At 43.4% G+C, this 283,829-nt stretch overlaps 1 protein-coding gene across 1 annotated transcript; it reads left to right on the forward strand.

Annotated features, from left to right (window-relative positions):
• The first annotated feature begins 51,632 nt into the window (after window positions 1-51,632).
• On the forward strand, window positions 51,633-197,357 carry ZNF704 (zinc finger protein 704). The gene is made up of 9 exons (XM_065399938.1): window positions 51,633-51,672; window positions 93,768-94,015; window positions 164,144-164,247; window positions 169,655-169,887; window positions 172,384-172,484; window positions 173,478-173,739; window positions 180,787-180,891; window positions 194,859-194,956; window positions 197,246-197,357. The coding sequence occupies exons 2-9, from the start codon at window positions 93,789-93,791 to the stop codon at window positions 197,355-197,357; spliced, it is 1,242 nt and encodes a 413-aa protein (XP_065256010.1). The 5' UTR covers window positions 51,633-51,672; window positions 93,768-93,788.
• The last annotated feature ends 86,472 nt before the right edge of the window (window positions 197,358-283,829 follow it).

Below are 283,829 nucleotides of genomic sequence, written 5' to 3' on the forward strand. Positions count from 1 at the left end.
TCAACCAGAAATATTTTGGATTGGTCATTAAATCTGATTATTTAAAGAGAGACTCTGACACTTTTACTCATGTTGAGTAGCACCTTGTGCCACAAAGCTGATCTTGTGGAGATTTGGTACGTGTGCACTTCCATGCATTGCAAGTGGTCCCACTGCAGACACACACGGTACCATCGATTTCAGTGAAATCAGGTTATTGGAATTTGGCCGTTAAACTTTTTAACATGCAGTTTTTCAGCATTTTTGAAGAGCAACGGTTACCAAGTTTGTGCACCATATTCTGATGATGCTGTAAAATTTGATTTCTTTTTCCTTGCTAAAATGTGTACCCAGAGTAACATTGCAAAGCTCTAGTTGTGTCAAAATACATTTTTTTTTTCGTTTTGGTTTTGCTCTGAAATCTTGTAACTTTCACTGTTCATAGATGCTGAGAATTTGCATGCATAAGGAAAACATTTTAATGGTACACTTCAAAATATTTTGAAGTGTTATCTTCATACTTGTACTCATAGCATGTAGTCTGGCTTTGAGAAACTCAGCAAAAATTGATAGCATGTTAAGTAAGTGTCTGATTTCGCTGCCAATAATTTTATATTTATTTTACATGTATTTTCACATCTGTAATTTCTGTACAGTTAGAGTACAAAGCATGTAAGGTAGCTAGTCAAGGCTCACTTTAGAAGGGAAAGATTGGAGGAGAAGGTATTACAATTTCCAATGTTAAGATAAAAGGATTTATTTTAATATATGAAAAAACAGAAATGAGTTTCCACTAGTCCAATATTTACTATTCCAGGCTTAAAGGTAGCTGATGAGGAACTACTACCTTCCAGCACATGGGACTTATCTTGTACATAAGTAGTCTCATGACTTCATCTTGGAGATGCAGAACTGCTCATCTGAGCTGTAGGGACAGGCCTGTATAGATATTTGTAGCTTTTGATCAGACAGACTCGTCAAAATATTTTTACTAATCAAATGTTTAGTCTATTGTATATCTATATGTTGCATTTAAAAATAAAACAACCCACAACCACCCAGACTGTTTCTATGGCTAATCATGAGGCATTGTTATAACTTAAAAATGATGGACATCATTGTCTTAATACAGCTAGACATGCCCAACTACCTGAATGAAGCTTTTGAGCATGGAATACCAGCATTCCACCTAGCTGAGCAGTTTGTGACTTTCCACTTGCAGAATCATAGAAGTGTAGGACTGGAAGGGACCCCAAGAAGTCATTTAGTCCAGTCCCCTGCACTCATGGCAGGATTAAGTATTATCTAGACCATCCCTGACAGGTGTTTGTCTTATCTGCTCTTAGAAACTTCCAGTGACAGAGATTCCACAACCTCCCTAGGCAATTTTGATCCAGTGCTTAACTACCGTGACAGGAAATTTTCCCAAATGTCTAATCTAAATTTCCCTTGCTGCAATTAAGCCCATTTCTTCCTGTCCTAGCCTCAGAGGTTAACAAGAACCTTGTAACAACAGTTTTCAAGTACATAAAGTGTTATCATGGCCCCCCTCAGTCTTCTCCAGACTAAACAAACCCAAGAATCAAGCGCTTTCTGTGTGGGGAGAGGAATTTAATTTCTGATGTAATGTATTCTGTTATATGAAAGCCTGTGCATGTCATCAGAGATTTTAATAAACAGATTTTTCTAGTCTTCCCTATTAGGCAACTTATATAGACTATCACCATGGTGTCTAAATGCAGTGTTAAAGACATCACTGAGCATGCCCTAAATGGCAAAATTCCCAGCCTTCTGTGTTCCCCGTGTGATGGTTTAGGTTTGTTCTTGTTTTGCTCTTTTCTTCCTAGTTGCTTCCCCCCCTCCATGCACTCCTGGCTCATTGCAGGGGGGGATAGTGCCCACACAAGACCAGCTATGTGTACAGAAGCTGGTAGGTGTTTTATATGCATGCATATAATCAAAGCAAATCACAGGCAAGGTGATGTTACAACAGTTGTCAGGGATGGGGGAGGTGAGGATAGAGGCCTTTTCTCCACTGTGCAGTTTAAATGGAGGCTGTTTTGAACAAGGCTTGTTAGTGCAGTGGTAATGCAACTGTGACATAGCACTAAATGCATAGAGCCCTATGATAGGGTGAAGCCCTGCTCCCTTTAATATGGAGGAACAGCATGGATTTTTTTTTTTTTTAAATAGAGATGTCACTTCTTTTGGCGCAAGAGGCAACATTTTCCCTTATGAGACCTGTCTGTTTTGTTAAGCACTGGTAATTGCTAAGCAGAAAGACAGATATTAGCTGAAATGTAAGTGATGTGCTATTGAAACCTATTGCCTTGTTTGTATTATGAAAAAAAATTGTAAATTTTATTGCCACTGACGGGGAGTTAGATAGTGAAGAAAAACTGCTGCTAATGCTGGTTATGGTGACACCTTCACCAGCAACAGGGCAGATTATCTGATGTAATTCCCTTGAAAACCATAGTTGCATGAATGGTTAGAGTTCCTTACATCTGAAGAGCTCCAAGACCTATACAGGCAATGAATTAAATGCCACGACACCTCGCTGATGATTGCATTCGCTCTGCAGTGCTAAGGGAGGTAAAAATCAGTAAAAAGGTGCTATTGTTACATAAACACAGAGCTGCATCTCTTTTGCATTAGAAGAAATTGGTCTGAGGTTGGAGCAATCATTCTGTGTGCCCTTTAAATGGGGGAGAATTGATTTTCCCCCCCCCAAGCTCATTAAGTCAGTGAAAGTTGATGCTACTGGAAAAGATTCTGTTTCTTCTGTGTATTGACACACACTCCCCCCTCCTGCCGCTCAAAAGCCCTGTCATTTTGATGGTTAACATTCTCTCTTATAAGTATTAATGAGTAGGCTACTGCATAAAGCACTGTTGCAGTTTCATAAATCTGCATAAACTCCGTTAAGCCTCTTGTATATTTCATAGGAACTATGATAATGAATATAGACTGTCAGCAGAACAAAACTGGTAGGTTGCCTTCACTTTATATAAAGTGTCAGACTGAGATTTTTTTTTATCGCCTTCACAAGTTATACTTAATAGCCTCAAAAATTCAGTGAAGCTCTAGTTGACAAACTTTCTATTATTACTTCTCTATCCGTTATTAGCCAACCAAGTATGTGCACTATTAATAACTCTTAAAGTCATTACATGAGCATAACTAGGTGCATGGGCTGTTAGGCAGAACAGGAATTGGAAACTATTAGTCTTGGCAAAACTATAGTTTCCATGCTTTGTTTCACAGCCATATTGAATCAATGAGTCAGGAATTCCTGATGCACTATGCCACTGCAAAGTGTATTAGAGCTAATGTGGATGCGCTCCTAACCTAGCCAATGTCAAGCAGCTTATCAACCAAACCAGTCAAGACGTATGAATTCACAGATTTCATTAGTGAAATGGAGAGGAAGGTGCATGATCGTTTTATCATGGCTATGGGGCTATCAGCATTCTTAGTGCACTAAAATATCCTACAATAGAATAATAATCAAAAATTCTTCTTCAAGCAGTGTCCTTATGGGCGCTCCACTGCTCCACTCTGCTCCCTTGCGCCTCTAATCAGAGATTTTAGGTAGCAGTGTCCGTTCAGCCCACACATGCACTCTGCCTTGAGGCTATCTAGCGCTCTGTGGATGAACCCCCCTTAGTTCCTTCTGGACCATCTTTGGCCTCGAGACAACTGCTTGCTCCGTTTAATTCTTTGCATCATTAGTATAAGTAGTAGTTCTTTTGTTCTTCTTAGTTAGTGTTTCCATTTACCCGTTTTGGGTTTAGAAAAGAACTTTAGTTCTTGCATCTGAAGAAGTGAGGTTCTTACCCACGAAAGCTTATGCTCCCAATACTTCTGTTAGTCTTAAAGGTGCCACAGGACCCTCTGTTGCTTTTTACAGATTCAGACTAACACGGCTACCCCTCTGATACTTAACTTTAGTTTGTTTCCTCGCCCTTTTGGTGGGGAGATCCTCCCCCTCTCAGAGGTGTTCAGAAGATATTCTAACTTCTCTCATTTTTTTATAAAAAAAAAAAAAGGAAGACATAACATCTTTCTTCTGCATTCCTCACTGCTAGAGGGTGATAGTCACTCCAGGCATAGATGACTCCTGCCTCCCCCTACTGGGGGGGCACAATCTAAAGGTGAGGACATGTGACTGCCCTGCAACACCTCCCCAGCCCTGCACCCAGACTGGGTCCACAATGCTCTCCCCACCCCACATTATCGGGGTGGGGAGCTCTGTTCTTCTCCTGTTGCACCCCTCACCTGTTTGGCCACTCTGACTGGCAGCCAGGTTCAAGTGGGGAGCAGGACGGAGTTGCTTCTCACACAGCTCAAGCTGGCCATTCCAGGTTGCTGCTCTGTGTAGCGCAGCAGCTGCCTGAGAGCATGGCTGGGGAGGCGGTGGCATGCCCCCCTTACACATCTCCTCTGTGCCCAGGGGCATGCCCAGCTCTCCTAGCTTCAAGAAGTGCCTCTCCTGCAAGGAGTTGATTCCAGTAATGGACAGACACTTTTACTGTGTGTCTGGTGCCTCCTCCCTCTGCCACCAGCTAAAGCTGAGATCTCACAAAAAACGGGAGCTGAAGTTAAAACTCCTTACAGAGAAGGCACTTCAGCAACCAGAGGACTCCAATGCCATCCCTAGATCATCACCAGAGCCTTCAACTTCCAAGGGAGTAGAGTCATGGAAAAAAACAGCAGATTCCCCCCCGTAAAGGCTCGAGAAAATGAGCTCCAAGCCCCCAACCAGAGTCGTTGGCTAGCCAGAGGGGTTCCCCAGCATGATTGGCCACCTCGGTGCCGACAGCACTGATGGCTCTGACGCGCAGTACCCAGAAACATCTAGGAGCCTCCACTACGAGCTCAGCTGCACTGCCTAGATGCCAGGGGCTCAGGCTCGGAGGCAGCAGTAAGGCTCCCTAAAGAGAGAGAGACAAACAACATACTCCACTATGGGAGCGGCGCCGAGTAAACCATTGGTACCGGGTACAGCAAAGTTCCTGTCTATGGAGCACTCCGCACATTCACAGCCATTGGTACCGATAACTTACCACAGACACTCTTCCATGATACCGTGTGAGCCAACGGTACCACAGGAGTTCCGGTGCCCTAGAGACCTGATGGTTGGGGAAGAACTACAACCCCCATTACTCGGTAACAGGGCCCCGATACTGAGCACATCCCAGTGCCCAGAACCTGCACCGGGCTGTGTACCGCCAATACCCCAGTCAGCGCTGCCCTTACCCCATACGATCATGATTGGAAGAGGCTAGATCTCTTTGGGAGGAAGATATATTCGTCGGCAACATTGTAATTTAGAGTTGTGAACTACCAAGCTGTCGTGGCCAAATACAATTTAATTATGGGAAACTCAATTCGTTTGTGGAACATCTACCAGAGGTTAACTGCACCTTTGACACACACACCCCTTTCCAACCCTTCCTTGTTGGATGGGAGGACCTGTCCCTTTACTGGATCAGAAAGAAGCCCTGAGTCAGTGTTGACTCAGCTTTTTATCCAAAAATCCTTTTTTTTGTCTGATGGTCTCTGGACAATTCATCTTGAACCATTACCCAGGATAATCCCCCAGAAGTGGTACCTCTCTGGACATGTTACAGCCTGAGTGATTTGCCTTAATCATCTTCTACTGTTTCTGGTTCCTGGAGAAGCTGTGGTAACCCTATTCCTAGCATTGAATACAATCCCTAGCCCACAGTGATACTGTTACATAAACTTAATATAATATGGTCTCCAAAGATATAGCTTGAGATTGCAATATCAGTATCACCTTGAATCTGCTTTACATGAAATGGGATGAGGATGTCTGCATCTGGAAGCAATCTGCCTGCCTGAATGTCTTCCTCACACTTCACGCTCCCTTACCCTTAGAGGCAATTACAGGCAATAGTTTGTCTACACTGCAGTTAGACGTCTGTGACAGGCCCACACCGTCTGATTCGGGCTCTCAGGGCTCAGGTTAAAGGGCTTTTTAATTGCAGAGTAGACACTCAGGCTGGATATTAGATTCTAGGACCCTGTGAGGTGGGAGGGTCCCAGAGCTTGGTCGAGCCCGAATGTCTACACCACAATTAGCCATGCGAGTCCAAATCAGTTGGCACGGGCCAGTCGTGTCTAACTGCAGTGTTGACGTACCCTAAATGTACAACATGAGTACCCAGCCTCAGCACCTATCCTGCAGTGAGGTGAGCACTGGATAAAACTCCCAGGATCCTTTAAGAACGAGACAGGAAATTATCAATCCAAAACCACAGAGTTGCTTACAGAGATGAGCAAAGGACTGAATTCTTGTATCGGGAAAAGTGAGGAAAACAGAGAGGAATAGTGAGAGCTATTAAATAAGTTCCAAGTCTTTAATAATGTTCTTTAATCTTCCTCTTCCTCTTCTTATCCCACGCCTAGTTAGTCTTTGCCTATAACACCTTAGGATGAAGTACATTAAGAGCTCATCCTTCAGTAATGTTAATTCCTTTCCCAAAAATCCAATGACATGTTGGCTCTGTTTAAGTGGAATATTCATATTATTTTCTTTGCTTCCCTTAACATCATTAGATTTCTATTAATTGGAAAACTTGCTCTTTCAGTCTTGAAGCAAACTCACAGGTTGGCTGAGAAAGCACCAGCTACAATCTGTACTCTGAGGAAAAATGACTGATAAAACCATTTAGCATTTATTATCTTCTGGGATTTTTACAAAAGTGAACTAATTAATCGAACTAAAACGGATAAGGCAAGTGTCATCTCCGTTGCACAACTGAGAAAACTGAGGCAGAGAAATGAACTGACTTTGCAAACGGCACAGAAGGAGATGGGATTAGAACTCAGAGGTCTATGGCTCATGGTCTAGGTTCACCAGGCCACAACTCTCCTCAGTCAGACCCTGACTATAGAATTCCGGGATGAAATCCTGGGCGCATTAGCCACTCTGCAGTCCCTCTGGGGAGGAGGTGTGGGTGCCACTGGGGCCAAGAGACTGTAGTTTTTTTTTTGTGTGCTTTATGTAGGAGATGAGCATGAGTGAAGGAAAAATGGTGAGGAGAAGCTCAGAGAGTGAAAAAGAGAACAGATGGAGAGAGGGCAAAGTTCTTTTCCATCTCCCAGACTCTGAAGTTAAATCTATTATTAAAATCTCAATGGAGTTGCGTGTGTGGCATAAATACAGGGAAGCAGGCATGCTACTTGAGTGCATGGGCGGTAGGTATAATAGGCCCCAGGAGGCTAAGCCTCCCCTAACCCAGGCCATGGCCCAACTCACGCTCTGCCCCGAGGCCCTGCTCTCGCTCCCCCTCACCCCCTCTTCCCCCAAAGCTGGCGAGGGCTCAGCTTGGGGCTCGGGCCAGCCGGCAGCCCGGGCCGGCCTGGGGATCAGAGCGGCTGGGGCGGGCTGGCTGGTGCTCGAGGCGGTTCGACTGGGGTTCCTCTGGCCACAGTGTGGGGGAAGAGCTGCTCGGGGCTCCAGTGGGAGCGGGGGTAGGGGCCTCGATGTAAAGGGCGGGGCTGGGTGGCTAGCATCCCCGAAGGGGGCATTCACGGGCCATCTATGCTTCAGCATTCAACAGCAACTGGCAAGTGTTAACAGAACAGCTTTGGCTACTGCTAAGGATCACAGGAAGAGAAAGGGGGAAATGTTGCCAAAAACTCCCAGCCAGGGAATGGGTATTCTGAACATTACTGATGTTCATGAAGGTTGTTGTTTACGTATTGGAAAACATGAGTAGAAATAGGATTGTGGGTGTGAGAGGGGATTAGCGGGTGAGGGGCTCTTCACTTAGGATTTTCACCCGTTGTCCCCCCCCCCTTTCATTTGTGGGTGTGGTGGTTTAATGGTAATGGGATAATTATTGACTTTGCATTCCAGCTGCAAGTCTGGCTTAAACATTAACGAAAGCTTCTTTCAAAATCGGTTTAACCCACAACTGAAAACGGTTGTTCCAGGATTTCTAAAATCAGTTGAAGTTCCCTGGTGGGTTTTTTTTTGTTTTTTGGTTTTTTTGCTATTTTCAGTTATTTGTATGTCCATTGGGGGAGAGAGACTAGAGTGCTTACTACAGTTGTTTACAATCATTTTCCTTGTTTTGCTAAGTTTTGTTTCCCTAGGTCATAAACAGCAGGTCACTTTTAGAAATCTGCAATGTAAATAAATTGTGTGTGAAAAGTGCTGGCTGGACAGTCCTGGAAGCAGAAGTTGTCGTACAGTGTTGAACAACAGCAAAATGGGCATTGGCAGGGTATTGATGCACTCCACACCAGGGCCGCCCGGGGGGGGGGGGGGGCAAGTGAGGCAATTTGCCCCAGGCCCTGGGCCCCACAGGGACCCCCATGAGAATATAGTATTCTATAGTATTGCAACTTTTTTTATGGAAGGGGCCCCCGAAATTGCTTTGCCCCAGGCCCCCTGAATCCTCTGGGCAGCCCTGCTCCACACTGTGCCTCAGACCCCTCAAGCCGGACACTGATAGCTGACTACTGCACACCCTTGAGTGGCTTATTACTGTGAGAGTATGGCTCACTGACTAATTTATTTAAATAAATGGTTTTTTGGAGGGGGGTAATTATGCAACACATCACGCTGCTATCCAAAACACTTCCCACTAGAAAGGCAAGATAAAACAGTAGGGAAAAGTTTTCTACTAACTGCATCCTAGAAGCTCTCAGAGGTTTTGGCATTTGGGTTCAGGATGGTAGAGGTTTATGGCAGAATGGTGAAGTGGAAGTGGGCAGTTTGGGATTGTGAGAAAGCACATTACCTGGATGTTCCTGCTACTCTGATCTGTAGTGAAATAGTTAGTAGTGGTGACATTCAGATTGCCATAGTTAGGTTTCAGAGTTAACACCATTGACATGAATGGCCCAGGTGACACACATCTTGGAGCTATTGTTTCAAGCTGTCTGCTGACTCAGGCAAACATTTCATGGGTTTAAACTCTGCTTCTTTTCAGGATTATCTCCACAACAAGGAGGCCTAGAGCCTAGCTTTTATCAAAATTAAAGCTTAAATGCTGCCATGATTTATTTGGGGTTGGTCTTGCTTTGAGCAGGGGGTTGGACTAGATGACTTCCTGAGGTCTCTTCCAACCCTAATCGTCTATGAGTCTATTCTAAGTGGTAAATATGTGGATTCTGTGGTCACTCTCCTGTAGCACATAGGGTCTTGGTTATAGACAATAGTATAATGTGTTTCTTTTGCAGCAACAGGGTGAACAGTAGAGTTTTGCTGCTTGTCTCAAGCATATGGACGTGAAATGAAGTACTGTGCGTTGTGCACATACAGACTGATGGGTGATTTTTCCTATTATGATATTCACAGTCCATCATCACCTTTCAGCCATTCTCCTATTTATAGAGAAGCTCCCAGAAGGAAACTTAGTTAACGTAGCGCCCTTGTCAGCCTATGTAATTGCTAAGGAAACATGAGACAGAATCCACTATGCTCAACATATTTGTTTTAACGGTTGGTACTTCAATCGCCTTAATAAGAGAAGCAGCAACTACCCTAGGCTACAGTGTGTGACTTATACACTACCCTAGTGTGCTGGGTTCTCACGGGCTTGGCCACACTGCATTAAGATAGCTTCTCCCATTTTCATCAGCTGTATCATAGAATAAACTTACACGCTTTTGTTCTGGGGCTCATGGTATAATTCTGATGTCTTCACAACCAACTCCAACCCCAGGCTTGTAAACACTAGTCCATCACCCAGACCGCAAGCAGTGAAGTAAGAATTGTTCAATGGTGAGCTGGACCAGTGAGGCAAATTTTAATATTTCATTCCAAGGTTGCACTGTACTATATGGGAAGCTTTATCAAGAGAAATCTCTCATGGACGTGTGTGTGTGTGTGTGTGTGTGTGTGTATAAACTGTATAGATTAGCTACACAAAAAACACTATTAAGGTTGCAAAGCCAGGCACTCAAAAGTTAGGAAATGCCTGTGCAACCTTAATTCGGTCCCTTTGTGAATGCGTTTGAAACAGTCTTGAATTATGTAACACTTCTGCCAGGTGTTGTCTGCAGCAACGGGCTGAGTTCAATATCTAGGGGTTCCTCTTAAAATTACAAACCAGAACCATCTCAAGCTGGTGAATTCAGACCATAACAACCCCCTTGGGGGGAGGGATAGCTCAGTGGTTTGAGCGTTGGCCTGCTAAACCCAGGGTTGTGAGTTCAATCCTTGAGGGGGCCACTTAGAGATCTGGGGCAAAATCAGTACTTGGTCCTGCTAGTGAAGGCAGGGGACTGGACTCGATGACCTTTCAAGGTCCCTTCCAGTTCTAGGAGATAGGATATCTCCATTAATTATTATTATTATTATAATTTATTATAAAACCCCCTTTCTTACCCCCCTGCAGAGCCCCAGTGTCTCAGTGTGCACTCCTTTCCCTCATATACCCCTGCAGACCTACAGTCCTCCCCGCTCCGCCACCCTCTCCACAGCCTCAATTGCCCCTGTGCAGCCCCACTTTACAATGTGCTTCCCGGACCCGTCCTGTCTCTGCTCCCTGCCAGGTTCAGCTTTTCGATGTCATGCGGACAGTGTTGTAGCTAGGTATCAGTGGCACTGCTAACTGCGCTGTAGGATGGCTGTCTATGGGGAAGGGAACAAATTCTGGTTAAAGAGGAGTGGAGTTAGTATTTGTTTGCTTTGGAGTATACATTTTATTTATTGTTACTAATAAAGGTAAAAAGACATCTGCTTTATATACATGCCAAACCCATAAAAGATCTAGTGTCTCCCATTTTTGCCACAGTGAACCATTTAAATTCTGCACTGCAGGATCATTGGAAACCTACGCCTTATGTAATTTTACAGTATTTCAAATTCAACAGCTTTTTGCATCAGCAGATAAATCAGGAGCAGCTTTTGTTGCTCACTCCAATGTCTACCAACTTCCGTGATTTTGAAGGGACTGGCAAGATGGATTTGCAGCAGTGGTGTGCCATCTAGTAGGCAAGGCATGCCCAAGCGACTGTGCGTTGTTCAACTGGCAGCCAGTGGGTAGCATCTGGCCTCTCCTCCGTTCCCTGTGGAGGATGCCATTTTGTGCACAGCGTGACCCAAACATACAGCATGGAGGACACCTTACAAATGGTGTCCTCTGCAATAGTGTGACCTCACAAGCACCCTCCGTGCGAGGTCACACCACATGGTGGATGCCATTTTGGACCACCTACGGCATGCAACAAATATCACAGCACACCACTGATTTGCAGGCAGGACTGCTGATGGCTGGATTCATTGATGGACTTTGGCAGATACCCACAAACTCTTTAAAATCTAGTAGTGTATGGCATTGGCAGTGGAGGCAGCTACAAGAAAGGCACCAGAAGCCGCTATAAAAGGTGGTATGGCTAAGGCCTGCTGGAAGTGGGACTACTAACGTGCTCCCTGAGTGGAGGGTACCACTCCTTCGATCCAAGGTTCTCAACCTGTGGACTCTGGATTGCAGCAGATGGTGGTCCCAGGACAGCTGGTTAATCACATGCTACTTTATTAAGGATATCTAAGTATAGGGAACTGCTGTCATTTCCACTGGGATAGTGAATGGGAGGGAAGGTAGTCCTTATAATTGGGAAGGGAGATAGCCCATGAGACCATCTCTGTATTAAGATGTGGTCCACACTCTGAAAAGCCTGAAACACTCTAAATGATCTAATGGGAGGCTTTCAATAAGCCACAAACTGCAGGCTTACCGGCAGGAAGAGGACACCTCTCGGAAAGCATGGAAGCTAAGCTTAGTTGTATGGACCTGACCAGCAAGAGGCTGAGTCTACCCTTACCCAAGAAGTTTAGAAGGAAAACTTAAATTTAGTTTTTCATTTCCATTGTTGACTGAAGTTCATGTAAGAGAGCTTGATCTATGTTATATTAGGTTACAATCTCCACAAATAGAAGCAGACACTGGGACAGACAGCACTAGTTATTTGTTTAAAAAAGAGAAACTTGAGACATGACATGCAATCCTTTTTGATCCCAAAGTAGCTTTTTTGAGCAAATACAAGGAAATACATTATGGCACTGAGGGCCTAAGAATAGGCTGGTGTTCTGGCAAAGAACTGGAAACATCTTTGCAAGTGGCCCAGAGGGAGCCAGATTCTGATCTCACACTGATGTAAGGAAGGACTAACCTAAATGATGTCAGTGGAGTTACATCAACAGAGATTAGGTGCAAGTGGGACCAGAATTTGGTCTCATATGTTAGACTAAGATCTACTGTGATTCTTAAAGTTAGTAAGAACTAATAATTGCACCGTGGTTTGTTTAGCTGTGCAGAAGGGGAGCGGGCACTACTCAGAAAATAGCTGTAACATCTACTGAGTACTGATCAATATCACTTTTATCATGGAAGTATCCCAAGTGGCATAAAGTACTAGATAAGGAGTATAATTCCACATTCTTTGTAGTCCGTTGTATGTAATCTCTGGTTTAAATCTGCTGTAATGAATGAAATGGAATGCTAAACCGTATTATACTCTTAAGCCACTAGGTGGCACTGTGTGTGACAGACTTTATTTAAACTAACCTCAGCCATACCTGGCAGAACATTAAAGGATTTTAAGATGAACACAGCTGGTGTATATCTGGCTCAGAAGCAAATTCTAAAGTCACTCCACTTCTGGAACAGGAGCATGACAATGAACCGCTCCCAGTTTCAATTGTTGTTGCAGAACTGTTTAATTAAGCGTTGCCTGTTGTCCCTAACAATGCTGCTAATTGTGTAATGATCAGAACCAGGCCAGTGTGCTGAATATTTGCTAGCTTCCCCGTCTTATGCTGCATTTCCCACATTTTATTCTCTAACAGCTTTCTGAGTCCTGCACAGTGAAGAATGTATGTTACTGTATTTTTATGGCAAATCCATCTGTCTTTCAGTTGAAATGTAAATGCCGACTGCTGGCAGTGACCGTGTTCCCTGTCACTGGAGTCTGTGAGAAGGGTCAGGGGTGGCGAGTTTGTATAATTATTGGTGGTGCTCAGAATGGGTCCAAGTCCCGCCCCCCCCTCCCCTCCCCCCCACTCCTGCCTAAGGCTCTGGGAGGGAGTTTGGGTGCAGGAGGGTGCGGGCTCTGGAAGTGAGTTTGGGTGCGAACTCTGGGCTGGGGCAGGAGGTTGGGGTGCAGGAGGAGGAGCGGGATCTGGGAGGTAGTTTGGGTGCGGGCTCTGGGCTGGGGCAGGGGGTTAGGGTGCAGGAGAGGGTGAGGCGCTTACCTTGGGCAGCTCCCGAAAGCGACCAGCACACCCATCTGGTAGCGGCTCCTAGGCAGGAGGTCGGGGGGGTTCCGCGTGCTGCTGCCCACAGGCACCGCCCCCTACAGTGACCAGATGTCCCGATTTTTATAGGGACAGTCCCGATATTTGGGGCTTTTTTCTTATATAGGCTCCTATTACCCCGCACTCCCTGTCCCGATTTTTCACACTTGCTGTCTGGTCACCCTACCGCCCCCACAGCTCCCATTGGCCGCAGTTCCCAGCCAATGGGACCTCTGGAGTCAGCGCTTGGGGCGGGGGCAGCACGTGGAGAACCACCCCCCCCCCCCCACACACACACACACACACACACCGGGGCCACAGGGACGTGCCGGTCGCTTCCGGGAGTGGCGCAGAGCGAAGGTGGGCAGGAAGCCCCACTGCGCTGCCGGTGGTGGTGGCGGCCAGGGGCCCCCGGGCCCTTGTAAATTGCCCGGGGGCAGCAGGCAGGGCCGGGAGACGCTGCAGGGGAGGTACGCAGGTGCAGCAGGGGGATCTGGGGGAGAGACCCAGCCACGAACATTGGTGGAGCCAGGCCCCTGGGCCCTGAATATTCCTGGAGCAAGGGCACCATGAGCCCGTATAACTCACCACCCCAAGAAGGGTTCAATACTAGCAGGAATTGTAGACCCGCTCAACATCAAGACATAGAATCATAGAATATCAGGGTTGGAAGGGACCTCAGGAGGTCATCTAGTCCAACCCCCTGCTCAAAGCAGGACCAATTCCCAACTAATTCATCCTAGCCAGGGCTTTGTCAAGCCGGGCCTTAAAAACCTCCAAGGAAGGAGACTCCACCACCTCCCTAGGTAACGCATTCCAGTGCTTCACCACCCTCCTAGTGAAATAGTGTTTCCTAATATCCAACCTAGACCTCCCCCACTGCAACTTGAGACCATTGCTCCTTGTTCTGTCATCTGCCACCATTGAGAACAGCCGAGTTCCATCCTCTTTGGAACCCCCCTTCAGGTAGTTGAAGGCTGCTATCAAATCCCCCCTCATTCTTCTCTTCTGGAGACTAAACAATCCCAGTTCCCTCAGCCTCTCCTCATAAGTCATGCGCTCCAGACCCCTAATCATTTTTGTTGCCCTCCGCTGGACTCTCTCCAATTTTTCCACATCCTTCTTGTAGTGTGGGGCCCAAAACTGGACACAGTACTCCAGATGAGGCCTCAACAATGTCGAATAAAGGGGAACGATCACGTCCCTCGATCTGCTGGCAATGCCCCTACTTATACAGCCCAAAATGCCGTTAGCCTTCTTGGCAACAAGAGCACACTGTTGACTCATATCCAGCTTCTCGTCCACTGTGACCCCTAGGTCCTTTTCTGCAGAACTGCTACCTAGCCATTCGGTCCCTAGTCTGTAGCTGTGCATGGGATTCTTCCGTCCTAGGTGCAGGACTCTGCACTTGTCCTTGTTGAACCTCATCAGGTTTCTTTTGGCCCAATCCTCTAATTTGTCTAGGGCCCTCTGTATCCGATCCCTACCCCCTAGTGTATCTACCACGCCTCCTAGTTTAGTGTCCTCGGCAAACTTGCTGAGAGTGCAGTCCACACCATCCTCCAGATCATTAATAAAGATATTAAACAAAACCGGCCCCAGGACCGACCCTTGGGGCACTCCGCTTGAAACTGGCTGCCAACTAGACATGGAGCCATTGATCACTACCCATTGAGCCCGACGATCTAGCCAGCTTTCTATCCACCTTACAGTCCATTCATCCAGCCCATACTTCTTTAACTTGGCAGCAAGAATACTGTGGGAGACCGTATCAAAAGCTTTGCTAAAGTCAAGGAATAACACATCCACTGCTTTCCCCTCATCCACAGAGCCACTTATCTCATCATAGAAAGCAATCAGGTTAGTCAGGCACGACTTCCCCTTGGTGAATCCATGCTGACTGTTCCTGATCACTTTCCTCTCCTCTAAGTGTTTCATAATTGATTCCTTGAGGACCTGCTCCATGATTTTTCCAGGGACTGAGGTGAGGCTGACTGGCCTGTAGTTCCCCGGATCCTCCTTCTTCCCTTTTTTAAAGATGGGCACTACATTAGCCTTTTTCCAGTCATCCGGGACCTCCCCCGATCGCCATGAGTTTTCAAAAATAATGGCTAATGGCTCTGCAATCTCATCCGCCAACTCCTTTAGCACCCTCGGATGCAGCGCATCCGGCCCCATGGACTTTTGCACGTCCAGTTTTTCTAAATAGTCCCGAACCACTTCTTTTTCCACTGAGGGCTGGTCACCTTCTCCCCATATTGTGCTGCCCAGTGACCTTGTTTGTGAAGACAGAGGCAAAAAAATCATTGAGTACATTAGCTTTTTCCACGTCCTCCTTCACTAGGTTGCCTCCCTCATTCAGTAAGGGACCCACACTTTCCTTGACTTTCTTCTTGTTGCTAACATACCTGAAGAAACCCTTCTTGTCACTCTTAACATCTCTTGCTAGCTGCAACTCCAAGTGTGATTTGGCCTTCCTGATTTCACTCCTGCATGCCTGAGCAATATTTTTATACTCCTCCCTGGTCATTTGTCCAATCTTCCACTTCTTGTAAGCTTCTTTTTTGCGTTTAAGATCAGCAAGGATTTCACTGTTTAGCCAAGCTGGTCGCCTGCCATATTTACTATTCTTTCTACACATCAGGATGGTTTGTTCCTGCAACCGCAATAAGGATTCTTTAAAATACAGCCAGCTCTCCTGGACCCCTTTGCCCTTCATGTTATTCTCCCAGGGGATCCTGCCTATCTGTTCCCTGGGGGAGTCAAAGCCTGCTTTTCTGAAGTCCAGGGTCCGTATTCTGCTGCTCTCCTTTCTTCCCTGTGTCAGGATCCTGAACTCGACCATCTCATGGTCACTGCCTCCCAGGTTCCCATCCACTTTTGCTTCCCCTACTAATTCTTCCCTGTTTGTGAGCAGCAGGTCAAGAAAAGCTCTGCCCCTAGTTGGTTCCTCCAGCACTTGCACCAGGAAATTGTCCCCTACACTTCCTGGATTGTCTGTGCACCGCTGTATTGCTCTCCCAGCAGATATCAGGGTGATTGAAGTCTCCCATGAGAACCAGGGCCTGCGATCTAGCAACTTCTGCTAGTTGCCAGAAGAAAGCCTCGTCCACCTCATCCCCCTGGTCTGGTGGTCTATAGCAGACTCCGACCACGACATCACCCTTGTTGCTCACACTTCTCAACTTTATCCAGAGACACTCAGGTTTTTCTGCAGTTTCATACCGGAACTCTGAGCAGTCATACTCCTCTCTTACATACATACAACGCAACTCCCCCACCTTTTCTGCCCTGCCTGTCCTTCCTGAACAGTTTATATCCATCCATGATAGTACTCCAGTCATGTGAGTTATCCCACCAAGTCTCTGTTATTCCAATCGCATCATAGTTCCCTGACTGTGCCAGGACTTCCAGTTCTCCCTGCTTGTTTCCCAGGCTTCTTGCATTTGTGTATAGGCACTTAAGATAACTCATTGATCGTCACTCTTTCTCAGTATGAGACAGGAGTCCTCCCCTCTTGCACTCTCCTGCTTGTGCTTCCTCCTAGGATCCCATTTCCCCACTTACCTCAGGGCTTTGGTCTCCTTCCCCCGGTGAACCTAGTTTAAAGCCCTCCTCACTAGGTTAGCCAGCCTGCTGGTGAAGATGCTCTTCCCTCTCTTCGTTAGGTGGAGCCCGTCCCTGCCCAGCACTCCTCCTTCTTGGAACACCATCCCATGGTCGAAGAATCCAAAGCCTTCTCTCCGACACCACCTGCGTAGCCATTCGTTGACTTCCACGATTCGACGGTCTCTACCCAGGCCTTTTCCTTGCACAGGGAGGATGGACGAGAACACCACTTGCGCCTCAAACTCCTTTATCCTTCTTCCCAGAGCCACGTAGTCTGCAGTGATCCGCTCAAGGTCATTCTTGGCAGTATCATTGGTGCCCACGTGGAGAAGCAGGAAGGGGTAGCGATCCGAAGGCTTGATGAGTCTCGGCAGTCTCTCCGTCACATCGTGTATCCTAGCTCCTGGCAAGCAGCAGACCTCTCGGTTTTCCCGGTCGGGGCGGCAGATAGATGACTCAGTCCCCCTGAGGAGGGAGTCCCCGACCACCACCACCCTCCTCCTCCTCTTGGGAGTGGTGGTCGTGGAACCCCCATCCCTAGGACAGTGCATCTTTTGCCTTCCAATCGGTGGAGTCTCCTTCTGCTCCCTTCCCTCAGATGGGTCATCTACTCCACTCTCCGCATTAGTACCTGTAGAGAGAACATGGAAACGATTGCTCACCTGTATCTCCATTGCTGGTACATGGACACTCCTCTTTCTCCTTCTGGAGGTCACATGCTGCCAAACTTCTTCATCATCTGTCCCTGCTGCGCCTGCTCTGAATCTTCAGAACATTGTGGCCATAGAAGCATCTCCTGACGTCTGTCCAGGAAATCTTCATTTTCCCTTATGCAACGCAGAGTCGATACTCGTTTCTCCAGACCTCGAACCTTCTCTTCCAATATGGAGACCAGCTTGCACTTTGTACAGACAAAGTCGCTTCTGTCCTGTGGAAGAAAGACAAACATGGCACAACCTGTGCAGGTTACAACAGCTGATCGCTCACCTTCCATATCACCTTCCTCTTAAGAGCTTCCTCAGCTGTTGCAAGAACTACTCAGAGAAACCTGCAGATGAAAGCCTCAGCGTACCTCCTCTCAGACAGCTCCCAGGCAAACTCCCTCTGTTAGCCTCTGCTGTTCGCCGCTCAGCTGGTTCTCTGCTGACTGCCCTTATATACCAGTCAGGCCCACTCAAGGCCCACCTGGAACAAAGCACATGGAAGAAGAGGAGCTTTCACGTAGTTCCAACTGGCATGTAGCTGATTGTGCACCTCTGTTCATATTGGTTCACCGCAGTTAGGTGTGCTAGCTCCAGTTTCTGGGCAAAATTCCAGCTGAGTCAATGGTACTGTCTCCCTAAATTCACATGGTTTAAATCTGATCTGATACCTGTCACTTTCTGGCCCTCCCTTTTGGAAGTGCTACAAACCGCACTAAGCTTTTAGCGAGGAGTGAGGTGGAATAGGAACATTATTATTATTAATTTATTATTTATTTGTATGACCTAAGGGCCTGAGTCATTGTGCAGGATGCTGGATGCACAAACACAGATGCCCTTTTGCTTTCCAGTAGTGACCCCTGCAAGGAATAGCAATGTCAGTAGGAGGGAGCCACATGAAGCATTCCTCAGTTGGACTGGCTTGGGGCCTCTAAAGAAAGGGGAGAATTGGATTCCTTCCCCTCCCTCCCCCGCAAAAAAAACCCAAAATTTTTAATCAATGTGAAAAACACTTTCAACTTTCTAGTTGTAATAACCAACTAGTATACAGTGATATCAAAGGAATTGAATGTCTTGAGGTACTGAAGCTTGGTGTAACTATAATGTGCAGTAAAAGTGACTGATTTTTGACCTCCATACGATAAGAACACTGCAGCAGTTATCTACCAGGTCATGCATTAGCGGAAAGGTGTCTTTGACCTGTGCAGATAACAACTAATTATTTTTGCTCCACCGTGAGACAGTCAAACTCAATCCTCCATTCAGAAGGTCGTTTGAACCCTAGTCATTTTCTTTAGCAATGCACCCTGTTAAGAAAGAAGGTATCAAGGTTTTCCTACAATAGTCTTCAAATCTTCCCCTTGATAACTGTTACAATTCCAAACCATTGGAGATATTCGGGTGTTTAATTTACAGCCTGTCTTCCTCTGTTTATATAACATGGATTATGCAGTTATTGCTCAATAAATAATGATAGCCCTACACTTAGCTACTTGCTATTAATTAGTTCAGGCACAAAAATAACATTAGTATTCTATTCCTCATTATTTACTGTTCCTCCTAATTGCTTCTGAGCAAACTGGAAAATCTTGCTATATTGCGGGGGGGCAGGGAGGGGGGGTTGTATCAATGAAAATATCAGGGGGACTCATTAGTGACCTTTCTGGCATCTTTCTAGGACTGCAGAATCACTTGGACAAATCTTGAAGTCCTTAATTCTTAATCAAGCAAAAATTCTCTTGGTGTCATTGGGAGCTTTTTGCCTGAGCATAACTGACTTGGTTGAAAGAAAAGACTGACTTGGTCTTCTAGCACAGCCCTGTCAATGCACATTTATTCCCGATGGAATAGTTTCTAGGTCAATTAAGCTTTGGGGAAATGGAGGGACAAATAATCTGTCTTCCCCTCCCCAAAATGCAAAACCAGCCCAGTGTACCATAGTATCATCAGAGTGGATAGAATCTACTTATGACTGGAGGATTGAGTCTGAATACTTTTTTTTAGACCCACTTAAAAAATGTGCAGTTGCCTATGAGTGTGGGATCTCTTCTCTGCAGTATGGACTGGGGATGGGAGTTGGGCTCTGAATTTGTAAAGTGGTGGCCCCAATGTGCGTGATGCTGTACAAATTCATGAAATGACATGTCTCAAGACAAACAGCTAGCAGGCATGGGCAGCAAACAACAGGAGGGGAGAATGAGGGTAACAGTAAAATGACAGAATGACCCACCTCCTTGATCAATACAGGTGGGCAGTAGCACCCTCTGCTGTAAGTAGCATTTTTATAATATACATATCTGTGTATGTACCCACGTGCCGGGGGGAATGGGGAGACCTACATATATCTGCATTTGAATCATTTAGTATAAAATCAAGTGGTGGTGTGTAAATCCTATACAACAGCCTTGCAAAATCCCCTCGCTAAGGGCCAGTATTTTTTTAAGTGCGCAAGTAGAATAAATATTGAGGGCTCAGCTGCCTGTGCCTGGCAAGCTCCACCCCAGGGGAGATTTTCTCCCCATCTACCACCTCTGCTAATTTGGAATACAGGGCTGAATGCTGCCAGCACCACTCCTCCACCTCCCTCCTTTATCCCCTGCCCCAGTGTTGGCAGTGCTCATGTTTGGTGTGTGTTTTGTGAAGGCCCAGCTCCTGGAGCCATGTGATACGTGGTAATACCAAACCCTGAATTGGATTATATGAGAATCGAAGCACTTTTTTTTTCTTTTTAATGTTTCTAGCCCTCAGGGTTGTGAAGAAAAGCTTGAAAATGGGAACCCTAAAGGCTCCAAAAACAGAAGAGAAATGAGAAGCCAGATCTATTATTTTTTAAAATCATGATTTTAGAAGAGCCTGACTCAGAATTTCTGAATGCTTGGGGTCATCAACACTGCAGCCAGCAAACTGGGAAACCCACCCTCCTTGCCTCATTCAGCTCCCTGTCTTTGTGCCAGACATGCCAAACCTGCAAAAAAAAAAAAAAAAAAAAAAAAAACGCAAAAATTGGGCTTGTTGTTGGCTTGTGAATTGTTTGTTGGCTAGTTTTTGGCTTGTTGCTTGTTGCTTTTTTTTTTTTTTTGATCGGCTCCTGGCAAGCAGGGGCAAGGGGGGGGAGAGAGTTAGGGGTGCACTGCGGGCCAACCACAGTCCCAGACTGCATGCTGGGGGGATTTAGTCACATAGAGCATTGGGGTTCTTAGGGATTGGCTTGTTTTGGTCTTGTTTTAAAATGGGATTCGCTTGATTTTTGGCTTATTCTGAAAGTCGGGGTGCTTATTTACCACATGAAAGTTGGCAACTGTGCTTTGAGCTGCTTCTTCCTTCCCCTGGCTAACCACTCCATGTCCCTGAACTGGCGTCTGCCCTTTCCCTTGTCCAGGAGTCAGTGTTGTCTTCTTCCAGGCCATGCAACAGGCATCCCTTCTGCCTCCGGCTCCCCAGTCTGTGTCTGTCTCTGAAGCAAGGGTCAAAAGGAGCAGCAGCATCCATCACAGAAAACCGAGTTTGGGAGGGCAGAGAAGTCTCGGAAGAGAAGCTGAGCAAGCAGCCACAAAGAAGCAAGGAATTGATTGGGGACAGGCAAGGGGAGAGGAGGAGGAAACCTAGGCACAGGCTCTCATTAACTGCAAGATAAGTCATTTCAGCAGGCTATGGGCGTTTGTAAGTTTCCATAGGAATTTGCTGGGCTGCAATACATAGTAGTGTTCAGGGAATAAGTTAGACCTGCTGCTTTATTTGTCTTAGCTGGCCCACTCTGGTCTTCTTGCAAAATGTTCTAATCTCCCTTTTCTTTACTTTTGCAATGCTGATATTGGTGCATAATCTAGTAGCTCACATCATACATAGCTATTGAATTTGGATATTATGTGAGGTGCAATGGTGGGTCAGCCATGAATAGAACATCTTAAGAAAAAGAAACCTGCCAGTTGTAATCCTTTGTGTGCCTGCCAAACTTCTGCCAGCTGACAATCTGCAGGAAATATGTTTGTGAGAAAGAGGTCTGAGTCCTGTGCTTTGGAGAGCAAATTAGGACTCTAACTATGAGTCTGTTTGTTTGTTTTGAAAGGCTTGCTCAGAGGAAACCTGCTAAAATGTCATCGGTAAAAGAGACACTTTGCTGGCACTCAGGTTGGAAGCATAACAGCTCAGCAAAGCCATGAATTAACAATAGCTTCACTGATGAGAAAGTAGCATGGAAATCAATATAATATTTCAGCTTCACTTCAGTTAGGTAGGAAAAGGGGAATTAACATCTGTGTTTGATGGGTCTGGAATTGCACTAACGTCTCTGAATTCTTCTGCTTTTTTAGTTTATCTTGGGGATGGAGGAGAGAAGGATTTACTGTCTGTGTCCAACTTCTGGAGCTAAACTTTGCTTTCCTGATAAATGGACTTTTCTAGCTTCCTAGGGCAACTGAAATAGAAGTCTGCTATTATCTTTGTATCTGGCAGCAGCACAATGGTCAGGGCTCCATTTGTTTTCTGTAATTCTAGCCTCATTTTTACAGGGTTTATAACTAGTCCTTTCGCAAGATAAAATAGCACACCTAGTCATCCCTCTCTTTAAAAAAACAAACCAAAAAAGTAGGGCTATAGATTAATCGCAGTTAACTCACACGATTAACTCAAAAAAAATTAATCGCACTGTTAAACAATAGAATACCAATTGAAATGTATTCAATATTTTTGGATTTTTTTTGTACATTTTCAAATATATTGATTTCAGTTACAACACAATACAGTACAAAGTGTACATTGCTCACTTTATATTTTTATTACAAATATTTGCACTGTAAAAATGATAAAAAAACAGTATTTTTCAATTCACCTCATACAAGTACTGTAGTGCGATCTCTTTGTGAAAGTGCAACTTACAAATGTAGATTTTTATTTTATTTTTTTTGTTACATAACTGCACTCAGAAACAAAGCAATGTAAAACTTTAGAGCCTACAAATCCATTCAGTCCCACTTCCCATTCAGCCAATGGCTAAAAGAAACAAGTTTGTTTACATTTACCGGAGATAATGCTGCCCACTTCTTATTTACAATGTCACCAGAAAGTGAGAACAGGCATTCACATGGGACTTTTGTAGCCAGCATTGCAAGGTATTTACGTGCCAGATATGCTAAACATTTGTATGCCCATTCATGCTTCGGCCACCATTCCAGAGGACATGCTTCCATGGTGATGACGCTCGTTAAAAAAAATACATTAATTAAATTTGTGACTGAACTCCTTGGGGGAGAATTGTATGTCTCCGGCTCTATTCTACCCACATTCTGCCATATATTTCATGTTATAACAGTCTCGGATGATGACTCAGTACATGTTGTTCATTTTAAGAACACTTTCGCTGCAGATTTGACAAAACGCAAAGAAGGTACCAATGTGAGATTTCTAAATATAGCTACAGCACTCAACCCAAGGTTTAAGAATCTGAAGTGCCTTCCAAAATCTGAGAGGGATGAGGTATGGCGCATACTTTCAGAAGTCTTAAAAGAGCAACAGTCTGATGAGGAAACTACGGAACCGGAACCACCAAAAAAAGAAAATCAACTTTTGCTGGTGGCATCTGACTCTGATGATGAAAATGAACATGCGTCGGTCTGCACTGCTTTGGATTGTTATCGAGCAGAACCCGTCATTAGCATGGATGCATGTCCTCTGGAATGGTGGTTGAAGCATGAAGGGACATATGAATCTTTAGCGCATCTGGCACGTAAATATCTTGCAATGGCAGCTACAACAGTGCCATGTGAACACCTTTTCTCATTTTCAGGTGACAATGCTGCACGCTTCTTGTTCACAATATCTCCTGGAAATGTAAACAAACTTGTTTGTCTTTGCGATTGGCAGAACAAGAAGCAGGACTGAGTGGACTTGCAGGCTCTAACATTTCAAAAATAAAACAATGTAAATGCAGGTTTTTTTTATACATAATTCTCCATTTGTAAGTTCAACTTTCATGATAGAGATTGCATTACGTACTTGTATTAGGTGAATTGAAAAATACTATTTTGTTTTTTACAGTGTAAATATTTGTAATAAAAAGTATAAAGTGATCACTGTACACTTTGTATTCTGTGTTATAACTGAAATCAGTATATTTGAAAATGTAGAAAACATCCAAAAATATTTTTTAAAATGTTATTCTGTTATTGTTTAACAGTGCGATTAATCACAATTCATTTTTTTAATAGCTTGACAGCCCTACAGAAAAGGTTTAAATTAGCCACTTCCCCCTAGTGCTTTATTATGTAAGTAGGCTTCTGAAAAATATGCTGAGAACAAAAGAACAAGCCCATAAAGTTGTGTGTGTAGATTCAGCTGCGCAATTCTCATTAGCACTAATGGGAGTTTCCTGACTAAATCCCTGTACTTTGCTCTAGCATTTTAACTTCATGTACAAGTTTATCTGCAGTTTCTGTGTCTCCATTAAAATAGTTATTTCCCCTGATATGGGTTAGTAAAATAAGACTCAGGTCCTGCAACAGGACCACACAGACAGATGCCTCTACCCACATTACAGCCATCTTCAGGATCCTGGAGGGTTGGGGTGGGTAGTGCCCTGTTCTGACTGGAGGAAGGGAAGTTCATGTGTGGAGAAGTCCTCCACACATGGATCTAAGTGAAACTTAGGGAACCAGCTGGCCCTATGCTAGACAACATTACTGGGCAGTGCTATTCACCATGCTGCCTTGATCATGCCACTGCAAATCAAATCTTCTAATGATATCCTGATCCATTTTTACTTTCATTCCCCAACATTTAACAAAATACAAACTGAACACCTGAATCTCTATCCCCACCACTACAGTGGAAGGTGGTTTCTAGTTAACAGTCCTAGGGCATGCTGAACAACTCTCCATTACTGGAGGTGAAGAAGAATTCTATATGTAGATGAAGCTATTTAAAGGTATTTCTACTGTGCTCTTCACCATAATATCTGACTGCCCGAAGACAAACAATAGTAGCAAATACTGTGCACTAGTGATTGGTCTCCAACTGCATGTGGAATTCTCTAAGCTGATATTTCTAGAGCTGCCATGTCATTTTACCTCCTGCACCTGTGTTCTATCTTGGGAGGAATAAGCAATGTTTCACTATTATAGAATCTTCAATATTATAGGCATTTTGTTATCAATGAAGTCTGTCGGAACCAAGAATTTTATGAATCAGTAAATCCAAGGTAAACCCCTAATACGAACAATTCAGTCTGGAACAAAAATAGTCCCAGGAACAAAAACAGTACCTGATATTATTTTAATTTGTATACAGGCTTCTTCTCAAAAGCTTCTAATGTTTTGATCGCTCCATAACAATATGTAGGAAGAAGCCAGAAAATAGTCCACATCTCCAACACTTATCAGCAATGTCTGTTTTTAAATGGATATTTACTGTGACTATTACTTTAGCTGAATATGAATGATAATAAGATTCACAGGTTACATGCTGAAGTCCCATGTTTACTGCACCTTCATACCCGTTGGAGGTTTCTTATTCCAAGAGTGCCAGCATTCTGGAAACAGAGGAGAGTCAAGAGATCCCACCCCCCAATCCCCCACCAAAAAAATCCATAGTCTCAAAACTAAGCAGACACATGAATATCCCAAATGGAAATCTGCAGAGTAGTTCTAAGGGCAAGATCAAGCCTCTAGCACTGCTGAAATCAATGGAGGTTTTTTTGTCATTGATTTTGACTGAAGCAGGATCTGGTCTTTAGTGACTATTTTCTTACCACTTAAATTAGAATTTCTCTCTCTCTCTTTAATAGAAATGCTCATCATTGCTTCAATATCTCCATAACTGGGAGTGGTTCTGGTGTGTCACTGGGCTTGTCTTCACTACCCGTCCGGATCGGCGAGTAGAAATCGATCTCTCGGGGATCGATTTATCGCGTCTCATTGGGACGCAATAATCGATCCCCGAATCGACGCGCGTACTCCACCAGCCCAGGTAGGAGTAAGTGCCATCGACGGGGGAGCCGCGGCGGTCGATTTGCCGCCATCCTCACAGTGGGGTAAGTCGGATCAGATACGTCGAATTCAGCTACGCTATTCCCGTAGCTGAATTTGCGTATCTGAAATCGATTCTTCCCCCCCCCCCCCCCCCCGGTAGTGTAGACGTAGCCACTGAGAACTGGTATTTTACTGCTGCTTCCCAGAGTGAAATCTAGTAGGGTTCTATATAGGCTAACATTACTTCTCTGGCTGATGACCTGTGTAGGATCCATGAACCTTTAAGATTGCATAAGCAGCAGAGAGTCCTGTGGCACCTTATAGACTAACAGATGTATTGGAGCATGAGCTTTCGTGGGTGAATACCCACTTCGTCGGATGCATGTCAGATTGATATGCAAGATTGCATAGTCATCCTTTATTCCCAGTTTTAGGATTTATACCCCTACCCCTCAAATCTCTATCTCTCCCTCCCCTTTTTCCTTCTCATCCTTTTCCTTCTATTTACTCTCTTTCCCCTTGTCAAGAATGAGGGAAAGCATAAGGGGAATGGTGAATCGTCCTTCAAATCTCTCCTCAAGCCCTATTTCTGTTTGGGTGCCTACTGGAAATTGCCACTTGATAATAGCTTGGCAGAGGACCAGTGTAATAGGGGGTGGGATTGCTGATACTTTACTTTAAATATAACTGATGTGGAACCATGGAGTTGTGTACACATAGGCGCTGACTCCATGGGTGCTCCAGGGCTGGAGCAACCATGGGAGGAAAATGGTGGGTGCTCAGCACCCACCGGCAGCCCCCTATCAGCTCCCCTCAGTGCCTCCTGTCCGCTGGTGGGTCCCACCGATCAGCGGCTCCTCCTCCCGCCCACTGCAATCAGCTGTTTTGCAGCATGCAGGAGGCTGGGAGAGAGGAGCCAGGATGCGGCACGCTCGGGGGAGGAGGTGTAACTGGGCGAGAAGAGGCAGGAATGGGGTGAGGCCTTGAGGGAAGAGGTGGAGTGAGGGCGTCCTGGGGCAGAGCTGAGGGTTGAGCACCCCCCAACACGTTGGAAAATCAGCACCTGTATGTGCACATCCTCTAATCTGTGTAACTGCATACCTTTATTAGTGAGACAAGGTGGCTGAGGTAATATCTTTTGAGCTCCTCAAAGCCCAGACCTGAAGAAAAGCTTTGTGGCGCTTGAAAGGTTTCCTCTTTCACCAACAGAAGCTGGTCAAAGAAGAGATTTCATCCACCTCCTCTCTCTCATATCCTGGGACCAACATGGCTACAAAAAAACACTGCAAATATTTTTATTACTGTTGCCTTTGTCATTCCTCCCCATTGCCTCCTATTTTTTGTTACATTTGTTTGCTGCATCTTGTCTTAAACTAGCCGGCGACCTTGCAAGGCAAGTACTGTCCCCTTTGCTGTTTGTACAACACCTAGCACAATGGGGCTTGACTCCTGATGGTCACCTCTGGGTGCTCTGGGAATACAAATACCAAAGATATGTATTTTTTTGTTACTACCGTCAGCAGATATGGCTATGAATACAAAAGCAATATACCTATTGAGTGTCTACTTTATGATGGATCTCTGTAATTATTATGGATTACAATTTATGCACCTTTCTAATGATTACTTTATAAGGAATAAGTTCCCACCTAGCTCTAGTTTCTGTCAACCTAGATGAGTAAATTAGAGTAAATTATACCATGAGCAGAAGTGGACAAGTGCCTAATTTTTATATGGTGGAGAAATCCAAAAGCAGCTTCATGAAAATGAGTTTCTGACTTCAGACAGATGATTTAAAGAGAAACAAACCCAGTTTTAACAGTGATTGTAAATATCTGTGCCAAATATTCACCTAAAGATACAAATGCAATCTGCATGTTGTTACCTGCTCAAGGGTAATCCGAGAAGGGGTTAATGTTGAAATTTATGAAAACAAAAGAATCTAGTAAACAAATCTGTTGCTACCTGGGGCTTCACCGTTGTCGCTCTTCTGAATACCCAGCCAAATGAGGCACGTGGTGACAGTAAGGAATAAAACAGGAATCCCCCTGCTCCAAAACCTCTGGCCCCTTCCACTTAAATTGAAGGAGAATCTCTGCCAACAAAGGGCTTAGGGCATACAACTGTAGTTGTTTCCATCCTGTAGAGGGCGATAGCATACAAACACACCAACAAAAGAGAAATACTAAGAAGGTTAAGAAGGTTAAATGCTGGAGTTCAACGTACAGTTGACTGTGTTTACAAATCTTGGAAAATAACATGGGGAAGGAGAAGTTTTGAATTAACACTATTAAACAAAATGGGAAATAAAATAGCAAAGGATGGCAAAACTGCTGATCTATTATCGATTCACAGGGGAGAATACGCAAAAAAAATGACTTGTGCATCCATTGTCACACACATCTTTGAGACCAGTGAAGTAGAGCTATTTAGTGAGTTGGCATTGCTCAAAGTCAACTAATCTCCCTGAGCAGACTTAGATTCAAAGCAGACCAGAGAACAGCTCTTTGTTAATCATAATAAAGAATTTGCTGTATTCAAATGAAGTTACAGCAAAAGTGGATCCATGCCAATGCAGTACAAGTGTTCCAAAAGGGAATAAAGGCAAGCTTGGAAATTATATACCCTTCATCTCAATGTCTGCAATTTGCAAAATAATGGATACAATAGTGGAGTAAGTTTTCAAAATGCATGTGCAAATGATGTATCATTCTCTGTAATCTAGTAGGAAATAACTAATAGGGCTAGATAGTTTTGGTTAATGATCTACTTTTTGACAAAACTATGATACACTAATACATTATATTTACATATTTGGAATAATAATTCATGGGACAGCCTAGTTATGGGATCAGTGGTAAAAAGATTGACTAAATCTACCTTAAAAAAAAAAAAAGTAAGTTTACAATTTCTAAGAGGAACTTGATGCTTCTATGCAAAAATATTAATCTGGATTCCAAGTCCCATAAGACATGGGTTTGCAGGCTACCTAGATTTCTGAACTGCACACAATTAGGACAGCTAGAACCACAGAGACAGAAGAAAGTGAAACTATTTGTACCAATTTTAAGGGCCAGATTCTGCCATATTTACTTTCGTTGAGCAGTGGCATACTCCATGAATTGTTCCGTAGGAAGTGGTACAAGAACCGCGAGGGCTTGGATGAGGGGCCTGGAGTGAGGGCAAGGAAGAAGGAATCAGTGTGTGTAGGGTACTGTCAGACATGGAAGGGGGATTCAGGGGAGAAGAAGATAAAACAGAAATCTCTTGCACAGCTTTTCAGAGGATGGAATGGTGTGCAGGCCACTGGAGAGCATGAAGAGCATGCAGTAAGCTGGCATGGGTAGGGACAACAGAATCTGGAATGTGGGGGAAGTAGGGGAGACTTCCCAGGAGACTAGGAAGGGATGGACGGAGACTAAGATATGGAAGGGGGCAGGGGAAGTGGAGTGCAGAAACCAAGGGAGAGCTGGAGGTGGGATGGGGCTGCTGAGGCTCAGGGGAAGCATCATGCTACATTTCAAACACTCACTCTCATTTGTAGATATAAAACTTCAGGTGATTAAAGTTTTCAAAATGTGTATAAAAACCTCCTGTTCTCCCACTTCAATCCCTTTCACTGCCCCTTTCCCTGTACTATTCTACCATCCCCCCAGGCCGTGTCCCACCCTGGTCCCCTGCACACTGCCACCTGTGCCTCTCCCAGTCACTGCACACAACCTCTACAATCCCTGTCCCATATTCCCTGGTCCCCTGTAGTTCCTTATATGCTCCATTCTATGCCTTTGTCCCTTGCACTACTCCTCACCCCTAGACATCTGCACCCCTTTCCATATCCATCCTTTATGTCCCTGACCCCTAATTCCACCCTTCCATGGGCTGTGTCAAGGTTCCTTCCCCACTCTGAACTCTAGGGTACAGATGTGGGGACCTGCATGAGAACCTCTAAGCTTAACTACCAGCTTAGATCTGGTTTTGCTGCCACCACCCAAATTATTTATGAGACATTTGGGAAACTCTGTCTACCTCCCCACCAGAATATCTCCCTCCCAAGTACTATAACCCTTCCCTGGGTAGCCTTGAGAGACTTCTCCACCAATTCCTGGTGAGTCCAGATCCAACCCCCTTGGATCTTAAAACAAGGGGAAATCAATCAGGTTCTTAAAAAGAAGGCTTTTAATTAAAGAAAGAAAGGTAAAAATCATCTCTGTAAAATCAGGATGGAAAATAACTTTACAGGGTAATCAGATTCAAAGAGCCCAGAGGAACCTCCTCTAGCCTTAAGTTCAAAGTTACAGCAAACAGAGGTAAGCCCTCTAGCAAAAGGAACATTTACAAGTTGAGGAAACAAAGATAAAACTAACATGCCTTGCCTGGCTGTTTACTTACAAGTTTGAAATATGAGAGACTTGTTCAGAAAGATTTGGAGAGCATGGATTGATGTCTGGTCCCTCTTAGTCCCAAGAGCGAACAACCCCCAAAACAAAGAGCACAAACAAAAGCCTTCCCCCCACCAAGATTTGAAAGTATCTTGTCCCCTTATTGGTCCTTTGGGTCAGGTGTCAGCCAGGTTACCTGAGCTGCTTAACCCTTTACAGGTAAAAGGATTTTGGTGTCTCTGGCCAGGAGGGATTTTATAGTATTGTACACAGGAGGGCTGTTACCCTTCCCTTTATAGTTATGACAGGCTGCTTATCTACTGCCCAGCCTTTCCCAGCGTGCATTCATTCTGTCTTTGTCTACACTTGGATTTCAAGATGTGCTGTAACAAGGCTTTAGCCAATGTGCTCTGATTGACACGTTCCAAAAGTCTAGTGTAGACAAAGCGGTTGGTATTTAAAGCTAGGCTCTTATGTGACCAGCTAACACATGTCAATGCATCCACTGCCTTGTCTAATGCCTTCTTACAGCACAGCTTTAAACCCAAGTCTAGACAAAGCCTTTGAGACTAGGGGTATGTCTACACTACGAAATTGGGTCGATTTTATAGAAGTCGATCTTTAGAAAGCAATTTTATACAGTTGACCGTGCGTGTCCCCACTAAGCACATTAGGTTGGCGGACTGTGTCCTCAATACCGTGGCTAGCATCGACTCACAGAGTGGTGCACTGTGGGTAGTTATCCCACAGTCCCCGCTGCCCATTGGAATTCTGGGCTAAGCTCCCAATGCCTGACGGGGCAAAAACACTGTCGCGGGTGGTTTTGGGTACATGTCATCAGTCTCCCCTCCCTCCCTCCTTAAAAGCAATGGCAAACAATTGTTTCATGCTTTTTTTCCCCCTGGGTTACCCATGCAGACGCCATACCACGGCAAGCATGGAGCCCACTCAACTCACCACTGCTGTTGTGAGCATTGTAAACACCTTGCGCATTATCCTGCAGTATGTGCAGAACCTGGCTAGGAGACACCAGCACGAGGACAATTGTGAGGAGGACGTGGACACAGACTTCCTGAAGGCACGGGATGTGGCAATTGGGACATCATGGTGGCAGTGGGGCAGGTTGATCCAGTGGAATGCTGATTCTGGGCCCAGCAAATAAGCATAGACTGGTGGGACTGCATAGTGTCGCAGGTATGGGATGATTCCCAGTGACTGAGAAACTTTCGCATGCGTAAGGCCACTTTCATGGAACTGTGTGAGTTGCTTTCCCCTGCCCTGAAGCGCAGGAATACCAAGATGAGACCTGCCCTGACAGTTGAAAAGTGAGTAGCGATAGCCCTGTGGAAGCTTGCAACACCTGACTGCTACCGGTCAGTCGGGAACCAATTCAGAGTGGGCAAATGTACTGTTGGGGCTGCTGTGATCCAAGTAGCCAAGACGATCAGTAACCTTCTGCTAGCAAGTGTAGTGGCTCTGGGAAATGTGCAGGTCATAGTGGATGGCTTTGCTGCACTGGGGTTCCCTAACTGTGGTGGGGCGATAGATGGAACGCACATCCCCATCTTGGCACTGGACCACCTTGCCAACCAGTACATAAACCACAAGGGATACTTCTCAATGGTGCTGCAAGCACTGGTAGATCACAAGGAACATTTCATCAACATCAGCGTGGGATGGCCGGGAAAGGTGCATGACACTCGTATCTTTAGGAACTCCGGGCTGTTCGAACAGCTGCAAGAAGGGACTTACTTCCCAGACCAGAAAATTACTATTGTGAATGTTTAAATGCCAATAGTTATCCTTGGGGACCCAGCCTACCCTTTGCTCCCATGGCTCATGAAACCATCCACAGGCAGCCTGGACAGTAGTAAGGAGCAGTTCAACTATAGGCTGAGCAAGTGCAGAATGGTGGTAGAATGTACCTTTGGACGTTTAAAAGCTCGCTAGCGCTGTTTGCTGACTAGGTTAGGCCTCAGCGCAACCAATATTCCCATTGTTATTGCTGCTTGCTGTGTGCTCCATAAAATCTGTGAGAGTAAGGGGGAGGTGTTTATGGCGGGGTGAGAGGTTGAGGCAAATCGCCTGGCGGCCAATTTTGAACAGCCAGACACCAGGGCGATTAGAAGAGCACAGCGAGGTGCGCTGCATATCAGAGAGGCTTTGAAAACCAGTTCCAAGACTGGCCAGGCTACAGTGTGACAGTTGTGTGTGTTTCTCCTTGATGCAAAACCACCCCCTTTGTTGAATTTACTTCCCTGTAAGCCAATCCCCTTCCCCTCTTTGACCACAGCTGGCAAAGGAAATAAAGTCCCTATTGTTTTGAATCCATGGATTCTTTATTTCTTTTTAAAAAAGGGAGATCACTGACAAGGTAGCCCAGTGGGGTGGGGGAGGAGGGAAGGACAAGGCCACGTTGCTTATTGTAGCCACATTACAAATCAAAGCTGTTTGAATGACCGCCTTCTGTTGCTTGGGCCATCCTCTGGAGTGGAATGGCTGGGTGCCCCGAGCCTCCCCCTGACCCTGCGTTCTTGGGCGTCTGGGTGAAGAGGATATGGAACTTGGTGAGGAGGGCAGGCGGTTATACAACGGATGCAGCGGCAGTCTGTGCTCTTGTTGCCTTTCCTGCAGCTCCACCAGACGCCTGATCATGTCCATTTGCTCTCCCATTAGCCTCAGCATCTCCTCCTGCCTGTTCTGATCACGCTCACTGAATGCTTTCCTGGCCTCTGCCACCAAATGCCTCCATGCATTCAGCTGTTCCCTATCAGTGCGGGAGGACTGCATGAGCTCGGAAAACATGTCATCGCGAGTGTGGTTTTTTTCGCCTTCTAATCTGCGATAACCTCAGGAACGGAGATGATATGGGGATCATTTGCACCTGCAGAGGGGATAAAAAGGGAGAGTAAAATTTAAGATACATTTCTGAGAACAAAAGGGAGACTCTTTCACAGTGAATCAAGCAATTCACAGCAGACAGCACATGTGCTTTAGGTACAAGGTCGCATTTTGCCTCTTATATTGAGCGCCTGCTGGTATGATGACACATCACACACGGCTGGGCAACAGAATTCGGTTTCCAGGCAGCCATGGTAAGCCAAAGGGTACGCGGGGTTGGCTTCTTCCACCTTCATAACATGTGGAAATGGTTCCAAGCTGCAGCACCCTCCTTTCCCATAGCAAGCAATGTGGCTGGGTTTGCCATTTAAAAGGAGGGGGCTGCGGCTGTGGATGTGCAGCACACCCCTCCCCCACCGCGTGGCTATTCTCCGGGATAATCCCTTTTAGCCAAGCGCAAACAACCCAGCATGAACGGGGTCCTTTTACTGTTCCCTTACAAAAATTTCCCTATTTAAACCAAATGACCATGAATGATATCACTCTCCTGAGGCTGACACAGAAAGATAAAGACTGAATGTTGCATGAATACGACTAAAACCCAGGACCATTCGCTGCCATGCTTTGTGCTGCAATGATTCCAGATTACTTGTTATTGGCTTGGCGTGGTAAAGTGTCCTACCGTGGAGGACGAAATAAGGCAACCTTCCCCAGAATCCTTCTGCAAAGGCTTTCAGAGTACCTCCAGGAGAGCTTCATGGAGATGTCCTTGGAGGATTCCTGCTCCTCCATACCCAGACACATTAACTTTTCCAGTCACTGTACTGGCCGCAAATGCATCTCAATTCTTCAGGGCAAATCAAACATTAAACACAATTGCTTTTAACCCCTGTAGTGTAGTTACAAATGTGCACTCACCAGAGGTACCTTCTACGCCTTCAGGGTCTGGGAACCTGCCTTGGGAGGGTATTGGCTCCAGGGTGATGAAAAGGTCCTGGCTGCTGGGGAGAACGGATTCTCCACTTGCCTGCTGTGCATTCTCTTCCTGCTCCGTGTTGCGTGAGACTCCCCCCTTGCAGGTGTCCACGGACAGTGGTGGGGTACTGGTAGGGTTCCCCCCTAGAATGGCATGCAGCTGATCATAGAAGCGGCATGTATGGGGCTCTGACCCGGAGTGACCGTTTGCCTCCTTTGTCTCGTGGTAGGCTTGCCTGAGCTCCTTAACTTTCACGCGGCACTGCTGTGTGTCCCCGGTGTAGCCTCTCTCCACCATGCTCTGTGCGATTTTGTCATATATATATTAGCATTTCTTCTTTTTGATCTGAGTTCTGCCTGTACAGATTCTTCTCCCCATACAGCAATCAGATCCAGTGTCTCCTGTTTGCTCCATGCTGGAGCTCGTTTGCAATTCTGGGACTGCATGGTCATCTGTCCTGCTGAGCTCGCCACGCTGACCAAACAGGAAATAAAATTCAAAAGTTCCCGGGGCTTTTCCTGTGTACCTGGCTAGTGCATCGGCATTGAAAGTGCTGTCCAGAATGGTCACATTGGAGCACTCTGGGATAGCTCCCTGAGGTCAATACTGTCGAATTGCACAATGCTGCATCTGCATTACCCCAAAGTCGACCCAAGAAGGTCGATTTTAGCGCTACTTCCCTCACTGGGGAGGAGTACAGCAGTCAAGTTTAAGAGCCCTTTACGTCGACAGAACGAGGTTAGTTATGTAGCCGCATTGCTTATAAAATTGACCTAACGTGGCTAAATTTGACCTAACCTCATAGTGTAGAGCAGGGCTAGAGAACACAGCACTGTTCAATCCCACTAAGTGCCCCCCCAGTCCTTGCCTTTCCTCATTTTGCCCCCAGTTTTCCTACCCCCTCCCATGCTGATGATATCTGTTTTTTTGTCTCAGGCCAGCTGCTGCTGCAGCAAAGCCTGGAGTAGCAAGTTAACTAATATTTGTAAATGTTTATATTTGAAAAGTTTACTCTGAAAAACACTTTAAACAAACCTTTTATATTTTAATAATTCTACATTCTTATAAGTCAAAAAAGTTCATTTAAAAAAATTAATTACAAGAAAATGTTTGAAAAATCAGGACTTCACATTTTTTTCTTTGGAATTTCATGAATCCTCCCAAAACACCTCTACCCCAGAATAAGATTCAGCATGTGAAATATTAGGGGGAGAGGGGGGAAATCAGTATATTCTTGGAGAAGTTAGGGTACAGTTAAAAATTGAGTTTTTAATGGAAAGTTAGCTTCAGCCTTGACTATCCTCTGAGATCTTTGTACGTAAGACACTAAGTAAATGCCATGTGTTTAACAAATATTAATGCCTTAAGATAAATAATAGCCCGATGAGATAAGTCGCTGTCCCATTTCCCTACGACTAACCCCAAGTATTCAAAAATCATGAATCAGGCCCCCAAACTCATGAGATTCAATAATAATGATTTTGAGCCATTTTAAAAACAGATTTTGGGTTCTTTTTCTTTGCCTTCTGGTTTCTTAGACTTTAGAGTATGCTTGGGTCAGATTTTAAAGCTTTCCTCCACAACGAGGGCTAAAAACTTTTTTTTTTTTTTTTAATGAAAGCTGAGAGTCTCATGAAATCACTTGTTTCCCAGAGCTCCGGCTTTAAGAAAACAACAACTTTAGTTAGATGCGAAATAAAATTGTTAGAATTGGCAATGCTGCATTTTACAGGTGGGGAAATGGAAGCAGGAAGAGCTTAAATGACTTGACCTGGTTTGCACAGGAAGTCTGCTCCACAGCCAGAAACAGAACCTAGCAATCTTGACATCTCAATCTTGGGTCTTGACTACAGGACCATTGTCATAAGAAAAATGCAAGTAGTCATAATTATTGGAAAGTATTTTAACTATGGTGACCAGATGTCCCGATTTTATAGGGACAGACCCGATATTCGGGGCTTTGTCTTATATAGATACCTATCACACCCTACCCCCATCCTGATTTTTTCACACTTGCTATGTGATCATCTTAATTTTAACAGATCACAACACTGTATGCTTCCACCCAAGGCTGGCTCTAACTTTTTTGCCGTCTCAGGCAAAAAAGAAGAGCACCGCCCCCGCAAGTGCCGTGCCGCCGTACCCCCCCCCCCCCCCCACGAGCGCTGCACAGCCCCCCCCCAGCGCCGCCGAAATCCCCGCCCCCCCGAGCGCCACGCCGCCCGAAGCCCCGCCCCACTGAGCGCCATGCCGCCCAAAGCCCCGCCCCCTCCAAGCACCGCGCCGCCCCAAGCCCCCGCCCCCCCTCCGAGCGCCGTGCCAAGCCCCCGCCCCCCCAGCGCCACGCCAAGCCTCTGCCCCCCTCCGAGCGCCGTGCAGCACCAGCCCCGCCCCCCCAGCGCCGCGCCAAGCCCCCGCCCCTCTCCGAGCGCCGTGCCGTGCCGCGCCAGCCCCCGCCCCCCCTCCGAATGCCGCGCCAGCCCCCGCCCCCCCTCCGAGCACCAAGCCCCCGCTCCCCTCCGAGCGCCGTGCCGCTCCAGCCCCCGCTCCCCCAGCGCCACGCCAAGTCCCCGCCTCCCTCCGAGCGCCACCAGCCCCCGACCCCCCTCCAAGCCTCCGAGTGCTGTGCCAGCCCCCGCCCTCCCAGCGCCGTGCCAAACCCCCGCTCCCCCAAGCGCCACGCCGCCCGAAGCCCCGCCCCCCGAGCGCTGCGCCGCGGAAACAAACAAAAAAAACCCTCCAGCGCTGCCCCCGACGAACCAATAAATAAATAAATAGATAAAAACCCAAGCACCGCCCCGCCCCGCCCCAAGGTGCCGCCCCAAGCACGTGCTTAGTCGGCTGGTGCCTGGAGCCGGCCCTGCTTCCACCTAAAACTACAAACAGTTCATAAGAGCCCACTGCCTAATGTTCATCTTTATGGATTAAACAGTTTTATGGCTGATGGAAATATAATTTGTCACATTGTTTAGAACATAATCTCTGAGAACCAGAGAGAGCTGCCTGGATGACAGCTCTGAAACGTTCTCAGGGTGTATTCCTTCCTTTCTCTCTCCATAGACTGTGCAACCGCATTGCTTTTCAAGCTTATGTTTTTGTTATGGAACAAAAACCTCACTCCCAGCTGTGGCGCCAAAATCTAGTGCACACTGTAAAAGTAACTGACAGATCGGATGTGTAGTGTAGTGGAGGCCTGCTGGAGTGAATCTACCAATGGCAAGCTCCCTTTCTCTGAACCACACATGTTTACAGACCGCATTCTGCCGGTAGGTGGAATTGTCAGAATAAAAATCTGTACAGGATTCTGAGCAGGAGCATGGATCGAATGCATTGTGAGCATTTGTGACACTGGCAAACTGAGACATCTGCTCAAGTGATGCAAGGCTGCTGCTAAAACAGTAGAATTTCAAATAGGCGGATTACACACACACACACACACACACACAGCTGCACTCACCTTTGTAGGGGAGAACATACACAATGTTGTTTTTCTTAAATGCACAAAATAATTTCCATGCAAGTTAACTATTCTAAAAGGTTACACGCATTCATTTTTGTGGGAGAAGAGAGGTAAGTTCAGATTCCTCCAAAGGTCATGATGCATGAACAGTAGAACTGGTCAGGGGAAAAGGGGAGGGGAGAGGAAGTGTTTCTGTGAAAAAATGTCAACAAATGATTTTTTTCCCCTCCAAAATGTTCAGACTTTCACTGAAGTGTTTGGCAACTGAAAAATGTCTGGTTTTTTTTTTTAATTTAAGCCAAAAAATGATGAGGAAAGCAGACATTTTTTGGGGGGTGGGGCGGGGGGATTCCATCAAAACATTTCAAATGACAAACTTCAACCAGTTCTAATGAACAGTATTTACCTGCTGTAAAGCTCACTATTTTTATGTGACACACTCATCCTTAGCTTTTCCCTTTTATGCCCTTTAAGGTAAAGTTGATCATATTTCTAAAATTACCAGTATGAAAATAGTCAATTGCATCATAACGCAGCATTTATCTAAAGCTGTTGTCTTCTAATTGCTTTACAAACATAAATTATTCCCCTCAACACCCCTGCCAGGTAGGTAAGTTAAGTATTCTGTTCATTTTACAGTAGGGGAAACTGCTAATATGAGTAAAAGAACATACACGAACTTCAGATTTCAGAGTAGCAGCCATGTTAGTCTGTATCCGCAAAAAGAACAGGAGTACTTGTGGCACCTTAGAGACTAACACATTTATTTGAGCATAAGCTTTCGTGTGCTACAGCCCACTTCATCGGATGCATGTAGTGGAAAATACTTCAGATTGTTCATCAGGAAGCCAGAATCTTTCCCCAAAGCTTAATTTTCTTACAGAAAAGGATAACTTGCTATTAAAAGCAAGGATGTAAAATTACTCTGGTGTGAAGGGTCAGATTTGTTAGACGAAGTGGTGTTGCTATTCTGTGGAACCAGAGACTAATTTAGGGCTCATCATACTACCAGGAACTGAGAAGAATTCAAACTGTGGATTCAGCTTTCCATTCGTCTATGGCAGTGTTAGCACATGAGTTATCAGGCTATCTGATTAATTTTCCCTTCAGTTCTGACACAATTTTAATGGCCACTACCTCAAGAACTGTTAGAAGTAAAACCAATGTAGCACATAATCTGAAATGTTCAGATCCCGTTTTTCAAAGGTAGATAACATTCATCCATAGTACCAAGAGTTTGTGTAAATCACGGCTGCTAAAACTACACCAAAACTGAAGTCAGGGCACGGGGAAGGCAAGATGACATAAATAATTAATAACAATCAAAGATATATTGTTTTAAAAGTGTGTACGTCACCTAGTTTATTGAATTCATTATTTCAGTATTTTGTCAGTTGTTGATTGATAACTGTAAAAACGTTCGGTAGTATCACAAACCTTACAGTGCAGTTTTACCCTAAAAAGTGAGTTGGTAAATATGGCATTGTGGGGTTCGCTAGTTATTGTGTCTTACTAAATTCCTGATCAAATCTGCTCATCTTGCAAGGAAAAAGTGTTGGTTGCTCTTTTTAACTGCTAGACCTGAAAATTCAGCCTAGATTCTGGGACTCGAGCTGAATTGTTTCCATTTCACATGTCACCAGTAAAGAGAAGTTAATGGCCCCAATCCTACAAATGTTTCAGCATATGTTTAATGGACCTGACACGAGTAGTCCTACTGAAGTCAGTTGGCCTACTCTCATGCTTTAAGTTAAGCATGTGTTTAAGTGTTTGCAGAACCGTGGCCTATAACTGTGTACTTCCCACGCTTGGTACCCTATCGCAGTAAAGTCTGAGAGGCTGTTTTAGTCCAATGCTGCCATTAATGTCCTAAGCAGTGTCTATTTCTCATTGGCCTAAGTAAGTTAAGTGGAGAAAACATTGGTTTTACAATTTTTCTAATTTCTGCTCTTGTCGCTCTTTGTGGTTTAGGTTTAGACCGGGAAACAGGAAGAGCCCATGATGTCTGCATTAGCGTGAGACACGGATGACCTCTCAGGCTTTTCCAGGAGAGGAAATCATGCAAGAAGCACAAATATTAGCTTTAATTTTTGTGAAATTATTGAAGATTTATATAGTTGACAAGAAACAAAATTTTGGTCGGGGGAGACACTTTTTAATCTAGATGACACCCTTTCTTCATGGCCTGATCTGTTATGATCTGCCAAGGCTAGAAATACTTCGTTGGACCAGCAAAAATTCTTTCAGGACTAGTAAGCTTTTCTAAGTACTGATCTTGTACCAGTGATCAGAAAGAGAAATGTTTGACTGCTGATTAAAACTGTTACTATTGACTTCATTCCAACACATGATTACTATTAGAACCTTCTTAATGTAAATGTAGCCTTGATTGCATGGTGGAATTGCTCCACACAATAGCCGGATTCAGAAGCAATCTTGTGCTCCCCATTCTCTACATGAGTGGGCACAGGAATGTCACAGAAGTGATGATTTGGGTTACTAAAGAGAGGGTGGGAAGGTTGCCACCTCTCTTCTTTTGAGCAGCATCTGGTAGACAATGTACAGACTAATGTTGTCAATCATTCCCTTCATCTTGAAGGTGCCTGACTGTCTTCCCAGCTGGAGAGAGAGCTTCAGTGATCATTGCAAAGCAAAAAGAATCAGAAGTTCACAAAGAGGGTGGGGAGAAGGCAGGTCCCCAATTAAAGAAGTTGGCAGCAGCTCCAGTGCCTGGGAGTACCAGAGCAGTAGCAGAATACACACATAAATGCATGTGCTGTTTTTAAAGGTACAGCTCAAGGAAATTCAACTACATTTGTTACATACTGTAATTAAGTATTAGAAACAGAGAAATTAGGATCATAAAGGAGTTCTTAAGTCAACCCTCTGTACAGGAATGTTCCCTGCAATATTCTTCCATACACATTTACAAGATGTGGTGATTGTCTAGTTTATGGATTAGAACAGGGGTGGGCAAACTACAGCCCGCGGGCCACATCCGGCCCGTGGGACAGTCCTGCCCGGCCCCCGAGCTCCTGTCCCAGGAGGCTAGCCCCTGGCCCCTCCCCTGCTGTCCCCCTCCCCCGCAGCCTCAGCTCGCTCGCTCTGCCGCCAGCGCAATGCTAGTCTGGGCGGCAGGGCTGTTAGCTCCTAGGGCAGTGCAGCTGCAGAGCCCGGCCTGACCCGGGCTCTGTGCTGCGTGGTGGTGGTGGCAGCAGCGTGGCCCGGCTCCAGCCACAGCCGCGCCGCCAGCCACCGGTGCTCCAGGTAGCGTGGTAAGGGGGCAGGGAGTAGGTGGGGTTGGATAGAGGGCAGGGGAGTTCGGAGTGATGGTCAGGGGGTGGGGGTGTGGATGATGGTCGGGGGAAACGGGGTTGAATGGGGGCAGGGGTCCCGGGGGGCAGTCAGGAAGAAGGGGGGGTTGGATGGGGCAGCAGGGGGCAGTCAGGGGCAGGGGTTCCGGGGGCAATCAGGGGACAGGGAGAAGGGGTGGTTGGATGGGGCAGGGGTTCCAGGGGGGCCATCATGAATGAGAGGAGGGGTTGGATGGGGCAGCGGGGGTCCGGGGACAATCAGGGGACAGGGAGCGGGAGGGGTGTGGATGGGGCAGGGGTCCCAGAGGGGCCATCAGGGAACGGGGGGGTTGGTTGGATGGAGCAGGAGTCCCGGGGGGGGGCAGATAGGAGGTGGGGGCCGGGCCATGACCCCCTCTCCTAAGCAGCCCTCCATACAGTTTACAAAACCCGATGCGGCCGTCAGTCCAAAAAGTTTGCCCGCTCCTGGATTAGAACAAGGCATTAGAATGAAGCAACTCTGAGATTAAAATAGGGGTTTCTAGTGGAGACAAGAAAAAGTGTTTGTTTTTAACACAATGTGGTGTTCACATTACATATATCTACGTGGTTGTGATTTACTTCTCATTGCTGCTAGGTTTTAAAAAAAGCAGAGAAGAATTAAAGTACAACATGAGTTGTGGGGGGTGGGGACCTTGTCTCTAGTGATAAAAGGCCAGCATTAATGGAAAGGAGAAAAAGATGGATCAGAGACTAAAGAAAGAAAACCAAGAGTTCAGTCGTTCCCTGGCAAGTGAAGACAGGTATAGATGGACTGGGAAGTGTCTTGTGCCAGTGGTTCTCAATCAGGGGTATGCAGAGGTCTTCCAGGGGGTACATCAAATCATCTAGATATTTGCCCAGTTTTACAAAAGCACTAGCGAAGTCAGTACAAACTAACCTAAAATTACATACAGGCAATGACTTGTAATGACTAAAATGTAAGTACAATATTTATATTCCAATTGATTTATTTTATAATTATATGGTAAAATGAGAAAGTAAGCAATGTTTCAGTAATAGTGTGCTGTGCCACTTTTGTATTTTTATGTCTGATTTTGTAAGCAAGTAGGTTTTAAGTGAGGTGAAACTTGGGGGTACGCAAGGCAAATCAGACTCCTGAAATGTGTACAGTAGTCTGGAAAGGTTGAGAGCCACTGTCTTGTGTTATAGAATTCCTGCTCGCCAGACCAGGATTCTGCATTGTGGGCCAGCAAAATACACAGTTAACTACATCTTGCTGCTCCTCTGTGTAAGAACAAAGTGCACCCCTACCTGGGGATGACTAGCGCTTGCTGCTGCTGGAAAACTAGCCAACTGGTTTGGCTACAGACAACCCTAATCTGCCAATCACGTCCCATAATAGTTTTGGGACCAGTGAGTTGGCTGACTGTCTTTTATGGCCTCCATGAGTGTTCTGGTGAGTTTCTCTTGCTGTTTTTTAAAATAAGGGGCTTCCAACCCCTGGGAACCAGGCTGTGCACAGAAGGCAGGATTTAAGCTAAAATAGGATCACAGTATAAACTAACAAAATCTGGAGTGAAAGAATGGTAACTTTAAACAAATGAGTGAACAATTACACTAGAAATAAGAGACATACATAGTTGAGAAATGGGCCAGTAATGAATTCAATGATAAAATTTAGAGTAAAATAACGGTGAAAAAGATGTAGTGTAAGGAAATTCTACCAATCATTTTAAGGTATAGACAACATAGGTCAATGCCAATGATGGCTAGAGTTTTCTTCTGTGGTTAACACATAGCACTATCAGGACGATACAATGAGAACAGTCAGACAATGTTTATGTACGATGAAATGTGAGACAGTAGGTGAAACTCAGGGATTTCACCACTAAAATTAAGGAAAAAAATGTTCCACTGCTGATAAGGCACCCCCACCTCAGGAATGCCCCTAAAAGAGTTATAACACTAAGGGTTGTAAAGCAGAGACACCCAGGTGCTTGGAAGTTTAGGGAGGAAACAGAACGACCCCAAGAATTGGTAAAATGGATAAAATAAGCTCTGACCAGTGAATTTATGCTGACCATCTACACAAACAAAGAAGGTCATAAATAAGTTACAATTTGGACATGAGAGATACAATGTAAAAAGAGTTGAGCAGGGAGGAGAAAACATAGGTGCCAGTGCGTGATTGGTTAAATTTTGTTACGTAGGGGTGTTGAATAATATCACAGGTTTAATGATGTTAAAGGAGGTAACTAGTTTTACCTATATAATGTAACTAAAAAACAATGCTTTTTGGGAACCATCTCCGGACTTCAATTTAACATTAAGTTGCTAGAACTCTGACCCCTCTGCACGACTGTGGTGTGCAAAGGCAGCACCGGTGCCCGCAGACGAGAGGATCCTGAGTGGCATTGTGGCAGAAAGAGAGCCTGAAACATAAGACTTTGTATCAGAAGCCCAGTGTGCTCCAGGTGAAGTTTGTCTGTATATTGGGAGTGGTGAGCATAAGAGATTCACTTCGTATATGTATTATGTGTATGCTGCTAATAAATAGATGTTTAGAGCACAGCTGTTTAAGGCTCTTTCACTGGGAAAAGGTTCCACAGACTTGTAGAGCCCTGAGCCCCATGGGAAAAGGCAGGGACTTAAATTGACCAGGTTTTTTCCTGAGCCCCAGGGGTAAGGATAGGTGCCTTACACCCCCAACCCTTGGAAGGGAGAGGGTGGGGGTGCCTAAATTGACTGGGTCATGCCTTGAGCCCTCAGTAGGATATAGGCAGGGTGCCCTAGATTGTTGTGGGTAACAGCATGGCCAAAAAAAAAAAAAAGTCATGTGTTCCCCCTCCAAGTGCTAAGGCTGACTCTGAGGTAAGGAAATAGGGTGACCAGATGTCCCGATTTTATAGGGACAGTCCTGATATTTGGGGCTTTTTCTTATATAGGTGCCAATTACCCCCCATCCCCTGTCCCAATTTTTCACACTAGCTATCTGGTCAGCCTATAAGGAAAGAGAGTTGATTGGGAGACAATGGATTCTGTTACACATTTGACTCCTAACACTTAGTGGACCTAGAAGAATCAAGATTTAGTAGGGCTGTGGAAGCTCTGCATTTAATCCCTAAACTGTTCTTATAAATCTTCTTAGGACATTGCTTTTGTTTTTTAATTAACCTCTCGGAAAATCTGTGTTAAACTGCTGTTCCAGGTGCTGCAGGATGAGAAATGGGCTGGGGAGAAATGGAACAAATAGTTATTTCTGTCCTCCATGTGTACATGAAATGTTGAGAGAGAAACTATTCTTGCTATCATCCCAGACTGGCTCAGCTAGGAAGTGCTAAAAATCTCAGACCAGTTTCTGCTCTGTTTCACTGGTCTAAATCCAATGCACAGACAGTAATTATCAAGTCCACTGAATTCTACAATAATTCTGGGGAGAAACAGTCTAACTGAAGGTTTAAATACACAGGCTGTATTCTGAAATTACATTGAAGAAAACAGGTTTACTATAGCTTCACCCCAGCATCAATTAGTGTAGAATGTAATTCTATGTAAGTATTTAAATACATTTGCTTTCCTGGGCCAGATAATAGAGTCTTTATTTAGTCCTTCACATTCTAGATGTGTGGCTGCATAACCTTACACTTGTGACAATGATTAATTCAATTTGCCTACCATTTGTTTTCCCATTTCCCTTCTAGTGTATAATTATGACTAAAACATATAGGGGTAGAATCTGATGTCAGTTTCATCACTGTAAACCTTGAATAATTCCAGTGAATTGACTCAGTGAATTTGACTCTGTGAATTTGAATTCAGTGGAATTACTCCAGACTTATACCAGTGCAAATGAGATCAGAATGTGGCCCACTATCCCCCATAAAGTGTTTATAATTTAAACTACTGAGGACTTCCTCATATGTGAAGCCTTTTTTGCAGATGGCTCTGCTCTACCTAGTCATAGTGTAGCCAATTAGTTCATTTTATCATCCATTTATCATTGTAGTATCGTGATGTTATGGTCAATTCATATGCTATTTCATATGTAATCAATATGTGCCAAATAGATTTGTTACTAGGTCACAGGCTTAACAATGCTTGACGTGAGTGGGTGAACGATGAATAACCCTATGCCAGTAAAGTCACAAGATTACTGCCACAGATGTGCCAATAGGTAATGTAGTAAAAAACTAGATTGCAATAAATGGAAAGGTAATGTCCAAGATCACGAGACACCTGATTGTAACATCATGGAATGTCCTGTCCTGACCACAGGGTACATGTTGTACATAGGTGCTAATGAGCATAAGAGGAACTAAGAACAACTTTGGAAAACTGGGGCACTGCAATATTCATGGAGTATGGAAGCACAGATAAGGAAAAGAGGGTTGAAACCCTCATGCATATGCAAAAGGTGTTATGTATGCTCAGAACAAGATAAGAGATTCCCTGGTTGGGTAAAAGTGGGAAGACTCAAGGGACGAGCCCAAGAATTGACCTCGCAGGAAACCCCAGCAGGAAGCATCCCTCTATTGATGGTTGTCTATTGAGCGGTCCATTGGACCCTAGAATATCTTTGAGGATGTGAGTTTGATTATAGTCTTAGATATTGTGCAGGATTTCTGTATGCATGGGTATATAAGTATAAGTAACTGTACCTTACTTATTGATTTTAAAAAAACTTGTAGTACAGATAAGACGTTGTACTTGTGATTGTGTCTGTGGTCACTATCCTTGGACTTTGAGTGCTCTTAGAGTCTCCAAATTTAAGAAAAACACCAGAGGTAATTTTCACCCAGTTGTGCTTGAAATTGTAGCAGTAGGAGCTAAACCCATGGTAGTTTAATACAAAATTACTACATTCAATTTAAATAAAAAAGGCTATAATAGTGAAAATTACACTGGTCTACAATTTTTGAGAAGTCGTCTGCTTCAGAGATAAAATGTGCTATTTATTATGTATTTTGATGTGCTGAATTCAAATATGACAATTAAAACAACTGATTGGCTACTGTTTCTAAGATATTTAAGTTTTTATATTTTATGTCTATGTATATTGTGTAGATAGTAGAGTTTTAATCATAAATTGTAAACCTAGGTCTTTTCATGTGTTTATGGTTGCTTTACATGATAATATTTCACCTGTCCTGTTTATGTAACACTTTAAAAATCAGCAAAAGGGTTATATAAATAAAATTTATTATGAAACAAAAGGCAAAAAACTATTATGTACATAGTTTAGTCCCATTCAGTGTCTACTCGGCGCTTCTTGGCTTGTCTCTTGTATTCATTAAATGGAGCATCTCTTGTCACTGTCCAGCAATAGTCTGCAAGCACTGATGGGCTCCATTTGCCCTGATAGCGTTTCTCCATTGTTGCAATGTCCTGGTGAAATCGCTCGCCGTGCTCGTCGCTCACTGCTCCGCAGTTCGGTGGAAAAAAATCTAGATGAGAGTGCAAAAAATGTATCTTTAGTGACATGTTGCAACCAAGGCTTTTGTATGCCTTGAGGAGGTTTTCCACCAACAACCTGTAGTTGTCTGCCTTGTTGTTTCCGAGAAAATTTATTGCCACTAACTGGAAGGCTTTCCATGCCGTCTTTTCCTTGCCACGCAGTGCATGGTCAAATGCATCATCTCGAAGAAGTTCACGAATCTGAGGACCAACAAAGACACCTTCCTTTATCTTACCTTCACTTAACCTTGGAAATTTTCCACGGAGGTACTTGAAAGCTGCTTGTGTTTTGTCAATGGCCTTGACAAAGTTCTTCATCAGACCCAGCTTGATGTGTAAGGGTGGTAACAAAATCTTCCTTGATTCAACAAGTGGTGGATGCTGAACACTTTTCCTCCCAAGCTCCAATGACTGTCAGAGTGGCCAATCTTTCCTGATGTAGTGGGAATCTCTTGCACGACTATCCCATTCGCAGAGAAAACAGCAGTACTTTGTGTATCCAGTCTGCAGACCAAGCAAGAGAGCAACAACCTTCAAATCGCCACAAAGCTGCCACTGATGTTGGTCATAGTTTATGCACCTCAAAAGTTGTTTCATGTTGTCATAGGTTTCCTTCATATGGACTGCATGACCAACTGGAATTGATGGCAAAACATTGCCATTATGCAGTAAAACAGCTTTACGACTCGTCTTCGATGAATCAATGAACAGTCTCCACTCGTCTGGATGGTGAACAATGTTGAGGGCTGCCATCACACCATCGATGTTGTTGCAGGCTACAAGATCACCTTCCATGAAGAAGAAGAATGGGACAAGATCCTCTTGACGGTCACGGAACATGGAAACCCTAACATCACCTGCCAGGAGATTCCACTGCTGTAGTCTGGAGCCCAACAGCTCTGCCTTACTCTTGGGTAGTTCCAAATCCCTCACAAGGTCATTCAGTTCACCTTGTGTTATGAGGTGTGGTTCAGAGGAGGAGGATGGGAGAAAATGTGGGTCCTGTGACATTGATGGTTCAGGACCAGAAGTTTCATCCTCTTCCTCGTCTGACTCAAGTGAGAATGATTCTGGTGCATCAGGAACCGGCAGTCCTTCTCCGTGGGGTACTGGGCGTATAGCTGATGGAATGTTTGGATAATGCACAGTCCACTTTTTCTTCTTTGACACACCTTTCCCAACTGGAGGCACCATGCAGAAGTAACAATTGCTGGTATGATCTGTTGGCTCTCTCCAAATCATTGGCACTGCAAAAGGCATAGATTTCCTTTTCCTGTTCAACCACTGGCGAAGATTTGTTGCACAAGTGTTGCAGCATATGTGTGGGGCCCACCTCTTGTCCTGATCTCCAATTTTGCAGCCAAAATAAAGGTGATAGGCTTTCTTAACCATAGTGGTTATACTGCGCTTTTGTGATGCAAAAGTCACTTCACTACAAACATAGCAGAAGTTATCTGCACTGTTCACACAAGTACGAGGCATCTCTGCTCACTTTGGCTAAACAGAAATGTGTCCCTTTGCAAAATCAAACACTGACAAATAAGAGAGCACGACACTGTATGATTTCTAGAGCTGATATAGGGCAATTTGTTCAGCAGAGTGATGTAAGCTTCGTTATGATTGCATCATCCATGACTTCTAGGAATAACATGATGCAATTCATATCATGTATGATGCAATACCAGCTTCAGATTGCATCATTCATTGTTTTGCCTAAAAAGCAAGTACTGTCCAAACCCAGTCATAGATTTATTCATAGATCCAGTCAAAGATGTATTTTAGTCATTTCTGGTTTAAATTGAGATCCCTTCCCTTTATAACTCACTTATCCTCCGCCATTCCCAAGTCAAGGGTCGTATATACTGACCCAATAGCATATCTTGAAAACTAGAGCCAATCAACAATTTTAAGCATCATTTTCGTTCTCAGTGACCCAGAATTAGTAAAGTTTGACTACATTTATTTCAGAAGCATTTTGGCTGTAGAGCAGTGTTACCTACAGCTTATCCTTGGCAGGTTCTCAGAAACAACTAAACAGTTTGGTTCACTATCAACCTGGACAAAACTGAAGTCCTCTTCCAACCAGCTCCCTCAACCACTGCCCCTGAGCCAAATATAATCATTGATTGTCCAAAATTAAAGAATGACAATCAATTTGCATACTTTGGCAGTGTCATCTCAAGTGATGGTTCTCCAGATCAAGAAATATCAAACAGAGTTCAAAAGGCTTAGGACACTCAACCAACATACCATCAAACTCTCGACAAAACTGATGATATACAATGCAGCAATGATAGCATCCCTTTTATATGGGTATGGAACATGGACAATTTACTGCAGCCACATCAAGCAACCTGAAAAATTTCACATGGGCTGTCTTTGCTCTCTTCTGAGGGTCCATTGGCAAGACAAAGAGTCAACATTAACATCCTTGAAAGAGCAAAAACAACCAACAAGGAGGCGATGACTGTCAAAGCTCATCTTAGATGGACAGATCATATTATGACAGACTTCTGAAAAGTGTCCTCTATGGCTAGCAGAAACTCAGAAAGTGCAGGAATGGTGATCAACGTAAATGCTTCAAAGACACTCATAAGCAAAATCTCAACTCATGTAACATAATTATTGATAACTTTAAAGACACAACTAAGGACAGACCTGAATGGAGAGCAACACTTTGAAAGGGACAGACATGTAAAACTGATTGGAAAAAAGGGTCAAGCTTCATGCCGAGCCTTCAGCAGGACCTCCGCATTCCTACGTGACATCTGTTTGCAACCTTGCTCCTCACAGATTAGACTATGGAGCCACAAGAGATGTTGTGACATCATTGTTGGATACGACAGACAGCCATACTGTAGATTTAAGGTATTATGGAAGATCAGAAATTATATTTATGATATTCAAATTAGGGCTGTCGAACAATTTAAAAAAATTAATTGTGATTAAGCATGAGATTTAAAAAATTGTGATTAATTGCAGTTTTAATCACACTGTCAAACAATAATAGAATACCATTTATTGAAATATTTTTAGATGTTTTCTACATTTTCAAATATATTGATTTAAATTACAACAGAATACAAAGTATACAGTGCTCTCTTTATATTATTTTTGATCACAAATATTTGCACTGTAAAAAAATAAACAAAAGAAATACTATTTTTCAATTCACCTCATGCAATTACCATAGTGCAATCTCTTTATCATGAAAGTGCAACTTACAAATGTAGATTTATTTTTTTTACATAGCTACACTCAAAAATAAAACAATATAAAACTTTAGAGCTTACAAGTCCCACTCAGCCAATCGCTAAGACAAACAAGTTTGTTTACATTTACGGGAAATAATGCTGCCCACTTCTTATTTACGTCACCTGAAAGTGAGAACAGGTATTCTCATGGCACTGCTGTAGCATTGCAAAGTATTTACACGCCAACTATGCTAAACATTTGTATGCCCCTTCATGTTTTGACCACCATTCCATGAGCTCTGTAGGAAAACATCAAAAAATATTTATAATACACTTAAATTGGTTTTCTATTATTGTTTAACAGAGCGTGATTAATTTAAGTTGAGTTAATTTGTTTTGAGTTAATTGCTTGAGTTAACTGTGATTAATTGATAGCCCTAATTCAGATACATGAATGTACTGTACATGTGGATTCACTGGGTCTTTAACCTTTCAAGGCTTTTAGGCCTTGGGCATGATGGAATCCACATTTAAAGCAAAACTTAAACCTGGCTTTGGTCTTCATTTACACTGTCCATTTTGCCTTCCAATTTATGTGGTTAGAAGTGAAAAGAGGCAGGATTTATTTTTTGTCTCTTTTTCAAAAACAGGACTGAGCCACTCAACACAACAGAGGTAAGAAGCTAGATAATCATGTGTCTGTCAGAAGATATGAGAGAACAGTACATCTAATCAATGACGACTATTGTCAAACTTGTCAATCCCCAACTGAGCAGATTTTTGCCGGTGTATCTGGCAGCATCACAGAGTCTTATTACTGTGTTTTGTTAAGCACGTGGTAAAGCAACAAAACAGTATTGCATTATACTTGGTAAAAGAGTGCGAAGCTACAGTAAAATGAGTCTTTCAAGTGCTTGGAGGTACCTACTTCCAAGACTCTTGGGAAAATATATTGAATAAGAACTAGCTATAGGGGAATTGGCAATGGTCAGGCTATTCACAGATCCTGTCACAAGTACAGAATGCTTTAGAGAAAGGTGTAAAATCCCCACCTACCCAAAGAGAGAAAAGAACGTTATTTGTATTAACAGCACAGCACGTTAATGAATTTAAAAATGAAGGAGGGGGGGGGGGGACAGCAGAGGTGAGGATGCTAATCGCTGCCATAGTCCTATTACATTGGCTAGGGCTCCAATTCTTTAGAACAAGTGTTCAAAGCCCAGGGCTATCCTCTAAAACAGTTGGTAGCTCTGATTCAGGGAGTCCTTTTTAAAATCACAAAGTATCCTGCTCTGGAAAGATTGTTGTTTATCAATGAAAGTGCTATATCTGTTTAATATAGGCTATATCATCTACTAGGACAATATTCTATGCACAGAGGGGTGGATTTGAAAAAAACAAACAAACTTATTGGAGCATCATCTCTAACTCCTGTGATCCTTTATACATGGAGACACGCGTTGCTGCATAATAGTTAACTGATTCGTAATTCCTTGTTTCTGTTGTAAATAACTTTAATTTTGATAAAATATGGGACACCAAATTGGAGTAAAACGCAGGGAGCTGTGGGACTCAGATGAATAATGCCCCCCGCAATGAGGGAAGGTTGAGAAGGTGTAACTGCCGAATAATGATTGTTTTCAAAATGACTGTTTGGTTTTGATTAATGGAGGAAATCTACTAGTCCTAAGTGTATGTAAGAGCTTATTTAAATGACAGCACCCCTCAAGTGTCATCGCGGGGCGGCAAATGTTAAGTACCGCTAATAATCTCGCCCTGGCTCCCTTTCTCAAGCAGCAGCAATCCTTTCCTCCCTCCCTGGGAGAGGCGTGGTGGTGCCAGCGCTGGAGCATGGTCATTGCTCTCCTGCGAAGCGCCTGGCTGAGCGGTGAGCGGGAGGAATCCAGTCCGGGTTTTGGGGCAGGGGACTAGCGGGCTGCCTGCAAGGAGAGGCGAGTAAAGCAGGAACGCACCGCTGCCGACAGCTGGGGCAGAGCAGAGGGGACGGGCAGGCCCGCGCCGAGGGCAGCGGGAGCAGGTGGGGAAGCCGCGGGACTGGGGAGTCAGTGCCCCTCCAGAGCCGATTGCACCCGGGCTCGCCTGCCCCATGGCTGCAGCAAGCCCATTGCGCCGCCCCACTGCCCCCTCCAGCGGCTGTGTCCCCCTGTGAGCGCCGCCGCCACTTCCCGAGCCCCGGGTGTCTATGAGTGGCTGGCGCGGGGCCGCCGCCCTGAGCTGAGGCGCGCCCCGGGCTCCGCACCATGCAGGCGCGGCGCTTGGCCAAGCGATCCAGCCTGGGCAGCCGGCGGCGAAGCGTGCCGCTGGCAGCGCCCGCCCCGGATGGGGGCCGGGCCCCCAAGCCCGAGAGCGGCTGCTGGAGGCCGCCCCGCCGAGAGGGCTCTGCAGCGGCGCTGGAGGAGGAGGAGGAGGACGAGGACGTAGTGGTGGTGGAGGTGGAGGAGGAGGAGGATGAAGAGGAAGGCGGCTTGGGGAGCCCGCCCGCGCCGCTGCCCATCCCCGCCAAGGGAAGCCTGAAGGTGCGTCCCGGGCCGGGGGGCTGGAGTCCCGCCGACCCCCTCCCAGCTAGGGAGGGTCTTCAGTGCCTAGCCCTGCCCTGGGCTCCCGCAGCCCCTGCTCCGGTGGGAGGCGCTGGCGGGTGTCCCGCTCCGGGGTGTCGCTGCCCTGGCCCGCGCTGCAGGCGGGGTGGGGTGGCGGCCGCTCCCTAGTCCGGAGCGAGAAGCTGTGCTGGGGGGCGGGAGCGGGCTGCCCCGCTCTCTGGGATGGGGCCTGGACGTGTGCGTCATGGGTGCTGCCCCCTTCCCGTGGTGGGGTGACGGAGTCGGTCGAGGGTTAGGAGAACTGGGGTGTTGGGGGCGGCACCCGTGACCCCACGACACCTGGGGTGTGTGTGTGTGTGAAGACGGGGAGCGTGCTGTGAGTGCCACCCTCTTCTCTGGGGTTGGGCATGGGCGAAAGGGGAGGGGCAGGGGTGCTGCCCTTCTCAGGCTGGAGGAGGGGAGCATTGGGGGTGAGGGTTATTGGTGCTATTCTTTTCTTCAGGGCTGGGTGCACCACCCCTTCAATGCCCCAACCTGTTTCTTTCTCCAGGGCCAGGCATTGAGGGGGTTGTGGTGGATGCTGCTCCCTTCTTTGGTTTGGGTTTATGTGTTGTGGATGCCACCCTGTTCTCCAGGCTTGGGCACAGAGAGGGGCATTGTGTGTGCTGTCCCTTCTTCTGGGTGAGAGGTGCTCTTTTAGCTTAAAAATGCTATTGAAAACTGCGGTAATATACAATAGGAAAGCTATAAACTAGGGAATCTCAACATGTGAAATAATCTGTTGGTTAGCTACAGGGAGCTATATTGTTGGCTCACTGCTGTTCCTCAGCTCTCTGAAACAGGAGGGGTAAGTCATGGGTGTAGAAAATGTGGAGCTGTTTTGCTGTTTATATCATTAATAGCTGTGAACCCCTTTTAAATCTGATCCTGTACTCAACAAGTACTTAAAGTAGTTGTGAGCTTTACTTTACTAGTGCTCAGTGTGGTTAACAACAAAAACGAGCGGGGTTGTTTTTTGTGGCTTTTTTTGTTTGTTTTTTGTTAGCAGTATAATTTTACGGGGAATTGTTGGTTTCTGAAATAGTGGGTACAGCCATTTTTCTGAAGTAGGAATTAGCATTTTATCAGGGATTTCGGAAAAGCAATTAGTCATGGGAGTCTTACAATTAAAATGGATGTGGTGGAGTCTTCTAACATTTTAGGTGGTTTAGAATACTTAATGAACCAAATATTCCCCTTGTTAAATGTATGTCTCAAGATTTATTGTCAGATGATGATGAGGGATTTGTAACTTAATTTTGACCATCGCTCTAGATTTTTCAGGAGTAAAGCTGGACATATAAGTGCCCATGTGTCACATGAGACACATTGCCAAGAAGTGCTAGGATATGAGGGTTACAAGTAGCTCTGGTAAGCTGCATTAAATGGGTGATTTAAAAAAAATGATTTTTAGTTACCATATTAATTGAATATTAAGATTTACTCAGTGTCTAGACCAGAAGTTTTCATGGAGTGCACAGAGGAATGTTCAGGGAGGTGAGTGGCAATGACAGCCCTGTGTGTGTGTGTGGGGGGGGGGTGGGTTAGGGAGTTCCACCTCCATCTCCTGACTTACCTCAGCAGTCCACCCAGCCTGTGGGTGAGTGTCAATGCCTCCATGCCCAGCCCTCGGTCCAGAGACTGTCGCACACGCCTTCCCCCACCCCGAAAACCCAGTGGGAGAGGGACAGGTATTTGGGAGGGCACACCCAAAAATTGTAACTCAAAGGGGGGACTCGGCTCAAAAAATTTGAAAACCGTTGGCCTAGACCCTGTGTGGAGGCCTGATTCAAAGTCCACCAAAGTCAATGTGATTATCTCCATTGAGTTCAGTGTGCTCTGGATCAAGACTTGTCTGAGAGCTTTAGAAATGCCTGTGGGCCCTGAACCTGCAAAGGTTTATGCACCTGCCTAACTTTACTGCCATGAGTAGCTCTATTGATTTCAGTGAGACAACTTGTGGTAAATAATAGTAATGGTAGTAAAGTGAAGCACAGTGCATAAAGTAAGTCTTTGCAGGATCTGGGACACAGATAGGTAGAGATGTTGTGGGACATTTATACTGAAGCCAGATAATTATGTACACTTTTTTTTTTTTTAAGTTTTAAAAATTCTATGTAATGATTTTCCAATAAAGAGGAAAAAGTATGAAAACCTTATTAACTTGTGAAAGGTGCCAGGTTGACATTAGTCCTTTGCATATCCACAGTAAAAAGCACAACAAAAGCAGCAATAGTGCAAGATACCTCTACGCTATTAAAGTGTTTCAATCCTTACTCAGAGGGATTGTTGTAGGAGTGTGAGGGTAAATCCAAGCAAGTTCAACCATTGGCCTGTCTGCAGAACCTTTCACAAAGGTGTCAATTGGAGTGATAGTTTTTGTGACACATCATTATGATCTGGACTGAGACCACCAATCCATATTATTCAGGTTTCCAAGCAGTTGACACCGTGTAACTACTTAGTCACTACAGATCTATGTGACACTTGAACTGGTAATCTAGAGATGAAGGGCTCTGTGACTGATTACTAATTCCATGTATCACCTTATCCCACTGAAGTTAGAATCATGAAAGTCTTTCGCACGTGGCATGGAAAGTGAATCTTTAAAGCATATGATATGAGGCAAATTACATCTTGTATCACACAGGAGAAGGAAACTAATGGGGAAAGTCTAAAGTGGAATACTGGTAAAATTAAATCTTATCTGGATTATATAGCTATAAATTGCATACAATGTGGATTTCCTGAATATACTATTTTCTGTGTCGGTAAACATTCTTTTGAAAAGTGTGTTATGTGAATACATATGAAGGTATTCAGATGTGAGGGTTTTTGTCTTGTATTGATTGTATGTATGTGCCTAATGTTCACTGACAAGCACGTGAGCCTTATAGATCACATCACAGTAGTAATTTTGGTTTTTGATCAGATACTGTTTAATGTAGTTTACTTGGTGTAAAGTGTTATGTCTCTTTCACTGAATAGTGGCTTTCATTGAGTAGTAACATAGATGTTGGTATATTAGAAGAGAGTATGCATAGTTGTCAAAGTGCATTGTATCAGTGTTTTGTTCTTGACTAAATATTATAAACAAAGTAATGAGTTATAATTTAACATGTACAGGTATATAAGTGGGACTGCCCTTATTTATAGACTGATAAACATATGCCCCCATGAATAAATTCTCAGGGCTCTAATACAAGAATTTAAAACATAACACATTAAAAATAAGGAAATAGACAAAATGAACTCAGAATAGAACTCCCTCACTCTGACCCCAAAACCGTTGGAGCAAATAGGCACTAAACATCAGGCACTAAACATCAGAAAATTTGGATTCTTGGCAAATACATAGCCAAGGGTCTGTGACCAAAAACATTCTACCTCCTGTTCCCAGAACTGGGAACTCTTAGCAAAACTGACCCCAGTTGATGTCAGCTATTGAGATGATGCATAATAGATATTGTTTCAAATGTAGTCAGGACCTAAATCACGATGGGCTTTATAAATAAAATTCAAAATCTGGAAACAATGGTTTTCACTGCATTCCATGCAATGCGGGTGCAATGTGTACAGCTCCAGAGAACACCATTCAGTAAGAGGGATGCAACATTCTCATAGACACATTTTAGATAGCTACAAGAGACAATCAGCTTGATATTGAAGGATCAATGAATTTTACATTAGCTGAAGATTCCAAGTGGTCTTCATTGAATGGTTTATGTGGAGTGAATTGTAGTAGTCCAGTTTGTTGGTTGCATTGGATTTAGGGCTTGGAAAATTTACTTGATAGCTAATTACCAACTAGTGAAAACTGTTTGTGCCACCATACCCCCAAAGCCCTGCCCTCTCTAATATAAAGAAATAAAACCATTGTATACTGTATTTAATAGTGACAACATCAGTCAGCTTTCTATTTAACATATTTTAAAATGTGGAGGGAAAGAGGATGACAGTGACACTAAAGAGAAGTCAAGAAGTCATATGCCAGAATCAGTTATAGGAAAGGAAAAGTAGAGTGACGTCAGGGAGAGAAAGTAGATAGAACATGCAAGCAAAGAAGCTATAGTAAGTAGGGCTCATGGAAGATAAGGAAAGAATTAATTGACTACATTTGATTTCACTAATGCTCATCTAAATATATTTGCTGAATAGTTTAAAGACCTTTTTAAAAATGGGTTGATGTATAGTGGTGAAATTAATATATATTTCTGAGGTTTTTTTTTTTAATGAGTCCCTTTTACTTTATCTCTTTTTAGCATGTGGCTCATCATAGTATTTCCTTGTCTTCTGTTATGGTGGGAAGTGTTTGGCAAATAGGTTGGTCTTGCAGCATGTTCTGAAGATGGCTAAGCTTTGGCTCAGTCTTTTTTTTTTTTTTTTTTTTTTTCTCCTCCAGTAACTTACTCGAGTGTAGAGCACTCTTGACCACAGACACTTTATCTCCAGCTCTTATGAGCTTCATCCTAGGCATCACTGCTGCATTTTCCCAGAAGAGCTCCAAGATAGAGATAGTCTCTGAGTTAGCTGGGACCTGACCTCATGATAGCCTTGGTTTTAATCTATAAGGATTTGCACCCTCCACTTCCTTTCAGTGCCAAATCAAAGTACGGGTAGGATGTGTCCTGTTGGGGAAGTACACCGCCACAACATCCTACATAAACTGAAGTCTCTTTGTCATTTCCACCTTTAACCCCAGATATAATGAATGGCAATAGTCCAGTCTGGAGGTGAAAAATGCATGGGTCACTGTGGCCAGATCTTGCCCAAGAGGAAAGAACTGGAGGTGGAAGAAAGCCTCGGGCGGGGGGGACACTTTATGCCAGCTGGAACCTAGAAGAGGCATGGGGGTTGTATGTGGTGGGAGAGAGAGATGGAGACTAAGGGAATAAAGGGGGATAGTGAAGTGACCTTTTCAAAACCTTAAAGATCTTGTTTAGTGAAGTTTCCAGGGTCTTGTGTTATCAGAACTAGTTCAGCTGTATGCATATGAGAACAATAAATACTAGGTTGCTGATTGTATAACTTTAGTTTGCCTATGAAACTGTTCTTCTGTGACACAGCTGAAAATTCATCTTCAGCTATAATAGCAGCCATTTGAAATTAGACTGAAATTAATCTATTGGAGTAGTCGCTAATATTGAATATTTAGAAGCACAGACTAATTTTTACTGTGCTCATCTAATTTTCTGTGTGAAATTCTCTTGAATCCCTGTGGATCCCACAATAAGTTACAGTAATTGTTATGGGCTGTGGTGTTATGGCCTGTGCTGGCTACATTAAATCCCATGGGATCATAAATAATCGAGTATGTGTATTGAGGCTGCACTCTTCATATGGTAAGATTATATCAATACCATACAGTTTTTATGAACAGAGAATTGGAAGGAGGACTGGCTGGCGAGAATTCCCTTGGTGAGTAGGAATACTAAAGGACATGTTCAGCCCTCAGATACATATACATTTCTCTCATACATACATAAAGCCAATGGGAGTTCACTGGGCCTAATGTTCATCAAAGAACAGAATTTCATGGATCTCAATTTCATTTCATTTTGCTAATGAGTAGGTTAGCTTGCATAGACTGGCTCATACGTCAGCTCTGAAGTTTACTGCTACTTTCTGCTTAGTTTTGTAACTGAATATTTTAGCTAGTATCTGGTAGGGGTTGAACATTGAGCTAACTGCAGCAGTTTGGAAAAGAAGCCTTATGCATGGATTGGGCAGATTGATTTGTGCATCATGGACATTCCTGATTAGTAGGGACGGGTGAACCTTGTTGCATTCGAAGGGTCATAGATCTCCACCTTATTTTTATAGGATTGTAAAACTAGTTAGTTTTTGAGTCTTTTCCCCAATAATTTCATGCTGTATGCATGTGTGTATTTAAAAGATTCAAAATAAAATAATGAGCTATAAAACCCATTTCAAACTGAATTTACAAGACTGTGCTTCTAAGGGGTTGCATTCAGAAATCCTTCCACATATAAAAGTCCTCCCCCACTTACTTCCGCCGGCCAAAATAGCATTTCCAACTCCAATATCTCCCACAACCATCCCCCCGCCTTTGTCCCCAAGAAAAGCCTGGGAAAACAGGTGAGGCTTGGAGTGCGTCTTGAGGGTCAAATCTGTCTTCTGGAGGAAGACAGGAAGAGAAGAAAGGAAGCAGAATCCAAAACCAAGGACCCTTTGCTGAGGGTGCTTTGCTGCCAGCTTCTTGCAGTTATACATGGAGCGGGCTGTGAGTCTGAGCACTTATAATGCCCTCAGCTGTCTCAGTAACGCACACTTTTTTAACTAAAGAGATGCCTGTATTAATATATTGAAGATAGGAGAGCCCCCAAACGTAGGCTGGCACCCTGTATTTTTGTCGGAGTTGTGTGAGGTGTGTGAGGGTCGTTTTTGTTCTTTCAGTAGCATTTCTCTCTCTTTCCCTCTGTTCCTTCTTTCACAGTCTCTCTAAAACATCACAGGAATTCAATACTTTTTGTAGTAGATCAGGCCTAGATAGGTTGATGCAAGTCACCTTGCATCAACCTGTGTGTGCATGTGTCTACGCTCAGATTTGTCTCCAGCCAACATAAGTGCCCTGTTACGGTGATGCAATAAAACCACCTCCCTATACGGCATGGATCTGTGGTCAACCTGCTGAGGTCGACACTGTGTGAATGAAGATGCTCCGTGATCTCCGTCAACCCTAACGGTCCTCCAGCAGTTGTCCCATAAGGCCCCATTCCATGTGACCGTGACGGCTCTGGTCACAGTTGTAAACTCCACTGGCCAAGGGTCACAGAGACTCGAAACCATACCTGTTTCCCTCCAAACCTCAGCCTGTTTCTGAAATGCCAAGCTTGGTGAGCACTCCTAGCTGCTCACCCTTCTTATGAGCGACTGTCCAATCGACTGTGCTGGCTCCATGCACTAGATGCGCTCCTGCATGGAGTAGACAGGTGGTATTAGATCTCCTGGGCCTGTGAGGAGAAGAGGCTGTGCAGGCACAGCTATGCACCAGCTATAGAAACATGGCGATCTACGAACAGATTGCACGGGGAATGCAGGAAAGGGGTACGTTAGGGATCAGCAGCAGTGCCATGTGAAAGCGAAGGAACTCCTTTAGGTGTGCCACAAGACCAGGGAAGCCAACAATCAATCTGGTGCTGAGCTGAAAACCTGCTGCTTTTACAACGAGCTGCATGCCATACTTGGTGGAGATCCACTAGCACCCTGCACGTCACTGTGGATACCTCGAAGGAGCCAGAGAATCCTGCCATGAACAGTGAGTAGAGGGGAGCTGCTGCCGGGGGCTCCAGCCATGCTGTGAGCCAGGAGCTGTTTGAGATTTTGCCACAGTCTAGCCAGTCCTGCCAAGGGAGCACGGATGAGCCTGCTGAAGGGGAGGGCAACGCGGGTAAGTGTGCACATGCATTTTTCTTTACAATGTCTAAAGATGGTGCTCGTCCCATCCACAAGTTAATAAGACACAAGTATCAACTTTTCATTGTTTTACTCATATGAGAAGAGAGAGAGGTACAACAAACACAGGTAGAGTTGGTTTCTGTTTTTCCCTGGTAGGTGGGAGTGTGGGAGAGCCTGTGGAGCACTTTGTTTATGTATATAGGGCCCTTTCATCCTCCTGAGAGATCTTGATGAAACTTTCATGGAGATACCCTGCAATTTTCTCCTAAAGGTTTCTATGGATGGCTGCCTTATCTTGCTCCATGGTAGGACATTTTCCCATGCCATTCTGAGTTTGGCTGGCACCATTGCAGTAAACAAGCTAGCGGCATATGGGTCTGGATGGCTTCGGGATACCGGCAGCAGCTGTATTCTCTGTGCCTTTGTTAACCTCAGGAGGGAGATATCAGCTGAAGCTGCAACCACCTGTGCAAAATAATACCAATATTCAGTGCCATTGCCCGATACTCATACACGTGGAATAGGGACTGAAATTTGTATTGTTTCTTGCAACAGAAAAGCATCTCCCCTCCCCCTGGCAGGCCAAACACACCATGGCTGGGACTGGAGAGCAGTGCGAGCCGAGGCACTCCAAAGCCAAAGTTTGGAAAACACTTTTAATAAAAAATGCTTAATGGGAATAAAGGAACTGAGTTTTGAAATTTATCTTTCCCTTTCCATTGTGACTGTGAATCCAGTGGCACATCTCTCTGTCTTTATCAGCAGCTTCCAGCATGAAAACCTTGAGTGGTGCTCCCTCTATGCTTGCAGAACGTCTGGCCCTTAGGAGGAGAAAGAAAAGGACTAGGGAGGACATGTTCTGTGAGATCCTGCAAGCCACTGTTGCATCAGACTATGATCAAGAGGCTTTGAGGGCCAATATGACTGACAGCATGGAGAAGGAAAGAGGACAAGAGAAAATCCCAGCAGGAAAAGGAGGAGGAAATGCACCGGGACATAATGGCTCTTCTCAGGCTGCAAACCCAAATGTTGCACATCCTGGTTGACCTACAGGCCCCAAAATCCCAGACTCCCCTCCCTTTGCAGAACTCCATGGTCACTGCTTCCTACTCCCCCAACATTCCATGTAGCATCATGGGCCTCATCCTTACGTTTAGCACTCCACACAAGGGGACAGCAAGGGAAACCACAGCTTCACATACACTCACCCGTGAGAACTGCGGGTGGCGCATGGGTAACCACAATGGACTACATTTGTGCACCAAAATGGACAGAAATGTTTACGTCCCTTCCAATTTTAAAGTTCCACTCTGTTAATGTATGTTAAAAGTTTGTATTGCATTGTTTTTCTGCGCTTTTTCCCACTCAATATAGTTCTATTTTTTGAGAATCAGATTATTTGTATTAGTTCACAACACATATTGCAGAATGCATAGTGGTACTCAAAGCACACAGTACTTATAAATGTACTGCAAGCACTACACAGTTCTTAGCAGTGCCCAAAGCGCCAGGTCTGGAGAACAGTTTAGCACAGAACACTACTGTGGCTGACTGTTAAAGTGCTGTGAAATTATGCAGGACACAATAGGCAGCTATAATCCTTGGGATATTTTTCTTGCTGAGATCCAATCAAGTGAGTAAACACCGCCAGCCTCCCTTCAGTTTACCAATAGCACATTCAGCTGTCATTCTACACCTGCTGAGTTAGTCACCTTGATCAATTGGTCCTTCAGACTTCGTATAGATTACGCCAATCACAACATGGGTCTTCCATTCATCTCGTATCCTGGCCTTCCTTCCTTCATGTGCGGTCATGTCTTTTCACGATAAAATCTTCCCATCTCTTTGGAGGTCAGCTGAGTGGTCGTTTCAGTTCCCGTGGGTACCACTTGGCGACAGCTGGAGTCCATTGATTGTCAGTGAGCCTTGCTATATGGCCGGCCCATCATATTTTACTATACCTGCTCTCAAAGATGACATCCTGCACTTCACTCTGCGGTCTGATCACTTCATTGGGGACTCGGTCGCGGATTGAAATTCCCAGAATTCTTCTTTCCATCGACCTCTCAGTGACAGATAGTTGCTGCTCCTCTGTCTTCGTTAGTTGAATCTTTCCTTGGTGCAGTCGAGGGGGCCAATATATGGCTTCGTGAGCCCGGGGAGCCAAAGGGAAGGCTGGGTCCCCCAGAATCACTATTGACGTTTCCATAATACCAATGGAAATCCACTGGTTGGGGAAAAAATGTCCCAGCTTCCTGAACTGTCCTGTATTCTTAAAGATGCAAGCATTATGCACCTTCTCTGACCAGGCAATATTGATGTTGATGAAATGTCCCCAATGATCCACAATGCTTTCATAACCATAGAAAAGTAGCCCTTTCTATCGATATACTCCGTGGCAAGGTGGGCTGGTGCCAAAATAGGGATGTGCATGCTATATATTGCCCCACTGCAGTTTGGGAACTCTATTGCTGCAGATCCATCCACTGTGTCCTTCACGTTGCTGAGTGTCACAGTCCTGTGTAGCAATAAATGATTAATGGCCCTACATGCTTGCATAACAATGGCCCCCGCTGTGAATTTTCCAGCTCCAAAATGATTTCCCACTGACCTGTAACAATCCAGTGTTGCAAGATTCCAGAGTGTGACCACCACTCAGTCCCCTAAGGGCAATGCAGTTCTCATTCTGATGTCCCCGGGGTGGTGGACTGGGGCAAGTTTGGCACACAGATCCAGAAATGTGGCCTTTTGCATCTGAAAGTTCTTCTGCTACAGCTTGTCACCCCAAACCTGCATTACAATGCAATCCCATCAGTGCTCAATTTTTGGGCCTAAAAGCAGTGCTCCACCATCTGCGGCTGCTCCATGAATGCGAACACCCACCTTGAACTGTTTTTTGCTATGTCCCTCAATAAATTCTCCTTGAAGAAATTGTCATGTCCCCCATTGTTGCAGTACTTCCTGTGGGTCTGTAGCTACAGACTAAAATCTGCATCTGTATTTGCAATGTTCATGAGAACGGTGCAGAGCTTTGTGGGCTCCATACTTCTGTCAGAGATGGCAGACACCGAAAAGTGCTAAGCAGGTTTATGGGATTTAAAAAGAGAGACACGAAAATTATGGGGTATGGATGGCATTATGGGATGGAGGAAGTTACATGCTAGCTCCCGGAGATCCCTGGGTGAGTCATTTCTATCCCACAACACATTGCCAAAAAATTCCAAAGGCGTTGTACCAGATGGCTGCTTGTGGTACACTCTGCCTTGACACATCCAATCCTGGTGAGTATGCCACCACTGAGAACAGCCTAGCTCCATCCTCTTTGGAACCCCCCTTCAGGTAGTTGAAGGCTGCTATCAAATCCCCCCTCACTCTTCTCTTCTGTTCCAAGGTCAGCTGGCAGCCTGCGGGGGGAGAGGGAAGAAGGAGGGTGGATGCTAGGGGCAAGAAAAAGACTGTGGTACCACACCCAGCCACTAGAAAGTATTCAAGAGGAGAGTGGCCCATTGCATGTGTTTATGGGATCCTGCTATTGTTATAGAATGGAGTGAGATTGAGAGATTAACTCTTTTTGATCTTGGTTTGTTAGTTTGTTTACTATCAAGCTCATTTAAAAATTGTTGGTGAACTGTCTTCCGAGAAATGGGTACTGTATGGTAATAATTCTATTGAGCAGTAATAGACACTTTCTTCACAAGTGAAAACATATGTTGTACTGCTGGTTTAAAAAACAAAACAAAAAACAAAACAAAACAAAAAATCTTATCAGATTCTGTCAAAGTACAGGGATACCATATTTGTAAAATTTCCAAAGGAGTGCTTTGTTTTTAAAAGAGCGGTAAGCAGTTGGGCCATTCCTAATGCTTAAGTCATCCAAAAGAATACTGAAAGATGGTAGAGTAAGGGAAAATCTGGCGTTCACATCTCATATTTGCAATTATGTGAAAAGAAAACAATGGATTAAATATGAAAAGTGATTGAATATTCATCAGCTCACCTCTTGCCGACTTGTACTGTCACTGTAGGCTGTAGCTCCTTGCAGAACAGAACATTCAAGCATTTTGCCTTTTTAGTACTGATGAACAATGTATAATTTGATCACTTTCACCATTTGGCAACTTGCCAAACTTTCTAAATTGGAATAGTAATGATTGTGATGACATTTGTCTCACAGTATTAAAAGTACATGGCTGGGTGGTACACATTGTTTGACAATAAAACTAATGAGGGCAGGAAATTGAGATACTGTAGATCAACTTCTGTTGCTTGAACTTCGTGAAGAGCAAAAAAAAATCTTTTTTTACGGTCACTAATTTTTCATAAAGAAATAATCCAAGGGTGAAAATCCTGACTGCAATGAAGTCAGTGGCAAAACTCCCATTGACTTCAGTGCGGCCAGGATTTCACCCATGAATGTGTAACACCAATCCAGTAACCACATAATTTTTTTTTAACAATAGCCTTACTGTTTTCTGTTTTTAAGTATATCTTCAAACTACAGTAGACCGTACCAAATAATCATTAGGCACAGGATTAAAGAAAAAAGTAAAATGCTTATGTGATTAGATACAGAAATGTGTAACTTTATAGACAATCATTTCAGAATCATTCACTGAGCTTTTCTTAACATAATTTCAAAAAGGTTGCTTGGACTTTTGATAAGCAGTGCGATTATGACAAGCAATCATAAGATTGAATTTGGTATTGGATGGCTACTAGTGGTTTATGCCTGCATCACATTTCTACATAGTGCACAAACTGTATGAGAATATTTAAATCATACATTGTAAAGGTTATACACTAAACATTTGATCATTTTACATAGTGGATATTACTCTGGAAATAACTTTTAAAAGATTAGTCTTCTGGATAGCAAATGCTTGTGATTGCAGTGCTGTCCTCGCAAGCCAAGCTTTTTCAGAGTTAATTGTAATTAATGTAAGACCATCAAATCAACCAAAAATTTGAAATTAGATTTTTGCTGCATATGAGATAGAATACTCCTAAAGAAAACACTCTTGCTTGGGTACCTGCTGCTATCTGTCCAGCTAAGTATCCTTATTCCATGTACTGAGGTAGATGAGTATCCTTATTCCAATGTACTGAGGTAGAGCAAAGAGATGTGGATATTTTTCTTTTCTATATATTGATAGCTCCCTCTGCTGACACATTGAAACACCATGTACTTGATGGAAACCCTAATGTTCTTTCTCTGAGAAGGCAGGTTGCTGTCTGTGTGCTTTCTGAGACCCCTCTTTCAGTAAAAATATTTGTTTCCTTCCTCCAGTTTACCAGCAGTCATTAGGAAGAAAGTCTCTCTTTTCTGTAGCAGGGGAAGAAGTCTGAGGTCTCCCCTAGCCCTAGTGGTGGTTTCTGCAGTGCTTCCAAGTGACAACAGCCATGCCCAGAAGTGAGATTGAAGGGCCTCCTCCTTCTGCTCTCAGACTCTTGTACTGGGACCCTTTTCCCCCCTAAAAAAGCAGGATGAATCTTTTGGGGCAAAAGGATCTTTGGGGAGCATCTCTTGGTTGTTCAGTTCTCTTCCCAGACAGTCTCCTTGCTTGTTCAGCTGCCGTAAGGAGCATGCCTTTCACTTGTATCAAACGAGGTCAATCAGAGAGGAGAAAATGTGTGTGATGTGGACCCTCTAATATTCTCCCCATGGTGCCCTCTAAAAGGATCTCAGGGCACTGAGACCAGTACCCAGTATTGACCCTAGTATCTTTAATTGACAGTACCTGTATAATCAGGCTGTTCCAACAATGGGACACAACTAAGAACCAGCTCTGCCCATCCCCTTGCACTGGAACCTCATTATGTAAACAGCCTCATTGATTCAGATGAAGACTTCTTTTCCCTCCTGTGGGCCAGTAGGTTAAGATTTCAGATCCTCCTAAGAGGTCCTGGCTCCACCCTCTGTCTCCCAGCTGGCCCTTTGCAAATTCAAGTAATGTGGCAGCTCCTGGTCTCAGATTTTGCAGACCTGTCCAGAAAGCCCACCCTCTCCAAGCCCAGTTTGCAACAGATCTTGAAGATGTAGCTTCTTAGCCTTTCTCCCCACCTTGGAACTTGATCTGGAGGCCTCCAGAAAATAGATTGAACAACCTAGCATTACTTGCTGAATCAGTTAAAATCACATCTGCGGGGGAAATTTCCCACTCCCTCTGGGATCATTCTAAATGTGACTGCTTCCGTTTCCTCTCCCTGCATGTGGTTATTGAGGATTTGATCAACTTTATCAATTCCATTTTAGAGACTGCAGAACCAACCTCTCAATTTTCACTGACCCAAAATCACTAAAGGTGATAAGAAAGACAGAGCAGCTTTTCCTGTTCCTCGTGGGGAAAGAGGAGTGGGCTTGAAATGGTTGAAACTGGAGAGGAAGAAGGGTAATTAGCACAGCCTCCTTAATTAAATCTGTGTAATTTACAGGTGCAAATTAAGCCAATATATAAGCCAGACTTAAACTGATGTAAGAGCGTCCACATACAAAGCTGCACCAATTAAACATATCCCGTTCAGTTATACCAATAGAACTTCTGCGTGCAGACAGGCCCTAAATCAGGTACAGCCGGACCAGGGTGCTACGTTCTCACTAGTCCCTTCCTCTTTGCATCTCCCTCAAGATCACTTTTAGTGTGTGAAAGTCCTGATTTGGGTGAATGAAGCAAGGTTTCCAAAGGACTTTGGTGAACCACAAGATAGAAAATTCCCTGAAGTGGGGCTTTGATTCATAATCCAATGCACTACAAACAGCCATGTGGTTGCAGTCAAAACTCAGGATATGTCTACATTACAGCAACTATGCCATTGTAGTGTAGACACTTCCTACATTGATGGAAAGGGTTTTCCCACTCTCCTAGAGGTGGTACTTAGGTTGACAGAAGAATCCTTATGTTGACCTAGCCACATCTGCAACGGGAGTTAGGTAGACATAACTGTAGTGCTCAGGGCATGACATTTTCCACAGCCCTGAGTGATGTAGCTAGGTCGACCTAAATATTAGGTGTAGACCAGGCCTCAGTCTTGTCTAACTTATGTCGTGGTCATAAGCCAGAGTTAAATAATGACTATATTCAGGAATGTTTGGAGTGCAAAACTGACTTGGGCAGTCACTGTAGAGGCAGAAAGAAAGAGGTTATGAAATTGTGTATGCCAATAAACATGCTATAAAATAAAAGAAATAACACATGACAAGTAGGCTTGTTTTCTGTAAATAAGGTCTGTCACTTCCCTTCTTTAAAAGTTTAGCTAGGAAGCCAGGCTTATTGGTGCTTCAGAGGATCTCTAATGACTTTTCAAAAAAAATAAGAAAATCCAGGCTTTATGTATTTAGATCCTTCCAGAGTTTTTAGGTGAAAGGACCAATCTTTAGATCTAGGTGTCAGAATTTGCAGGACTCTTAGAAGAAGAGGTTTTTGTGGATTTTGGAGCAGGTAATCCATTAATCCACTTCAGATAAATTTAAATTCAGGCACAGAACTGGTGCCAAAACCATAGATCTTTAAAAGCTGGTTTCTGGTTTTTCACCCACATTTTGAAGATCTAAATACTGAATATTATTTGTTAGTAATTTTCAGCTATTGTGACCTATTCTCTGGCTTCCTTACATCCCACTATTTCTGCTTCAGTTCATTCTAAAGAGTTTCAGGCGGTCATCTTCTTTGCCATTGCTAACGTACATCTGTGCTCATCTCCTCCTACAAACCCTTTCACTCTCTCTATGCCTTGCTCAGATTTGTCTCCTGACTGCTCCTTTTTGTCTCTTTCACTCATTTCCTCTTCCATATTGCCCCTTGTGCTTGAAACTGCTTCCAAGTTAAGGATCCTCCTCCCCAAATTACAATAATATATATGTTGTATTGTAACTGGGTTGGTCCCAGGATATTAGAGACACAAGGTTGGTGAGGTAACATCATTTATTGGACCAATTTCTGTTGGTGAGAGAGAGAGACAAGCTTTCAAGCTTACACAGCTCTCTTACACAGATCTGCCTGAAGAAGCTCAAAAGCTTGTCTCGCTCACCAACAGAAGTTGGTCCAATAAACAATATTACCTCACCTACCTTGTCTCTCTAATACAATACAAATTTTGTATATATTATAAATCAGCATTCAAATGTATCCAGTCAAGAAGGGTTGGCAGAAGCCTTCCATTCTGAATTACTCCACCTCCACCCAATCATTTTATAGGGTTGTTGTGGGGTGCTAGCATTGGTACCTGCTTATCTTTCATATTTACAGCACACATGATTATGTACCTAACTAAAGAGCCTACTAAAAGAATACTGTATATGGGAGAAGGGATCTGTAATACATTTCCTTTCACATCTTTTCTCCTATGTCCACAGCACATATATGACTCTCTGGAATGGTGGAAACAAAAGGCCAGTGGTGTGTATGAATCATTTTTGTTTGTATGTGTGGGAGAAGGAGATGGTAGGAAGGGGCCCTAGTGGCTTCCTGAGGTTTTTCTTGGATCCAGGCTATCATCATCTATCCCCTCTGCTGCCAGTTCTCACAAAAGGCTTTATGCAAAAAACAGCATTTCCAGTTATCTCCAGCTGCTGGCTGCCCTGCATGGGATAACTGCATGTGCCCACGTGAATGATGGAGACAAGCCTCTGCCCCTTTTTGACCTGAATGTCTAGTCAACATTTGGGCCCTGGGGATGTTCCAGTTGGGAGTAGAAATTTAATGATGGAGTCTGGTATTTTTCTTTGATGCCATCTTGCTTATTTACAAGGGAGGTATAAGGTCCTGCTTCTCCAAACGCAGGAGGAACTAGAAACAAAAAAATAATTTCTTAGCTTACAGTCCCAAGTCTTTAGTAGGCAACAGACACAAAAGCACTGTTTCTCTAGGCCCCCCACCCCCACCCCAGGGCTGTACACCAGGCTGACATGCTGCTTTTTCCATCTTACTCTGTTCTCTCTCTCTCTCTCTCTCTCTCTGTTCTCCTCCAACCTCCCCCGCCAACCATTGGATTGGTTCACATAACCCTTTTGTTTTAGGTGGGGGTGTCATGTTCTGGGGTGCAATCCAGACCAGTCACTGCCTGCCTTGGGTGCCTCACAATGCTTTTCTGTTGTAGCTCCCAACTGGGCCATTCCCAACCAACCTACCAGCATGCAGACCACACCTGGAGTGTCTGTGTGCTAGACAGCTCTGGTTCTGCAGCTCTGACCCCAGCTGCCTGTCTACTGGGGCGGGGGAGGGATAGCTCAGTGGTTTGAGCATTGGCCTGCTAAACCCAGGGTTGTGAGTTCAATCCTTGAGGGGGCCACTTAGGGATCTGGGGCAAAATCAGTACTTGGTCCTGCTAGTGAAGGCAGGGGGCTGGACTTGATGACCTTTCAGGGTCCCTTCCAGTTCTAGGAGATAAGTTATCTCCATATATTATTATTATACAGCCCCACTTTGGCTTCCGCCATCCTCAGTTACTACTTACAGGATAACCCCCAACACACTTCCAGTCCCACTTTTTCCCCAAAATGTGTGCTCTGGTCCTCAGCGTCCAGCCCTCTCCTGGACAGTTCAGAGAAATAATAATGGTTCATTTGCTCCTTGAAGGAGACAAAAAACATCAATTTACCACATGAACTGGAGTTGACATTCACTTTTGCACAAATGCAGCACTCTTGGTTTAGATTACCAGTAAAACAAGTTCATGAACAAAAGAAGATGGGATTTTAAGTGATTTCAGGTATAAGAGATAAAGTTTAGAAATGGTTACAAGCAAATGAAAGTGAAAACACACATATTAAAGTCTAAAACTTAATCTAGCAAGTTTTGGTTCAAGGCTTTGTTCAAGATGGCCTTTCTTACCCACAGTCTTCCAGCAAGATGGTGACTGACTGTCTCCTTGGTCAGGATCTCTTCCAGAGGCCCAAAGGTGCTTGTGCCTTTGTCATCTTAGGTGAAAGAGAGAACTAGGGGTTCTTTGCCCCTTTATTTTATACTCCATTGAACCTTTGAAGTGGAGTAGGCTGAAGGATACCCCTCAAAGTATATTTTATTCAAGCTGTGGGGAAGGCGACATGGGCTCTGGTGGTAAAGGAAGCTCCATGCTCTTTCTTCTCCCACTCGTATTTGCTGAAATGCATATTGTTGTTTCCTGCCTCTGCTGTCTTGATGACCATATTTACTACTTAATGTAAATTGAGGTAAACGCACATTCCTTTGTTTAGAATAAACCCGTTTAACAACTTTTGCCTAGGCAGGGCTATCTGTTTTTGAACATATGCTAATAACATTATGCGGGAATTCATCACTTTACATATAATGTTGCTACATACATTTGATTATTATTGACCAGCAAGTGGTTAGTTTTCAAATGATACCTCAGAAAGCATATTTTGTACAAATATTACTACAATAGGGTGTTAATGCAGGGGTGCTTTGGGTCACAGAGGGTTGGTGATTAACTTCTTCTTACAGTTATGCTAATTGAAGGGCATATTCATACCCATCAACCTCAATAAGATTTGAACTCTGCTCATAACAAAAGTTTTACCCAGGTCATAACTTATTTGTGTGTGTGTACATTCACATGGGTATGTGCCTGCCCCATCCAAGACAGCCAGTGTGCCTATAATAGTATCATATATGTACACATGCCCCAAAAAAGTAAAATGGTGAATGCTGACTCCTAATCTTAGTGCTATAGTTTGGAAAGGGGGTAATATTGGATGCCAGGTTATTCTATTTTTAAAAATATTTAGTTTTAGAGAACTAAGGAATGGTAGGCTGGCTCTTAAATTGTTTCTCTTACTGCCAAATCAGGGACAACCAAATCAAAAGATAGGAATTATTGATACAGGTTATTCAGAAGACTCTCTTAGGGATTGTGGCTCCCACTGTTTTAGTCACAGGGGTTCTTTTACATATCTTTAGGGGATACCAGGGTCAATACCAAGCAAAATAAGCACAATTATTAATCATAGCTATCTTATTAAAGAGAGGGAAAGAAGACATTAGACAAAACACAGAAGACTGTACACAAATGATGAACTGGTTACTTCAATTGCAATTTCTTTTATGTCTCTCGCTGTGGAGAACCTTTAACAGAGATTATATCCTTCAGAGTGAACCATCTCTGGGAGGGGGGGCACTTCGTTTGGTAAATTACCAAAATATATTGTTACCCCCAATGATCATGAATCCATTTGTTAGATGTACATCCTTTAACTAAGTGTTTATAGATGGGCAAAATTTTGTTTCAGGGCAAGTGGACTTATTGGTTATTTATAAGGTGACCAAATAGCAAGTATAAAAATTGGGAGTGTGTGTGTGTGGGGGGGGGGGTGGTGGTGGTGGTGGTGGTGGTGGTGGTGGTAACAGGCGCCTATATAAGAAAAAGCTCTGAATATCGTGACTGTCCCTATAAAATCGGGACATCTGGTCACCCTAGTTATTTGTAACCAGCCAGTTTATAGTTGGGTAAAGTAAACAATCTTATCTACATCTTGTGAAATAGAAGAAATATTTAAATCTGTTACTTAGAAAAAGCCATTTAAGAAGCTGTGACAAGCCAGTTATGAATACTAAGAATCTTAAATACTACTAAATTCCACTGTTTCTCTGTTTACAAATGTTGAGCCCCTTTCTCCTTTTCAGAAGTACATGGTCTAATCATTTGGCAATTACTAGGAGAAACTGTTAATATTTTAAGTCACAACAACAATTTCATGTCCCAATGAAATCATTACAAGAGTTTAAATCTAATCCCTTGGCAGCATCTTAGTTAACTTCCTCTCTCCAATCAATTCTGAAGTTTTGGGGAGCTTTTCCTAAGGTTGGTTTCTTCTTGAGTCTATTTTCTTATGTTTGCGGTAGCTTGCTTGTAGAGATGGACAGGATGAGTTGTAGAGTGCTTGCTGTCCAAGCATGGTACCAGAGGGTGGGTGTGTGGGTGTGTGTGTGTGTGTGTGTGTGGGTGTGTGCACATGTGCTCACTTCAGAGATTTTTAATACTCTTCTGTTTCCAATTTTCAGGAAATTATAGGAAAACACATCACCTTCAAGCTTGTTTGCATTTAAAGTTTGTTGCTGTCACTCTTTCCCTGGCTACATGTCTCTGGATTTGGCTTAGGTGATCCCCTTCGGCTCCTGAATATGTAGTCTGCCTAATGAATATGCAACGTTCTTTAATTGCCTTTGTTGTTGTTGTGATAGGAAGGCATCAGTTAACTTTTAAAGTTATTTTAACTCTTTTATTATTATTATTATGCAGTCCATTTTCTGAAATATTTCAATTTTATTAAAGTTTGACAGGAAATAAAATTTTATTTTCAAAAAGTCCAAACACTCCAATTCTTGATATAGAAGTTTTTAGTTCTCAAAACAATCTTTTAAAATAGACTTCCTAAGAATTATTTAATCTTAAATTGTTGATTGTACATAACAATTTTTGGAAACATGATTTTCTTGTCTTCCTGGATGGGTGAGAGATGCTTGAGGACTGCCAGTAATTCATTAATTTTTCCATTAATATAAATATTGTATATTTAAATGGCTTCTTACATTAGTAATTAGTTTAGTATCAGATGACCTTGATATATTTATACAAATAATATCTTACTATTCATATAACAATATCAGGTAGTTGTTATATGAAGGCTTGTATTCAAATATTTGCAAATATACATGCACCTCAAAAGAATCATAGAATCAATCGTAGGACTGAAAGGGACCTTGAGAGGTCATCTAGTCTAGTACCCTGCATTTAAGTTAAGCATTTGAGAGACAACAAAGGTTTTCATCTATAAGTAGAAACATGAGTTGGAAAGAATCAGTATCTTCTGGAAAACATTTTCCCGCTATAAATGTTCTCCAGGTTTAAAGAACGAAGACTTTAGTGTGTTTGCAAATTAAATCCATTTCAGTCAGGATACTTCTCTAGAATTCTTTGTGTGGGTTCAAACTAAGAGTTTTTCTTTGCAAAGGTGAGGTTGAAAAGACTCACTTTAATGGCTTGGTTTATACCTCTGATAATACATCCTAAGCATTACTTCTTTTTAAAGTTTTTTTCAAATAAAACATCCACCTGTTCTTTACACAACCAGACATCATTCTCAAACATAAATATCTTACAAAATCTGTTTTCTTTAGATAAAGATCATATCTATACCAAACTGATATATTATACAAGAGGGATGTTGGCTTGTTTCATTTTGAGCAAATGGCTGCTATATTTACAACCTACCATTTGCAGTATATTGTTGTTAGACTCTTATCAAATATTCTATACAAAGCATAAAGCACAATAACACACTTATACATCTTTCAAAACACAGTATAAAAGAAAATAGTATAGAATGTTAAAGTGAAATAGAAGTTATAAAGCTGCATTCCAGAATCTGTGTAAATGCCTTTGGAGGTGGTAAACTCTCTTTAGCCATACAGCCCTGTTTATCTTTCCTGACATTTGCTGGTTCTTGGGAGATAAGGTAGAAGCCTTCTGGGATTCTTTTGGTTAGCTTGAATATTTCACATAATTTAAATAAAAATATATGCATGAAATATTTTCCTCCAAGCACCCTGTGCATGAAAATAATAACTATAACATAAGCTTCAGTAAAGGCATAGGCAAGTTTAATGACAAATAATTTTATTAATATTTCTCTCCTACAGTGCCATAACACTATCTTGTGAAGCCCACAGAACATTAATTCTTTGAAATGTATTTAGTATTCAAAAATACAGATGACTATTAGTTGGTATTCAATCAAAAAATGAAGACATGGATTTGTCTTAGCCATGGTTTAAAAAAAAAAAAATCCAGTCCCATTTATATATGAAGAGAACACTTACAATGGTCCTAATAATGCATTATCTCATGTATTGTTAACAAGCAGGAATTTACAAATGCTTAGAGTGATTAGACTAAACTGACTTGGTTTATGTGTAATGAGCAGCCACTGGTGAGGCAAATAATTAAATGCAAAGTGTAGTCCAAAACGTAGTAATACATTAACATTCAGGGCAGAGCTTTTCCAAACATCATTACTAGAATCTATCTTACCTCATTGTATTCTTGTGTGAATAGAGAGTTCTGGCTGAATAGAAATTCAGATAGTACAATGCAGTTCTTTCCTTCCAATGTTGCTGCATTCTCAGGGAGGCAAAAATTGAGAATTCACCTCACATGAACATTAAGAGAGCTTGAGCTGGAAATACATTAAAAAGTAACTGAAACCCTTATTCTTCCAGGAATTCATTTTTAAAGAGTCTGTTACTCATTTGATGTTGTCTTGGCAACAAGAGGTGCCTATCCTATGCTTCTTGTTGCTGCTAGTGATATTTTGCTATGGACTGTACTTCTATTTTTTTTCTTGTATAGAACAAGAGAGACGATTATTACTGACCCCAGAACACAGCTATGTTGGCTTAGGCCTGGTCTACACCAAAAAGTTAAGTCGACCCAGTTACATCTCTCAGGGGTGTGAAAAATCCACACCCTGTGAGTCAGCGTAATTAAGCTGACCTAAGCCCCGGTGTAGACAGCCCTTGGTGAATGGAAGAATTCTTCTGTCAACCTAGCTACCACCTCTCAGGGAGTTGGATTACCTATGCTGATGGGAGAATCCCTGCTGTCAGTGTAATATATGGAGATATACCTATCTCATAGAGCTGGAAGGGACCCTGAAAGGTCATCGAGTCCAGCCCCCTGCCTTCACTAGCAGGACCAAATACTGATTTTGCCCCAGATTTCTAAGTGGCCCCCTCAAGGATTGAACTCACAACCCTGGGTTTAGCAGGCCAATGCTCAAACCACTGAGTTATCCCTCCCCCCCATGTAGCGTCTACACTGAAGTAGTAGAGTGGAGCAGCTGTGCTGCTGTAGTGTTTCAAGTATAGACAAGCCAGGAGACCAGACTGTGACCTAAAATAGTCTTGCCGCCATCTGTCACCCTTTTTTGGCTAAACTTTGTGTGTGTGTGTCCCGTTATTATACAGGAAGATGCTAATGGCTGCCATCAATTTGATCTATAGGTGATTATAGACCTTATTAAAGCTGGTGGCCATGCTAGCGACTCTTCATTCAGGCTAAATGAAAGACACAGTTAAGCTCCTTTATAGGGTAAGATAGCTGGAGAGAATAAGAAGTCACCCCACAAGGAACTGGGTGCATGGGAACACCTGAGCAACAACTAATTCAGGGGAAATAAGAGGGGTTTCCCTGGGAGTTACTGCAAATGCAGGAACTGGGGCTTTGATTGTTTGCAGCTGTGTGTGTCAGAGGCAGGGAAATTTGCAGAAGGCAACAAAAAGGAATGAGGGAGTAAAGAGGACTCCAGGAGACATGAGAGAAGCAGTTGTGAGTGGCACTGAGAGGGAGCAGAGACAGAGCTCCTTGGGGTGCAGGACTGGCTGGAAAACAGGCTTGGATTTCTGCTCCCTGTTTGTTCCTACTGTGTTCACAAAGCCTTGTTTTCCTATTCATTCTTTGTAAATGAATGAGATTGCATCAATGAAGTATCCAACTCATACCAATTTATCCTCTTACGGGAAACGGGGTTGGGGCGCGGGAGGGTGTCAGGGCTTCAGGCGGTGCTTACCTCAGGCAGTTCCCGGAAGCAGTGCATGTCCCCCCTCCAGCTCCTATGCGGGGGTGCAGCCAGGCGGCTAGGTGCACTGCCCCGTCCGCAGGCGCTGCCACTACAGCTCCCATTGGCTGCAAGCTGCGGGGGTGGCGCTTGGGGCAGGGGCAGCGTGCAGAGCCCCCTGGCTGCCCCTATGTGTAGGAGCCAGAGAGGGGACATGCTGCTGCTTTCGGGAGCCACATGGAGCCACGGTACACACGGAGCAGGGCAAGCCCCGGACCCCACTCCCTGTCGGGAGCTAGAGGGACAGATTAAAACGTCTGAAGGGCCGGATGCGGTCCCCGGGCTGTAGTTTGCCCACCCCTGGACTATCCCGTAGCTCAGTGGTTAGAGCGCTCTCCTGAGAGGTGGGCTACCCCTGTTCAAATCCTTTCTACCCTTTAGGCAGAGGGGGGAATTGAACCTGGATCTCCCACATCCCAGGGCTCTAACCATTGGGTAAAAGTGATAAGGTGGGCATCGTCACATTGTCATCTGCCCCCCATATATGAATGCTGGATCAAGCCCCATGGGTGAGATAGGTGGATGAGCACCTGTTTCCTCCCTCCCTCCCTCCCTGGTTGGTAGATTGCTCTGGGGCTTAGGCAGGAAATGGGCATCTGGATGACTAGTGAGGCAGCACTGCACATGCTCTGAGGTAAGAACGTAGGCACCTAGGGAATGTTTACAATGGACATTTAGGCTCTGAGTGAGGTTAGGCAGCAGCCATGCAGAAGTTTTATGTGTTTTATCACAGTGATGCCTAAGTACATTTGTGGAGTTGGACCCCAAAGAGCAGCTGAGTCTGGTTTATAAAGGGTCTTGTTGGCCTTAAGTAGGGTGGAGTAATAGAATGGCTTAATTCACCCATGGGCTGTTTGGGCTCTGGCTAAAATGATAAAAGCCTCATCTTAGGGGCTCAGAGGGAACATGCACATGCAGGGGTTTCCTCAAGGGAACAACTGCCTAGAAGCATTTTCCCTACCAGGGCTTGTGTCTGTAGAGGCATTCCCCTAGAGACTTTCTTTTTCCCCTATAGAGGAACTGATGTTTCGATGAGTTTTAGAGGTATGTTCCATCTTTGTATGATGTGACACTTTTTTTTTTTCAGTCTGAAATTAGCACAAGAATGGTCAGAGCCTTGAAGCTATCTAATTTACTCCATCCATGAGAAGAACTCCCACTGTGTGTTGAATTGGGGATTTTTCGGACCTCATTTAGCCATGCCAGAATCCTAGTAGAAATCTGTGGGTAAGAATGAGAGAGCTGAATTGCCCCTGGAGATCAGAGAAGTCTATTGGCCTCACATTGCCAAACTGCTGCTTGCTAGAATGACATAAGCAGTGTTCTGTCAGGCTTATATATGCACATTTCTTCTGCAAGCAGGATGCTGTAACACAGGCAGCCACGTTCTCAGCTTATGTAAAATGGTGTAACTCTATTGGAAACTACATCAGTTTACACTAGATAAAGGTCTGGTTTATGGTTATTTATGTTGCTTATAAAATTGACAGTATAGCATGATGGGTGCAGTGATGCACTTTATCATATATACTGTTTATCATTTCCGTGGCTTCGTCAGTATATTTAGGACTTTACCAAGAACATTAAAGAATAAAGTTCACTGTCCCATACAGTGTACACACTGGGTATGTCTACACAGCAAAGAAAAACCTGTGGCTGGCCTATGCCAGCCGACTCGGGCTGCATGGCTTTCTTCTTTGAGTGCTTGCTCATGTTGATTCCAATTAGTTATGCGCATGCTGCATCCACAGTAGCCAGAAGGTTTTTCCCCTAGCAGTACCCATCGGGTTAGCTCATGCCTCAATAGCGCCATATATATAGGGCTCTGCCACTTCAGTTCCTTCTTACCACCCGTGACGGTTAGTTGGAATGCTCATTCTCTCTTGCTTCAGCAAGCCTTTTCCCTAGTAATCTTCACACTGTTTTTTCTGTAAATAGTTAGATTAGTAGTTGTAGTTAGTTTAGTCATTATATAGCTAGAATTCCAGAAGAAAATTGTTCTGGGGATATCCCCCTTCTTTTCCCGCCATCCCCCATACTGGGGCATGCCTCGGTCCCCGGGGTTTAAACCCTGCACAGTTTGTAACAAGCCTATGCCCAGGATTGACCCTCACACTTCCTGCTTGAAGTGTCTAGGGGAATGGCATCAGAAGGACTGTTGCAAGATCTGTAGGGGATTCCGCCCCAGGACTCAAAAAGAGAGGGACCAACGGTTGAAGATCCTTCTGATGGAGGCTGCCTTCTGTCCCCGCTCGGAGTCGAGTTAGTCTGAACCGATGCCTAGCACCTCAGCATCAGTGTGCAGTGCTCCGGCGATGACACGGGAAACTGGCACCAAGAAAGGACTTGGGTAGAGATGTTCGGCACCAACAGGGCTCCCTGCACAGGGGATCTGCACATGGCAGCACACAGCACCCTTCCCAGTCCCCGGTGCCCTGCAAGAAGAAGAAGCCAGACGGGGGACGCTCACCCACACGAGACCAGGACGGAAGGACTCAGACGCAGTGAGAGCCGCGTTGGGCCATGTAAGCGCAGCACCACCTAGCCTGGCACCGTTGACTCCTGCCCTGAGAAGGGGTCAGTCGAGTCCAGCTCCCCAGAACTCCTCTCCCTGGGAGAGACGCGGAGAGGTGTTGGAGCTGCCCTCCACACTGGACCTTTGAGGCGTCGAGAGAACTCATCACCTTCACAGCACTGCCTTCCCCACCTAGGCAAGACAGGGCACCGAGCTCAAAAGGTAGCCCTGAGACCCTCGGTGCCATCCCGAGGCAAGCCAGTGATGGTACCAAGTCAGTCACCATCACCTCGGCACCGGTCACTGGTACCTTCTGGCAGCAGACCGGCAGGGCAGACGCACCGGTCCCCAAACTCTCAGCACCGCTCCCCTATGGTCCTCCTACAGTGAGTCCTCCCAATTGGAGGTGGAGTCCTTTGTGTCCAGGTGGAGCCGGCACAGATTGGAACGCAGATGCTCGAAGTCGGACAGGGAAAGACAGCAATGTCCCCCGATACCATGACCCGCACAATGCCAGGCTCCAACCCTATGGCCATTTTGAACCCCCTGGGCATTCCATCAAAGCCAGGAGTCTTATACCAGGAGGTTGGTGTTGGTGGCTTCAGAATCCCACATGCCTCCCCCACCTCCCTCGATGCAGGACCAGCCGTCCCAAGCTGTACCAGTCACTGCACCGGAAGACCTGGCACCATGCGATCCTCTCAGTGCCAAGGGCTAGAAGCAAAGCCGGTCCTCGGGAGGTTCCTCAGGAGCTAAGGGGCAAGGGGTTCTATTCCCATTATTTCCTAATCCCGAAAGCCAAAGAAGGCCTCCGGCCCATCCTAGACCAGTGAGACTTCAACAAGTTCATGAAGAAGATGAAGTTCTGCATGGTCTCTTTGGCCTCCATTATCCCTTCCCTGGATCCAGGGGACTGGTATGCCACTCTCGACTTGAAGGATGCTTATTTCCATGTTTCAATAACACTGTCCCACAGAAGGTACCTCAGGTTTGTGGTGAACCACCATCACTATCAGTTCACGGTCCTCCCCTTCAGCCTGTCGGGGTCACATTGGGTGTTCACCAAGTGCATGGCAGTCGTGACCACTTTTTTGTAGAAGTCCCAGGTGCAGATGTTTACATACCTCGACAACTGGCTGATCAAGGGCCGCTCCAAAGCACAAGTGGACGTGCATGTAAGCGTGATAAGAGCAATTTTCAACAACCTTGGCCTTCTACTGAACATGCAGAAGTCAACTCTGTTCTCCGTTCAGAGTATAGAGTTCATAGGGGCAGTATTGGACTCAAAATAGGCAAGAGATTTCTACCAGAGTCACGATTTCAGACCCTTTGCGACATCACACAAGGTGGCAGACAATTCCCTATCCCCACACCAAGAAATTGCCTGAAGCTCCTCGGCCATGTGGCCACCTGTACTTACATAGTGCAGCATGCCAGACTGAGGATCCGTCAGGCATGGCTAGCCTTGGTGTATCGACCAAACCGGGACAGTCTAGACAAGATTGTCATTCTTTCCTGGCCGGTTCTCAAGTCTCTCCTATAGTGGCTCAACCCGTAAGCTGTGTGCGTGGGGATTCCCTTCTCCAGACCTCAACCATTTCTCTGGTCACAGATGCGTGAGCGATGGGGTGGGGAGCACATCTGGGGACGCTCAGGACTCCGGGCCTCTGGTCCCAAGCAGAGCTCTCACTTCACATCAACATCAGGGAGCTGAGGGCAGTTCGTCTGGCGTGCCAGACCTTCCAAGCTCACTTGGAGGGAAGATGTGTATCAGTCATGACAGACAATACAACAGTGATGTTTTATGTAAACAGACATGGGGAGCACACTTCTCTCCCCTGTGCCAGGAAGCCCTCAAATTGTGGGACCTCTGCATAGCTCACTCAATACACCTGGAGGCATCTTATCTCCCCAGAGTTCAGAACAAGTTGGGAGACCATCTAAGAAGATGCTTTCACAACCATGAGTAGTCAAGCCTCTGGACATTGTGAACATCCATCTTCCGACAGTGGAGAATTCCCCAGATAGACTTGTTCACGACAAGATATAACAGGAAGTGTCTGCAGTTCTGCTCCTTCCTGAATCACAGCCCGGGCTTGATCGTGGATGCATTCCTTCTTTCCTGGAAGGACCACCTCCTTTATGCGACCAATCCCACTCGTCCACAAGGTGCTACTCAAGGTTTGGAGGGACAAAGCCTCCGTGATATTGATAGGTCCAGCCTGGCCATGTCCGCACTGGTACACGTCTCTTCTGGAGCTGTCAGTGGAAACTCAGATCACTCTACCGCTGCTCCCAGACTGTCTTCAGCACCCCAACCTCAAGTCTCTCCACCTCACAGCTTGGAAGCTCCATGGCTAAACTGAACGGAGCTTGTTTGCGTGGATCCAGTTAGGGAAGTCCTCCTTGGCAGTAGGAAACCATCTACTAGGGCCATCTACCTAGACAAATGGAAGAGATTGACAATTTGGTCATCACAGAGAAACACATCTCCTAGACAATACCTTTTATTTTGGACTACCTTCTGCACCTAAAGTGGCAAAGACTTTCTATGTCATCAATAAAAGTCCACTTGGCTGCCATTTCTGCCTTTCACCCAAGTGTGGTGGGCCATTCGGTCTTCACCAACCCAATAGTTGGATGCTTTCTTAAAGGACTTGACAGGCTATACCCTCGGGTACGGCAGCCGATCCTGGCCTGGGACCTTAACCTGGTTCTTTCCAAACTAATGCCCCCCCCCTTTGAACCACTTGCAACATGCTCTTTGCTCTAACTCTCATGGAAGGTAGCGTTCCAGGTGGCAATAACCTCTGCCAGGAAGGTATCCGAGCTTAAGTCCCTAACGTCTGAACCCTCCTTACACAGTGTTCTGTAAGGACAAGATTCAGCTTTGACCGCACCCAGCCTTCCTCCCGAAGGTCGTCTTCCAGTTTCATGTTAATCAGGATATTTTTCTCCCCGTTTTTTACGCCAAGTCGTATGCAAACAGCCGGGAACAAAAACTCCACTCTTTGGATGTTCGCTTAGCATTAGCCTTCTATATCAAATGGATGAAACAGTTTTGAAAATCCACTGAACTATTCATCGCAGTAGCAGACAGATTGAGAGGGCTCCCAGTCTCTTCTCAAAGAATTTCATCATGGATTACATCGTGCATCCGGATGGGCTATGATCTGGAGAAAGTACCTGCTCCCACGCTGACAGCACACTCCACAAGGGCGCAGGCATCTTCAGTGGCGTTACTGGACCAGGTTCCAACCCATGAAATTTTCAGGGCTGCGACATGGTCCTCAATCCACACCCTTACTTCCCATTACATTACTCAGCAGGCTAGAGACGAAGCAGCCTTCGGCAGAGTGGTGCTTCAATCAGCGAACCCAGGAGCTCCGACCTGGCCTCCAAGTTCCTGCGTGGGAGTCACCTAATTGGAATCAATATGTGCAAGCACTCGAAGAAGAAAAAACTGTTACCTGTCTTTCGTAACTGTTGTTCTTTTAGATGTGTTGCTCATGTCCATTCCAAGACCCACCAGCCTCCCCTCTGTCGGAGCAAGGCCGGCAAGAAGGAACTGAAATGGCGGCGGTTTGGCAGGACCCTATATACAGCACCATTGAGGCGCGACTCCAGGGGCACCTGAGCCGACCTGACAGGTACTGCTAGGGGAAAAACCTTCCGGCTACTGTGCACGCGGGACCTGCACGCCTGATTGGAATGGACATGAGCAACACATCTTGAAGAACAACAGTTACAAAAGGTAGGTAACATTTTTTTTCATTGCTGCCTAGATTTCTGGGCTTGGGCTGGAACCTGAGCTCTGGGACCTTCCCACCTGGCAGGGCTCTAGAACCCAGATTCCAGCCCGAGTCCTGAAGTCTACACAGCAATGAAACAGCCCTGCAGCCCAAGCCCTGCGAGCCCAAGTTGGCTAGCATGGGCCAGTCATGGGTGACTAGTTGCTGTGTAGACATAGCCTCAGACAGTGGATATCAATTTAGAATGGAGGCTTCATGAAAATTGAAAGAAGGAAGAGCTCAAGATGTGGGAGTTTGTTCCACGTTTAGGGGGCAATGGGAGAATGTATTTCTATAATATATACTATACTATATTGTGTCCAGTTCTGGGCGCCACATTTCAGGAAAGATGTGGACAAATTGGAAAGAGTCCAGAGACAAGCGACAAAAATTATTAAAGGTCTAGAAAACATGAGAGAAGATTGGAAAAAATTGTGTTTCTTTAGTCTGGAAAAGAGAAGACTGAGAGGGGACATGATAACAGTTTTCAAGTACGTAAAAGGTTGTTACAAGGAGGAGGGAGAAAAATTATTCTCCTTAACTTCTGAGGATAGGACAAGAAGCAATGGGCTTAAATTGCAGCAAGGGAGGTCTAGGTTGGACATTAAGAAAAAATTCCTAACTGTCAGGGTGGTTAAGCACTGGAATAAATTGCCTAGGGGAAGGGCAGCATGTAGCAGGTCCTCATCCATTGTGTGCTGCACAGCTCTGTGGGGGCTTCAGATAAGCAGGTGCAAGAAAGGGGTTAGGATTGGGCTGGTGGCTCCATGGGTCACACTAATCACCTTGAGTAAATGTGGTTGCTGCAGCTCTTAGGCTGCAAACAGTGTCTACGATGCTACTGCTACATCCTGACCTGCAGGGGAAGGATTCTGTCCTGCTGACTCCTGTGGACCACCCCAGTGCACTCACTCTGAATGCTGGGATAGAAAACTTCATAGGTGCTGCGTGGATGGTGGAATCTCCTAACCCACTGTAAATACCTAATGCAATTGAAAAGTATTGTCATTGATGCGTTCCTTTCCCTGAAGTCTTAAGGTAGAAACCTCTTGCCTGTAGGGGTCAGAGGGGGATGAAATCTGTTGTTAGCTGAGTAGGGAGTAGTTTGGGCTTCTGGCATTTAGAGAGTTGTGAGGGTCATTGGGAGTTGGTTTAAGAAATATATTAGCTGGATGTCAAATGATCAGCAGTGAAATAGTGAACAAATTGTCTTCTTTATGTGTCAGACTTAACCCATGGAGGTGAATGAGACCGATTTGTTTCAGACAGCCTGCAGTCAGGAAGACAGAGCTGCACCAGTTTACACTCTGTTCATGTTTTCAAGTGTATCTTTACAACCATAAATTTTAGGAACACTGTTTCTGGAGCCCATTGATTCAGGAAGCAGTTTTTCACTGAATTGGCTGGCACCCTTTATTCGTAAGACTTTTCATATTTTAATTTAAACTTATGGTGGAAATATCAATCCTAATATGTATTTATGTTGAGTGAGAAATTATGCTGTGACAATTCCTTGAAAAAAGTGTGTGGCAGGGATTCAGGAGAGAGGCCGGTGGAGTCACCGATTATTGAGGTTGCCTGACACTTCTCATTATAAGACTGTGGCCAGGCCTACGCTACAAACAATCTATTGTGACTGATGACACCATCGACTCCATCCCTCAGCACCCAATCTGGGAAACTCTTGCCACCTAAGGAGGTCTGCAAAGCAATTAAACAAATGAAGAACAATAAAGCACCAGGTCCTGATGGCATACCAGCTGAAGTACTGAAAGTGGGGGGAGAACACTGACTAACAAGCTTCCCTTGCTGCTCCTCAAAATCTGGTGCACCAAAGAAATCCCCGCTGACTTACGTAATGCTAACATCATCACCATTTTCAAAAAGGGAGACAGGGCTGACTGTGACAACTATCGAGGCATTGCCCTCCTCTCCATCACTGGGAAGATTCTTGCTAGAATCTTACTGAATCGCCTGCTCCCTCTTGCCGAGGAAGTACTTCCAGAGTCCCAATATGGCTTCAGACCATCACAAGGCACAACCGACATGATTTCTGTAGCCAGGCAGAGCCAGTAAAAATGACAAGAATGACACCAGGAGCTGTATATGGCCTTTATCGATCTGACCAAAGCCTTCAACTTTGTCAACCATGAGGCTTTGTGGAAAATCATGTCAAAGTTTGGCTGCCCATGCAAATTTATCACCATTGTAAGACTCCTCCAAGTCAGATGACTGCCTCCATCCTGTGCAGCGGCTCTACCTCTGAGCTCTTTGACATCCGAACTGGCGTAAAACAAGGCTGTGTACTGGCACCCACCCTTTTCTCCATTTTCTTACCAGCTATGAAAACATTAACCCAAGACCATTTACTACAGGGCATTGGCATCCAATATCGGATTGATGGCAACCTCTTCAACCTTTCTCATCTCCATGCCAGAACTAAAGTAATATCGGCAACAATAACCAAACTCCAGTATGCAGATGATTGTGCTGTAGTTGCACACTCAAAGGAGGATCTACAAACAGCCCTTAATTGCTTCTCTGAAGCTTACAAAAGCCTAGGGCTAACTGTGAACATTGGCAAAACTAAAGTTCTCCACCAGCCAGCTCCCAGTCAATCATCAGACTCAGCAAGGAAGATCTACATCGACAAAGAAGAACTAGAAAATGTAGAAAGCAACAGAGAGTCCTGTGGCACCTTTAAGACTAACAGATGTACTAGGGGTAGAACACTTCACCTATCTTGGCAGCCTTCTCTCACAGAGGGCAGACACAGACCTGGAGATTCAGCACAGAATTTGCTGTGCCAGTCTTGCCTTTGGCAAACTGTCTCGCTGGGTGTTCAACAATCATAATATCAGGACACATACTAGACTTTTAGTTTATAAAGCGGTGGTAATCCCAACTCTCCTCTCCGGCTGTGAGTCTTGGGTGACCTATGGAAAACACCTGAAAAACCTGGAACACCAGCACCAGCACTTTCTTCGGAAGATCCTCAACGTAAAGTGGGAGGATCATCGCACTAATGTCCGTGTCCTCACAGAGGCCAACATCTTCAGCGTTGAAGCCCTGATTATCCAGCACCAGCTAAGGAGGAGCGGGCCCTGTGTGTGCATGCCTGATGTACGCTTACTGAAACAACTTCTGTATGCCCAACTAACCAAAGGAGAAAGGAAATGGGAAGGCCAAAAGAAACGCTTTAAAGATAAACATCAAGAGATGTGGCACATCGACACCACAGCCCAGGATAGGGATAACTGGCAAAGACTTGTCAAAGAGGGAACGTCCACTTTTGATGAAAATCGCCTTGCTCTGGTTGCAGAAAAATGCCAGAAAAGAAAGGAAAGCCAACTGTCACACAGCAATCGCGGCCCAACCCTGTCTTCCAACACCACCTGCAGTGTCTGTCAATGAGCCTGTGGCTCAAGGATTGGACTCCTCAGTCACCAAAGGACCCATGAAAAATAAAACCTGTGAAAGAAATCATCATTGACCTTGAGGGATCGCCGCTGCCACTACAAGCTTACATCGGTATAGCTACGTTGCTCAGGGGTGTGAAAAATCCACACCCATCCAACGTAGTTATACCAAGCTAACCCCGGTGTAGACAGCACTGTGTCAATGGGAGCAGCTTCACTAAAATGCTACAGGGGTGCAGCTGCACCAGTGCAGCTATGTTGCGGCAGCGCTGTACGTGTAGACAAAGTTTGTATTTTTAGTTGCTTATAACTTGGTCAAACCTTAATGGTTTGGCTTGAAATTTTCAGTGCTGGATATCTGCCTCGGGGGAAAATTTTCAGCCAAAATGGTTCAGTTATTTCGGAGAAAGAGGCTAGGGGAAAATGTTGTTTTGCCCGTGTTAAAAAAAATTCTGAAGACGATTTTTCTGAGAAGCTCCAGCACCTCATGTTTTGGAGCAGGAATTTATAATTTCTCAGGGGGTAGCCTTTGTGTTGGGACAGCCAAAGGCATTATTCCTCAAGAAAATCCACCCAAATTTGGCCAAGTTATAAATCTGAAAAATTACAGTTTGCACATGCTCAGTAGAGACTTCTTAAATTTTAGTGGCCAAATTCCCCCAAATTTCCATCTGCACTGGGCATGCTCTAGCGTGGGCCTGAGCAGGATTTTCCCTGCAATTACAACTCTCTGCTGGGTCCAGGTCTGTGCACCTGAACTGAGAGCAGAGACTCTTTCCTATACTCTCAATGACACTCCCCACCTGCTGTTTCCAGGCAGTGTGGAGGAAGAAACGGTCTGATTTGAATGCAGTGGGGACAAGAGCCAGATAGGGGGTGGGGTGCAGGAGAGTAGATTGGGACAAGGAGGCTGGTTGAAGAATGGGGCTGGTTGGGCAAAGAGACTGGGTTAAGGAGTTGGGAGGGGGACACAGAGATTGGAGGAGGAGTCCGCAGATTGGGATTGGAAGCCAGTTGGGATGGGGAGCATGTGTGGGGCTGGTGACTGGCCAGGATCAGAGAGAGACAGATTTGATGAGAAGCTGATGCAGGGAGGGAACTCAGGCTGGGTAAGGAGACTGGGACTGTGGTGGGGGTGGGGAGCCTGGGGTGGGGAATTCAGAGGGGGGAGACTAGGAGTTGTTGAGCAAGGAGACTGGTACTGAGATGAGAGGCCTGAGGAGTGGAGAATGGGATTGGTTAGATGAGAATGAGATTGGAATAAGGAGACGGAGGTGGGGAAGAGACCGGACTAGGGGTAGGATAGGGACAGGTTGGAGGGGAAGTGGCAGAAGAGGTCACGCTTGGGTGGTGAGGGAGAGAAAGAAGGGGAATGGGCAGAAGTCTCTGCTCAGTAGGTCACACTCTCCTCCAGAGCTTGGAATGGAACCTAACTTTCCCAAGTCTCATAATTCCTCTGCTGTCAGCAGATATCTGTGAAACCCACTGGCAAAGTGACCTATTCCCCTCTGGTGCTGGTGCACTTTGAGGATGACCATCTACTACTGTTATTCCATGTTCTATAGCACACGTGGCAGAGGTCTCTGCATCAGATCTAAAGTAGAGGTTCCCAAAAAATTTTCGCTGATCCTCTTTCAGAGATTCATGTACCATGCTCACTCTCCCCCCTTTCTAAGGGGATTGGGGGAGATAAATGCCTTGTATTTATGGGGGCTGGGTGAGGGCATGCCCAGTACCCACAGGAACTGGGAGTGGTTCTCACCCTGCGTCAATTGAGGAAGGCTTCCACTCACTACAATGTTCGGGCAGTCTTGGGTGCCAGGATCAGATTCCTGCCTGTCTCGTTCCATCCCTGCACAGGGGAAGTGAATGGGGGCATACTGGGGTCAGTGGAAGGTTGTATCCCATGAGTACTTCTCCCCATGCTGGACAGAACCTCCTCTGGCCCTTCTGCACAGCCCTGTTCGCTTCCCTTGCTCAGGCTGTGTTTGGCAGAGGAAGCAGATGGGGCTCTGTGCTCTGGGGCCATGCTGAAGATCTGGGGTCAGGAGAGATTTCTGTCCATCAGAGGGGTCAGTACTCCCATGGTACAGCCTTCTACTCCCTGCTCAGAGTCCCCGCCAGCCTCCTCAGTAGAGGAGAGTAACTGCCTATTGGTTGCTGCCGCAACAGTGGGAAAGTGAAAAAGGCAGAGAGCCTAGTCCTGGCAGCCGAGACTGCCCTGCACAGAGCCCTGTCCACTTCCCCTGCTGAGCATAGCATCCTGCTGCCCCAGGCTCTTCAGCGTGGCCCTGTCAGGTCCTTGCACTCCCCAATAACCTTATTACACTGTCTTTCCCCAGAGCGTGTGTCCCACAGTTTGGGAACATCTGATCTAAAGGTTCCCAACCTGGGTGATGACCTTCTGTAGATGTCAGTATGATGCCACATGTTGGGATTAGTTTTTTCAGCATGCTTTTTAAAAAGTTGAGAAATTACACACAAACTACATTAACAGAACATTGGTAAGGTTGCAAAGTCAAGCACTAAAAGGTTAGGAAATGCCAGAATTAAAGTTGCATGTGCAACCTTAATTTGATCCCCTGGTGCATATGCATTATGATAAAGCCTTTAATTATGTGATCATATACTTTTTTTCCCGCCAAGGCCCCAGCCTCATTCAATGCACAGGGTGGACCTGTTCCGGGGATTAATCAGTTGTGTAGTGAAGGCAGCTGTTTTCTGTAGGACCCCTGTCTCATTTGTTACAGAAGTTGGAGGGTGTGTAGTGAATGAAGCAGGGAATTGCAGGAAGAGGAAGGTCATTATCATAATTAAGGTAGTTTAATTGGATTCTCTTCCTGCCTGTGCCACAGAGTCCCTGTGAGGTCCTAATCTTCATAAATCAGACTTTTCACAGCAAGTCACTAATTTTGTTTTCCTGATATTCTGGGTGTCTGACTTGAGACCCCGGGGTCCGATTTGCAGAAAGGCTGAGCACTCATTGCTGCGACTGAAGTCAATGGAAGCTGCGCTTTGTGAAAAGAGGTTCTAGGCATCTCAGATTGGGCACCCAAAATTAGCAGATGCTTTTGACTTTCATTTCTGTGCCTCACTTGTTCATCTGAAAAATGGGGATAATAAATACCCCCTCTTTCACAGGGTTATTGTGAAAATAAATTCATAAATGTTTGTGAAGCACTAAGATCCTGTAGTGATGAGCACCATAGAAAAGCCCATGAGGAAATTAAAAATTGTGCCTTCAGAGTAAGGTTTGAATAGTGTCAAGTAAATAAGGCATGGGGGCACACATTGACCAATGTGGAGAACATAAAATGTCCATCCTGTGCGCTGAATATGCTAGGGGTCCTGTGGAAAGAAAATATAGTATGCGATCATGTACTTAAATACTGTCATAATGTAGCACACACAGGAGCCAAATTAAGGTTGCACAGACATTAACACTGACATTTTGTGTGTGTGTAAATTCTGATCCTACAGCAATATAGATGGATATTGAGGGCACTCATGAGGCCCTTGAGGAGGGACTTCTAGTCTATTTTTTAAATTTTTTTTTAAATATAATCACCATTACCACAACCAAATTTATACCATCTGTATCTTAGTTCTTCGTTCTAGTTGTTTACATGTTGAGTGTTTTGCTTTCCAAGACAGTGGAGAGGCAAATTTTCTCAGTAGCATGTCAGCTGGCTGTGTGTCAAGAAGTATAAAATGACTAATGCTTTCTACTATTTACATTTTTTAAGTAACTGTTCTAGTTTTCTGTTGAAACTGCCAGTAGTCCTGCCATGGAAACATTAGAATGAGACACACATTAAATCATTTGTCCTAAGTATTTATGTGCCTGTGGTGACATGTGCTTTTCATAGCAGAACAAACTTGGCATAATTATGTATCCTGTGAACCGAAAATAACATACCATTCTCGTACCTGCCGATGTTTAAAAACTATACATATAGATGTTTGGGAGAGACAAAAGCCTTTCTGCTGTGTTGTTATTAATTTGTCAGGAGATCTTTTTTGAAGGGGAAAAGAGGTAGTTTACTTAAGATACATCTACATTAGAAGTTTTACTTGTAAAATTTCCACTGACGTACAGCTGCCAATATGGCCATATTGCTAGAGTGCAATCTCACTTGTCTGCATTTGCAAGTGAGCTCATCCTCAGTGATAGGTTGTATTGGCAGAAGATATGGGTGGGTATCCCAGTGTCCCCTGCACCACTGGCCGGTACACTGCCTTCTGGGGAAAGATTGTAGTGCGTTGTGGGATACCAGCACTCCTCTCAGGGTATTATGGGAGTTTGGGGTCAAATTCTCACAAGCACCACTGTACCATCCCATAACCTGCTCTTCCTTGTACCAGTTTTCGATCTCTGCCATCTTACTGTGAGAACTATAGATGCTGAACAGACCAGCAGAGCTATCGTGTCTGTTTTAGAGACCAAGCAACTGATTGTACTGTGTTTGCAGAACTCAGACAGTTACCATGACAGCTGGGTGTGCAGCAATGAATTGGAGATAACTGAGGATGTCTGGATGATGCAGGCAATCAGTGGCCTTTGCTAGTTGCTGTAGCCATTCACTGACCAACTGCACATGGTAGAGTGGCAGTTCTGGGCTCATGAAACTAGCATGGAAAAGTGGGATTGCATCGTGATGCAAATATGGGATCATAGCAGTGGCTGCAGGATTTGTGGAAGGCCACATTTCTGGAGCTGTGTGCTGAGCTTGGCCCAGCTCTTCAGTGCGGACACTCCAGAATGAGAGTTGTTTTGACAGTGAAGAAATGGGTGGCTGTTGTTCTAGAAGCTTGGAACCCCAGATGACTATCAGAGGATGGTCAATCTCAGTTCAGTGCTGGAAAAATCTATGGTGGGGGTGGTCATCATCCAGGTGTGCAAGGCCATTAAATGTGTTCTGTGGCACAAGTTGTAACTCCGGGCAATGTGAAGGAAACGATGGATTCAACAAAATGGGCTTCCCTAATTATGGTGGGGCCATGGATGGAATGCATACCCTGAACCGTCCATTCCTTCCCTCTCCCCCCCCCCCCCCCCCACTTTGGAGTACATAAACAGGGAAAGGGTACTTTTCCATGGTAATGCATTCATGAGTAGATCACCATGGATGTTTCACTGACACTAACACTGGCTGGTCAGGAAAGGTTCTTGACGCTTACATCTTTAGGAATACAGGTTTTCTTAACAAGCTGCAAGCAGGGACACTGTTAGGGTTGGAAGATACCCCCTGTATGTGTTCTCTGGTTTCACAGGTTTTGAACTTGGACCACTAGAGAAGTTCCAAGAACAGGTCCTCTCCTGTCTTTTTTTTTTTTTTTTTCTTTTCTTTCCCCCCTCCTGATCAAGGTCAGTCTTTCAGCCGGCATGGCTGGGCTGGCCCTCAAGAATGTCCCAGCCATGAGGTCACTGATAAACAACCAGAGGCAGGCATTGTTAGATTTAAGGGATTAGTAGACATCAAAAAATAAATGCCACAGCTGCTTAAAATATTTCCCGTATAGATCTGTATAAAATATATGAACAGGTCACAGTCACATCTGCTTGCATCAGGCTCGGGCACCAGCACATGCCATGGTGAGTGTATGGGGTACTTTTGAAACCCTTTAGGTGTGATGGGTGCAGGGCTAGATGTGGGGTCCAGGGTAAATGTAGGGATAATGCAGTAAACACTGTTGAACTTTGGCAGTGGGGATTCTGGCAGCTATATCGCTTTCGAGGATACAAAAGGCCCAGAGAAAGCAATTGCTCAAGATGGCTTGAGGTTGTCTGGGCCCATACACATCTGGCTTCTTCACAGTGATCATACCCCTGGAGCTCATTGCAGAGTGTCTTATTGCAGCGGGAGAAACAAGGCTGCTCTTCCTAGAAATGCACGGGCAAACATCAGAGTACTTGCTGAAAGTTTCCCCGACACTGTGCCAGAGGACAAAAAGGATGTCTGGGCTAAAGTAAACCAGAAACTCTGCAAGTGGAGGAGAGTTGTGGTAGTTGGCTATTTCTGTGAGCCAGTCCAAACCCCGTGAGCCAGCAGCAGTTTCTGCCCCTTTCCTGAGTCTACGCACAGCATGAAAATGTTTTGTTTTGTACTTGGATTTTCAGACATGAAAGACAAAATATTGTGTTTTATGGTCTAGAAAACCTTCATCTCATAAGCTTACAAGAATATTTCTGCAACATCATGTAGTGAATGCCCTAAGGTACTAGATTGTTTGCAAGCCTTGTTTTGTATTTTTTGATGTATTTATTTTAAATGCTCAGGTATTGTGTATATGTCCTTTCTGGTTTTATTTTTATTTTAAAAATGTTCTTCCTTTGAAAGGCTTCTTATCAAAGGCTTCTGCCAAAGCATGTGTTTGGGAATGCTTTTTGGTATCTTAAAGAATTTCTGTTTTTTGTTTTGTTTTTTTTACTATTGCTGCCCTTAAAATAAACCACCTACTTTAAAACAGAATCCCTTTGTTCTCTGCTACATGCAGTTGGCAGCCATTTTGAGAGGGAGATAGGGGCCAGAGAAAGGGAAGTGAAGTGTTGGGGATCATAAAGAGAGCTTTAAAAAAGTATGCATTAATGGGGGTGGTAAAATACACCTATCTGAGTCCCTATCCCCTTCCTTGACGTGTTCTGTCTCTGGGTCCAGCTGCATCTCAAATAGCTCCTGGTTATCTGTGGGCTCTGCATCCTCCATATCCCCCTCCTCAATGAACTCTTCCTCACTCTGCATTTCTAGGGTTTCTTCCGCTGGATGTTGCGAGGTGTCCACTGTCACAGGCTGGTGATGGGGTCCCCGCTCAGTATGACATCAAACTCTGTCTAGTAGAAGCAGCTCAGAGGGACAGCACCAGACGAGGGTTGACACATTTCCAATGGTTGGTAACCAGATCATTGAGTCCTTGCCCCCTGCCTCACCTCTTCGCCTGAGGCCCCGCCACTGCCCTGCCTCTTCCCCCCGAGGCCCTGCCTCTGCACACCACATGCTGTCGCCGCGAGCCTGGCCCCAGAGGTGGTGGCAGTGGCTGCTGCTGCACTGTCTCCTTCCTTCTGCTTAGGGTTGCCATAGATTAAAAAAAAAACCCCTGACATCATGGCTTGTCAAATGGCACTCGGACACACAAGCCGAAACCCGGACTCTCCGGGTGAAAACCGGACAGGTGGCAACCCTACACCAGACTGTTTGTCACCTGCCTTTGCCCAGTCTTGGAATTGTCCCTGTCATACCTCAGCTTCTGCATCTCCTTTGCAATGTCCAAATAAACATCCAGGCAGCAGTAGCGGGAGGTTTCATTGTAGCTTTACGTGGAATCATACCAGTTGGCTTGCTTGCAAAGATGGGCTAGCAGGAATAGAGGTATTTCCAAAACATCCTGGGCATTTTAAATGTGAGAATGGGGAGGATGGGCTTCCAGACACTGTGACCCTGGGCAGCAGAGGACAAGGATTCAGCCAGAGAAATCACTTGTGCGATTACTGCCAGCACTGTTTGTGTCCTCCAATTTACTGATCAATAAGAAATCAAGTGATGCATAGGCATTCAAGATGTCAGCCCCCAGATTTCTATAGTGTGGCCGTGGCATCTTCCTCTCTATCACAGAAGTGCAGCTACTCAGATCAGGATGACCTGTGTTTTCTGCAGACTGCAAGTCCATATTAAACAGCTGCATTCTGGTTTATTTTTTGCAGTTTGAGTGCATTCCTTAGGCTTCTGACAAGTGACCAGTTCGAGAGCTCAGTAGCAAAAGTTTGGGTGCCTTGAAGTAACATGATCAGGCCCTTCTAACTAACTTCCTGTGCCAGCCCAGCCCTGCGTCTCCATTCCCCAGGAGTGGAGAAGTTGAGAGAATGGAGGAACTGGGCAGAGGTGTGATGTAAGGCTGGCAGGGGACACTTGTAACTGGGCCTGAGAGAGTTAATGTGTATGTAATGCCGACAGACCCCTGTCATCTGTGAGCAGGATTGAACCTGGGGCCTCTGGAGCTTAGTGCATGAGCCTCTACAGCATGAGCTAAAAGCCAACTGGCTAATAGCTAAAGTTGTAGAGCAGACTTATTTAAGTCTCTTTCTAAGTGGTCTTGGTGCCACTAGATGGGACAGAACACCACACCCTGGAGGTGTGTGGGTTACATGTTGAGCTAGTAAGAGTGTTGTAGGCTCCTCCACCCCTAGGAGCTGCTAGCATGACCCTCTGGGCTTTTTTTCCCTTGGCCCCAGTCCCAGAAGATATTCTTATACTTGGAGAAGTGGAAGCGTCTAAAGCGGGTAGCCCTCCCTTTTGTAGGAGGGGAGGCAGAGAGGAGGAGGACTGGAGGGAAGGCTCAGAGTGAATACTGACCACTGTCATGTATTTAAGGGTCACAACTTTTTGTAACCTTGACCCATGTTGTGTGACAGGGGGCAGGAAATAAAGGCTGGTCTCTTAACAGCCTTCCTGTGTGTTTGCACCTTTACAGTGTGAGGGTCTGAATCTCCCTGTAGAAGAGGCCAAGTGGTGGCAAATTATCATAGCTGCTATGAAACAGCCTCTCTGGAACTGCCAGTTTCCACTTAATGGTCAAACAGGACCTGGCCAGTAATTCATACTCCTGCAACCAGGAAGCAGGCTCTTCTATGGGGAAGGGGGGGAGAGAGAGACAGGTTTAAATATGTTATCTTTATTTTCAAGTAAAACACAAATTATTAAATTGCTTCTCGGGAGCCTCCCAGTTGTTTATATATAAAAACACACTTCACATTCCTTCCAAATGATAATATTTACAGTTATGCTGTGCAATAATTGTTGTGTGTGTGTGTGTGTGTATATATATATATATATATATATATATATATATATATATATATATATATATATATATATATATATATATAGTTTTGGTGGGCTGGCCATGTTGGATTCATTTTAGAAAGATATCCATATAAATTGTGAATTCTCCTGTTTATTTCCAAATAAAGACTGTGTGTGTGTGTAAATATATAATACTTGATTTATTCTTAGGTTAAGAATTATGAGTTATCTGAAACTGCTTACCTTATAATGCAGTCAGAAATTGCTTCCCAAAACAATGATATTATTGTCTGGACTGCCTTTGTCACTAGTAAATTTCTTTTGAAGAAAAATGACAGCAATTTTAGAGTCTGTGGAGGGCAAAGAGGTAGTGGCCTAGTTAGTGATGCTAAATAGAAGTGGCTGCCTTAGGGGTGTTGAATTTTTTCCCCCTTTTAAGAGAAATAAAGGAAAATGTAATAATAATTGCTTTTAATTTTGCAGGCAGGCAGCATTAAGCGTGAAATGACCTTCACTACATTTCAACAGGATGACCTAAAAAGTGACATCAGTCAAAAATTACCAGACCAACAGTTTCTCCTGTTGGCCATGAGGGAGGAAGATTTAAAAACTGCAGACACCAAAAAAACAAACAGAATTCATGAGCATGAAAAAGAAAACACTCGTTCTGTCTGTCTTCTTGAACAGAAACGCAAGGTTGTTTCTTCAAATATTGATGTGCCTCCAGCAAGGTAAGGACAGACTTTTAAAAGCATGTTTTGTTTTGTCTTTTAGTGGAAGAGGGGAGGAAAGTTGATTACTGGTACTGTTGGCACAGTGAGGCTAATACGCATTCTCCAGCAGGTCAAAGTAAAGCATTAAACTGTTCTTCTGAAGTGTCAGCTGGAGAACTAAACAATAACAAAAACTGAAAGCATTTGAACCTTACCAGCATGTGTTGCTTCTGCTCCCTCTCTGTCACTGAATGGTTGTGCAGGGTATAGTAAGTTTCAATCCACTTAGCTGCACTGCTAGTAGTGTGCTCTGGAAAAGATTTTTTTAAAAAGAGAAACAAATACTGAGTGCCAATAAAGGGAGGTGGGGGAGAGAAAAATGGAGATGGAATAGTATTAACAGAGAAATGGACATAAATACAATGTGAGTTTGTCATTTTACATCGAGATCCAGTATGGTGTAGTGCACAGCTGAGGCACCCTAGAAGAAGGATCTGTGCCCCTGACAAGTAAGAGATTGATGACTGAGGCAGAGCCAAGGATCTTCCCACTCCTATCCCATCTGCCTGCATGCTTGCTCTCCAGGAGAGACTGAAGGTCCCCAAAAGTGTGTGTGTGGGGGGGGGGCACTGGTGCTCAAATTGTGGCCCTGTTTCTCCCCCCCCCCCCCCCCCAGCTGCCCCTTCCCACCCCCTGAGGCCTCCTTCCTGTGCTGCCTCTTCTCCCCAAGGTCCTGCCCTCCACTCACTCCTCTCCGCTCCTTCCCCCCATGTTGCTTGCCCTTATGGCCTGTAAAAAGTGGGAAGGCCATGGCCCTCTTATCCCCCCCCCCTTCGTTCCAGCACCCTTGTTGCTACCCCGCACCGTACCTGCATCTGCAACATGGAGAGGATACTCAAGGGAGCATGTGGGGTCTTATTCTTCATTACACCCCTAGGGCTGAGTCATAATGAGGCCTGTTGAAGAGCGGGAGAGAAAGGAAATGAATGAATTGAGGAAAATAAACATGAAGGGGAAGGTAACAAAGGAAAGAAAAATCTGTGTGTTCCCAGGAAGTGGGATGGGGTGTGGATAATTCAACTAAAAATATCTGACCCATTGTGGTGTAACTAGTTGTGTGTACTTTTACTTTGTACATGTTATTACACTTCTCCTTCCCACTGTGGAACTACAGTAAATGCACACAAACGTAAGTAATTTTATTAGACAATTCCACTTTTGGTTAAACTGCTCAAGATGAGTATTTGGGGATAAATAACTGTCCTCCAACTTGACAAATGCCCAGGTGAGAAGGAGAGGATACTGTTTATTTGTATGTTTTTTCTGGAATTTAAGTAACAGCTAGAGAGGGAATTTCATGTATAAAGCTTATACAGGGTAAACTAATAAATTGTTCGCCCTCTATAACACTGAGAGAGAGAGATGCACAGCTGTTTGCCCCCCCAGGTATTAATACTTACTCTGGGTTAATTAATAAGTAAAAAGTGATTTTAGTAAATCCAAAAAGTAGGATTTAAGTGGTTCAAGTAATAACAGACAGAACAAAGTAAATTACCAAACAAAATAAAATAAATCACTCAAGTCTAAGCCTAATACAGTAGGAAACTAAATGCAGGTAAATCTCACCCTCAGAGATGTTCCAGTAAGCGTCTTTGACAGACTAGTCTTCTTCTAGTCTGGGTCCAGCAGTCACTCACACCCTTGTAGTTACTGTCCTTTGTTCCAATTTCTTTTAGGCATCTCCTTGGGGTGGAGAGGCCCTCTCTTGAGCCAGCTGAAGACAAAATGGAGGGATTTCCAGTGGCTTATATAGTCTCTCTCTTGTGGGTGGAAACCCCTCTCTTCCCCTGTGTAGAATCACAGCTACAAGATGTAGTTTTGGAGTCACATGGGCAAGTCAGTTCTTTACAGGCCAAGCCATTGCCCACATGTTAGACCTAACGTTCCTAGGAAAGCTCAGATGTGGATTGGCGTGTCTCTCAAGGTCCATTGTTAGCCAAGTACTCCCAATTACTTGAATAACCCCTTCACACTATGTTGACCAAATCTGCCTTAGGTGCTTTCTACAGCAAACACTTTAAATACAAGCATAGAGCCAATGCTCATAACTTCAGATATAAAAATGATACATGCATATGAATAGGATGAATACATGCAGTAGAACATAACCTTTGCAAAGATATGTTACATGGTATATCTAGTATAAAACATATTCCGTTATGTCATATTTACACTCAAAAGCATATTTCTATAAAGCATTATGGGGTGCAAGGTCACAAATGCTTCCTCTAGGCAATTCTGAAAATTAGAATGCCAGAACCCCCCCCCCCCACCCCCACACACACACGTTTCTGTGATGGTTCAAACTTCTCCTGATTCTCCTCTCTGTAATGGCTAAAAACCACTATAGGTAATGTTGTGGTGAATGTCCTGGGGTCCAGGTTAACCTGTAGTGTTCTTGTATGTTTTTTCTTTTTGAATTTTGACATTGAGGTTTCAGCAAAGGTAAAATGTCTGCATAGTACATTTATTTGTATGTAATACTCAGTGGAATGCCTTCCAATATGTCTAGTTGTCCAAGTTTGTTTATTAAAAGTTCTGCCTTTGAAGTATATTGTGGTACTGGGAGTGGGAAAAGGATGATGCGATTGAGCTGCAAAGTTCAAGACTAGATCAGAGCTTCCCCAAAGTCTGAAAGTGGCAGTACCACTGGTTTTGCTCTGGCCCCTAGAGATAGAAGCCAACTGTGGAAATCCATGAAGTTCACAAATGTTCAGAGCTGGGATTCTGTTTCAGCTCCATCTCTAATAAACAAGTGAATGTTTAAAATTTGAAAACCTTAGTGCAGGGATCGGCAAGCTTTGGCACGCAGCCTGCCAGGGTAAGCACCCTGGCGGGCCGGGCCGGTTTGTTTACCTGCCGCGTCCGCAGGTTTGGCCAATCACGGCTCCCACTGGCCGCGGTTCGCCGTTCCAGGCCAATGGGGGCTGCGGGAAGCGGCATGGGCCAAGGGATGTGCTGGCTGCCGCTTCCCACAGCCCCCATTGGCCTGGAGCAGCGAACTGCGGCCAGTGGGAGCCGTGATCGGCCAAACCTGCGGACACGGCAGCTAAACAAACCGGCCCGGCCCGTCAGGGTGCTTACCCTGGCGGGCCGCGTGCCAAAGCTTGCCGATCCCTGCCTTGGTGTATTTCAATGTTTTCATGATACTCATCACTGTATTTTCTGAGTGCCACCCAAAAGTGACTGGACTTCTCTCAAAACACCCATGTGAGTAAGGCAGTATTAGTATCTCCATTTAAGGAAACTGAGGCACAGAGCGTAAGTGCCTTTTGTTCAATCATAGAAATGTAGGGCTGGAAGGGACCTCAAGAGGCAGGACCAAGTAAACCTATGCCATACCTGACAGGGGGGTTATCCAACCTGTTCTTAAACATCTCCAATGATGGGATTCCACAACCTGCCTGGAAGCTTATTTCAGAACTTAACTGCCATTATAGTTAGAAAGGTTTTCCTAATATCTAATATAAATCTCCCTTGCTGCAGATTAAGCCCATTACATCATGTCCTATCTTCAGTGGACATGGAGAACAATTGAAAAATGTCCTCTTGTAACAGCCCTTAACATATTTGAAGACTGCTATCAGGTCCTCCCTCAGTCTGCTTTTCTCGAGACTAACCATGCCCATTTTAAACTTTTCATCATAGGTCACGTTTTCTGAACCTTTTATCATTTGTGTTGCTCTCCTCTGGACTCTCCTATATTGAGGTGCCCAGGATGGGACAGAGTACTCCAGCCGAGGCCTCACCAGTGCTGAACAGAGCAGGACAACTACCTCCCATGTCTTACATTTGAGATTCCTGTTTATACACCCCAGAATATTAGCCTTTTTAGCAACTGCATCACATTGTTGACTCCATTCAATTTATGATCCACTATAATCTCCAGATCCTTTTCGGTAGTACTACTGCTTAGCCAGTTATTCCCCATTTTGTAGTTGTGTATTTGATTTTTTTCCTGCCAAAGAATAATACTTTGCACTTGTCTTTATAATATTTCATCTTGTTGATTTCAGAACAATTCTCCAATTTATCAACGTCATTTTTAATTCTAATCCTGCCCTCCAAAGTGCTAGCAACCCCTCCCAGCTTGGTGTCCTCCACAAATTTTACAAGCATATTCTTCACTCCATTATTGAAGTCATTAATGAAAATAGTGAATAGTACTGGACCCCAGGACAGACTCCTCCACAATTCCACTAGATATGTTCCCTCTGTTTGACAGTGAACCATTGATAACTATTCTTTGAATACAGTCTTTAAACCAGTTTTGCATCCTCCTTATAGTAATGTCATCTATATTACATTTCCCTAGTTGCATATGAGAATGTCATGGGGGACTGTCAAGCCTTACTAAAATCAAGATAGATCATATCTACAGCTTTCTCTCTATGCACGAGGCCAGTAACCCTGTCAAAGAAGGAAATTAGGTTGGTTTGGCATGATTTGTTCTTGATGACAAATCAATGTAAGCTATTTCTAAAAACTCTATTATCCTCTGGTGCTTACTAGTTTGTTTAATCATTTGTTCAAATATCTTTCCAGGTACCGAGGTTAGGCTGACTAGTCAATATTTCTCCAGGTTCTCTTTGTTCCCCTTTTTAATGGTTGGTACTATGTTTGCCCTTCCCTAGTTCTCTGCGATCTCATCCATCCTCCATGAGTGCTCAGAGATAATCACTATCAGTTCCGAAATTGCTTCAGCTTAAGTACCCTCGGATGAATTTCACCAGGGCCTGCCAACTTGTATACATCTAATTTATCTAAATATTGTTAACCAGGTTTTTTCCTATTTTGGCTTGCATTTCTCCCTCTTGTTGTTAATATTAATTGTGTTAAGTATCTGATCACGACTTACATTTCTAGTGACGACTGAAGCAAAATAGGCATCAAAGACCTCATTTGTCTTGATGTCATCATCTGTTATTAGCGTTCCTTCGCTGCTAAGCAATGGACCTATACTTTCCTTATGCTACAGGGTTAGGTTGACGTAAGCTGCCTTGCGTCGACCTAGCTGTGGAAGTGTCTTCACTTAAATTTGGCTCCTGCTGATGTAAATGCATCTCTATGCTGAATTAGTAACACCCCCTCCCCACGCGACATACAGTAATGGTGGATGTAATTAGGTTGACACAGTGTCAGTGTAGACATTGCATTGCTTATATCGACTGTTACTGGCTTTCAAAAGCCATCCCACAATGCCCCACACTGACAATACAATTGATACAAGTGCTCCTGGTGAGGATGGGCACCTCTGACACAAGGAGCCGAGTGCGCGCACACACAAACAATTTAATAACTGTGGTGGCTATATGCCAACATAATTTTGTAGTGTAGGCATGGCCTTAGTCTTTCTCTTGCTCTTAAGATACTATAGAACCTCTTCTTATTGTCCTGTGTCCCTTGCTAGGTGTAACTCATTTTGTGCCTTAGCCTTGCTTGTCACATAGCAAGTCTGTTAGAGCAAGGCATAGAACCTCTGTCTTCTAAGTGCCAGTAAAGTTTAACCTTCACCACCACAAGACTGTACTTCCTCAGTGAGATGAGGGTTTTCCACAAAGAAGGAAAAGAGAGAATTAATTTAATGTTTACAAGTACCTTAGTAAAACTAATTGCGATTTGAAGAAATACATCTATTAATTTAGGAACCAGTGAACTCAAAGAGGGGTTTTGCATGTGTGAGTGAAGGATGCTAGAATTAGCCTTTGTATAGCAATGAAAAGTGTTCTGGTTGCCAAAATGTCGTCTAAAGTAGTTTGATGATGCATTTTATGCTATAAGTAACTAAATTAGATTGTTCTGCTTGCAAGAGAGGATTTTTTTTCTTGTTTATATACATTCCAGTCAAGCTATTCTAGCAGAATTAGTGAATGAAGAGGGAAAACTAACCTAGATTTTAGACCCAGTAATACAGTGATGGATACCTTGGTGACAATTGCTACAATTTTGAGGCAAATTCTAGTAAAAGTTGTAATTATTTGGGAACTCATTATTTTCTTCACTTTGGGCCATATTGTCCCACTCCTCCATAGTGGACAGGAAACTCTCTAAGGCTCTGCCAGGGGGAATGTTCAGTGTCTTTTCCTACAACCCCCTTCAGCAAAGTGATTGTGAGTTCAGACCCAAATTCAGTGTATTGGTTGAAATTGCTGCAAGTGTAGGGGGCTCTGTGAAGTCCCTGTGCCTTTTCACATGGTCTCCGTCAGCTTTCTCCTCTAGGGAATCTTTGCTGCATTTGGGGAAATAGGGACAGGGGGTAATTTCTCAGAGCAGCACTCTCTGTCCAGTAGCCCCTTGTCTGGATCTGTTTGGTCTTGTCTTCTCCACCTCAGTAAGTTTTAATCTACTGTATGCAAGTTGTTGCAAACTAAATGGCTTTTTCGTTTGAATGATGCAATAAGAAACTAGGCAAGGATTGCAGTAACTTTGTTTATACAAGGCGTTATCTTGTTTATTTAAGATCTGCTTACAGTTTAGAAAAAAACACACAAACTTCTGCAACTGTGTATGAGGACTGAAGATAAGGATACAGAACACTACAGAAGTACAGCTTATTTATTTTTTGTTTTAATAATGTGGAGATTATTTAAGGCAATATAATTGAGGAACGTTGTGTTTTGTTTCTGGTGCCAAAGGCAACAATTAAAATGAAACTTTATAATAGCTCTCCAAACAAAGGGGGGTGTACAAGGAATAAGAGCTTCAGAGACACACTGGTAGTAGTACAGAATCCTTAACACAGCATGCAAATATCTTAAAAGTAGCTCTTTAACATAGGCTTCTTCAGAATTAGCAGTGTACTCAAGTGAGCTAATATCCCTTCCTTTTCAAAAAACAAAATCAAACCCAACCGCATATTATTTTCCCCATAACATATCTGTTAGAAAGGTGTAGGTAAGAGACAGAATTTTTCAGTGAATAAGAATGAAGGTCTTAGTGAGATGTGTAAGTGTAATGACAAAGAATTATTCTGAAAATGCAATAATTTATAAATGTCACTTGACAGATGAGCAGCTGCCTTAGGGCTTGCAACTTGATTATTTTGTTTGGATTATGAAACTTTAGAAATGTAGAAAAGTTTAAATCCAAACCAACAGCTGTTTGGAAGCATAGTTCTGAGGTATGCTTTAGTTCCACTAGATGGCAATACAGAGCACTTTGCTTTTGTGAAAATGTAACTAGGGCTGGCCAGAATACAAGAATTCCATTTTCTAAAAAAAAATTGAGATTTTGAAATTTGTTTTTGTTAAAGTGTGGAACAAAAGCAGAGACCTTTCTCTTCTTTTTTTCATGAAAAATTTTGAGGCAGACAGATTCCAGAATAGCCTGTAGTCTTGTGGCTAGGGCCCTCACCAGGGATATAGGAGACCCAGATTCAAGTCCCTGCTTAAAGTCAGGTAGGACTTGAACGTGGGTCTCCCACATCCCAGGTGAGTTGCCCTAGCCACAATTCTTGACCAGCTATCAACGTAACTCTGAGTTTAAAGGAATAGTAGAAAGATTAAAATATATTTGTGTGTTTTTGAAGATCCCTTAGATTATTACATGTGAAAGAATTTAAAAATCTTACTTACATTTCAGCATTAATGGTGATTGTTTACTTTTTGCATTTGACTCCGATTGGACACTTTCTGGCTCTCAATGCATTATCATGGTGCTGCAGTGTTTGGATTGCAAAAGGGATTAAAATAAGAGAAAATCATAGAAGCTTTACTGTTCATCTGAGGCATTGTCTCGACTACAGGGAAAAGTCGATCTAAGCTATGTAATTTGAGTTACGTGAATAGCGTAACTCAAGTCGACATAGCTTAGATCTACTTACCATTGGGTCCATACTACGCGATGTCGACAGGAGACGCTCTCCCGTCGACTCCCCTTACTCATCTCAATCCGGTGGAGTACAGGAGTCGACGGGAGAGCAATCTGCAGTCAATTTAGCAGGTCTTCACTAAACCCTCTAAATCAACTGCTGATGCATTGATCGCCGCACGTCGATCCCCCGGTAAGTGTAGACAGGCCCTTAGGTTGCATTTTTGCAAAAAGTAAATGTGGGGCTTATATCAACATGAGAATTTCCTTTTTAAGATTATTACATTTGTTATTTAACTTATGTTGCCATGTTAACATACAATGATTTGAGATGGATACTTCTTTCTGTTTTAAATGTTTGTATAAATTAGACATAAGTGACAGAGGGCTTTTTCTGTGCAATTTGAGGGGAGGGGAAATGCAGTATTAACATCTTTCTAGTCCAACAACAGGATTAGAAAGAATTTGAGGAAACTGTTAGTCAGCTGCCAGCTGAATATCCCTTCCTGAAGTGTAGCTTTTTCTTCCATGTAAGTGCCTTTGTGTTTACTTCAATTTTAGTCAGTCTGCATACTTCTGCTTTTGTATATGTGTTTATTACATAATTGTTTTGGAGAGTTTGCCCCGCATACAAGTTTTTCCAGTTGGACCAGGAAGAAATTAGGGGTTCATTCATTTTCCTCAGCATTATCTTTAATCAGCCTACTACTGCAACTTGCTTCCACAATATCTCCTTTTATTAAACCTTCATGTGGCTCAACAGGTTGCAACTTACACCAGGGTGTAAGGGAGTCGGAGTATTAGTATAACATCTTTAGAACCTCACATTATTCTGAATTTATCCCCCTGGTTTTGTTCCAGTGTTTTACACTTTACTCCTGGGGAAATTCTGTGCCAAAAATTTTTAAAAATTCTGTGCGCAAAATTCTGCACATTTTATTTGTCAAAATAACACAATTATGCCAGTTTCAATTATTTTGGTAATTTATTTCAAAATACTGTCAACAAGTGACAATATAGACCAAAAAAAAGATTCAGGAAATGTTTTTTGACTAATAGATTTCTTACTAGGCATATTAATACAGAACTTTGAGTAATAATTCATTAAAACTACAATACAGAAACATATTTCCTGCAGCCCTCAGAATCAGTGCAAAGGCTTGGGGGAATCAGGGGTAATGAGGAGCTGAGGGAGAGGGAAGTATTTGCTGGGAAGGAGCCTGGGAGTGAACTTGGAGGGTTGTTGTGGATGGGTGGGAGAAATATAGAATGTTTTTTCTTGGGGGAGGAGGGATTGTTAGTGAGTTGGGGAGCCTCCCCCATGCAGACCCTGGCTGGCCCTTAGCCTCTCCAATCAGTCAGGCACATCTGCCCCTTTCCCCATATACTCCTGCACTCCTACTCTCATTCAGCCCTGGCTTCTGTCTGTCCCTCCCAGTAGGCCTTCTGAACCCCTGTTTATGTGGACCCCCTTCAGCAGACCCGTGTGCCCCGTGCTGTCTGTCCGCTTTCCCCCCACCCCCATATCTCATGCCTCTTCATCTGGCCCCACAAGCAGGGTGCTGTGAGGAACACAGCCTCTGCTCTCTCCCTATTGGATGCTGACTGCTATAGCCAGTGAGTGGTGAGCTGGCTGCTTCTGTTTTGATGCCAGAGCGGCCCCTGGTGGGCAAAAGAAGTAACTGCAGCACCTCTCCAGCAGAATGTATTGTATTCAGCAAAAAAAATCTGCAGGGCACATGAATTCTGCGCTTACGCAGTGGCGCAGAATTCCCCCAGGAGTAACATTTGTATGCTGGCTGTCCTGTTCTGACCCTCACAAAAATGACTTGTAATGAAATTATCCCAGTGAGAAAAATGTTAAAATGTCAAAATAAATATGATCAAGTTAAACATCATAATGATGAAGTCTCTTATGTGTTGGACATACAGTTTGAGATATTTCTATGTATAAGGCTTCAGAAGCAGACTTAGAAGATGGTATTGTATTTATGTAATAGGTTTACCATTCTTCCAAAAATCTTGCTATTGAGCAGTGAAGATGGTTTACTATGGCCCACATCCACTTGTCTCCATCTGTAAAAGTGATTAGCATCTTATCCTACCAGGAGTCAAGAGAAGAGGCTGAATTGTTTTCACTGTTTGATTATACGAAGTTGCCAGCAGGACTGTGATCTCATTACCAAGCATATTCCAATGAATTCGTCTAATGTGCACAGAGGGGAAATGTCTCTTAATCGGCAAAGAACATTAGGCAGTGGCTCTTGAAAAGTTGCAACCAATAGTCATTGCTGCTTTATCTATTAGCCATCAGAGTGAATCCATGTCTTGTTCTTAACTTTAATTCTTCCAAAAAAAAAAAAGTGTAATTTCATAATACTGCTAAACAGCTGGCAATATTCAATAAAAGTAGCTTCCTTGCGGTTTGCATTAACCATTGTACAAAAAATCACTGTTGAAGTGCCAGACATCTGTGCTTCTCATGCAAGAAAAAAAACCAGTGGGTGTGGGTTTTAACTTTTGCCTCTATAAAACAGGCAAGAAAACATTACCATGTATATGGGTATGTTTAGTATGATCATGTCTGTAGTGAATTTTTGTAAAACATTTTCAAATGGAAAAAAAACAATTATATCCTAGATTAGACAGTAGTCTCTCATGTTATATCAGGTGGTCAGCAAAGATAAGATTAGTATTCAGACATAAGATGTTACTCTCTACATGATACCAAAATTGTAAACAATGATCATTTCTTTTTAATCAACTTTTAGAAGTTAATGAGTTTCATCATGTAATAGCAACTCTGGTGTATTCTGTGCAAGATTCACTTTATTACAAACTGGAGGTGGGAAAGTTGACAATTTTGCATATTTATGGTAATGTTGCATCTGAGATTTTTATATAGATTTTATTTATAACTGTAAGAACAAACGCTGCACTAATAAATGACCTCACAACCCTATTGCCTTCACCGAGAATAGAGTAAAATTTGACCAGTGGTCTATATTTGATGAAGGGTCTATATAGATGAAAGGTCACTTTTCAAGGATTTTCTAATTACAATTGTTACAAGGTGTTTTACATGCATTAAACATCCTTTAAGGATTATTAGATACTCAAATGCTGTAGTGATGAGGGACATACGAATCAGGCATTTAAAATAATCTGGCCATCCTTATATCAAAGTGATTTACGATACATAGGTAGGTAGAATATTTATTATTTTAATGTCCTTCTCTTTTACAGTAGCATTCTATAAAAGGATGTATTTATTTAAGGCAGGTACCACATCTTCCTCTATGTTTTGAACACATTGTAGGCACTAATGCAAGCTGATTAACAAATCATCCTTGTCATAATAATCCACTTGATAGCAGTAAATATTTTTTACAGTAACATACAAGGCAGGAGTATTGTGTTAGATGAATTATATTTGTTTAAAGGGATGCATACTTTCTGCTGAGCTGCTAGCATTTTCTTTGAGCATATTATACTCTTGTATATATTTATAACAGCACTTGGGAGGTTAATGTATTGTGCAAATGGAGTTAGTAAAAAGCTTTTTTTAATTTTTCAGTATGAAATGCATATTCGTTTTCTGTACGGACGAGTAAGTATTTCTTATAAGCTTGCAATGGTTCTTCTGTTTTGTTCAAGATCCTTTTAATGCACTTTACCTGCCAAATGGCTGCTAATTTACTATATTTTTTTGAGAATATAATGGGCAATGTCTCTGGTTTTAAACATATTAGCTGAGCTCATTGCTTAAGCACTTTGCAGAGGCTTTTTATTTCGAGTTCAGTGAATTCTCTCATAGGCATGTCAGTTATTAGTCCAGTCAGTGGCAAATATATACCAAGTAACTTTAATCAAACTCTAATTTCCAGTGCTTAGAGAAGTATGTGCGTTCCATTCATTTGAACAGACAATCTGTAGGAAACTATTTAGACAAGATCATGCTGCAACAGTAGATTAATAGATTCTAGGATTGGAAGGGATCTCAAGAGGTCATAGAGTCCAGTCCCCTGCCCTCATGGCAGGACCAAATACTGTCTAGACCATCCCTGATAGACATTTATCTAACCTACTCTTAAGTACTATTACTGGCGAAGAACTACCTGCCTAATTTCAACATGGCTGACATACAAGTAATAGCAAATATTGAATAATAGGATGATGGCTAGTAAACAGGAGCCAAAGCACAGGTGGTGGTGGTATCTGATCAGTTCAGGTTTCAAAACCTCTGGGTGTATATGGAGAAAGAGAGACAGGCCATAGTTTTAGAGATTTAACAGCTTTCTGTAATGATCTCCATATTGGACATCTTGTACATACACCTGACTACACACATAGTGCAAGCACAACATCAGAGCGTGTGTGTTCAAGTGTGTCTGAAATATCCCCTGGAGTGTGCACCTGATTCACTTATGAGCATATGTGTACATTGACCTTTAGCCTCTCTCCAAGGTAGGTGTTTATTAAAACCAGCCCAAAGAGTACAAGACAGGGGCTAGCACCGCCTCCCCAATGTTTTTTTTTTTTTTTGTAAGCAGTCAGACCTCTAGTCAAACTCCATTGATTGAAAATGTTACATAAAACTTTTAAAATCAACCTTTTTTCCCCTAGAAGACATATTTTTTTCTTTTGAAATTCATTCTTTCTCCCTGATTTTTACCTCAACTGAACACTCTCCCTGTGTCTCTCCCTTCATTTGCTTGCTTTGCTACTGGCTGTCTCCTCTTCAGTTCTCTGGTTTTGTTTGTTTTTCCTCCAGGTCCATTTGTTCCTTTACCTTACCAGCATATTGCCCTATGTCCTCTTCCCATCCCAGGTACTCTGTTTTCTCTCTCTTCTCCCTCCATCCTGCCTCAGGTCCTCCCTTTTGTTCCTCATCTCTGTTACTCCCAATTTTCTCTCCTAGCTTCCAGAGTCTGTCTTCCTTTAAGGCTGCTGTACATGGCAAGGAAGGGATAGTAAGAAATGAGGGCAGCTCTGACCCTTTCCCCTGCACAGTGCCACTTACAGGGAAGGAGGGGAAGGACTGCATCAGATTTAATGGAGGATGACTGCTCCTCTGGTCAGTTCCAGGAGGGAGGAGAGGATAATGGAGATGCTGTGCTTGGCCAACCTTAATGTGCATGTTTGCTGAAAAGTGTCTGAAAATGGGACCACCTTACTCCAAGATCTGCTTACTTGGGTGATTTTAAAAAAAAGAAACATTTTACTGCAGAGGCAGCATAGCTAAGGCCATGTCTATACTACACTATTGAAAGGGTTTTTCCATTGCTGTAGGGACTCCACTTCCTGAGTGATGGTAGCTAGGTTGATGGAAGCATTCGTCTGTTGACTTTACTAGGTTTACACCAGGAGTTAGGTTGGCATAGTGCTCTGGGTATGAATTTTTTATGCCTCCGAGTGTGGTAGCTATGTCAACCTCAGCTTTACGTGTAAAGCAGGTCTATGAGGAAGTGAGCAGAGTTCTGTTCCTAAGTGAAGAGGCCTGCCTTCGGTTTTGTTTTTAATCTTATCTTGGAGAACGTGATTTGGTGTCCTTGTTGCTTCCAGTTCCTTGAATTAGTTCTTATGGATCTTTGCAAACTTCTCAGTACAGGTCTGTCGCATCTTACGTGCATTTAACATGCGCGATTTCAACTTTACGCGGTCGGCAAAAACAAAAAAAGAGAAAAATAACAATTTTAATACTATACCTGTAGTGCGGGCGATTTCGCCCGCCATTGAACTCAATGGAATTTTGGCTATACGCGGTTTTCGCTTTACGCACTAACCGCGGAACGGAACCCCCGTGTAAGATGAGACCGACCTGTATCTCTTTCTCTCCACAGTCTTGTCTGGGTTTCTCATCTTCTCACCTCCACTCTTGTATCTGAGACACAAGGTGGGTGAGGTATAGGGTTGCCAACCCTCCAGGATTGTCCTGGAGTCCCCAGAAATTAGATATTAGTCTTTAAAGTTTGTCATGTGATGAAACCTCCAGGAATATGTCCAACCTAAATTGGCAAACCTACTGAGGTAATATCTTTTACTGGACCAACTTCTGTTGGTGAGAGAGACAAGCTTTTGAGCTACACAGAGCTCTTCCTCAGGTCTGGGAAAGGTAGAGTGTCACAGCTAAATACAAGGTCAAACAGATAGTTTAACATAAGCAGCTAGCACGTATTATAAAGAACCATTCAATGTGAAGTGGCCTGTTAACACCCCTATAGTTGTAGGACAAAAAAGGAAGGTTAGTGCATTACAGATTGTTGTAATAAGCCATAAATCCAGTGTCTTTATTAAGACCATGATTTTTAGTGGCTACCAAAGTGCTTTGCTAACTTTTTTTTTTCTAACTCTGCTAGATACTAAAAATCATGATCTTAATAAAGACACTGGATTAATGGCTTATTACAACAATCTGTAACCCACTAATCCCCCTGTTTTGCCCTATGACTACAGGAGTTTTAATGGGCCACTTTCACCTTGAACGGTCCCTTGGTTTACCAGAAGTAGTTAAAATATGTGCGGTTTGACCTTGTATTTAGCTGTGACGTTCTGACTACCTTTCCCAGACCTGAAGAAGAGCTCAGAAGTTCAGCTATGTCTACACTGGCAGCACTGTAGTACTGAATAACTATTAAAGAAACATAGTCACATTTTCTCTCTTACACACACATAATGTGCTAGGCTCTGTCATCTTGAGAAATCACTTACTGTATTTTAACCTCTGTGCCTCAGTTTCCTCACCTGTAAACAGGAACAACAATACTTATTTACCTAACAGAGGTGTTGTGTGGGATAAATAGTAAACATTTGTAAAATACTTTAAAGATGAAGAATGCTATTGGAGTTTTTCTGACAGTTTTCTTTTAGTCATATAATTTTATTTACAGTAAAAGCTGTTTTATCTGGCACTTCACTAACCGGAAAGCTCTATAAACCAGCATTTCTGATCTTCTTTGAAATTCTAGTTTATAGTCCGGTTGGCGCGGGGGCAGCAGGGGGTTGGGGCGTGGGAAGGGGTGTGGAGCACGGACTCTGGGAGGGAGTTTGTGTGGGAGGGGACTTGGGGCATGGGAGAGAGTGCAGGGTGCCGGATCCAGGGGCCGCTTACCTCGGGCAGCTCCCTGCAAGTGGCGACCTGTCTTGGCTGCTCCTAGGCGGAGGCATGGCAGGGGGCTCTGCACACTACCCCCCTCCCTGAGCACTAGCAACGCAGCTCCCATTGCCTGGGAGCTGCGGCCAATGGGAGCTGCAGGCGTGGCGCCTGCGGGCAGAGGCTCAGGCAGCGCACAGAGCCGCCTGCCATGCCACCACTTAGGAGCAGCTGGGACAGGTCGCATCTTGTAGGGAGCCGCCTGAGGTGAGTGGCCCCCGGATCTGGCACCCTGCACCCCTCCCACGCCCCAAACCGCTGCCCTCTCCCTCTCCCTCACCCAAACTCTCTTGCAGAGCCCGCGCCCTGCACCCTCTCTCATACCCAAACTCCCTCCTTCTGAGTTAACCTGCATTTTTCACTTACCGGCACCCCCATTCCCCCAACATGCTGGATAGAACAGCTTTTACTGTATTTAGATGTGATTTTACATTTTGTAGTATACATTTTTATTATTGTAAATGTCAAGATTACAAAAAAGGTACATTTAGAGCATTACTTTCCCATAACTATTTATTAAAGCAAAAATATAGTGCAGAATAATGTCAAAATGTCTTCAAGATTTTATTAAATTTTAAAAGCAGCAGAGAGTCCTGTGGCACCTTATAGACTAACAGACGTATTGGAGCATGAGCTTTCGTGGGTGAATACCCACTTCGTCAGATGCATGTCATCCGACGAAGTGGGTATTCACCCACAAAAGCTCATGCTCCAATACGTCTGTTAGTCTATAAGGTGCCACAGGACTTTTTGCTGCTTTTACAGATCCAGACTAACACGGCAACCCCTCTGATATTAAATTTTAGTAGAGCAAGAAATTTGAGAAAACATACATTAAATAAATAAAATATAATTAATATTAAAACAAACTATGTATTAAACTAATAATAAATTAACACTAAATTAAGTACAAACTTATGTAAGTTCTTATCTCTCGTTTTAAGTTCAACCCTGATATCTGGTATGAATATGTATATTTATATTTGTTATGCATATGGGAAGCTTTGAATTCCATTACATTGCCTGTAAATGCAGTTTAATTCATGTCTTTATTAGTTTTTCTGGTTTTTATTTTTGCAACAACCAAGTCTTACAGAAATACAAAATATCATGAAGTGGCAGAGTCAGATTGTCATTATAATGCAGGAGTTTGCACAGGCAAACTATATATTTTGTGACACTTTCTGCTCTTTTTTCATCCACAAAACCTCGCTAAGGACACAAATTGGCCCTATGAGATTAATTGTATTGTGTGGATCTGGTGAAATTAAAATCCACAGAAGAGAAACTTTGTGTCATCTGAACCCTTCAGTACAATTTCTGTCTCATAATGTACTTTTGGGTCTGTTACTCTTTTCTACTGTATGTGAGACTCAAAGTATACTTTAAATCGGTGCTTAATTGGTAAAGAAAGAAATGCTGAGGCTCAAGCAATAATGATGATGATGTTCCTAAAACAAAATGGTGTCCTCCGCACAGAGTGACCTCCCGGGCGCCTTGCATGCAAGTGCAGAATTGCATGATTTACTAAAAATAGAATGGCATGCCACTGACAGAAGAGGTGCTGGGCCTGCACCCTGGCATGAAAAGAGGTGCTGGGGCTGTGCCATGGCAAGACCCAGCATAAATTAAGCTAAGCTTTAAATCAGCAGGGATCAAATTGTGTACTTCTGAAGATACACTTTGGGCAAACTCAAATTACAAAACTGGAAAAAATCTACTTTCTACTCCCTCTTTTCCCTGTTGTGCATTTTATAAAATATTGCTGAATAGCTTTCTCAGCTAATCAGTATCCAGCTGATTTACACCATTTTTTTTCTACCTCAGAATTGCCAGCTCTAGTGCTATAAATAGATGTAAGGTTTTTACAGCTTTTAAAAGAAAAATTGCATCAACAGTTTAACTTATGTAATGAAGAAAAAACTAAAAGTTTTATATTTGGAACAAAACAGGCTTATTAATTTATGCTTTCTCTTTATTGCTGCTATAGATCCTCTTGCTCTTCTTTTAGTTTTTTACTGTTTAGTTATACTGTGATATTTTTTTAATTAAAACCCCCCTCAATATTTAATAAAATGTTGGGGTCCTCAGCCTTAAATGTAGTCAGATGTCAATGGAAAAATAGTCTCAACTCAGAACATTGTCAGAATTTATCCCTATCTTGAGCCTGCCTCTAGTAAAATCCTTATCCATGCATTTAATCACGTCCAACACCACAACTGCGATTCTCCCTTTATTTCCTAAATCTCACAGGCCAAGGATCTGTTCTCTGTTACAAACCCAGAGTAACTCCATTATCCCTAGCATAACCCATAGCCTCTAAATTTCAGAAGTCCCAGAATGTTACAAACTATTGATTGACAGAGCAAGATGGGTACCCAGAAGTCACCTACTCCAGGACAGGCCCAATGAGGAAAATAACAGAACACCACTGGCCATCACATACAGCCCCCAGCTACAACCTCTCCAGCACATCATCAACGATCTACAGCCTATCCTGGAAAACGATCCCTCACTCTGAGACCTTGGGAGGCAGGCCAGTCCTCGCTTACAGACAGCCCCCACAACCTGAAGCAAATACTCACTAGCAACTACACACCACAGAAACACTAGCCCAGGAACCAATCTCTGTAACAAACCTCATTGCCTACTCTGTCCCCATATCTACTCTAGCGATACCATCAGAGGACCCAACCACATCAGCCACACCACACCAACAGGGACTCATTCACCTGCACATCTACTAATGTTATATATGCCATCATGTGCCAGCAATGCCCCTCTGCCATGTACATTGGCCAAACAGGACAGTCTCTACGTAAAAGAATAAATGGACACAAATCGAACATCAGGAATGGTAACATACAAAAGCCCATAGGAGAACACTTCAATCTTCCTGGACATTCTAGAACAGATTTAAAAGTAGCCATACTTGAACAAAAAAAACTTCAGAAACACACTTCAAAGAGAAACCACAGAACTAAAAATTTAACACCATTAATTTGGGCTTGAATAGGGATTGACAGTGGCTGGGTCACTACAAAAGCAGCTTTGCCTCTCCTGGAATTGACACCTTCTCATCAATTATTGGGAGTGGACTACATCCACCCTGATCGAATTGGCCCTGTCAAACTGGTTCTCCACTTGTGAGGTAACTCCTTTCTCTTCATGCGTCAGTATATAATGTCTGCATCTGTAATTTTCACTCAATGCATCTGAAGAAGTGGGTTTTTACCCACGAAAACTTATGCCCAAATAAATCTGTTAGCCTTTAAGGTGCCACCGGACTTCTTGTTGTTTTTGTGGATACAGACTAACACAGCTACCTCCTGATACTTGACAAACTATTCTGTTGTTCCAGGAATCAAAAATAAAGTGGAAGCCATTAAAAAGTCAATATTAGCCAGTCGTTACCACCCAATGACTACAGGTATTCCAGTTTTGTGGGAGAAAACTGGGATAATCTAATTGTGGAAGCTTTTGGCAAAGTACTACATTTCTAATAGCAGCCACTGTATATCTCTTCACTGAATGAAACTCGGAGGACCAGATCCTCACCTGTTGTAAATCAGTATAGCTGCATTAGAGCTGGAGCTACGCTGACTTACATCAGCTGACAGTCTGGTCCAAAATTGTTGTCCTAGTTTGCCAAAACTATCTCCTGATTCCTTCCATTATACATTTTTCCATATATCCGCCTATTATTGCTTAGTCTGTCCCACCAACGTAGTCCCCTTTCTGTTCCCTCGCTATGGGTATGACTCTGCTCCATCCACCTAGAAATCTAACCCTCACTCTAAATTACTTCCTCTTTTCGAAACTAGTTTCCAAACCTTCCTTTTCCTTCCACTTTAGCTAAAAACTTTAGAAAACAATTCCTTCCTTCACACCATTCACCTAATTAATAAATCTTTCCATTCTCTCCTTACTATGACCAGGTTGCAAGAATACACACTTGCATCTTAACCATTTGTAAAGTTCACCTTGCTTTTTGTTTCCCCTATTCCATCTTTCTCATCTTTTCCTTCAAATGTTCATACAGGAGATGTTGTATCCAACTTGCTTTTAAAGTGTTATTTTTATTCCTCCTCTTGCTTTTTTGAGGCATTGTATAAGTGATGCTCTGTGAAAATAAATTGTAGAGTGTTGTGTTGTACTAATAAAGTGTTGTATTGTTTAAAGGTTCCTTTTGTTGTTTTACTATATTCTGAGTGTATTTATGTGCATGGAAAACATCCAAATAACTACTTTTTGCTATAAGACAATTGAAAGGGAAGCTGCTAAAAGCATTGCAGCTTTGGAGAGGGAAGGGAATAGTCAGAAGAATGGGAAACTTGGCCAAACTTGTGAATTTAATCCTTATTTTTCACCATCATTTTCATGAAATCATCAAAGCTTTGTATATCCTGATGAAATCTAACATTTATTTATTGAAAATAAATATGTTTGTCCCAAAGAGGAGTGTGTTTATTTCAGCTCTTTCTAAAACTGACAAAAGTCCTAAGTTCCTATCTGCTTGCTTGCTTTTTGCTATGTGAGAAACTTTTTCACACAGCTCTAATTTGATGATCTTCAACCAGAGTAGAGAGAAACCAAATTTCTCTTCATAAGCCAGCAGAGGATCTAGAAGATTCATGTATAGATTTGGCTATATTTTTATGGCTGTTGTTTTTTAAAACGAGTAAAATAGTAAATCACAAATACAAGCAGGTAATAACTCATTCAATAACCAGTACAGTGCAGCCACAAACAGATTGAAAACATACACAAATATTTTAAGTAAACACTGACAATTTGAAGTTTCTTTCTACAAACCAAAAATAAAACGCTTTGCCTGACCCCCGATGTAGCTTCTTTCTTTTTAAAACACCCCGAAACTTTTAACAAATAGATGCAGAGCAAAACAGATCTTCAATTAAAGATGGACTTTTCCGTCACTGACCCATGTGTCTGTCAAAGGTTTCTATATATTTCTAGATCTAACACTTTTTAAAAAAAAATTATTTATACTACAGTAGTGCCAAAATGTACTAGGCTGTCTCAGGACTTATTATTTGTGTGTTTGGAAGCACCTAGGAGCCTTGGTCATGGACCAAGACCTCATTGTGCTAGGCTCTGTACCAGCTTAAATACGAACCTTTCATGGAAACTACATCACATAGGCTGCAATCTTGCCTACTGCTGAGCACCCACAATGGGAGCTGAGGGAGCTCAGCACCTCATTGGATGAGACTTCAGTTCTCTAACTAAAAACGGAACTCAGAATGAACTGATACAGAAAGAAACTTCCAGCTGAGACGTGCCTCTGCCTTCTTGGCCAGCAGGAGGCATCTTGTTACCTCAGAAAGCAACTGCCTATGGGCCATGAGGATTGTGGGTTGAGTCTTGGCTGGAGCAACGGACAAGCTGCACATCTGGCAGGCTAAAGTAATGCCAGGTGTAACTCCACTGACCCCAATAGTTGCACCAAACATGAATTTGGTTCTGTTATTTCAGCCCCAGGTGATAGACTCCACTAATTGATTGTCAGAGACAGTGTTTGGCCACCAGCTGGCACATGCAGCAAGTTGAAGACAAAAAGGTGAGGGTCTCATGAAATAAGAGGCTACTGAAAATTGTGCTAGGATTGCTGAAGAATTAATTAATTTTTTCCTTGAAACCATATAAAAATCATCAATTTACTAAAGAGATTATAGTGAAGCTATTGAAGGGGGAAATGGCCGAGTATGCACCAATTACCTGTGAATCTAATAGTGCCAAGGGGTGGGGAAGGAGTACCACATAACATTTATTTAGTCACCCCTCACCACCTACACTTTTCCAAAATTATAATCTCTGTTCAGTACACTGAATAGACCCAATTACGTCAGTGGTACATTTTCAGTCTAGGCTGGTAATGGGATTGATTGGGTGGTAGCTTATTTTTCCTCTCTCCCACTTGGCAGGCCAGTTACCTCCCACATTAAAGTGACAATTTCGCTACGCCACCAACTTTCTCCAGAAAGGATAGCTATGGTGAACAAGTGGTGTAGCGACAATCTTAGACGTAGGTACATTATAAATTATCTACAGTACTTTGGAGGGCCAAACCTCGACTGAACCCATTTCCCTTCCATAACCTACCAGTGGATTGTAAACTGTAGTTTGGTCATGGACCAAGACCTCATTGCGCTAGGCCCTGTACCAGCTTAAATACGTACCCATCTCTCATTGTTCTAAAGCTAACTAGGAAAATTACCTTTTATTTGTTTGGGTAAATATAATTCACATTTTAGAGGGAGTGATGTACTCTGTAGCTTTAGGCTTTATAGAAAATAATTTAGTTTAAAAACCATTCAGTATTTCACAGATATTATACTGCTAGATATGCCCTGCTGTAGATCATGGATGGATAAATGCTTAAACAATCATTAGGCCAGAAAGAGCAAGAGCCAGAGAAAATGACTTTGTAGTCCAATGGTTAATGCAGCCTCCTGGAAGGCAGGAGACCCAGGGTCCACTCCAGTCCCCCTGCTCTGATCACTGTTCAAATCCTTTCTCCCTTTGTGTTTTTAAGTGGCAAAAGTAATAATGGGTTCTGAAGGCAGAGTCCAGCATTTACTGACTTGGAAAGGAAGAGTGGTATTTTTCACAAGTGGATTGTTGGTCTTATACTTTGTTGTATGGTTTAGTACTGGATCTAACCCAATTGGTTGTCGTTTGAGAGGCTGAAAGCCCAGAAATACCAGTTTTGTGCACCAAGGGTTGGCACTACAAGTAGTTTTAAAATGGATATGAATATTGTTCGCTTGAAAAAGCAGCTCGCATACTGTAAGCATGCTATCTGCAACTGAAATATTCAGTTGGTCTTTTTATTTATTACATTGCTATGTGTCAGGTGGCTGCAGTTTAGAAAGAGGTCAACACCTTTTTTTACTTCAGTTACAACCATCTTAACTCTAGATACTGATTACAGAAGGGAACTGAACATTTGCTACCTTACCTGCTGTGTTTCTCTGACAGTTAATTATACCCCTCACGCTATTTGCTGCTGGACACAGGGAGGAATGTTTTGTATATTCTGTGCTTTGAGCACTGGTTGTTTACAAAAAGTATAAAGTAAATTCATTGTTTTGCACTCACCAGGAAGTAAAGGGGAATTTTGTTGGCAATCGTCCACATGTCCAGCTTTGAAACTTGATTACCATTCATTTGAACACTGATGTAGCTTTTCTGCACTGTATAGCTTTTGATAGTGGACTCTGTGGAACACAAAAGGGTGGTGGTGAAGAATTAAATCATTTTTAATAATACAGTATCAAAAGATATTGTAAGAGCCTTATAGATATGAATTTGAAAAGACCATACCTCGAGGTAGCTTGGGTGAATCATAAGGATGACTTCTGTCCTCCCATCCACCCCAGGAAGATAAAAGACACTTATTGAAATTAGACTTGGGGAAGTCTGATAGGTGATCTCATTTGTCTCCCTATTACCAGAGGATTTTTCCCTATTGAATATATTCCCTATTGAATATTTTCAAATGCTTTGTCCAGTTGAAACTTACAGCATCTGAAAAATAATCCCTTTGAGGTGGTCTTTGTTGATAATTGTGTGACTAGGCTAGATGAGGATCACCTCCCTTACGCACTCCAATACATTCATGTGTGTGCTGTGTTGTATCTGAGTATGAAGTATATAATATTAACTGACAATAGAACTTTGCTGAGAAAATGTTCCGTTTTATACCTGAATCTCTTTATTCTGGGTTAGGAGAATGGCAATTTGCTCAAAAAGGAAGCTGTATCTCAGGTAGTGATTATTTTTAAAAGTTGTAGTGTCCATGTTAGTAAGTTTAGGGTAGCAGCTCTGCTAACAACGATGCCTAGAAGTTGTTCAGCATTTTGCAGATAAAGGGCTGTACAAAATGAACTAATTTTACCACACCTTGGTAAGTAAGCATAACCGTTTTACAGATTTGGGGAAACTGAGGTAGAGAGATTAAGTGGTTACCCACTGTAACAGAGCCAGGATTAAAAATGATGACTTCTCCTGTCTCCCAGCAATCATTTCTTACTGATGAGTCCTCTGCCCCCTTCCAGCCCCCACAGCTGTCCTTCCCTATTTAGACTCTGTCTGAGGTCCTTCCTGGAAATCCCACCATACTCAAGTTGAAAATAACAAATAAACAAACTGCACCTAAGCCCCTTCCGTCTCCTTTCTCTCTCTCAAAACCTCTACCTTCATTCCTCTCACAGATGCTTAATTGTTTACTGCAATAAAACATACACTAGTGTTCCAGATTCTTGTGTCTGGAATCTGCTTTGACCAGGGCCGGCTCCAGGGTTTTGGCCGCCCCAAGCAGCCAAAAAAAACAAAAAACAAAAAAAAAAGCCGCGATCGCGATCTGCGGCGGCAATTCGGCGGGAGGTCCTTCGCTCCGAGCAGGAGTGAGGGACCGTCCGCCGAATTGCTGCCGAACAGCTGGACGTGCCGCCCCTCAACGGAGGGGCCGCCCCAAGCACCTGCTTGGTAAGCTGGTGCCTGGAGCCGGCCCTGGCTTCGACTTTACTCCTTTTCCATATGGGGAGGCCAGGGTCCAAAGAGGTTAAGGCCAAACATAAAAAATGTCTATTGGTTTTGGGTGCCCAACTGGAGACATTTTGGGCCTGATTCATAAAGATGCTGAGTGCACACAACTTGTGTTGACATTAGTGAGAGCTGCAGCTGCTTAGAACATCTGAAAATGAACCCAGTGTGTTTCAAGTTGGGCACTCAAGACCAGAGGTGACTTTTCGAAAATCTTAGCCTAAGTGAGTTGTCTAAGGCTACAGAAGGAATCTGCCAAAGCTGGGAATAGATCCAGAAAGTCCTGGCTCCCGGTCCCATTTAAAACAATTGTAACAGTTGTTGCCATTACATAACCAATCCTTTGGAAAATAAAGATGAGGCGTGAAGCATTTAGAGTACAGATACATGGTGCTCTGAGCATAAAGAGTTGAGGGACCTAATTAAATCAGTCCCTCTTATGTTTTGTTTAAAATAGGACCTTGGGCCAGATCCTAGAGTGTGGTACATCTGCTTTGGGTCAGGACATTCTTCATCATCTGTATTGCACCTAGGCATGCCAACCAAGGATCAAACCACTACACAGGCACACAGTAAAAAAAAAAAGACCATTCCCTGTCCCAAAGAGTTTACAATCTATGACAAGACACATCGGATTCATGAGACAAACAAAGGATGGGAACCGTAAAACAGACAAAGTGCAATGTTACAGTTTTGTATTAGGACAATAAGCAAGGGTCTCATCTCACTACCTTTCTAGTCAACTGGCTGAAAAGCCAGCATAAGTGGCCAAAAGAGAATCAAGGCTGGGGTGATTTTCTGAGGCTCTATAGGTAGATAGAGATACAGATACGTGGTGTTTGCTCATCCCTGTTGCCAGCCTAGAGGTTGTAGCCGAGAAGCCCCCATCCTTCACCATTCCCCAGCTGCAATTTTGGCCCTTGGATCAGTTGGCAGCAAGCATAAATTAGAAGAGCCCGAAGGCTGTTCTCATGCTGGTGAGGGGGAGTGGCCCTGCACACAGCATCCCGGTGTTAGGGGAGTGCAGAGGTGAGCTTTGTGCTCATTCCGTCACTTGTGCTTTGTGCTCCTTGGGCACAGTCAAATATCTGCCCCATTGTTTTGTTGTTGTTTGCTTTATGTTTTGGGCCAACATGGTACGCATGGGCTCCCAGCAGGGGCTTGTGCCACATAGTAAATTATTATAAGCTACTCAGGGTAGGAACTGCCTTAATTATTTTTTTATCTTTTTCAGCATCAAAATGTTGGTACCCTTAAAAAGAATAGGTGTAGAGGTCAGAAGGGACCATTCTGATCACCTAGTCTGACCTCCTGCATAACTCGGGCCATAGAATTTCACCCTGTAATTTATGTGTCATGCTCCAATAACTTGTGGTGGAACTAGGACATATATTTTGGAAAGACAACCCACGTAAAATTTTCAAAAGCACATACGTCTCATTTTCAGAAGTTTGTCGGCACTTCAGAGTCAAAGTGTCATGGAAAGTCAATGGGACTTGGGCTCTTAAGTCACTTAGGTGCTTTTTGAAAAGTTTATCTCCAGTCCTTTGGTAAGCTCTTCTAGTGGTTAGTTACAGGAGTTAAAAAATTATCACCTTATTTCTAGTCTGAATTTGTCTAGCTTCAACTTCCAGCCGCTGGATCTTGTTATGCCTTTGTCTGCTAGATTCTCCTTGATGGCTTGGGTAAACACTGTGTAGGATTCTCCTATTACCCTTGTAAGTACACCTCAGTCCTGATGGCAGCATTCCTGGCCCAGATTTCCTGCAGACTTTGTATGGTTTGGTGAACTTCTAAAGTCCTTTACAAGGTTAAATTAAGCTAAAGCACTTCACAGCAACCACAGCATTTTGGTATGTTTTAGGATGAGCAGAAAACCTTAACAGCAGGAGCAACTGCACATAGGAATCCCCAATATTCTTAGTTGTAGGTTGGGTAAAAAAAATACATCAGCAAATCCTTTTGTGCATGTGTGTGTTTGGGGAATGTCTATATTCGAACTACAAACTTCTGTACTAGTTTCCTTCAAACGTATATCTCACTGAGATCTACAAACCAAGCAAAGTGTGAACCAGTTAAGTTAGTCATGGATTTTATACATGCACAAATTTTGAAAATAACATATGGGAAAAGTGGTTTGTTTTTGTACTTGCAGAACTCAAAAACTGCTGAACAGATTTAGCTGAAACTCAGTCTAAACAACCCACCCACCCCTCTGGGTTGAAACCAAATATGCAAAATTTCAGGCCAAAAGAAATTTGTTTGAGGAAGTTTGAGCAGCTGAAAAGGTGGGGAGTGTTTATAATGAGAGATTCGTTTAAAATGTAACAATAGCTGTTACTAGTTATTTAATGGGAGAAGTGAGAGAGCAGTTTTAGCTTCACTGGCAAGTGGGGTGATGGATATAGCGCATGATGTGGACCCTTGAGTGAGCTGTGATGTTTAACCTCCATGTCCTGATCACTCAAAAGAGTAGATAAAGCTGGTCTTTTTCACTGCACATCATTAAATACAACAGAACCATGTGGATTTTTGAAAGAAGACTCAGAAAGAATACAGATGAAGAACGTGTTTCTGTGACTTACACTTTAATACTTTGGAAGCCTGTTTTCAGTACACTCAGGTATGTCCCTGCAATTGCTGCTCTGTGTTTCAACAGCTCTGATATACAGTAGGTGCATGGACTAGACATATCAGAAAGGTGTTTGAGCTATTGGGAGGTTGGCTGGTTGACAGTTTGGTACCTCTGATGTGTTTTTAAAATTGAAGCACAACAGTTTGAAAAAACAAGTATTTCATAATTCCTTTGAACCCCATTAGAAGTTATGGTTACACAATATGACATAATATATTTAGGAAGATTCCTATAGACAGTACCCTGGTGTGTTAGTGGCCAAGAAGTTAGTGTCCCTACCCTGTTTCAAAAGCCTAGCACTGTGGTATGAAAGAGCTGTTACAACTGGATAGTTCTAAATAGCCCTTGCCACAAAAAGAGCCCTTCTCTCAGTTCAGAAGCAAAGGCTGATACGAAACACATTTTCTAACCCAGTGATTACTTTGCATTATTACTAACAGATTTTTTGCACTTTTCACAAACATTTTCAGAATGCCGTTTTTATGACCTTGCAGCTGCTGCTCTTTTGAAGTTTGATGTATGTTTTGCATTCTCTGAGTAAAAATAAAATCTTGTAAATGTTCTTGGAGAAGTGAAAAATTATTATAGAGTGAAAAAGGAGTGTCCAGATGGCGTAATATTTTTTTCTTTTTTATAACACAGTGGTTCTCAAATGTTTCCACACTATGGCCCGATTCTTCAGATAGAGATCCTCTTGTGGACCACCTTACCATCCAATCTTAATATCACGCATTAAAGAGACAAGTGAAAACAAGTTCTCTTTAAAGAAACAGAGGTACATTTTTGTGTCAGCACTGTTTATTTTATTTTCATTTATTAGTGCCAAATTTCCCATTGTTGCCTACGGCCCTCACTGTTCTAATCACTCCAGGTCACTAATAACTTGTTCAATTTTCCTCTTTGTTTGCTACACCTCTGATTCTGATGTCATCTGCAAATTTGATACTGTTTGAATTTACACCAAATAAACACCAACAAAGACATGCAGCAGCTTCTCAGAATACAGAGAGTTCCTAGATTTAACTTTTATTAAAATTTGTTGAGTCAAAATGAGCCTTTAGACTGAAATAGGTTACATCTAGGAGCATTGTTGCCATTGTGACAGAAGTAGCTCCATGCACAACAATTGATTTGATGACCATAGTTTGAGAATCACTGTAACAGTGTTTTGAGGGGAAAAGTTTTATTTTTTTATTCAGGTTCTCCACACTCAGCGTCTCATCACTAAATAAATATGTTGTGAAAATCTCTCAAAAATGTTAACCACAGTGTAAAAACCTTAAGAAATGTGCATAAGCCATTTTAATATGCCGAAGAGAACTCCTGAAGGTAATTTTGAAGTTTGGTATTAGTCAAAAGAAATGAAGTTACTCTTTCATACTGTAAATAATTATATAATGATGTGGCTCGCCAAATGGAAGACCTATATTTAATAACTTATGCAACTAAGTGGAGTAAAATGTTCCTATCCTGTAATTCTTGACTAATATTTAACTAAAATCAGGCATTAAAAGAAGTTCTGAACTTCCAAAAATAAACTGAAGCATTATCTTGTGGCTAAGGAACTATTTTTAAAATAAATAGAAATTAAACATAGAAGGAACTCGAGAGAGCAACTTTGAAAATTTAGCATTATTTTGATTATTGTACTGCTGTATGTCACAGTTCAGGGTGCACCTCTATTTCCCCTCGTGGTCCAGCAAAGACTTCCAATCTCAGGACTCCAGCTCCTGAGCTGTTGCCTCTTTTCGGTAGAAACCTGTGTCTTTCTCCCTTCTGACCAGGATACTCCTAGGCTGCACAGTTCCCTGCCTTCACTGTGTTTTTCCCAGCAAAGATGGTTTGCCTAAACAACTCTGCTTGCTTTTTCTTCAGAAACTGATAAGAGTGATTGCCACAGGTACAAATTACCACATGGTTCTTTCTAAGCAAGCCTACTTTATTCTTAAGGTAAAAAGCATTACAGAAAAAACATATTAAAAACAATAAAAGGAATCTACACATATGCTAATAAGCTTAGTAGAGATCACCACAACTCTAACGTGTTCTGGCAAGTAAAGTCTTTCAGCACCCCAGCCTAAGCGTTTCTCTGGCCTGGTCCACACTACCCCCCCACTTTGGACTAAGGTACGCAAATTCAGCTACGTTAATAACGTAGCTGAATTCGAAGTACCTTAGTCCGAACTTACCGCGGGTCCAGACACTGCAGGCAGGCTCCCCCGTCGATGCCGCGTACTCCTCTCGCTGAGCTGGAGTACCGGCGTCGACGGCGAGCACTTCCGGGATCGATCCCAGAACACCGATTGCCTGCCATCAGACCCGGAGGTAAGTGTAGACGTACCCTTTGTGGCTACCAGTTAATCAGAAGTTTAGTCCACCCTTTTATACAGATTAGGGGTCTTTGATCTGGAGTTTCCAGAAACAGGTAAGGCACATACAATGGGCCTCTCTCCCCAGGGCATATCTTCAAAAGGTTGGCTTGGGAGGGTAGAATGTGTGCATTGCTCTCACCTCATGGTATGTCCTAGGAAATCCACCATAGGCACCAACTCCGTGGTGCTCTGGGGCTGGAGAGCCACAGGGGAAAAAATGGGTGAGCTCCAACCGGCAGCCCCCTTATCAGCTCAGCCCCCCCCCCACCCCAAGCGCCACGGGCAGGCCCTGCTGTTAGGCACCTTCCCCTCCCTCCCCGCGCCTCCCGCCTGCCACGATCAGCTGTTTCGCAGCATGCAGGAGGCACTGGGGAGGAGGGGAGGGGAGAGGAGCGAGGGTGCAGCACACGCGGGGAAGGGGACGGAATGGAGTGGGAAGAGGTGGGGTGGTGGTGGGGTGGGAAGAGGTGGGGCAGGGGCTTGTGAGAAGGGTGGGGTGTTGCCTTAGGGGAAAGGGTGGGGTGGGGGCGGGGCAGAGCCGGGAGTCGAGCGCTCCCTGGCACACTGGAAAGTTGGCGACTGTGCAAGCCACTCCCCCGCCCCCTCTCTGTTCCAAAAAGACCTTTGAACTTGCTAATGCCTCCCAGAGATTGCATTAATCTTTTCTTCCTGCTGAAGAAGTTCCATACAATCTCGCAATAGTCCATAAACCTTTGCATTTCTAATACAGTGTATCCCAAAGGTGTTAAACCTGATTTGATAAAGTTTAACTTAATTCAGTAAAGTTTATTCGGAATATTACAGGCTATTGTCAGTCTGTCAAACTATATTTTAATTGTTGTGGACCAGCTGTCAGATACCATTAAACAGTGTTCAATAGTGTTACTCAAAATATTTTGATAGAGCTACATTCTGTGCATAGGTGGTTCATCCTCTAACTATTCGATTACTGGGCTCACGCTACTGTTTTAAAAATTATTACTAATGTAATATTTCCCTAGCACTTTATAGACAAGTGCAAGAAAACAAGCTCCCAGGCTCAAGGAGAGAAATTGTACAAACAAAGCTGTGAAGAAGTTGCTGGGAATGTATATTATTCTCCCCTTCAAGGGTTTCTGAAATCCTGTACTAGTCTGATGACTCCTGTACCTTGCCTGCTAGTCTCCGCTGTATCATTATCTCTATTTTATATGTGGGGAAACTGAGGCACAGAGTGGTTATGTGACTTGTCCAAGGTTACTTAGAAGGCCAGCAGTGGAGCTGGAAATAGAACCTAAGTCTCCTGAGTCGCAGTCCAGTGCTTTATCCACTAGGAATCACTGACTCAATAGTATATTTCTAAAGAACATGATAGCTTTCATCCTTATTAAATTCTATAGGAATTTTCCATAAGGCTACAAAACTATGAATACTAAGTAATAGACTAATCAAATTGAGAATCGTTTTGTGTGTTTGTTGCAAAAAGCAGGAGCACAAATCCTGCACAAGGCCCGCTTGTGAATAGCGCTAAATCAGTGATACTCAGACCTCAGTGGTTCAGGAACCAAATTAGCAATCAATGTTATCCGAAAGAGCCACAGGTTTTCTTATTCTCACAGCAAAATGACTGACCAAATATTATTATTTTATTAACTAAAATTGGTTAATAACATAGTAAAAGCATCCTGACTAGTTAATAACTTAGATGGGTTAATAATTAAATCACAGTGTTTTAATATCATGTGCTGCAAAGAGTCGCATTAAAGAGCCATTTGTGGCTCCCAAGTCTCAATCTGAGTATCACTGTGCTAGATTGTTCAGTGTTCAGGGTCTTGCTAGGCTGTTTCCATTAGGAGGAGAAATTGATTATGCAAGTCTGGTATTTCTTTAGTGTAATCCTGTTTGTGTACAAACAATGTACACAAAGTCATGTTTCCCCAGACACAGGAGCAATTAACAACAGGAGGCAGTTTTTGTGTTCAGAAATCAAGTCTGCCTTTTTCACCAATTACTGTGCATGCACGAGCCCCTGTGCATCCAGATCTCCCACTGAGCTGCCTGCACCCAGATTGCCCCACACAGAAACCTCTCACTCCACACCTGGATCCCCCAGACTAAACCCCTCCACACTTGTATCCTGCTGGGCTGAGCCTGCCCACCCACACCTGGTGCAGAGGGGCAGGACTCCGGGATGTTTCTGGGGCAGGTGCAGCCCTTGCACTGTGTCAGGGTCAGGTGCAGCCTCACTGACGAGTCCCTGTACTGGGGGATGTGGGGGCTTCAGGGTGAGCTCCCACCTCAATGCAGCCAGTGGCCTGGCTCCCCACTGCCATGCTGGAGCCACATTTATTTATTGACAAATAAAAAATGCGGAATTATAAAATTTTGTGCACATAATTTTTAATTTTTGGCACAGAATTTTAATTTTTTTGGCGCAGAATTCCCTCAGGAGTAGATAGTATAGCACAGATCTCATTCAAGTGGAGGAAAGAAACCTAATCTTTATCTGAACTGATTCATGGTTAGAAAGTGATATAAGAATCAGAAGTGTATCCTGTTCTATTTCATTCTGGGTCACGTTGACTGTATCTAGTCACTGATCCATACTATTTACTCAGTTGGTCTTTTTATTGACCCTATTCGGTGATATAACAACATTCAGTTCTTGAAGAATGTAAAATAGATTTACTGACATTCTGTAATGGTAGTGTATTTAACTAAGCATAATAAAAAATAAGTAGAGCGGGGCAGTGCATTCATAGTAATGTATTTGACAAATGTAGCTCTTCTTCCTGTTTGTGAATTATCAGCAAATAGACTCGGATTAATACAGTTTAGTATGCAATATTTGAAATGGTCCACTGAACGCTTCATTCAAATGTGTTTCTACCTATGGGCTTTTCATTAACTGTTTTGTCTTTGACTATTAGCTATTCATTACTAATAGAGTCTGACTTCTCATTTAATTTGCCCAGAATTGTTTTTCTCCTTAAGTGACAGATGACTGCAAAATTTATAATGGAGAATAAAGAAATCAAAGAGATTTCAATATGGCTGGACGAGCACTACTGGCAAGAACCTTTTGTACAAACACATTTGTACTCGTACTTGTGAGACGTTTGATTTCTGTGAACATTCTTGCAAGCAAAAAGTCACATAGCTTAATCTTTGCGGAAAATCAAGTGATGAGGTTGAAAATTCCATTGAAGAGTGTTTGTGGATTTTATTTAAATGCATATTTTAATAGTTTTTTCAATACTTGCCCAGCTCTGCTGATAAATGTGTAGTGTCATTTTGTACAGGTAGAAAAAGTATCTTTTTTTGTGTCTGTGCCAAAGCTATGACAGACCTAAGAGGAAGGAAAAAACAATAACCTTGTATTCAGTGGAAAGCGACATTTGTTGCCTTTCACCCAAGAGTATCTGTACATAATTAGCTTGTTTGGAGAAAAACTGTGTGAAGAAAAGCAGCTGAGGCTTCAGATATGAGTTATATGTGTATAGAGCTTTATAAGCATGATGTCATTCTAATTTGCACTGCTAGGGGATGAGCTCATCGGGGAGTGGCCTTGCAGATTTACAGCTGTGCCAATTCATCACTGTTGTGATTAACATTCTCCAAGCTTCCCTCTTGAACTAAACAACAGACACTTTGTTATGAATTATTTAAAGCCCAAAGAGAGCTCCTACAAAATATAATCAAACACCAGTCAGAAACACAAAAGAGTGAACTCTGTCTCTTGCTTGTCCTGCATTGTAAGCAATGGCATAACTGCTGTTCCCAAAGGGATACGCAGATAATTGCACTCTGTTTTCACACTTTGTTTTCCTAATATTTTTGGGCTACTTGTTTTTCACAGCAATGAGACTTGCGTTATATTGGACAAACAGTGTATTGAGCTGTGCATGGGTAGTGTCTAGATGGGTCTTTTTATTGTTGTTTTATGAAGATTTAGTATAATCTGTCTATGTGGATATTTTGTTCCATTCTTTAACTGGCCTCTCCTGTCTTTAATAGGAATTTATAAGAGAAGCAGGAACTATTAAAGCTTGGACTGCCAGAAAACTAGATCCTTGTATTCCTAAAAGACAGACCTAGACTCATTGGAGTATGTGTTTTCCAAATGAGCCACAAGGAAGCATTGTTGTGTTTCTTTGAGAGCTAGTTAGTTAGTTTTGCACTTCATAGTTTCATTGTATGGTTATGGAAGAAATATGACTTCAAGATAGACAAGTAGTGTGAGTTTTTCACTTCACAAATAAAAAAGTTGAGGTTAAAAATTCTACAGAGGAGTTTTGAACAGATTTTGCCTCTTAAAATATTCAATTCTAGCTTGAGATCTAATTTGATTTTTCCATAACGTTCATGTCACTTTACAGGTGGGACATGACAGCAATTTAAAATCACAGTCTAAATGGGAGCTATTGCTGCTATGTGACATCTCACAGTTGGCTGCATTTTAGTAGTGGGTGATGGGATTAATATATGTGAGGCAAAATTTTGTTCTCAGACCTCTTGGAGGAGCATAACATCAGGGATGAGAACTGCTGTGCAAATGTGCGAACAGAAATTTGTCCAGCATTTGTAAAATGCTTTGGGATCATACAACTCCATTTTATGAAGGAATGCTAGATATTATTGCAGTTACCCTCCAATGTCTCTTGTATCTTACTTCAGAACAATATCTTCTAAAAACACCCACTGCCTGGGCTGAAAACAGGGAAAGCAGACAACCATCATCTTTCATGAGCTCTGATGGTTGTCTGCTATGTTATCTGTAGCAGCTTTATTTTTTCTGATGTGAAATAACACAGGTGCCTGACATTCCTCTGTTCATCATTGAAGATGGCTCCTTTCTGGTGACAGGTGAGGGGTGTTACTTGCTGTGGTACAGAAAGGAGTGGGGATAAAATGAAATATGAAGTCAGAACATACAAGGAGTAGAGTTTGAGGGCTTATATCTGGTTTGTATTTAACATTACCCCCTTTCCTTTATGATTCTGTTAGAGGAGCTTGGCTGAATACATGAAAGAAAACAATTAAGCATTTCATCTGGGATTTGGAAACATTATAAGAGGACTCTCTTAGGTGAAGTAATTTAATACAAAGGCCAAGCTGTTTTTACTTGTACATTCATTAAAAAGTTGCTCAATTAGAAAATCCTAATTTCCTTTATTAGCAACTGGTTAGAATATGTCATGCTATACTATTTCTCCTGTCCAGAAGAAGGAAGGAAAGAATATTCTCTGTATGCAAGAGGATAACAAGCCCCACAGAAAATAAATTAAAAACTGAATTTGCACTTTGATCCTTTGTAAAATGGCAGAGTAAGAATCGCCACTGGAGAACTCAAGGGACTTAGTATAATTCCTATAGCCTCCCTAAATCTAATACATGAAGAGACAGTTTATCTTCCATGACAGTATTCTGACAGCCTGGACAGAATTTAGAAACACTTAAGTGACCATGAACTACTTAAGGTTGGAAGCCTGTCAGCTTTTCCTGTCTTTTTCATCCACATTGTGCATTAGCAATATATAGAGTACAGCAAATGGAATTTCAGTATGAGAGCCCAGCTCCTTATAATCAGTGTTATCGTTAACAGACAAATTGGTTACCATGTTAGCGTGTGTGTTTTCAAAATAGTAATCTCTTAATTTCACACTGTGAATGGGAGGAATGCCAAACTATACTTATTCAGAGGTGAATTCTACATGCCTTCAGCAATGAAAGTATATGATTATCAACCCAGTATTTCCTACTGAACAAAGCCCATAATGCTGAGTAAATACTGTTTAGTTTCCAATATCTTACAGCAGCTTATACACAGTTACATTTAAAGATTAGCTTAATGAGCATTTCCATTCAAAAGCAAAAAGCCTGTGATGCAATTTCAGAAATTGCAAATCCAAGCCCCTCATTCACAAAACATTACGATAATCTCCAAGGTAAACCTCAGTTATTTTGACAAGTCTCCTCAATCATTTTAATTTGGGAGCTAACATGGTAGATAACGCACTGCACTGGGAGTCAGGAGGAACTGGGTTCTGTTCCCAGTTCTACCAGACCTGCTGTATGATGTTGGGAAGGTCACTTCAACTTTCTGCCTCAATCTCTCCATATGTCAAATGAGGACAATGATACGCAGAGCCGTCCCTGGGGTATGGCGAACCGGGCTGACTGCTCTGGGCCCTGCTCTTCGGTGTGCGGGGGGTGTTAGGCCAGCCCGGGGGGTGGGGTTAGAGGTTCGGGGGGGCTAGGCTGGCCCGGGGACTTAGCAGGAGGCCTGGTGCCGGCAGCGGGGGTTGGGCCCACGCTCACCGGTGGGAAGTACGTGTTGTATTTCTTTTTCTTTCTTGGCATCGTGGGGCTTGGGCTCAGTCTCCGGCAGCGGTGGCAGCGATCCCAGCCTGCCCTGCTCTGCCCAGCCCCACGGCTCCCGGCCGCCAGCGTCCTAGTGCCACTGGAACGTGCCAGCGCCAGGTTGACCCCATCCATTGCCCTTCCATCCCTTTTCTGGGACCCTCTAGCACAGATGCCACCCTGTGACTCTCCATCGTCCCTCACCCCCCAGCACTGGTGTCCCCTCCCCACACCAGATTTCACCTGTATTAAAAATGTTAAGGAGGGCCCATACAGGCTGATTTGTCCCAGGCCCCGCACGTCCCAGGCCCCGCACCCCCCAGGGACGGCCTTGATGATATGTACCCATCTTTTGTTATATGCATTCAGATCTACTGATAAACACTATATAAGAGCTAAATATTATTATATATTTTAATTTTAGGGATGTTAGTTATAGGACATGCATAACCTTGTCAGTCAGCAGTGAGTACTTCTCCACATGTTGTTGGCCAAATGCAGGATACTGTATTTCTTCTTATTCAGAAAGTTTAATATAGGAAATTGACCAGATTTCATGTGTTTCATGATTGATTGGATCCACAAAACTGAGATTTATATTAAAATAGCTACAAATTACATCAAGTTTAGGCTGACCTTTTTTAAAAGCTCTGTGGATATCATTGAGCAAGGTACCACAACAAAGAGTAGTTCATTTTTGTAATTGTTAATTTTGCCTATTTGATGTTTGTGGTCATGATTTGTAAAACTGTATTTATATAAATACCCAAACCTTAACCCCCCCCCCCCCCAGCCCTTTTTAGCGTTTACCTTGACTGGAAGTCACCCCCATGCGAGGCCTCCAAGACAGAGGAACATTCGGCACTTCGCGGACAATCACACATTTTCAGGGATTGTGGCTAAAGCAATAGGGGGGTTTATTTGATTTTGGGGGCTTGGGAGGAGATTTAATGCTGCTTTCATGCTTTCAGCACTGATAAGGATATGAAATTGGCTTCTGAGCACCAACCAGAAAGCATCCCTCAATTATAATAGTTAATAAAGCATATGGAAACTACAAATGAAGTACTGTTGGAAGTGGCTTGTGGGAAAGTGAAAATCATCCATGTGCTAGACTTTATCCTTTTTTGTTCCCAGGTAGCTAAATTAATCTAGCTGGAGGGGATATATATTATATTTTAAAAAACTAAAGAAATGTAGATATGGCATCCTATATTTTTAGCCAAAGTGTACTGAATATTTTTAAACCTCTCCCATCGTGGGCTTTATTTTGCAATAAAATGCATGTAATGTATGAAATGAGTTACTTCACCACACTCCTCAGTGAGATCCAATAACTTGGTTTCACATACTTATGTGAACACAAGGTGGTGTATTTAATATGAGAGGGTTCTGACTCCTGAGGTTGGGCTAAAATTTCCTATGAACTTCTAAATTCCAAGTAAACACAAACTTCACCCTCTTCCCACTGCAGAGACCTTCCTCCTTCAACAGAATCAATCCTTTCCCCACATCTCTTTCCATCCCATCTCATGGGCTGCAAGACATCAACACCTTTAGCTATCCTCTGGACCTGCTCAACATTCCCACTTAGTGTCTTCTGGGGCAATCAGCTGGCTCCTCTGGGGAACTTAGTAATAGGCCCATTGTCCTCAAATCCTTTGTCAGCATCCTCAAGGGGCTAAATTGCCATCCGGCTCTGCTACCCAACTCCTTTCCCCATAATCATTCAGCTGGAGAGGGACTAGGAAATATTCATCCAGTTTTGCTTTTGTCTTTTGCCTTTTGCCATTTGCATCATTCAGAATTCAAAATGACCTTGACAAATTGGAGAACTGGTTTCTTTTCAACAAGATGAAATTCAGTAAAGACAAGTACAAAGCACTACGCGTAGGAAAGAAAAATCAAATACACAAATACAAAATGGGGAATAACTGGCTATGTGGTAGTACTGCTCAAAAGTATCTTGGGGTTATGGTATAGTGGATCTCAAATTGAATATGAGTCAACAATGTAATGCAATTGCTAAAAAAGCTAATACCATTCTAGAATATATTAACAGGAGTGTAATATGTAAGACAAGGGAGGTAATTGTCCTGCTCTTCTCCGTACTGGCGAGGCCTCAGCTGGAGTACTCTGTCCAAATCTAGGCACCACACTTTGGGAAAGATGTCGATAAACTGAGGGAGTCCAGAGGAGAGAAACAAAAATGATAGGTTAGAAAACCTGACCTACAAGGAAATTTAAAAAAACTGGGCATGTTTAGTCTTAAGAAAAGAAGACTAAGAGGTGATCTGACAATAGTCTTCAAATATATTGAGGGCTGTTAGAAAGAAGACTGTGATCAACTGTTTTCTCTGTCCACTGAAGGTAAGGCAAGAAGTAATTGGCTTAATCTGCAGCAAGGGAGATTTAGGTTAGCTATTAGGAAAAACTTTCTAACTATATATCAGAGGGGTAGCCGTGTTAGTCTGAATCTGTAAAAAGCAACAGAGGGTCCTGTGGCACCTTTAAGACTAACAGAAGTATTGGGAGCATAAGCTTTCGTGGGTAAGAACCTCACTTCTTCAGATGCAAGTAATGGAAATCTCCAGAGGCAGGTATAAATCAGTATGGAGATAACGAGGTTAGTTCAGTCAGGGAGGGTGAGGTGCTCTGCTAGCAGTTGAGGTGTGAACACCAAGGGAGGAGAAACTGCTTCTGTAGTTGGATAGCCATTCACAGTCTTTGTTTAATCCTGATCTGATGGTGTCAAATTTGCAAATGAACTGGAGCTCAGCAGTTTCTCTTTGGAGTCTGGTCCTGAAGTTTTTTTGCTGTAAGATGGCTACCTTTACATCTGCTATTGTGTGGCCAGGGAGGTTGAAGTGTTCTCCTACAGGTTTTTGTATATTGCCATTCCTGATATCTGACTTGTGTCCATTTATCCTCTTGCGTAGTGACTGTCCAGTTTGGCCAATGTACATAGCAGAGGGGCATTGCTGGCACATGATGGCATATATAACGTTGGTGGACGTGCAGGTGAATGAGCCGGTGATGTTGTAGCTGATCTGGTTAGGTCCTGTGATGGTGTTGCTGGTGTAGATATGTGGGCAGAGTTGGCATCGAGGTTTGTTGCATGGGTTGGTTCCTGAGTTAGAGTTGTTATGGTGCATTGTGTGGTTGCTGGTGAGAATATGCTTAAGGTTGGCGGGTTGTCTGTGGGCGAGGACTGGCCTGCCTCCCAAGGTCTGTGAAAGTGAGGGATCATTGTCCAGGATGGGTTGTAGATCACTGATGATGAGTTGGAGAGGTTTAAGCTGAGGACTGTAGGTGATGGCCAGTGGAGTTCTGTTGGTTTCTTTTTTGGGCCTGTCTTGTAGCAGGAGGCTTCTGGGTACACGTCTGGCTCTGTTGATTGGTTTCTTTATTTCCTTGTGTGGGTATCGTAGTTTTGAGAATGCTTGGTGAAGATCTTGTAGGTGTTGGTCTCTGTCTGAGGGGTTGGAGCAGATGCGATTGTACCTCAGTGCTTGGCTGTAGACGATGGATCGTGTGGTGTGTCCGGGGTGGAAGCTGGATGCATGAAGGTAGGCGTAGCGGTCGGTGGGTTTTCGGTATAGGGTGGTGTTAACGTGGCTATCGCTTATTTGTACGGTGGTGTCTAGGAAGTGGACCTCCCGTGTAGATTGGTCCAGGCTGAGGTTGATGGTGGGGTGGAAGCTGTTGAAATCGTGATGGAATTCTTCCAGGGTCTCCTTCCCATGGGTCCAGATGATGAAGATGTCATCAATGTAGCGTAGGTAGAGAAGGGGCGTGAGTGGACGAGAGCTGAGGAAGCGTTGTTCCAGGTCAGCCATAAAAATGTTGGCATATTGTGGGGCCATGCGGGTGCCCATAGCGGTGCCACTGGTCTGGAGGTATATATTGTCACCAAATTTGAAATAATTGTGCGTGAGGATAAAGTCACAGAGCTCAGCAATAAGTTGTGCTGTGTCATCATCAGGGATACTGTTCCTGACAGCTTGTATTCCATCTGTGTGTGGGATGTTTGTGTAGAGAGCCTCTACATCCATGGTGTCTAGGATGGTGTTTTCTGGGAGGTCACCAATGCATTGTAGTTTTCTCAGGAAATCTGTGGTGTCACGGAGATAGCTGGGAGTGCTGGTGGCGTAGGGTCTGAGTAGGGAGTCCACATATCGAGACAGTCCTTCAGTGAGAGTGCCAATGCCCGAGATGATGGGGCGTCCAGGATTTCCAGGTTTGTGGATCTTGGGTAGTAGATAGAATAACCCCGGTCGGGGCTCTAAGGGTATATTGATTTGTTCCTGTGTTCGTGTAGGGAGTGTCCTGAGTAGATGGTGCAGTTTCTTAGTGTATTCCTCAGTGGGATCTGAGGAAAGTGGCCTGTAGAATTTGGTATTGGAGAGTTGTCTGTCAGCCTCCTTCTGGTAGTCAGACCTGTTCATGATGACAACAGCACCTCCTTTATCAGCCTCTTTGATGATAATGTCAGGGTGGTTTCTGAGGCTGTGGATGGCATTGCATTCTGCATGACTTAGGTTATGAGGCAAGCGATGTTGTTTTTCCACAATTTCTGCCTGTGCACGTCGGCGGAAGCATTCTATGTATAGGTCCAGACCGTCATTTCGACCCTCAGGAGGAGTCCATGAGGAGTTCTTCTTCCTGTGTTGTTGGTGGGAGGGTATCTGTGTATCAGTGCGGTGTTCAGTGTTATCTTGAAAGTATTCTTTGAGTCGGAGGCGGCGAAAGTAGGCTTCCAGATCACCGCAGAACTGTATCATGTTCGTGGGGGTGCTGGGGCAAAAAGAGAGTCCCCGAGATAGGACAGACTCTTCTGCTGGGTTGAGTGTGTAGCTGGATAAATTGACGATATTGCTGGGTGAGTTAGGGGTACCCCTGTTGTGGCCCCATGTGGCAGGTAGGATTTTAGACAGCTTACGGTCCTTTTTCCTTTGTAGAGAGGTGAAGTGTGTAATGTAGATCTCCTGTCTTATTTTAGTAAAGTCCATTTGTGTGGAGGGTTGGTTATTTATGAAAGTCTCCAGGTTGGAGAGCTCTTTCTTGATGTTTTTCTGTTTGCTGTATAGGATGCTGATCAGGTGGTTCCTCAGTTTCTTTGATAGTGTATGGCATAATCTCTCACTGTGGTCTGTGCAGTATGTAGATAGCAATGGATTTTTCACCTTCAGTCCATTTGGTATGATGTCCATCTAACTCAGGAACCAACCCATGCAACAAACCTCGATGCCAACTCTGCCCACATATCTACACCAGCAACACCATCACAGGACCTAACCAGATCAGCTACAACATCACCGGCTCATTCACCTGCACGTCCACCAACGTTATATATGCCATCATGTGCCAGCAATGCCCCTCTGCTATGTACATTGGCCAAACTGGACAGTCACTACGCAAGAGGATAAATGGACACAAGTCAGATATCAGGAATGGCAATATACAAAAACCTGTAGGAGAACACTTCAACCTCCCTGGACACACAATAGCAGATGTAAAGGTAGCCATTTTACAGCAAAAAAACTTCAGGACCAGACTCCAAAGAGAAACTGCTAAGCTCCAGTTCATTTGCAAATTTGACACCATCAGATCAGGATTAAACAAAGACTGTGAATGGCTATCCAACTACAGAAGCAGTTTCTCCTCCCTTGGTGTTCACACCTCAACTGCTAGCAGAGCACCTCACCCTCCCTGATTGAACTAACCTCGTTATCTCCATACTGATTTATACCTGCCTCTGGAGATTTCCATTACTTGCATCTGAAGAAGTGAGGTTCTTACCCACGAAAGCTTATGCTCCCAATACTTCTGTTAGTCTTAAAGGTGCCACAGGACCCTCTGTTGCTTTTTTCCAACTATATAGGTAGTTAAACTCTGGAATACGCGTCCAAGGGAAATTGTGGAATCCAATCTTCAAAGTTTTTAAGAAAAGGACAAACACCTGTGAGGGATGGTCTAGGTTTACTTGGTCCTGCCTCAATGCAGGGAGCTAGACTGGATGAGGTCTCAAGGTCACTTTCAGCCCTACATTTCTATGATTCTATCATTCTGGGTCCTGAATGCACCAAATTAATAGAAAATACTTGTATAAATTATAACTAACTGCACCTAACTGCCTTCAATGTGTAATAATATGTAGCATTAACATAGTATTTTGTGTTCAAAGCATAATATGAGCATTATCCAAAACTTTAATGCTTAAAAAGATGACTCATCTCATAGCCACTTCGAGCTCCTATTTAGGAATTCACTATTTCAGGGGTTCTCTTTTAGAAGCCTACTGAAAATTGGAAGTGTACATTAGTGCAACTCTAGGCTCAGTCTGGAATGCACGTTTTGCTGGTGTATATTTTTCCAAAGATAGTTTTAAACAGATGGGGAAAGGCTTTTGGTTTGTAAACGTGCAGTGATTTTTTGCTTAAACCATCACTCCATTATCACAGCAGAAATTAAAACAAACTAACCACCCCACACACCATATTTCGGGGCCAAATTTAATCCTAACCCTCACTGTTTAGTGCTCCACTGGCTCTTCAGCAGCAAGTGTTGCCTTACTCGTTTTATTCCCACAGCCATGCTGATGTCAGGGGGGAGGGATAGCTCAGTGGTTTGAGCATTGGCCTGTTAAACCCAGGGTTGTGAGTTCAGTCCTTGAGGGGGCCGCTTAGAGATCTGAGGCAAAATCAGTACTTGGTCCTGCTAGTGAATGCAAGGGGCTGGACTCAATGACCTTTCAGGGTTCTTTCCAGTTCTATGAGATAGGTATATTTTATTTATTTATTTATTTATTTATATATATATATATTTTTAATTTTATGTCAGTCAATGCTGCTGATGCACAAATATATTTTGGGTTCAGATCAGCCCTTTCTGAATGGAAGGGCAGTAGCTGCACCACAGCTACTTGTGCCTGAGGAAGTTGGTAGTTGACCCTCATGAGCTAGCTATACGTGCTCACAGGGATGAAAGGGGGAGTAAGACCTTATGCTGCTGCACTGCCTCCTAGGACCCTGGGTCTGTGCACACAGTGGGAATGTCCCCCGCTGCGCTCTGAGCAAGTGAGCAGAGAGGGAAGGAATGGCTTTCCCCCCTCTCTTCTTCATGCACTGCTGAGCCGAGCTGAGTCACTTTGGGAGTGTAGCAACCTACAGGTATTGATCCAGTAGCAATGCACCACACCACACACAGGGCTTGTAATGAGGCTATTGTAACAGTGAATAAGGTGTGGAACAGGTGTCAGCACCAAGTACCTGACTTGTGAATCGTTCTTTTCCATCTCATGCCAATTGTTATTTAATAACTATATTCCAGTAGTGCTCAGAGGCTCCAGTCAGGTTCAGGGCTCCATTGTGCTGGTGGCTGTTCAAAACACACAGATGTAGCTGTCGTCTATCTTTGTCGGGGGGGAAACCCAACAAAAAACAAACACAAAGCTTTATGGCAGGCCTGCACTTCATCATCTGCAAAAACTGACAAAACTCATAGCCAGACATGCTGAAGCACAACCCTCTACAAGAATTGAAAGGAAATAAGATGTCTAATGGCCCTGAGATTTTTCGGTAACTTTGAAATATTTTCAGCAACTCCCTTCCTGGAAATTGTAATAAAGAATAAAAGTGAAAGAGGGCATGACACCCTATAAAAACTAACAAAAAATTAAATATTTACAAATGTTTACAAAAGATTCCACAGTCTCTTTTCTAACATTAAAAGTTACTTGAACCAGGAAGAGGTTCTACACCTGGAGTCACAGGAAAATGGTCCCTCTTGTGTGCTATTGCTATAGAAAATGTAGACGTGTTAGGTATAACCTATCAGGTAAGAATTTACTAACAGCCTTTCAAGAAGGTGAAACTGAACCACCTTTTAATCCTTTTTCCTTTTGTAGTTTCTATTTTAAGGCAAGTCAAGTAATAAACAAATTAAGGTAGGGTCAGATCTTGCAGCCTTTTTTCCAGCACAAAAAAAATCTTCACTCAAGTGAGTAGTCCTTACAGGACTTCTGTAGGAGTATTGACGTGCATAAAGGTTTGCAGGATTGGGCCCTTACTTTTTTATCTCAAGTATTTAAATAAAAATAAATTGTTTTTAAAGGGCATATTTGTTCATTAATCCCAACTCTCAGGTGTTATAATGTAAGATTTGTTCTGTACAGTTCACAGGTTGGCAGCACCACTCCTTTTTATGCTCTCCACTGGGCTATTCAGAAAGCATATAGAATATCCAGTGATGCATGAGACCATTAACATTTAGCATGCTTTGCTGAAAAACTGCATAGGATGAAAATCACTCAGAAACAGAATCAAACTATTTGCAGAACTACTTTCTGAGTGTTCTTTGCTGGGAATTTCTGCTGTGAAAAATTACTGGAAATTAAGTCAAGTAGCAATTTACCAAGACTGTCAGCTGATTTCTAGGTAAAGCAGGTATTTATTTTGTCCTTCAACCTATAATTAATTACCTGTTGCAACTCCAAGGGACTAAAACAATATTTTGCTTTTGCACATTAACACTGAACTGCACCTTGTTAAATTTTGTCAGTTTCCATCTAAGGTAAGAGATGCAGGACACAGGATCTAACTGTAAAATGAAATACTTCTAAAATGTGTAGGGGAAAATACAACTGCCAGTTCTTTTATCATGTATACTTAGTAGCACAGTGAGCTGCAGAAAATCTAAATAGAGTTTCATTTAGTAGATTGATCCCAACTGAGTATTGCGTGGGAAAATGCAGTCTGTATATGGAGCAATGAGACTGAATTAATTCTCCAGTTTATACACATTAGATATGTGTATATGTAGCTTTCTAAAATGCAGTCTAAGAGCACATATAATTTGCATCTGATAAATCTGTGTCTGAATGGTATATTTTGCTCCCACAAATTTGTGAGCACAAAATGTGAAGCAGAAATGAGGCTTCATTCAAAATCAGGGTCTTGAGAATAAATGTCTGCCCCCAGTTTCATCTAGATGTGCAGTCTTGGACCAAATCTAGTCCAACCAGCAGCAGTTATCACTGATAAATGACTGTTGTCTTTCATCTATATTTCCCCCCCCCCGATTTTTGAGTAAATTGCATTTTTTCAAGAACTGCTTTTGAATATCCTCAAAACTTGGGTTATGGCAGTTAACTAAGATTGGATTTCAATGTTGCAGCCTTTTTAGCAGTATTAGGTACATTATGCATTTACTGTGAAGATGTTGTAGAAAGTATCTTATTTAGTGGCATGAAATCCTGAAGCTCAGTCTTTTTTTCCCTATTGGATTATACCCTCTCTCTAGCCTTCAAATTACCTGCCAGAATTTTATTGCATGTCATCCCTAAAAAGATGACACAGTCTATTAAAGGTTACATAAGTTAATGGTAGTATGTTTAAAACACAACTGGCAAAAACCAGCCTACGCTTGGTTGAGAAAAATGAGTCCTTGAAATTTACCAATCCATGTATTTGTGTTGTAATTTTACAGTGCATCTGTAACATTCACTGTAGCAATAATGTATCTCCAAGATTGTGTCAGGGTGTTAATTTGAACCCCTTTTAATAAGAGGTTAATTTATAACCTCTATCCTGAAATGTGAAATGCACAGAAGCCAAATTCTTCCGTGGTGTAAGAGTGCATCAGCTTTTGGATGCCCTACTTGGATGCCTTTTAATGGGGCCTAATTTTCAGTGTCATTGTGTAGTATGTTCTGAAAATCAGGCCTCTTTAAGATACCTCAAGTTGGACACCCAAAATCACTGGTCACTTTTGAAAATTTAGGCCCATGAGCGCACATTTTAACTATCATATCCTCTTGTTTTTAAACTTCTTTTTAAAGTATAAAATATTCATCATAATTACAGTGGCCTGCCATGTTAAAATAATTTGCGTATTCATTTTAGTCTAGATGCTGAAAGAACATTCTTCGACTGAAGGGAGATTTTAAATGTGAATGTTTGTTTCAGACAGACCTGGTATATTACAGTGCCGTTCTTTACATGTATCGGTGTTGTTACATGTAAATGTGTATTGTGGGTGGTGGATATGTATAGGTAATGTGGGGAAGGTGAGATTATGGTTGTGAGTTGCAAGGGTTGGGTGAAGACTTAACTAGTGATTTCCTGCCTTTTTTATGCTTGTGCATAGTACATAAACTTGAACAACGGTAACTGTTTTTTTAACAACATTTTGTTTCGGGGGATATAGATCAATGTATCTTCTAACATTGGGACTGTATGTAAGTGAGAATCAGACCGGCAGAAATAAGCTGTTTCAGGTACTCTGTACATGGGTATATGCTACACAACAGCTGGGAGATATACTTCCCAGCTCGGGTAGACAGACACGCACTAGCTTTGCTTGAGCTGCTGCATTAAAAATAGCAGCATGGCCATGGCAGCACAGGCAGCAGCTCGGGCTGGCCATCTGCGTATAATCCCGCCCAACTCCCTGGGCATATACTGGGATGGCTAGCTTGAGCTGCTGTCTGTGCTGCCGTGGCCACTCGGATGTTTTTCCATGCGAGCTTGAGCAGAGCTAGCACGTGGTCTGTCTCCCTGAGTTGGAATTACACCTTCCGGCAGCTGTATAGACAGACCTGAAGAATGAGAGAGGGACTGACGCTTCCTTGCTTTTGTTGATATGTAAGAAGATAAACCAAATGTTTGAAAACTCTGTGTTAGATAAGGGATATTACAAAGATGTACGGTCATTTAGGCTGGTATGCTCCTCTAAACTAATGAAAGCAGATTGGAGCAAATCCTTGCAGTAACCCATGGTTTAGCTGTCCCGCCAGTTGTGCACAGACAACTCCCATTTAAGTCAATGGGAGTTTTGCATGCACAAGTGCAGGATAATCAGGGCTGTGATGGTAGTAGAAGGGGAGGAGCATTGGGATTCTCTCTCTTTTTCCTGGACAGGGCCAATCGGGGGGGAGGAGGCAGAAGGGCCATTTGGCCTGGGCCTCAAGCTCAAAGGGGGCCTCAAATTTAGACACTTGTTAATTTTTTGGCATTTGATAAGTTTCGCAACTTGTTTTTACGCGCATCCCTATCAGACCAAAATGTGACACGTTCTCTCAGCTTAGAGCTGCAAATTTAAGCAAATAAGAGATGTGATTTGGTAAAAGACATAATTTTTTTGTTAACTGATATAGATTTTGTCATATTAAAGAGTTTAAAATGTTCATAAATATTAATAAAAATATATCGGTTCTGATGGCACAAGATTACACCATGTGTCGCCATTTTTTATTTTTATTATGCCTAGGGGCCTCAAAAGCTGGAAATGGCCCGGGCCTCTCTGGACCTCTCAGAGGGCCTGCTCCTGGATGAGGATTTGTGTTTGAGAACAGAGATGTTGCAAGAATGAGTCATCAGGTATTAGAGCATGGATCCATGGAGTCCAGAGGCCAGGCTTCCTGTCCCCTCCATATTCCTCTAAACTCCACCCCCTTAAAGGGATCCTGCAAAGGCAAGCCAGTGAGGTTGAACCCTGGGAAGTACCATGGGCACTCAGTTCCCATTCTATGGGATGATGTGATATTGCCCATACATGGTGCTCTAGTTTCAAAGATGGAGTAATTGGCATGATGACTGGACTCCATTTGTTGTCCTACAGTGCATTACATCAACTAAAGCAGTGGTACAGCACAAACTGAAGTTATTTAAAGAGTAAGGAAGGCCTTTTACATACAAATATAGGATGTGTGATGAAATTAAAGTTGCGTTTGAACTGGACTTGCTTAGCTATCCCTTAGGCAAACAGTCAAAGCCAACAGACAAACCACAGATGGATATGTTGCATAACTGCCCTGCTGATCAGCCATTGATGTATTGTTTGTGACAGAATATTCCTTCAGTGTTGCACTTAGTATGAAGTACAGTTAATAGAACAGACGGATGAAAATAATCCCAATTTGAATCTGCCCTTGAGTTTTTCAGTTCTTGAAAACACAACCCTTTTTATAAGGCAGAAAAAGCAGTCCTAACGTATGAATTATCCTTTCAATAATATTTTGCTTGAGGAATAGTTTCAGTGGAGGCTGTGACAATATATAGTTGACTTGTGCTGAACATATGGCTGTCTAGCCGTAGAACTGAAAAGGTATCACTTTTTAGTAAAAAGTCCCACTAGAGGATCATGTACTGACCTAAATATCTGACTTGTTCATGGACTTCTGTGAAATGTTCTGTTATTGTAAGCTCATGCTTTCTTTTTAAAATACTGCTTTAAAATAATTAATAGAGAAAGAAAAGAATAGCAGTTTGTTATACAATACCTACCATATAGTATCAGAGGGGTAGCCGTGTTAGTCTGGATCTGTAAAAAGCAACAAAGACTCCTGTGGCACCTTATAGACTAACAGATGTATTGGAGCATAAGCTTTCGTGGGTGAATACCCACTTCGTCAGACGCATGTAGTGGAAATTTCCAGAGGCAGGTATAAATATGCAGGCAAGAATCAGTCTGGAGATAACGAGGTTAGTTCAATCAGGGAGGGTGAGGCCCTCTTCTAGCAGTTGAGGTGTGAACACCAAGGGAGGAGAAACTGCTTTTGTAGTTGGCTAGCCATTCACAGTCTTTGTTTAATCCTGAGCTGATGGTGTCAAATTTGCAAATGAACTGAAGCTCAGCAGTTTCTCTTTGAAGTCTGGTCCTGAAGTTTTTTTGTTGTAGGATAGGATGGCTACCTTAAAATCTGTTATTGTGTGGCCAGGAAGGTTGAAGTGTTCTCCTACAGGTTTTTGTATATTGCCATTCCTAATATCTGACTTGTGTCCATTTATCCTTTTACGTAGGGACTGTCCAGTTTGCCCGATGTACGTAGCAGAGGGGCATTGCTGGCACGTGATGGCGTATATAACATTGGTGGACGTGCAGGTGAATGAACCAGTGATGATGTAGCTGATCTGGTTAGGTCCTGTGATGGTGTCGCTGGTGTAGATATGTGGGCAGAGTTCGCATCGAGGTTTGTTGCATGGATTGGTTCCTGAGTTAGAGTTGTTATGGTGCATTGTGTGGTTGCTGGTGAAAATATGCTTAAGGTTGGCGGGTTGTCTGTGGGCGAGGACTGGCCTGCCTCCCAAGGTCTGTGAAAGTGAGGGATCATTGTCCAGGATGGGTTGTAGATCACTGATGATGCGTTGGAGAGGTTTAAGCTGAGGACTGTAGATGATGGCCAGTGGAGTTCTGATGGTTTGTTTCTTGGCCTTGTCTTGCAGCAGGAGGCTTCTGGGTACACGTCTGGCTCTGTTGATTTGTTTCCTTATTTCCTCGTGCGGGTATCTTAGTTTTGAGAATGCGTGGTGAAGATCTTGTAGGTGTTGGAGCAAATGCAGTTGTACCTCAGTGCTTGGCTGTAGACGATGGATCGTGTGGTGTGTCCGGGATGGAAGCTGGAGGCATGAAGGTAGGCATAGCGGTCGGTGGGTTTTCGGTATAGGGTGGTGTTAAAATGACCGTCACTTATTTGTACTGTGATGTCTAGGAAGTGGACCTCCCGTGTAGATTGGTCCAGGCTGAGGTTGATGGTGGGGTGGAAGCTGTTGAAATCGTGGTGGAATTCTTCCAGAGTCTCCTTCCCCTGGGTCCAGATGATGAAGATGTCATCAATGTAGAGTAGGTAGAGAAGGGGCGTGAGTGGACAAGAGCTGAAGAAGCGTTGTTCCAGGTCAGCCATAAAAATGTTAGCATATTGTGGGGCCATGAGGGTGCCCATAGCGGTGCCACTGGTCTGGAGGTATATATTGTCACCAAATTTGAAATAGTTGTGTGTGAGGATAAAGTCACAGAGCTCAGCAACCAGTTGTGCTGTGTCATCATCAGGGATACTGTTCCTGACAGCTTGTATTCCATCTGTGTGTGGGATGTTTGTGTAGAGAGCCTCTACATCCATGGTGGCTAGGATGGTGTTTTCTGGGAGGTCACCAATGCATTGTAGTTTTCTCAGGAAATCAGTGGTGTCACGGAGGTAGCTGGGAGTGCTGGTGGCGTAGGGTCTGAGTAGAGAGTCTACATATCCAGATAGTCCTTCAGTGAGAGTGCCAATGCCCGAGATGATGGGGCGTCCAGGATTTCCAGGTTTGTGGATCTTGGGTAGTTGATAGAATAACCCCGGCCGGGGCTCTAAGGGTGTGTTGATTTGTTCCTGTGTTAGTGTAGGGTGTGTCCTGAGTAGATGGTGCAGTTTCTTAGTATATTCCTCAGTGGGATCTGAGGAAAGTGGCCTGTAGAACTTGGTATTGGAGAGTTGTCTGTCAGCCTCCTTTTGGTAGTCAGACCTGTTCATGATGACAACAGCACCTCCTTTATCATCCTCTTTGATTATAATGTCAGGGTGGTTTCTGAGGCTGTGGATGGCATTGCGTTCTACACGACTTAGATTATGAGGCAAGCGATATTGTTTTTCCACTTTCTGCCTGTGCACGTCGGCGGAAGCATTCTATGTATAGGTCCAGACTGTCATTTGGACCTTCAGGAGGAGTCCATGAGGAGTTCTTCTTCTTGTGTTGTTGGTGGGAGGGTATCCGTGTATCAGTGCACTGTTCAGTGTTATCCTGAAAGTATTCTTTGAGTCAGAGATGGCGAAAGTAGGCTTCCAGATCACCGCAGAACTGTATGATGTTTGTGGGGGTGGTGGGGCAAAAAGAGAGTCCCCGAGATAGGACAGACTCTTCTGCCGGGTTGAGTGTGTAGCTGGATAGATTGACGATATTGCTGGGTGGGTTAGGGGTACCCCTGTTGTGGCCCCATGTGGCAGGTAGGATTTTAGACAACTTACGGTCCTTTTTTCTTTGTAGAGAGGTGAAGTGTGTAATATAGATCTCCTCTCTTATTTTAGTGAAGTCCGTTTGTGTGGAGGGTTGGATATTTATGAAAGTCTCCAGGAGTAGCATATCATAAATTTATCTAGATAGTCAAAAGATTATATTCCTGGCGAAAAAAAGGACAAAACCCAAACTAATAAATAAAAATAGAAGATGAACATAGAATAATGTTATTGTAGGTAACATTTGTTTCTCAAGCAAATGAAAGCCTTATGGCTTTGTTCTGCTTCTGCCTAAGTAAGCAACATAGGCTCCAGTTCTGCGCTTTCTGAAATCTGTGGCAAAAAGCCCATTCACTTCAGTTCGTGCGGGATCTGCTCCATTAGGAGCCCATATTTCTTCAAAATTACCCCAGCCTCTCCTGAAGTATGTAACATCCATTCTTGTTCTGGTACCTTTAGCTGCTGTAACTGCTATTTTAATCCATTCTAGTTGGTAGGTGTGTGAATGTCAGGGAAGTTTTTCAAGCCCTGAGACCAAGGTATACAAGCTGTTTTTCTCTTTTCTATTAAGTCAGTGTCTGCAGCTCCTGATTATTTTTGTTGGTTCTCTCTGAGCTCCCTCCAATTTGTCAGTACCTTTCTGATAATATGATGCCCAAAACTGAATGCAGTACTCCAGGTGCTGTTCCTCCAGATCCATGCAGAGGGAGTAGGACCTCCCTGCTCTATAGAAAGAGAAGGCTTTTGAATCATTATGTAATGTGAAAAGACATCCACAATAGGCAGACAGCTATATTGTTCTGGGGTCACACTTTGTGTGTGGAGGCTGGACCCCAGTTCACACACAATTAACCAGAAGTAGTAGTCACAGTTAGAACGAGAACATGGCTTTTGAGCTGTATAACCAGGTGCTGTGTCATTTATCTTAAGGAATAATTTCACAAATTCAAGCCAACATAATGTGTTAAATTAAACGAATACTTCCTTCCTTATAACATGCTATAAAGAAAGACATTAGATCAAATTACCTAGACTGTGAAGGCCACTTTGTGCAAACAGTGCAACGCTGTTTTAAACTGGCTGGAGATAGCCGATGAAGAATTCCCACTGCCCAGTGGAACTCTCCACAAGTGGAGAGTTGACAGGCACAGCTTTTCATAGTCTCCTGCACCAGCCATCCCCCACCGCTGGTGTAAGGGGAAGGAGTGGGCATTGTAAGGGTGGGACAAGGAGGTGAGTGAGCATTGGTGGAGCACCACCACCACCAGTGATGTAATTTAGGGATGCCCTTATCCAACTGTAAATTGCTTTGGGTCAGACAACCTAAGCCCAGAAGCCATAACTGCCTCACTGGTGTCCCCTAAGCTCTGCTTGGATTGAGTGGCGAATCAAGGCCATAGTGGGTGTGGAGGAGGAAGGAAAAAAAGAAAAGGAAGAAAATACAGTAAACAAGCATATTGCAGAAAGGAAGTCAGGTAACCTACGCTAATAATTTCAGTGAAATAGAGAAATAAAACTTATAGCTGTAATTGGGGATTTGAGTCTGTATCTATAAATTCAGAGCGAGGAAAATAACCGTACGAGACTGTTGTTGTATTTTATAAAGAAAATGTTAGAAAATAAGAATGATTTAAATTCAAGTTACTGGTTCAACAAAAATGTAAAAGTGAGAAATGCTCAGCTAATTTACCCCAAACAAAGCTTCCCACTCTATACAAAGTCCATGTAATATATGTGCAGCATGACAGTGTGACCTGGCCTGGAATTGGTCACCTCTGTATCTTTAGTATCACAGCCAGCTGAATGTCTTTTTCAAATCATTATTTATGTAAAAGTAATTAATTACCTGCAAAGGTCACCACTTCTCTTTCTGGAATAGCTAAAATCCTAACCAGTCTTGTCAGTTTCCAGTGAAGGAGATGGGTTTGCCTGGTATTGTAGAGAGGACTGAGTCAAAGTGGATATCTCGCAGCTACAGCATGTTGACCGTCAGCAACATGGAGAAAAGCTATTACTTTCAAACTATTAAAGTTATAACTTTATCTTTATAAAAGCTTTAATTATAACCCTAACCTTGGAATTTTCATGAATTCTAGCAAGATTTTTTTTATACTATATTGTAATAATGAGGACCGGGGAGCCAGCCAAAGGGCAGAAGTACAGTGGAGAAGAGAAATAAGGAGAGGGGGATCCACAAGGGAAGATGGGGGAGGAGTGTGTGGTTTTATGCAAACGATGTACTGTATATTAATGAGATGTGCAGTGCTCTAATTTGCATAAACCCTCCAGATTTTTGGATCTACAGCTTTAACAGGAATGCTTTTAAGATACTAAACTAATAAATTACTTTTGAAAAGCCTGCCTTCAAAAGAAAGATGCTCTCCTAAATGTATAAAACATAGGTGCCGAGAAAATTATTAAAATACAGATTTTAGACAGAAGAAAAATCTAATGGCGACATCCTGAGAGGTCCTGTATACTACCAACTGTCCCTGAATCAGTGGAGATTGTAGGCGCTCAGCAGCTGTCAGGATTTGGTCCTAAGTGAATAAAGATAAACTGGACTTTGAAGGCAATAAAGTTAGTGTAAGATTAGAACAAGGGGGGAAATATTATAAGATGTTCTACAGGGGTATCTACAAGGATATCTAAGGTTGTAGAAGAATGTATATAGTATATTATTTGGGAAATAGTATGCTATCTTGTAATTAAAGTCTGCCTCATAATATCTATGTAAAAGTGAGCAGAGTTAAGGTTACACATCCAACCATAACTTTGGCATTTTATGACTCTTGAGTACTAGGCTGGGCAACTTTACCATTCTCTTAATATATATTTTTGTATGGAATAAGACTTCTACAGGACACTCATGGAAATGACACTGGGAAGGTGGAGGCGGGGGTGTGGTCTCACACCAGTGTAAATCAGGAGTAACTTCAATGGAGTGTAGAACTAGTGCAAAGAAATCATTGACTATTGTATTATTTTATGATTGTTTTATTATAATAATGATATTGTGCTTGTTAAGATAATGCTACTTTATGGACAAGAATGAAGATATGCAAGCAGAACTTGCAATCTAAAAGGAAAAAATGGTTTTAACGAAAATACTTTTTCTCACAACTGTAGTCTTTTCTACACAAAAGTGTTATAATACTGTGTCTATAAGCAGTCACTGATGAAAATAGGAGTGTTAGCAAGGAAAACACTTTGTTCTGTCAAGATTAAGCTAATATGATTAGATAACTGTAGGCCACGACTTAGCTAGTTTCCTGTAATGAGAGAGAGATGAATTTAGGCCAGTAGTGCTAAACAAGGAATTAGAATTAAGCCAAATGCATTCTACTGCCAGTAGAAATCGCACCACTGACTCCATTGTTTTAAATGCAAAGCAGTCAGGCAATAAACAGGCTCATATAACAAGCACATCATAGTGGTATGAATGTTTAATATTAAAAGCAACTCAGAAAAGAGAGTATCTATAAATAATTCTGGTATCTCTTTATATGTTTTGATCCACTTAGGTTGACCATTATACCTGTTCAACAGTAGTTTACAGCTTATATTAGAGTGCACATTTATCAGAAATAAACAAGTTTTTGCATTTTTGTGCTTTCTAATAATCTTCATTTTTATTATGGGTTCTATCTTCATATGCTAAAATTGTATATTTATTTTGTTTAAATATAAATATATACACTAATTATCTTTAGCTCAAACCACATTAAAAAATCTTACATAAAATGTACTTTGTAATAAATATCAAACTAGAGCACTAAAATAAAGCGATATTTTGTGGATAATAAAAAAGAACCCACCCACCCCCATTATCATACCACTGCATCTCACCCGGCCTGTGATTTTTTTCAAAGGCTCCTAACACAATTCAGCACCAGTTTTCACTGGAACATATGGAGGATATTATCATGCCAAATTTCAGCTTTCAAATCCTATTCATTTTGGCTGCAGAACTGTTCAAGAGAGCAAGAGCAGTTTTGGGGGTTTATTTATAATATAAAATATAGATTTTTTTCACTCTTCTGTACTAAAAAATGGCTGTACAATTTTTGTTCAAACTCAAAAAAAAATCACCTCAGGAATATACCAAGGGTAGAAAATTTCAGCTGAAAAGTTTCATAACTTTATGAGCAATTTAAAACAATGGGTTATAATGGAAACTGTTATGCAATCTGTAGCCCAGTGGGCTAGTTTCCCTTTATTATATTTACTGCTTTGCATTATATTCTGCTTTGCATTATGTTCAGCAGTAATGCAAGAAACCTACAGGCCTGTATCCTGTAAGACATTAGCTTCAGCAAGTTAGCATAAGGCTTGAGACCTATGAACTTTGAACAGATAAACGGCCCAACGGAAAACCCTAAGTATTTGGGGAGCTGAAAATAGAGTTCAAGGGGAAGTTCTGACCGCAGGTACATAATTCAACCACAGAAGTGTCCTGGCAACGAACTGACATACGTAACGGGTACATGAGATACATTTAAGGCTAGCCTGCTTGCTTGCCTATATATCTTTTCTTATAAGTGTCTTCTTTTCTTATGGGTTTGATTATTTGTTTTATTATAATAGGTTTATTGGTCTATATTAGAGTATATTTTGGCTGTAACACAAGGGACCTGCAGGTCACATCCTGTATGTTGAGCTAAAGCATAAGGTCCATATATGGCTGTGACCTTTAACCTAGAGGATGTGTTTAAAGCAGGATGGCATAGGGGCTTTCCTAAGTTCATACCCTTTTAAACTTAACAGGTTCACCACAACTTGAAACTTGGAAAGAACCGAAATAACCAATTAGGACAGAAATAGCAAATGTGATACCATGGTCCTATTGTGATTAGGTAACTAGTGGACGTATATGATAATAAGTTGAGATCATTGATATACTAACCTATAGGAAAAAGTCACTCCAACATTAGTAAGATGAGGAAATACAAAAAAGGAAAAAAGGAAAAATCCTCTACTGAATATGCATTGAACATAACGGCATCAGCGTAATATATTATAAAAGTGGCATCCCAGACTAGGGGCGGTAGGAAAGAGAGATGTAGTCCTTGGGAGGTGCCAGAATGATGGCCACTGGTGATGGTGGGGGTGGTGATGAGGAAGTGATGGCTAACATTTCAGGTTGTTCTCAAGAGATGGTGTGAGTATACGGATGTGCAGATGAACATTCTGTAGTATCTCTATCTGTCTGACAAAGTTGGGGTGTTAGTGACTGTGCAAAATATATTAATAAATTATATTTATAAATATAAAAGAGTTCCTATAGTGTGAATATTGCAACTGTGCACATCAGGGTTCCCAACTATATAATAATTTAAATAATACTAGGCCTGGTCTTGGGACAAGAACCTATCAACACTCAAAGTGATAACTGGGGATTCTTAAAAAATCAATATAATTAATACAGAATCTAAAGATCAGGCAACAAACTTTACCTGTAATGGGTCACAACGAATGTCCTGCTATTTTTTTTTTTTTAATTATTACAAGTAGCCACATATAGGACTAAAGGTAAATGACTAAACCTGTGTTTAATCTGATTGCCCCACGAGTTTGTTGATAACTTTTCTAAGGCTGAATTGATATTTAATAGAAGATGAACCTGGAAAAGCTGGCATACACACAATAATGTTTTAGGACTGTCACATCATAGAGATGGAGGGTCCTGTGGCACCTTTAAGACTAACAGAAGTATTGGGAGCATAAGCTTTCGTGGGTAAGAACCTCACTTCTTCAGATGCAAGTAAAGTTACTTGCATCTGAAGAAGTGAGGTTCTTACCCACGAAAGCTTATGCTCCCAATACTTCTGTTAGTCTTAAAGGTGCCACAGGACCCTCTGTTGCTTTTTACAGATTCAGACTAACACGGCTACCCCTCTGATACTTGACATCATAGAGATGAGTCATTATAACCTTCTTAAAATACTTAACACAACACAATTCAGACTCTCCACTCCTCTGGCAAAACAACCATGGGGTAACATGCCTACATACAGTGTCTCGAAGTTCACTAAAAGAGTATGTGTAGTCCAAAACTCCACCAGATGTCAGTACTTCATCTTACATTCTTTATTTCCTGAGCAAAGGCACAATGCTATTTTCCCTTCTTTAGTCTGTGAGCATTTCAGTTTTATGCCACTCCAACAAGCACTAGCACTGCTAACTTCATCATATCCAGACTTATAAAGCATGTGGGGTTTGCACAGACATATACCTGTTTGGAATGTTTTGGAAGTGCAATTTAAGGCACAGTTTTGCAAATTTTACTCATGTAATATAGAAGAGAGAGGCCTCCAAATGGAACATAACAACAAATGGCTTTTGAGATGTTAATATAAATGAAATTAAGGAATTATTTTGCCACCTTTATTATAGTAAAATTTTACCTAAAACAAAGATTAATCATCTCAAACTAAAATGCATTAGGGAACAATTCTAAGTCCAGCTGGACAACAGAATGCAGGTTATCAGTAAATCACCAGCACTGGGTTCCTTAAAAAGCAGGATAGACACTACAGTAGTTGGAATAATCCAGTGAATGGCTCTGTAAAATATATGGGAACAGACTGGAAGACATAGTGGTCCTTCTTTTTGACACTATAGAGTACTGCTAGATAGGATCAAAAGTCCTGCTTTGCCACAGTCAGGATAGGACAAACCATGGATTAGTTGGCTGTATTGGAGGGAGAAAGGGTTGGTAATGGGAGAGTGGGAATCTTCTTCTTCATATGGCTGATGTAAATGCAGAGCAATAACTGTAATTTTACATTTAGATTCTTGTAACCATCGCTACCTTCTCTCTCTTACTTGGTATCACTAAATCCCTGCTCTCCCGTTAATTGACCTTTGCCATAAACCAATTCAGTGCTGTGTTCAAAGGGGGGAGGGTGTATTTACACCAGTTAAATTAATAAACTGTGATGTACTGACTATTTAATAGATCAGAGAACTTAATATCTTCTGTGAATGTACAGTAATGGGGACTTGTGCATTGCAGAAAAACATCTTTGAGGAGCTTGGAGGCTGGAGTTCATTGAGGTGAGGTTTGGGCCGGGAGAGCCTTGAGGAGTTTGCTGATGAGGAAGATGGACTGATCTGGCAGGGAGCTGACACACAGTCTAATCGCCAGCAAAACTCTCTCTTGCTGAGGCAGAGAGGTAACACAGTAGCTCACAGCTCTGGGTGTCCCCAGCAGTGTGTTACAGCCAGCTATTGAACTGTCCTCCATCCGGCCATATCATCAGGAGAAGCCAAAGGTGATTTAGAACCTCCTTACCCCCAAGCCCTTTCAGTAGCACTGAGCATATCCCTCGCTAGCTTGAGGATTTAGCATATTTAGATAATTCATTAATGGAAAATCTCTCATGTGAACAGAAACTGGAAAGATTGGGATTGTTTATCTTAGGAAGGAGATGAATAAGAGGGACATGCTAAAAGTATAATAATGAATTTTAGAGAGCAGGTAGATGGGGAACTTCTGTTTTCCTCGTCTCAATGCAAGAACAAGGGGAAATTCAGTGAAACTGAAAGATATAAATTCACTCAACACAAAATTAGACTTTGGAACACATTGCCACACGGTGTCGTTGAGGCCAAGAGTCATACTAGGTCAGACCAAAGGTCCATCTAGCCCAGTGGCCAATGCCAGGGGCTTCAGAGGGAATGAGTAGAACAGGCAATCATCAAGTGATCTATTCCCTGTCGCCCATTCCTAGCTTCTGGCAAACAGAGGCTAGGGACACCATCCCTGCCCATCTTGGCTAATAGCCAGCGCTGGATCTAATCTCCATGAATTTATCTAGGGTTTTTTTTTAACCCTGTTATAGTCTTGGCCTTCACAACATCCTCTGGTAGAATTCCACAGGTTGACTCTGTGTTGTGTAAAGAAATACTTCCTTTTGTTTGTTTTAAACCTCCTGCCTCTTAATTTCATTTGGTGACCCCTAGTTCTTGTGTTATGAGAAGGAATAAATAACACTTCCTTATTTACTTTCTCCACACAAGTCATGATTTTATAGACCTCTATCATATCCCCCCTTAGTCATCTCTTTGCCAAGATGAAAAAGTCCCAATCTCATTAATCCTCATACGGAAGCCATTCCATCCCCCTAATCTTTTTTTTTTTTTTTGCCCTTTTCTGTACCTTTTCCAAAATCTTTTTTGAGATGGGGCCCTTCTCATCTGTCTTATTATCTATTCCTTTCTTAATGATTCCCAACATTCTGTTAGCTCTTTTGACTGCCACTGTACAATGAGTGGATGTATAGTTGGAATTATGTTTTCCAATGTGCATTACTTTACATTTATCAGTATTGAATTTCATCTGACATTTTGTAGCCCAGTCACCCAGTTTTGTGAGATCCCTTTGAACTCTTTGCAGTCTGCTTTGGACTTAACTATCTTGAGTAGTTTTGTATCATCTGCAAATTTTACCACTTCACTGTTTACCCCTTTTTCCAGATCATTTATGAATATGTTGAATAGTACTGGTCCCAGTAAGACCCCTGGGGACACCACTATTTATCTCTCTCCATTCTGAAAACTGACCATTTAGTCCTACCCTTTGTTTCCTATCTTTTAACAAGTTACCGATCCATAAAAGGACCTTCCCTCTTATCCCGTGACAGCTTACTTTGCTTAAGAGTCTTTGGTGAGGGACCTTGTCAAAGGCTTTCTGAAAATCTAGGTACACTATATCCACTGGATCACCCTTGTCCACATGCTTGTTGACCCCCTCAAAGAATTCTAGTAGATTGGTGAGAGCTGATTTCCCTTTACAAAAACCATGTTGACTCTTCCCCAACAAATCATGTTCATCTATGTGTCTGATAATTCTGTTCTTTATTATAGTTTCAACCAGTTTGCCCGGTACTGAAGTTAGGCTTACCGGCCTGTAATTGCCAGGATCACCTCTGCAGCCTTTTTTAAAAATTGGTGTCACATTAGCTATCCTCAAGTCATCTGGTACAGAAGCTGATTTAAATGATAGGTTATATACCACAGTTAGTAGTTCAGCAATTTCACATTTGAGTTCCTTCAGAACTCTGGGGTGAATACCATCTGGTCCTGGTGACTTATTACTGTTTAATTTATCAGTTTGTTCCAAAACCTCCTCTAATGACACCTCAGTCTGGGACAATTTCTCAGATTTTTCACCTAAAAAGAATGGCTCAGGTTTGGGAATCTCCCTCACATCCTCAGCCATGAAGACTGATGCAAAGAATTAATTTATTTTCTCTGCAATGGCCTTATCGTCCTTGAGTGTTCCTTTAGCATCTCAATTATCCAGTGGCCCCGCTAGTTGTTTAGCAGGCTTCCAGCTTCTGATGTATTTAAAAAAATTTTTGATGTTGCTTTTTGAATCTTTAGCTAGCTGTTCTTCAAATTCTTTCTTGGCCTTCCTAATTATATTTTTACACTTCATTTGCCAGAGTTTATGCTCCTTTCTATTTTCCTCAATAGGATTTAACTTCCACTTTTTAAAGGATGCCTTTTTGCCTTTCACTGCTTCTTTTACTTTGTTGTTTAACCACAGTGGCACTTTTTTAGTTCTCTTACTATGTTTTTTAATTTGGGGTATTCATTTAAGTTGAGCCTCTATTATGGTGTCTTTTCAAAGTTTCCATGCAGCTCACAGAGATTTCACTTTTGGCACTGAACCTTTTAATTTCTGTTTAATTAACTTCCTCATTTTTGTGTAGTCCCCCTTTCTGAAATTAAATGCTGCTGTGTTGGGCTGCTGTGGTGTTTTCCCCACCACAGGGATGTTAAATCTAATTATATTATGGTCACTATTACCAAGTGGTTCAGCTATATTCATCTCTTGTACCAAATCCTGTGCTCCATTTAGGACTACATCAGGGGTCGGCAACGTTTGGCACGCGGCTCGCCAGGGTAAGCACCCTAGCGGGCCGGGCCAGTTTATTTACCTGCTGACGCGGCAGGTTCGGCCGATCGCGGCCCCCACTGGCCGCGGTTCGCCGTCCCGGGCCAATGGGGGCGACGGGAAGCGGCGCGGGCGAGGGATGTGCTGGCCGCGGCTTCCCGCCGCCCCCATTGGCCCGGGACGGCGAACCGCGGCCAGTGGGGGCCGCGATCGGCCGAACCTGCCGCGTCAGCAGGTAAATAAACTGGCCCGGCCCGCTAGGGTGCTTACCCTGGCGAGGGGCGTGCCAAACGTTGCCGACCCCTGTACTACATCAAGAATTGCCTCTCCCCTTGTGGGTTCCAGGACTAGCTGCTCCAAGAAACAGTCATTTAAGGTGTCCAGAAACTTTGTCTCTGCATCCCGTCGTGAGGTGACATGTACCCAGTCAATATGGGAATAGTTGAAATCCTCCAATATTATTGAATTTTTTATTTTATAGCCTCTCTAATTTCCCTGAGCATTTCACAGTCACTATCACCATCCTGGTCAGGTGGTCGGTAGTATATCTCTATTTCTATGTTCTTATTGTTCAAGCATGGAATTACTATCCATAGAAGTTCTATGGTACAGTTTGGTTCATTTAAGATTTTTACTTCATTTGACTCTACGCTTTCTTTCACATACAGTGCCACTCCCCCACCAGCATGACCTGTTCTGTGCTTCCAATATATTTTGTACCTTGGTATTACTGTGTCCCATTGATTATCCTCATTCCACCAAGTTTCTGTGATGCCTATTATATCAATATCCTCATTAAATACGAGGCACTCTAGTTCACTCATCTTATTATTTAGACTTCTAGCATTTGTATATAAGCAATTAAAAAAATTGTCACTTTTCAGCTGTCTTCCATTTTGTGATGTAATTGAATGGGACTCTTTTTCATTTGACTGTTTCTCATCCAGTCCTATCCATATTTTATCTTCCATCCTCTCCTACTTACTAGGACATAGAGATTCTCTATTAATAGATCCTCCCCTAAGGGATGTCTCTGTCCGAACCATGCTCCTCTGCCACAGGGATGTCGACTTTCCCCCAGCCCTTAGTTTAAAAACTGCTCTATGACCTTTTTAATTTTAAGTACCAGCAATCTGGTTCCATTTTGGTTTAGGTGGAGCCCATCCTTCCTATATAGGCTCCCCTTTCCCAAAAGTTTCCCCAGGTCCTAATAAATCTAAACCCCTCCTCCCCACACCATCATCTCATCCATGCATTGAGACCCTGCAGTTCTGCCTGTCTAACTGGCCTTGTGTGTGGAACTGGAAGCATTTCAGAGAATGCTACCGTGGAAGTCCTGGACTTTAATCTTTTACCTAGCAGCCTATATATAAATATATCTCTTCAGGGATTTAACCAATCTCCAACTATTAGGGATTAGAATGAGATAGTCATTGAGGGAGATTATTCCACACATCTATCAGGGATTAGACTAGATGACCCTGGTGGTCCCTTTTAACTCTATGATTCTACCTATTGGGGATTCTTGTACCTTCCTCTGAAATATCTGGCAATGGCCACTGTCAGAGACTTGATTATGGACTAGATGGACCAGAGGTCTGATCCAGTGTGGCAATACTTATGTTCCTGTGTACCTAGTATCTACAACCCATTAACCCAGGGGTCGGCAACCTTTGGCATGCGGCTCGCCAGGGTAAGCACCCTGGCGGGCCGGGCCAGTTTATTTACCTGCTGACGTGGCAGGTTCGGCCGATCACGGCCCCCACTGGCCGCGGTTCGCTGTCCCGGGCCAATGGGGGCGGCGGGAAGCGGCGCAGGCGAGGGATGTGCTGGCCGCGGCTTCCTGCCGCCCCCATTGGCCCGGGACGGCGAACCGCGGCGAGTGGGGGCCGTGATCAGCCGAACCTGCCGCGTCAGCAGGTAAATAAACTGGCCCGGCCCGCCAAGGTGCTTACCCTGGCGAGCCGCGTGCCAAACGTTGCCGACCCCTGCATTAACCACTGTATTAATTCTGTAAGGCCCCATACTATTCACCCCTTACTTAAAAATGAATATTGCTATTTTTTTTAAATAACCCATTGATTTCAGGTGGGCTATTTAAGGAGTAAGGTACTACATTACGTGAATAACGTTGACAAAATCTCGCCCATAATCTGTAACCAGCCCAAATACCTTGGCTATCATACAGTTACTATCTCTAGAAACTGTGGCATATTTTTGATACTACTCTTTTAGCTTCAAAAAAGTTGGGTATATATTGGCTCAGATTGATAAAACACTTAAATGCTAAAAACAGTCAACAACCCTTGGGGTCAGTTTTGAAACTGACTGAATCATTTCTGAGGGCCCAGTCCTAGTCTTCTTGCTCATGTGAGTATTCCCATGAAGCTGACCCTGGGCCATTTGATTTCTTGGCAGTTACTGAACTATAGACTTGCAACATTAAACAAATATATTTTGTAAAAGTATCTATTTTATTAGAAGGTTTTAACTGTTCTTTGAAACTTTCAATATTTGAAGGATCTTGGGAGAAGAAAACAACTGAATATTATTTTGGAATTATATAACAGCAAATTTCTATAGCTTAAATTTTACTAAAAATTAAGTGGTAGATGCTGTTCTGTGTAGATGTTATCTCACTGGCTACATACAGTACTTTAAGACAGTGGTTCTCAAAGCCGGTCCGCCGCTTGTTCAGGGAAAGCCCCTGGCGGGCCGAGCCGGTTTGTTTACCTGCCTCGTCCGCAGGTTCGGCCGATCGTGGCTCCCAGTGGCCGCGGTTCGCCGCTCCAGGCCAATGGGAGCTGCGGGAAGGGCGGCCAGCACATCTCTCGGCCCACGCCGCTTCCCGAGAACCACTGCTTTAAGACATGTTTTGGGAATGCTAAAATTAATTTGGTTCAGAGTGTCAGTTATAATTGGGGGGGAAATTAGAAACAGTATACATTTTCAACCTTCTGTTTGTATTTTGTCTCATGTTTTGGGAAAGAAACGAATCCCTTTAAAAAAATGGGGATGATGATACTGACTCCTTTGTAAAGTGCTTTGAGATATACTGATGGATGAAAAGAGTTCTATAAAAGCTAAGGCATCATCAAGATGTATTTCTGTTAGATTAGTTACTGCTAAAGGGATTATTCTGGAAGGTCAAGGAAGATTTCCTGAAAAATACTTTGAACGACAGCATCATATGGAAGGGATATTGAGGCAGTGTGATATTCGTACTGCTCCTTCTTTATTGAACAAGCAGCTGCACATTAACCAGGCTGAAGATGCAGGATGACTTCTCTTTTCATAAATTCATAGATTCCAAGGCCAGAAGAGACCATTGTGATCATCTAGTCTGACCTCTTGTATAACACAGGCCATAGAACTTCCCCCGTATAATTCCTAGAGCATGTGTTTTAGAAAAACATCCAATCTTGATTTAAAAGTTGGCAGTGATGGAGAAAACAACCACGACCCTTGGTTAATTGTTCCAATGGTTACTTACCCTTGCTGTTAAAAGTTTACACCTTATTTTCAGTCTGAATTTATCTAGCTTTAACTTCCAGCCATTTGATCATGTTATTGCTAGATTAAAGAGCCTATTATCAAAACATTTGTTCCCCATTGTAACAGTTCTGGGGTGCAATGTAGACTAGTAAGGGGTTGTGGCACCACTTGCTTTTTAAGCCTGGATGCTGTACAATGCTTTGCTGCTATAGCTTCAACCTGGGATGATCTCAACCAGCCTACTAGCATGTAAGTCACAACTTGAGTGTCTGCGTCCTAGACAGTCCTGGTTCAGCAGCTCTGTCTACAGCCCCACTCTGGCTTCCACCAGCCTTGGTTACAACCGGCAAGGTGACCCTAACACACCCAGTCCCAAATTTTCGCAAAACTCTGTGTTCTTCAATGTCCATGCCTCTCCTGGACAGTTTGGAGAAATAATAAGGTTATTTTGTTCATTTGAAGACACAAGAGCACATCACAGCTTATTAACTTTACCGGGGTAAATACACCCTTCTCCTCAAACACAGCACAGAGTTGGTTTATAGTAAAATATAAAACGGATTTATTGACAATAGGTCATAGGTTCAGTGGTGCCAAGTAAAAGGAATAAAGTTAGAAAGGGTTCCAAGCAAATATAAGTGAAAACACACATCTAAAAGTCTAAAACTTAGTCTTGCAAGGTATAGGCTTTGTTCAAGATAGTTTCTCTCACCAATCTTCTTTGCAGTCATAGCTGACTTTCCCTCAGTCAAGACTTTCCATGTAAGTACAAGAAGCTGCTTCCCTTGTCTTCCTAAGTGAAAGATCTTTGCCTAAGCAGGTTTCTTACTTGTGTTTAGTTTCCAGAGACTTCAACCTCCCCTTCGTTGAAAGACCCATCTTTCTCTGTTTGCAAGAGCTTTGTTCTCTTGGGCTGTCTAGTGATGGATGCCAAAGATGGCTTCTGTCCTTGCTTATCTTCCAAAATTCCAGAGTGTCTTTGTTTCAAGAGGGAGGATGACCTCATGTTGTTCTTCCCTTCCTGTGGGCTTCCAATCCCTCTGTATGTAAATTGGGCTCCCGTTGTTTTGATTCCATCATGCTTCATTTTCATAGGAGTGAGGTAAATAGCTGCTTTCTCTCCCTGTCTGGCAGGGAACCTGTTTCTCCCTGTTTGGATACAGACTTTAAAGCATAATATCATTAAGTATCCATATTTCCTCATATAGTGATAATACATGCATTTTACAATTATATTAATCATCAGCGTGTCATTAGCTTTCAGAAAAGACCTCACTTTATACACTTTTATAATATAGTACTATTATATACAGTGTTGATTCAATTGCTTATCACTTGAGTTTCAGCCCCTCTCTCTTATAGACCAATAAACCTGTGAAGTGGATTCTTCTGAGGGTTACCTCTCAAAGTAAAGATTATTCAAGCTGTGAGGAAGGTGCAGTGGAGTCTGGATACTCTTTCTTCCCTTGCTGGTGTTTGCTAAAATGCAAATTGTTCTTTTTCCTGCAATCTCCCCCTCTTGTTAGTTTGATGGCCCTGTTTTACTGATTATATGTAAATGTACCTTCTTTGTTGCTGCCTGATGACCAGGCTGGTCAGAGAAGCAAATACATTATTTTGTCTAGGGGAGACCTGTTTACCAGTTCCCCCGACATGCCTAGCTTTAAACACATTTTAGTCATAACACCAGCATATATCCATAACTCTCTTAATACACACTGCATACATACATCATACAAGAGTATTATTCATCAGTGAGCTATTAGTATTGAAAAGATACCTCATAAGTATATTTTGTACAAAGATTATTACAATAGTGTGTAAGGGTGAATACAAGGGTGGTTAGGGTCACTCACATGTAGGTACTTATAGACTGTAATCAAATCACCCCTTAACCTTTTCTTTGTTAAGATAAATAGATTGAGTTCCTTGAGTCTATCACTATAAGGTTTTCTAATCGTTTAATCATTCTCGTGGCTCTTCTCTGAACCCTTTCCAATTTATCAACATCCTCTTGAATTGCTCTTCTGAGCACCAGAACTGGACATAGTATTCCAGCAGCGGTCACACCGGTGTTAAATACCAACTCTATTCCTACTCAAGATTCCCCTGTTTATGCATCCCTTTTGGCCACAGCACTACACTCAGAGTTCATGTTCAGCTGATTATCCACCATGACCCCCAAATCTTTTTCAGAGTCACTGCTTCCCAGGTACAATCCCCTATCCTAAGTATGACCTACATTCTTCATTCACAGAGATAAATATTTAGATGTATCTATATTAAAACATTGTTTGCTTGCATCCATCTTACCAAGCGATCTAGATCACTCTATATCAGTGATGTGTACTCTTCATTATTTACCACTCCTCCAACTTTTGTGTCATCTGCAAACTTTATCAGTGATAAATTTATGTTTTCTTCCAGGTCATTGATAAAAATTTAAAATGGTGTAGGGCCAAGAACCAATCCCTGCAGGACCCACTCGAAACAGACCCACTTGATGATGATTCCCTGTTTACAATTTTATTTTGATACCTATCAGCCAGTTTTTAATCCATTTAATGTGTGCCATGTTAATTTAATAGCATTCTAATTTTTTAATCAAAATGTTGTGCGGTACCAAGTCAAACGCCTTACAGAAGTCTAAGTATATTACATCAACACTATTACCTTTATCAGCCAAATTTGTAATCTCAATAAAGAAAGAAATCAAGTTAGTTTGAAAGGATCTATTTTCCATAAATCCATGTTGATTGGCATTAATTATATTGCCATCCTTTAATTCTGTATTAATTGAATCTTGTATCAGCTGTTCCACTATCTTTCCTGCATTCAATGTCAGCCTGACAGGCCTATAATTGCCTGGGTCATCCCATTAACCCTTTTTAAATATGACAGCCCTGGTCAGGGAACATCAAAGATTTTTCCCTTCCTACTATCCATTGCCCTCCAACTCGTTCCCCAAAGGCCTGCATCTGTTCCTGGTGCATTTCCTCTGTTGGGCTAAAATTTCCCCCCCATCCTCTGTTGACACAGAAGTAATCAGATTGCACAATAAATCTTGGGCGTTGTAGTGAATGGCCCAACCAAATGTTTTCCAATTCCCTTTCTGCAAAGTCACCAGTATAAGCTATCCACTTAAGATGAACATGCCTGTCAACAAACTCATTTGCTAGAATAGCAACAGAAAGCAAACACAAACGGGGGCGGGGAGGGGGAAGAGGGGAATACAAATGAAGTGAGTTAAATCCTGTATTTCATAAAACAGTGCCCCATATGCAGGATGAAATTACTTTATAATGATTGACCAACAAGTGGCTAATCCAAAACTCCGAGAGTTGTTCTGTTTTTAAATATGTGGTAGAACCTCACTGATCTGCATACTTTCAAATTCACACCAAAAATTAGTAGTCTCTCCCAACTGCCCAGCAAAAATGTAATAGCAAAGCCTTGTACTGAACTCATTATTTTAAAAATTAATTACCAGGAATTCATTATTTTAAAAATTAATGGCCAGTAAATCTACTAATGGGCTATGAAGTATAATAAACAGTAGGAATTTATCTATAGTTGTCAAATTCAGTTATCAAAGTGTATTCTGTGATTCATGAACCTTGTTTTTTATTGTGTGTGCACTTGCTGACTGATTTGCAAAGTCCAGTCATTGGCATTATTGGTTCATGAATGTGAATTTTTGGGGTTCTCCCACCTAGACGTGAGTTTTCTCTCTTTGCTTTTTGATAGAGTTCCTCTGTGACAGCTGAATTCACAGCTAGTGATGTTCAGTAGTTTTGTTTTGGTGCAGTCTATTTTCAGAAATTTGTTTCCAATACATTTACATTTTCCTGATTGTGTGTCTCTTGGAGTAGTTTGGCAGAATGTAAATGGAAGTGCTATTTGAAGTATATTGTAATATAAAGAGAGCCACTTTTACAGCCACAAAAATGGAACAAGAGCTCTGCCCTGAATATATATCTATTCTAGAGGCTTGATTCATCCCTGCTAATGCAGGCAAACCGTGCCTGTCTTAACCAGCAGGGGACACTGTGCCCCAGGCAGTTTTTGCACTGCTACTTACTCAGAGGTTCTGCCAGGCAGATGGGTAGCTTTAAATTGAAGTTCAGGCTATATAGGAAACTCTCTGAGAATCAGCTGTCCTCACTCTCCCTGCCACAGCAGGCTTTGCCCACTTTTGGGAAGATGCTAGCCCACACCAGGCCCCTTAGCTAGCTGTCACAGTCCCAGTCCTGGTAGACTTACTGTCCCCTGTGGACCCTTGTGCTACAGATCATTCTAGGGCTGAATCTAGCCCCAGATTTTCAAAGATTTTTTTATCTTAAAGCAGGTGGTTGCTTGGTTGGTTGGTGGGTCTGTTCTGTAACCTAACCGGTCTTTTAAGCTAATGGCCAAGTGATGATAAAGTGAAAATGGTGTGTGTGTGTGTGTGTGTGTGTGTGTGTGTGAGTGAGTGAGTGACGGGTTGGATCACAGAAACCCCCTTGGGAGCTGCCACCTGATGTACCAAGACTACCCCTGCTCCTGTTTTCCCTGCCAGTTCAGGACTCCAGCACCCTGTCTTGCTGAGCCAGACACTCCCGTCTGCTCCAACACAGACCCAGGGTCTGAATAACTTGCCCCAAAGCTGCAGGTTTACCTGAAAACAGCTCACAGAAGTGTGCTTGTCTATAACACTCAGATGCCCAACTCCCAGTGGGGTCTAAACCCAAATAAATCCGTTTTACCCTGTATAAAACTTATGCAGGGCAAACTCATAAATTGTTCGCCCTCTATAACACTGATAGAGAGAGATGCACAGTTGTTTGCTCCCCCAGGTATTAATACATACTCTGAGTCAATTAATAAGGAAAAAAGTGATTTTATTAAATACAGAAAATAGGATTTAAGTGGTTCCAAGTAGTAACAGACAGAACAAAGTAAGTCACCAAGCAAAATAAAATAAAATGCGCAAATCTATGTCTAATCAAACTGAATACAGATAATCTCACCCTCAGAGATGCTTCAGTAAGCTTTTTCTCAGACTGGACACCTTCCAGGCCTGGGCACAATTCTTTCCCCTGGTACAGCTCTTGTTGCAGCTCAGGTGATAGCTAGGGGATTCTTCATGATGGCTTCTCTCCCCCTTTGTTCTCTTCCACCCCTTTATATATTTTTTGCATAAGGCGGGAACCCTTTGTCCCTCTGGGTTTCCACCCCCCCTCACTGGAAAAGCACCAGGTTAAAGATGGATTCCAGTTCAGGTGACATGATCACATGTCACTGCAAGACTTCATTGCCCACTTGCCAGCACACACATATACAGGAAGACTAACAGGTAAACACAGCCATCTGCAGACAATGGTCCTTGTTAATGGGAGTCATCAAGATTCCAAACCATCATTAATGGCCCACGCTTTACATAATTACAACAGGCCCTCAGAGTTATGTTTTATATTTCTAGTTTTAGATACAAGAGTGGTACATTTCTACAAATAGGATGATCACACTCAGTAGATTATGAGCTTTGTAATGATACCTTACAAGAGACCTTTTGCACGAAGCATATCCCAGTTGCATTATATTCACTTATTATCAAATCTTTATAAAACTATCCCAGTTACATTATATTCACTTATTATCATGTTTTTATAAAACCATATAGACTGCACAACGTCACAGTGTGTTGACTTAATAACATTAAGCAGAAGTAACTAAAATAAAATAAAATCTGTCCCACTCAATTTTAGCTTTGAAATTAAAGAGTGCTTCCAGGTATCCTGTTACTCTGCTGAGAGTGCTGTTTATTTGACCTGCCCTACCTTTGCTTCTTTAGGCCTCAATCCAGAAAAGCACTTAAGCACATGAGTAGTTGAAATCATGGGGCCTCACTGGGGTAACAAAGAGATAGAGAGGTTCACAACATCTTTCATGCAAACCCATTTTCATTTCCAGTATTTTTCCCTTTGATTTGGGCTGATTTGCTAAAAGTAGTCAACTTTAGTATACAGTAGGTGATTGACACAAACTTTCATATCTGGTTCTTTTCTGATTCTCTGCTTGAGTAGTTTTGTTGCCATCTTCCAGTGTCCTGTAGACTAGGTAGGGTTGCCAGGCGTCCAGTTTTCGACCGGAATGCCCAGTTGAAAAAGGACCCTGGCGGCTCCAGTCAGCACCGCCGACCAGGCCGTTAAAAGTCCGGTTGACGGTGCTGTGGGTCTCATGCAGGCTAGTCCCTACCTGTCGAGGCACTGCGCTGCGCCCCAGAAGCAGCCAGCAGGTTGGATCATAGGCGGGGGGGGGCCACAGGGCTCCACACACTGCCCCCGTCCCAAGCACAGGCTCCGCACTCCCATTGGCCGGGAACCGTGGCAAAGTCGGGACAGGCAGTGCCACTGACCGGGAACCACCCAAGGTAAACCTGTGCCCCTGCCCCCCTCCCAAACCTGGAGCCCCTTCCTGCACCCCAAACCCCTGATTCCCAGCCCCACCCCAGAGCCTACACCCCCAGCCAGAGTCCTCACACACACGCGCATCCCCAACACCCTGCCCCAGCCCAGAGCCCACTCACACACCCTGAACCCCTCATTCCCGGCCCCAGCCCAGAGCCCTCACCCAGAGCCCATACCCCCTCCTGCACCGCAGCCCCCTCCCGCACTCCCAATCCCTTGGCTGGAGCTCCCAACTTCACCCAAAACCCCTGAGCTCCCCCCAACCCGGAACCCCCTCCTGGACCTCAAACCCCTCATTCACAGCCCCACCCCAGAGCCCTCACCCCCTCCCGCACCCCAACCCCCTGCCCCAACTCAGTGAAAGTGAGTGAGGATGGGGGAGAGCAAGCCACCGAGAGGGGGGAATGTAGTGAGTGGGGGGCAGGGTCTCAGGGAAGGGGTGGGGCCTTGGGGAAGGAGCGTGGCTAGGGTGTTTGGTTTTGTGAGATTAGAAAGTTGGCAACCCTAGGACTAGACCTACCATTAAACTTCTGAAAGAGTCATTTACTGAGATGTTTTCTGCCTTCCTTTGACTGTGTTTCAGAAAATCTTCAGAAGAACTGGACATGGATAAAGTGACAGCAGCTATGGTACTAACCAGTTTATCCACCAGCCCTTTGGTTCACAGCCCTCCTGTACGGCCCAATGGTAAACTTATAACATAATACTTTGGGGGATTGTAAGAAGTGGTAGTAATACATTATACTGAGTATCTGAAAGTTACTTTCCGTTTTGTGGCAGGCACATAGCACATCTGAATAAATATGGTAGGGATAAAGTATCCTTATCTGCCCCAGTAGTAGTAATTCAACTGGAAAAGAAAAATAGCTGCCCAGTTGTCCTGTTGTACCCATTGTAATTATCCACTAGGGGAGCTAGAGGCAAGCTTGAGGATTAGTGAGAGAGTTCAGGTAAGTAAGGAGGAGCAGAATCCACCTCTGGAGGGGACTGTGATTTACTCTGTGTTTATACTGTGCCTAGCACACTTGGGCCTTGACCTAGTAGAGGTCTCTAGGTGCTACCGGAGAAAACCCCATACATGAGAATATGGCTTCCGAGTGGCAGTGGAGCTGCTCTAGCATCTGTAGCCCTAGCTCACCCCCTGCATGGGAGGAAAGACCAGAGGAGGATCAGTACAGTGGTGATCTTCTGACCGTCCTGAAATGTTAGTTCTCCAGATTATCAGATTATTTTATACATATACATGAAGTCAATATGGCAGTGATTCTCAGCCTTTTCCATACTGTCCCCACCCACCCACATCCTCCCCAGTCAGAATATAGCCAGGTCCTATTTCCCATTTAGCAATATGAGAAGGCAGGGTAATCTCCCTCCCCCCGGAGACCTGATTACAACTTCAAGGCTGAAAAGATTGAAAGATTGAAAAATCGGGGCCTTAGTTCCCATCCTGTGGATCTGTTTCCAGGATAATTTCTCTCAGACAACATGCAACCAAACTCATGAATCTCATAAGTAGGGCCCTACCAAATTCACGGTCCATATTGGTCAATTTCATGGTCATAGGATTTTAAAAATCATAAATTTCACCATTTCAGATATTTAAATCTGAAATTTCATGTTGTTGTAATTGTATGGTCCTGACCCAAAAAGGAGTTGTGGGGGGGGCCCACAAAGTTGTTATAGGGAGGGTTGCAGTACTGCTACCCTTATTTCTATGCTGTTGCTGGCGGTAGCGCTGCCTTCAGAGCTGGGCGGCTGGAGAGTGGCAGCTGTTGGCCGGGAGCCCAGCTCTGAAGGCAGAGCCGCCGCCAGCAGCAACACAGAAGCAAGGATGGCATGGTACGGTATTCTCACCCTTACTTCTGTGCTGCTGCCTTCAGAGCTGGGTCCTTGGTCAGCAGCCTTCACTCTCCGGCTGCCCATCTCTGAAGGCAGCAGCGCAGAAGTAAGGATGGCATGGTATGGTATTGCCACCCTTACTTCTGCGCTGCTGCCTGCAGAACTGGATTCCTGGCCAACAGCTGCCGCTCTCCAGCCGCCCAACTCTGAAGGCAGCGCAGAACTAAGGATGGCAATACCATGACTCCCCTAAAATACCCTTGTGACCCCCCTGAAAATCCCTTTTGGGTCAGGACCCCCAATTTGAGAAACGCTGGTCACCACTGTGAAATCTGTATAGCATAGGGTAAAAGCACACAAAAGACCAGATTTCATGGAGGGAGATCAGATTTCACAGTCCGTGACATGTTTTTCATGGCCATGAATTTGGTAGGGCCCTACCCATAAGACACTTGATTACATGAACACAACACAAGTATAAAACAATTCATAAATCTGATAAGCAATTGGTATTTTCAACATCTGATAATGAAATTGATAAGAAAATGTCATTGATAGTTTGAGAGGGCTTGTAAGGGTTTAAAAATCTATAATATTATGTGGCAGAGATCCTGATGCGGTGATGCACTTGTTGGAGGTCCATGGAGAGCTAGCCGGTCATGTGTGCTGGCTCTTCCTCCTCACTTCCAGCTGCTAACTATGTACTAAATACTCTCCTACTGTAAACAATTGCAGTAGGGATATTAACTGATCATGAATCGGTGGAGGAGGTGGGAGTGAGCCACAAAACAATCTTTCTATTAAGATGGAGTCCACACTTTGAAAATGTTTGAGAAACCCTTGCTTTTGAAGCCAATTCTTCATCTTTCATAAAAATGTTAATTTCCTTCACTCAGTATGACATGCCCACTGTCTGGGAATCTGTGTATCTAGGTACTTAGATAGTTCCCCCAACCCTAGCATCTGAACACCTTCCAACACTTTAAAGACAGAAATAACAACAAGAGAGCATCAACGCATGCTCTCTAGTAGCTTTTGATTGATCAGCTCTCCCAGTTGATAAGTTCTACTAAATTGTTGTTAATATGTACAAGGTCATGGATAATTGAGTTTGATATTCATTCTGATGCAGTTTTGAGTGCTCTATGATATTTCTACATATACCATTTGAATATTTGCTAAATACTGGAAAGATGAAATTTTAAGTTTTTATTCAAACATTTGCAAGAATGGTGGGCCGAATTCTGAAGTTCTTACTCAGGCAAAATTTATCACTGCTTGAATGAGAGTTTTGCCTGAGTGAGTCCTTAGAAAAGAGTGAGTAAGGATTTAATAATTTAAATCTGTTTTAGTATTGCTGGACTATACTAACATTATTTTGATATCAGTAATGTAATTTAGTAGTGATTGATTGTACATGGGCATTTTTTTTTCCAAAATAGGAAGCAGCTAGCACTGTAAGGAAATTGTTACATTTTGCTTAGCAGATTAAAAACAATAGTTTTAGTGTTCATATTTAGGTTAGATTCTGCTCTACAGTAGAGTTGCTCTGGATTTACCTCTGTGTAAACTAGATCAGAATATGGCCCTTTTCCCCACAAACCAGTAATATTGGGTCTGATTCTCATTTACAGTTAGCCCCCTTTATACCACTCTGGCAATGTAAAGGGGCCTTAAAGTGGAAGTAAATTACAATTATACCTATTTTAAGGCTCCTTTACACTGCCAAATGTGTTAGTGTAAATGCAAATCAGGCCCACTGTGTTTGTTTTCTTCTTCTTGTCAACCTCATTCAGTCATTTTCTTTTGTATATTACTTTTTTCAAAAATGTTCTTGATTAAATCTCCATCTCACTGAGGTAAAGGGAAGCTGTAAAACCAGAGAACACAAAGCACTGCCATCAATGTGTCAGAAAATTACATTTGAAAGCATGTTTCCTCCTTTGTTTTTCTGAACAAACAGCATTTTTAAATGGTGCTAAGTTCACAAGTTGATACCAGATGTGCTGCTTAGCTTTGTCATGGGACTGAAGTGCAAATCATTCAAAAAATAGAAAAAAGGAGAAACACACAAGAATTCTGAAGGGCTGTAACCACAAACTGAAACAGTTTTGCATTATGTTCTAATGTATTATTTTGTGCTTCGTCAGCAATGAGCTAATTATTTGTACATTTTCAAAAGGAATTGTGGCGCTCACTAACTTGCCCGCATTTTGCACTCTGATCCCGATCCTGCAAACCCTTAAGCACATAAGTGAGTATAATTATACATGAGCATAATGTTTGCAGGATTGGGCCCAGTGTTGTGAGCAGTGGATATTTTTAATAATTGCTCATGCTTTAGGGCCTGATCCAAAGTCCATGGAAGACAGTGGAAAGATTTCTGTTGTCTTCAGTGGGTTTTGGATGAGGCTTTTGGTAACGAGTGAAGGAAATGATTCTTGTGCCTGTACTACCACTGAGAATGAGACTTGTGTGTTAAAAAGTGAAAAAGTGAGGAAGAGTTTGTGAAGGACAGAAAACTGCAGGTACTGTCAGATTTGGAAAAATTCCAGTCTCACATTTAATACTGAATTTTATTATTTACTTGCTAAGCACCAGCAGAGTACTTGGCACTGTATTGGGGGGCGGGGGGAAGGTTCCTGCTCCAGGGCACATACATCTAAATAAATAAATAAAGATCTGATACATAAACACACTGACACACCAGGAGGTTGATGTTGGAGCAGTTTTGTTTGTTTGGTGTTTTAACAGTAGGCTGATGACAGCCAGGGCCGGCTCCAGGGTTTTGGCCGCCCCAAGCAGCCAAAAAAAAAAAAAAAAAGCCGCGATCGCGATCTGCGACGGCAAGTCGGCGGGAGGTCCTTCGCTCCGAGCGGGAGTGAGGGACCGTCCGCCGAATAGCTGGACGTGCCGCCCCCCTCCGGAGTGGCCGCCCCAAGCACCTGCTTGCCAGGCTGGTGCCTGGAGCCGGCCCTGATGACAGCATTTTTACAGATATGGGTTGTGTTTTGGGGCTGTGTATGCAGGGCCAGCTCCAGGCACCAGCTTGGCAAGCAGGTGCTTGGGGCGGCCACTCCGGAGAGGGGCGGCAGGTCCAGCTATTCGGCGGCAATTCGGCGGACGGTCCCTCACTCCCGCTCGGAGCGAAGGACCTCCCGCCAAAGTGCCGCCGCAGATCGCGATCGCGGCTTTTTTTTTTTTTTTTTTTTGCTGGTTGGGGCGGCCAAAACCCTGGAGCCGGCCCTGTGTGTGTGCCTCTTTTTGGGGGAGGGGGTGTCTGAGATTACAAACCAAGGATTTAGGCATACTCAGAAGCTTAAGATTGGGGAATGTATATAGCACATTTCGAGTTTCTGCCAGTCAAAGGGAGGGGATTTGATTTTTTAATCTAATTTATTTTAGCTATCAATTTAGGCCCTATTCAGGGAAAACATTCCTATTCATGATTGTAGTGAAGCATATGCTTAAATCGCACTGAAGTCAGTATGTCCTAGGAATGCTCAAAATTAAGCATGTGCTTCAATGCTTTCCTGAATCAAGCACTCATCACCATTCTATCTGACTGCTCCAGATATAGTTATATTCCAGAATAGTTTTTTGTCTCCCCGCTTCAGCTTTTTCTTTTCTAGAAAGGTGGTGTCAAGGCTGATTGACAAATTGACTTTGAGTGCAAAACATGGGGGCCCACAAGGATTTTAAAAATTAATACTGGCCACTCCAGGCTGGTATTAAACTCCCAAGGTCACAGCTTCTCTCTGGCCTTGGATGGGTAGATGCTGCCACCTCCCAAGTGCAAATCCCCCACCCGCCCTTTTAGAACCCAGGAAAGAACACTTGGGAATTCCTTCCTGTGGGGTACCCTCAAGCCCTTTCACCCCCCTTCCCGGGAAGAGCTGAGAAAAAACAAACAAAGGAAATTAGCTGTTGCCACCAGTCAATTAAACAGCATATGCACAAACCTTTTAGGGACACAAAAATCCAGTCCTGCCACCAAGTGGGACTTTATAGCTAACTGGCTGGCTGGGTGTCCATAAAAGGGAGCTACCCTACACCCCTTCATTTATCACAGGTGGGTTTTTTACGGAAACAAATTTTAGTAAGATCAGTCTGTTCTCTTTGCAAACTGAGTTCTCTGGCTTTTCTCTGCCTAAGGTAAGGTAAACATGGTAACTGAGTACCAGATAAAAGCAAACGGATCTTCTTAGCTTTAACTCATGACATTTGTTAACTCCTGTTGTTGCCGTTCTTACAGAATCCCTGAATGGATCTTGGAAAGAAGGAGGATTTGTGCCTTCTAGTACCAGCAGTAGTGGATACTGGAGCTGGAGTGCACCCAGTGATCAGTCCAATCCATCCACCCCATCTCCGCCTCTGTCTGCTGATAGCTTCAAACCCTTTCGAATGCCCTCTCAGGCAGATGATAGTATTGATGAAGCTGAAACCAGTAATCTCCTTTTTGATGAACCCATCCCTAGGAAGAGAAAGGTTAGCCTCCTGTGCAGCTCCACAGCGCTACACATCTGGGATCCTGTTCTGCTGGGGTGGAGGGAGGAAAAAAACCACAAAAGATCAAACAAACAACTCTGCAGGGAGTTTCAGCTGCTAGACAGATACTCTCCATAGCCTCGGGTATGCGCTAGCCCATGAAGCATGTCCCCCCTAACACCACCCCTCTGGCTAATGCACATGCTGCCATCGGCACCAAGTGTTTGCTAGCAGATGTTGGGGACACACACAGCTCCTGCCCAGAGAAGCAGCAAGATGCTCCCTGCAGAGACCCCTGGCCACGCAGGGGATTTCTGCCCTGCTTTGGCAAATACCTTTGGGACAGGCTGCAACAGGCAGCCTCTCCCTTTTTGCCATCACAGGGCAGGATTTGGCCCTGTATTTCTAGTTTGCTGAAAATGCTGTTAGCTTATCAGATGCCATAATTAGGTGAAGCACTCAGAACAAACATATGGGGAGGGTGGGGAGACAAACTGAATCTGTATAATGTCATCAGGCCAAATTCATCCCTAGGGGAACTTCACTGAAATCAACCTCACTCCGGGAAGGATCCGTGTGGCCACTCACAACTAAATAAATTAAACTAAACCAAATGCCTTAATTTGGTATGTAACTCCCCTTCCCCCATCACTATGCCAGCAAGCAAAGTGCCTCTCTTGAAGAAGAAAACAAAGAGATGGCATTAGTCCAAGCTTTCTTCACTCCTAACACAACAGGATAGATTTTACATAGCAAGATGAAAAAGAGCTCTGTGTGAGAAAGAGGAAAACAAGGTATTTATCCTTTCTTGGTGACTTCTTCTCTGGATCAGACCGAGAGCAATAATTGCCTCACCACTGGCAGGATGAAGTTTTAATGATGATTTTTAAACCCGATCGGATTCATCTTTTTGCTACAGGAGTTGCTCATTTGCTGTCCCACAATCACTCTTGCCTTTGTTGAGACGTCTTTTGCAAGGTTGATATCAAATACTGTTCCCTGTTGCTAAATAAAAAAACAGTATGGAGAACACATTTGCTATGATAAATTAAAAGTTAGTTATTAAATAAATCCAGAAGTGACTCAGGGGTTAGGGGCTGGACAGAGAGAGAAAAAGAAATGCTGTAATGTTTTTACTACCCAGTTAAAGCTGTGCTTGTCATTGTTCTGATTGTTCAGCAATGATTAGGCAGATGGTTTTACAACTGCCATTCTTACTGTTTCGTTATTCATATTTTACATACCTGCCACAAACATTTTATACTTAATGGTCTGTTTTGGTGTTTTCAGTTTTTGGCCTGTACAACAAACATCAAATTTGTATAAGGAATGAATGATATTACGTAGGGCTCACCTATAGCAAATTCACTTTCTCCTATGTTTTCATTCTGTCCCTGACTAGTAATTGTCTGATTGTGACTTTGCACTTTGAAGAAAAATATTTATGATCTAATTACTGGTTTGTTAGTGCTGTCGGTCCACAAAGTGTAAATGTGAAAATAAAGCGATTGATAACTTCACCAATTAGGAGTAACAGAATGCCTAATCAGTTAGTGTCAAATTACCTCTGCTTTGTGGAGTCACATCTTGGACAATGTCATGTACTCCACTTCCACCCCTCAAGAAAGTTGAATGTTTACATTTTGCCATAAATTCAACCCATTCCCCACCAAATCACGTACATGTCTGAGTGGAAGGAGTTAAAAGCACTAAAGAATGATCAGGTAATTGCTTGACTATCTTAATATTCTGAACTCACTAATTTGGAGAAGAGAAGGTGCCTATAACAGTAAAACAGTTTCTATAGAAGTGGACTATTCCATGGCCAGGGAAAGCAGTAAATTCTTGAAAATTGGCAGGTTTCATGAGATCCAGTCTCATGCTGACTGTTGCCTTCTTAACACTGCCTTGTGTGTGTAGATGTGGGTGTGTCTCTATTTATATCTAATTTTTTCCAGTGTTTTTATTTATCATTCTACAAAGTTAGTGGGAGGTGGCTCTTTGTTATACTTAACACTATTTGTGGGCTTATTTTCCAAGATGCTGAGCACCCACCGTTCCTATGGAAGTCATTGAAAGCTGTGGGTATTAAGCTCCTTTGAAAATCAGGCCACTTATCCTTCACGTGTTCAAGAGCCAGATTCTGCTTTTTCATCCAATATAGCTTGACTGAAGTCAGTGGGCTGCAAGATCTTTAATTAGGGGTAGAATCTGGCCCTAAGTTTTCTTGCAAAATGATCCAGGAAATGTTTCAGGGGGATCCCAATTTCTGCTGTAGTTACACCAAGTATAAATCCAGAGTAGCTCTGTTGAATTCAGCAGAATCACACCAGTGTACTCTAGATTTACACTGGTGTAACTGACAGCAGAATATGGCCCGGTTTAGGATAGAGTAACATATAGTGACGGTGTATATCTGTAATTTTTCCTACCTTTCATGTGAACATATGAATAATAGCATATTTTTTTAAACCTGCTTTTCTTATAACTTGTCAGAACTCCATGAAGGTAATGTTCAAATGCCTATGGAAAAACTGTGGAAAGGTACTGAGCACAGCTGCAGGGATTCAGAAACACATCCGGACCATTCATCTTGGGTAAGAGGACAATCCTTCTTTGAAGAGATTTGGTACTGACCCATTTTCAGATTCTTCAATGCTCACACAAGCAGGGCCAGATGGAGGCATAGGCACCCTGGACCAGCTTCTGGAGTCAAGTGATTACATCAGAATTTAAGCTGCCATTTAAAAAACAAACTAACAATCCCCTTTACCCCAGAAATGTGGCATGAGTGTAACCAACACAGTGGTTTCAAAAAGGAGTCGTTTTACCTACTTCTAAGTCCTAAACTCCTCACTTCCAATGTTTTTGAAAACTCAGTCTGTACACTAAGAGTAAGTGAGGTAAATTTGGTGCAGTGACACAGTGTATTCCATATGCAACAAAGGGATTTAATAATTTTAAGTTGAAATCTCAACAGAGCCTTTACTCCAGATGAATGACTGATGCCTCCACAATCCATTTTAGGGATTTCTAAGGCACCACTCCTTCTAGAGTCAAAGTCCCATTCCAAGGTAGAGGAAGTGGCTTTCTTTACTAGTGGAAATACTACTAATGAAACTGGTGACTGCCCACCTTTGCTATCACTTCTACTAGTACGACAAATACTCTGTATTTTCCATAGCTATACTTCATGTGAGGATCTCAAAGCACTTTACCAACATTAGCTATTTACCACATGAGGCAAGTATCTCAATTTACTGATGGGTAAACTGAGGCACAGAAGTTAAGTGATGGGTCCACAGTCAAAAAAATGAGTCAGTGGCAGGGTCAAGAATGCCACGCAGAAGACTGACTCCTAGTCCCCTGCTCTAAAGACTACACAAGACTTCTGTCAGGCCCTTCCCTGCAAATGAGTAAAATGTTTATATGATACACACATCACTCTTTATAAAAGTAAGCACAGCTGAAGCTTAAATGTTCATATATTTAATTTATTTGCTATGTAACTGGGACTTCAAAAATTAACCTTGAAATTCAACAGTCTTGCCTTAGTATAGTAATATGTGTTTTGTCTTTTCTTGAATTAGACGTGTAGGAGAGTCTGACTACAGTGATGGAGAGGAAGATTTTTACTACACAGAGATCAGGCTCAACACAGACTCGGTAGCGGATGGCTTAAGCAGCCTTTCTCCAGTCTCTCCATCTCTAGGATCTCCTCCTCCTTTTCCCACCCAAGATGCAAACCGTCCTGAAACTTCATGTGCCAAAACTGAGACTAAATTGATGACGCCTCTGAGCCGCTCAGCTCCTACCAATCTCTACCTCGTACACACGGATCATGCTTACCAGGTAAAGTTAGTGACAGTGAACTAACCTAGTTAATAGAATTCAGTGATCACACACCTGCTTGAGTTTAACAACCAAAGCCCCTTTACATCAACTAGATAATGTTTTTTGTATAAGAGAGACGCTGGGAGAGACTGATACTGCCTGGCCCATATTGGATTTTTCTTCACGACAAGTCCTAGTGGCTGCCAAAACATTTCTGATTTGTCTGTTGTGAGGTGGGCAGCTTTGCATACAAGTGGTTGAGCAGGAAAAATAAAAAGAAGGCTATAATATCCACCGCTCTTACTGGTAATTCTTTACAAATGGCAGAAAAACCCAAGCAGATTCCAGATTCTATTAGAGAACTTTCCAACTTAATTCAAACAGCATGTAAAAATGTGCTAGAAATGAGCTTTTGAAAACTCTTGCTTTTAACATGCTTTGATCTCCTGGACACCATATAATTTCTAAGAAAAATATAGGCTTTGAAGTATTGGGGTCCATGGCCTGTTTATGGACATGAGAAATGAATTCTTACAATATATGAAAAAAATATTAAATTGGATGTGGTATGTGTATTTTACACAAACTAAAAACCTTTGTTATGCATCTGCAAGCACCAAAGCAATATAATATACTCAGTTGGATCTGATATCTAGTCTTTAGTGAGATCACCTCCAGCTGTATGTTAACTATAAGTAGGGCCCTACAAAATCCACGGTCCATTTTGGTCAATTTCAGTCATGGGATTTAAAAAATAATAAATGTCATGATTCCAGCTATTTAAATCTGAAGTTTCACAGTATTGTAATTTTAAGAGTCCTGACCCATAAAGGAGTTGTGGGGGAGGGGTCGCAAGGTTATTGTAGGGGGGTTGCGGCACTGCTACCCTTATTTCTGCGCTGCTGCTGCTGGTGGCGCTGCCTTCAGAGCTGGGCAGCTGGAGAGTGGTGGCTGCTGGCCGGGAGCCTAGCTCTGAAGGCAGCGCTGCTGCCAGCAGCAGCGCAGAAGTAAGAGTGGCGTGGTATGGTATTGCCACCCATACTTTTGCGCTGCTACTAGCAGGGCACTGCCTTCAGAGCTGGGTGCCCGGCTAACAACCACCCCTCTCCAGCCGCCCAGATTTGAAGGCACACAGGAGTAAGGGTGGCAATACTGTGACCCCCCTGCAACTCCCTTTTGGGTCAAGACCCTCAATTTGAGAAATGCTGGTCTCCCCTTTGAAATCTGTATAGTATTGGGTAAAAGCACACAAAAGACCAGATTTCATGGGAGGAGTCCGGATTTCACAGTGCATGATGCGTTTTTCATGGCCGTTAATTTGGTAGGGCCCTAGCTATAAGATAATTGGAGGTAGGCTTGGTCAGTGCTTTGGGTTTTCCTTGGAGGTCTCTCATTAAAGTATTTTGGGAAATAGCAGTGATGACACCCTTTATCTGAGCAATGCTCCAGCATGGTGCTAGTGGATACACCATCTTCCCTTCAAACAAGCTGTTAGCCACTTGATGCTGCTAATCTTGCCAATTGTCTTCGGGTTTCAAACATTCCTGTTTTAAGGGAAATTATTGCAGAGATTGTGATAAAGCAATTCTGGTATCATTGGGACTTACCAGATTTCCTTGATAACTTTCAGTCAGGCTTTCAGCATGGGTATGTCACAGAGACACTCTGACCTCATTGGCTGATGGCCTCCTATCGCTAGATAAGATTGTGTGTCAGTGTTGATTCTCTTAGATCTGTCAGCAGATTCTGATAGCAGCTATTCACATACAGACCTTCGTTCCCTTAGACGTTGTTGTTCAGACAGTCCTGGTCCTTTCTCCTTTGAGAAATCCTAGAGGTTGGCTTTAGACAGTGCTTATGTGTTCTGAGAACTATCTTGTGCAGAAGTCTGCAATATTCTAGTTTGTCATCTCTCCTGCTGAACATGACTGTGAGTCTAGTGAGGGACACACTCAGATACGGTGAGTGGCTGCAAACAAACATGATATTTTAAATTGATATTGGCTGGTTGAAACAACTGAAGAATGGAAGGAAAGCTCACTTTTAAATGGTCTAAATGTAAAACAAGAACCTTGAGATGATAAAGGTTGATTCACAAGAGGCATAGAAAGCCAGTCCTAAAGGCAGCTACTCATTCACCCTGATAAGCAGAGAGGAACAAATTGTGAAATACTGACTGTATAAAATAAGAAAGGAGTTAAGAAGATGTGTTGAAGGAAACCCCAATTCAACAGAGCGCACTTTTTAGCCAGGTTCCAACAGCCCATAGAGGAGGAGGCAGCTCAACAGAAAGATGCTCATCATAAATGTGATGAGCACATTATAAAACCTAGATGGAAGGAAAATGAGTGAGCTGAGAGGACAATAGTGTTTTTCAAAATCTTGATTTAGCTTTATTTTTTCAATAACTGTCCTTATGTGCTGAGAATGATTTCAGCCCACTGTTTTAAACAGGGAACGCCGTTTTTCAGCACGTTTATCTTATAATTGCAGAATAGCTACCTCATATTGTTGATCATTAACCATTTTGGTAGCTGAAATTTCTCTCCTTTCACTCTTTAGTAGTTTCAATCAGACAGTAACATTAGTTTAAAGTACTATATTTGGGTTTGCTCATTACTGGGCTTTTAATCATTCTAGTTAAAGTTTTTGTTTGAATTGACCAGATGCTGGTTTTTAGAACTTTATATATATGGTGGGGAAGGGGGAACATACTTGCACATCTAGTAGTTGTGTTGAGGAATTAGACAGTTTTGGGAGGAAATTCTTAAAGAAATTGATTTTATGACAGAATTCCAGCTTCCTAGAGATCCCCAGACATGCTTATTTAATGCTCCAGTTGTAAACAGAATGGCAAAGTAATTTCCTCTTTGTTTTGTTTTGTTTTGTTTTGTTAGCAGCATGACTTTGTATTGCACATAAAAGTGTGACTTCTCCTGCTATGCAATTGTGGTATAGTAAAATATGGATTACACTGGTCTACAATTTTTGAGAAGTCGTCTGCTTCAGAGATAAAGTGTTCTATTTATTATGTATTTTGATGTGCTGAATTCAAATATGACAATTAAAACAACTGATTGGCTACTGTTTCTAAGATATTTGTTTTTACATTTTATGTCTATGTATATTGTGTAGATAGTAGAGTTTTAATCATAAATTGTAAACCTAGGTCTTTTCATGTGTTTATGATAATGTTTACATGATAATATTTCACCTGTCCTGTTTATGTAACACTTTAAAATCAGCAAAAGGGTTATATAAATAAAATTTATTATGAAACAAAAGGCAAAAAACTATTATGTACATAGTTTAGTCCTATTCAGTGTCTACTCGGCGCTTCTTGGCTTGTCTCTTGTATTCATTAAATGGAGCATCTCTTGTCCCTGTCCAGCAATAGTCTGCAAGCATTGATGGGCTCCATTTGCCCTGATAGCGTTTCTCCATTGTTGCAATGTCCTGGTGAAATCGCTCGCTGTGCTCGTCGCTCACTGCTCCGCAGTTCGGTGGGAAAAAATCTAGATGAGAGTGCAAAAAACGTATCTTTAGTGACATGTTGCAACCAAGGCTTTTGTATGCCTTGAGGAGGTTTTCCACCAACAATCTGTAGTTGTCTGCCTTGTTGTTTGAGAAAATTTATTGCCACTAACTGGAAGGCTTTCCATGCCGTCTTTTCCTTGCCACGCAGTGCATGGTCAAATGCATCATCTCGAAGAGTTCACGAATCTGAGGACCAACAAAGACACCTTCCTTTATCTTAGCTTCACTTAACCTTGGAAATTTTCCACGGAGGTACTTGAAAGCTGCTTGTGTTTTGTCAATGGCCTTGACAAAGTTCTTCATCAGACCCAGCTTGATGTGTAAGGGTGGTAACAAAATCTTCCTTGATTCAACAAGTGGTGGATGCTGAACACTTTTCTTCCCAGGCTCCAATGACTGTCGGAGTGGCCAATCTTTCTTGATGTAGTGGGAATCTCTTGCACGACTATCCCATTTGCAGAGAAAACAGCAGTACTTTGTGTATCCAGTCTGCAGACCAAGCAAGAGAGCAACAACCTTCAAATCGCCACAAAGTTGCCACTGATGTTGGTCATAGTTTATGCACCTCAAAAGTTGTTTCATGTTGTCATAGGTTTCCTTCATATGGACTGCATGACCAACTGGAATTGATGGCAAAACATTGCCATTATGCAGTAAAACAGCTTTAAGACTCGTCTTCGATGAATCAATGAACAGTCTCCACTCATCTGGATCGTGAATGATGTTGAGGGCTGCCATCACACCATCGATGTCGTTGCAGGCTACAAGATCACCTTCCATGAAGAAGAATGGGACAAGATCCTTTTGACGGTCACAGAACATGGAAACCCTAACATCACCTGCCAGGAGATTCCACTGCTGTAGTCTGGAGCCCAACAGCTCTGCCTTACTCTTGGGTAGTTCCAAATCCCTGACAAGGTCATTCAGTTCACCTTGTGTTATGAGGTGTGGTTCAGAGGAGGAGGATGGGAGAAAATGTGGGTCCTGTGACATTGATGGTTCAGGACCAGAAGTTTCATCCTCTTCCTCTTCCTCGTCTGACTCAAGTGAGAATGATTCTGGTGCATCAGGAACCGGCAGTCCTTCTCCGTGGGGTACTGGGCGTATAGCTGATGGAATGTTTGGATAATGCAGAGTCCACTTTTTCTTCTTTGACACACCTTTCCCAACTGGAGGCACCATGCAAAAGTAACAATTGCTGGTGTGATCTGTTGGCTCTCTCCAAATCATTGGCACTGCAAAAGGCATAGATTTCCTTTTCCTGTTCAACCACTGGCGAAGATTTGTTGCACAAGTGTTGCAGCATATGTGTGGGGCCCACCTCTTGTCCTGATCTCCAATTTTGCAGCCAAAATAAAGGTGATAGGCTTTCTTAACCATAGTGGTTATACTGCGCTTTTGTGATGCAAAAGTCACTTCACCACAAACATAGCAGAAGTTATCTGCACTGTTCACACAAGTACGAGGCATCTCTGCTCACTTTGGCTAAACAGAAATGTGTCCCTTTGCAAAATCAAACACTGACAAATAAGAGAGCACGACACTGTATGATTTCTAGAGCTGATATAGGGCAATTTGTTCAGCAGAGTGATGTAAGCTTCGTTATGATTGCATCATCCATGACTTCTAGGAATAACATGATGCAATTCATATCATGTATGATGCAATACCAGCTTCAGATTGCATCATTTATTGTTTTGCCTAAAAAGCAAGTACTGTCCAAACCCAGTCATAGATTTATTCATAGATCCAGTCAAAGATGTATTTTAGTCATTTCTGGTTTAAATTGAGATCCCTTCCCTTTATAACTCACTTATCCTCCGCCATTCCCAAGTCAAGGGTCGTATATACTGACCCAATAGCATATCTTGAAAACTAGAGCCAATCAACAATTTTAAGCATCATTTTCGTTCTCAGTGACCCAGAATTAGTAAAGTTTGACTACATTTATTTCAGAAGCATTTTGGCTGTAGAGCAGTGTTATCTTTGTAATTACTCCCAGGGGACTTCTGTGCCACAAAATTAAAAATTCTGTGCACAATATTTTAAAATTCTGCATATTTTATTTGTCAAAATAACACAATATAGTCATGCCCGTTTCAATTATGTTAATAATTTATTTCAAAATACCTGTCAACAAATATGTCTGTAACAATACAGACAACAAAAAAAGATTCAGGAAATGTTTTTTGACAAATAGATTCCTTACTAGGCATATTAATACAGAACTTTGAGTAATAATTCATTTAAACTACAATACAGAAACTTATTTCCTGCACCCCTCAGAAGCAATGCAAAGGCTTCGGGGAGTCAGGGGTAATGGAGGAACTGAGAGAGAAGGAAGTAATTGCTAGGAAGGAGCCTGGGAGTGGTTGGGTGTGGGTGGAGAAGTATGGAAGATGGGTTTTTTTTGCAGGTGGTTCGGTGGGGGGTAGGGATTGTTAGGGACTTGGGGAGCCTCCCCCATGCAGGCCCTGGCTTACCCCTAGCCTCTCCCAAGCACATCTGCCCGTCCCCATGTGTCCCTCCTCCCCCTACCCCACATGTCCCTGCATCCCCACTCAGCCATCCCCTGTCCACATGTGGCCCTGCACCCCCAATTCCACCACCCCTCCTTCTCTCGTCCCCATCTGACCCTGCACCCCCACTCAGCCACTCCTCCTCCCCATCCCCATGTGGCCCTGCAGTCCCCTCTCCCATTCAGCCCCATCCAGTCTGTCCCCCCCACTAGCCCTTCTGATCTGTGTGTCCCCCCAGTAGCCCTGTGTGTCCCCACTCTGTCTGTCCCTCCAGGCAGGGCGCTGTGAGGAACGCAGCCTCTGCTCTCTCCCTATCTGCTCCTATGTCTGGTGAGCAGTGAACTGGCCCAACAGCAGCCCCTGGTGGGTGAAAGGTGTAACTGCAGAGCCTCTCTGGCAGAATGTATTTTCTGTGGAGAAAAAAAAAATCTACAGGGCACATGAATTCCCCCCCCCCCCCCCGCCCCAGAGTATTGTAATGGAAAAGTTTTCACACAAAGTGCCCAAAAGAGGATAAGTATTTAGAAATTTGGTTACAATTTTTTGTGTATTCAGTGGAGCAAGCCAGAATCTTTTGCCTGTTTCTTTGAATATTAATCTGGTCCTGAATAAGTGATGTACAATTAAGTATGTTAATGTTTTATTGTAACTTTGCTTTAATTAAAAGTTTCAAAAGAAAAAAATTCTGAGTTCATATCTAGTATTGTTCGATATAAGACCTGAGCTTTTAAAGGTTTCTTATAGAAGCCATTTCTCAGGAGAGCTATAGCCTTTTTTCTGCCCAATTAAATAATGATTGCGTATAAAGACTTTGTTCTTTCTTTGTTGCCCTATTCATGCTTATCCCCACAGAGAACAAGGATAGAATGCTTGTCACAGCCACCATTGTGGAATTATTTTGAGCTGTTGAAAACCTGGTTGATTTGCAGTTTCAAAGAGCAAAAGATCTTGTTGCGATGCTTTGGAAGAGGAGCACTTATTTTTATTGGAATATTTTCTTTTTAAACAGGCCACTCCTCCAGTGAACATTCCAGGGTCAACAAAGTTCACTCCCAATGGCCGTAGCTTTAGCGTCTCTTGGCAGTCACCTCCAGTTACCTTCACCGGCATTCCGGTAAGTGGAAGATGAACAAAGAAGATACCTAACCAATGGAAAATTTTAAAACTTACCAGTAATGCTCTTCTGATTGAAATTAAATGTGACAGAGATACAGAGAAACAAATACATTCCCACAAGTCCTGATTCTCCTCTTACACCAGCGGTTCTCAAACTATAGGTCGGGACCCCAAAGTGGGTCACAACCCCTTTTTAATGGGGTTGCCAGGGCTGGCATTAGACTTGCTGGGGGCCGAAGTCCAAACCCCATCGCCCAGGGCCAAAACCAAAGCCCGAGCCCCATTGCCAGGGGCCAAAGCCAAGGGCTTCAGCGCTGGGTGGCGGGACTCAGGTTACAGGCCCCTGCCTGGGACTGAAGCCCTTGGGCTTTGGCTTTGGCCCCCTTGCCCAGGACAGTAGGCTCAGGCTTTGGCTTTAGCCCTCCCACCTGGGGCTGTGGGACTCTGGCGGGCTCAGGCTTTGGTCCCCCCTCCTGGGATCAAGTAGTATCTTTTGGTGTCAGAAGGGGATCGTGGTACAATGAAGTTTGAAAACCCCAGTGTTATACTACATTGACTTACATTCAGTTACTCCGAATTTACAATATGTAAATAATTGGAGAATCGGGTCTGTAGTATATTTTTAAAACTATCTGATTACAAAAGAATTAACTGGGTAGCTGCAGCATCTGTAAAATCTTCTACATTTGCCACTGCATGTGTCCGTTGTTTATATTTCTAAAGGATTAATTATAAAACTCGAGGAAATCAGCAATTTGATCATTCTCCTAGAAGGCTTATTAGAAAGGTACTTATGTTTAAAGAATCTAGCAGAGGTGCTGATGTCCAATAGCTACTCCTGGGGGAATTCTGCGCCACTGCGTGTGAACAGAATTCATGTCCCCCGCAGATTTCTTTGCTTCCCTATAGAAAAATGACTTTCTGACAGGGAAGCTGCAAGAGCAGTCACACACCACTCCCTAGCAGCACAGGTACAACATTTCAGGCACCCACAGCAGCTCACAGAGAAGTAAATCACTGCAGGGCTGGGGACACCCCAGCCAGTAGCTCCTACCCTGAGCCAGGATCAGCTGCTAGTCCTGGCTGGGCTGCTGGCAGGAGAGGATAGGACTTCCTCTTGCCCTGCAAGGAGTGACTGGGGCTGTGTCAGATCCACCCCCAGAAACCTCCCCCTGCTGCAGGAAACTCAGCATCCTCCCCTGCTTCCTGCCTCCTGCCCCCATCACTCTTCAGCTGCGGGGAGGAGGTGTCACTCTATGGGGAGCTGCTGCTCCCCCATCCACCCAAGCCCTGTGCATCTGGACCTCCCATAGCCAGACACCTCTGCCAAGCCTCACCCAGTACATTCAGAACCCCCCTAGCCCGCCCTACCTAAACCCCACCCCACTGAACCTCAACCCCTGCTCTGACCCCCGTCTCCAGACTCCCACCCCTCACTGAGCTCCCAGCACTCAAACCCCCACCCTCAGCCCCCAAATCCAGACCCCCACGCCACTGATCACCAACTAGCTGCACCCAGACCCCCTCATCAAACCCCACTCCTCCAGCACACACCCCCTGCTGAGACCCCCACACCCTGGAAGCCCCTGCAGAATCCCATTGCCCCTGTACCTGGAACCCCCTCAACAAGCCTCTGTGCATCCAGATCACCCCACTGAGCTGCCGACACCCATATTGTCCCACACAGAATCCTCTCACCCCACACCCGGATCCCTCCACACTTGGATCCTGTCTGGTTGAGCCTACCTGCCCTGCTCCTGGTGCAGAGGGGCAGGGCCCCAGGGTGTTTCTGGGGCAGGCCCGGGCCTTGTGCTGTATCAGCGTCTGGTGCAGCCTCACTGCTGAGTCAGTGTCCTGGGGGTGGGAGGACTGCAGGGTGATCTCCCACCTTCGTGCAGCCAGTGGCCTGTGCTCCCCACTGCCATGTTGGAGCCTCTGTATTTATTTATTGACAAATAAAATTTGTAGAATTTTAAAATATTGGGCGTATAATTTTTAGGGACAGAATGTCCTCAGGAGTAAATAGAACACTGCAAATCCTGTACAAATGAAAGAAAAGAATTGGCCTAACAAAACTGAATGATGTATTTTTAAGTCCTGATTCTAGCCTCAGATACATGCATGCAACTTCTGTTGATTTCACAAGGGAAAATTTTGCCTTTATATTGAAAACATGCAGTTAGTATGTATTGGAATTATTTGTTAATGGTGGAGTATTAGATTTCAAGATCAACTTTGACAAGGATTATAAAATACCACCACAAGTCCCTGTGAGTAAGTTTATGAAAGTAAATGGAAATTTTGCCTGAGTAAGGACTGTTGGATCAGGCCTTTTGCTTAATTAAAGAAACTTTCCGCAATCCCATCCAAATAAAATAAAATGAAATAAGGGTCGAGAGAAACAACTAGATAATACTAGGTGACGGGTACATAATTCAATGGGTGTCAAAAATTTAAATTAAAATCATTAATTTAAGATGCAGAAAATCTGTTAGTGAATAAATAGAGTACAGCATATTCTCATTTTAATTTTTATTTAAAAATGTTAAGCAGGCTTCTGATCTGCTGGCAATCATTTTTATGTTGGATATCAAAGCATTTCATTTCAGATTACACAATCAAAATGTTCACAGTTTATCACATAATGCACACTAGTCATCCAGAGAGCCACATAGAGGTTTTTTTCCCCTGACAATGTATAATAGACACGGTGATAACAGATATGGCCTCCCTGTCCTTCCTTCACCAAGTGAATCACAAAAGCCTCTTACTCTCAACCTTTGGTAAGTCTTGGAGATTTTCTGCAGAGGCTGTGGTCTCCTGCAGAGCTGATAAAAATGAAAGTGGTTGAATCAATTACACTGCACTCTGCCAATGAATATTTATTAAATTCCATCAAGGAACAACTAACAGTGAAAGCCATCATGCTGGCAGCAATTTGAACAAGAGTGCCTCGACAGAGCATGCCATGCGTAAAGTACTCTCGGAATTCGATTGCACAACAATACAGTTGATAGAGTAATTATTAAACTAGCTCCTTTTGTGGAATAGCAGAAATTGGCGCCAGTAGTATTGGGAATCCAAGAATGCAATTAGCGACATTGTAAATCAGACACTAAAAGGGAAGGGATTAGACATGTAGGTATTTAGTTGACTTCAAGCAATAACATTGATCTTTGCAGCTATAGAGAGAGTGTTCCCAGCAGAATTTAAGAAACAACAAATAATTTTCTGGGAAATTATAAGATGCTAGTGATTTACAGTATAATTTAAAACAATCTCATGTGAAGATCTAAAGTAACAGTGTTGATAGCACAATTATAGGCCATTCAGGGGCCCATATAGGCTATTTTTATCCCTCTTTCTCCTGACAATCTTGCAGATGCTGCTCAGTGCAAAAATAAATAAATAAACCACACATCACCACTACATGGACACATTTCTCTGTTTTATAATTCTTAATAGGCATTAAACATATGATTAGGTGAAATGGACACTAATATTTTAAAGATGCACGTGAAGGCTGCTTTCTTCCTCTTTTTCCATCTGAGAGAGACAAAAGGTACTGCCATTGAAAAAGGGCACTCCAAGCAGTGTGTAAAATAGCCCATCATTCTTTGGCTTATTGTTAATAATTATTAGCGTTTAGCAGATAGTGCAGTTCATATCCTCAGAGGACTTTGCACACATTGCTGTGGCCAGGCCCTAACTAATGAATATTAGAGAGTTCAGCCCAGCTCCTCAAAGCACCTGTCTGGCTCTTTAGGCTCTTAAGTCCACCATTTAGGCACCACTGACATTCTCAAAGCTGCTGCTAAGGTGACCATGGGTCAGCATATGCAAAGTTGACTGAACCCTAATGCTGTCCCATAGTTAATGTGCATCTCTGACCCTACCTCATGCTGAAGCTCCAGAGATGGGATTCTCAAATTAGTCATGGGGATCTCTGTCTCACCAGTCCTGTAGACAAGCTCTGAGCACACCAAGACCTGATCCTGCTGGAGACAGGCCAGCGATAGGTGGTGGGGTAGAACAATGCCCACCCAGGAGATGCACTGGACCACAGGGAAATGTAGGATGAACATGGAAGGGGTATCGCATGTGAGAGAGAGAGAGGGAGATGGTTTCAGTTGCTAGGACATGGGTTGCTTAAGTGTCTGAGCTGGCTTAGGTGCCTAGCTCCAGAAGAGGATTCATGGCTGAGGAGCGCTCCTACGTCTGCCTCATCAGCCAGGCACACCAGGTCAGCCACTTCAGTGCCTAAGACGCTGTCTTCACTCCTGGCTAGCTTAGGCAGCTCTGTGGCTTCTGAAAGTCGTTTCTAGATGTGACAGGAGCCCTGGAGTGCAGCCTGGGATCGTGGGACTGCTGTGCCCCCTTAACTCTCCAGCTTGGGCTGTCTCTCACAATGCTTTGCTAGTGACAAGCAGCAAACCACTCCAGCCACTGTTATTACTCAGCACAACAGCATATGGAGCCCTACACCCAGCTAGATTGCATGAATGCTTCCAGAGCCACTCATGAATCACACAGAGAAAGGCACTAGCCAAATCCCCCCCAGCTCCCACCACTGTACCTTGGGAATATACTGTCTTGCACTGCTCAAGATGAGCAGTGCAAATTTATTAATTGGTTCACCACTTCATCAATGGAAAGTGGATATACACCAGTCTTTGTAAACTTGAGCAAACACCCTTACCAAGCACTTCAGGCAAATTCACTGGTAAAGATAAAATCTAAGTGATTGACTTTTTGCCTAAGTTACCAAAATAAAATAAAATATAAGCACGCAGTCTAAACTCTCAATCCTATTAGACTGGGCAACAACTAGACTAAGCAGTTTTCTCACCCCACTGGATATTGCAGTTCACGGTACACAGGGTTCACCCTTGAAACCTGAGCCAGTCTTCAGTCTTCTCAGTGTCCTTGTTGCTTGCAGCTTAGATGGTGGAAGGAGAAAGGCCAAGCAGTGGGCCCCTGTATTCTGTTTTATACCCGTAGTCCATCTGCTTGGAGAACACAAGTCCAGGCATGGCTGGTGGGCATTGCTGAGTCACCAGGCAAGGTTGAGCAATTCCCCTGGTGTAGCCTTACACAGGTGAGTGATTGAATTGTAACCCCCTTGCTGGAAAATGGCTGTTGATGGTTGTTTGATACTCGCCTGGGCATTGCTTACTTTCCTTGCGGTTGTCTCTGGGCAGCTAATATCTGTCCGATTTGCAACTTACAGCATGTTTTACTGACAGCCATACAACACAATCTCATAACTCCATATGCACTGATGGTATACATATTTAGATAGAACAGTGACTTTCAGCAGATCATAACCTTTCATGGCATGCTTTATATGCAAGATCACAATTATATATAAATGAGGAATATGGGGGTTACAGGTTACCCCCAAGGTATAGAATGTTACACGAGGTTGCCAGGCACCCCATACAATGCATGGGAGAGTTAGGCACCTAACTCAGGGCTGAGAATTCCATTGGGCAGCAGGCTGCTTCAGGGTTAGATACTCCCATGCTGAGCAGAGCAACAACTATGTATGTTTAGGATCTGGGCCTTCGTCCCTACTTACCATCACAACACCCTGTATTCTCCCTAATCCTCTTCTTAAAAGTAGGGTGGGAGTGTGACGGGTTCCTCCCGGGGTGCCACTTGGAACTGGGGTACCACTGAGCCCGCCTGACCCACCAGCCTGGGCTCCCTTTCACCCTGCGGTGCTGTGATAAGTTGCCAAGCTCTCCAAGCTTGCTCTGTCACCAGCCTCTACACAGATAGAGACACACACCCCTGCAGCCTCACACACATGCTGAGATCAGCTCTGCATGGGAAGGCTCAGCTAAGGCACCTCCCAGTTGTGAAGGCATGCACCAGCTTGTGCTGCATAGGGAACTGTACCGCGTAAGCTCATAAAATTAGCTCCCTCCCTCAATGTGGAGAGAGATATGCAACAGCTTTCTGCTCCAAGTTGTAATTTTCACACACTGGTTTGAGACAAAACAAAAACAAGTTTATTAACCACAAAAGATAGATCAAAGCAGATTACCTTAATAAACAAAACCGCAAACGGAGCTTAAAACACTAGATAGGTAGGATATGAACTAGCAAATTCTCACCCTGAGTGATAAACAGGCTGGCAGATTCTTAAGGCACAAGTTGCCTTGGTTTTCATACACAGGCTAAAAATCCCTCTAGCCTGGGACCATCACTTCCCCCAGTTTAGTCCTTGCCCTCAGATGTTTCAGGTGTGTTGTTGTAGGGAGACTGAGGTCCCATCATGATGTCATTGTCCCCTTTTTATATCTTCTTCCCACTTGCTGGAAAGCTTTTTTGCTGTGAGCTGAGTCAAATAGTTCCCATTGTGTAGTGCTATTTCTGAGAGGTTTCTATTGTATACAGTTCCTGGGGTAATCCCTGTGGTTGTGTGCATTTCCTCAATAAGCCATTAACATTGTTTGGCCTTTTTACTGTTGTCCTGAAAGGCTGCTTGTGGGTGTTTTCAACCTCACAACATGTTTCAGTAACACATACATAGCCAAACTTCATAACTTCACATACGATGATAGCACATATAATCCAATGAGATATTACTGTCTAGCAGATCAAAACTTTTAGAATGCTACCTCACAAGGTATACTTTGTACAAAACATATCCTAATTACATGACAGTGGTGAATATTGGGGTGCCAGGATGTCACAGGGACATCTAACAGAGAACTGATCAATGTAAGTGATGAGGCCCTCCTGTGTCAGTTCTACATACTCTGTGGCCTTAATCCTTGAGTTTGGTCTGAGCGGAGTCTATACATTGGCACAAGTAAGGTCAACTGATACGTATGATTCTCCATGTGGAACAGAAATAAATAAGTCTCACACCGATGGTGTACCTGTTCCCATACTCAAAAGAGGCATATGCATAATAAAAAGAGGCAAGGTATGGGCACGTGTAAGGAGATCCGCTGTCATGCAGATAATCCAGTAGGCAGGGATGACATTGGAGTTTGCAGATTGGTACCAGAGGGCCTAATTTGATGGCCATGCAGCAGCAGGAGTCTTATTAATGCAGGATTGGGTTCCCCATGCACTCAAGTGTGCTGTCAAGCTGTTTAAAGTAGCTCGTGAGTGTGAATGCCAACCTCAGGACAGACTGTTACAAACCAGGGACAAACCCCTAACTGGCTGTGTTCTACAATTAGTAGGGCTGTCAAGCGATTAAAAAATTAATTGTGATTAATCGCACTGTTAAACAATAATAGAATACGCTTTATTTAAATATTTTTGAATGTTTTCTAAATTTTCAAATATATTGATTTCAATTACAAATTGAATTCGAATACAAGTGTACGATGCTCACTTCATATCTTTATTACAAATATTTGCACTGTAAAAAACAAAAGAAATAGTATTTTTCATTTCACCTCATACAAGTACTGTAATGCAATCTCTTGATCATGGAATTGAACTTACAAATGTAGAATTATGTACAAAAAATAACTGCATTCAAAAATAAAACAAGGTAAAACTGTAGAGCCTACAAGTCCACTCAGTCCTACTTCTTGTTCAGCCAATCGCTCAGACAAACAAGTTTGTTTACATTTGCAGGAGATAATACTGCCCGCTTCTTGTTTACAATGTCACCTGAAAATGAGAACAGGCGTTCGCATGGCACTGTTGTAGCTGGCGTTGCAAGATATTTACGTGCCAGATGCACTAAAGATTCATATGTCCCTTCATGCTTCAACCACCTTTCCAGAAGACACGCGTCCATACTGATGATGGGTTCTGCTCGATAACGATCCAAAGCAGTGCAGACCAATACATGTTCACTTTCATAATGTGAGTCAGATGCCACCAGCAGAAGGTTGATTTTCATTTTTGGTGGTTTGGGTTCTGTAGTTTCCGCATCAGAGCTGTTGCTCTTTTAAGACTTCTGAAAGCATGCTCCACACCTCGTCCCTCTCAGATTGTTTCAGATTCTTAAACCTTGGGTTGACTGCTGTAGTTATCTTTAAAAATCTCTCATTTGTAGCTTCTTTGCATTTTGTCAAATCTGCAATGGAAGTGTCCTTAAAACGAACAATATGTGCTGTGTCATCATCCGAGACTGCTATAACATGAAATATAAGGCAGGATGCAGGTAAAACAGAGCAGGAGACACACAATTCTCACCCAAGGAGTTCAGTGACAAATTTAATTAGTGCAATATTTTTTTAACGAGTGTCATCAGCATGGAAGCATGTCCTCTGTATTGGTGGCCGAAGCATGAAGGGGCATACGAATGTTTAGCATATCTGGCATGTAAATACCTTGCAATGCCAGTTACAAAAGTGCCATGTGAATGCCTGTTCTCACTTTCAGGTGACATTGTAAATAAGAAGTGGCAGAATTATCTCCCAGAAATATAAAGAAACTTGTTTGTCTTAGCAATTGGCTGAACAAGAAGTAGGACTGAGTGGACTTGTAGGCACTAAAGTTTTATATTGTTTTGTTTTTGAGTGCAGTTATGTAACAAAAAAAATTACATTTGTAAGTTGCACTTTCACAACAAAGAGATTGCACTACAGTACTTGTATGAGGTGAATTGAAAAATACTATTTCGTTTATCATTTTTACAGTGCAAATACTTTGTACACTTTGTATTCTGTGTTGTAATTGAAATCAATATATTTGAAAATATAGAAAAAAATCCAAAAATATTTAATAAATTTCAATTGATATTCTATTGTTTAACAGTACGATTAAAACTGTGATTAATCGCAATCAATTTTTTTTAATCACAATCAATTTTTGAGTTAATCACATGAGTTAACGGTGATTAATCAACAGCCCTAATAATTAGATTTCACCAACCAAGTAACAAGTGTGAATTCCTAAAGCATGATAACAGCCTTCCCATGGAGTCACAGACAGTCCCCTTGGGCACTCCTGTCTATCTTGCCTCTTAGCCAAGCCTGCCTTTGTGAGAGATGGTCACTTACACCAAAAATCACAACAATATTCAGGTTACTCCCAGTCCCAAAGGACAAGTCACCCTAGGTCAATCGTACTTCAGAACTCAAACCAAAGACCACGCTCATAGCCAACCCTATAATATGAACTAAAGATTTATTAACTAAGAAAAATGAGTTACTTACAAGGTTAAAACCGGTAAACATACACACAAATGAGATAGTTTCCAAAAGGTAATAGTAGCTGCTATAATATGCAAGTTCTAGAGTTTCTTTAGGGCTAACCTAAGCCAAGCAGCTTGGGGATCCCTGGCTAATATATTGGCCTCTGAATTCCAAGTAGCATAGTGACCACAATTCTTCCTTGACAGGGCTTTTTATGCCCTTCCCCCAGTGTTCCAGCTGTGATAGGATGAGGGCTTGTGCACACACCCTCTTCATGGGTATGGGGGGAAAGCAATTTACAAAGTTTGTGGCCACTGATGTTCCACAGTGGCTTGTCTGGTGTCGAAAGGCCTTCTTTTGTTGGGGAGAAGATGACACCTCTTGTGATAAACTAGCATTTCACACTTGGTAATACTTCTCTACTGACTGTGGGGTTTCACAGTTTTAGCAAACACTTCTATAGTTACAGAGCAAACACTTAAACTTTACCTTATAACATGAGATACAGATATTATAAGTGAGATTAATACTTGCAGCATCCTACAAGCATTTCATAAAATCTAAACACATTATTATAATGCTAATATCTATTTTAACAATACTAACACACCGGCGAGCCAGACTGGTTTCCAGTTGCGCGTTTGTCAGTGTTCAGTGAGACCTGGGGCGTTGGCAGAAGCTGGCCACTTGGTCTGCCAGCATCACATGTGCATCTCTGCCGTGTGCCAAGAAGATAAATCATGGCAGCCATTAAAAGACTCAGAAGGGTGGAACCAGAGAAGATCTGTGAGTATGGGATTTCAGAGTTAGATTCAGCTCCTGATTCTACTGGGAATTGTACTTAGAGAGATCTTCACTCTGATTTTCTGTAAGTCCCCTCCTCCGAATACTCATGGGAGGGGGGCATTCCCCACAGGAGAGGAACCAGTTCTGATGCCTCCCTCCTTACAGCTGCCAGCATAGGGGGCATTTTGGGGAAGTGGCTGGAACACACAGTGCTCTGGCAATCCCCAACTAGAGGATCATAGACAGCTGGTGGTGTTTAGCATCACTGCCAGACTGCATCGAGGCTGGGACAGAGAAGCAGGGGGCTATAATCATCTCCCTGACAGCTGCATCATTGCTGCACCCAGCATAAACTGGGCACAGCAGAATATCTGGCCTTCAGTGTATGCTACAATTCAATAGACGCATACTAGAACATTTCAGCATGGTGCCAACAATTTCCCAAACCACTGCACAAAAACAGACTACAGACTTCAGCTGAAGGCTTGTCCACACAAGTTAAACAGTGTTTTTGTAACTAAACAATCTCCTCTGATCCATTTATAACACCACACTTGGGGGAAGCAGTTGTTCAGTAAGATTCACCCCCCCCCCCATTCAACCATTTGTCAACCGAGATTGTGTATCTACACCTTCCAGCCTGCCTGTGTGTATCAGATCATTTTGGTAAAGTCTGAGCCACTACCTTTAGTACCTTAACAGGACATGCAAACAAACCATCACCAGCAGGACATGGGCAATGCACTCTGGGATGTCCTGTCACGCAAGCTGGGAGGAAGATGGACTGACCAAGCTAGGTTTCAGAGTAGCAGCCGTGTTAGTCTGTATCTGCAAAAAGAACAGGAGTACTTGTGGCACCTTAGAGACTAACAAATTTATTAGAGCATAAGCTTTCGTGGGCTATAACCCACTTCTTCGGATGCATATAGAGTGAAACATATATTGAGGAGATATATATACACACACATACAGAGAGCATGAACAGGTGGGAGTTGTCTTACCAACTCTGAGAGGCCAATTAAGTAAGAGGGGGGAAAAAAAAAACTTTTGAAGTGATAATCAAGATAGCTCAGTACAGACAGTTTGATAAGAAGCAAGTGTGAAAATACTTACAAGGGGAGATAGATTCAATGTTTGTAATGGCTCAGCCATTCCCAGTCCTTATTTAGCCCTGAGTTGATTGTGTCTAGTTTGCATATCAATTCCAGCTCAGCAGTCTCTCGTTGGAGTCTGTTTTAGAAGTTTTTCTGTTTTAAGATAGCCACCCGCAGGTCTGTCATAGAATGGCCAGACAGGTTAAAGTGTTCTCCCACTGGTTTTTGAGTATTATGATTCCTGATGTCAGATTTGTGTCCATTAATTCTTTTGCGTAGAGACTGTCCGGTTTGGCCAATGTACATGGCAGAGGGGCATTGCTGGCACATGATGGCATATATCACATTGGTAGATGTGCAGGTGAACGAGCCCCTGATGGTATTGCTGATGTGATTAGGCTCTATGATGATGTCACTTGAATAGATATGTGGACAGAGTTGGCATCGAGCAAAGGATCAGCTCTCACAGATCTTGGGAGACAGACCTGTCCTCGCTTACAGACAACCCCCCAACCTAAAGCAAATACTCACCAGCAACCACACATCACTGAACAAAAACACTGACCCAGGAACCCATCCTTGTAACAAAGCCCGATGCCATCTCTGTCCACATATCTATTCAAGTGACATCATCATAGGGCCTAATCACATCAGCCATACCATCAGGGGCTCGTTCACCTGCACATCTACCAATGTGATATATGCCATCATGTGCCAGCAATGCCCCTCTGCCATGTACATTGGCCAAACCGGACAGTCTCTACGCAAAAGAATTAATGGACACAAATCTGACATCAGGAATCATAATACTCAAAAACCAGTGGGAGAACACTTTAACCTGTCTGGCCGTTCTATGACAGACCTGCGGGTGGCTATCTTAAAACAGAAAAACTTCTAAAACAGACTCCAACGAGAGACTGCTGAGCTGGAATTGATATGCAAACTAGACACAATCAACTCAGGGCTAAATAAGGACTGGGAATGGCTGAGCCATTACAAACATTGAATCTATCTCCCCTTGTAAGTATTTTCACACTTGCTTCTTATCAAACTGTCTGTACTGAGCTATCTTGATTATCACTTCAAAAGTTTTTTTTTTTTTCCCCTCTTACTTAATTGGCCTCTCAGAGTTGGTAAGACAACTCCCACCTGTTCATGCTCTCTGTATGTGTGTATATATATCTCCTCAATATATGTTTCACTCTATATGCATCCGAAGAAGTGGGTTGTAGCCCACGAAAGCTTATGCTCTAATAAATTTGTTAGTCTCTAAGGTGCCACAAGTACTCCTGTTCTTTTGACCAAGCTAGGTGTTCAAGCACAGTTAAGGGATCCCATCCACGTGGCACAACAACAGTTTAACAAATGGGTTACAGAATGGCAGCCATGTGCCAGCTTAGAACTCCACAAAGGACAAACGTGGTTAGCAGGCACAGTTTCCAATCAAGTATTTACCATATGGCATGTGACCACGTGCAGTGTTTAGAATCAGCCACACCACTAACTGGTTGGAGCCATTCCTGATTTACACCAGTGTAACTGAGATCAGAATCTTGCCAGAAGTAATTCGATTAAATGATGAATCGTTATATTACTGTAAACCAGAGTTTTCCTTCACTAGACTGCTCTCTGCTGTGATAAGAGTTAGATAAGAGCTTTCTGCTCAACAAATTCTCTGTGTTTATAGCAATGGCATTGCTAGAAAGCAGTTAGCCAGGCGGAAACAAAGAATATGCAGTTTCCTTGTCCTGGTCAGGTCCATTCTAATTCTTCAAAATGAATGGTATGAGAGTTTAAAAAGGCAGTGGTGAAAAAGTGATAATTTACAAAGGACTGTTACTTGCATGATCTTCAACGATTTGTTGGAATCTAAACGCAAGGGCACAACAATCTCCATTTTCAGAAACATCTTAAGGAAAACGCATTTCTCTGTGTACACCAAAATGAGCATTCAGAGATATCACAAACATTTAACAACTCCTCCTAGGGTTCTTGTAGATGGTTTTTGTGTTGATCTCCTCCACACAGGAGCGGAATCACCTCCTGAGAGGTCAGAGTTCACAGGAAAGGTTTAGGGCTACCAAAATCGGTATTGAGTTGATTTGAGTTGTCCACGGCCAGGCCCTTGTAGTAAGCTTACTCAAAAGGGGGTGCATGGGCAAAAGCCATCTACCACCCTGCTCTGGCAGGGGCCCAGAGCCACCCAAAGATGGGAAAAGACTCCTAAGGAGGTTTCAAGGGCATGGGAAATGATGATGATTCAGTACATCTCCTTGACAGCCTCTGCCAGCAGGGATCCTAGGGAGCCATAAATTAGAATGAACATCCCTGGTAGAACCGCCAGGGGAGAGCTCTGGTCGTACTTACAGTGCTCCCTCCAGGGGGAATCCCCCTTTTATGTAGCTGCCCCAGGGATGCAGGTGTGTAAACCACACTCCACAGTAATAAGTGAAAGCCTTTGACTGTAGTGTGGGTTATTCGGTTTTAATCTTAGCCAAGCTACATCCCCACCCCTGAGTTAATCGCACTTTTCCCGGATCAAATGACAAGTCATTAACTATTCATCATGACCATTCACTATCTCAGAGTGAGAACTATTTAGGACTCTTAACAAGAAAAACTCAATCATCCATTTTCTTTATTTCCCAACATACACAGTCATGTTGCTCTGTGCTCTAGTTTGTTCTATTCATGCTGCTGGAGGGTCACAGGAAGAGGGAAGGAAGTTCATCACATGCAGATAAAGCTATGAGGACACTTTTCAGAACAGATCCCCTAACTTTTGGAGGGTCAGATATCACATACTCACCTTACTTGACTATCTTTCTCACCACACACCAGGAACTGGGATTTCCTAGGAAACAGCCAGTGGTGGACATGCCAGCTGTGGTGCCAAATAATATGTTTATATTGTATGTACATACATGTGTGCTTTATTAACTGCATTTGTGTGTGTGTGTTGCCAGGTCTCACCAACTCATAATCGTCCTGCAGGGACTGGAGAGCCAAAACAACAGACCCACACAGTTCTCTCATCACCGCCCAGAGTGTCGTTTGGCTTAAGGTATGAGACCATTAACTCCTATTGACAGAGCAGTAGGTTCAATATTTGGAGGGAGCCTGTAGGCAGCAGGAGTACAGAAGAGTCAAATGCCGAGAATCAGAACTGGCACTGCCTGTCTGTGTAGTGCTTTTCCTTTCAATAGAACACAACAGCAATAGACACACATTTTTCTCTCTCTCATTAGTACAGAAAATAAAGGTTTTGGAGGAACTGAATCACTGACAGTTTCAAAAGACATGCTATTAGGCAATACCCCAGATGAATCTGAGCCATGAAGTTCCAAGTCAGACCTGAATTTCACTAAAATTCAAGCAGCAAAGAGTCCTGTGGCACCTTATAGACTAACAGCTTTCGTGGGTGAATACCCACTTCTTCGGATGCAAAGCTCATGCCACAGGACTTTCTGCGGCTTTTACAGATCCAAACTAAAACGGCTACCCCTTTGATACTAAAATTCAAGGGTGTTTGGATCCAGTATTCTAGTTTGGAACATCTCTGAACTTCACTACACTGCCTTGCATATTCCCTTGGATCCAGGGATATCTTCATGCTCATCAGCATTTTTACTTAATTTGTGTAACCATGGAAAATGTTGTATCTTACAACAGATCATTTAGGTCAAGATATTTTTGGTTTCACTAAGAAACCAGGCACTTTGCTCTTGGCTGTGGAAATGATCCACCTCCTCTGAAGTCAAGGGATGTTGAATCAGGCACCACATAAATTCATGAGACTGTTTTTGCTTTTTATGTTCAAAATCCCACGTTGGATCTAAATTTCAAACATTATAAGAAACGCATATTAATCCTTAATAAATCTGAAGAAACGTCAAATGACATTAAAAGAGATACCATGCTTAATGTTTTTTCAGGTCTTCCAAATCAAATCTGTTCTGTTTACCAGACAAACATTATTTTTCTAATTACATAGGCTACAAACTCAACCTAGGGTTCTTCCTGGTTTGTATACTATTCCCAGTAGTGAATTTTCAATGATCAAAATGTTGCTGCCACACGTATTGCTGATGTAGGAGGCAGAGCAGAATCCAGGTAACTCTTCCCTAGGTGTTCTGCAGTGTTTACAGTATTAAACTTCATTTTGTCTGTAACATAAGCAGATATGACTCAAAGTTACACAGGGACAAATCTGGCACTTGTGTAATGGTGCAATTATTTTAGAGTTGCACCTGCTTACACTAGGGCTGATGCAAATATGTTGAATAGGAAGGTGCCATTTTAACAGTTACTTTAAGTTTACCCTGACACTTATTCCACATTGTAGCTTGTGCTTTAGGGTTTGTAGTCACAGATCTCAAACAAAGAATGTTTGTACAGTGCTAGCTTTGGAATATCAAGTGACTTACAGAGAGCTACCATTAAAACAAAACCAACATTCACTATCTTCTTTCATGTAGAATACTGTACCAGTCTGTTTATAGTGAGAGTCTAAGGAAAATCCAGGGCTAGGTACGAACATGTAGATGGTCTTCTGAATTTAGTGGCTTTTCCCCGAAATGTAATAGCTACCATATGGGACAACTATCACATAATTCCAAGGCTGGCCTACAGCTGTGAAAAATGTTTATACTGCAAACCTAAAACAAGCAAACCTCTTGCCTGCTGTACTCCAGACAGCACTGCAGTAATAGTTGTGATTTTCTATTACTGCATGGCACTCTGTGGTATATCTGACTCCAGGGCTATATATATTATAGGGACTAGTCCTGGATTGGCAGAGATGGACAAAGGGATCTAATAAGTCTTTCTAGTTGCTAATTTCTAGGATTCTCTTAAAGATACAGAGGGTCCTGTGGCACCTTTAAGACTAACAGAAGTATTGGGAGCATAAGCTTTCGTGGGTAAGAACCTCACTTCTTCAGTTGCAAGATACATCAGTGGAACCAGAGGAGCATTTTCTAATCTAGTTTATTATGAATGGGAAGGGAGAAGAAGCAGATTGCCTATTCCCCTCACACACCTTACAAAGGATTGGGTGGGCTAGAGGCCTGCTTGCTGAGCCCTTGAAGCAACAGAGGAGTGAGCCCACCAGCTACTCTCAGAGTGGGGAGTGGTCGGAGTGGATCACTCAATAGCAGGTTTCACCTCACTCCTAGTCTGATTACTTCAGCAGAATCCTGGTAACTTGAAAATAGTAAGAGACCCATTGAAAATATGAGGTTCTTTCAATGTCATGCTGCATTTAGATTATTTTGTCTCTTTCAAAAAGTGTGTGGTGATGAGGGATAGCTAAAAACTTCTTGTTAATGAGGTGTCCCTTTTTCTTGGACAGGAAACCTAGAGGGGAGGGGAAAAAATGCCGAAAAGTGTATGGGATGGAGAACCGAGATATGTGGTGTACTGCCTGCCGTTGGAAGAAAGCCTGCCAAAGGTTCATCGACTAAAGACTGGAAGCGCGGAGGACCCAAGGGATGGGAAGTACAATAGCAGGATCCTGTTGCTGCAGCTGCCCCTGCCTACCCTCCAGTGCTGCCTTTTAAACAGACTTGTATTTCAAAACAAAGCACTTGTAGCCAAGGAGAAGCACTTAGCAAAACCAGTGTGGAGCAATAGAGCAAAAAAAAAAAAAAAAAAAAAAAGGTCTTATCAAGTATTGAACCCAGAGCAGCTATTAATGTTTTTCTTAAAACAAAAAATAACTTGTTGCTAACTCTGAACTACTTGCTCCCCATGACTGTTCTTTAACCGTGTCAATGTCTATGCTGTGAACGTCTGTATCAGTTGAACCAAGCACCGCATCTTGCCCTGAAATGAAGATTTCTTTTTAAAAGCCTAATTAACACTTTAAGACATATAAGCTACAGTTCACTCAACAGCAGCCATACCAAGAGTGGAACCTGTTAAATAATTCTGCTGATGTGAACGATCTTGGTTGGATTCCTCATTTTCGGGTGTTTTTTTGAGGAATTCAAACCTTGATATGTTAGAAGGACAAGCAACAGCACTCCTGGATGATTTTTTAAAAGCAGTCACAAACCAGAACAAATAGTGAAGCTAAGTTTTAAATTAGATTGTAATACTCCAGAGAAGGAAAAATTATGGGAAACCACCAGCAGATCTCAGCCACAAGTCAGTCCAAGATTTGAGGGAAGGCGTTTCAACGATCATTGAAACATACAGGAATATAATTTGGGTTCCAGTATCTTTTCTCATCACCGGTACCTTTTCCTAGCAATGACCATCTTATGCTGCTGAAGCCCTATTAAGAACTGGATGATATGTAATATCTATTCAGGGATATGAGCCAACCCAGCAGTTCAACTCTTGCTTCCTTTTCTCCTGTGTATAAGATGGTTACTAAATTAAGGGTGCACCCATTCTTTCCATTAGCAATGCCAAATTTTATTTGTGCAAAAAATGTATAGAAAACAAAAACACCCGAGAAGTGCTCCCACCGCATCATCCCAGCAAGTTGAATACGACAGCAGTGGAGCAACATATGTATATGTTAAGTAAAGTCCTTTTTTATTTTAAAAAAAGTCACTGAGGTCAGAAATAGCCAATTTTCATGCAGAGGGCACTTTGATGGATGTGTGTGCTATGGTGTATTTAGTGCTTCAGGCTGTTAGAGGATGTAAATCCAGAATGCTGATGTTTTATCCCTAGATAGATGAGGTTATTTATACATCAGTAGTTATTTTAGTGAGAAAATAAAGTAAAGCGGAAATGCCATATGAATAAGCACCACCAACTCCTGCCTGTTTAAAAACAAAACATAGGTATAGGCACCTATCATATGAATAGGGCTATACAGGCCCACTACCAGCGGGGCTTGTTTTTCATGGAGTCTGATAAACTGGATCACATAGCTCTCATGACAGCATTACTTAACTTGCATTGCTGCCTATGCCCATTTAAAGAACAAAAGCGCACACTTTTGAACATAGCATAGAGTGTAGTGTTAAAGAAAAGGCAATATGTGTTTGAATGGAAAGAACAAAAGAATAGTAAGAGCCTGATTTTTTAAAACAAATTATTTGCTCTGTTGCATGCCTAATTTGAGCATTATTTCTGCAACTGTGTTTACAAATCATGCAATTTTCATGCACAAGTGGCTAGTGAAGGTCACTTGCATGCATACAGTTACCTGATTTTTATGCACAATTGTGCACCTAACTTGTTTAGAAAAATCAGACCCTAAAATCCAGCCAGGATAATAAAACAAAACATGAAATAAATTAACACAACAGAAGGTAAAGATTGGCAGATATACGGCGCCATCTGCACTCTATTGTTTGCACTTCCTTATCTTTTGGTGAAGTCATAGGTCATGGCTTTTCCTTCTGTGATTTTTTTTTCCAAAGATTTCTTTAGGGAAATACCTCTCAACAATTTGTAACGGTTTCTAGTTACTTCCTTTTAAATGCTGACATTGTTGTCAGTGCCTTTACTATGGTGGGACACAGAATTTGGATCTTGCTCCACTGATATCCCTCCTTATTTCTAAAAGCCTCTCAAGATGCTTATAAAACAACAATTATGACCCCTATTGGCCTCATATTCGTTACTTATCCCCATCATTGTTCCCTTCTCCCTTATTTGCTCTGATCTCTTGAATTTTAAAGAGGATTTTTAAATATATTATTGTAATTGGTTTCTAAAATGTTTTATAGCATCATGAGCACCTTGGCAGGGGGCACTTTATAAATGAACATATTAATTAAATCATAAAATTTCCACAATTCTGGTTGGCCCCAGGAACCAGGCACAGCACTCGTCCCAGCTGTAATACTGGAGGAAAATGAGTTAGAGAGAGGGCACAAACCTTATTAATTGCATGTATACTCAGCTCGCTCTGCTCTGGCTTGTGGAAAGATCTACTGGGCATGCTCAGAGGCTTCACATAAACTTTAGTAAAGCCATTCCCATAACATAATTCACATAGCCATTCCCATATTGCTAACTTTATATCTATTTTTAGATAGGCACACAAATAGACCACCAAAACTGTGTTATTGTCCACCTCTCAGAGTTACACACACTTTCATTCTGTTCTTGATAAGAGTAAGATTATTTGCAACAAGCTGCATGAATGGGCCATTGCCTGGCCAAAGTGCTTGGCTTATATGTCTGTATGGACTACTTCCTTACACTGTTTAACCACACCAAGTCACGCTTCTCTGGAGGGTCTGTCAGGTGACCCCTGATTTTTCAGAGGAGTCAGAATCTGGTGATCGGTTTCCATCATGCATTCTCACAGTTGGCCCATGGGTTCTTTGGTATGTGTGTACATACACCACTAGCAGCCAGAACTTGACCCTTAAAATATAAATATTGAAGGATATATATATAAAATTCTTTTAACCACTTAGTAGAAATGATGCTGGTCACAGAAGTTGGTACCTCATGATCTTATCAAACTTTTATATTGACAGATATACCACCGGTTCCTCATTTTTGCTGAAGGGACTTTCCTGCTACAGCAAAACAAATGTATTTTGGGGGAAAAGCCTGAAAAAAGGAAATTTCAAGCAAAAGGGGAACATTTTAGAGAAGCATTTTAAACATGATTAGCTTGTCTCTCTATTCCTGCATAAAATGCCAAATATGGGAAATATATAAAAATTAGATAATCTTATTCACATAGCTGTTTCCATCCAGGTCAATTGATCTGATTCTGCACTGCCTTGGACCTTGTGTAGTCCTTTACAGGTGTGCAAAGTAAGCCAAACTTCCATTCTGATTTGCATATTTACACCTGCTTTTCATAGGTGTCAACTGCCATTCAAGTTGGTGCAAACATGCCCAGTGGGTCTATCTGTGTGAATAAGGTGAGCAGGCTTCATACCTGGTCAGACTCTAGGGCAGGAGATTTTATGCAATTCAGTCACCTAATTGGGATATCTGAATACTGATTGTTTAGTGATCAATCAGTTCCCTGCTCCCCCTCCAGCTGTTTTGTTAGCAATAAGCAATGATACAGCAAGAAGGCAGAGATCTTTATGGAACATGTATATAGGCCAATGTTACATGCTGAGACCTCTGTGTTTTTCCAGTATTAGCCTGGCCACCAGCTTGCATACATGAGCTCCAGGTGTCACTCCAAACTGGGTCTCCTCCTGAAACCTGAGCCTGTTGCTTTCTCCAGTCCCACTCACTTATATAACACCCTCAAGTTTTCCCTGAGAGCGACACCCTACATAGCAGTACGGTGTCATTCTAGCCATATCTCCGTTGCCATGGTCTGGTCAGGGACTATCTAGAGAGACCTTGCCTGGAGTTCTGGTGAATTAAATGTACAGATGTTACTTAGACGGCTTCCCTGCAGGTCCATTACTCTCCCATAGGTACATTAAGAGAGCTGCTCAAGAGCCTGGGAGAAGGATGTGAAATTAGGAGTCTCCTGGCCAGTTGGGAAGGCTTAACAGGTTATGAGGGCTTGTCCCCATCCTTGATTGGACCAAACTCCATCGCAGTCATCACTAAAATCAAATTATACTGCTCTTCACTAGAACAGTGGTGGTTGGAAAGAGGTTACTAAAATGACATCTTGTTTTCTATTTACACTTCACTGAACTCACCTAGAGGTAGCACTGCTGGAACTGAACTCTGAAGAGACTAATGGAGTTAATCCCAGACTACCAGGACTTATCTTGTACATAGTTACTGCCTGTTCTAAAAACAGTTATAAAACATTACTGTAGTGGAGATTTTGTTGTTGTGGGATTCCAGAAGGGTTTTATACCACCTTCAGCAAAATAATGGAAAACTAGTCAAGTTGACAGTTTAGGTACAGAAGATAGATGCTAAATTTAGCAACTTGTGGCGGCAGGATCCTTGTGCTTCAAAAACCTGTTTCAGGGTTGCAAAAAGTGGTGTCTTCAATTGTGGTTGATAGCATCTGCTTCCAGTATTCCCCATCTGGTACTACAGTGCTGTTTACATAGACTTCTTTATCAAATTTCCATCATATACAAGATACAAGGATTTTTCTGTGACTTTCAGCAGGACAATTTCTTTCATTATCTGAAAATCAAGCTTTGTTCTTTCTGCTTCATACAGTATATCATCTCTAACCAATCCAGAAAGATTCTACAGTCAGAAGGTAGCTGGCACTATTTTTGATGATGCACAGGCTGAAGAAGAATACAGCTCACTCATCCATACCCTTGTTTACTCCACATTGCTGACTGTAGTAAGAACTTGTTTTTGTCAATAAACTTGTCAGATAACACATAAGGGAATAGACAAATGCAGTAACAAGCTACAGTTCAATAGAACTGCTTTTCTAACCTTAACCAATTTTAAGAAAAAAAAATTCTGATAAAACCTTTGCATCCAAGTTTGAGATGACTATTGTATGTTTCCCTGAGAGAAATAAAGAAATAATTATATCATGAAAAACAAATTAGCAGTAGAAATATAAATGTAGCTTTCCTATTATATGGGACAACTCACATAAATCAGGATTGCAAGATTTTGTCCGAATTCTTAAAATCTAACCCAGTGCTACAAAGGAGCTCCTAAATTACATTTGTAAATTCTCAATGTTCATCATCTTTTCCCTCTATGAAATGTAAGAATTTTATCTTTCATTTTACACTACTCTACTGTAGAAGATAGGGATATCCCTGAGTTCTGAATCTGTATCCAGTCATGTTAAGGAAGAGTTTTCCTCGCCAATTAGTTATTTCAATAGCAAATAGTAGTGCAGCATTTGATATGTAATGTTCAGATAAACAGAAGTTACTAAAAGTGTACATAGAGAAATACCTTGAGAAAAACAACAAAATGATGTAAATAATATGGATTTCCTCAGGGAAAATAAAAGGGTAGTAGATGCAAAAAATAGGTCTGTTTGAACCTACAATTACTAAGAATTTTAATATGTATTTTATTTTATTTTTCTGGATAGAATTATTTAATGAAATAAGGACTATATTACCATTTGAATTATTAAAATTAGAAATGAGTGCTTATTTGTGAACATGACCAAGTATTTAAGCCTGTGTATGCTTCAAATATTAAAAGGAAAGGGGTTTTAGCTGATGTAAAGTTATGGGAACAGAGTTTGAAACATGACCTGATACAATAGGTGGTCTACATATTTGTATAAAGCTTTCTAGAATGTAATGTAAACATGAAGTCTTGTCGCTATACAATCACCCAGTTAAACATGTGTTATCTATAACTGGGTTACTGTTCATTTAAGTGGCTCACAACAAAAATGTATACTTTGTAGCATGCTGTCCTGCAACTACTAAGTACTCTGGTTTGCAAGGTGCTAATTTCCTTATGGTGCACTTGATATTTTTAACTAGACTTTTTTCATATCTATTAGAGTACAAGCTTGAATGAAACTCAAGATCATGCATGCAAATAAGAAAATGCATTGTATTGAAATACACACAATTCTCAAACTTCTCCATTTGTACATGAAGAAGTGACCCTTTTTTTTTTTTTTTTTTTAGTTCCGTTGTAATTTCTCCTTATCAGAATCTCTTTACAGAATCTATTAACATCATGACCAGGGATCCAACTGGGCAGACATACACTCAAGTGAGTAAAATCATGCATGTGCATAAATATCTGAACATTTTAATAAAGTTTTTAGCTTTAAGTAATTCTCATGCTGACACTGTTAATGATAGTGACTGATCTTTCTCTCAGAGTGTAGGTATGGTAAATCTGCAAAGCAGGGCACATTCAAAGTTGACTAGAGGTTGAAGAGATGTATTTCAGTAGCAGAAAAGCATTTATGCAAAGCACGTGAGAGTCTCACCAATGGGATTACGCATATGCTTAGAGTCTAAATTTGTTTGCATGCTTTGCTGACTCAGGACCATAGAGACATCTTATTCTTATAGTCTTGTTTTGAAATATATTGCAAGACAACCTGGCCATTTGTAATTTTCTGCTATTTGTTGTAGATTCAGAATACTTTTACACTAAGAAAAGTCTAATTCAGAGAACTGGCTTTTTAAGACATTGTTTAGAATTCCAAAGTTGCCGTGTCACTATCAAACTCAAAGAAAGCCTGTCAGAACAAAAACACATGACACATACAGGTCACTGATGACATACAGTTTGATCTCTGCATTGCTTATGCGCTCAACACACCCATTGACTTCAATAGGAATTCTGGGTGTACAGGAAACAAACGATCAGCCCCATAGTTCTTAATTTGTCAGTTCACCTAAAAACTTTCAAAATGCAAATATTTTGTATCATCATGATTGATGTTGTTCTGTGTAAGTTTTATTGTTTCTAAAAAGATCTCATATTTATACTGGAAAGGAAACAGACAGCAGCCTTCTTTATACAATGCAATACTTGCTTACTAAACAAAGGGCTAAACTATAGAAACAAGTGCTGCAAAGCATGCTCTTTAAAGCTAACTTACCATCAATAACAATAGGTTAGTACAGGCAAAACTTCAGAGCTGTAACAATGCTGGCATTATTTTATATCAATTTACTAAAAACTGTGAAACAAAACTCAGATTCCATGAATGAACCAAAAGGGTTGTTGCTTTATACACCAACAGCGCACAACCGTAACAGAGCAGAAGAAATAATCCAGAACACCTGGGAGGAAGTTAGAAATAGCGACTTTCAAGTCTTTCTGAAAGGAAAAATGTTGCCCTTGGTAGCATAGAGATAATTTAGTCTGAAATTGACATCTCAATGTCATGAAGACAAGCCTACTTCATGGACATGAATTCCATGTTCTGAAAAGAGATTTTGCTTGGTCTCTTGGGGTTTTTACTATATTTATAGTCTCAGTTGTAAAGTTCTTAAAATTGTCAACTTTTTAGCTTGAAGATGTAATACATTTTGACAACGATTTCTGAAATGATTTCTGAAACACTGTCATACCAGTTTGAGCCTGATCCTACAAGGCGATCTGCTGAGACTTCAGTGGGACCCTGTGCTAGAAAGGTCCTCACAGAAAGATCATTTGCAAGAGCATTGTTCACAGGTAGAAAGACTTTTCATAGCTGGGGCAATCAAAAGGCAAGCCTTACAGATGTTCTGGTATCATGTCATACACAGCTTTCACTAAGTTTATTAAAGGGGCTTTGTCATGTGGGTTAGGACCCACAATTCAGAGATTGTGGGGGGCATTTAAACCAAACAAAACTGTTTTAGAATTTTAAATGGCAGTTTAAATTATTTGTTTTAATTAGATTTATGACTCCCCTGCAGAGCTAGCAACTCATACATTGCAGCACTGAGTGCTGGAACGTCAAACTGATTCCGTATTTCACTTTTTAAATAATTAAATATATTAAAGTAAAAAATTGAACTTTTAAAATCTAATTTTACTGATTTAATAATCTGAGGTAGCAGTTCCGGAGGGAATGTTAATTGTTTAAAAAAAGAACAGCTCTGGGGCCAGATGCTGGGCGCTGCTCTTGCAGTGCAGAGCAACCATAAAGCCAGTGGATCCGGATCCTGTGAATTCTCTCTGGCTAGGGAATCTTTGAGGGCCATAGAGCCACCATAGCAGTTCCTGTGCCAAACCCCTTCCCCCCTTCTTCCCCCCATCTGCTTCCCAGTATAGAAGGGATGCAGCCAAGGGAAGGATGTCATGGCCAGGTATTCCTACACCCCCATCAAACCCTGGCTGACAGAATCCCTCACATACGTAGCGCCACTGGCGTCAGAGACTGTCTGCATGAGTTCAATGAGCAGGAGTTGCACCAACATTTTGTGCTTTTTGTTGAGGACCAAAAACAAATGTACCTGAAAATGTCTGGCCTGAAAACTAATGAAATCCAACCAGGCTGGAGAAGTGTTCTCCCTGCCTAAAGACTGCCACTTTACCAAAAACTGTGCCAGCCTTTATCTTGGATGGTGTTATAGCCTTCACAAGCTCCTGCCAGACAAAAACCCTATGATGGCCTCAATCATCCGATATTGCCTAGTGGGTCCAAATGATATTAGTGGTGCTGCTAACAACACACAATCACCTATCCACTTACCAAATAGTATTCTTCCAGCTTTTCCCGGTTATGCCAAAAAACATTCAACTGCTGAAGTAATTTGTGGGAAACCCCTGTCTTCCCATGCTGAAAATATTCCTTAAGGAAGTGTGGTACCACCATAGGCATATGAGCATATTTTATTATCAAGCCACATCTAACCCCCACTTAAAAGTGCTGGGGAATTGCCATTTTGTCTGCTTCAAAGTCTCTCTGCTCCCTCAACAAAGCTCTGGGCTTGGCACTATTAATTGATCCAGGAGTCCCAGTGAGCAGCTTCATCCAAAGTCAGTGGCAACATCACTCCAAGAGAAAGTAGAATTCAGGGTGGACAAAGTAACAGCCTCAAATAATCAAGTGCAGATTCCTCATGTGGATGTGTAGGAGAATAGCCCTTGTCTTTCTGAGATTCCAGCATAGAGATTGCTCAGTGTGGGACATCATGCAGTCATGTATCACATTTCCTTAGCAGCAAGAAAGACAAATTCTCCCATCCTCCAATTAATATATTTGCCTCACTCTGAGAATCCCAGAGTTAACTGAAGATTAAGACAAGCAGCAGTCTCTTAAACAGGATGTTTCCTTGCTTCACATTTAAAGAAACAGGATTATCTTGGCTTTCTTCTAGGAGAAAGTTAATGGGCAGACTCAGTTACATAGGTACTATTTGAGGGAGGTTTGAGCCAAGAAGTTAAGATCTTAATCCAAATATCCTCAGAACTGGAGCATGGTAGGATTTAAGTGTTTGTTTAGGCCTCTCTCTACTTATTATTGCACAAGAGCTGTGACCAACGCCTTGGAGAGGGTACAGTACAGGGGTTCTCAACCTTTTTCTTTCTGAGCCCTCCACCCCTGCCCCCACATGCTATAAAAACTCCATACCCCACCTGTGCCACCTCAACTGTTTTTTAGCACATAAAAGCCAGGGCCACTGTTAGGGTTAGCAAGCAGGGCAAGTGGGGCCCCCATGAAACTAAGTTGCTCAGGCTTTGGGTGGCAGGGTTCAGGGCCCTGGGCTTCAATCCTGCGTGACAGGGCTTTGGCTTTCTGCCCTGGGCCCCAGTGAGTCTAAGCCCAGCCCTGCTTGGCGGACCCCCTGAAACCTGCTCGTGGCCCCCCAGGAGGCACCAGACCCCTGGTTGAGAACTGCTGGTATAGTAGACCTTATGTACTTTGTACCTTACAGTATGCAGCATGACAATCTAGTTTGGTTACATCTGGATAACACTTCTCTATCCAGATACTTGTGGCCTCCTCACTGTAAACAGAGTACAGGTTCTTTTCTCCTGCCAAAATATTGTGCTATTCTCAAATCGCTTGTAAGTAGAAGATTCTGTCAGTGATCAACACCACTTTTATTTACTGTTTTATAATGTAATAGTCAAGAAACTTGCCAGAAAAGATTATTCATTAGCTTAGGTCATTTTTTTCCCCTCTAAAGTACCTTAAAGCAAATGTGATTTGCATATTTATTAAAATACATTACTTATTTGTATACATGTACATTTTTAAGTAACTGTTGTAAATTAATTCATGAAAATGAGCCTTTCATGGACACCTTTAAGACGATTCTTTCTATAGAGTAGGTCAGTCAAAACAACTACTGCTGGTTCTTTTAAAATAAGATTAATATAGCAATAATTAGTGCTAGCATTTCTTGGGGATGCAGGGAGAGCAGCACATATTGCACATTCTCAAGTCCATATTAAATGACAGGGAATTTTCTCTAGAGCCAAGAGATCTGACACTAGTGTCTATCTTCAGTACACAACTGCAGCGTATTATGGTTGTCAGTTGCACAATTCATATTTTTACAAAACACTATTATATTACAATTCAAGGCTTACATCAGTATCATTATGACTGAATTGCATTGTAGCTAGCTGAGGCCCAATCACACAGTCTCTTCTCAAGAGAATAGTTCCTAAACATGTGAACAGCCTCACTGAAGACAATAGGACTAGTCATGCAAGTAAGGACTGTTAGAGTAAGAGTTGCAAGATGAGGGCCCTTAGTTTTCACTTGACATCAATGGCTATTAGTCAGGATGGGCAGGAATGGTGTCCTTAGCCTCTGTTTGCCAGAAGCTGGAAATGGGCGACAGGGGATGGATCACTTGATGATTACCTGCTCTGTTCATTCCCTCTGGGGCACCTGCCATTGGCCACTGTCAAAGGACAGGATACTGGGCTAAATGGACCTTTGGTCTGACCCAGTACGGCTATTCTTATGTTCACACATTCCTCCAAAAGAAGTTAAAAAAATAACAAACAAAAAAAACAAGATTATGCCAAAAAGCTGGCTAAGTAGAACTGTGGAGTCTCTTCCCCATTACTCTAGAAAACAGGATTTTGCTATCAGTATTTAGGAGACAAAGGATGGTCTTGAGAATAGGTGCTGGACTGGGGATTTAGGAGATCTTGGCTCAATTTTGATTTCTTGTGTGACTTTGGGCAAGTCCCTTATGCTAATCCCCCCCCCCCCCCCCCCCGGATGACAATACAGCCTCTCTCTTACCATTTCTCTGTCCTGGCTATTTAGACTGTAATCTCTTTAGGGCAGGGCCTGACTCTTATTTGTGTTTGTACACTGCTTAGCACAGTGGGGCCTAATCTTTAACCCTCCTCCTGGTAGTATTTAATTTGATTTGGGGGGCGTGTGTGGGGAGAGAGAAGTAGGGAAAGGTCAGTGGTTAGCCAAATAATCTTATGTAAAATGAGACATAGGACCACAGCTTCAGCTGTGGCAAGGCTCCATTTGTCATGGCTTTGATCAGCATCAAGGGTAGCTTTGAACTATCTTTGTACTCCCCTGACTGCTGGGGCTTCCAGGAGCCAGGTTTTGGCCCATGGTATAATGCAGGGAAGTCTGAGGTTGCTCTAATTTTTGCCAGTTTGTAACAGCCCCTGAGTCCATTTGCGTTGGCCGGGGATTACAGGAATGGAGCAAGCTGTGGCCACTGGGGCTGGTGGAGGTGGCAGAGAGCTAGCTATACTGACTCTGTGCCCATCTGGGATTTCCTATGCTGAGGGGAATCCTCCGCTGGCTTGTCAGTGCAGCATTCTAGCCCCTTTGCACCGTTAGAATGGCATAAAAAGGGGCAAAAGGGTATATAGGATCTAGTCCATAATGTCATTAAGGAACAAATCTGTCCTAACCAACGTCAAATTGCACTAGGTTTCGTAACATCCCACAACTATGAAGAAGCACTTAAATAAAAATTTTGACCTTTTCTGTAATAGAGGCGTCATATTTTAATGCACAGAAAGAGAATATTAATACTATAGACTGTGTATGGCTTTAGTGTAAGCCAAAAGGCCAAATATTAGTCAGAATTGGCCCAATCTTGCCATCCATATGTAGGCAAAATGCCTAATAAAAATCAGTCGGTATTTTGCTTGCATTGGGACTGCAGGATTCAGGTCCATGTGTCCTTATGATTGTTTTCCTACAAGAGGGAAATTCAATCTCTGTTCAGTGTTTCTCATCTATTTCCTGCCAAATGGTGCTTTGGAGACTATAAGTAATTTTGAAATTTTAAAAACACATTTCAAGAAGCAATTCAGTCTTTGTTTTAAACTATATTTTTAAAAAGTATTTTCTCTTCCACTCTGTGCAAAAGAAGTGATCTTTAATTAGAGCTACTCAGCATTGTACTTCTTTGTATATATTTTTCCTACTTGTTATGCCATGTATTTTTTATATTAAAAAATAATTGAGAAATTGATTTTTTTAAATCTTTTTTATTATTATTACCAGCATCTTGCAGAGCTTTGACCTATAATTTTTAGAAATGATCCTGAAATATGGAGAAATCTGATACTAAGAAATTTTTATTAAATTAGTAAAAATGTATACTCTCTGGATCAGATGAGTTACTTTTTAATGGTATATACATAAATACTGTAGCTTCTGAAATTAATTGGCACTTGGTAGATTCAGTACACAAATGAAATGATACAGCTTTAAAAAGGAAAATTTCCTAGCAGGTGGATAAGGTGTAGCCCTGGAACTTGTATATACACAGAACTTCCACTGGTTAAGTAAACTATATTTTTAATTGGTTTGGTTGAACCGGTCCAAACTCCTTTGTGATCAATCTTTATAAACCAGGTTTAAATGGATTTAAAACTGTCCACTATGGAGTTGGCATCAGTTTAGCTGAATTGATTTAAAAACACACCCTTAGTTAAACTGGTGCAACTCTGTGCATAGACTGGGCCCTGATTATTAAAGGGAAGCTGTAAATCTTTACTCATGTGAGTATGACTAAGATCACAGAAGCCACTGACTACTCATGTGAGTAAACATTTGCAGGATCAGCCCCTAAAGGCTATATCCTCCATCACTCCCCATGTGGAACGCTCTTTGCATTAAAAAAAATATATATATATATATATATATATATATATATATATATATATATATATATATATATATATGGCCCTAAAGCTACATCCAGATGGATTTAAGGTTTTTTTTCCCTTTTTTGTCTTTCAAGATGAGCACCTGTTACTTTAAAAAGCAAGCAAGGACCATCAGAGCCCTCTGTAGGTGTTGTAGAACACATTGAAAATAAACACTATGTCTAATTGTTTACCTCACCCAAACTGTGTTTATTTCAGTTTCCAAATCATCCCTTGAACTTCAGAGCGCTAGGGTCTACAGTGACTGGAAGCCAGAGCAAACTGGCTGGCTAAGAAGAAAACTCTTTATTTTGCCCCCTCCCTTTCCTTCCAAGGGCAGATCCTTTCTAGGTTCCCCTCCCATAACACAAACACAACTGGCTGAGGTCCTGTGGGGTCACCCTTTGCTCAGAAGGTCTTGAGATTACAGCATGGAAGCAGAAGGAATCTGAACCCCTAATTCTATCCAAAAGACACACACACACGTGCCTTCCTCACCAGTCCCATATGAATAGGTAGATGGTGGTACAACACCTAGCTTCCTCTGAAGCTGATGCTCTGCTAATTCACCAGTGTTAGTTGACCTGTAACGGCACAATTTCTGCAGCTGTTACTGACAAACTCTGATACCTCCGTTTTGAAAGTTTTGCCTGAGTAGTAAAAGCAGGATCGGTCCCTACCCGGTGTGAGATTGCTGTCTTCTCTCCCTGCAAAGGCTAAAGATGTGTCTGTGAAACCCAACTTCCACTTGCCCAAGGGTGGTGAAACTTACTCTGAACTAGAGCCCCTGCATGGCAGCACACAGAACAGCTTTGCCACTGAGCTAGTTTCTGCATTTTCATTTGATTACATAAAAACTGAGGGAAGAAAAAAAGACTCCTTTATGTATCTGATCAGTGCAGATGAATAACTCCCATGCTAAGGGGAAAGTCTTCATTGCCATGTGCAGAGGATTTAAATGTGCAACTCCTGTTAGCAGCAAGGGGTAATTTTGTGACTAATCCACCATACACACTGGTAACAAATTTCCCTAAGGTGTTACGGAAATTTGGGAGGGTGGGGGGAGACTGTCTTTAAAAAAAAAAAAAATCCCAATCTGCACCCTCCTCGCAATTCCAGTCACCAACCTTGTTCAGACAGCATGTGCTAAGCGGAAAATAATATTTATGAGGCACACAAGGTGGGTGAGGTACTAGTGTTTATTGGATCAACTTCTGTTGGTGAAAGAGAAGCTTTTGAGTGTCAGAGAATTGGAAAGCTTGTCAATTTCACCAATAGAAGTTGGTCCAGTAAAAGATATTACCTCTTCCGCCTTGTCTGTCTCATACGCTGAGACCAATATGGTTACAACACTGCAAACAATGACTATAAATACTAATCTACTTGCTTAGAAGACCTGATACTATTGGAACACTGGGTGCACGTGCACCTCTGAGATGTCTTTATTCAGGCAAAACTCCCATTGACGTAGGAGAGACTCTTTGGGCCTATATGCACTGCAGCTAAGTTTGAGGACCCAATTACAATTGAGTTTAATGTAGACTTAACCCTGAAATGCATCTGCGAACCCACTTCTGTATCCATGCAACATACACAGCTCCCTGCTCTTCAGGACAGTCTGCAATTCACAGGATCAGGCCTGTAATTGTTAGAAATGGCTCTGTGCGTTCTCCTGCCAGAATGGAAAGGTTTTAGGGCTAGGCCAAGAATGTAGAGATTGGAGCTACCCAAAATTCCTTTGTGAAGTCTGCCATTGCTTTGTATACAAATTTTTAATGCACTTATGATTCTTTGTGCCCGCATATGCATATTTTTGCATGCCGAATTCAAATCTTTCAATACATGTTCAAGGAGTCTTACGATGTGTAAGGTAACAGCTCTAAGCACAAGTGATGGTGCAGATGTTGGAAAGCTAACTCTGCAGATAGTGCTAGTGAAGGCTCGGAGTTGCTCAGGATGATCGAAAAGGCTCGATTCCAAAGGGTTAATGAAATGTAAGTAGTAAGCACTACTTACTTGGTAGCATTTTCAGCCACTGCCAAAAACAAAACAAAAAAGTAAGAAGCGCTAGGCTATGCTGAGGACTAAAATGCCAATGTTTGAAACCAAGCCACTTTTTAGCTAGCTCATAACACCATATTTAAGACCAAGTTTTTCTAAGACTTATGTCTCCATTGTATTAATAAGGGCAGCATTGGTCTAAACCCCAGACAAACCAGGCTAAACACGTACATGTTGGCATACCTGAAGTTCAGCAAGAATCCCCTATAATGGGTTTGGAGATTGTATGTTCTAGTTCAGCATCTCACAAACTGGGGTCCACGGCCCCCGCTGATCAACTCCTCCCCCTCCCTCCCAGCGCTTCCGGCACGCCAGGAACAGCTGTTCAGCAGCATGCAGGAGGTGCTGGGAGGGAGGGGGAGGAGCAGGGACAGGGCGCACTCAGAGGAGGGAATGGAAAGAGGGGGGCTTTGGAGGGGCAGGGGTGAAGCGGGAGCAGGAGGAGGTGGGGCGGGGTAGGGCCTTGGGGAAGGGATGGAGTGGGGGCGGGGCCTGGGGCTGAGTGGGAGGTTTGGGGGCCCTGAAAAATTTAAAATCAAAATGGGGGTCCTCAGGTTACTAAAGTTTGAGAACCGCTGTTCTAGTTTATCCAGTAGCCTACACGTGATAAAATGCTTAAAAGTATCTCACAGAGACAGTGAGGAGAGAAAAGTAGCCAACTCTTTAATAACACTGTTCAGTGACCATTAATTTGCAAGATATATGTTGGTCACTGATCTCATGTAAGTTTGTCAAAATGCAGTTCTGTTGCAAATAGATGGTGATGAACTAGCCTAGCAGAAGAAGCTTCCTTTGATCATAGTGAATGAATGTATGCAACTACAAACTATGCATTTTCATACAGTCATTTATTGTATTTTGTATTGATTCAAAGCCAAAAAAAAATTATAGATATCTATCATATTGCTCATGAGGGCCCCAGACCGCATTCTTAACACACCCTGAATTCCCCTTGACTTCAAAGGGAGTTTTGAGAGTGTAAGGAATGAAGGATCAGGCCCTATTGTTTTCAATGCATGCTTCACTGGAGAAATGATTAGAAGATAGCAGGAAGACATGGGAAAATAAAAAAAAGGTATTACATAGAACATTAAACTACAGGCAGTTGCTTCTTCTGTAATACATGTCAAACCAGTCTGGTGAATGGGTAACATATGTTTCTTATATTTTACCTTACAAGAGTCAGATGTGCTAAGAACATTGTTGCTTTAAAGGTACAGTACAGTAACCCTGGACTACAAGTCTAAGATGGTTTTTGCTTCTACACAATCTACTCAAACACAGGATACCCATATAAAGACAGCAGTGGCGATATTTTTTTATTTATCCAGAAAAGTATATGCTTCTAGGGGGTATTCAGTTACAATTTCAAAAATAACATACAGAAATGTTTTTATTTTATGGATCGGTTCACTTACTAATTTTATAGTTTTTATAAAGGTAGCATGAAAACATATTTTTCAAGTTCCATACATATTTCTTAATTTACTGTGTTGCATGTGTAATATTCCTATCCCTTCTAAAGCTTTTTTGTAACATTAGCCACTAGAGCAGGGGTCGGCAACGTTCGGCACGCGGCTCGCCAGGGTAAGCACCCTGTCGGGCCGGGCCAGTTTTATTTACCTGCTGACGCGGCAGGTTCGGCCAATCGCGGCCCCCACTGGCCGCGGTTCGCCGTCCCGGGCCAATGGGGGCGGCGAGGGCGAGCGATGTGCTGGCCGCGGCTTCTCGCCGCCCCCATTGGCCCGGGACGGCAAACCGCGGCCAGTGGGGGCCGCGATTGGCCGAACCTGCCGCGTCAGCAGGTAAATAAAACTGGCCCGGCCCGCCAGGGTGCTTACCCTGGCGAGCCGCGTGCCGAACGTTGCCGACCCCTGCACTAGAGTTTTGTTTTTTAGTAAAGCTTGTGTCTGTTCTCCAATATGAAAATCATTCTTCCTAGCACTACTGTGGCCCTGATCCTGCAGCGTGATGCACACTGGCCTTGCACCAACCTTGGTCTATTGATTTCAGTAAGGATGTGGGCCAACATCTTCAGCTGGTGTAAACTGTCATAGCTATTGGAAGTATAACCATTTGTACCAGCTGATGATCTATCCCCAGCAAGGGCACATAAGTCCATCTGCATAGACCCTCGATGCAGCCAAAGGGGATCAGTGGAGACCCAAGGTCTAACTAAACATATCACTGCCAGAGCAGGGCCTATGGCAAAAATAAAAAGGCACTATTACATTTCTCTGCAATCTCTGATTGCCCTTTGGGTCTGACCCAGGGCGCACTGCAGTCAACGTGAGCCCTTCCAATGATTGCAGTGGGAGCAGGTCAGGCCCTTTGTCATCAGTTAATATCACAAAATTCACTTTTTAAATATGAGAAAAAGAGCTTCCAACTCTGGCGCTAATGGAAATATTGGAAACTTAATATATATTTGGAAAGTATTTGAAAAATAAATTGTCTGTCTTTTTTATATAACTTTTAGCCAAATACAAGTATTCTGATTACTACTTATGTGGATATCTATCCGACTGTAAATAATCTTATAATGTTCAGGTACATAAACCTGACTGTTCATCAGCTATGCGTTTTGCTAGCTATTGGTATATTGTGTATATATCTATATATAGAGAAGGTAATGTGTTTAAATGTTGGGTGTTTTTTATTGCTGTTCCTCTAAGGAAAGACAACTTGTTTTGATTCTACTTGTTTTCTCTTTTATGAGTTAGATGAAAAAAAGTTTTCTAATTTTTTGCACCAGAAATGGATCAATAACTGTTGCTATGTGTATCAGGACATTAATTTCTGATTGAAAATTTAAAATTTAAAACTGGCCGTAAGGGGCACACCAGTTAAAATGCACTTTTCCTGTGGCACAGTGTATTCTCTCTCAATGGGCTTTCAAAGGACCATTAAATGTTTACATTTTTTTGTTGCCCATTATAGTTTCAAACATTTAAATGGCTTCCCTGAAACTAGAGAAAGATCTCATGCATTACTGATATACCAGGATCCAAGAAAGGATCATTACAATTAGATAAAATAAGGAATTTGTACAAATACCATTTAGTGATAGTTTTCTAACATTTGGGCTCTCATACTTTGTGATGCTTCAATGTGTCAATAAATATGCTCTTGCTTAGCTAGTCTAACATCATTATAGACCTGTAATTTACTGTTTATGGTTATGCCATGATTTGCACTGGCTCGAATTCAGTCAGAATGCTGGCCATCCAGCCAAAATATTCAGACTGTTACGATGTCCACAAAACATTAAATAAATGCACTTGTAATTGATTAACTACTATGGAGTATGTTCAACTATTTCATGTAATAAAAAGGCTTTGTGTATAACTTCTACTTGTAGGTTGTTTGTTCGTGCAAAGTTTAATTCTTTTACAGTACGTGACTGTAAGCATACTGAGCCCAAACCAGTCACCAGAAGTGGGATTGGACCCATCATCAGTCTGGTCATAAATCAAATATTTACAGGTGATCTCATGGTCTACCTTGGGACTTGAAATTTGGACCCAGAGTTTTAATTTTGGCTCGGAGAAGTCACTTAGCCTCTTCCTCTATTTCCCCATTTCAGATTTGTGCCCTCAAAAATATAGACCTCTACCTGCTGAGCTGAAGCAGCGGCTCCCCCCTCTCAGCATGTTAGCTGCTGTACACGTGAACAGGCCTCACAACGCCTGTGTTCCAATGAAAGCTCCCGAAATGCAACATTTGACCTAGTAAGTTAAAGGAGCAGTTTCATTAGCTTTGCCAAGAAACAGGATTGCCATACACCAGAAGAGATCGGAGATGCATTCCAGCAGGGGCACCTAGTGATGATCCATAAAATATATACGTAGAAGCAGCAGCATTAGATTCCCCTTTTGAACCATTGTTGTGAATGTGTAGCCTAAGAACCACGAAAACTAACCTGAACACACTGTCATTCAAATACCTTGCTGAGAACTCAATCCCAGGATAAAGTGGGGGCTGGCAGCCAGGCCACATTTTTTTCCCCTCCATTTTTGACAGATTTCCAACCAGATCTAGCAAACCTCAAACCTCAGCCCTTTCTCGGAACCAAACACCAGAAAGGTTTAGATGAGGAAGCCCTGCTCTTCCCATCCCTACAACCATCCAATACATTGCTGGCTTCCGCCAACATGCATCTGACAAGATTTCTTTTCATTTTCCAACCAGCTCCCATCCTTATAAGATCCGTTTTGCTCCTCTTAAATATTTATTGTGAAACCAGGAGCGGTCAGCGATTACTACCAATGAAAGATGGCTATTTGGTGGTCTACTTTAGAGGAAAAATCCCACTCCTGTAGGAAAGTTATCCACAACCATGTGGTCCTGTAGCTGGCAGTCTCAGTAGAGAAGTCCAGGACAGAATGGCATGAAGAGCGAACTACCCCATCACTCCTAAAGCTAGTTCCTCCAGAGCAGTGGTGAGAGAGCTGTGCAATGAGGGAGAAATGATTTGAAATAATATATCGTGGACTACAAATGCTCTAAAGCAAATGTTTCCAATTAAATTCAACTACAATCAAATAATCTTAACATACAGTATTTAAAAATGTATCATGATTGTACATCATGTTCACTGTGTGGAATTGTACTTCAGTAGTTAGATCAGCCTCTGTCATGAAGCTGGGGGCTTTCTTAATTCTTCCTAGCTGTGTGCTTTGTGGTACATTTTTATGTTCTCTCATCAAGAGAGAGATAGGATTCAGCCCTGAGACTTTATGCTCCATTTAGTGGAGAAACTCAAGGGATGACCTTTCTCTGACTACATTGCACTTTTGTCACTATGGTCATCTGGATAATTTATAGCAGGGGTCGGCAACATTCGGCACGCGGCTCGCCAGGGTAAACACCCTGGCGGGCCGGGCCAGTTTTATTTACCTGCTGACGCGGCAGGTTCGGCCGATCGCGGCCCCCACTGGCGCGGTTCGCCGTCCCAGGCCAATGGGGGCTGCGGGAAGGGCGGCCAGCACATCGCTCGCCCGCGCCGCTTCTCGCCGCCCCCATTGGCCCAGGACGGCGAACCGCGGCCACTGGGGGCCGCGATCGGCCGAACCTGCCGCGTCAGCAAGTAAATAAAACTGGCCCGGCCCGCCAGGGTGCTTACCCTGGTGAGCCACGTGCCGAACGTTGCCGACCCCTGATTTATAGCATCACCTAGGATAGAACTCGGGTCCTTCTGCTCACAAAAGAAAAACAGCTTTGGACTCACCACATATGCCAAAGGAGAACTCCACTAGCTAGCAGTACCAAGGCCTATGAAACACATCTATGACAGTCAACCAGGTAAAGGTCAGTGAATATAAATAGTTAGCAATACATTATAAAGCAGTATATTAATTGTCTGCTCTCCAAGATTAATGCTACAAAGATATTTTATTACAATCCTATTTTCCAGTAAATTTCATAGTAGAAACCTGCTGCCCTGCAAGTCACAACATACATGAAATAATTTTACTTAATAGTAACATTATTCTGGAGCCCCTAACTTGGATAGGTTTTGTTTTAGTTCATTAACTTTGACAACCATCTGCCAAGATTTCTAGCAATGCTCAGTGTGGATAGTTTGGAACCAAATTAAAATATTTGTGGTTATAAAATTGCAGTGTTGGTTTGAAGATTTGTAGCAATGCAAAAAAATGTAGTCAAACATTCTGCTACCATTTTAAATCTAGCTCTAGAGATGAATGACAGAGAAAGCATTTGCACCTTCCTGAAGTTTCATATCATTCCTCATCCTGATACTGTCAGTGATACACAGAAGGTTTTCTTTATATTTCCTGGGGAGGGAACTGAGAGAGGGAGACTTTAAACTCATTAATTATAACAGTGGACAGGTGCTGTGCAAGTTTCCCTTATATCTCTACATGTCAGCCCTATCCTGCTTAGTAGCCTCCTAGCTCAGTCTCCTGTACTATAGTTACTCTGCTACAGTAGCCTGTTCTGAGCTGAGACTCAGCCATGCTGAACTTGGCCAGCTTGTAATGTGTTTTAGGGATATAAGAAAATTTATATCAATAAAATCTATAGCATGACTCTGAAGATCCAGAGCATTAATTCACTGAATGTCACTGCCTGTGATTCATTCACAAAGATGTAAACCACATTTTCTCGATTAAAACCGATATATGCCTTGTGTTCCCAGCCATAAAGCTTTGCAGCTTTGTTCCAAAGTGCCCCGAACACCATCATGTTTATTTTCATTTTAAAATGACTTTGGCTTCTAAATGTGGTATTTTAAAGATGGCAAAATGGCAGAAAATGTGAGAGAAAAAAGTATGAACTTCCGACGGGGATTTCAAACGAGTCGTAGTTTGCAGGTATTTGTGATGTATCAGTGCTATGTCCACATGGCTTGGTTTTTACAGGTGTGAGCACCCACCAACCCACTGATATCAATGGGAGCGGCAGATGCTCGGCATTTGTGGGGGAAAAAATCAGGCAGTTCATTTAACTGGGCAAACCCTTGTCACATGCTGACCTCTTGTGGTATGTAGCGGATTTACAGTCTCTAAAAATTAAAGGCGTGTAAATAGAGATAATTCTAAGTGCTTGTGGAGAGATGTGTACAAAAGTGTATTTCACCAGGCCTTCAAGAGCTAGTTATATAAATTGAGACTGTACCACTACTTACATAAGGTTAATAAAAACACTCCTCATGACTCAGAAGCTAACAATAGACGCTTTTCTTCAGTCTTGCTCACCCTATCTGTAGAGGGCAGCAAGCCAAGTAACATGGCAAAAAACTACAATAGCAATTGTAACCACCCTAATGTGGGCCAACCAAAGTCTGATGTCCACTGTTAATGAAAATGCTGATATCAACTCCAATTTAGTCCCTCAACCAGACAAAGTGGTAAAAGACCCAGATGCTCCATCCCCACGTCTGCCAGGGATTCCCTTGCATCTAGCGGCATGGAAAATTTTCTGTGGGAAATTCTGTCTCCTCAGCTTTCTGGAAGCAGCTGCCAACCTTATCAGGGAATAATGGGCCCCTGGACCGGTAAAAGGTCCAGGGGCCATCATGTGGAGAATGGGATTGCTGATGCTCTCATTTAAGACTGAATCCCACTCCAATAGATATAAACTACAAACATTAAAGTCTTGTTTTTTATATATCAAAGAGAGAGGCTATTTATAGAACAGTCATTTCAGAAGAGCACTCCCTCGCAGTAAAATCCTGGTCCTAGATACACTCCATGCTAGAATTTGTACATGCTCACAACTTTCCCCACACAACTGGAAACATAAGTCACCACACTAAGAGAACTTCTAGCCACACTTCTAAGACTCATACCCTTCACAGAGGTAATGCAGATCAAGGCTTTCCTAACAATCCTATCCAGCCAAACAGCATTGGACCGCCAGCACAACTGGTCCTTTCTGGAGTTTGGTTCAGAGAAAGGGCTTATGTCTGAGACTAGATTTGGTTGGAAAACTCAAAAATGGGAGGAAAATAATGTGAGTAGGGGAAGTCTGTGGCCAGGCCTGTTCTCCACCCCTCTGCCAGGAACTGGCCCTATGTAAAAGGCTGTAAGAAAATTGTGGGCCACAATTCTGTTGCAGAAGTGCAACTTTCAACACTCTCTGCAATATTTTCCACAATGCCACTAACTCAAATTTGGCCTGACCGCCCCTCCATCATGACAGCAGCGACCTCCTGTGAGACCTTGAGGACTTTGCCTTCTGTGGCTGCCCAGCTGTGCCAGGGACCAGGCTCAGGGAGGCCCCGGTGAGTGGGGCCAGGGCTTGTGCCTCCAGTTGGCCACAGTACTGAAACAGGGGAGTCCCAGCAGTGCCAGCGCCGCCCATCCCCCCCCCCCCCCCCGTCCCAGCATCTTCAGGGGTTTCTGAGCTGGGGCTGGCTCTAGGGCACAGGGACTCGAGCCCCCCCCCCACACACACACACACACCCGCTCCCCCACCCTGGGGATTGGAGAAATGGGGGGAGTAGAGGGGTAAATCCAGCCCCCATTGGAGGTAAAGGACCGTGCTGCCACCTCAACATCTAGTAAGTTATAAAACAAGAGTTTAGATCCTGCATGCACCTCCCCCACAGCCACATACATGCACCAAACCACAACTTTAACAAACAGGCCACAACTTCTGGACCAAAAAAAAAACCCAACACAACTTTCTGACAGCCTGACCTGTGTCTCATTTGCGATCTGTTCAGCACCCAGCCTCTGAGAGCAGAGAATGAACCTCAACTCCTGATTGCCTCATCATGCCCCTCATCTTGAACTATTTTGTTAGCAAAAGAGATAAAGTCGACAACACAGCAGCAGAACCTGACACAGCCATGGCTTAGTACTCCATCAGTGGAGTGGGCATAAGCGTAGCACACACCCGAGGGGAGAAGGAGCTCTTAGAATGACAGTGTAAAAGGGTCATTTTTCCAAAAAATTCTATCTAAAACTTACAGTAGACAACCCCAGCTGCACGGACCTGAGTATTCGACTAGCATCATATCAGGCCTTCTACTCTGCATAACATTGTGATTTTACTAGACAACTCAAAGGGTAAGAACAGATTTCACTGAGGTTAAAGAGGCAAGGTATTACATCCCTCCCATATCGTGTAATCTAGGTCATCTTTACTTGCGTGGGTCAAATGGCCTGGGACCAGAAATGAGGACTCCAGAACAGACGCGTCACAGCCATGAAAATAGTGTAGGCATGTGCAACACTCACGCTACTCGAAAAACAAATGGTGGGTTGAAGAGGGAGCAAAGCACCACTGATTCCTCCTTCTCGCTCCCTCAATGTACATACTGATCACGACCACGCACATACGAAAAATCAGGGTCATGCTCTCTCAGGCCAGATTCACTGCATGTAGCTGAGTGCCCGATTTACAATGCCCTTCCCTTCGCCAACGCTTCAACTGTTGCCTCCCAAGGTCCACGTCTAATCTCACACTTAGGATGGTTCAGATTTAGAAACTACACTTGATGAAGATATACCACTGTATATATCACCATTTATACAAGATGCATGTGGGATGGGGAACCTGGTATGGTTTCAGGGGAGAGAGACTAGGAAACTAGCAGAGGAGAGTGAGATGAAAGGAGAGGGGAATTGGAGTAAGTGGGTGATAAAATAATGCTGTTCTATATAGAGAGAGCCAGAGAGATCAAAGGATCTCTCTTATTTCTACTTTATCCTCATTTCTGTTCCTTGCGGTTCCCTTCCTCTGCTGTACATTATCACCTCTATTATAAAACTCTGCCTGCCTGCAATTATCGCCCTCTTAATCTAGTGCCAGGCTTTTGCCCTTTGATCCAGTGCTGTACATGCCTTCTCGCCATATGATGGCTTGTGCTACCTCTGCATAGACAGAAAATCAGAGATTTTCCCACCTGATTTTTCTTATCCTGTGTCCACTCTCTCCAGTTTAGGTTTCCTCTTTATAAAGCCTACCCAGTTTCTATGTCCTTTAGACAACCTCTTTTTTCTTACCTCAATATTGGGCTGATCCAACTCCCACTGAAGGAAAAGGATAACTTCCTCTGACTTCAGTGAAAGTTAGCCTGGGCTCTGATTAGGTTATAAGGCTGAAATGCCAGGCCTATTTTTAGCGTGAACATTATAATAGTGATTTCATATTGTATGATGAGCATAAACTACAGATGTAGATTCAGTCATGCCTTCTTTGAGATCCAGTCCTGCTTCCAGTGAAACCAATGGAAGTTCTGCCATTGACTTCAGTGGGAACATAAGAATGGCCATACTGGGTCAGACCAATGGTCCATCTAGTCCGCTATCTTGTCTCTGACAGTGGCCAGTGCCAGGTGCTTCAGAGGGAATGAACAGAACAGGGTAATTGTCAAGTGATCCATCCCCTATCATCCAGTACCAGCTTCTGGCACTTAGAGGTCTGGGTAAGGGACACCCAGAGCATGGGGCAGCATCCCTGAATCTCTTGGCTAATAGCCATTGATGGACCTATCCTCCATGCACTTATCTAATTCTTGTTTGAACCCAGTTTCACTTTTGGCCTTGACAACAGCCCTTGGCAATGAGTTTCACAGATTGACTGTGTGCTGCATGAAGAAATACTTCCTTATGTTAGTTTTAACATAACACAAGACCAGGAGAAATTAATAGGCAGCACTTATGTAAAGGGATAAGACCATAGGATTGACGGTTCGTTTATCCACTCAATTTCCCACCTCTATTAAAAATAATAAAATAATAATAATGTATTTCCCCAAGGATCAACACAGCAATTCACACACAAGATTCTATATGTAAAACCAATTACTAAGACCAATACAGGGAATTCCAGTAATACACTGGCCCTGATCCTCTAGTCTGGCTCAGTTGTGTTTGGTGCGAGACCTGGGGAAAGGTGGCTTTATGCAGGCTATAGACTCCCCTTTCCCCTGGGGACGCCAAGGACTGGTTTTGTCCACAATGTAATTAGAGCAGCCTCAGGGCTGCTGTATCTGACAGTGAGCAGCAATAGCCAAGGGGCTTTTATGCCAGCCAGGAATCACCAGAGTGTAGCAGTAAGCCAGCCACATCTCTTTGCTCTGACCATGCCCACAGCATGACCCCACTCCATTAGACCAGAAGAGGCAGGGCAGAACCAGCTATGCCAGCTCTACCCCAGCCAGGAATTCCCCTGCATGACAGGGATTTGCAGCTGCTCACTTAGTGCAGCTTTACAGCCCCATTGTGTCACTGGAGCAAAGGGAAGGGTGGGAATTTTGGCTCTGCCCCACCTCAGCTTTCTGGCTAGAATAGCTGATCGGGCACCTGAGGGCCTGGGGTGGGGGAGTAAAGCTGCTCCATACAAGGAGTGAAGTAACTTACTCCCCATCTCAAGCAAGGAGTCAAGCTTGCTTAGGTCTAGGTGCATAAAGCACAACCTAGCCCAGTGGGAACAACAGAACCTCAAAACCAGGTGGAACACTCCGAGAAGCAGTCAGTTCTTAAAGGCACAGCCCTAACATCCTAGGGCAGCTGTTTTTAAACTTTTTGAGCCGAGTCCCCCTCCCCCCACCCCTTTTGAGTTACAATTTTTGGTTGTGCTCCCCAACCCAGACAAATATAGACACATGCAAAAGTATGCTAGGTAGCCGACTCAGAAACCTTATAAAGACCTTAACACAACTTTCATTACATTATCTACACCTGTACGTTTCAGATACACAAACACTTACCAATGGCCCAGCCAAGGCTTCCTCCACAGCAGGCTGCTTCTACCTTACAACCAGGCTGCACCGCTAGGGCAGGGCCATTACCTGCTCCCCCGCCCCTCCCCTTCGGGTTTCCAGCGCTGGGCACGGAAGTTGCCAGGAGCAGAAACTGGCACAGCTGCAGCGGATGTTGACACTGACCCACAGTCTGGGTGGCCCACTGAGGGGAGTCAGGGGGTGGAGGTGGCACTCCCTCCCTGCCCCCCCATGGAGGCTGGCCCAGGCCCACCGCACAGGGCTGGCACAATTTTTATAGTGGAGGTGCTGATGATGGAAACTATGGAAACCATGTATTTGGTGTTTGTTATTATTACTTCAAGCCAGGGAGTGCTGCAGCACCCCCAGTTCCAGCACCACTGGGCATGAGCCACGTAGCATCACCATTCACCCCCTCTGAACGTTCCTCCATGCCCCCCAAGGGGTTATGCCCCAGTTTGAAAACCTGTGTCATAGGGATTTCTTTGAACACTCCAAATCCCTCTTCTAGATAATTCTGTCCAGCCAATCCAGCCCAGCCCAGCGACTTCTGCCTTCTCTCCCCAATTTAAAGTTACAAAACATACAAAGAATTCTTCTCCGAGTTATTCTTCTGAAAATAGCAAGAAGTCATTGTTTACTCTCTATCTTCAGAGGGAATATTGCAAAGATAACGTTTCTTTGTGTTGTTTTTAATACAGTCCAGCAACATATTCCTCAGTATTACATAGATGCAGGGCCGGCTCCAGGCACCAGCCCACCAAGCTTGTGCTTGGGGCGGCACCTGGAGGGGGGCGGCGCGGCGCTCCGGCCGCCGGGGAGAGCGGGGCCATGGCTGGGCTCGCCACCCTCCCCCCGGCGCCCTCCCCCCAGCTGCCGGGGGGAGAGTGGCGAGCCCCGGCCGGGGCTCGCCGCCCTCTCGCCGCCCTGCCCCCTGCGCTCTGGCCGCCAGGGGGAGAGCGGAGCCCCCGCCGGGGCTCGCCGCCCTCCTCCCAGGCTCCGGCCGCCCTCCCCCCCGGCACCCTCCTCCCAGCCGCCGGGGGGAGAGCGGAGCCGCCGCCGGGGCTCGCCGCCCCCCCCCCCCCAGGGCCGGCCCTGCATAGATGCTCACATAAAGATTAAAACTGAAATAAAATTATTCCCCACAAAACAACTTGCATTTCAACTAGTCCCTACAGTTGAAGGGGCAGAGCCTGATGGAAAATGAATAGGTTCTTTAACTTATTAATTTTGACTAAATTCCTACTGAACACCTACAGCAAGTTGCTAAGTTAGAAAAATATTAAATCGAAATATATATTTCCCCTTTGACAGCTGAAATCAGCTGGGATGCATTTGCTAGCAGTACTCGTATTTAAACTCTGCCCCTAGCCTCCATAAATCTTGCATAACGCTTATGCTTTTCCTTCTTCTTGGCTGCAAAGTACCTGTCAATGTCCCCCCGAGACATGTCTTCTGCCAGATTCTTGCCCACATTACTCTTCAACAGTTTCAAACATGGACTCTCCGGTCTCCTAATTAATCGCAGATTAATATTTCTTACAGGGATTTCCCCAAACATTCCCCTGCTAGGTATCATGGGCTCTAATTATTCTACAATTATTCTACACTCCTCCCACACCCACAGTTACTCACAAAATCATGTCACAATCCCATACTTTATTGTCCCTAATAATTTGCTGCCTTAAGTGACGGTTAAAGAAATATACTGGGTCAAATTTTGTTCTCATTTATATGGGTGTAACTCAGAATAAATCCACTGATAGCAATGGGAGTTATACTGGTTTAAAACTGGGGCAGATGAGCAGAGAATCCAGCCCGTTTTCCAGTACTCTTAGTTTAGAATATCTCATATCTCCACCACACAGCTTCAAATGCTATCCCACAGAGGCTCCAGAGATTCTACAAGTGATCCCGATTTCCCTTTCTGTTTACAAAAACTATAATGAAAATATTCCTGTTACAGATCACAGATCATTAATGTTAGCAAGCCAACAAATGGCTGCAAGCCTGACGGGGGTTGGATAAGGGGAAGAGGTGTCAACCCAACTAAAGGCTTTCACTACCCTCTCTCACGTTAGCAGCAGCTAAAAGCTGTGGCCGAGATCATGAGCTTCAGATGATGTGTGCTCAGTGCAAATCAAGCATGTGTCCGCCAAAGTGGCTTTTAGTCACTTTTGCATTGGCCTCATCCTGGGACTGGGAAGGTTGTGGCCCCCACCCCACCCTGTGCCCGAGCCACAGAGGAAACATGAGACTGTTACAATGGTTGGCTACAGAATCTGGATCTCTAGCTCAAGCTGTAGAGATGCATGCTTTTAGAGCTGGAGGTTTCCCGTTCAATCCCGTGTGACATCAGACAGTACCTGGTATAAACTAGATGAGCCCCTCCCCGAGGCCATTCCAGCAGCTGAGGATTGTTGGGGCAGAGGGATTCCACAGCCAGGCCCCCTCTGCCAGTGGCCAAGAGGCATAGAGTCAATACAGTTGCTTTATACCACTGTGGCAGTCCCCATGTGCAAGACAATCTTCTAGTGGCCAGATCCATTCAGGCAATTTTGGACTCAGTGAGATTACAGCAGAATCACAGACAGAGAGAGAGAGATGTGCTCAGAGATAGAGAGATTGCAGCATATGTCATGCTTCAGGGTTTCTTCTTTTGACCTCATACCAATGGTCACAACCTAAGCCCATCTGAAAACCCCCTTGCTTCACAGGAGATGGGATAGTCTGGCCTATGGTAAAGCTTGAAGTTGGGTGCTGCTGAGGTCTTACTTTTTCCAGCCAAGAGGCCAAAACCAAGGCAATTTAAAGACAATTTGGGAATAGTGTGTACATGTACGTACGTACACACACAGACACAACCTGTATATATCATGTAGAAGGATCCCAAAAAGTTTCACAAACTATATATAGATTCTTTTCACCATTGCCAACATATAGGGTGAAATCCAGCCAGAGTTTATCATGTCACAACATTATACACAGCAGTTTACATGGGGAAGTGAAGAGAATATTGCATTCAGCTAACCTGGAGGGATATAGACACGTAGAATGTAATCCAGATGGAATTAGGCCAGGACACTGGGGATACACATACTTCCCCCTCTCCCCCTGACTCTAATTAAAAGTTCCCTGGGAATGGGATGGCCCATTTATGACGGTATACAACAATCCCAAACTTCAAAGAAGATACCCCAGGTGGTCTTTCACCCTTGCACACGACAGTAACTAATATAATTGTTCATATTTGATGATCACATAAACAGCCTTAATGCACAGATATGATGGGGGAGTGATGAAGCATGCACTGCAGAAGAGATTCTGAGCCCAGGAAACATGGTATGGTTGCTATAGCTGTTGATCCAGACAGATGGAAAGAATTAATAGATTCTCACTGCAGGGGTCACAACTGCAGGTGTCAATGGGAAATTCAGTGCAGCTGTCTCGAGACACAGACAAAGACAGTAAAATAAAGAAGAGCAGTCAATCCCCCCCAAGGTCAGATTCAGGAGTTAGGTAACCTGAACAGGAATATAAACCATTAATAACACGTGGGAGAGTAGAATAGGACATGCAGTTTTATATAGTGATAGACATGCTACTGCAGACTTTTGCTTCAGTTTTACTCTGATATTTTCCCTCTTACTATTGTCATCTCCTTGATCTATTTAAAATCACATAGGCTCCTTAGGACTTCCAAATGACATACCCTCAATCTCACCCCGTTTTATGAAATTTCAGTTTTATTCTTAATGTGCTTTTAAAATCTGATTTCCATACTCAATTTGCTTCTTATTTTCACCTCTCTTTTACTGGAGATGGGAAATAAATGGCTATTAATGTGAAAGGAGAATCAAGTTTTAAGTTACATTAGTCCCATGGATATTATTACAGCAAAAATTAATCCAAGCCATTATAGCCCTGTTAAGAAAACATTCCTGCACTGATTCACTAGCCCAGATATTCAAAAATAGTAGCCTAAATTCAGGCTCCCAAATCCATATTAAGGCCTTTAAATAACTGGCCTGATTTTCACAAGTGCTCAACCCTTGAGCATGTCGGAAATGTTCACATATATATTCATATTTCAAGTACTTTTGACAGAAAATGCAGTTTCCACAAAATCAAAGTTTGCTGGAAAAATTGAAATGAAATACTTAGTTCCAGGTCTGATCAACCCAAATCAAAACATTTTGGGTCAATTCAGCATTAATCTACATTCAACTGAGCTGCGACAATACCTCAGGAGAATTGCAGTTCAGGAGCCTCTTGTCCCCATTTTCCTTTATGGGTGAGGCTCCCTGGCTGGACTACATCTCCCATGACCCACCACTGTCTCCTCTCTGGTTGAACTAATGCAGCACAGCACAGGAATCATGTGACCATCATGGGAGATGGAAAGAAGAATGTGGGGCATGTGACACTTGACATGTACACTTCCCATGAGGCACCATGGTAACTCAGGAGGACACAGATTAGCTTCTAACCAAGTCAAAACTAAATGTGTCCTGATTTGGACAAAAACAAATGTCAAAATATCAGAATTTCCTGTGGGATGGAAATTCTGATTTTCAATCAGCTCTTCTAAACATCTATGGCTCCCATTGACTTCAGCTGATCTCAGCACTTCTGAAAAGTCATGTCCTAACCATACAACTTATATCACAACTCAGAGCCATGCTGAAAAATGCTGTCTCTCAAACAATACCCATGTGGTACACAAAGAGGCAATCTCATGTAATATTCATGTTGGATTTTTCCTTAGCATGCATCCTTCTTTGGAACAAACAATGTGGTCTCCATTTACACAAACAGCATTAACTCCCTTTTGCACTGCTCAGGTAATAACAATGAAATGGAGACTGGTCACAACCCCTTAGGCAGGATTCTTCCTGCATGAGACAGTCCCCAATGGGTACAGAGCTGGCATAGCCAGCTCCTACATCCCTTGCTCTGCAGGGAGGACAGTGTTGAGGGTGAAGAAAGGCATGTTGGTGCTCCCACTATCCTCAGCTAGTGAATGGTCCCAAGGAGATTGCTGCCAGCTGGCACATGCTAAAGTAGCTCCTAGGCTATTCTAACCTGCATTCAAGGCGATGGCCATGCAGAGAATCACAGAGTTGAATTCAGCTCCATGGTGGCTCCTCTGGGCGCAGCAGGCAATCTGACCCTGGGTCTTTGAACATCATAGAATCATAGAATATCAGGGTTGGAAGAGATCTCAGGAGGTCATCTAGTCCAACCCCCTGCTCAAAGCAGGACCAACCCCAACTAAATCATTCCAGCCAGGGCTTTGTCAAGCCGGGCCTTAAAAACCTCTAAGGATGGAGATTCCACCACCTTCCTAGGTAACCCATCCCAGTGCTTCACCACCCTCCTAGTGAAATATTTTTTCCTAATATCCAATCTAGACCTCCTCCACTGCAACTTGAGACCATTACTCCTTTTTCTGTCATCTGCCACCACTGAGAACAGCTTTTTTGGAACCCCCCTTCAGGTAGTTGAAGGCTGCTATCAAATCCCCCCTCACTCTTCTCTTCTGCCGACTAAATAAGCCCAGTTCCCGCAGCCTCTCCTCATAAGTCATATGCCCCGGCCCCAATCATTTTCCTTGCCCTCCACTGGACTCTGTCCAATTTGTTCACATCCTTTCTGTAGTTGGGGGCCCAAAACTGGACTCAATACTCCAGATGTGGCCTCACCAGTTCTGAATAGAGGGGAATAATCACTTCCCTCGATCTGCTGGCAATGCTCCTACTAATGCAGCCCAATATGCCATTAGCCTTCTTGGCAACAAGGGCCCACTGTTGACTCATATCTAGCTTCTCGTCCACTAATATCCAACCTAGACCTCCTCCACTGCAACTTGAGACCATTACTCCTTGTTCTGTCATCTGCCTGAATGACCTTGAGCAGGTCACTGCAGACTATGTGACTATCTGTCCCCAAGTCCTTTTCTGCAGAACTGCCACTTAGCCAGTCAGTCCCCAGCCTGTAGTAGTGCATGGGATTCTTCCATCCTAAGTGCAGGACTCTGCACTTTTCCTTGTTGAACCTCAGATTTCTTTTAGCCCAATCCTCCAATTTGTCTAGGTCCCTCTGGACCCTACCCCTACCCTCCAGCGTATCTACCTCTCACCCCAGCTTAGTGTCATCTGCGAACTTGCTGAGGGTGCAATCCATCCCATCATCCAGCTCATTAACGAAGATGTTGAACAAAACCGGCCCCAGGACCGACCCCTGGGGCACTCCACTTGATACCGGCTGCCAACTAGACATCAAGCCATTGATCACTACCCATTGAGCCCGACGATCTAGCCAGCTTTTTATCCACCTTATAGTCCATTCATCCAGCCCATACTTCTTTAACTTGCTGACAAGAATACTGCAGGAGACCTTATCAAAAGCTTTGCTAAAGTCAAGATATATCACATCCACCACTTTCCCAATATCCACAGAGCCAGTTATCTGATCATAGAAGGCAATCAGGTTGGTCAGCCATGATTTGCCCTTGGTGAATCCATGTTGACTGTTCCTGATCACCTTCCTCTCCTCCAAGTGCTTCAAAATGGATTCTTTGAGGACCTGCTCCATGATTTTTTGGGGGAAAGAGGTAAAGCTGACCAGTCTGTAGTTCCTCAGATTCTCCTTCTTCCCTTTTTTAAAGATGGGAACTATATTTGCCTTTTTCCAATTGTCCGGGGCCTCCCTCGATCACCACGAGTTTTCAAAGATAATGGCCAATGGCTCTGCAATCACAGCAGCCAACTTCCTCAGCACCCTCGGATGCATTGCATCTGGCCCCACGGACTTGGGCATGTCCAGTTTTTCTAAATAGTCCTTAATCTGTTATTTCACCACTGAGGGCTGCTCACCTCCTCCCCATACTGTGCTGCCCAGTGCAGCAGTCTGGGAGCTGACCTTGTCTATGAAGTTCAAGGCAAAAAAAAGCATTGAGTACTTCAGCTTTTTCCACATCATCTGTCACTAGGTTGCCTCCCTCATTCAGTAAGGGTCGCACACTTTCCTTGACCTTCTTCTTGTTGCTAACATACCTGTAGAAACCCTTCTTGTTACCCTTCACGTCCCTTGCTAGCTGCAACTCCAGTTGTGCTTTGGCCTTCCTGATTACACCTCTGTATGCTCAAGCAATATTTTTATACTCCTCCCTAGTCATCTGTCCAAGTTCCCACTTCTGGTAAGCTTTCTTTTTGTGTTTAAGTTCACCAAAGATTTCTCTGTTAAGGCAAGCTGGTCGCCTGCCATATTTGCTATTCTTTCTGCACATCAGGATCATTTGTCCCTTCACCCTCAATAAGGCTTCTTTAAAATACAGCCAACTCTACTGGACTCCTTTCCCTCTCATATTAACCTCCCAGGGGATCCTGCCCATCAGTTCCCTGAGGGAATCAAAGTCTGCTTTTCTGAAGTCCAGAGTCCATATTCTGCTGCTCTCCTTTCTTTCTTTTGTCAGGATCCTGAACTCGACCATCTCGTGGTCACTGCTACCCAGGTTGCCACCCACTTCTACTTTCCCTACCAATTCTTCCCTGTTTGTGAGTAGCAGGTCAAGAGAAGCATGGCCCCTAGTTGGTTCCTCCAGCACTTGTACCAGGAAGTTGTCCTCCCCCAACACTCTCCAGAAACCTCCTGGATTGTCTGTGAACTGCTGTATTTCTCTCCCAGCAGATGTAAGGGTGATTGAAGTCCCCCATGAGAACCAGGGCCTATGATCTGGAAACTTCTGTTAGTTGTCCGAATAAAGCCTTGTCTACCTCATACTCCTGGTCTGGTGGTCTATAGCAGATGCCCACCATGACACCACCCTTATTGCGCTTGCCTCTAAACTTAACCCAAAGACTCTCAACAGGCTTTTCTCCAGTTTCATACTGGAGCTCCGAGCAATCATACTGCTCTCTTACATACAGTGCAACTCCTCCACCTTTTCTCCCCCGACTATCCTTCCTGAACAGTTTATACCCATCCATGACAGTGCTCCAGTCATGTGAGTTACCCCAAGTCTCTGTTATTCCAATCACATCATAGTTCCTTGACTGTGTCAGGACTTCCAATTCTTCCTGCTTGTTTCCCAGACTTGTGTTTGTGTACAGGTACCTAAGATAACTAGCCGATTGCCCTACTTTCTCAGTATGAATCAGAAGGCCTCCTCTGTTGCACCCTCCTCCTTGTGTTTCCTCTCGGTATCCCACTTCTCTCAGGGCTTAGGTCTCCATCCCCCGGCAAATCTAGTTAAAGCCCTCCTCACTAGGTTAGCAAGCCTGCCTGCGAAGATGCTCTTCCCTCTCTTCGTTAGGTGGATCCCATCTCTTCCTAGCAATCCTTCTTCCTGGAACAACATCCCACGGTCAACCACGCATTTTCTTCCACAATTCGATGACACCTATCTGGGCCTTTTTCTTCAACGGGAAGATGGACGAGAACACAACTTGCACCTCAAACTCCTTTTTCCTTCTTCCCAGAGTCACATAGTCTGCAGTGATCTGCTCAAGGTCATTTTTGGAAGTATCATTGGTGCCCACATGGAGAAGTAGGAAGGGGTAGCGGTCCAAAGGCTTGATCAATCTCGGTAGACATTCCGTCACATCCTGAATTCTAGCTCCAGGCAAGCACCACACTTCTTGAATTTCCCAGTCTAGACAGCAGATGGATGACTCCGTCCCCCTTAGGAGGGAGTCCCCGACCACCACCACCTGTCTCCTCCTCTTGGGAGTGGTGGTCATGGAACCCCCATCCCTAGGACAATGCATCCCATGCCTTCCGGTCAATAGGGTCTCATTCTGATCCCTTCCCTCAGATGACTCTTCCAAACCATTCTCCACTGTAGTACCTGTGCAGAGAGCCTGAAAACGGTTTATTACCTCTATCTGCACTGGGGGTACATGGGTTCTCCTCTTTTTTCTTCTGGAGGTCACATGCTGCCAATTTTCTTCCCCGTTCTGCACTGCAGTACCAAACTGACTTCTATTCAGAAAGTCTTCATTTTCTCTCATGCAACGCAGGGTTGATACTTTGGTCTCTAGTCCTTTAACCTTTTCTTCCAATATGGAGAGCAGCTTTCACTTCCTACAGATGAAGTCCCTTCTATCCTCTGGGAGAAAGACAAACATGGCACATCCTGTGCAGGTCACAACAGCTGATTGCTCACTATCCACATTGTCTTCCTTCTAAGAGCCTCTTCAAATGTTGTATTTACTGCTCACAGAAGCCTGAAAGGCAAAAACTCTGTGGGAACTCCCCCTAGGCAAACTCCCTGTTTGCTTCTCCTCTGTTCACAGCTCACTCGGTTCACAACTGGCTGCTTTTCTAAACATTTCCAAAGGCTGTTCTCTCCACTCCTGTGGCATTTGTACACCTAGCACTTTCTAGGATCCCCCTGACTTCCCAATCTCTTTATTTTTAAACGACTCTCCTCCTGCTGGATGTCCCTCATGTGGGATTTAACGAAGTGACACACTAGAGAGAGTCTGTGTTTAAAAATAGACACGACATGGCTCCCCTCTGAACTAGCTTGGCTGCTAAAGTGACAAGAGCCAGACCGGATTCAAAATGCAGAGCCTACACTTGAGGGTGTGGAAGCCATTTTGGAACACATGACACCCTTGAACCTGCACAGTAATCTGCCCTCAAGGAGTTGAGTGGGAAGCAAACCAGACAGAGCACTGATATTTTTATGCCACCTCGTGTTCTAACAGACTTATTTACACCTGACAAAGCAGGCTTGAGGCAATTTCTCCAAGAAACTGACACATCCCTCTTAAAATATAATTCAGTTTGAAAAATTAAACCTAGCAGAAGGTTGATTTTTTTAAATAAGACAATGGGAGAATGAGGTCCAGAATCTATCAAACAGATTGCGGTTACAGACATCTTATTGTGTTGGGTACCCACAGAGTGTGCTTGTATTTCCCTTCTATTCTACATCTCACAATTCCTTATGCCTCCTGAACGTACGAGGTTCAGGCATTTGTGTGATCCTCTGCAGGCCTGCTCTTAGGCAGAGGCAGTAAGGGGTGACCACCTGCACTTGGAAAGGCCCTGTGCTTTTTGGGGCCCCCCCATAAATACATGCACTGTGACCACATGACCATGCAGCTGCTGTCTGCAACAGTCTCCATTCTGTGCCTAGAAACCCCTCTCCATTTTAGGCTGAGAAGCTGAATCCAATCCTTACACAATGGGGGATCACAATACCCCTTTCTCACTGACAGCCTGTCTCCTTATAGCCCCATGTGCTGCCCCGCCCCGCCCCCCTCTGAATTGGCCAAAGTGAGAGCACCTGTTCTAGCATATGGGTGCTTCTGGGCCTATTTTATTGCAAGCAGTCAGCCACCCTGTAACAGGGATCATTTTCTCTCAGAATGTTTGTAGATGTGAGACTCCAAAGGCTAAATTCTTAGCTACTTTGAGGCACTTAAAAGTGGATGTAATAAACGTCTGTTTGAAGTTTCTAAACTATGTCCTCTAACTCCCCATGTAGATTCTCTACAATATTCATATTGGGTAACACACAAATTATTTGCCTGCTTCTGAGTTTGCTAATGCAGAGAAGATAGAACTAAAATGTTACCTGCTTTATTCCACTAAGGTTACAGGTTTATGCTGGTCAGAAAAATACCATACAGCAAGAGAGATAAATGCAGTGAGACTTAGCTCATTTGAGAACCTCTGCAAACACATTTGGTCCAGGGACTTGGACCATACCCTCGGTAAGACAATCAACTGGATCAAAAAGCCAAACAAACATCAGTCCTGCTCCAGACCTACCACGGACTGCTAGAGCACTTAAAGGATAACTCAGAAAATGTAAGAAGACTGGGATTGTCAAAAGAGCCTAAGGTAGTTATTAGGTAGGCACCGAAATCCCACTGGAAGTTGTGTACCTAACTCCCATAGGCTCCTTTGAAAATCCCAAACACAAAGAACAAATCAAATCATGAAATCAATGCATATCTGTGCAATCTATAAATTTTGGACTAGCACCATATCATAGTAATGAATTATAACATACAACTGAAAACTTTGTGCTGAAAACAGCTCCCTGTAGCAAATACAAGTCCCTATTTCTTTACTGTCTGTATCTTTCTGAAATTAAAATAAATAAAATAAATTATGCTGCATAATGGATATATTTTTAAAAGCTTTTCACTTGCAGTGGTTGTCCATTTCTGAAGTACTACAAGTGAACTGTTAAGGGGGATGCAATTAATGCACTCATTAGGCTTTGAATCAGCAAGATCCTTTGGTACGTTTGAAAATCCTGCCCTAAGTGATTTAGGAGCATAAATCCCAATGAAAGTCAACAGAACTTGTCCTCCTAAATCACTCAGGTACTTTTAAAATTCCATCTTTAAGCACATGCCTACATTTAAGCATTGGAGTCAATGGGACTGCTCACTCAGGACTATAAAATGTTACAGTTGCTTTTTCTTGTTTTTCAGACATTCCATTTCAAGGCACCAAGTCTAAAGCATTCCTCTTCCCTGTGTTCTATCACCACGCCCAAATTTACCTTGTTAATTCTAATGTGCCATGCTTTGAAGCAGACTTACTAAAAGTGCTTGGAAGTATTACCCTAGCTGACAACCCTCGTATCAATTCTTGCTCCTGGCTGAGCAATTTTGACCTAGCCCTAACCTCAACCTTAACCCTGTGAAACTGTCAATAATTGCTTTCAGCCTTATCTCATAGAATAGCTCAGGATGAAGTCACAGTTCCTATTTAGGATATTTCATAAAAGGACCCAGTGTTAGATTAGAACTCTGCCTTCCTCTGGACTTCTCCCCCATCACCACTCAGGTTATTCCAAGCATATTTTTATTTTTCCCGGGGGATGCTCCACCCCCACTCCACCCTGAAGTCATGCCCCCTCTCTGACCCCCTCCCAAGGCCCAGCCCTCACTCTGCCTCTTCCTGCCATGCTCCATCCCCTCCCAAGGCCCCGCCCTCGCTCCGCCTCTTCCCAACCCCGCTCCAACCCCTTCCCTGAGGCCGCCACCCACTGCTCTCCACCCTCCCCAAATGCCTACTCCAGCTGCCAAACAGTTGATTGGCGGTGCCATCAAACCACTGTGGCTGGTGGGTGCTGAGCACCCACTATTTTTTTTCCCATGGAGTCAGCACCTATGATCCCAAGGCCAAACTATGTAATTTTCTAGTGGAAGACATTTGTTATTACAAAATGATTATGGTAAGTGGAAAAATTGACATACAACTTAAACAGATGATCACAGATATTACACAGAGAGAACACATTGCACTGAGAAACATTTTTAAAATGCATCTATTCTACACAGCTAGCAGTTACAATAATCAAAGCCTATCTATAGGTGTTGCATTAAAATCTCAAAGCTTTAAAATCCATCTAATTCTAGACACACCCCTAAAGGAGAAACCTTGATTTTAGACAGTAAGTGGAAATATTTTTTAAAACCTTGTGAAACTCTTCAAATTAGAAATTTAGGGTTTTTTTAAAAACCACACAACCCCTGAGTAGAGCAATTACATAGTGGAAGCTAGATGCCCAAAGAAATTGCATCATCGTGGCATATAAAGTAAGATTTCAACAGTTGCTCACTGGTTCCAATTTGTCTCAAGTCAGTAGTAACTGAAAGACAGGGGTTGTTTGCAGGCTTGCGTGAGATAAATTGGTGGTGAGTCTCAGTCCAGAAGAAAGATCTCAAAAGTCAGCTTTCTACATCAATAATTCCCACTAGCTCAGCAGGGAATCCAAGGACTGTTGTGTGAATATGGAAACTGAACTACCTTTTCACCCTCTGGTTCAGGGTGAAAGACTAATGCAGGGATATGGTGGCAAGTGACAAGCTCACACTGCTACTGCTTGTGCTGCATCTGTCCTATTGGCAGACTGAAGATTTCACTTTCCAAGGCATCTTTCACAATCTGCCACTTCGCACAAACCCTAATGTCACTTTAAAAAAAAAAAATCTAAGTAAAAGAAAAGTGCTCAAATATACTCGGTTTAATTGAACTTGTGATTCAAATCTGTTTTGTGTTTCTAGAATGGACCCAATCCTGCAAAGAGCCAAGGCCAGCAGACCCACACACTCACACAGAGCCCCGTGGGCTTCATTGCGGGTTCTCCCACATGGTTCTCTTTGCAGGATATGGACCATATTTATTAATTATAGAGGAAGGCATAGAACAGAACCCTGATGTCACAAATTCTGGAGCATTTGGGGATGAAGCACCAAATTTCGTGGTGACATTTGGGATATGGGCAACACTTCACAAGTCTGTTTGGTCATCTCAAAAGAACATGCTGATAGGGCTAACTGAAATAGGCACCAAACTTGCAGAGTTTGCCTAGTGGAAGCACCACTGGAGTGAGACTCAGGGAACCTAGGTTCTATATTCCTAGCTCTATCAGTGGCCAGCTAGGTGACCGTGAGCAAGTCATTTCACCTTTATGTGCCTCCGTTCCCCAGGGGCGGCTCTAGGCACCAGCAAAGCAAGCACGTGCTTGGGGCAGCCCATTTGCAGGGGCGGCAGGGATCCAGCCTGGGAGCTGTAGTTCCTTGGTTAGCTCCCTGCCTATAGAGCCAGCCCTGGAGCAGGGAAAGAACTACATTTCCCAGCATTCCCTTGGCCACTACCAACAGGAAAGAGGGGGAGGGAGTGAGGAAGCTGAGACCTCATGCTGCAGCCTGCTGTGAATGGAGAGCTGCACTGTGAGTAGGGATTCCATATTTTAACATTCAAAAAATAGGACACTCCACGGGGAGGGAGGGTAGCCCCACCCTGCCACCATCCACTCCCTCCGACTGCCCCCCACAGAAACCCCAACCCATCCAACCCCCCTGCTACCTGTCCCCTGATCACCCCCTCCCGGGACCCCACCCCCTATCTAAGCCCCAATGGTCCTTGTCCCCAACTGCCCCCTCCTGAGACCCCCCCACCCAACTTCCCCCCTAGGACTCCACCCCCTACCTGTCCCCTGACAAACCCCTGGGACTCCCATGCCTATCCAACTGCTGTCTGTCCCCTGACTGCCCCCCCCAAGCCCCTGACCCATCTAACCCCCCCTTCTCCCTGCCCCTTGACTGCCCCCCCCCGGAACCCCCTACCCCTTCTCCAACCCCCCAGCCCCCTTACTGTGCCACTCAGACCAGCATGTCTGGCTTCGTGCAGCGCCAGACACGCTGCTGCATACATGCTGCCGTGCTCCCCCGCAGAGCCACAGCCCCCTTCCCCCTGCCCCCCCCCCAGCACCTGCCTTCCAGATTTGAACACCTCAAAATTCAGGAGTGCTCAAGCTCAGTTTGGGCAGCTGTTACTTCATTTCTCCCAAATCAAATATACTGATCCACAGTAACTTGCTGTAGAAAAAGTAGGATAAAATTGAGCAAGAAATGCTTCCCAGTGGTTATTAGGACTGGAATTGCTATTTTCAACAGCCATTGCCTTTTTTTTGTTTGTTTAAAAGGAAGACAGTGATATTGCATTGGCAAATTCCCCATAGAAAGAAAGAGTGGAACAAAAGAATAATAAAGGCACCTCAACTTTTCCTCATTTATGTAGGACAGTCTTATAATATGCATCCAGATATCCTCCAATCACACAAGCTGAAAATTGTTCCACTTTACTGCAGTTCTGTAACCATATGGGAACCAATCCTGTCTGTGTTCTGTGCACATCTAAAATTCCTGCTGAATGACCTGCCCTGGGAGCGAGTTACCAGTGACCCAGGGCTGCGGTGGAAGGAGGGTGCGGGGGGGGGGGGTGAGCCCAGGGCTGGGGCGGCAGGAGGTGTGTGTGGGGGCAATGGTGGGGGGGTAGGGGGAACCCAGAGCTGGGGCAGCAGGGTGTGTGTGTGTGTGTTTGTGGGGGAGAGCCCAGGGCTGGGGCAGCAGGGGGGGTGCGGGTCGGGGGGGGTGAGAGCCCAGGGCTGGGGAGGCAGGGGGGTGCGGGTGGTGGAGGAGAGCCCAGGGCTGGGGCGGCATGGGGGTGCGGTGAGAAGCCCAGGGCTGGGACGGGGGGCAGCCAAATTTTTTTTTGCTTGGGGCAGCAAAAAACCTAGAGCCGGCCCCGCCGTTCCCCCAACTGTAACATGGGGGTAATGATACTAAGCGCCTTTACAAAGCGTTTTGAGATCTATTGATGAAGGGCTATAGAATTAATATTATTATTATAGATTTAAAGGGGGAGGGATTGTCCCCTTTTTGCTTCCTTATGATATATAAAGAAGCTGAGAGGTGATTCTTTTTAAATGCAGGCTCATAAAGAGAAGAACGAAACTAGGCAGAGTGTGGGGAAGCAAGAAATAACGAAGGTGGGGGAAACCATGGGATCTGCTATATCAAACTTTGGAATACTAATTACAATGTCCTGCATTTTAGAAAAATTGTAGACCATGAATTTTAGGAACCAAAAAAAATCAGAACCAAAACCCCACACCCTACTTCCTATTTACTAGTCATTTTAAAATAAACTCTCAGGTGAAAAATCATGCTTATTAAAGAGTCACTGTCAAAGTTAAAGAAAAAAACCCACATTTCTAAAACCTGTTTACCTACTATTGTTACAAATAACACAACTGAAAGACAGAGTTTAAAGTTCCCTTTTTTCAGTTTTGCTTTGTGCATTTGACAGTATTTTGCATACCATTTCCCCTGTTATTTTTGTGAGTCTCCACGTAACAACAGAGAAGTGCGATTGTAGAACCACGAAAACTAGCCAGGGAACACAAGGGCACCTGAAATTACCCTGACTTCCAACTGAAAGCCACCCAGCCAACATGCACTGGAAACTCTAGGCCCCGCCCACAGTCATGTTTGCCCTAGATACACAAACATAACATTAAAGCATTTTTCAAAGATGTGTCACTTCTGGGCACTTGGTCCCATTCGATTGATTCTTTGCCCACTCCACCCACCCACACAAGCCAACTGAACTGACGCTACCTTCCGCCACACGCAGAAAACTCAGCCTCTGCCTCCTCCAGCCAACTGATACAGTGATCCCCCAACCCCGTCTCCCCAGAAAACTCAGTGTCTCCACCTTCCATAACAAGCAGATACTGGGCTTCCCTCAACTCACCTGGAGACTTCTTTCCAGGGGGAGCAGAACTCGGACAAAAGCTTCACTGCTGGGCAGGGAGAAAGGTGCTAGGCTTTCCCCCAGGGGCAGCAGAGCATCTTTCCCGCTCGCTGCGGGGAGAGAGAGAGCCCACTTAGAGCTGCTCTGTCTCCCATTTCACTGCAATACAGCAGATGAGCTGCTGCAGTCAGGCGAGAGATGGAGCAGCTGTTCCCAGCACTCCTGACTCCCACCAGAGCCAAACTGCGAAGAGATGGTGGGGCAGGGGCAGAGGGCTGCTGCAACTTCATTTAAATCAAAACAGCCCCCCTTGTCAAAAAGATGTGATGAAAAATGAATATTTAGGTTGCAAAATAGAGCAAAGTTAGTAAAGGCTGGAGTTAAGGGTGCTAGTGCAACTTTAATTCAACCCTCTTGTGCATTATGATCATCTTTAATTACATGAGCACATACTGTTTTTTCCACAGGATCCTCGCATCATTCCGTTCACAGGCTGGATAGTGCGCACTTAATGAGCAACTATTTGGTAGTATTCTCATTGTTCAGTATGTGGTCCCTGCCTTATTTACTGCACACCATTCAAACCCTGCTCTGAATACAGAATTATTAATTCCTTCATGGGCTCTTCTACAGTGCTCCTCACTATAGCATCCAAGCGTGTCACAAACATTAGAGATTTATCTTTATAACATCGCTGTCAGACAAGGGGGTACTATTATCCCTATTTTACAGATTTTACAAAGAGATGTAAGGTTAAAAGTATCCATTAGTTTTGGATGCCCAGTTTGAGATACTTCCAACCTGATTTCTCAGTGTACTTAGCGTTATATAACATTTTATATGTTCAAAGCTCCCATTGACTGCAGTTGCAGCTGTGAGTGCTCTGCACTTCTGCAAATCAGACCCCAGGTGTCTCAGTTTGGACACTCAGAAAGTGAGCAACACACAATTAGTGACCACCTGTGAAAAGTTTTGTGTCAGTGACTTGCCCAGCACAGGGGCGTGTGCAGGAATAAAAATTTGACTGCTGTTAGAGGGGCATGTTCTGTTCCTCCTGCTGCAGCCCCAGGGCTGGACAAGCTCTTGTGCACTCCCCACCCTGCCCCCAGGGCTGGAGGAGCTGTCAGTTCCCCCTGCCCAGGCCCCAGAGGAGTTCTGTGCCCCTGCTGATTATTGGGGAGCCATGCCCCTGGTTGGACCCCCTTGTGCATGCTTGTGGCCCAGCATCATATAGAAATTCTGTGGCAGAGGCAGGGGTAGAATCCAATTCACCAGGGCAGCATTCAAGTGCCTTAAGCATGAGATCATCCCTTTTCTTCCTGTAATTCCTCCCTCATTCATCACCCACACTTAACTTCTGCAATAAATAAGGCAGGAGTCCTACGTACAAGAGTCTCCTTCCCTGTACAGCTGTGATTCATCCCCTGACCACCATCCATTCAGTGCACTGAGTGGGGCAGGGGTCCTGTGGAAGAAATAGCAGTTAAACAGGGGGAGGGATAGCTCAGTGGTTTGAGCAGTGGCTTGCTAAACCCAGCGTTGTGGGTTCAATCCTTCAGCCCAGCGTTGTGGGTTCAATCCTTCAGGGGACCATTTGGGGCAAAAATCTGTCTGGGGGTTGGTCCTGTTTTGAGCAGGGGGTTAGACTAGATGACCTCCTGAGGTGCCTTCTAACCCTGATATTCTATGATTCTAATTAAAGACTATAACATAATGTATATGCACAAGGGAGCCAAATTAAGGTTACATAGGCAACTTTAATTTTGGTCTTTTCTTAATTTTGAGTGCTTGACATTGCAATCTTAAGTGTTCTTTTAACATAGGGTTTTTTTAATGTAATTTCCTAGGTTTTATTAAAAGCAAACTGAGGAAACAGAAATTCCACCATGTGAAATCATATTGACACCCACATGGTTCATCAACAGGGTTGGAACCTTTAGATCCACAACACGGATCTCTGCTATTTGAGCTAACAGAGTAACAGATAGCAGTAGTGGGTTATTATCCTCTATGTAGAACAGCATTAGAGGGGGGTGGGACACACACTTTTCTCAGTGGTTTTAACAGCTATTTGCTGATGCCAAAGTACTGGGGAGACTCAGGAATCTTGGGTTCTATTCCAGAGGTCAGATGACTATGGTGTAGTGATCATACCTGCCTCTCTTCCCCCATGACCTGAATCCTTCTGCCCCTTCCCTTCCACCTTGTCCTCTTCCTGTCTCTTCTAGCAACTTGCCCAATATCACACAGCAGGTCTCCTGCCTCCCAGTCCAGCTCCCTAGCCATTACGGAACACTGCCTCCCACTTCCTGTCTCTTCTAGTTTCTACCCCTCTGGCTTTTCATCCCAGTTCTAGTCTCCCTCTCTAGATGGCCTGTCCATGTCCCAGTCTCCCTCCCCACCAGGCTCCTCATCTGATCTCAATCGAATCCCTCCAGGCTCCTGTCCAAGTCTCCTTGCCCAGCCAATCTCAGTTCCACCCCCACCTCCCTGGTTCATTGTCCAATCTGTCTGCCCCACTGGCTCCTAGCTTTCCCCCTCTTCACTGGCTCCTAATCCCCAGTCTTCTTACCTACCAGTTCCAGTCTTCCTTCTACCCCTCAATCCCGTCCTATTCTCCCCCCAGTCCCAGTTCCCACCCTCCTCCAAGTTCCTTGTCCCATTATACTCTCCAACACCCCTTCAAATCTGCTTCTTCACCTTTGCATTTGAGTTAGGAGGCATCCCTACTCCTTGCTTCCTGGGCACCAGCAGAGGGAGCATTGAGAGTACAGAGGAGACAGTCTCCCTGCTCTCGGTTCCTGTGTCTGGTGCCACAACAGCCAGGAGTAGTAACTGCAGGGAAAGTCCTGCTTAGCCCCTACAGCTCTGGGATGGAGCATGCTCACTGCAGATGGAATCTTCAGAGAATTTATCTGCCAAATTCTATAACAAGTCTTTGCTGAGCATGTGAAAACCGAGATTTTTTGGAACCTTATAAATTGGTCAAATTTGAATATTTTTTTTCCTGGGAACAGTAAAAGGCACATCCCTGGCACAGATGCCACCCCATCTCAAGCCCATGCCAAACCATGGGGGCAACAGAGCTTCTCCCCCGTGAAATGGTTGTATAACTTCTTTTAACATGAAGGAGAAAAAAAATTATTTTTCCCTAATCTCATGCTCAGAACAAGCAACACTAACAGCTCTGCCTATAATACAGTGGGAGAGCTAAATAAACAGGACAGTATCAGTAACCATGTTGCCAGCTTTCATGATTGCAATTTTCAGTGTTTTTTCTTAAAAGCCCCAGACCCTGGAGTCCTGTGTGTGACGCTGCACTCCATATTCTTCATAGTGATATTATTATGATATTATAGCATAATTATGATGTATTTGATGCAAGACAGGTCATGTAAGGTGTCACTGGAAAAGTTATGATTTGCTGAATATAATTATCCTATTTGTATGCATGTATCATTTTGTATCTGAAGTTATAAATACTAACTATGTATCTGTACTTCAAATGTAGTTGCACCTGGGTAATGCCCACTAGACAAGATGCTTTCAGTCTAGATAGCTGGTTGGGAAGGGCCTATTCAGGGCAATGAGCCATTAGGGAAAACAACAGGCCTTAGGAGAAGCTTATCTCCCAACTGCTGAGCCCTCCAGAGAGCCTGTAAGTAATGGCTGCTATGACTCTACAAGGACATGTGATCAGGCCACATGCTTCTGTACTCCAGCTTGGGATGTTAGTACAGTATTTTTCCACAAACCAATCTGGGAACCAAGTTTTGAAACAAAGGGTTCCCGCCATATGCTAAAGCTATATAAGGCAAGGAGTGACCTCATCTGTTGTTCTTCACCCCCCACATCAGAGGACTCCGGGAAACACCTGAAGAACAAAGACTGAACTGGGCGAAGTGCTGGACCCAGGCTAAAAGGATTTCTAGCCTGTGTATGAAGACCTGAGAAACCCAAGCTGTAAAGCTAATACAGCTTGTGCCTTATGTATCTACAAGTCTGCCTGTACCATCAATTAGGGTGAGAATCTGCTAATTCATATCCGATCTATCTAGTATATTAAGCTTAGTTTGTGTTTTTGTTTATTTGCTAGGTAATTTGCTTTGATCTGTTTGCTTATAATCACTTAAAATCTATCTTGTAGTTAATACATTTATTTTATGTTTTAATCTAAACCAGTGAATTTGGAATGAAGTGCATAGGAATCTTGGCTCAGAAGGGCTGTTGCATATTCCTCTCCACATTGAGGGGGAGGCAAACTGGATAATAAATTCATACTGGCTGGGATTTGGACCAGGACAGGATGGTACAGCTCTAGGGTCCTAGGCTGGGAAGCTGGTGGTTACCTTGGCTTTAGCCTTTCTACTATTGGTTCACATGCAGTGGCTGGTCAGAGAGCCTACATGTAACTGCAGCTGGGTGTGTCCAGTGGTGAGCTGGAGCCGGTTCGCACCGGTTCACACAAACCGGTTGTTAAATTTTGAAGCAGTTTTAGAACCGGTTGTTAACCTGCTTCCCTGCGAGGGGGCGCTGCGGCTTTGATGGGCTCCGGCCGGGAAGTGATGTAATTCCTCCTCCGGCCGCCGGGGGAGCTGTGCTCCGGGAGCCATGTGGGCTGCCGCCTGGCCCTGGGCATGGGCCCTGTTGCTGCTACTGCTCCCCCGACCCCTGGCCCTGGGGCTCCCGCTGCTGCCTGGTGGGTCGCTGGCTGCTCTGCTGGGCCTGGGCTGCGTCCTGCTGCTCGGGCTGCTCCAAGCCACTCTCCCCATGAGTACCCGCCACCCTGCCCGCAGCCAGCCCCTGTCTCCAGCCAGCCCTGCACCCCCTGCCCGCAGCCAGCCCCTGCCGCACACCCTGCCCTGCCCTAGGGTGACCAGATTACATGAACAAAATATCGAGATACATGGGGGGGCAGGTCCGGAGAGCCGCCGAAGCAAAAAAAAAAAAAAGCCGAGCCGGAGCGCTGCACCCCCTGCCCTGCCCGCACCAGCCCCGCACCTCCTGCCCTGTCTCCAGCCAACCCCTGCCGCACCCCCCTGTGGCCCTGCCCGAAGCCAGCCAGCCCCACACACCCCTGTCTCCAGCCAGCCCCACCCCCCCTGCCCTGCCTGCACCAGCCCCTGCCGCACCCCCTGCCCTGTCTCCAGCCAACCCCTGCCACACACCCCTGCGGCCCTGCCCAAAGCCAGCCAGCCCCACACACTCCTGTCTCCAGCCAGCCCTGCACCCCTCTGCCCTGCCTGCAGCCAGCCCCTACCTCCAGTCAGCCCCTGCCCTGCCTCCAGCCAACCCCGCACCCTCCTGTCTCCAGCCAGCCCCGCACCCCCTGCCTCCAGCTAGCCTGCCCCATGCCCCTGTCTGCAGCCGGCCCCACGTCCACTGGTGCCCTGCAGTTCCCAGGGCAGTAACCCTGCACACCTGCTTCAATGAGGGGGGCAGGGACCAGCTGGGACCCACACATGTGCACACCCTAGGGGACCAGACAGCAAGTGTGAAAAATCGGGACGGGGGTGGGGGGTAATAGGAGCCTATATAAGAAAAAGACCCCAAAATCGGGACTGTCCCTATAAAATCGGGACATCTGGTCACCCTAGCACACCCCCAGGGAGTGGTGGGGACCCACACACGTGAAAGGGAGCTCATTTCTAGTTCAGGCCCATCTTTTTAAAAAAGAACTTTAGGTAGGGTTAAAATACATCCGTATTTTCCCGGACATGTCAGGCTCTTTGGTTCTTAAATCGCTGTCCGGAAGGAATTTTTTAATTTTAAAAATTCCTCCCAGGAAAATACGGACGTATGGTAACCCTATTGGTACAAAAAATACATACTGTGGCACATCCCTTAAATCAGAACTTTTTATAGGGAACCGGTTGTTAAGATTTTGGCAGCTCATCACTGGGTGTGTCCCTATCTGTATGTATGTTGGTTGAAGTGTAAGGCCGGGAGCATGTCTGCAGCTTGTCACAGTAGCACAGTACGAGAGGGAGCCCAGGCTGGTGGGTCAGAGGGCTCAGTGGTACCCCAGTTCCAGGTGGCATCCCGGCAGGGGGGAAACCATCACACTGTGATTCCTGGAGAATTTCAGCTTTCATTTACATCATTTCTAGCCCTCATGGTTGCAGACAACCCTAAAGACTCAAAAACCAGGAAGCAAATGAAAAGGCCCCCAACATGTTTTTAAAATGTCATGAGTTTAAAGCCAAATCTGTGATTTTGGGGTGTCTGATTATTTTTGAATACTTGGGACTAGCAATAGTGCAGTAGCCTCATCAGGCTGCCAAGCTTTAGTCAGTTTACCACGTAGCTTCCCCACTCAAAGGCAATCACAGATGGAAAAGCATAAAACTGTATGATGTAGGAGTTTGGATACTCCTTTGGTGGCTGATTTTCTCCACAATTTTGCTATTTTTAATTTTCTTATTAATTCTATTTTACTGTCCCAGCTGATCAATTGCATCCACAGTTAAAGGGGAACAATAATATTTTTTTCTGCCCCAATCCATCACAGCAGCCACCTATACCCTTTAGATCGAGTAAACTGAGCCCCCAGTGGCCAGTGTAGTGCAGCACCAGCCCTCTCTGCAGAAAGGAGTCTGCGCTGGTAAATGGTTTCTATAGCAGCAGCAAGGTTGGCAAACAGGGCTGGGCAGAGACAGCAAGAGTTTCCAACCTCCCAAGGCATTTAAGCTGTTACTCTTCTGCACTGCTCCTTCTTCTGAACGATACATGTAGGAGATGCAGCCTGGTAAGTCCTTAAGCTCAGCAATGCTGTCTGCTTTTGTGTGAATGACCAGTGTGCTGTCAGTGCTGGGGGGAACTGGGAGAGGATTGCCCTTGGGACTAGATTGTAATGAAGATCCTGCTCTAATGGAGGCAAGTTGCAACGGAGACCAGAGGGTTATTTTGAGACAAAAACGAGCTGTGGCATAGAATAAAAATGTTTCCAACTGAATCAGACCTGAAGCCCCAGACACCTAGAATCTATGTTATTAGTAAAGAAGCAGGACAGACAGTGTGGGGGAGGGGAGGAAGGAGGAATGACAATAATTACCTATATTTATATTGCGCCTTTCATCTGGAAGGATCTCAAAGCACTTTATTGACTGATGGCCAATTCAGCAGTAACATTCATCCTGCACAACCCAACTGAATTCAGTGGGATATCACAGTGTGCAAGTTAGGACCAAATTCAGCCCTGAGGATCAAATCCTGAAATCCTTCCCCACACAGGGAGTTTTGACCCAGTAAGGACTGAGGACAGCCATAACTTGCCCTTAAATTAATTAACTTCAACACAGGGATCACTCAACCTAAGGCTGCCATCTGTCCTGTTATTTCCAACATTATATTGATTTCCTCAGGGAGACACCATGCGTCACCAGCAGTATTTGTGGGACCAGCTCTGGAATCAGCTCTAAAGCCTGAAAAACATAATCATGTGGGAAAATTGGGTTGTGATGTGCTAAAACAAAATCCATGTCACCCCATTGAGTGGCAGGATTTTACTTCATTGGACAAACTTCCAAAAGTGGAAACTCAAGCACGACTACTTAACGTTTCACTTTACTATGTATGTGAATTGGAGTGTGCATTAGCAATATTTAGGCTGCTTGCTTTTTAGGATATTTTCATCTCTAAATGCAAATTGGTACTCAAAGCCACCTCAAACTGTCTCTTTTTTTAAAAGAAAATATGTGAATTTCATGTAAAACATTTAGTGCTTGGTATTAATCACAATTAAAGATAATCTTATTTCTGAACATCTGTGACAGAGAGACAATAGAGTGAGTCAAAACTGTCATCAAGGTAAAAAAAGAGTTTAGAAACCTAAAGATGTATATTATTTTAATATAACACAACATAGCCCATAGTCAAATATAAGACCAAAAAACCCCACAGGGCGAGGAGAGAGAATGTTAGCCCAATTCTGCTCACTTTGTTCATGTGCATAATCCTTTCACAATATTGAAATCAGTAGGATTAGACCCATAAACAAGGTGAGTAGAATTTAACACTTCAAGATGTATCTAAACACTACGAAAGTTGAAAATGTGCATCAAACCTTTGAATTTTAAAGATCATGTCAATTAAATATCTGCATCAATGATATATTCCTAGTGTGTGCATAACTGAGTATACTGTGTCATTTCTAATTCCAGAAAAGTCAAAGAAATTCTCTGCTTCAAAAATGACTCACACACGCAACCTGGCACCTAGTTTCAAGTGAGTAGAACAGCAGTATAGCATCCCTTAGGGATTTTCTGTGAACTTTGTTTCAAAAAGATATTTAGGCAATATTGGGATGGACAGTACTGTATTATAATCTGACTATATATGCACATTACCTACCGCTGGAGCCCAATTGGCTCTTTACTTGTATAGATTTATCAGACCGTTTACTTACTATAATAAAGCTACTAGCAACTCTTCCTCCAAATTAAACTACCTTTTAAAATTACTTTCTTGGCATATGTGAAGATTAGAATCCTCTTGGTGTTCCTTGTTTAACGGAAAAGTTACTATTTATATAGGCTCAAAAGTGTGCTAAGTGCCTTGTAGTGTAGACAAATGTCCTTGTCTCAAAGAGCTTACAGTCTAAGACAATGTATAGGAGGAGGAGGTGGTATACAGATTAGGAAACAAGCTACAGACTAAGAGTTTGATTTTAGCAACATGCTGAACACTCTGGCCCTGATCTAACAAGGCATTTAAGCATATGCTTAATTTTAAATATGATTAATTCCAGTTGATTCAGTAGGACTATTCACTTGCTTAACTCCTTTGGTGGATCGGGGCCAGAGTAAGGATGTTAAGCATTCTTTCCCTCCCTCCCTCCCTATTTTTCTAAGGCCAGGTCTACACTATAAACTTACATTGGTATAACTATGTGGCTCAGGGGTGTGAAAAATCCACCCCCACCCCCACCGAGCAACGCAGTTAAACCGACCTAACCTCCAGTGTAGACAGCACTATGTTGGTGGTAGAGCTTCTCCCATGCAATAGCTACCGCCTCTCACAGAGGTGGATTAACTGCCCCGACAGGAAAAGCTCCTCTCATTGGCACCGTAGCATCTTCACTGAAGTGCTTCAGCGATGCAGCTGTGCCTCTGCAGTGTTTTTTGTAGACCTGCTCGGCCTAACCCTCCTTGATGGAAGAGAATAGGTGAGATAAGGCTCATGGAAGAAGTGTTTTGGGGTTTTTTAAGATGAGAGTGGGGGGTAGGACTTTTAAATATGCTGACGGGAAAGTCAATGGGAGTTCAGTGCTTAAGGGTATGTCTACACTTGCAGAGTTTTCGCGCTGTAAGGTTCACCGGTGATAGGGAACCGGTGAAAGTAAAGCACTGGTTGGTGTAGTCACTTAATTCCTCAGATGTCAGTGTGTTTACATTAGCAGCACTTCCATCTCCGCTGAGAGCAGCGCTCTAGGGCAACTATCCCACAGTGCAGCTCTCTCCAGTTTGATGATGGGTCTTATGGGAAGGGAGGGGGGTGATCACGGGGCATCCTGGGTTCCTGCACAGCCTCCTCTCCCCAGACACTGATCAGCTCCAGTAGCTCAGCATTGCTCCAAGCAGGGGATCGGGAGCAGGAATTGTCACCCGGCCAGATAAGTGAGCACTTGCCAAGAAAACAGGAAGGGGAGTTTCAAAGTTCCCAGAGTTTTACAGGGGGAGGGGTGGATGTCTGTTTACCTGGCAACAGAGCAGCAGAGCTGCTGGCTAGAGTGGTCACCTCGGCACTGTGGGATATCCTCAGGAGGCTAAAAGCTTTGTAAACAGGAAGAGTGTGTCTTCACTTGCACATCACCACAAAAGCATCACCTGTAAGAGCTGTATGCCTCTCATGGAGGGGGTTTTCTTTCTGTGGTGAAACTTCTCAGTTTCACTGCAAAAAGTCATTGGCAAGTGTAGACGCTCCCACGGTTTTTGCACAAAAAAGGGACATTTTCCGCTTTAAATGGCAAGTGTAGACATGCCCTAACTCTCTTAGGCCTTGTCTACACTGCCACTTTACAGCGCTGAAACTTTCTCGCTCAGGGGAGTGATACCCCGTCCCCGGGGGCTGCAAGTTTCAGCACTGTAAAGTGGCAGTGTCGACAGTGCACCCATGCTCCCAGCGCTGGTAGCGACTCCTCTCGTGGGGGTGGTTCTTTTACAGTGCTGGGAGAGCTCTCTCCCAGCGCTGGTGCTGCGACTACACAGCCACGTTAAAGCGCTGCCGCGGCAGCACTTTAACGTTGGTAGTGAAGACAAACCCTTAGATACTTTTGAAAAACTCCAACTTTGCTCAGAATGAGATTTCCAGCCATTTTTTCCCCTTTCCTCCCTATGACTGGAAAGGTCTTAATGGGCCATTTCACCTTGAATGGTCCCTTGAAATATGTGTTAACTCCTTATGCTAAACAATTGGTTCCACCTTGTATTTAACTGTGACGCGCTGAGGCCTGGTCTACACTGGGGGGGGGGGGGGGAGTAGAGGAGGAGAATCGATCTAAGTTACGCAACTTCAGCTACGTGAATAACGTAGCTGAAGTCGACATACTTCGATTGACTTACCGTGGTGTCTTCACCGTGGTGAGTCGACTGCTGCTGCTCCCCCGTCGACTCCGCCTGGGCCTCTCACGGCAGTGGAGTACAGAAGTTGACAGGAGAGTGCTCGGGGATCGATTTATCGTGTCTAGACTAGACGCAATAAATCGAACCCCGCTGGATCGATCGCTGGCCGCTGATCCGGTGGGTAGTGTAGACATACCCTGAGTACATTTCCCAGACCTGAACAAAAGCTCTTTGTAAGCTAGAAAGCTTGTCTCTCTCACCAACAGAAGTTGGTCCAATAAAACTGATTTTCAAACTTTTTAGGCTGCATACCCCTTTCCAAATAATGTAGTCTACCACATATCCCCAGATGAGATAGGGTCATACTATACCTATGGTTAGAGTGCCAAGTCTTACTATATAAAGTGCATTGTCCATCGTTATATGAGTTTTCTCACATACCCCCCGATGAGAGCTGTGTACCCCTAGGGATACGCGTACCCCAGTTTGAAAACCACTGAAATAAAAGATATCTCACCCACCTGGTGTCTCTAATTTCCAGCCATAGGGAAGCCAGTAGAAGAAAGCATAGGAGAGGAAGGCATATATCATGCAGCAGAGTCATTAGGAAAATGATATTGCATTGTGAGCATTGATGATGTGTGACAGACTCTGCAGGGGAACCCAGGGTTGTGAGGCATTTATGTTTTTTAAATGAATCACTTCTCCCCATAGCCTACTATCACAAAACTAGAATGTTTCTTTTTAAGGAAGCTTGACATTCACGGTTTCTGGGTAACTTGGATTATTATAGTTAACATTGCTAACACCTTTTCACTCATTAAAAGGGGGATAAAAGAAGAGCTTCATTTAAAGGCCTCAAATTTCACTTTTGTATCACAAGTATTTACAATACTTCAGAGCAGTAGAAATGTTTCCATGATTTAAAATCCAAGGGAAATAGTGTTTCTTTACGCTAATCCATTCCCTGCAGTGTTTGCAGCCCAGCCCAGCCATCAGAACATTGTGATAGTGTATAAATATGAAAACTGGCTAGAAACAAGACTGAGACGGATTCGTTCCTTTTCAGTGTCCAACATAAGCATAACGCTGAATGGTTTTTAATATTCTTTCGTTTTTAATAATACAGTGTAATTAACAAAATGAGCCAGGAATATTTTTAATGCTCTATTGGACTCCTTCACTCCCTCCACTGGAGAACCAGGCAAGAGGGGGCCTGAGAAGCTCTGGCAGAACCTCCTGTTGAATAGCTTCTCACAAGGAAGGAGTTGAGCCCCTCTGAAGTTTGGGGGAGCCATGTACACAAAGCCTCCCCACTACTCTGCAGCACTCCAGTCTCTCCCACCCCTTGCTTGCCTGGCTCTGCTAGGAACTTTTACACCCTGCCACACCTGCACTTTTATGTCCCCTTCACTCATAGGACTGGAGCCTAGGGCCCAGCTATTTAGCAAATAAAGTTTTAGGGCCAGATTATGGAGGCTTCAGGGCCATAAAGGAGCCACAACTGTCCCGGGGAGAATTTCCCTATGTCGGCAGCTATGCAGGGCTGTCATAAATGCCCCTCCTGTTGCAGTGGAGGGAGTATGCAGGGGTGTGTCTGCGTAGTGCTGAATGTTACAGGGATTTCTGGGCTGCTTTGCAGCCCTGCTGTAAATAAGAGCAGCTCAGGAGCTGCGAAAACACATGCTTGTGCATCTACCAGCCACCACCGCAGCCCAGAATCCAAGGGGAAGGAAGGTACAAAAGATACATGAAGTCACCTTCCCCCAGTCCCACCCCAAGGCTGTGCGTGTAGTGCTATGGTGCAGCTGTAAAGTGGTGCCTTGTTGTTCAAGCTGCAGCTGTGGTGGCTGGATAGACACAGGGGCCATCATCAATAGTGTGAAATGGTAGGTGGAGAAGTCCCAAGAGGTTGAGAGACAGCTGCAGAACAACCCTTGTGGGTGGGGAAGGGGGAGGGCAAGGAGATGAGACCAGACTGGAGTGATTCAGAAGAATGAGCACAGCTGAGAGAACACCCTGTCCTGGAGATCACAACTTACAAATTGCATTGAATGCTTAGCACAGCATTCAAACTGTTAACACCGGACATGGCACATGACTCTGTCATGGTTTTTGAAAGGCATGAAATAAGAGACCTACAAACACCCAGCAGAGGAAGCAACTTGACATATACCATGGATTTTATTTTCTTCAAACCAACCCCACCCCCCTCCCATCTAAGTCATTGATTGATTGAGCTCCTGCTGTCTGCAAACTGCCATCTGAGAAGTGTGGGAACTCCAGGTTGCTGAAGGATGGAGATAAACTTGAATCAGACCTTATGTCTACACTGCAATTAGACACCCTTGACTGGCCCATGGCTGCTGACTCGGGGTCACAGGGCTCGGGATCTCGGAGCTGTTTAATCGTGTTGAAGATGTCCCAGGCTCTAGTCCCTGCAAGGTGGGAGCCCAATCAGCTGGCAAAGCCCAACCATGAGTTTTTAATTACAGTGTAGACATATCCTAAGAGGAAACATCATCCTCAGCCTGAGGCAGAGGTGAATGGTCTGCATACTGGGTCCAATCAGCTCTTGAATTTGGGTAGTGGAGGAGGTGGGGGTTTTAATTTGTTTTTGTTTTTTAATCTAAGGTGGGAAAATGCTTATTTGAAAATAAATCAGTAAAGATGGATCTCAGAAGTACATGTTCGATTTATGCTAAAAATATTGAAGTGTCATCAAAAAGTTGACTAAGACTGGAAGTTGCAGTCAGTATAGAACCTGAAGCTCTAATATATATTGGAGGAGGGATAGCTCAGCGGTTTGAGCATTGGCCTGTTAAACTGTGGGTCGTGAGTTCAATCCTTGAGGGGGCCACTTAGGGATCTGGGGCAAAATCAGTACTTGGTCCTGTTAGTGAAGGTAGGGGGCTGGACTCAATGACCTTTTGGGGTCCCTTCCAGCTCTATGAGATAGGTATAACTCCATATATTATTTATTATATATGTTAAAGTCCAAACTAAAGGCAGAAAATATGGACTTTCATACAGATCCCATCACAAGTTTTTCTGTCCTGACCACTGCAAACTTGTGGATTAAGGATAAGATAAAATAGACTATGGCTTTGCCAAAAGCAAAAGGTAAGATCTGTTCCATCGAGTAACTCAAGAATTATTAAAAAACTAAACCAAAACAAAACATAGGCATGTAGGAGTCTTTGACATTGATTGTATTGCCATCTGAAGGCCCATTACTTGGTAATAGGAACTAGTTGAACAAAAGCAGATTAGACACCTCACCTTCCTCCTCTTTCTTTGTAACAGATTTATGTGCCAGCGTCCATAAATGAGACAGTTACTTTCATAGGGGCTAAGGTTGATTTTCAAAGGAGCAACAACAAACAGATGCCACTGTGGGTATAACCTCTAGAGCAGTGATGGGCAACCTGCGGCCTGCCAACAGTGGCTGCTTCCCGCAGCTCCCATTGGCCAGGAATGGCAAACCGCAGCCACTGGGAGCTGCGGGGGTCCATGCCTGTGGACGGTCAACGTAAACAAACTGTCTTGCAGCCTGCCAGCGGATTACCCTGACCGGCTGCATGTGGGCCACAGGTTGCCCACCACTGCTCTAGAGTATATTGGAATATGCTTTGTAAAAAAAAACCTCACCTTTGCTTTTCTTTCTCTCTCTGCAGACAAATGGACACGCTGAGTTCAATTGAGGCAGAATACATAAAGAATCTACAGAAAGAAGTCTACCTACTAGAACTTGAGACATCATTTCTATATCCTTTAACAAACCCAAAACTTTATTATTTAAAAAGCTATTTATTTTCTCTGACAGAATACCATATTGCACCTGATAAAGAATTACAGAATGTTACAGCATTCATTTGGGGAACTGTACTTAATTCTCCTGCTAGAAAAAAACCCATAGTTGAATCATTTCATTTACTGTAGGATACGAAGATGATTCCTTTTGTGTGGTGCTCTATGGAGGATTCTTCCTTGTTTGGAATGTGCGCACGAGTCCCCTTGTTTGGGAGGATACATTTGATCCCTGCAGGTCTCATGGGTATGCTCTCATCTTAGTTTGAGAATAGACTGAATTCTATAGGGAAAGGACTTTCTCACCCCTGGGGATGGAGTATAGCAGAGACTGTGACAGCCTCTATGTTAGATTGAACTTTTGTCTTGGATACAAAGTTCAGTTACCTGTTTGGAGACTATGGCTTGGTCTACAATACAAGGTTAGGTAGAGGCAAGGCAGCTTACATCGACCTAGCTGTGCATGTCTCTACATGTAAATTGGTCTCCCACCACTCTAAGCTCCCCGTTATGCCGACATAGTAACACTGCCATCCCAAGTGGCGTGGAGCCATAGTTGATGTATTTAGGTGAATACAGTGCCTGTGTAGCCACTGCATTACTTATGTCAACCCTAACTGTCCTCCAGCAGCTGTCCCACAATGCCTGTGTTCTGGTCACCCTAGTGAACTCCACTGCCCAGGGGTCACAGAGACCGGAAGCCCCCCCTCCGCTTTAAAGCCCTGCAAACTTTTTAAATTCCTTTTCCTGGTTGCCTGGCATGGTGAGCACATCCAGCAGCTCTCCATTGTTGAGTGCAACTGGCCAGCTGATCATGTCAGCAACACACTCCAGACGCACTCCTGCATGAAGTAGACCGGAGATCTTGGATCTCCTGCGCCTGTGGGGAGAAGAGGCTGTGCAGGAATAGCTATGAACCAGCTATAGAAATGTCGACAAGACATCTGTGAGCAGATTGCTCAGGGGATGCAGGAGGAGAAGTATGACAGGGACCAGCAGCAGTGCCACATGAAAGCCGAGGACCTGCGTCAGGCATACTTGAAGGCCAGGGAGACCAACAATCGATCCACTGCTAAGCCACAGATGTGCCACTTTTACAAAGAGCTGCATGTCAGGGAGTCTGCAATCCTCTGCCAAAAGTTTCTAGGGAGGGCTGCCTTATTTCTTCCTCCACAGTAGGACACTTTCCCACACCACTCAGCAGTTACTTCAGCAGGCACCATTGCAGTACACAAATGATCAGCATATGGACATGGGCGGCGGGTGAACCCCCGCTTTGGGGAGGTTCTGCCCAAGGCCCTGCCCCCCACACACTGGAGCCCCAACCCCCCCCCCAAAAGGAAAAGCCCTGAGGGCCCCCAACCGACTGGAGGAGCCTGGGCCCGCTGGCCCCAGCGCTGGGGTGAGCTGCCACCCCCCCAAGACGCCAGGCCAGCCCCAGTGCCGCCAGAGTCGGGCTGGCCCCAGCGCCGGGGTGAGCTGGCAGCCTCCCTGAGCGCCAGCTCCTCCCACCGCCGAGCCGCCAGCCCCAGCACCCGGCTGAGCCTCCTCAGTCAGCCAGCTGCTGGCTCTCTGTATCGCTCCTCACTCCCCTGTCCCAAGGAAGAGGGACGTGGCAAGCAGTGGGGACCTTTGTGGGGGGTGGAGTGGAGGAGGCGGTGGAGAAGGGGCAGGGCCACCTCGGCCCAGTTATCCGGTGGCAGGTCAGCGGCAGCACCCTGGCCTATTATACCGCTGCCCATGCATGTGGGTCGGGGCAGCTCGGGACACCAACAGCAGCTGTGCTCTGGCTGCCTCTGTTACCCTCAGGAGTGAGATGTCAGCTAAAATCCCCACTTCCTGAGGAAAAGGGTGCCAGAATTCAGTCCCATTGCCCTATACTATTAGAATCCTGCAACTGAGAAATTCCCTCTTCATTTCCCCAAGCCCTGGAAGGCCACACTCACCATGGCAGGTGCTGTGGCACCAAAGCACAAGCAATCCCAAGCAGAAGTAAGAATGTAGTGCTGTTGAGCTGGTTGGTGTACAGCTTCATGAGTCAGGGGAGCAAGGGGTAGGCTGGGTCCCCCAGGATTACTATTAGCATTTCCCATGGGGGAAAGTAATACTAAATACTTACCTGTATGAGGGGCTGGCTCTGGGACCCCGGAAGGGGCTGGGCCTTGGGCGGAAGAGGCAGGGCTAGGAGTCAGCCTCCCCCAGCCAGCCCCTCCGCGCTGCCTGGCCTGTGGCACCTGGGGCTCCAACGGTGATTTAAAGGGCCCGGGTCCCTGGCCACTGCTGCTACTGCGGCAGCGGCAGCCAGGAGCCCTGGGCCCTTTTAAATCGCCGGTCCCGGGGCAGCTGCCCCTTCCCCTACCCCCACTCCCCATCGGCAGCCCAGGAGGGGGGGAAAGGGGCAACGACATTAAAACGCTGCCACAGTGCTTTAAGTCGTTGCCCCTTTTGCACCCCTCCTTCCCCATCAGCGGCCCTGCTGGTAGGGTCCCTACTGGCAGGGCCGCCAACAGGAGGGGCAAAAGGGGCAGTGACGTTAAAGCGTTGCTGTGGCAGCGCTTTAATGTCGGCTGCGTACGGGCCAGTACCAACTTCTTAGCGGTACGCTGTACCAACCTACTTTCACTCCTGGCATTTCCACATCCCCAATGGTAATCTGCCAATTGGGAAAGAAAGTCCTTGCCTGTACCCATCATGCATTGCCAAAACTTCCCAAAAGAGAGTGCACTGGGGACAGTTGCGAGTTGCACAGTGGGATGCCTACACATGGTGCACCACACTCTGCATCAATCCAAGTACTCCTGGTGACTACACACACCATCAACACAAGGAGCCAAGTATACATGGGCAGTAGCAACACGCTAACTGCGGTGGCTGCATGCCGACGTAACTTGAGTTGACATAAGTTTGTAGTGTAGACAGCCTATGAAATGAATGACCGCATCACTTCTCCCTACTCCCTAACAGGATTCTGAAATCAAATCAACCAGGGATCTAAGAAAACTTTATCTATTCATCTTACACAACATGAGGGGCTGGTCTACACTGAAAAGTTACAACGGCATAAAAATCCACACCCTTTAGAGCAGGAGTAGGCAAGCTGCAGCACGCGAGCTGATTTTCAGTGGCATTCACACTGCCCGGGTCCTGGCCACTGGTCCGGGGGGCTCTGCATTTTAATTTAATTTTAAATGAAGCTTCTTAAACATTTTAAAAACCTTATTTACTTTATATACAACAATAGTTTAGTTATATATTATAGACTTATAGAAGGAGGCCTTCTAAAAAGGTTAAAATGTATTACTGACACGCGAAACCTTAAATTAGAGTGAATAAATGAAGACTCGGCACACCACTTCTAAAAGGTTGCCGACCCCTGCTTTAGAGACAGAGCTAAGCCAACATAACACTGATGTAGACAGTGCTAGGTTAACAGAACAATTCTTCTGTTAATCTACCTACCACCTCTTCAGGGTGGTGAATTACCTAGTGATGAGTGAACCCCTCCTGTCAGTGTAGGTAGTGTCTGCAATGAAGCACTACATCAGTGCAGTTGGAGCGTTTTAAGTGTAGGCATAGCCAAGGTTTGATTGGGCAAAATTACACAGACCCACAAACGAAGAATAATTTAAGCTGGTTTAAATCAAGAGCATGGACCTGATCTTGCATTCCATGCTCACCCAATTGATTTCAATGGGTATTTTAGATGCATGAAGGTTACAAGGGTCAGTCCCTACCTAAGAATCTAGACTAAGGAATCAGGTTTTTACATATGATAACTAAAGAGAAGTTATCAAAAACTGGCTGAAAAATAAAATTATTCCTTGGGGTTTGTGTTTTGGCTGAACATTTAATTAGACTTGCAGAAGAAATAGCAATCAGCTTAGACACAAGGTCCTTATTGTAAGAAGGGTAATAGTGTTACTGTACACTTGTTAAGGTCCTTGTTTTTAAAGTAAAAATGCACTCTTGGCTGGAATTTATTGTAAATGGAGTCTGGCAGGAAAAATAATTTCTGGAGGCTCATTTGCTCCCTTCTGCTGCATATTGAGAGGGGAGAAAAAAAAATCAGAGAGCATGTAGAAAATGGGTAAGAGAACTATACAGAGAGCAAAAGCCTGAAGTGTTTGCCCCCACCACAGAGGCTGACTTTTACCTTTCTCTGGGGGTGCTCCACCCTCACTCCGCCCCAGGCCCCACCCCACTCCACCCCTTCCCCTAAGGCCCCACACTCACTCTGCCTCTTCCTGTCCCCGCTCCACCTCCTCCCCCAAGGCTTTACCCCTACCCTGCCTCTTCTCACCCCCCACACCGCTCCCGCCCCTGAGCACCCTGCCTTCGCTCCACCTCTTCCCATCCCCGCTCCTCCCTCTCCCTCCCAGTGCTTCCTGCCCACCGCTGAACGGCTGATCCGTGGTGGACAGGAGGCACTAGGAGGGAGGGGGAAGAGCTAATTAGCGGAGCCCACCGAACAGCTGTTTGGCAGGTGGCTGCTGAGCACTCACTATTTTTTTTTCTGTGGGTGCTCCAGACCTGGATCACCCACGAAGTTGGCGCCTATGGTCCCCACTACCACACAGATACTTTCAACCTCTCAGGGCCGGCTCCAGCTTTTTTGCCACCCCAAGTGGCGAAGCGGGAAAAAAAAAAAAAAAAGATAAAGCCACGATCGGCGGCACTTCGGCGGCAGCTCAGCCGTGCTGCTTCATTCTTCGGCGGCGGGTCCTTCCCTCTGAGAAGGACTGAGGGACTGGCCGCCGAATTGCTGCCAAAGACCTGGATGTGCCGCCCCTTTCCACTGGCCGCCCCAAGCACCTGCTTCCTTCGCTGGTGCCTGGAGCCGGCCCTGCAACCTCTGTTCCACCACAACACAAGAGCTCAGCTGCACCTGACTGCTCACCAGAGAGGGAGGAGAAGTCAGGAAACAGCTGTTCTACTTGGCACATTTCCCTTGAAAACTAGCATGTTAGTTGCTCTGGGCATCAGAAACTTCCCTTTTTTTGGCTTTGCTACACCCTCAAGGGGATCTGCATGCCCAGGAGGCCAGCCAGTGGGAGGAGGGGAGATGTGGGGGTGGGGATGGGTGCATATTGCTGCAGGGTTTTCCCCTGCTAATGCAATGATCCCCAACCACACCCGCTCCCCGATCTGCAGAGTCGATGTGGCAGAACAAAAGCCACGCAGCTGTTTTAGCAGGTCCTCCTTCCTGCACCATTTTACCTGCACAAGGGACGCCATACACATTGTGAATAAAGTCAGTGTAGCCAGTATTTGTTAAAGTTAGAGGGGGGACTATACCACAGGAAGTGATGATGCACCTACAAGGCTCTTTTTAAAACACACTATTTAAGATCACATGAAGGGGGAAAATACACCCCTATATGCCAAAGGCCTAATGCACCTCCTGAATGCCACTTAAGGTCTCAAAAAAACAGCCTCTGAAGGACTCAGGAGGTGCATAGATCTTGTGCTGGTCCTTCTCCATAGGGATGAATTTCCTCCTTGCAAAATAAAGTGTATGTCTGAAAAGGTTTAAAACAGGGCACTGCACTTTGTGCTCCGTTGTGGAGCTTTAGTTCCTAACAATGACTTAACGGAAACTAGGAATCTCAAACGGGGTGTGTGTGGCAGATCAGGGAAGGCAAAACATTTTAAAATGTATTTCCCTCCCTTTACTTTTCAGCCTGGACATTTTCTGCAAGTGTGAAAGACACAGGCCTCCCATACTCATTTCCCTTTGTGGGATATGGGGGAACAGGCGGTGCCGCTGTACTCCTTACGTGCGTGCCACAAAAGCAGGCAACAGTGCTGAATAGGTGGTTCAGAGTGAACCATTACGGGTAGGCATGCCACTAACAGCTGAAACTGGAGTAATTCCACAGTGTAGCCAAGACCTCCAAGATTAGTTCCACTTTGATCCAGCCCCTCCAAGAAAAATAAGAGGACCCAAGTTTAGTTCTGGAGATAAGAACTCCTCAGCTGGAACAGATTTATTTGACAATGTTGCCATCTCTCACAATACTTGATGTTTTACTGGAAGCTTCCGTTCCAGGGGAGAAGTGATTACATCAGAATCTCAGCTTTCATAAACAAAGGCAACTTTCTAGCCTCATGGTTGTGGAGATGAGATTGAAAATCTGACCTGAGTGCACCATAAAGGCTCAAAACCCAGAAGTCAAATAACAATCTCTTCCCCCCCCCCACCACCACCCATTTTAAAAAAAATCTCATCATGAAGACATTCTCAGGATTTTTAAACACTTGGGTTTGGCTGTAGTGGTGACTTCTTAGCAGAGATCATTTAGCAGAGGTCAAATAGTTTTCTAGTCCTTGATAGAACACTTGCTTGGATTCTAAATTCAGATTTGCTATCCACACTATTTAGACGTTCTGTTCCATCTTTGTCAAGATTGCTCTGCCATCAAATAAACCTACTTTGTCTCACGCAGCAGCTCCTACCTTAAATTCCAGCAACTTTTAAAAAAATCTTTGCCGCAACTGCACATTTAAAAGAACAAACCCGTCCTGTTGTGAACAAACCAGTGCGTGCACAGAGTCTGCATCTCTCACTGAATGGGCAGTGGAGTGGGGGATTTGCTTTTTAAGTTTAGCACTTCACCAAAAATCAGTTTTTAAAAATTGATTATTGTAATCCTTGAGGTAAAACATTTGGGATAACTATGAAGGTGGATGAATTATGAAGAATAACATCCTGTCATTGTCCCCTTAAACACACTCAGGGTTGTGAGTTCAATCCTTGAGGGGGCCACTTAGGGATCTGGGGCAAAATCAGTACTTGGTCCTGCTAGTGAAGGCAGGGGGCTGGACTCGATGACCTTTCAAGGTCCCTTCCAGTTCTAGGAGATAGGATTTCTCCATTATAAAAAAAAATTTCTGAGGCCAACTCTACACTACAGACCTACAATCAGTATAATGAAGTCAGTCTGGGGTGTGAAAAATCCACACCCCTGGGTGAAATAGTTGTATCAACCTAAATCCCATGTAGACAGCACAATGTCGATGGGAGACCTTCTCCTGATCAACATAGCTACCGCCTCTTGGGGAGGTGGATTAACTATGCAGATGGAAGCATTGTCACTTAAGCACTACAGCTGCGCCGATGTAGCATTTTAAGTGTAGACCTGCCTTCAGTGTCATTTCAGATACAGCCCCATATCAGAGTCATTTTTAGGCCCCGATCCTGCCAAACCTTAAGTAAAGCTGTGTGTGTACTTAATCAATTGACTTAAATGTATGTACAGTTATGTATGTCCTTAATGGTTAATAGAAGCAGGTCAGTAAATTAGATATCTGTTTAATACTTTCCTCAGTTGTGTGATGATATTGTCTGGCCTAACTTACCATCGTGAATTTATTTGAAAAGGTACATATAATGCTAAAGTAAGAAATACATAAGGTAATACTGTGCAATTTCATGACTAGCTTTGTCAAAGTCTGCTTTCAAAGTTGCTTAAGATGGTGAAAAAAAAACTTAGGATCAGAGAATTTACTAGTGTTAGTAACTCACAGTTTTATCACAAGTCTGTTGCAATATTTGGTTTTCTTTTTTATATTTTTCGTTAAAGCCCCAGTTCCTGGAATCATTATCTGAGAGTCTCAGATGGGTTTTGTTGGTTTGCTTGTTTGTTTTAAAGTAAGTTTCTAGCGCTCATGGTTGTGGAGGAAAGCTAGAAATATGTCTCCTAAAGGCTCAGTAAAAAGTTTGGCTGAAAAAAAAAAAAAAAAAAAAAAAAAAATCACAAGATTTAAAAAAAATATTCTCAATTCTGGGGAGCCTGACTCATTTTGAATGCTTCGGGTTGGCAATACTGTAGATGGCACAGGAGTGGACCCAAACACTAAAATGGCAGAAGATGTTACACACAAAAAAAGGAAAAGAAGTTTGCAAGTACAGCTTTAAAACACAATCTGCAGTTTTTATATTTTTATGTTCAAGAATTTGTCAGAGTAGCTAATGCAAATCTCGGATGTATAAAATGTTCGGATAAACATATTCTCAAACAGGCGTTCCAGTAACCATGCAAAATAATGCTTTCAAGTCACTATAATCCGGCACTAGTCAAACAAGCAACCACCTGCGACCAAGATCACTATGACTACTAATTTATATGAACAACCTGTCTCTGCATTAGCTTGTCCTCCATGACTCCCTCCTTCCACCCCCATTTGTTTATTCACTTGTTGCAGTATTGCCAACCCCAAACAGTTTAAAAAAAAAAAAAGTCATTTTTTTTAGGCCATAGGATTGGGTTCTTTTTATTTGCCTTCTGCTCTGAGCCTTCAGGGTGATCCCGGGTCATATTTTCAAGCTTTGTCTGCAATTGTGAGAGCTAGAAATTTTTTTTTTTTTTTTTTTAAATGAAAGGTGAGAGTCTCATGAAATCTAGCAGTTGCAGCTTTAAGAAAAAAAAAACACCAGCTATAACGGAGACCTGCAATAAAACTCCTGGGAGTTGGACACACTTTTGTTGCATATTATCTAAAATCTAGCTTGTGAGCTCCCGGGGGCAGGCACTATCTGTGTGTGTGTTTGTGTAGTGCTAGGCCAGTAGCTGGCACACTAGAATTACAATACATATTCTGAATGTAGTAATTTTAGCAACAAATGAGAAGGTCACTACTAATATGCTCCCAGTTACCAAATGAAAGTTGGAAATATAAAAACTGTACTACTGTCTGGTTTTCTGCCCATCTGAGCAAATTGTTTCTTAACCGTTCATTGTAAACAAGAGAGCAGGCTAAAAAGGCTACCAGTATTCAACCAAAAATCAGCACTCAAGCGGAAAAAGTGTTGCAGAAGATGAAGGTAGTTTTCTAATGTTGTCTAGATTTCTTTAACTCCCACTCAGAGTAAATCCCTTTTTTAAATACAACCCGAATGCAGCACGCTAATCTGCTTCTTCATTCCTGCTGGCCTCTTCCTCTCTCAAGCTCTCCCCCCCGCCCCCACCCTTTCCTTTTAAATGTACATTCCCTAGCTAGCTCCCCCACCCACCCACCCACCCGCCCACACCAGTTTGACCAGGCAGTAGAGTCACCTCAAGTCACACATCTTATGTCTCTCCAGATTAACAGGCCTTACTCTGGAACGGTTAGTAGTTATTGCTCCTACAGTTCTGGTTACAAAGGTTCTAATCTATAAAGAATTTGAAAATAAAGATACTGACCAGTGTGCACATGCTGAATATCCTCTCCCTTAGACCAAACACTAGGAAAATTCACTCCCTCCTCACCTCTGAAGTGCAAAGGGGAAAAATTTAGGGACTGTCCATAAATAATGTACGACATTTTTTGGTGATTTTTCAAGACCAATCCACCCCTTGGAATACTTTGTAACACTGAAACAAACATGCAGAATTAAGGGCTCACCTTCCTCCTAACACGTTACGTAATTCATGGACGGCCCCTTATAGAAACTCACTCCATTCAGGAACCTTGTTACAGCATGGTTCCATTTTACAGTGCAAATGGCTCCCTAACTATGTTTTGACAATGGCTCTGTCTTGTGCAATGCTTTGGCATGATTCAGAAATGGAACGGAGAGGTCTTGTTTATATTACAAAATGGAAGCGTGTTACCACCAGTCAGGGGACAATCTTGTATATTGGCTCTGCTTCGGAAGTCTGTAGTATTCAAGCTGCAGTATAAGACATCCACAGAGAACAGAAAAGGGGGTGGAATCAGGAGCCAGGTAATGATGAGTATGGCCTGCATGTGTTACTCATGCAAGAGCTGTATCAACTACAGCTAAAAACCTAGCATCACCTAGCACCTAAACAGCTGTAACTTGGGTACATCTGTCCCCATACCTTCATCAGTGGCATTTAAATAGGGGCAGACATTTCCTGAGCACCTAAGGAGTGGCTTTTGTCCTGGTCTTTATATGCAGACATATAAAGGACCAGTACAGGATTCAGGAACTTGCTGAAAAATATCTATGCCCAGATCCTCTGTTACTGTGGTACCTGAGCTAGGATTGCCAGGCGTCTGGTTTTCGACCAGAACACCCGGGGGGGTGGGGCACTAAAGCAAGGTTCCCTGCCTCCGCGTGGCTCCCAGAAGCAGCCGCCAGGTTCCTGCGGCCCCTAGGTGCATGGTGATTTGAAGACCTCTAACTTGGCTAAGTAATTTTTAACTTCTTTCCCTATTTTAGCATCTGATCCTACCTCATTTTCACTGGCATTCACTCTGTTAGACGTCTAATCACTACTAACCTTTTTGGTGAAAACTGAAACCGAAAAAAGTCATTTCCACATTTTCTGTTAGTGTTTTTCTCCTCTCATTGAATAATGGGCCTATCCTGTCCTTCGTCTTCCTCTTGCTTCTAATGTATTTGTAGAATGCATGAATGAATATCCTGAAAGTGAAAAAAGGAAAACCATTAATTTGAGCCAGGCATAGTCCAGGTAGGCACTGTGCAAACTTCCCCATGCAGGACTACCACATCATCTCTGCTCCTTATTTGCCAGTGCTAGAACACTACCTTCACAGAGAGCTAGCAGACACTAGTTAATCTTCACAACAACAAACCTGTGAGGTAGATGATTGTAAGTATTACTAGCCCCACTTTACAGAAGGCAAGAGATTAAGTGACTTTCTGAAGGCCACCCAGTGAGCCCATGCCCGAGACAAAGTTAGAACTCAGGAGCGCCTGACTTCTAGCCTTGTCTTACTTGCAACAATCCTGATATTCCAGACCTGCATCTTGCACCATCATTTCTGCCAGTTGTGCCGAACTGTGTGGTGAACATGAATTTATGATATAAATGGTTTCAGAGTAGCAGCCGTGTTAGTCTGTATCCGCATATGCATATGCATCCGAAGAAGTGGGTTGTAGCCCACGAAAGCTTATGCTCTAATAAATTTGTTAGTCTCTAAGGTGCCACAAGTACTCCTGTTCTTTTTAGGATATAAATGAGGACCTAGCAGGAGACTACTACTGTTTCACTTGTAACCCACCCAAGGATTTGGATCACCTCAGGCACCACCACACTGCATCATTTAACCTCTTTACACGAGCCGTTTTTATTACAATACTTGGTCCATGTACAGAGCCTTCCATTGCAGGGTCTCAAAGCACTTTACAAACATCAATTAAGCCTCAATACACCTGTCAAAGTATGTATTATGCCTATTCTACATTTGAGAAAACTGCAGCAGAGAGAGCAAAGGTGCAGATTGGCCAAATTTATGGATTCCCTACTGTGGGCACTTGGGCCTGGATCCTCCAAGGTACTTAGGCACCTAAGGCCTAGTTTTGGCTCTGCTGACATCCACAAAACTCCCACCAAACTCTGTAGGTGCCTCAACTCACTCAGTGCCTAAGTTTTCAGTCTAAGGGCATGTCTACACTACAAAATTAAGTTGACCTAACTTACATCAGCATACAGTCGCCACAGTAATTACATTGCTTGTGTGTGTCTACACTTTGCTCTTTGTCAGTGGTGCGTGTCCTCCCCAGGAGCGCTTGTACCGATTGTACTGTCAGCGTGGGACTTTGTGGGATGGCTTCTGAAAGCCAGTAACAGTCGATGTAAGCAACAGTATGTCTACACCAGGGGTCGGCAACCTTTCAGAAGTGGTGTGCCAAGTCTTCATTTATTCACTCTAATTTAAGGTTTCGTGTGCCAGTAATACATTTTAACATTTTTAGAAGGTCTCTTTCTATAAGTCTATGATATATAACTAAACTATTGTTGTATGTAAAGTAAATAAGGTTTTAAAATGTTTAAGAAGTTTCATTTAAAATTAAATTAAAATGCAGAGTGCCCCAGACCTGGGCAGTGTGAGTGCCACTGAAAAATCAGCTCGCGTGCCGCCTTTGGCACGCATGCCATAGGTTGCCTACCCCTGGTCTACACTGACACTACGTTGACCTAACTAACATGGACTCTATGACGCACATGGAGGTGGAGTTATTAAGTCAGTGGAGTGGGGCAGTTATGCTGGTGGGAGCAAAATTTTAGCCTAGACACTTACATAGTTAGGTCTACGTAAGCTGCCTTGCATTGACCTAACGCTGTAGTGTAGACCAGGCCTAACAGTTCCCTTGGTTGCTGCCTCCTTCTAAGTACCTATCTCCTCAGTTAAGCCCCAGAGCTTTTCACACACTGGGGAAGACAGGCTTCAGCCACCTAACTTGTGTGCAGGGCCCAATCCAGTAGGAATGTTCAGAGGCTGTTTACTAGACCAGGTCTCATTCAAAATGGCCACCTGAGGAAGAGATAGGGGCACTGCCTACCTTGTCACTTGCAGCCTAGTGGTTAGAACACTTGAACAAGGTCTCCCACATTCCAGGCAATTCCCACCTCTTTCCTAGAGGGAGAAGAGGGAGACCCCCATTAAAATCCTTTCTTCCCCCTATGGCAGAGAGTGGGGAATCAAACCTGGGTCTCCCACATCCCAGGTGAGTACGCTAATCACTGGGCTAAGAGTGATAAAATGGGTGGCAGTAGGTACTGCCATCACCACTGCTGCTATTTTCTGTGGTGTGAGGCAGATGCTGAACTAATTCCCACAAGAAACTGCTTAGGTATCTAAGGCACCTAACTCCAGGCAGTGGGTTTCCATTCATGGGTCACTAGCAGAGATAGGTGCCTCCCTGCAGCCTGGACTTAGGGTCACCTGGGGAGGGCAGGGAAGAGGGCATGCAAAAAAGCAGTTTTCCCTAAGTCCCACGTTTGAGAGGGGCCCCAAACTGAGTAGCACTGCAACCTGATGTACAGAGTTGTAGTGCCACTCAAGTTTGGCCCAGCCACTCCCCCCCAACCCCGTCATGATGAAGGGGTGGCTGGGCCAAACCTGAGGGGCACTATGACACCTGGAGCAGGAGCTGAGCCCAGCCCTGCAGGACAGGAGCTGCCTCTGCAGGGCAGGCTTGCTCTCAAACCCTTCCACCCCGCTCCAGGGCCTCCCCTCAGTGTTTTTGCATGCTTGGGGGGGGGGGGGGGTGTGTTTTTTTTGGGGGGGGGGAGGGAAGGGTTGGAGACCCTACAAAGCTCTGTGTGGCCCTGGACTTGGGCCACTGTCAGAGAGGGAGTAAGCTTAGCACGTATCCCTGTGGCCAGCATCTCCCTTCAATACCAGATTTACAATGGCACCTCTTCCCCCCCGAGACCCTGCCCGTTGCTTGGCCCCTGCTTGCTCTTCACCCCCTCCCTCCTGTGTGAGTAGCAGGCTGTGCCTGGGGGGGTGGGGAGGGGCTGAGAAAGAGGCCGAGCGGGGGCCTGGCCTCAGGATGGAGCCTCGGGGAGAGGGCCTTGGGGCAAAGCACAGATGGAACAGGGGGGGCAGGGTCATAGTCCAGGCACTGGGGCCCACAAAAGATGAATCCAGCCCTGTCCTCCTCTGGCTAGCTTGAGCAGTTTACCGCCCAGTGTGCTAGCTGTCGTTGATCTCATTCAAAGGTCCCTTTCTCTCCCTGTTCATTGCATGGGGAGCCTAGGTGCCTAACCAGGCTTTGTGGATTATAGTATACTCCTGTGATTTGCTAGGCATCTAAAAGTTAGGCTCCACCACACTCAGCCTTGCAATGCCGAAGTCCTTTTGTGGAGCTGAGCCTTAAGGGACAGAGACCCACACTCTTGTTATCTCTTCATTTTGTTAAAATGATACATCATGAGTTCTATTATTAAAAAGTACAGTGCTTCAAAAATCCTTTAAATCTCCTATTTTGAAATGCATCTGTTTCATTTCATGAACATTGACATTTTTTTTGAGGTTGGGGCAGGACATTCAGCAGGAAATACCAGCTGACACAAGTACTCTAAAAACATCGCTGCAGTAGATTTAACTTACCCTACTTAATTTAACTACAACAAAAACTGGAACTGAAACTTGAACTGTCATTATCATGAGCTCTTAGAGCACGGTAGCACTGACATCAGTCCTTTTCCCTAAGAAAAGTACACTTTAATCCATGCATAAAGTTAAGCATGTGAAGCAAATCAATAGGACTGCATCTGCATAAGTGGAGGCCTTCGTCTGAATTTAGTCACATTGTTGACCTTTGTCTTTATTGATAAACATGTTTCTTTATAACCTGAACAGGAAAAGGGAGATAGTGATATTTAAGTTTATACTGCATTTTGTAGTACCACTTAGAAGTTGCTGAGTACCCCAATTAGCTTAATGAAACTGATTTTCTCCAATAACGAATACAGTATTAATATTAAGAGAAAAAGCCACTGTTTTTCCCTTGCAAGAGCTTGGCAGCTCATAAATAAAGCATGAGAAAAACAAAGGTAGTAAAACTGTGCCAGTCCCCAAAGTACCTTAAGGTTCATTTACTTGTCAGAAGGATTTTCTCGGTGAAGGAATCTGCTTGCTCACGTGAAACAAGAAGTGAAGCAATTTACATGTGCATCATTCATTCTTTCCCATGTAATTTTTCCATTGGGCTATAATTTACTATGTCACAAGGCTTGAGAAGGTCAACAGCCGCATACTGAGTAGGTTCTGATTACATCAGTAACTGTGAACAAGTCTAACAATTCTTGGTTCTTCACAACTAGAGAGTAAAAAGACATGGTAGATAATTAAACTCTTAGAATCAAAGATTTGTCACTTAACATAGAGGGGAAGGCCTGGGTGCTGTATGATTATAAGACCAGGTCTACACTACAATCTTATATCAGTATAACTACGTCGCTCAGGAGTGTGAAAAACCCACACCCTGGAGCAACCGGTTATACCAACCTAATCCCCGGTGTAGACAACACTATACTGAGGGGAGGGCTTTTCCTGTCTACATAGCTGCTGCCTCTTGAGAAGGTGGATTTCTACTCTGACAGAAGCAGCTCTCCCATTGGCAGAGTAGCGTCTTCACTGAAGCACTACAGTGGCACAGTTGCACCGGTGCAACTGCGCTGCTGCAGCTTTTTAAGCTTAGACCTGCCCTAAGCAACTTGCTACTGCTGTGTGAAGAACCGTTCAACTTGAAGATAACATTAAAGGAACGTTTCATGCTTCCAGCTACGTATACAAAATATCATTCAGGTATTTCTGCTTAACCAGCTGTGATACCTTTCTAATTCCATCCAGAAGAGAAAAAATATTACAAATGCCACATGGATTGTTCCCATTTAGTTTGTTGGCTATTAGTGAGAAATACAATTTTCAATAGAGGCTAATGTTTGCAGAAGCCTGCCACCACCATCCCTCCCCCCCCCCCCCCCTTCTTCTATATTCCACTTACAATTTGATCCTACAAGGTGCTGGCAACCTATGAGGACTCCAACTCCCACTGAAGCTAATGAGAGAGAGAAGGATCAGGATTCAGGGCATCAGGCCCTTAAACAAGAGAGTGCAAAAAGATTTTAGTAGTTTAGTATGAGCATTTATAGATGGCTTGTTTTGACCCCCATTTCCTTAGAGTGACAAGTGGGAATTTATCTAGGAAACCAAGTTCTGGCCTCCGTTACCCCCATGCAATTCCATTGCTTTTCAAGTGCAACTGAGGACAGAACTAAAATGCTTAGGTTAAAGTCTGTGTTGTATGCCCTGCTGTTCCACACAGTTCAAGCTGTAAACCATTTAAAATATGCACTGGCTCATCAATAGCTTCTCCTTTTGGCTTGTCATTAGGCATTCATCTGTCAAGTACAATATCTGTTTACCACCAAATCCAAAAGGAAGACAAATTACACTTACAGATTTACTGTATGAAAACCAAGGAGCAATAACCATTGTCTTCCGTTTTCCCGACCAATAGCAAAGCGGTATTATCTGACAATGCAAGATCAAGTTCCTGGAGAAATTTGAACAAAGCATCCCAGTGACCATCAGTTTCAATCTCCACTCCAGCAAAGAGAGCCAAGCAGACAGCCCCTAATGCCCCTGAATTGTCCCAGTGAAGTCACTGGGACTCCGGGTAGGCATAAGTGTCTGGCTACATAGGTCCTTTGTGGGACTGAGGCCCTAATGACTGCAACTTCAGTTTGCAGAGATTGTGCACTATGAAAGGCACCAGATACTCTTCAAATTTTAACAATATAATGGACTGGTGCAATGAAATCATCATCACTGGAGGATCTCACTGTTACGGTCTATCCCAGCTTCTGGAAGAAACTTACGGAAGGACTTCCTTATGTGCACGGGTGGATTTTTCTTTATGAAGCATTTTACAGGCAGAAGTGACATCAGTGTTTGACAAGAGATTAGTAGTTATGGACTCATACAGCTACATATATAGTGTATGTATTTCTATAGTTTCCTGAAAGAAAGCTGGCATTTGTACAGACTTGTTTTCATTACAAAACAGGAAGACTGATTGGTATTGTGGCCAGCTGCTGACTGTGTGTGGTTAAGTGGATTTAAGTGTCTTGTTAGCTTCAGTTTTGTTGAGTTTGTGGGCAATTAAATGGGACCCTGTTTTTATACTATACAGTATAAACCCAACAGCAGTGAATACACAAGCTTCCCTCAAACATAACAGGTACCATGATGGACGTGCACAGAATAAGAACTTAATTATAAGGGAAGTACCCACATAAGTCTGAAGGAATCCTACTTGAAGGCAAGCATTAAGTGAACATTTCCTGGGAAGCAAAAGTATTGCCAAACCTGTAGTGGCCCTGCCAGCTCACAGGTGGCTGGTACACTTTGTATTTGGGAATCCCACTACGGAGTTGTTTGTGGGCGTGGGAGTAAAGAATGGATCCAATGAGAGTTGAGTCTTTAATTGTAATTATTTATTTAACACTAACTATTTTCCCCAGCCTATGGTCTTTTTCCTTGCTCTGTTTCTCAGGTTTTTAACCCTTGCCTATTTTTCCTAGTGTAAATATGGAACCCTTTCAGCACCCTTAAGATTAATACATTTATGTTATCTTCAAACATGAGCACATAATTCTTATTCTTAGTTATTCCTATTTATAGGAATTACAGTCAGAAATAAATACTGCTCAGCTGGAACTTGGAAAGAAAGAGAACAGCACCAAGTTTTTCGATGCAGAAAATCAAGCCATGCATAAACGTCTGCAAACTCTATCAGGTAGTAAAGGATGATTCCCATGTGTGGTACTTATCCAATAGCTCATCCTAGAGAAAAATACATACCTATCTTGAATAAATTATGTATATGAATGAGTGTTAAATAAAATAAAATAGTAAAATAGGATGAAGTGGAAATACCAAGAGGTTATTTTGGAATATTTGAAAATAGTCTGTCATAGAAAAAGCTTACACAGAAACCAAAATTGTGCTAGATGCTGTACAGAAGGAAAAAGGCAAGGCATCTAATCAAACACATAACAGCTAGTGAGCGTAACAAACAATATTGCCCTGGCAATATCAAGAGAACTATCTGTTGCTGATAACAGGTGCAGTTGAACTGGTGTGGAACGTTGTCACCACAGATACAGACAATTAACCCATGATTAGCACCATTTTCAGAGACCATAGTTAAAAGCAGCAGCTATTTCCATTTCATCATACTGATTACTTTTATTTAGTAACTGGAGGTTTTAAACTACAGTTAAGCTGTGTTGAGCACCAGCTGAGATCGACCCTTTGCTGACAATGGGTACATGTTTTTAGTGCTGACAAGCCCTTTGGGGAAAAGGGTGAAGGATAAGGAACAGAATTTCATGTTTACTTGGTTTTGGCACATGCATATCTTGCTGGTTTCATATAAATTCTTTGCCAATCTGATTAAGTTAGCGCTCTTCTTTTAGGTAATATGGAAGAGGGTTTTTAGGAGGGATTTGAATAAGAAGAATGGTAGTTTGAGAGTTCATTCCATGCATAAGAGAAATAATTCATTACAATTGATTACAGTCTTAAAAAAAAAAAAGTAATGGTGTTGGTAGTTAAATTATTATTTAACAGTGGTTCTCAAACTTTTGTACACATAGCAAGTCTTTAAGTGCAACCCCCCATATAAATTAAAAACACTTTTAAATATATTTAACACCATTATAAATGCTGGAGGCAAGGCAGGGTGGGGGCTGACAGCTCGCGACCCCCCATGTAATAACCTCATGACCCCCCTAAGGGGTCCTGACCCCCAGTTTGAGAACCCCTGGTCTATAGTATGTCAAAGTAAAACAGGCCGATTCTAGATCAAAAGGTTAGGGAATCTTCTGGTTTTTAACCTCTAGTCACTTGAGCATCCTACTAAGCAGTTTCAGAACTCAGTGTGAAGACTGAAAGGATACTGATTTTAGTTTATGGAACTACCATCTGAAAGACTGCTGATTTCACACAGATGCAAATACTAGAGAAAAGCTGTTATTAATGGAGGATGTTACAAAGCTGAAGAAACTTGCTGAGATGGTCATTCAGGACATTTCACACAAAGAAGCAGAGCTACTAGAAGTCCAGCAAGAGCTACAGAGGGCCATGAATTCCATGAAAGAAAAAGAGCATAATCGCCATCATTTGGAAAACCAAGTACGTAATCCTAGCTAAATACCCCTTTTCATGATTAAATGTATACATCAGACTCGGAGATGTTTAGACCTTAGACATGGGGAATATGTGTTAAATCATACAATCCACTCCTGCAGGATGGTTCCCCCCTCCCACCCCTCCATCTGGCCTAGTTTGAAAGTACTTGTAGGAGGGCAAGCTTTCACCATTCCCTTTAGAAGACATCCACACAGTATAAATAGATCTAATTTCTCACTATGGGAATATTTCCCCCAAATATCAAAGTCTTAGTTGACACCTAAAAGTGTCCAGGAACACCCAAAACTTTGACAATCAGGAGTTGAGATTATCATGAGCATCATCTCAGCAGGACTTCAAAGCCTGCTGGACAGTTTTCCAGATAATAGACAATCAGAACTTCAATATCTAAGTCTCTGTACACTAAATCCTGCTGAGCTGGTCAACAGTTTTGCATAATCAAGGATATGCAGACTGGGTCTGTCAGCTCTCTCGATTATCCACCTAGTCTTTATGGCCAGGATTCAGCAAAGCCCTTAAACCACATGCTTAATTTTAAGCATGCATATAAGGGATTTGAATCAGTGTCCATATGCTGAAGTCAAACTTCACAGGACAGGTCTGCTTTTGGTTAATCAGGAGTCAGGTCAGAGAGACTGGATTTTATTCAAGAGTTCGAAAAATTAGGGTGAAGAATCTGGAATGAAATAAGGTCTCCTTTATCTAGCAGTTATTTAGGACTCTTTGGATGCAAAGAGCAACCTATGAGAGCAGTGACTGTGTACCAGTACACAAACAAAAAGAAAAAGAAAACAAAATAAAGGAAAGTTTGGCCACAGAGACATGATAGCTAAAGAGTCACATTAGAAATGGATTAGTCACTTAAATAATCAAGGTAATCTAGACTAAATTAGGGGTAATTCATATGGGAGTTTTAAATGGTCATTGTTAGGTTTAAGTGTTAAATCACATTAATACAAGTGAGACAGCTCACAGCTTTTATGCTGCCTATTTGCAGACTGCTGCAGTGGTTCATGTTGTGGAAGATTTGTAAAAAAAAGTTTTTTTAAAATGTTTAGATTTTGAAGCATACTTCTGCATCAGATTCCACAGCTGTAGAAAATGAGTCGCTACCTATACTCCCACGCTATACAGATCTGCCAATATAAAAGTCACAACATGGACTAACAATCCAGAATATTTATTGACAATTCCCTGAAAGACATCTCTCTCAACCCTTTGAAATTGGTTCAGTTTATTTAAAAAACAGTAATACTATTCATCCTTCAAGTGAAGTCATGGGAAACTAATAGCCACGTACACTACACCAACACTCAAATTCGCAGATTTTCAAGTCAGAGTCTAGTCTGACTCTTGCACAGGCCATAGAATTTCACCAAGGGTTTTCTATATAACTTCTGGTTCAGCTAGCCCAGGGGTAGGTAGCCTGTGGCACGCGTGCCGAAGGTGGCATGTGAGCTGATTTTCAGTGGCACTCACACTGTCCGGATCCTGGCCACCGGTCCAGGGGGCTCTGCATTTTAATTTAATTTTAAATGAAGCTTCTTAAACCTTATTTACTTTACATACAACAATAGTTTAGTTATATATTATAGACTTATAGAAAGAGACCTTCTAAAAACGTTAAAATGTATTACTGGCATGCAAAACCTTAAATTAGAGCGAATAAATGAAGACTTGCCAAATCACTTCTGAAAGGTTGCCAACCCCTGAGCTAGCCCATACCTTTTAGAAAGATATCCAACCTTGATTTCTATCTTCATGTGATGAGGAAACCACCACATCCCTCGGTAAGTTGTTCCAATGGCAAATTACCCTCACTGTAAAAGATTGTGCCTTGTTTCTAGTCTGAATTTGAGCTTCAGCTTCCAGCCATTGGATCTTGTTGTGTCTTTGTCTGGCAAATTAAACAGGCCCCTACTCTCTTCCTGCTGAATTGCAGGTCTGTCACTGACAGTCCAGAACACAAAATCCAATGACTTGCTGTCACTTAGCTAGATTTCAGTGAATTGCTAAATGGGGAAAGTGGTCTGTTAGCTGCTGCCAACCACCAACCCTGAGGGATAGAGATGCCTGGGGGGGAACAGGGGAAGAACAGGAAAAAACAATTAACAAAAGCCTTTGCAAAAGGATTATTCCAATTCTTATTGAAAAGATTTTTTGAACATTTTTGAATTGCAAACATTTGTATCCTGCCACACTTTTTTCCAAACATTGCTTATCAGTGAATTGAAAGCACTTTAGAACACCTCATTTGTGGCTGTCCCATGCAAGCTGGCTGTTGGCTTCACTTTGCCAAAGTTCACTTATGGATTGCTACCTGCAGTTTGGAATATCGCAATAATGCATTTCATTTCATAGGACATGACATAAAATGCTGTTGCTAAGGAATTACGTGAGTATATGTGCCATTACATTGTTAGGTAATATTTTTGGGGAAAATCCATTGTGGCACAATTCCCCATATTACTTGGTTTTCTGCTGCAAAAAAGTGTTTCATATAGTTAGATAAGAGCTGAGAGAAATGATAGAATAGGTAAAAAATTCAAAAACAAAGTTCAACAAGTTCAGATCAGCATCAATTTAAACTCAGGATAATATTTAATCTATATTCAAGTGTGGGAGGAAACTAAACTATTATTTCTGGCTTCTCACTAGCAGAGACAACACACCCCACACATACAGATGGCTCTAGTTTTTGCTTGAATACTATTCTTATACAGGGGAAGCGTGGGTCTGGGAACATACAATCCTTTCTCGGCCACAATCCCAGCAACCAGATACAAACAGGAAAGGAAAGATTAAAAATGAGATTTCACCAAATTCAGTTTTGTTGTAAATACCTGCAGCCTTACTGAAGTCCATAGATATCTACCTATATAAAGCTTATGCCAGAGAGTTAAAATTGATCCTGTCTGTCTAGAGAGCACGGCAATCTGTCAGTGCTTCTTCTCAATTTCACCCTTAGGAGATTCAAAGAAGTTGGTGGTTGTAAAACAGCACTCAATTTAAATATACGTTTGAGAAAACACTGGATAATATGTTGCTTCTGAACACCAGGTGCAATACAGACACACTCCTTTAGGTAAACAGATTTATCAAAATTGTTGAATGAGCTTGCACCTGCAGAGGAGGCATAGCTGAGGCTATTTCATATACCATCTTGATGCAGGATGTTATCCATTTGGAGATTGTCTGTGAAGAGATCGCTTGACCCTTCATATGGTCCACATATCACACAAACAAACCAGGCAAAGCACAAAACGGTTTAGTCCTATCCAGATAAAAGGCTACCCATTGCCTGACATTTAAGGTATGGAGATGCTGCTTCTCTGGAGATTAATGTAGCTTAGGAAAAAACAGGTAAATATATCGCCTGGTTCAAATGAAACAGATAATGGGATTTGGGTACCCAACTCACTTAGGCCTCTGAAAATCTCCACTGGAGGCTTCTGTAGAACAGGAGGAAGAGGAAAAATGGGAAACCTCAACTGTTCTCTATCCCAATACTAAGATAAGGAGGCGATATCATGGTTCTCCAAGATGCTCAGACTTTACAACTACAACAGAGAGCTCACTGTTGCACACAGCAGTGGAGAATAAACATTTACACTAGCATCAAAACCAGTCCCTACTAGGTCGAGCCCTTTCTGACCAGAGGCCCCACTTCTGTCGGGCATTTGGCACCCTATCTAGAACACTTCTCGTGTAGGGAATACTGCTTTTGCACTTAGTGCGATTTCCATAAGGGAATCTCAAAGTACTTTGATGAATACGAGTCTCACAATACCCTGTGAAGTAGAATAGTTATTATCCCCATTGGAGAAATGAAAATTGTCTAGCAAACCCTAGAGCAGTGATTCTCAGCCTTTACCATACCACGACCCCCATGTTAGTATAGAAAAGTGTTTTGTGACCCTCTTGCATCTAACGATTAAAAGAAAAGGATGGCTCACCATAAGACATGTCCATGATCCGCAGAACCTGTTGCCTACAGAATGCTCACAGCTGGAGCTAACAGAACTATTCAGAGAGCCCCTTTTGCTTCCCAGAAATAGTGCCTGTGCTTCCAACGTTACATTAAAAAACAAACAACAAAATTGGAAAAGGCAGTTTTACATGCTCACTGTATCTTTAATCTCTACATTGTTGTGTTCAGCTACACCAGCAGATTCAACACCACCAGGATATGGAAGCAAAGCTTGTGGAAAATAGATCAGAATGTGTAAGAGTGCAGGCGTTGCTCCACCAGCTGGAGGAGAAATACCTTACTAGCTCCCAGTCCATGCAGCAGCATATTGCTAAAGAACTTCGGTAGGGACATCTGCAATTCTACATCAGAGCTTGTGATTTACTTATTTCAGTAGCTAATTGTTTGGAGGTGCTGAGCATTTGCAATTTCTAGTGGCAACAGAACCCTTGGTGCCAGTAAAACTGACCTAATGGCACATGTGGCAAGCATGTTATATTTGGGGAGATTTTTTAATAAAAAGTGAATTTGGCATTCAAGAAAATGTTATAATACTGTCAATAAAAACCTGTTTATCCAGGCATAGCATCAGCCAGAACAATTTAAGCTTCCCCACACTGACTTCATAGGAGTGTGAGGAAAGTTCATTGTCTTGCCTATTCTTTACATTGAGACTCTCATGGAGTTGTAAATTATGGTGGTGGTTTGGGCAATATGGACACACAAGGTATATCTCTGAGGCATGAGATGGAGACTATCCATGTGTCTGCCTGGCCTACTCTCAGAAGAGCTAGGCTTTTACCACGTAGAGAGTAACTGCCTGATTTATGGGGCTGATGTTATGACCGTCTCTGTAGTGGCCAGTTCCAGAGAATACAGGCCTCATTTGTTGTCCTCAACCCTGGGATGACTGAGGTTTGTCTACGGGGGGAGATAGGAAGCTCACTCCTCTCTAATTGTGTCCTCATGTGTTGGATTTGTTTGGAGTAAATCAGATTAAGAATCTTGGTATCACTTGTTCTTATTCTGTTGTACGACTCCAAGATGCTTTGGCTAGAGGGATTCATGAGGGTGCTGCACTGGTATTTATTTCAGATGGTAAATTATCTTATTTTATGGCCAGAGACATTCTATCATGGTAATTCTTGACCACCACCAGACTGGTTCAAATTTAGAAAGTAAAAGGTTTTTTGTTTTAACCTAATTTTGTAATCAAGCTCAGAATTGGACCCAGTATGTCTGAGAACAGCAGCACAAGAGGCAGGACAGCTCAGGAATCAGAATAAATGGATTAGCGAAACAAGCTCTTTTTACAAACATTACCAAAGCATCAAACCAGCCCACGAGGCACAAGTTAGTCTTACAAAAATTGTAGTCCTACACACACAGAAGAAAAGTTTATGAACTGCAAACTGCCTATCCTTTCCCACAGAAAATGGGATCACTGTAATTTAGATCAAACTTTAAAGTCAGTAAAAATACTACAGTAAGATTGCTTCTTATAAAATGTCATCAGCAATATTGGATTTGGGGCTAAAGTTGGGACTATTTTTATTTAGGGAGGAAGCTGAAAAACTAAGACAGCAGCTCAAAGAAAAAGAACTTTCTGCTGACGAGGATAAATATTTACGCAACAAAATGGCAGAAGATTGTGGATATCTGACAAAAGAAAATGGCTTCTTACAGTCTCAGGTTCTGGAAGCCACCAGGCAGCTAGATAGAGTAAGTTGGGGCTTTTTTTTTTTTTTTTTTTTTAAATGGTTTGTTTTAAATAAGGCCATGGGGGGCATGGATCAGCATTCATGTTGCATTCCCTGTCAGTACCCGGGCCAAACCAGGGAAGCTAAAGATCCAACCAGTGTACCAAATTCATGATGCATCCTTGTCACATGCCACCTGAGGCACATTACACATACACTAGAAGAAGGCGGCCATTCAACAGCAAGTAGAAGAAAATGATTAACCTTACAGCGGGTAAGAAGAGTTTTTAAAAAAGTCTTTTTTTTTTTTTAAATCTCTTCGTACATCTTGTGGCTTTTAAGTCAGCTGGACCCAATAAGTCTACAACTCCTTCCTGGAGTTGCTACACTGCAGGTGTACTTTCCCACTACAACTACACATTGTGCTACGCTGTACTATGCTCACTAGTACTAAAGTTGTGCATAGCGGCCTCATTTGGGACTGGGGTGTTGGGATTCCCTGCAAGACCTCCCAAAAACTCAGTTCGACTCCAGCTTTCCTTACTTAGGTATCTTACGGTGGCATACAGCAAAACTACACAGAATTGATCAGACTGAACTGTAGGGGGTGGATATAGTGTGTACCACACATCCAAAGTTACTCAGAAAACCTCTTCCTTTCTATACATTTACACATTACATTGCATCACACATTTTGGTATTGGCTTGGTTACTTTGTAGGAACCAATCCCTGTACAGCAGTGATTCTCAACCTGCAGCCCAATCAGCACAGAGCTACGGCCCATGTGAAATCCTCAGGGCCACACAGGTAGTATTGGATGCGGCCCACATAATACACTGGGGACCACATATGCGGCCCACAATGGTAAATAAGTCATAGAATCATAGAATATCAGGGTTGGAAGGTACCTCAGGAGGTCATCTAGCCCAACCCCCTGCTCAAAGCAGGACCAATCCCCAGACAGATTTTTGCCCCAGATCCCTAAATGGCCCCCTCAAGGATTGAACTCACAACCCTGGGTTTAAGCAGGCCAATGCTGAAGGGAAAGTTACTCACCTCGTGCAGTAACTGAGGTTCTACGAGATGTGTCCCCCTGTGGGTGCTCCACTCCAGGTGATGGTGCATCCCTGCGCCTTCGCTCAGTTTTGCAGCCGTTGGCGCTTGAAGTATAGCACGTGTGACCTGGAGCCCTCAGTTCCTTCTCAACCATCCCCAGCCTGAGACAGAGTTCAGCAGTCCCGCTGAAAACCTTGTGTGTGTTAGATAAGTCTTACATAGTTAGAAAGTTTAGTGTTCTTAGATAATTTAGGCTTCAGTTTAGCTTTCCCCTTTAACAAATTCCCCCCCCCCTTTAGCAAGTTTATTTTGGAATGCCTGGTTTTAAAAGATGTTCGACCTGCAGAGAGGCGATCCCGGTCTCTGATGGACACACTCAGTGTGTACGGGAGAATCTCATATTCCCCCCAAATGTGTCCATTGCTCTAAATTAAAAGCTAGGGCATGAAGAAATAGGGACCGGAGGCTGAAACTTATATTAATGGAAAAATCGTTGAGACCAGCCTCTGACCCAGGACCAGAAAGACCTTCCCAACAAAGATTCCCAGTCCCTTCATCACCAAGGTCCTCAAAATCTAAGAAACCGGTAAAAAAAAAAAAACCCAGCCAGCTTCATCACCTCAATGAGAGCAGACCAAAAAAAAAAAAAAACAAAAAAAAAAAAAACGGTCACCTGCTAGATTGCTCTCAGCAGCGCCAACCACACAGACACTGAGCACTTACTATTTACCAGAGATGCCCGGAGCATCGTATTTTTTTCGGTAAATGGTAAATAGGTTGTGAACCACTGCAGTACAGCATGCTCTATCCATGCACTCTTCATGTATAACCTGATCTTCACATTTGGGTTTATCTCATCCATTGTCCCAAGCACCAGGGTGGTTCCTCCTTATCTTAGCTAGCACAGACATCCTGACTCCAGCACACGCCTTGTTAAGCCCCTATTTACTACGTAACCTTCCATTCACCTTCCCAATCATGCCCACTAAGAAATGAGGCCAGTTACTTATGTCAAGCCAGGCCTACATTTCCACTCCTATTTTCTTGGTTTTTATGTTAGTATTTGTTTCATTCATATCTTATTCCAGTCTTTCTGTGCTCTTTTTCAAGTTTACCAACCAGCAACACATCTGCAAGACCACAGTAGTTGTGATTATTTGTCCCACCACACAATACTGGTCATCACCAGCATAGGCCGTTTTTACTTTACCAACATCCTTGTGTGTCTACCATACTGTGCAGTTTGGAGGCTGTTTCCTCCAAAGTGAACCCACGTGGCGGCAATTCTGTCTGTAAGATGTTGCACCTGCACATATAAAAGTGTCCCCCATGTGCAAATAGGGGTACAAGTCTGGGGCTATTCTTCTACACCATAGGAGTTGCAGTGCTTTCCAATACTTTCACTGGAAACGCTCTGACCAAGGTTCCATCCACCCCCAAACTTCACGGTATTGGACCCTCGTTAGTTTTCTTAACCTGTACCAATTAGTATTGCCTCCCTTGTACCAAATTTTTAACTTTTCTGTGGTGATATAGAACAAAGAAGCTTGTCTCTTGTCACTTAAGGTCTTTACTACTTTACATAGCGTACATTTCCCCATATACTGCATGTCATTGGTTTTGATTTTTACCTTTCATAAGTTAATTTCCTATCTTGTATATTAAAAAACATTTTAACTATTTAATACGTACGATGTTGTAAAACTAATCAATAAATTCTTTGCTTTGTTGATTTTCAAAATACAATACTTTAGATGCTAATTCTGGCTGAAACACTTGCTCATGTAATGGCTATAGTACTTCTGCTGCTGGCTTCTGTTGAAATGTTTGGTTCCCACAGCATCTCTGCCAGCTTGGTTTCAGAGCGACATACCAGTCCCAAACAGACCAGGTCCCATGTCAAGCTTCCTCTAGTTTCATTGTTGCCCCACCTTGGCAGGCTTATGCATTTGAAAAGTTTACTTTTTTGTCCATAAAGTCCTTTCAGTAGTTTTTAAATCATTTTGACCAAACCGCAGTGACTGCAGATTGGTGAAATTCAGTAACACTTGGTACATTAATAAACTGATCATTGAACAATATTTCTTTAATAGATTTTATGCTAAGCTGTTAGCTGAATGTGTTTCAAATCTAGGGCATTTCAATATTTTATATAATTGATTAGTTTTAATACAATTCTTCTTCTTCCATTTACAACACATCACATAGGTTTTTACTTCCTAACAACATTTACATTACACAGCAGTTAAACAGAACTTTTGCATAACAGTGCTAATGGTTAAGCTTCATTTCTTATATGCACTGATCTTGGTGCTGGGTTGGATTCTGCTTCTAAAGCACACAGACATCTGAAAAAGAAAAAACACAACCTTTTGTGGCTCCTCTTTGGCGCCTCCATAGGATTTTAATTAAATAGAATGTTTTTACATTTGTTTTACCCCTTTTATGATATACACTACATGTTCCAAGGGAATGCACCTTCCTTCCATAGTGCAACCCTTTGCCTTTATTTGCCATGAAATCGTAGAATCATAGGACTGGAAGGGACCTCGAGAGGTCATCTAGTCCAGTCGCCTGCACTCATGGTAGGACTAAGTATTATCTAGACCATGATGGAGATTCCACAACCTCCTTAGGCGATTTATTCCAGTGATTAACCACCCTGAGAGTTAGGAAGTTTTTCCTAATGTCCAACCTAAACCTCCCTTGCGGCAATGTAAGCCCATTGCTTCTTGTCCTGTCCTCAGAGATTAAGAAGAATTCTTCTCCCTCCTCCTTGTAACAACCTTTTATGTACTTGAAATCTTATGGCCCATCCCCCCAATCTTCTTTTCCAGACTAAACAAACCCAATTTTTTCAATCTTCTCTCATAGGTCATGTTTTCTAGACCTTTAATAATTTCTGTTGCTCTTCTCTGGACTGTCATGTTAGCCATATTAATTTTCACATGAAGTATAACTGTTTTGGGGCTTAAAGAGTTTCCATGTATCCCTATCAAAGTAATTGTCTAATTACTCAGAGCCACCTTAAGGCTCAGTGTCCCTAACATTGCTACTCTTATGACCACCACCTCATCTTGCTGTTACTCCAGAGGCACACACTAATTTTTCATTCTTGTCCTGCAGCTCTTTCAGCTGCTATTTCATTACTACAAAGGGATCCAGAGTCTGGTTCTAGTCATCCCTGCCATAGCCACAACCACGTCCTCTAGTGACTAGTCCTTATTTAAAAAGATGTCGAATTTCATAAAAACATTGAGGTAACAAAGCCAGATAACATGAGCTACTTGTGTTTGGCTTGAGGGCGAAAAGAATGAATTTAGCAAAGACTGCCAGGAAACATTGGCAGCTGCTCAAAGGGTCAGTTTTGCAACTCTGAACACAAGATTCAAATGGATTTTTAGTGGAATCTTTTAAAATGCCAATTATTTTTCAACACACAAAATGGGGGTTTACAAGCCAAGAGTGTGTGTTTAAAACCTTGCATAATTACACAAATGTATTTAATTTCTTATAAATATTTCTTAACACTCCTTGAGTTGCTCTAGTTTTGTTTGTTTGTTTGTTTTTTTACTACAAATGTACCCAGATTACATTCCCCACTTGTACATTTGGAGGCAGCCAAGTTCAAATGGGAACTCATTTCTTTTTAATCATTTTGACTACATTGTCCATAGTCCAATGATTCAAATCAGATTGTCTCTCTGCCTACAGCAGTAATTTACAACTGATTATTTACTAGGGTGACCAGATGTCCTGATTTTATAGGGACAGTCCCAATTTTGGGGTCTTTTTCTTATATAGGCTCCTATTACCCCCCACCCCCGTCCCGATTTTTCACACTTGCTGTCTGGTGACCCTATTATTTACAGACTATTCCTTTGTGAAAAGCGCCCATTTTCCTTCAGAATGGCTGTAAAGGATTCTGGGGACAAAAGCATATTGATAGTAATTGTTACCACCTTAGCTCCTGTTGCACAATATGTTTGACTACCTGGGTTCCACCAAGCAAGACTGCACTGAGTTGTACTGCCATAACCAGGTTTTATTATCAAACAAACATTTTTTCCTTATTTAATATTACATCCAATATTTTTATTATACCAACCTGCTTAATCCCTTCAGAACTCTAACGTTTTTAACATATGCATAAGTGCATCATTTAACTCCTCTTTCCTTAATTCACTTATCTCCCAGAGTGACACATTTCTCAGCAGATTTCTCTCCAAAGCTCTGATCTTATCTTTGTGCTTTTTGCACTCATTCTTTAGCTACAATTACTGTTCTCTCCATGGGTCTTATTCTTTAAAATTTCAGTGGCATTCAACAGACCTTTTCAGTGCTGTACCAAGCTATCACTTCCCTATGGAGTCCATAGAAAGATCCTTTAGATCTAACCCATTCCTCCAGTGCCCTGGAAACCTCCTCAAATTTAAACCCTTCCAACACCATTGCTAAACTGGGGGGCTGCAATCCTGGATAATAAACCTACGCATATAATCAGCTATACATTACCTGCTCCAGATGAATGAATCTGAGTCACGGTACCACTAAGTTGAGATTCCCTCCGAGACCTCTTTCCACTTGGCTTCCCAAAAAACTCAGTTCAACTCCAGATTTTCTCACTTAGCTATCTTAATTTGGCATATAGCAA

The sequence above is a fragment of the Emys orbicularis genome, chromosome 2 (assembly GCF_028017835.1).
Source record: "Emys orbicularis isolate rEmyOrb1 chromosome 2, rEmyOrb1.hap1, whole genome shotgun sequence".
NCBI lineage: Eukaryota > Metazoa > Chordata > Testudines > Emydidae > Emys > Emys orbicularis.

Bases quoted from the DNA above. Each gene is read 5' to 3' on its own strand.
- ZNF704 (XM_065399938.1), top strand. From the start codon at position 93,789: ATGACCTTCACTACATTTCAACAGGATGACCTAAAAAGTGACATCAGT. The intron at 94,016-164,143 runs GTAAGGACAGAC...ACTGTGTTTCAG, and splicing joins ATTGATGTGCCTCCAGCAAG to AAAATCTTCAGAAGAACTGG. The intron at 173,740-180,786 runs GTAAAGTTAGTG...CTTTTTAAACAG, and splicing joins ACACGGATCATGCTTACCAG to GCCACTCCTCCAGTGAACAT.